This window comes from Labrus bergylta, chromosome 18 (assembly GCF_963930695.1).
Source record: "Labrus bergylta chromosome 18, fLabBer1.1, whole genome shotgun sequence".
Taxonomy (NCBI): domain Eukaryota; kingdom Metazoa; phylum Chordata; class Actinopteri; order Labriformes; family Labridae; genus Labrus; species Labrus bergylta.
This window is the reverse complement of record NC_089212.1, coordinates 23,606,762-23,809,704: the sequence shown is the minus strand read 5'-3', so window position 1 is coordinate 23,809,704 and position 202,943 is coordinate 23,606,762. Positions and strand designations below refer to the sequence as shown.

The window sequence follows — 202,943 nt, the reverse complement described above, 5'->3', positions numbered from 1 at the left end:
ATTTCTACCTGGATCTGATGTGCAACATTAAAATAAGTAATTAAACTGGACAAAATGCATTTCTGACAGGGTTTTTTAACTATATATGACTATATATCATAAGAATGTGAAGAAAGTCTGTCTGTAAACAAGGACTTAAAATTAAACCTCAATACTTCTTGAATACTAGTTGTCAAAAAGTTAACTACAATCTGTTATTTAATGATCGATAGTATCGAAATGTACCATAAATGACACATCTTCAGTCATATTTTTAACTAAAAGCCGCCGTGATGAAGGAGAGAGAGCACGGTCTGATTTGAACAAATATGTTGGCGATGTATTTGTGTAATTTAGACAGTGTGCAGGAGTTTTCCAGAATGTTTTTGGTCAGTAAAAACAAGAATTACCCAATAGAGTGCCGAGGAATGGTATTTCTGTGGTTTTGAAACAAGTATCAACATACTCGTTTAAGTTTTAGAAATGTGGTATCAGTACAACCCTACTGGGGATTCATCTGTTGCAAAATGTCAGATTTTAGATTCAGATTGGATTTATCTATAATGTTCCCATTGTTTTTGTAAAATACTGTGCTGCAATGTTAGGCCTCTAAATTCTTGCAGAATCCCTTCTGATTGAACTGCATCTGGTCTCTGCAACTGTAACTAACTGTGGCGTCGCCTTCTGTCTACGTCAAAAAGTTGCACTTGAACACACCGCAAAGACTACAGCTGACGGCCAACCACCACGTTCGTTTTGCGCATGTGTTAGGAAATAACTCTTCATGCCAGCAGGCAGTGGTAGTCCGTTGTTATGATACGAGAAGACCATTTTCACACCGCTGTCGGTCACCACTTGTATTATAGGTCGTCTACTAGTAGAGAAAAATGTCTGATAAAAAGTTGAAAATGGCGTTGTCAGTTCTTGGTCTTTTAGTGGAAAAAGAAAAGAAGAGGCGGAGGAGACAAATCAGGAGAAACTGCACTAATGAGTGAAAGTATGGAGTCTACAGCGGCATGCTCAAGGGGCTTTCCTGAACCTGAGAGAGCTGGAGAGAAATTAAACCTCCGAACAGCCAATCAGAGAGATTCCTCTCACCGGCCGCAGACGCCGATTCAACATGTCGGCAGAAAAAGGGACGACATGGGCCGAAGGGTTTGCGGCGGCCGCTCACCTACAGTCCAACTAGGACTGACGGCTGGCGATCTTGTTGGTGTGTCAGGTCCACAAAAAGCCCCATAAGAGTTCATCATTCTGTTTTTAAATCTGCAGGCGACAGACAAGGAAGACATCTTGTAATTCAGGTCTTCAGAACTTTATAAGAGAGAAGCTGGTTTTCTTTTTCAGCGTCCTTAAATTTTGATGATGGGAAGCATTATTTTGAGCCAGTGTTTGTTCCTTCAGGTTGATGTGTTTGTCCAGATTGAAGCGGTAACATTAGAGGTTCAGAGGGACCGAAGAACTGCACCGAGAAGCTGCCTCACTCTCAGTGAAGAGCTGAGCTCAACAAAATGCTCCGGGGGTAAACTGATGTCAGGATTTTTTTTTCTTCTTCTTCTTCTAAAATGCAACCGAAACACCAGGGGTCAATTACAGAAAAAAGTGCGCTGACATCCATCGCTGTGGGCCGATGTGCTGCCGAGGCTGTAATGTGATTTGTTGTGACTCACCTCCAAAGTTTTTTTTTCTGACCTGGTGGGATGAAAGTTAACCAGAAACACACGATAAATGATCTAATGTGGAGCCCACTGGATTTCATTTACAAGCCCCGGATCAGGTCTGATTGATGGAACTTAAGTCCGAGTGGAAACTTTCTGCATGTTCCTGTTTAACAAAAGCCCGACTGTGTGTGTGATGTCACCCTCAAGTCGTGTGTCACTCAGCCCAAAGGTGCTTCGTATTGATCACAAGATTGCAGATTGTGTAATGGAGACAGCTGTGCCTCATCGCGGTGGTATGACTGGCGCACCAGCAGGTTTACGTCCTCGACCTAGTGCTTGGATTATGTGGTGAATCATCTCTGCCTCTCTGCTGTTTTTTTTCCACTAATTCAGTTTACTGCATAACATACCTGACAAAGTATTCCCACACTTAGGCAGTTTTTCAAGTACCCAGGTGTAACCGGGCCTGTTTCTGATAAGTAGGACGGTCCAGACCTTTTCAAAGACTTCATAAGGTTGTACAGTTTGTACATATTAGTTCAGAGTCACAGCTTCTCTCCAGTAATCATTAGATGTATTAGTTAGTTTCCTTGTGGAACAAATCCAGCTCCGACGTATTCCTCTGTACCGTGTGAGCGCTCAGGAGAGTATTTTCAGTTTAACGATGGGCAGAGCGAGATCACAGGCAGGGTGTAATGACAGTGAGGAGACCTCAGGCGCACTCCAGCAGCTCCTCTTCTTCCTCCTCATCTTCTCCTCCTCCTGGCTCAGTTGGTTCACATTGCTTCAAACCGGTCGACGCCGTGCTGAAAGCCTCGCTGACTGGAGCTCATAATTAACCCTTCAGTTGTCTCAGAAATGAGATTTATTGTCTCAGTACCTCCCCGCGGCTGACGTGTGCTGCAGGATGTTGCTGTCTAAATTACTGGTTTGAAGTCGCATGACTTTAGTGATGCTTATTATCTTTACAACTATTTTATTTTTGTATTTAAGCTGCTTTTGAGACAAAGGTTTGAACCAGTCGGGTGTGCTTGTGCAACAGTGTTAAAAGATGAAAATGCTCATTAGTTTTAGTGACATTTCAATCATTCTTACCATCTTTAGACTTTAGATCTTTAGTCCAGTTTGAGTCAATAAAAAGTCCTTACATCTGATCAAAATGTATTCTCTATTTAAACTAATTCAGTCAGCCTCATCATACAGGTATCAGAAATCAATATCTTGGTGACAGCAGGTTAGCTGCTTTCAAGACTTAAAACACATTAAAAACCTTTAACAACCAAAATTGAATGTACCGGTACATGTTTCATGCGGGTCATAATTCATCACTCGCCCTGTTTACGATGCACTGTGTGGCGTTTTCTTAAAGTTAACACACTAACCTTCACATCTCAGCCAAGTCTCTTCCACCTTTCTGTGCATTTCTTTTCAAATGTACTGAACAGTCTCAGCTGATTTTAAAATGACATGTTCCAGTTTCAGCCTTTTTATCAAACAAAGAGTATTTTGACTTGGCACAGTCGGTTGGTCTAAAGACTCGTCAGGAAGATGTCTCTTAGAATTTCTGATGAGCACATTCAACATTTTTTTTTTTACTTTAACAGACTGATCCATGAATCTTAAAATGATTATACAGATAAGAAAACAGTCCTGTGTCTTACAGCACAAGAAGCAGGAGTGTTTTCTGTGTGAATGTTTGGGTATGTAGCTTATCTCTTAAAAAGCACTATTTAGAAGGCCGCTTCAAGTCGCAGAGGCGTAATGGGGGACAAAGTGATCCCCCCCCTCTGTACTGTCTGCGGAGGTAGTAACAGAGGTGTTACAGTGGCGAGACAGGATAAGCGGAGCCAGCGGGGGGGGGGGGGGGGGGGGGGCGCTGAGCTGTTTGTGTGCATGTCTGACTTTGTGTCTATGTGGAGCTCCTGCTGTGCCGTGCTTCTGCACGAGGAAGCACAATGTGAATTTGCCGAAATCTATACAAATGTACAAAGACATGATGACTGCTGAGCTTAGTTAGAACACTTTTGCGGGGGGGGAAGCATTCTGAGAAGGGCTGAAGATTGTTCCTGTATCCTCTAACTAAGTGTGTGTGTGTGTGTGTGTGTGTGTGTGAAGCCTGACTGTGAAAACGGCACCCGCTGCCTGTCACCATCTGTTTGCCTCTCAGGCAGTCAGCATCAGTCCAGGTTGTAGGCAGGCCTTCATCGGGGCGTCCCTGTGGATCTGCGGGTTTGATGCGTCATGTGTTTGAATCTGTCATGTGAACATGTTGTTGTCTGTCGCTCAGACTCTCCTCTCATTTTACTGCTGTTATTTATTTCACTTCTCAATGAGAGAAAAGATTAAACCTCAAGTCCGTAGATTATTTGTGAAATTGAATTTCTTTAAGGTTTATTTTGGGGCTTTTTATGCTTTTTATTTTGGAGATAGGACAGTGGATAGAGTCAGAAATCAGGGAGAGAGAGAGTGGAGAATGACATGCAGGAAAGCCCCACAATTATTATTAATCAACATCAAAATTAGACAAACTAAACACTTTAAATACAGGGCTTTGAGCTCTGATAAAACTGGACATGACCTTTGACATCAAATGGACACATTTTTCTTTCCATAATACGAATCTTAATTGATTAAAATATGATTGAAATAGAAAAGCTCCACAGCAGTAGGATACATGTTGGCTGAGTTTTTATGTCATTATGCTCAAACAAAATGTCCAATATGAAAAATAAAACAATTTAATGAAAAAAATAAGCATTTAGTAGTTTCCAAATTTTTCATATCAGATATATAAGTTATCAGAGCTTTGATAACAAGGCGCTAAGTACGCACATTTTCAGCTGTTTGCTCATTTGATGGGAGAAGGTCCGTCCGTTCTTTCTGCACAGATCTTGCAGCTACGTCACCGTGGTAACTTGGGCCTCATGAAAGATGGATGCCTTTTTATATTTTCATGGAAGGGAAGAGGGGCGAGGTGTAGTTAACGTCAGATCAATAATAAATAGCACTCAGTTCCTCTTTGTGCCTCGTTCAGCGGAAGACTAAAAAGCACTTCTGGCCCGTTACGAATCTGCTTGTCTGGTCGCTCTGAATGCTGATGTGGAGGCGAGCGTGTGTTGACACAGTGTCTTGTTATTAGTGCAGGGAGGGGAGGGGGGAGAGAGGTGGTGGGGGCAGATGTGATGGTGCATGTTTAACTTAATTCAGATCCTCTCCTCGGCCTTGCCTGAGGGCGGGAGGCATCGCTCTTCGGCCGGTTTGAGCTGACGCCGTGCTGCAGGAGATCCTGTTTGGGGAGATGACGTGACGGCGGTGACAGAATAATCACATTTCCTTGACAAGTGTGTTGATGTTGGCACAACACAAGGGCCTGTGTTTGGGTTCCTGAACCCATGATCTCCTGTTTTTGAACCATTGAATCATGGAGGAGCCTGATTTATATCTGCGCTTTAAAAATGTGATCAGGACGCAAATATATCAGACGTTAGAGGCAGGAGAACATTTGAACCGCTGTTTGAAATTAATGTAATCTGTGTGTTGAAGTTTGAAATCCCATTTAGAATTAAATTATAGATCAGTTATTGCTCTGTGACCTAGAAATGCCACTTAAAAAGTAATTACCTTGAGTAATATCAGAAATCTTATGCACATACTGCCGCTGGATTAAAGTTACAATTCTGCAAAATCCATAATTTAGTTCAAAGAAGTCTGTTTCTTTTGGTTGCCTGTCTTCAAAGGGAACACTTCAGCATGCTGTTTATTGGTGATTTCATTCAAATGTAAATCACTCGATGATGTGAATAAATGTGACAGAATATAATGTGAATAAAACTTTAATATATTCCCCCATTCATGATTATTATTTCTGCTTGAGTAACGCCGACCATCGTTGCTAAATAGTGAAGACAACTACTCCCATGTTACCACGCTTTTTCTCAACATTAACATTTTATGTCTTTTGTGGTTTGTGTGATTGAGATTTACGTCGGATAATATATTCTGTGTTCTTCAAGTAACAGAGAATTCCTTTAAAGAAGTCTTTGTGTCGTGCTGCGTTAGCCTCCCTGTCCCGGGCGTTGTCGAGTAATGTAGTCATGAAGAAAGGCAACACACTAATGCTGCGTTCAATTTGGTCTTGGAAGTCGGAAATCCCAGTTGCCGGTCTGTACGTCATCAGAAACGCCCTCCTCAAATCAGAATTCCAACTTCGATCTCTGAGAGTATCCCGAGTTAAAATCTAATGCTTCAACAGTAACGTTAAAGCTCTAACTTTTGTGTTTGTTAGCAACTTAGCATCTTGTTGTGTAATTAAATCAATCTAGCTCGCGCTCAGACAAAAGTCGTACGGTCATAAATCTCCTCTGTCGCCCCCTGGTGGTGGAACAAATCACCAAACTCCATCCAATCTCCAAAGTCCCTTTCCAACCACCTATAAGAAAAGCTAATGGCCAAGCTTTTTCATGAACACCTACGCACTATAACTGATGGTATGAATACAGTGGATGATGTTGATGTTGTTGATGGAAAATATCTGCTTCTCTACACCCTGCGCTTCTGTCAGCTCCTGAGTCTGATCAGAATCGAAGCAATTTGTTTTCACTTTCTGACGTCGTTTCCTCTTCTCTAGATCCTTCTTTGTGTAGTACCAGCTCTCAGATGTATATCATGTTGGATTTAAATGTCTCGTAAATTAAAATGAAACTTGTAGATTGAGATGGACTGAAGATCCTTTCAGTAGAAGTCAACACACTTTTGCAATATTGCTGTCACAGCTTCTTTCGGTCATGCTTATTTCCCCTTTTTTTATAAATGTTGTGGTTTGAATAAATGTGGTTTGAATGTGTTTGTTTCTGTTTCGTATAAGCTCAGAAATGCTCATATGTTGAAATGTCAAAGTGCTAAATTTAATTCTGCCGACTGAACATTAAACGTCTGTTTTGTCTCTTTGATTTCAGCTCTTCAGAGAAGTTAGAATAATGAAGATCTTGAATCATCCCAATATAGGTGAGTGGGTCCTACACACACATTAACATAATATATATCAGCACATGATGCATCAGCTCTCCTGAGTTGATGATGTTGAAAGAGAAATGTGCTTCTATCTGTCCACGTGTGTCATGTAGGACAACATGCAGGATTCTCTGGCCTTTCTGCTGCCTGACAGTCACAGATTAGGAGCATACCTTCAGCCTACTTTATGCACTAAAACTTTCAATCAGAGTTCACAGAAGATTACACGGTGTTCTTTAAAATCAAACAGTCCTGAGCTAATGTCAATATCTCTGCAAATGACGAGTCAGTTCAAGTATGAGGAAGGTCAGACTCTACAGCTCGTGCTAAAATTGTTCCTGAATCTTATTGACACGGGCTTAGAGTCAAAAGAATATTTCACAAATCATACGGGGAAGTTTTATTTGTCTCTCTAACTTCCAGTTTTATGGTGCATAACTGATAGATTGACACTGAAACTGAAGGGCCTTTAAGCTCTGTTTTAAGATTAGAAATATTGTGTTATTTTTCTATTTGTACTCTTACTACTTTCTGTGGTCTATAGAGGCGTTTAAAAGCAACAAAATACCTTTGAATAAATCCCATCAAGACTCAAAATGTGATTTATCCTGTTCATAAATGTGTTTTCACAGAAACGTCCCTCGTACACACACACTCATAAAAACACACATGCTCGTGTCATAAAACACACATACAGTGCGTTCATATGTCAAGCCTGCCGTGGTGTGTTTGGTTTTGGAGATGGGATTTCCCTCTAATTACTTTTAATTTCATTCCCTGGCGCTTCGCGATTTGCCGTGCAGAAATGTGATTATAATTACCAGAGTGATAGTAAGCGCTCACCAGCCCGCACGCACTCGCGCACGCTCGCTCGCCATCTCCATCTCTCTCATTGTCTTCCATCCCACCTCGTCTATATTTAGCTATGCAGCCCTCAGCCGCTCTTCGCTCAGTCTTTTATATCTCAGGGCTCAACACACTGCAGTAAAAAAGAGAAAAAGTCTCGTTCAGTAAATAGTGAGTGCTGCCCTGCTTACATGGTCACGACACACACACACACACACACACACACACACAGATCCACCTCACTTCTCTCTACCACTCTCCTCTTCCTCCAGGTGTCTGTTTGAAATAATTTTAAGTGTTTGTGTCCATGAATATATTATTGTCTGTTTCTCCCCCGTCTTTAGACATAATTTAATTTTTAATTTCCCCCCTCTCTTTGTGTCTCTCTCTTCTTTCAGTCAAGCTTTTTGAGGTGATTGAGACGGAGAGGACGCTCTACCTGGTCATGGAGTACGCCAGTGGAGGTGAGACAGAAATAAAGTTGTCAACATGTTGTTGCTGGAAGCTTAAAACCCTTCACCCGTCCTGCAGCATGCTGTATGTGAATTCATGAGCCTGAGAAATTTGATAATTTCCCCACCATAGAAAAAAGGAACTTGGCATTTTTACACAGAAGTGCAAACACAGAAGACAGAAACATGTTTGACAAAGGCAGGCGGACTGTAAACTCAGCTGTAAAACAATAAAACTCAAACTTTTACAGCCACACCTCAACAGCTGCTGTGCGGAGGAGCAGATATAGCCGGTAGAAATCTGCACGCTGTGTGCAGCTCCCGAGGACCCGAGTATGATTTATTAACACCAAATGTGATAAATGTGTGCGTTTAAATAATTTATGCACACTGGGAGCAGCATACAGTCTGCAGACTTCTACCTGAGAGGACAAAAGCAGGAGGACAGAAAATGAATTCATTCTTGTGATGTCTGTGTGGGTTCTCAGTCATCCAGGTCACGGTAAATTCAACTGTTTGAAGATCTTGATCTCCTCTGAAAGGCTTCTTCAGTTTCTAAACAATCTGCTGGATCGACCTAAAAATTTGAAATGATCATTATCTTACTTTTCTGAAGAAGCCTTTCGGAGGAGATCAAGATCTTCAACCAAGTCCAGTTTCCTTTGGATCAAACTTTAATTCTTGTGATGTCTACAGCAAACTGAGAGAGAAATCTCGTGCTGTTGATGTTTGCGGCACAGAAAATATGGACAAGAAGTGGGGCACAATATCAGCATCCTCACATCAACATTTGTGGTTCATTTACGCCCTGTCTTACTTTTTTTAACCTGATAATTTACTTCAGAATAATATTTTATTTAGTCCACATTTAGCTATAAATTAAAAATTATAACCTGCAAGGGTAGCACCTTAATACTCGATGCATTTTGTGTCAAATCCTTTTATTTTTCACATTATATTTTTGGATGTTTTGTGCCTTTATTGGTACGACAGTGGATAGAGTTAGAAATTGGGGCGAGAGAGAGAGTGGGGAATTACATGCGGGAAAGGAGCCACAGGTCAGATTTGAAACCCGGGCAGCCCGCTTCCAGGACTACAGCCTCCATACATTGGGCTCACAGATTAACCACTCGGCCACCGGTGCCCTCTGTCCTCTCTTTGTATGTGCACTATAAATTATGCACAGACAAAAATTAAGTATGTGAGGTATAAAAAATGAAAAAGACCAAATGGAAGACAGAAACTTAACAAGCTAGAAATGTTAACATGTGACGCAGTAAGAAATGAAAACTAAATAATTCCACACATGACGTATGTGATTCTGTAATGTTTCTGTAGCGATTAAATTTAAGATCCTCATTATGAAGTCATTTTAATCCTCCTTACATGAATGCCTTTTTTTCCCTCGTGGTTTACTCTGGTTTGACTGACGCTCATGTAAACGTGTCATCCTGTTGTGACACCTTCTGCTGCATCGCTTTGAACACATATGGCTGAAGAATTAGAGCCACCAGCCGTTAATCTCCACGTCCCTATCTCTTAATATTCAATTATAATGAGTGGATGGGAAAATCCAAGAGTGCAGCTTATCTGGAAATTGTGATTATATTTCTAATGACGTCCTGAAGTCCTGTAATGACCTACAACGACCTACAATGATAAGACTTCCCAGGAATAGTAAATAACCAGTTCACGAGGAAGGAATGGACCTGTGAGATAAAGATCAGTTTGGATTCTGGAGGTTCAAGCACACAAAGGTATGGAGATGTATGTCAGCGTCAAGATACGAATCAGTGTGTTGAAACGCGGAGAGGAAAGCCAGAGCAGGAAAAACGTGTTTGTCGACTCCTACCAGCGCCACGGTTTCCTGCATGAGTGGAACCAAAAAAAATAGATGTGACGCCGCTGTCTGTATCGTCACCTACTGTGTTAAATATAACGGCTTGGATAAACACGATCATTGTAGTTCCTCCTCCTCTGCGGCCCGAAAAAGCCTGATCGTGAGCAAATCTGTGTTTTAGTGGTGAGTCTGTGAAGGTTAATTAGAGTCATCATCACCGGTGACCTTGTGTTCCAGACAGTGAAGAGGCTCGTTCACCAAAACACATGAAAGAGAAATAACTGTATGAAAAGCTTTCAGTGATGGATTTAGACTGTTTTTCAGTGACTGACTGGACCTGACATTTATCATGTCATTTGTAGTTTGTTGAAAGTGACAGAACACCAGTGTTGATAACTTTACAGCCCAAAAACAATTTTCTTTAAAACCAAAATTAAAGGGAAGAAATCTTTGATTTTTATCTCCCAACGTGGGTATGACTTTCCTCCTTCCTTTAAGATTTCATTTGGGGACAGCTTTCTGTAATTTGTCATTTCATGCAGCGTCACACATGCCCCCCCTCAGCCCCCCCCCTCACCCCGTCTCAAAGGCTGAGGCTGTTATTGATTTCTTGTAAAGGTCATGCTCGTAATGCTGAGCAAAGCGGCGCAGGCGGCAAATTGTGGAGAACTGCTCTATGAGGGGAAAATCACATTTCCGCAGAGATGGGAGGTCTGATCACACACACCAATTGCATTACATCTTAATAAAGTAAATCTAATATTTCTTCCAATGGGACATCGATTTTTTGTGCTCTGGGACATGACAGTAGTTTTGTATATGTTTCTGTATTTTTTGATACTATCTGATATAAAAAAAAAAATCTGATTTTATTGTTTTTAACACATGAAATCAAAAGGTTTTGGAAGTTTTCGATTGTTGGATACCAACAATCGAAAACTTCCAAAACCTTTCTGCACACAGAGTTGTTGATCTCAGTAAAGCATGCGAGCTTGCATATGGTGTCTTTTACATACTGCACTTCTACTGGACTGACTACATGTTTTCCCTGTTAACTAAATAGTATGGAAGTAAAGGCATTGGAAGGCAGCCATTATACCTGCTTACACTTAGCACTGTAGCATGCAGATGTTAGCATTTAGCTCAGAGCTCAGCTGTGTCTGAAGTACACCCCCGTGGAGCTGCTGGCAAAGCTGTAGACTATTAGTCAGATACCTCACAGCCTCCTGTTGTTGTTTTTCCTAGATTAGAGTCCGATAAGTGTCTGCCATCCAAAAGGGACTGTGTTTTTGTTTTGGCAAGTTCAAATTGTAAGGGAAATTGTGATGTGGGGGATTGTATTCACTCTCAGATGTACGTTGCTTTGGATAAAAGCGTCTGCTAAGTGAACTGTAGGAATGTAATCAAACGGAGGAAATCTCTGCAAGGATGTTAGCTCTAGAAGTGGCCTCAACTTTAAATTATAAGTGGCTTCATCCTTACATTATAAGTGGCTTATTTTAAACTTCCTGATCCAAATACTTTTTTTCCTTTGAGTGGCAAATGTTCCTCTCATTTCTAACACACACACACACTTCATGCTACTTTTCCTTTTTTCCCCCCCTGATTCCATCCCCATGTGCAGCACACACTGTGACCTTCAGCTCTGACATGAAAGGTTGTCAGCTGGCACACTCTGTCTTTAGCAGTTGACTCACAGAGTTGTGATGAATTGTTGCTTTTCTGGAGCTCTGAAGTACGGAAACAAACACTCTGACTGCCTCTGCAGGTCAACGCTGAGAGAGAGAGTGGGAGGGTTTTCGAGCATTCAGGAAAAAGCAGGGGAGGCGGTGTTGTTGCTCGTTATTGTGTTTAGATCCTATCTCAGCCCGGGTAGAGACATGGACACGTAAGGCAACCACTCAAGGTTCAATTAGCACACGAGCGAGCGTTGTCACGTTTTGGCTGGAAGTGTGCAGAAACCGTGGGCCGAGGGGAAGGATCTGCTGCTGGAGCAGAGAGAGGCAGCAGCTTTTGTGCCTGCAGGAGAAGGCTCAGTTCAGAGGAAGCAGCACCGCGCTCGCCTCAATATGGTCAAGAAACACCCTGGAACCATGCACATGGGGTGAGGGTGAGGGGCCAGCTGTGGAGAAAAGTTCATCCTGAAGTTATTTTTATCTGCTTAAGTTATGACTCACTTTGTGTCTCTCTCCACCTTCTTTGGATCGCTCTCTTCATTCACGGCTTTTTCTGTCTCATGTTCTCTTTATATCTCTCTAACTCCCCCTCTCTCTCTCTCTCTCTTTGTGTTTCTTTTTGCAGGAGAGGTCTTTGACTACCTGGTTGCACACGGAAGAATGAAGGAAAAAGAGGCCAGGGCTAAATTTAGACAGGTAACCAGCTTCCCCCCCCCCTGCAGTGTTCCGGTTTCACACCTCTGCTCCCGGCTCTGCCCACAGAAAGGCCGCTGTCCTGCTTCTGGAACAGCAACCTCTGTCGTCTGAAGACTGATGACAAGTGTCCAAATCTCCTCCTGTCTCCATCACTCACTGCTCAGTGACACAGTGCAAAGTCATTGAGTGTTGTTGGTCTGTAAGAAGCTAGCCAAACCCTAAACTAAGACATTTCTCAATAACTTTCTGTAGGACATGTACATCAGTGAGGCTTAAAACATTGATTTCAATCACAGAAAAACAACACAAAAGAGTCTATTACATTATCTTCAGGTGCCGTTTTAAAGTTTTGACTAAGTCACTGAATAAGGCTACAGTTTGACTTCATAAAGAAGGAGTCATTACTTAAATCTAAAGATTGTAAAGACCTACACTGCGACTTCCAGAGCAGGTTTCCAGACCAAAACAAATAATGCTTTCTTCAGATACACCTCCTTCATCCCTCAGCTCCCCCACCTCATGTCTCCAAACTTAATCCTGTTTCATTTGAAGGGTTCTGTAAGGCAAAGACAGCAGCAGACGAGTGCTAAACCGCTAACCCAAAACTCTAAAAACAAGATTTTGTAAATAAAATGCTCACCCTGGGTCGTTTACTCTACTATAACACGGAATATTAGCCTCCTTTAATTGACATGCTGCTTTGTCTGGAGGCAGAAAACCCCTTATTATGTCAGATAGATGGAATCCCAGGATTTAAACCTCATGCTGCATAGATGTTTCATCATAGTGCAGGTGTTTCCACTTACCTGTAATTATCCATGCCTATGCAAAGCCACTATGAACGAATCAAGTTTTGATATACATAGCTGGTTCCATATGTTACTCAGGTTTTTGCCAGTCCCCACAGCAGCATTTAGCAGCTCTGTAGATGTGGAAGCATTTGCCTTAAGCAGAAATGAAAATAGCAACCAAACACACATTGATGATTTTGCAGCATTAACATTGGCACCCTGAAATGTGTCCATGCTAGCAAAGGGGTTTCCACAGAGAGCTCAGAGTCACTTGGTCTCGTTTTTAATCTGGAGCTGATGGTGCAAACAGTGAGAAATCAAACTAAAGCAATGTCCAAAGTGTAGATTGCGTTGAAACCCTGTGAGACCCAGTTATTGGTAATCCTTCACAGCTTTCCTGCCCCATTAGCGCAGGCTGCTACCTGGACTCTGAGACAGACAAATGGCCCCGCACAGAGGAAACATGTTCTGTCTCAACCTCCTTCTGTCATCAGCTTCATCTGCGTTTGTTTTATCTTTCGTGTCCCTGCCGACCACATCATCTACTCCTCCTCCTCCTCCTCTACCACATCCTTTATCATGCCCTGAAAACAGAACACCAGACGTTTAACTAAACCCTGCTTGTGTTTTTTTCTTTTCTTGTACAGATTGTATCGGCGGTGCAGTACTGCCACCAGAAGCACATTGTTCACAGAGACCTCAAGGTGAGTTCAGAGAAGCGCTGCTGGTTGGTAGCCACAAAATAAACAGACTGTCAGTGCACCAACAGAAGCTGACATCTTATCAATGAAGCAGAATTCAGTTCAGCCACTTGGAGGGTTGTTCAAGAGAGCACCTCTCTGTCCACTCAGTACGTCTACGTGCAGTTTAAAAAAAGTCAGTATTTTATTTTGCTCCAACTAAAAATTGACTTTTTTATCAACATTTTAGCTAAACTGAAATCATACCAAGTCATATTTCTAGAGTCAGACTATCACACCTACGTAAGGGGGGTTAGAGACCGGTTCACACTTGCATGTTTACACCTCAATCAAACTGTACTAGGTGTTCTGAGCATGTCTAAGTTCCTGTGTCAGCCGGCCACCTGGAAGTCAAACAGCATAAACGAATAGCAAAGCAGAAGTGCTGTTTTTGTCTGCCCTGCGGATATCAACACAAGCTAGAGGGATAGCGTGCGTCGCATTTATACCAAAAGTAAAGCGTAGAGCATGTACAGTTGTGCAGGTGTCCATATCTGTTTATTAAACTGACACACATTAAAACACTACAATTAATTCAATTTCACAAAAATAGGAAAAAAAATGGAATTCAAGACAATAAAAAAATAAGAAAGCGATCAGTAGTCTCAGATTAAGATGAGGTGTGGTGTGATTCTTCTGTCTCATTTCAGCACTAATTTATGCACACAATTTTTTTTTTTTCAGCATTTATTTTAATTAGTAAAGCCATGAAGAGTTAAAATTAGTGTCTTCACCTTTTAAGGCTGATTACCCCTGACTCATACTGAACAGAAAGGTCACCCAGTATGGAGCTGACGTCAGCATTGCGTGATTCATGACTCTTATTCTAACTCCCGTATTCCCTCTCGACGATGCTAACACAGCATGTGTGATTGGCGTATGCGGCTAACGAGGAGGCGCTGCACAACCGCCACTTAGCGCACAGATACGTCACGCTCTGTGGAGGGGGAGTGCTTCAAAGAGGCCCCTCTAAACTGCTCACATGTTTCTCCACCTCATCACCTGTCTTAGTGGCTAAGGAGCCTCCTCCATTCTGCAGCTGTGACGCTTCCTAATTCTCTGAGTATAAATATTAATGCCTCTGTATTTTTCATCTCGGGAGTCTAAGAGAAGACGTGTATCTGCTCTGCATGTGTAAGAGCGTCATGAATGATGCACGAGCAGGGAGACGTTAGAGCAGTGTGTGCTGCTTCCTCCACCTGTGTACAAGTGTGTTTGTGTCTGTGTGTGTCCTACATGTTCCAGGTGTGATGGTGGAGATGTGCATGACAAACAGGTTTAACCACATGTGCCTTCCGCTTTGTTCTTGTGAGACATGCTTGACTCTCAGGGCTTCCCCGATATCTCTCCCTGAAATAACACATCTTTTTGTGCGTGTGTGTGTGTGTAAATTCTGCTGTAAGTGATGGTCAGCCCCAATCAGTTCCTTGCACAGCGAGAGTAAAAGCCTCTGAGGGTGAAGTTTTAGTCCTTCTGCTCCGACAGCAGATTTCTCGGCTCTCTTTCCTTCAGCTTCCTAATTAGTGTTTCGCCTTCAGCTGCATGCGAGCACCGAGCAGATGTTTTGAGTTTTTTAAACGTTGGCCTACGTTGGGAAACATTTTCATTCACAGAAGAGATATCGTGTTACATCACACTCTATCAAACCAGATCACGCTGTGGATGTTAGAGCAGAAATTATAAGTGCATTAGGCATGCATTTAAAATAGTTGCAGTGATGAGGAAAGCTGTCCAAAAAGTTTCTGCTTTTCTCTGTTTTACTTGTTTGTTAAATTAGATTCTTTAGGTTTACTCTGTTGGTTTAGTGGGAAAAATGCATTTCAAAGAAGAGATCCAATCTTACATCGGTATCGGGTCCAATCGTGACGTAATTTACGGATCGGATGTCAGACTGGCGGCGCCTTTCAACAACACAGATTAAAAAAGATCATTGGGCACAAATTGTCTCCATGACGACGTTCAGACAAGATGGAACATCTCTCTTTAAAGATCAAAAGTACAATTCTTACACTTACAGAATGATATTCTCCCAAAGCCGTCTAATCTCCAGCTTCATCCCCAAAACGACGGTGAAACTGATTTAATACTTTTAAACAGCTTTGAGTCAGACGACTGAATGTCCTTCAGTTTGTAAAGACAGACTGAACTGATCAGCTGTTCGTCTGTCCTCAGGCTGAGAACCTGCTCCTCGACGCAGACATGAACATCAAGATCGCAGACTTCGGCTTCAGTAACGAGTTCACCATGGGCAACAAGCTGGACACGTTCTGCGGCTCTCCTCCGTACGCAGCGCCGGAGCTTTTCCAGGGGAAGAAGTACGACGGGCCCGAGGTGGACGTCTGGAGTCTGGGGGTCATTCTGTACACGCTGGTCAGCGGCTCGCTGCCCTTTGATGGACAGAACCTCAAGGTAGGAGAATCAATGCTGATACTTCAGACCCACCTTTCAACCTGCTGCTCTTTTTGTGTTTGTTTCCTGACTAAAGCGACATCATCTGTTCTCTGGGGACCTTTTTGGACAGTTATACCGAACAGGTATAACAGCTGTTTGTGGTTTTTGTGTCCAGAGGGGCGTGGTCAGAAACAGCTCATTTACATATTTAAAGGTACAGACACAGAAACAGCCTGTTCTGAGCAGGGCTGAAATAGAGGGGTTTATAGACATGATCAAATACAGGATCAGAGTGGATTTAGAACAAGAAAGTTCACACATGTTTTGAGGAGCTCTGAGACTTATTTAAACTTTTTGAAAAGGAGGAGAATATGTGACCTTAAAGTCAGACACTCAGCCTGAGGTAGAGGCAGTCAAAGTCTGTGGAGTGTACCTGTCCTGACCTCTCCACTCAGACAAAAGTGATCCATCACTCATTGCGTGTTTTAAGAGTTTTGTTAACGTCTTGTTTGCTGTTCTTCTCTCTGCAGGAGCTGCGCGAGCGCGTGCTCAGAGGAAAGTACCGCATCCCTTTCTACATGTCCACAGACTGCGAGAACCTCCTCAAACGCTTCCTGGTGCTCAACCCGTCCAAGCGGGGTACTCTCGAGGTGAGGGAGGACGCAGAAAATGTAAATATACCTCTTAATTCTTAACACATTTTCCTACAGCACGTCAGCACCATCGGAGAATGTCATCTCTCCTCCACCTCTCCAACAAACCCCTCTTCACCTCCCCTCGGCTCCTGCATCTCCCCCCCACCCCTCTGCATCATCTTCTCCGGCACCCACGGTGTCCTCTTTTCTGTGTGCGCCGGCCCACACACCTCCTCCTTTCTGATGTCGTAACCATGAATAATGCATCGTCATTCTTCTGTTTGTACCAAAATTGTCTCTGTTCACATCTTCCTTAATATATAAATGAGCCGGGGGAGCATCAAAGTGCTCGGGGTGGCATGAAAAATGAATCTAAATCATGAATGTTATAGAGAGGGAGCAGGTTTTTGAGTTCGAGTGATTATTCTTATTCAGTGGAGGTTTATTCATAACCAAAATGGAATCAAAACATACTTCTTGACAAAATTCAAAATCACAATTAAGATAAAGGTAAGATAAAGCAGCATTCAAAAGGTGAGATGTTTGTATACAAAACATGAAACATCAGCAGTGAGTTTTGTTGTGAAATAAACATTGTGGAGATTATTGTTTTTTAAAAGATATTTTTTGGGGGCATTTTTTTTCCTTTTTCATGATTGGACAGCTGAAGAGAGAAAGGAAATGTTGAGAGGGGAGAGTTGGGCATGACATGCAGAAAAGGGGCTGAGGGTGGATTCAGACCCACGGGCGCTGTGGCGAGGACTACAGCCTCTGCACATGGGGCGCGTGACATAACCACTAGACCATCCGGCACCCCTCTCCACAATATTTTAACCACAAATGTTGCTCATGTTCTGGTCTAAAAGTTGTGGCCAAATGATCCTTACGGATGAAAGTTTGTGTCTGTTAACAGTTTAAAATGCAGATTTCATTTTTCCTCAAGTCACAATCTGATAATAGTAAAGATTTTTTTGGACGTTTCATTCCCCTCGGAGCGTCTGCTGAGATTAAAAATAGTCGCGTTAGATGCGAGAGGACAGAGGACAGCGAGAGAAGTGTTCAATCAATCAGATCAATCGAAGTGATGATCTCGTTGTCAGAAAAAATGTGTAAATGAACATTTTTCAGCTGGAATCGTGCAGCTCTACCTGCCTCCCTGCAGTACAACATTATCACATTAAAAAAAACAAAAACATGATTTCTCTTTGTGAGTATTTTTGGCTCGTGAGCTCTAAACTTGATCAGGATGAAAGGCAGACTTGTACATTTTTAAATGGGTCGTTTAATCAAAGAGACATTGTGCGTCTTTGATTTGAGTTTTAACAGCAGGAGACGTTTTTATAGCCGAGCCGAATGTGAGTGAGTATATCTAAAAGCTGTCGGGTCACATATGTCGGGCCCTGGAAGCCTCATGATTGCCCTAGATTTGAGCTGCAGTAACATCAGAGCATGATCAGGGATAATTAGTTTGGCTCAGACTTTCTTTAAAGCCCAGAGTGAAATTGATCAGCTGCAAATTGATAACAACGGTCTGAACGAATGTGATGCTGCACAGTGCTGTGATGTCAGGACAGAAAGAGATGGTGGTAACACACTCAATATATGTCCAGGCTTCTGGTCTGCAAGTTTAGCATTTAAAAAAAAAAACTTAAAACTTGTAATAAAAGATAAAGAGATACTTCACTGATCCCTGAGAACACAGAAAATACTAAAAATAGAACTTGTGTAATCTCCGGCTCCAAAAGAGGAAAAACAAAATTAAGCTTGTCCTGTAAATGTCCGTGAAGCATTTGATTTATAGTTGTACATTGTGTTTTTTTACGACATACCGTTTAGAGCTTAGGCGCAAAGCCTCTTAGCTTCATAAATTCAATTTCTCATTAAAGCCACAACGACTTTGGCTTTGTGTTTAGTTCTTCTCGTGACTGAGTGGAGGAAAAGCAGGAGAAAGAGTTGAAGTCAAACAAACACTGAAAACTGCAGGAGATGGCTTGGATGTAACAACAAAAAGGAGAAAACTTGCGTGCACACGTCCAAGCTAAATGCAGACAAGTCCTGCAGGAAAGCAAAATGTATAGACTACAGAAAAAAGAGAAAGGTCCGCACACTGTTCAGCTCCCAATGAGCAACACTTCGATCGGAAAAAAGGATCTTCCTCAGGCCTGAAGCTGTGTGAGGACTTTTCTCTTTTTTTACACATGGCTACGTCCACCTTCAAACATTGACTGGTGTATTTTATACAGTAAAATGTTTACATGTATAAAGGTTAGTTGTGTAGCTGCAGATTATTCTGATTAATTTACAGAAAGGTCGGTAAGCCTCGCTGATGAGGGGGAGTAATGCTCAGTGAGCTGAAATCAATCTCAAAACATGGTCCCTACTGTGAAACAGACAGACAGACAGACAGAAAGAGACAGACAGACAGGCAGAGAGAGGCAGACAGCCAGAGAGAGAGACAGGCAGACAGACAGGCAGAGAGAGGCAGAGAGACAGGCAGAGAGAGGCAGACAGGCAGAGAGACAGAGAGAAAGAGAGACAGACAGACAGGCAGAAAGAGACAGACAGACAGACAGGCAGAGAGAGGCAGACAGACAGGCAGAGAGACAGACAGACAGACAAGCAGGCAGGCAGAGAGAGAGACAGACAGGCAGAGAGACAGACAGACAGGCAGGCAGGCAGAGAGAGAGACAGGCAGACATGCAGAAAGAGACAGACAGACAGGCAGAGAGAGGCAGACAGACAGGCAGAGACAGAGAGAGAGACAGGCAGACAGACAGACAGACAGAGAGAGAGAGACAGACAGACAGACAGACAGAGAGAGAGAGAGAGAGACACAGACACAGACAGACAGGCAGAGAGACAGACAGACGGAGAGAGACAGAGACAGGCAGACACACAGACAGGCAGAGAGAAAGACAGGCAGACAGACAGGCAGGCAGAGAGAGAGAGAGACAGGCAGAGAGACAGACAGATGTCGACTAGCGAGGGTGAGGATGTTTTTAACCATTTAGTCGACTTAACAGGTCAAATAAAATGAAGAGTTTCTGTATCGCTCCGTCCTGCACCTCAGGGTCCAATCTGAGGAGGTCCTCATAGCAGAGTCCCCGTGGGTTCAAGTCTGACCTGCATGTCATCCCCCACTCTCTCCTCCTAAATTTCCATGTCTCTCTTATGCCTCTGTTACCAAAAAAGGTTACATCTTTTCACCCTTTATTTTTTATTTTCTCATCCTTAATTATCGACACAACAAAATCAGGTGTCAGTGAGTCTCTGAACGTCTCTCTTTACTTTGACAGCAAATCATGAAGGATCGATGGATCAACGCAGGATTTGAGGAGGACGAGCTCAAGCCTTACACTGAACCTGAGCTGGACATCACGGACCAGAAGAGAATAGGCAAGTCGATTTATAAAAAAAAAAAAAAAACAATCTCCCATTGATGCTGATGTGGCTTCTTTCTGCAGAGGAAAGTTTGTTGATAGGTTACTTTTTTTTCTGGTGTGTTAAGACCATTGGGCTTTTGAGAATTCAAAACAAAACAAAAAAGTGCACTGGTGTTTTCTAACAGCGAATACTCAAATATGCTGTTAATGTTGGTCTGATTTTGGGGAGATTAAATGTTAGAGGGGTTCTAGCTGCACACCCCAGAGATGGTCTCATTATTTCTGCTGCAAAGCTTTAAAAGAGAAGAAAGATGAAATGTGATGATGAATAAGTAAACAAGAACAGAGCTGGTGCATGAAGAGAGAGAATGAGAGTAGAGTAAAGACCGAGAGAGCGAGGAGAAGCCTCCCCCGTCGTGCCCTGGATGAAAGCTGTGAACAGAGATGGGGGGGGGGGGGCCTCTTACATAACAGCAGCTGAGGTTGGCACATGTGCCGGTGCGAACTCCCAGTCACCCAGTCAGAGCAGAGAAAAAGACAGCAAAGGGAGGAGGGATGTTCTTAAGCTCAGAGAGGAATCCCCCATTCTTAAATAATGCATATAAAAGTTTAAGAGTGAAGCCTTCCCCAAATAAAATACTGAAGTGTTTTAGGAGAGATCGTGTTTGCATGTCAGGAAGCCTTGAACTGTCAGGACTGCAGGAGAGATAAAAACAACACCTGCAAAAACTGATGCAACACACGGCTCTTAATGTAGATTTAATGTCAGGATTAAAAGGATGAGGAAGTTCACCTACAAAAATGCCATTTTCAGCAAGATCAAGATCAACTTTTGTCGTCCTCTAGTAATAAACCAAAAAGTAGTTATTTTCTGGGATTTTAAATGTGAGAAAATACATAAATCAGAGCCCCAACTTTCCGGTTTTGCGCTTTTCAATAACTTAATTTCAACATAATGCATCGACCTGTTTTTAAATCCATCACTGAGGCAGCTGGAGCGCCTGAAATAATATATTCAGGCCACTGTAGCTCTTTCTGTCACGTCTAAAAAAAGCTGCAGTGAACATTTACAGAAACATACATACTATTTTGATTCCTGTTGGATTATTGTTACTAAACCTTTCAAAATAAGAGCTTAAATATATCCGTATATATCTTATACTGCAAGACTAAAGCAGATCTCAAAGAGGAAACAAGAGCAGCAGTGTGTTGAGAGGGCGAGGAGGAGGTTGAATGTGAGAGAGATGGTTATCACAGAGTCTGCCTGGTAACAGAGGCTCAGCTGGTTTCTCGCCCGCGGCCTCTCTTCTTGTGCTGCGAGCGAGCCTTCAACACATGAACGTGGATGTTCACCTCCATGGTGCACAACGGAAAGGGAAGACAGACAAGTCATGATGCAGGTGTGTTGTGATTTGAAATTGTCACAACTGCCTGGGTAGATTTCTCATTTTGATTTGATTCAACCAAATCAGAAGATAACAGTCAGGAAACGCACCTGTAAAGGAGAGCTGTCAACCCAGCAGAAATAATGACAGTAGCACGGCTTTCATCAGAGAGCTTCAGAGTGAAGTTAGGATCCGAAGGCTGTCTGCAAGGCGATGTAACCCTGAAAACAAAGAATCTTTCTCACACAAGAAAAATCTATTGCATCCAGAGGGTTTCAGGTATTTTGAATGAATAACCAGCTTTGCAGGGATCAAGTCCTACACTATAAAAACATGCTATAACAGTTTCAGGCTCACAAACAGGTAAAAAAATAAGACCCAGGTTGGCCCCACCGTATCTCTGAAGATGTACTCTGCTTCCATTGGTAATGTTCTCCAACATTTCTCAGACAGAAGAGAGTCTATTAAAGATTAATATGCTGCGTATAGTGTTGAGATGAAAGGATAAAAGCCTTCCTATAATGCACACTGTAGAGACTCACACACACACACACACACAGATAAATGTTTAAAGCACATTAGGCTGCAGCAGGATGCACCTCCCTGCTTCCCCCGGCATGCTGCTGCAAACGTGAGCTGGAGAACGGGGGAGGCCACACGTCATGGCCCTGTGTGTGTGTTTGTGTGCGCGTGTGCGTAAACGTCCGCTCACTCACACACTCTCTCACCGCTCTGCCTCGATCAATCGGAAGCAGAAAGATGCTGATTGGAGAGCAGGAGGGGTGACTACCTGATCTTTGCAGCTCGCAAGAATCAAAGCCTCGAACAAACACTCGTGTAGTGCAATCACTGATCTGCAAAATGGCAGAGTGAGAAATCTTCATGCAAAATTAATCACCTGCCATATGCTGTTATTGTTATTGTCCTCTACTTAGCAGTTTCTTCCTATTGCTTTCCTCACTTACATCTTAATTGGCAAAATTCTCTGTAATAGTAAACAATTGTTGTGATAGAAACAAAGACATTTTTTAAATCATTCTTTATTCCTGATGTGATGAGGACTGGTTTCTATTCTCATTGCACAAAGTAAAAAATACAAAGAATGAAAAAAACTGTCTAAGATAAAAAGGACAAAAAACAACAAAGTGCAGAGAAATGTAAAGGTGCAAATGTTAATAAAACTGTTCTTTAAAGGAGCAGTATGTAACGCTGACACCTAGTGTTTAAAAGTGGAACTGCAGCCCCCTCCTCTCTAGAGTCGAGCTATCAGGGTGACAGAAGCAAAAACATTTCCTTTGCACCGCAAACATGACCATCGTAGGGCGAGGTTGTAGATCTTCAAGACCAAAATACTGATTTTCCAAAACTCTGAAGTCGGCTTTGGCGGCTCTACAATGATCACACATCTCACTTTGTAAAAAAAAAAAAAAAAAATGTTTTAACTTATTGAGAGACCAAACACATGACATCACAAGAAGATGACCCGGTTAATTTAAGCAAACTTGAACTCTGCATTACACAGCCTGAGCTAAACTCCTCATCACCCACATGTTTGACACTTATCTTGATTGTTTTTGAGATTTTAGCTTGATGATGGTATCTTAGAGAGATGAATCTGTCCTCTTCTTTTGACTCCTCACTAAAAACACAACACTTTATCCAGCCAATAACTGTTAACCTTTAGTGTGTATGCATTAGCTTTGTTTAAATGCTGCATGTAATATATCTTTTTTTTTTTTTTAATGAAGCATGTTTGTGTTTTCCCTGTGCAGATGTGATGGTGGGGATGGGCTACAACCTGGAGGAGATCCAGGAGTCTCTGGCTAAGATGAAGTATGACGAGATCACAGCCACCTACCTGCTGCTGGGCAGGAAGGCCTCTGAGGTACACTCACAAGCTTTTCTCTATCATAGGAGGCCGACGGCGGCAAAGAGGAGCAAAGTGAATGAAGGATACTCCAATAACTGAACTGCATGTCAGAAATACTTTAAGCTGAACTTTGCAGGTTTGATAAAACACACTGGGTACAAAGAAAGCTGAATGCTCGTGCAGTGTGCAGAATAGTATTACATGAATTTTTAATTAATGGAAACACCAAAGTAAAGTAGAAGTTCCTGTTACTTTTTACCAAAGTAATCCGAGACTACTCTGATGTACTTTGTAACATGAACTGCCTCTGAATCTAAATTGTCAGCATGTCAAAAGTAGAAATGTGAGACTTGAATGTAGGACTCAGTTTTTTGTGTTTCCCCCTCAGCTGGAGCCCAGCGAGTCGGCCTCGAGCAGCAACCTGTCGCTGGCCAAACCCAGACCCAACAGCGAGCTCAACGGCCAGTCGCCCTCCCACCTCAAAGTCCAGAGGAGCGTCTCCTCCACCCACAAGCAGAGGCGCTACAGCGAACAAGGTGAGAGGAGAGAGAATAATCACACTGAGAACAAAACACAGACGCATTAAAGAGCTCTTATTTGTTCAGACTGGAGTTATTTTTCACTTCCCTTTTCCTGTTTCCCCGTAACGACTGGCCGAGTGGAGCGAGCTCATACTGCGTCCTGCCCTTCTCCCCTGATAAAGGTTGCTCTCTGTCGGTAGCTTGTTGTCAGGCGGATAAAAAAAACAGTTAAATCAAACCAGTCACATGGCGGAGGCACTTTAACCTTTAGCTTATTTGCGCAGCTCAGTGCTGTCCTCTGTGATATAATGCTTTGTCAATAACGTCAGTTTGTACTCTTTCCTCTCTGTTGGATCTGCAGCTTAAATAGATGCACTGAGAAACCTTTTAATCTGCAGCTCTAACAGACAGGCGCACGCATTGTTCACCGGGCTTTTCAAGGATAGCGTGCCTTTTTTTAGGTTTTATGTTTGCTTTGTTTACCTAACATAAAATGTTTACATCTTCAACTACCCTTTAGTGCATAATGATGAATAATTATTCATTTTATTATGAGCTGACCGACTGATGAATGTGAAGGTTTGAAGGATATTTGGTTTTTGAGGATTATTTAAAACGCTCGTCTGACCACAGTGGGTTAAAGAAACAATATACAGGAGTTGACACCATCAACAAGAATAAAGCAAAACAACAAATAAAACATGAGAGAAACAGCCTCTTCAAGGCCAGAGGACTCAAACGCTAACATTTAAAAATACGTTTTAAGGCTGGACTTAACAGAGTCAACAGAGGGGGCAGACCTGATGGAATAGGGGAGGCTGTTCCAAGGTTTAGGGGCTCTGACTGCAAAAGCACAATCACCCTTAAGCTTGAGTCGAGAGCGGGGGACAGCCAGGAGGCCCATGTAGGACGATCTTCAGGGTCTAGATGAAGAGTGTGGGTTAAGGAGGTCGGTAATGTACAGGTGGGCAAAGCCATTCAGGGCTTTAAGAACAAACAGTCCAACTTTAAATTTGATTCTGACGCGTATTAGGAGCCAATGAAGGCATGCTAGGACAGGACTGAAATGCTCCCGCTTCCTGGACCCAGTCAGCAGCCTTTCTGGACCAGCTGCAGGCGGGACAGGGGCATCTGGCTTATCCCAGTATAGGAGAGGAGATGAACGCATGATTTACTGTCTCTAAGTCACTGAATGAGAGGATGGGCTTTATTTGAAATTGTACGGAGCTGAAAGAAGCTGGAGGGTCAGAAAATAGAGAAATATTCCTCCTCAGTGTCTCTTAGTTAAGTCATGAAAGATAAAGAAACCACACTTCAATATAAAGACCATCTCTTTTTTTTTTGCCAGAGGTACAAAGAGCATCTATGACTCATCCACTGAACACCTGTGTCTGTTTTTCCTCACCTGCAGTCGGTCAGAACGCCCCTCCAGGGATGGCTCATCCAAAGAGGAGTCAGACCACCACAGCAGAGAACAATGCAAAGGAAGAGAGCGGCGTCCAGCTCCGTAAACCCAGCACCCCGGGGAGCCGCGGAGCTCCACCCTCCAGCCCCCTGCTGGGCAACGCCAACAACCCCAACAAGGCCGACATCCCTGACCGCAGGAAAGGCGCCACCACCGGTCCCAGCGTGAGTTACCTGCACAGCAGCAAACACTTACTGATCTGCTTTTTAATAGAGAAAACTGTGATGTGAAGATTTTAAACAAACAAGCAGCTAACTGAGAACGTTTTATACCAGACCTTTCTACTCAGCCATCAAATATGTGACTAATCCAAAAAGCATCAAAGAAGAGTGAAAAATATCAGCCTAACTCCACACAGAGGGGCTCCTGTCCGACGGGGATTCGAACCAGGAACCTCCCTGCTGTGAGGCAACAGCGCTAACCACAGCCAGATTCTAGATTTACATGAATTATTCAGGCTATAGAATTAAGATATGAGGCTTGAAGAGAGTGGAAAGTTCTGGTTAAGTTCTGTTGAAAAAGCTATAAAAGGTTTATTTTATGTCATCATTTGTTTTTCTGTGCTCTACATTTAATCCTACAAGTATCTGAAGACAAAATGAGTTCATGTAGATTCTCATTTTTTTTAAATCCATAAAGCCAAAGGGGGAACATAGATCAACCTGGACACACCTGTCTTTTCTTTCATGTCCTCTGGATGGCGCTATCTTGGACCTCCAAGGAGAGCAAACAGATACTCCAACTCTTCTACTCCTTCAGCTATCAGGCTTTTAAACTCTGAACAGCTGTAACTGATGTATACGTAGATCTGGCGACCCGTTCGTCTGCTGCTCTGTTGTCACTGTCATGTGGATCTAAATGTTTGAATGCTGCTCTGATCCTGTTTATTTAGTAAGACTCAGGAAGCCGTGAAACTGAACTGCTCCTTCTGGGATTAATAAAAGTTGTCTGAATCTGAATCTAAAACGATCTGTACTGATGTGACTTCCCACTCTCTGCAGAATAACACCGCGTCTGCAGGAATGACCAGGAGGAACACGTACGTCTGCAGCGACAGAAACAACACAGACCGCCTCTCCGTCATCCCCAACGGGAAGGAGAACAGGTGAGCGAGGAGGGGTACCGACTTTAAACCCGTCAGAACATGAAACCTGCATGAGCACACAGCAGTACACAGACGTTTGAATCAGCGTGCATTTTTTCCTTCTTGGTTTTTATAACTATTATTAAGCGTGCATATTCTTACGGAAGCCAGTATGTTTTTATGTTTATTTTTTTTACTTCTTTTGCCAGTTTTGTGGTTGTAATGCTGCTTTAGCTCCATTTCTACCCAACAAGAATGCAGAAATCCTCATTATGAGCAAACCTGTGGTCAGACTCATGACTTATAAATATGGATATTGGACAGCTCAAAAACACAAATAATAACGTAAGCCTTCTAGTCTCATACTGGTTGACCCGTAATGGCAGCGTTTCACCATTTTAAGGTCAAACTTTCTCCCTTACTGTTGAACAAAAACCCCAACAGGATCCTTTTTTTCTTTGTTTCATTCCCTCAGTTTCTTTCTCTCTTAATCCTTCTTTCAGTCTTGTATTTACTTTTTCTCGTTGTCTTATTTTCATTTCTGCCTGTGTGTTTGTGGTTTTCGGGGCCTTTTTTTTTATTTATTTTTATTTTCATCGTGGCATGACCAGCATGACTGAGATGGCTTGTGCCACTAGCCCCTCCTCCGCCTTTGCGGCCGCTGCGTTCGGTGCCTCGTCCAGTTCAGTGCAGCAGAGGTATCAAACCGTCGGCCCTTTGTACGTTTGCCAGGCAGGCTGGGCCACGCTGCCCCACTCCTACTACGCTCTGGACTACTGCTCGCCCAAGTAAGACGGCAGGGCCTCCAAACCCCCCCCCCCCCCCCCCCCCTCCGTCTGTCTCCTCTCATGTCTCAGCCCCTGTTTGGACCCCCTCGCTAACCCACACATCCAGCCAGCTTCACACTCTGTAACCCCTCGACTAAACCATGGACACCATTTCCTGCAGGGAAAAGCAAGGACAGCGTGCATCCAACTTGTTTTTTGTTATCATTGTCTGAAATGAATTCTCACCAACTACGAGCAAGACGAGTAGAAATCTTCCTCAAACCTTTCCTGACACAAATGATGTAGAGTTATATGAATGCAGACCTTACGACAGAACTGAAGGAATAAGCCGTTTAAACACACCATGGGACATTTGCATGGCTTGTTTCATTGCCTACAAATGAAGAAAAATACTTTTCATTAATGTCAGCCCTTTCAAAATAAAAGTTTGACAAGTTATTTTACAAAAGAGCAAATCATGAAACTCGTAATGTAACAAAAGAACCCAAAAAAACATGACATGTTTCAGACATAGAATGTTCAACTTCTGCTGCAGCTTAACACACAAATTCATCTAACGGGATATTCCTGGTGGACTGTAATTTAAAGAAAATTGTTTTTGTTTTTTTAAAAGATCTGAAAATTTTCACAACAAAAGCTGCTGATAATCTTTCCAGAGTTGAGAGATCTTTCAAATTTCTAACCAGTGTGTCGACTCAGCCATGTTTCCTGTCTGAAACCATGCTTAGGGTGACGTGTCATCATTTTTAAGAGATTTTAAAAGCAAGCAAACATAAACTTAATGCAATATCTGTCACTTATAAGAACCATAGATTTAAACTAGCTACATAACTAACTCTGGGACATCAGCTGTGTTGAGCCTGATCCCTCTCAAGTCAACAGAAAACGTTACTATCAGCCAGAATTAAATTAAACCTGCTCATGGAAGATGTTAAGTCAGTTTCAGACATTGATTAATAAAAGGAGGCAAAAATATGAATCATCACTCTGAAGTCAAGCCGCCTCGTTTTGATCGAGGCCTGAACTTGTATGTGATCATATTTTTCCACGTTTGCATCATCCTGCTGCACAGCCGTAGAGCGGGGGAACACTTCTCTCCACCGCAGACATTTTGCAAATAACAAATCTGTCACAGCTCTGCTCCTGATCTCTCCTCCATCCTCTGCCGTGAACCCTGATCTCCTGTGTCCTCCTCACATGTTGGTGTCCGACACGATGGCAGAGCTCCCCTGCTGCTCCTGCACTTAGACCATCGCTGTTTCTGTTTAGACTCTTAACTGATCAGGGACACAACCTACTTCTCTTTTAGTTCACGATAGGAGGCTTGATGTTCAGGGTGGGAAATTAACTGGCAAATAAAGATATGACAACATTTTCTTTATTGATATCTGGGTGAGACTTGAACCCACGGCCACTGAGGTCCACATCCTCAATACATAGGGCAGCACCATTACTACTTGGCTATTAGCGTCCCCAGAATGAGACTTTCAGATTTTTTATTTTTTTTAAAAGCACTACTTACACATGCACAGGACAGAACAGGCAGAGATGCATCATACCACTTTGTCCACAGGGGGCGACACTCACTAAAGGTTTCTCACAGGAGCTTAAAGGCTTTATATGTGATTTTTCACACTTAAATGTAGAAATCAAGTATATCCTCTGAAAATAACTGAGGACACCCGAGTCCCACTGTCTGTGATGTTTTCAGAGTCCTATCTTCAGTTTGTTTACATCGCCAGGACGGCCGGCTGACTCCTCCCCTCGTGTATAAAAGTTGTTTAATTGAGTGACTAGAGAAAAGAAGAATAGCATACTGTACTCACTGCTTAACTGTGTTTCTAGATCACGCTCATTTCAGGTAAATTTACATGCAGTGTGAAGATACCAGCAGAATAAAGATCACTAGCATTAGCATGCTAACACAACAATGCAGCGCAAGTTGTTTTGGTTTCATGCTGGTGCTCAAGGGCGACATCTGCTGGATCAAAAAATCACATATAAAGCCTTTAAAGAAGCCTGAGACAGGAAATGTTTGGGATTGGTTGATTTACACTTTTTTAATTTCCTACCCTGTTCACATCTAACCGTAGGTTTCATTTATTTCAAATTTCATGGCAATATTAGAACTCCGCGTAGGAATAACAAACTCTCTGCCTGATAAGGAGAGCAGTGATTTAAAGCGGTGTGCAGAGTTTTTCCACGGCAGTCGAACCCTCGCTGTTTGGTCTGTTATCTGAAAAGAGTTCTCATAGGTAACATTTAAAATAACAGAAAATATTTCACCTTCCATAAAGGGTTTTAATTAGAGGAGTTCTGCTGTGGGAAAACTCTCAGCCTGTGTTTTTTGTCTTTGATTTTAAATGTTTCCGTCCTCCTCCTCCGCCTCAGCAGCGTCGCCGTGTCGCCCGGCACCCAAAGGAACCCGGTGTCGTCGATCCACAGCATCGCCAACGCCACCACACCCGACCGGCTCCGCTTCCCGCGGGGCACCGCCAGCCGCAGCACCTTCCACGGCGGCCAGCTGAGGGACCGCCGCACGGCCACGTACAACGGCCCGCCGGCCTCGCCCACACTCTCCCACGACGCCACCCCTCTCTCCCAGACCCGCAGCCGTGGAACCAGCAACCTCTTCTCCAAACTCACCTCCAAACTCACCCGCAGGTAGGAGAGGACGCACCGCACAGCACACTGCAGGGTTGGGGCTCACCTCTCCAAGTTTCTAATTTAAAGTTTCAAAAACGTCATTTTTTTTGTTCCTCCGTCTTCTGTAAATATTGAGACTGAAATGGAGAGAGGAGAGACTCCAGCCCTGCTCTGTACCTCATCATCTCCTGTGACTCTGTCTGGTCTAATTAGAAGCCAATCAGCACAGTGCCTTGTAGAGTTAGGATGATAAATTACATGCTGGGGGAACACTTCACTGTCCTGTACGATGTGATTTATTCTTGAGTCTAAATTGTTTATGAGTCGCTGCCTGGATGCCTGAACCGAGAGAACTGAAACCACCCTGAACGAGCCACAATTTGACTTCCTTTCATGACAATCGAGACGTCGTTAAGATGTACAGCAGAGGACTTTTAGCCCGTTGGAGTCCTCTGTTTCATTACAGATATTAGCTGATAATTTTCCTTTAAATGTTTATAGATGAATAGTCTCATCACACCATCTGTTAGATTGTTTGGCCCACACCTGGAAACATTTTGAGAGCTGTTCACGCTTTCACGAGCAGACTTTTAGAAAGAACTTTCTATCATAAAATTATTTTTCAAACGCAAGATGGATAAACCAGCTACTCATATCACAGCTGTGGCTGCTTGTCCCTTATCATGTAGTGATCTAAATATGTCTTAAAGATGTTTGATAGAACAAAATATGATGCATGAATACTTAACTTTATACAAAAGACTCAATTTCTGTCCTTTATTTAGATTAAAAGTACCTTTAAATTGCACAAAAGTGCGACCTTTTCTACTACTTAATACTCCCACTCCTCTAAATCCCTGAGTGTACTTGCTTTTAACTACGCGTGTGCGAACGCATGACATCAGCCTTGTGTTTCCTGCGTTGGTTTGGAGCGTTGGTTGTGCACATCCTCAGAAATGAATGCTACGTGGTGTAGAGTTTTATAGTGATGTGATCGGAAATGAAGACATGGAAGACACTAGAGAGTGATGATTCCAAAATCAGAGCATCTTCATAATGACAACTTAAACTTTAATGACTTTGAATACATTTTGATGACAACATTTGTGGTGCTTTTATCCAGTTCATGAACCCCAGATACTTCTTTAACTTGAGTAAAAAGATTTATCTACGTCTTTGACAACTTTTCAGTAAATATATTGAGTTTTATCCGTTGTATTTAAATCCCAAACGACGCCTCTAATAATCAAGAAATCAGTCTGCAAACAGAGGCTGTCAAATCCCCCCAACATGACGTCACCTGTTCTCTCAGAGCGGCAGCCAGGCCAGCGACATCCCTCCTGCAATGACTGAGCTGAAATGAGGAATTGAAATCATTTGATAATCGATAAAAAAAAAATTAAAAAAAAGAATCTTCCCCGTCACTGTTGATGATTCCAATCACCCCATTTTTGTTCACTCATTCAGACTCCTCATACCCTCTCCTTTCCTCCTTTCCTCCTTTCCTCCTTTCCTCCCTGCCTCTCTCTGTCCCTCCTGCCCCCCTCCTCCTCCTCTCACTCCTCCTTCACCATTTTCACTGTTTCTTTGTCTGATTCTGTTGTAGAAACATGTCATTCAGGTTTACCAAAAGGTAGGACTCTTGTACTGCCTTTCGCTCTGTGCCAAAAAAAAAAAATAACGAAAAACTATCTCACAGAAAAAAACAAAACCTTCCTCTGAGACTCAGACGTGTGAGGCTGCTGGCACTGAACTAACACACGCTTAGCAGAATAACACTCTCTCTGGGTACATTTACACGCTCGCAGTTTATTATCAGATTAATGTGCCGGCACATTTTGAGTTTGAATTAACAAGAGCTGAGCCGAGGTGTTTGATTCATCAGAGGGGATAGTTTCATTGTGGAAGGAGCTGTGAGACATTTTTTTTAAAGTGTGCTTATTTGCTTTCTCGCCAAAAGTTAAAAGTGAAGATTTATGAGCCTCTCATGTCTGCACGGTTGATTTTGACCTGGAGCCAGCTGTCAGTTAGCTTAGCTTTGCACAAAGACTGGAAGAAAAGGGAAACCGTTGGTGCGTCCGAAGTTAACACGGAAACGTCTTGTAAAACCCGGCACCCAACGCCGAATGTTTTATAAGCAGTAAACTTTAAAATGGAGCTGAACAATCCTGCTGTGTGCTGGATTACTCCGATTTTAGCAGCCGATTGATCCCGCTCTACTGCAGCCTGGATGAGGAGCACGCCGTGCACAAAGCACCCGTCCATCCTTAAACATAACACTTTAGGACTCTTTCATCAGCAGCCAAGGGTGTTTGTTTTCCTCCGTCATTTTTAATTTCAAATCCATTTGACATTAAAAGAAGCAGCAAATCAAACTTCAGCTCCTTAAGACAGCAGAAAGTTTCATCAACAACTCTTCAAACTATTTTACAACAAAACATTTAAAGCTTAATTTTTATTGTTATAGACGTAATTAGTTTTGGTTATTTGTACCTTTTTTATAAGGTTGTCAAAATGTTTGATACTGCCATACTTTTTTTGACACCAGGTGTTTTAAAACGATTCAATCTCTGTTATTTTAATGATCGATAGAACCTGAAGTACCAGTGATTTAAAAAAACGACATCTTTAGACATATTATTGACCAACGGTTGGACGTTAAAGAGAGATAGAGAGAGGTGTGCTGGGAGGTAGATTTTGTGACCTCTGCACAGATACATGCTAGCCGTTTCCCTCTGCTTCTAGTCTTTATGCTAAGATAAGCTAACAAACTGTATGGGCTCCAGCTGTATATTCAACGTGCAGACGCCTAAGTGGTTTCAAGCGTCTTATCTCGCTCCTGGTGATAAATTGTAGTTTTTAAACAAAGCTCTTGTTCCTCTTTCAGGGATGTAAAAACAATAAGAGAAAGAAAATCAACACATTCATGTTTTCCAAGTATAAAACATATTTATTCATCTACATGATGATTTTAATCAGATCATAACTGGGGAGTGTAAATGTACTCAGTGTGGCTGTGGTTGGTCTGAGTGGGTAACGACTGATTGTGAGAGCAGACCGGACTCCTTGAACAATCAGTCGATTTAACCGACAGGAACAACAAAGCAGCTTGCCACTAATCTGTTGCCGACGCCTGCATGGGCTCGCTTCTTACAGCTACCATTGATTGTGGTTTGTTTTCTCACCACAACGATCGTTACAAACGACCCTCTCTCTCTCTCCCTCTCTCTCTCTCTCTCTCTCTCCCTCTCTCTCTCCCTCTCTCTCTCCCTCTATCTCTCTCTCTCTCTCCCTCTCCTGCTCTCTCCCTCTCTCTCTCCCTCTCTCTCTCTTTCTCCTGCTCTCTCTCTCTCTCGCTCTCGCTCTCGCTCTCTCTTTCTCTCTCTCTCTCTCTCTCTCCCTCTCTCTCTCTTTCTCCTGCTCTCTCTCTCCCCTCTCTCTCGCTCTCTCTTTCTCTCTCTCTCTCTCTCTCTCTCTCCCTCTCTCTCTCTTTCTCCTGCTCTCTCGCTCTCTCTCTCTCTCTCTCTCTCTCTCTCTCTCTCTCTCTCTCTCTCTAAAAGATGCACATTTCAGACGTAGCCATACACATAATTGTTCCACATCTATTCACCACATGAACAGACTTTTATTTAGTTGTTTGTTTAACTCTCCGTGGCATCAGATGTGACTTCTCGTGGCCCTCAGAACAGAAGAAATCCTCAAGGGCGAGATTTCTTCCTGTTTTCAGATGGAGGAGGAAATGTTTGTGCCATGCAGGGCTAAAAAAAAATATTTGTAGGTGCAGCATTTGTGTAGATGATTGTGTTTGTGTAAGACTTTATCCAGTGTTGTTGAGGGTTTTTTAGGCTTTGCATCGAATAAAAGAAGCTTCAGATTTAGGTTCACATCTTCTGAAGGCCTCTTGTTCGATTGGTTTTGACTCTCTGTCACTTCGTGTTTGTTTAGAGGGACGCTCGATGTTTCTCAATGAGATTTTTTTTGGCTTCTGAGAAGCATTTAAAGAACATTTTTACCTCTTGAGGTTCTTTGTCTGAGGTGTTTTCTTTGTCCAATCATATATTGATCAGTTATCTCTACAGATCAACAACAGGTACTAAGAATAGAACAACACCGCTTTGTCAACACACAAAGTCCCGTTTACAAATTGAAACAGAATTTAAAAGCTTGATTTAAATAACTCTAAAAATATATTTTACATGATTCCTTAAATGCACAGTATGTAAAATCCACCGCCAGGTGGCTCTCAATCAAAACAATAACAATAGATGACGGCGGGGAATCATGGGAGTGAGTCTCTGCTACTCTGCCCCCCGAACCCCCGATGAAAACGAACTCATAGTTGACGACCTGAGGAAGAGAATATGTTCACCGACTTTTTTATCACAGAACATCCAGTGTTTCCACGGCCATGTCCCGTTACAACTATAAAATGAAGGATTTCTCTAGCTGTGATAACTGTTGGAAATATTTGAGCTTCTGATAGTACTCAACAAAAGAATACAACATATGATTTGCCACTTTTGAATTCATTTAGATTTTTTTTTTATATTGTTACGTTTAATCTTTAATGTGAGGACTGATTTCCTCTTGTAGCTCAGTCTGCTGAAGCTTCGTATCATCTTTAGCCAAAGTTAAAACTCACTTTTAAAAACACCAGAACAAGAAGCGTTGATTTATCCTCATCTGTCACTAAAATTACTTCTGGAAGACTGCAGGTGTGAACCGACCTTTAAGAAAGCAAACCTTAATATTACAGTTGAATGAAACATTTATTTGGCATCGTAACCGAGTGGACTTTAAACACTAATGAGATAAAAGCGCAGAAACGAGATCCGTGCAGAAAACTTAAAAGAAATCTCTAAAACACAAACGGGTACAAATACGGTCCGTGTCTGTTCATTTCTCCCACTAATATCGAGTCATACCGACCCCGACATCAGGCCGGGACACTGAAAACAAACTCAAACAAATGTTTTTCAAATTCAGATGTCTGTGGTCAGAGTGAACCATGTTGTGTGAGCAGGATCAGCTGTGGTCTCTCAGCCCAGCAGAGGGTTGCTGTGGGGTTTTTGTGAGTCTCCTGCAGGCTTGCTGTCTGGAGGCTCAGCAGTGCCCTCTGGTGGCGGTGTGGTGCACTGTCTTCTTCCTCTGAAAGCGTCCTTCATCATCCTCGAGTCTTAAACTCAAGTGTCATATTCATCTCCCATCTCACTCTTATCACCTCACTTTGTTCTTTTTTCTTTGTCCTCATTGGTAGGGAGTGAAATGTGGTACGGTGTTATCAGACGAGTTCATAATGTAACTGAATGAATCCCGAAATGATTCAAACGGAGCAGAAAGAGGAATCAAAGAAGGTTGTGTGTTCTATATATTTAACCTATAATCAGGGTGTGTAAGCTCCACATACACACGGCACAGAGGTGGGATCACTACGTCCCACCGTTAGGCCTCTGTGACGTTCACATTAAAGGCCAGAGGTCACAGGAGTGTAAATATGGCGCCTTGAACTGGCTGTCTAAACCGGGCTGACGTTGAGGACTTCTCAGTCAGCAACTCCTCGAGTCTAGTGTCTTCGTTTTTCAGTGAAATATCTCAACAATTATTAAATGGATTGACGCCCCCCTCAGGATCATTTCTTACATATCCAACAAATTAAACTTTCCACTTGATGTTTCAACAAAATGCCTCCAAGCTCACGTCCTTGTGCGTGTTTTGTGCTCATTAGCTTCTTTTAGCATGTTGGACAGAGACGGTGAACATGGCTGATGCTCATGTGTTCTAAGAATCAGGGTGTTTACATTATTGTCGGGGTTTTTAGCACGCTGCATTAGCATTTAGCTGAATGCAATGCTGTGCCTTAGTGTACAGCCTTACAGAGACGCTAACACCTGGTGAACGACTGTTAGCTCATTTAGGGAAAACAGAGAAGAATAAATAAAAAGTAGGGCGATGGTTGAGCTCATACAGAGGCTCGGTCCTCGATTCAGCCGTCATATCAAAAAAAGGCCCCCAAACATCTTATTAAAAAAACATCAGCCTGTTTACAAATATCATTGAGAGAGTGTTAGCATGCCAACGTTAGCATTTAGCTCAGACTCTCAGAGATGCTAGTATGAACTGATTAGAGGAAAAGTATAAATAATATGAAAGTTCTCTCTGTTTTTTTAAATTTAACTTTGATTATCAGAACTTTTTAAACACTCGTCTGATAATGTTTTACTCCATTTTGTCCCTTGTCACCCTCCGTACATTTCTCCTAAAGAAATCCTCATCACATCTCGGGACTTAACCAACAAGTTTTTTGACGTTTTCCTCCTCAGGAAGTTTTAGGTTCAGTCACCTCCTCCCTCCTCCTTTCTCCTCCTCACAGTTTGTGTGTTTTTTGTCCTCCTAACCTTCCTGTGTCCTTTAACCTTGACCTCTTGCTGCTCTTCCTCTCCGCCTAGGGTCACTATTGACCCGGCCAAACGGCAGACGGCCAAAACAGGGCCTGTCGTCCCTTCTACCCAGGGAGGAAAGACCCTTAGTAAGTCTTCTGCCCTCCGGTCTCTCTCAGCCTGTCCTTCCTTCCTGCCTTCTCATCATTCTTCCATGTTGGTTTTCCTTCTTCTTCTTCTTCTTTTTTGGCCTCTCCTCATGTCATACATTTTTGATATTCTTTCCCTCTCTCTTTCTTTTCTTGTCATGTGTCCATTGAAGTATCGCAGTTTTTTTTTTTCAGAATCCCATTTTTTCTTTCAGATTCAGGAGCGGAAGATATAGAGAGTTGTAGGAAGATGAAGATCTAGAGTAAGGGGCTGTTTCAATCCCTCAATCTTTCCTCTGAGACTTTTAAGTCTTGAATGTGGGTTATGTGGAGGGACTCCCCCCTTCCCCCCCCCCTCAAACTTCACTCCCCCCGCCTCCCCCCCTCCCCCTCCCTCCCTGCTTCCCCCCACTCGGTCTTGTGTTATCTTCACGGCCTCTCTGACCGACCCAGGACCTGCTGTCAGTCCTGTCTGCTCACTTGTCCTCTTGTTGTCGAGTCTCTCTTTTTTTTTCGCTGTCGGGGAGTTCGGAGCGGCTTCCTCCTCCACCCGTCCTGTTTTTCTGTTCTCCAGGCTCTGCAATGCATGCTGGGACAGCCTGTCCTGTCAGGGGTAGCAGGGAGCTTTTTCAGTGATATCACTCGAACACCTTCCTCTTGTTTTGTAGTGATTCAGACTCTGATTTCCGATGTGTGAAAGTGTTTTCAGCCAGTTAAGAGTTCTCTTGAGTCACTGCGAGGAGCAGATGAACACGGACGCACACAAACCGCCTTCCAAGTGTTTCTGTATTTAGCACAATTACTTTCTGACGACCTTGACTAAGAATGAGCAGCTTGAATAAAACCTCTGACGGTTTATGTTATCGCAGAAATGAAGTTAAGGCGTGATTCATGGCTTCAAAAAACGACCATGAAGTCGAGTTTATTGAACAGAGATGTTTTAGTCCAATCAAACAAAGATATTAAAGACTTGATCACATCAATTATAAACTGTATTAATAATGCTTTAAATAAGTTTTGCCTACTTTTCACCCTTTTGTGTCCTAATTAAAGGCAGAGAGAGAAAACGTTATCACAGAAAGTTTTTCTCTAATGTTTCTACTTTTGGAGACTACTTTTTTTTTCTACTAAAATCCAAAACACTTGGACCTGACAGCTAATTCTTCTTTGAAACTTAAGGACACGGTCATATTCTGTGTCTGCGTTTCTTAAGTCAACTTGTTTTCATAAATCTGCAGTCAGACTCTGAGAAGGTTCCTGACTAATCCTCGGCTGACGAGCTCGCTGTACTCCTGCGTAGTTGTTTCAGTCACATGAAACAAAGTCTCTGAATCTGTCGAGGAACATTTGGGTTTATATTTTTAGAGCTTCACTCTGCTCCGTGGTTACAAAAAGCGTTTCTCGTCTCCCCGTAACCCCTGAAAGATTCTCTGTTCCTCTTCTGCTGTCCTGGTTTTGTTTGTGGCTTTTGACATCATTGTTTTACATCAGGAAGTCGTTTGTTTAAAATTGTTATTATTCTTTTCAAAGGAGACCAGAAAAAAGGCAAAAATGAGAAACTAATGTACAAAAAGCTAAGTTTATTCTTGAGTTTATTCATGGAGCACCGTTCACACAGCGAGCGATCGAAGAGCTTCAAACGGTTTAAAAACGACATTAGAAGAAATGTGAGGTTAGATCAGAAAGGTCATAAAAACTTCAGAGTGAGATAATAAAGCTTTTAAAATGTGCTGTATCCATCCGCTCAGAAAGATTACATGATGCACCAGAACGTAGAGCTGCCAGCTTTTGAACGTCATCCCAGACTTGTGTCAAAAAGAGAAAAAGAAAAGCAGCTAAGCCTTAAAGAGAAGAAGTGTCAGTTGTGATCATTAAGTTCATCTGAAGTATTTTCTTTGAAGGAAGAATGTGCGACATGTTACATATAAATAGATCAGATATCCAGTCTCTCCTGTGTAAATGTGTCTCTGAGTCCTGACTGTCTACAATGAGGGAGAAGCTCGAGTCCCGCTGGCTGTGTTGTTGTCAGAGCCGTGTTTACATGGACGGGACGGCCGGCTCCTCCCCTTGTGTATAAAAGCTGTTTTAGTCAAGAACTAGAGAAAAGAAGAAGAACATACTCACTGATTATTTTAATGTCACACAAGCGTTTTTAGATCATGGTCTGTTTAAATTTATATGCAATATGAAGCTACGAGCTAACTACAGAGCGCTAACATTATCCTGCTAACACAACAAAGCAGGACACAGGTGATTGCAGCTCGAGCAAAGGACAATTTTGGTCCACCACTTGCACTAAACTCCTTCTTGTAAACTCTAGTGGAGGAGGGTTGGAGGTGTGTCACTGGAGGAGAGCGGAGGCTTCAGATTAGCGGAGGTGTGGCCAAAAAGCATTTTCTTTTGGTACTCAAGGGCGACATCTAGTGGATCAAAAAGTCGCACATTCTTCCTTTTAATATTGATTAATCAAACAAATCATTTCAAGTTTACTCTGAAGTTTTATAAAAAGAAAAAAAGCGAGTTTATAAATAATTTTTACAAATGTTTGCAAATTGATATCCTAATTTTTAACCGAATCACTCGTTCCTGCTCAAGAATAAAATGAAGAGAATAAAAGAATGAACCTGGAGATATTTAAAATGTTGGTTTTAATGAAGTAAAAGAGAATCGACGTGTATGAGACGGTAGTTCTGCTGCTGCATCATCACCCCCCTCCCTTTAATCTGTCCTTCCTTTATCTCACCTGTCGGCTCCTCCTGTCGTCGTGGTTACTCTTCCTGTTTTGATTGGACACAGTCACACTAGTTCATCAGCTGCATCTCTGTGTCGCTGTGTGCTAGCAGGATGTTTTTTCTTTGCTTTAAACATTTTGGTTTCAGTTTGGAGTCACAGTCTGAACATGTATCACTGTTTCTCTGACCGTCTCATGGGCTTTCACCTGAAGTCAATCTTTTATTTGTTTTTGGTTTTTTTGGTGGTGGTTTTCACGTCGGTGTCACTCTTCATTTTTCATCACACGTCACAGAATCTTTTTTTTTTTTTCTTTATTCACTGGAATTGATCTGAAATCATTTCTGTCGTGCACAATCCACATCTTTTTTTTTCTTCTTCTTCTTTGTTTCCCCTCCTCCCCGTCTGATCTTCTCATGCGCCTCAGAGTCTCAACCGAGTTTGAGAGAAACGGGAGACTTGAGGGCTCAAGGTGAGGTTACCTGCTGTCCCCCCTTCCCTCCTGTAAATGTGGCGAGCCCCCCCCCCCCCTTTTATAAACGTAGGCTTCAGTGTGTCCTCGTCTGCAGTCTCGACTTGCTCGACTTCCCTTATCGCTCACAGGACACCCCTCTCTGCTTTCCTGGTTCCTCTGGGAAGTTTGAATGTGTGTGGAAGCGTTTTGTCTGCATCTTGACTGCTTTGGCTTGGTTTTATTCTTTTCATGTTTGCATGACTCCGTGTTTGTGTGCTGCTCTGTTAGCATGGCATATTTGTTCTGTTGTCAACCTTTCAAATGCTCCTAATGCCCCGCTATAAAAGTGCAAGCATCAACGTGTCCGGCCCCAGTTTCTGCATCATTCAGTCACAAAGCTCAACAGCAGAAAAAAAAAGTCATCACAGTTTTCTTGGACAACAAAACAGATGGAAGAACTTCAATAATTATTCAAATTATCTCTCATTGTAAGGAGGGATGGATGACATTTTCCAAAGATGTAGACTAAAAAGATTGTGGAAATAACCTCCTTAAAGTTTGAACTGTTGTTAAAAACAAACAAACATGTTTTTAAGGAACGCTTTGCTTTGTGACTTGAATGTTGGGATGAAAATTGAGAGGCACAAACTGGGTTCAGGACGTGTTCTCAACGAGTTCAATGATATTTAAAGGAATAAATACTTTGATGTTTTGGGAAATATTTGTGGTTATTTGCTTTCTTGCTGAGAGTTGGATTTAAAAAAAAAAAAAAGAAGTTTGGCACAGAAATATTCCAGGTTTGGAGAATTAGAGCAACTGGTAGCTGGTTTTATTTAGATTATTGGTAGTGGAGCAGAAATGCAAATTAAAGGTCCTGCCACTTTAATTGCAGTACTTCTCCAGATAGTTGAGTTTAGCTATCTGACACGAGGAGTTAAACACGGCTATTTTAAGTCGATGCATCAGATTCACCAGTTCGGCTTCGTATAGCAGAACTTATTTCTGAATAAACTTTTTCTTGAGCCTTGAACTCATCACGCTTTAAATTCTATTGGGCCTTGATGATGCATTCATATAAATCCAGAAACATAATTTTAGTACAACTCATTTATATATGATCTGTAGGAACAGTTTATGAAGAATTAGGACCTTACCTGTGTTTTGCAGACACTATTAAATAAATGTTTGGATGTAGTGTCTTTTTCAAAATGTGGTAGAGTACCTTTATATGAATACATCTTGTAGTCTTGCTAGCAGTTTCCCTCTGTTTCCTTGTCTTTGTGCTAAGCTAGGCTAACTGTCTGTAGCTTCTTAGTTACTTCACAGACATGAGAGCAGCATCAAACTTCTGATCTGATTCTTGGCAAGAAAGGCGAATAAAAGCTCCAAAGAAAAGATTCCTTTAGATGTTGACCTTGCTGTGACTTTGACTGAAGATGATAGAAAAACAGAACAAACTGATCCTAAAACGTGTCTTTGTGTTTCCTTTTGTCCCACCAGTCGCCATGTACCTGGGGATCAAAAAGGGGAAAATAAAGACGGTAAACCCCGCTCCCTCAGATTCACTTGGAGTATGAGGACCACCAGCTCCATGGAGGCCTGCGACATCATGCGGGAGATTCGCAAGGTGCTCGATGCCAACAACTGCGACTACGAACAACAAGAGAGTTTCCTGCTTCTTTGCGTCCACGGGGACGGGCGAGCCGAGAACCTGGTGCAGTGGGAGATGGAGGTTTGCAAGCTGCCCCGTCTCTCGCTCAACGGCGTCAGGTTCAAACGGATATCCGGATCATCCATCGCATTCAAAAACATTGCTTCCAAAGTTGCCAACGAGTTAAAGCTATGAACAAAAGGGTTTAAAAAAAGTATACATATATATCTAGAAGTATTTAAGCTGTACAATCATCCAAGTAGCAGTTTCCAAATGTCTCCTTTTTTTAAACAAAATACAGAGTATGTATTGAATATTACAATGTATAGACTAAGGCTTTTGGCAATAATCACTGAATTACCTACTAATATCTCAGTCTATTCTGGCCACACGGGGTCGACATTAACGAGTTGAATATGATTTGTCATGCTGTGAATGTGGACAAAAAAAACAAAAACATTTCTAGTCTTATTTATTTCTCTTTTTTTTTTTCTCCTTGAAAAAGAAAAAAAATTACGTAGCGTTTTTTTTTTTTGTTTTCAGTGTAAATAATGTATCTTACTTCCAAGATGGCTTCACTGCAATACTCCATTTTTTTTTTTTTCTTTTTGTATTTCGTTTAAAAAAAAAAAAAAGTAGAGATGATGGGGGAGTCCGTGTAAATGCCCACATGGTTAAAAAGGGGGGGAGGGGGGAGGGTCACTCATGTCTCAATTAAAGTGTCTGTCCACTTGAACGTCCCGTCTCACGATGATTATTTGTAACTGGATACAGTCAAGATATATATCTATAAAAAATGTTTGCTTCAATGTTGTATGCTTCTTTGGAGACTTATTAATTTACATTTTATCGTCCAGTGGTGGAAAAAGATGAAAAGTCTGAGCATGAACATTTTAGAAATTCTCTGTGCATGACAGCGTGTTGATTATTCATTGGGAGAAATGAGACCTTGATTATTTTCACATTCAGAGACGCTGACAAGCGGAAACTTCCGGTGTTGAAAAATGAAGCCAATGCGGAGGTGCAAAGTCCTGCAGTCTGTCGAGAGTCTGCTTGAGGCTGGCTGCAGAAGCACCCGGAAGTCAAATACACACCCATTCAAAAAGACAGTTCTTATAGCAGAAATTAACATGTTCACAGACTCGTTCAAAATGTCTGATTAGTTATTTACCTCACGGGGGTGAATTATTTTATAACCCATCAGTTATGAATCTTAGAAGTTAACCATAGTTGGGCGTGTCTGACCTGAGTGACAGGCAGTAATGGTTTGCCAAAAAGCTTAAAACCCACCTGAGCCTGTCGTTAGGGGCAGTTACCTCTGATGAGCCGCCTGCAGTTATAGATGTTGATTAATATTTATAGTCTATGGGTACTGAACATAAACTTTGTCCCTGCAAGGTTTTTAAATACTGTGATATAAAGTTTTTATTTTATGTCACAATCCCATTAAGCTCTTCCCCATTAAAACCATTTAAGTCAAGGTTTGTTATAAAGTGCGGCTGTAAAACAAATCTAAGAATCCCAATCAGCCTCTAAAATCTACTTTGAGGTGTTGAAGCAGTTTAGAGACGATGTGGTTTCTGCTGGACAGTTTGTTATTTTTATTCTTTGTAACAGTTTGAACATGACTAGATCCCACAAAGTATAACTATTCCACATTTATCTCACTTTTTTCCAAAGTTTAGGAACACAGTCATTGCAAAGAAGTTGAGCCAGAACATGTTTTTATTTCAGATTCATCCTCACCGAACAGGAACCGTTTTAAATACAGAACAAATCCAAACTGTGTAATACAGAGTGCATTCCAGGACAGAGTCAAACATTCATTCAGACAGAGGGGAGGGGGGAGGGGGAGAGGGGGGGAGAGGGTATTTGGGAGTGGGAGGGGGCCGTTTTACTTCTGGGCGGGCATGATGTCATCGATGGACTGGCCCTTCTCCAGCTTCTTCTCCATCTCGATCAGCAGCTTGATGCCGTCGACCACCATCTGCACCAGCTCCACCTCAGAGAAGCCCAGTCTGTCGGCGTTGGAAATGTCAAACACTCCGCCCACAGCGGCGGTGTCCACACCACCTGATGGAAACAAGACAAAACTTAATTAAACTTCTTAAGGTTTATATCAGGGGATTTAAAAATTAACCAAACAACCATTAGAATAAAAGGCAAATCTGAATGTACTGACCGGTTCCACGTTTCTGCAGCCTCAGCTTCTTGAGAACTTCCTCAAACTTGGCGTGTTTGCTCATGTTGGGCAGCTTCACGTGCACACCTGCGCGCAGGCCGGTGCCCAGGTTAGAGGGGCAGGTGAGGACGTAGCCCAGGTGCTCATTCCACATGAAAGAGTGTCCTCTGTCCTTGAAGAGGCCCTCAATCTAAAACACAGAACCAGGTTAAGTGAGGATTTTAATGTGCAATCAACATCAACCACACTGACACATCCATTCAGTCCGGCTCGCACAGAGGAACTCCCACAACAGATAAACACTTCATTCTTTCTACAAACCTTGGTGAGGCCGGTACAGAAGCGGTTGAACACCTCCTTCATGTTGCCGCCTTGCTGCATAGAGATAACACGCAGGTGGTCCTCCTCATTCACCCACACCAGGAATGTCTTGTTGTTGTTGTGCCTTAAGACAGAAGACAAAATAAGTAAAGTTATTTGAAACATTATATTCAAAGGGGAAAAAAAGCACAAGACTTTTAAATAGCCATGTAGATTAAAAACAACTTCTCACCAGATGCCCCGGGCGTCAGGCCAGTCACGGGCCATCCCTGAGGCCAGCAGCAGAGGAGACACTGGTTTGTCGAACAGGAAGTGGTCGTCGATGAGCTGCTGCTGCTCGGCGTCTGTCATGTTCTTCAGGGCGTAGTATTTCCCCTTCAGGTCTCCGCTCAGGGTGTCCAGAGCTGCATGGAAGAAAAAAAGAAAAAAAAAAATATAAAACAATCTCAAAAAGTCATGACAGATGACATTAGGCAGACATTTTGAATCATCCTAGGCTGCGACAGAAATTCTAAATGACCTTTACTGTACTATAATCTGTTGAAATTCTTCATTCTACCACTAGAGGGCACCCACCACCACAGAAATGAGACAAAGCCGCCTCATCCTCTCTAAAGAGCATTACTGATTTTTTAGGCCTTGTTCCACACATGACTCCATCTGCAGCCCTCACTGCACTGTATGCTTTGCACTCCGTGAGGACGGCTGCAGACAGGACAGGAAGCAGAGTTCCTGCCCTGTTTTTAATGATGTTCTTCAGTTGGAAAAAAAAAAAAGGTTCAAGTGGCCTCTTTACCTTCAATAGAGAGCGTCTCTACAGCACGTCTCTCTCCTCGGCTGCAGTGAGGGGGGAGGCAGAAGCCGCGGATGCTGCGGCCTGTTCGGACGCGGGAGCTCAGGACATAGTTGGGGTCGAGATCGTCACCACCCTAAAAAGACAACACAGGAGGAAAAGTTATATCTAATGGTGTAGAAGAAGTGCAACAATGGAATTGAGTAAATCCAAAGAGAGTAAAATGCTATAGCAGCAGGAGGGCTCTCCAGACTTGTGCTGTGACCCTGGTGGAAACAGGACTGTCGTACCTTCAGGTTGTCTGGGTTGAGGTCGGTCTTGTGCTTGTCTGAGGGTTTGTATCCTCCGTGTCTGTCCTCGATCACGGGGTCCAGCAGCTCTTTGAAGACCTCGTACGTCTCCTCGTCTCCAGCGACACAGCCCACAGTCATGATGAAGGGGTGGCCTGAACACAAAGCAAAACCGGGTCACGGGGGGGGGGGAGACAGTGGAGAGAGACCGACAGGCCAACATCCTCACTAACTGAATGGGAATGAGTGTCATCAGGTTTCAGGATGAGACTATGAGACTGTACCAGGATTATCAACCCCTGTCTGAATGACACCATCTACGGTGACACCGTTGGGTGTAGCCCGCTCTCTCAGCTGCTTGTACATGTCCAGGGTTAAGAACTTGGCCATGTGGTTGTTGTGCTGACTGAGATCTGGGAACTCGTCCTCGGCCGACAGCCTCTTCAGGGTCAGCTTGGCCATACTCTCAGAGCTAAACAGAAACACAGTCTACAGGGTGAGGAAGGTCACCCGTCACTCTGTAGTGATCAGGAGAGTGTTTACATGACATGTTAGTCTACACTGAGGCTCTAACTGATATGAAACAGTGAAAGCTGCAGTGGATTATCAGCTGCAGCTCTGTGCATTATGCAACCCTGGTAATCTTTACCATCTTCTAATAAAGCGGTGCAACATTACTCTGATAATGGAGGCCCATTTAGAGGAGGATGACGTTTCTAACTGATCTGCATATGTCTATAACGGGTTGACAAAGTTTATCCCCTTGGCAAGGTCACAGTGCAGAAAGCTGTTAGTGTTCCCCTCACAGGAACATGCAGCACTGAGAGCCGCTGCGCTCGATCAGGCAGAACAGATGGCGGGTTTGGTTTTTTTTCACCGAAAATCCGCTTGTTGTTTTTTTTGTTTTGTTTGTTTTTTACCTGGGTTATCAATCCCAGTCTGAATGACGTCATCCAGAGTAAATCCACTGGGAGTTTGTTTGCTCCTCAGCCGCTCGTATATAGCAGGAGTCAGGAGCTTGGCCATATGATTGTTGTGTTGGCTGAGGTCCGGATACTCCTGCTCCGAGGAGTATTTCAGCTTCATCTGGTTGTGCGTGTTACCGAAAGGCATGGTTGATCCCTGGGACGGAGGATGGAGGATGGAGGATGGGGGGGGAGAGACGGTGAAAAATCAGCGAATCAAATGATTACAGAGTACTCAGGCGGCATTACGTTTACAGATTATCACGGATGTTACGTTTTACACAGCCGCAGATAGACAATGAAATCTCCTGCAGTGAACAGAGTGTCCTGAAGGCGCTCAGGCAGGTGCAGAAATGAGCTGAAAAACATCTTCTATCAAATCTGTGGAAATGTCCCATACTGTAATTAAAATGATCGAATAGACAACATTACTCCCGTTTTTATTACAACCGGACAAATTCATAATCTTAACATTATCTGTCACTATGCTCAATTACCATTAATCATTCCAAAGCAAACACACTGCGGCTGTACGACAAGGTTTGGAGTGACATTAAATAACAGTCCTACCTGTTGTTTTCGGACTTGTGGATTACTACTACTACCAGGGGTTGATACAAAGATCCCTATTTTACCGACCGCGGAGCTCACAAAACAACAGCAGCAGCGTCCCAGCAGCTCTCCGGTCACTCCGATGACTTGAGATCGTCCTTTATAGGGGGAGCATCTCTCCTCCCATTGGTCAGTGGGCCTATTCCATTCATTCAATTGGATGCGCTGATACGAAGGCTGTGTGGAGTGGGAGCTCCCTCCCTCCCTCTTCATGCACACATTTCTCTACAAATCCATCTTTTTGTGCAGTAAATTCCATTTGTTTACAACCTTACAACAAACAAAGTGATTGAATGATCCAGTTATTTACATGTTTTATGTGTTATTCTAAAACTGAAACTAAAAGTGCTTGTGATTGTTGTTTTCTTTTTCTATATTTTTAAATGAAGAACTGTTTTGAAACACTGAAACTGAGGTCCCAGTCTTCCCACGCCTGGTGAAGGTGATGGAGGGGAGACTGTTCCTTCAGAGAGACAGATAACAGATACTTACAGAGAGAAGGAATCACATCAGCCCATCCAAGCTGAGGCGTCTAATTTTAACAAAATTTTGTATTTTTGCGTTTTGCATTTTGTATTTTCTGTTTACCTAATCAGTCACTGCAAAACAATAAACTTTTAAACTGGTTTATAGCATTTGTATTGTTGTACATGTATTTTAATGTATCCTCATATCGTGTTCTGGGGTTTTATGTAACTGAATGTTTTACATTTTAATCTGTTTGTTTACACAAAGGCCCAACTGGGGACACGAGTTGGAAATCAGCAACAGCTCTATACTCTTAATGCAGCACATCAGTTTCATGCTTTGTATTGAAATTATGTTAAATTTCATTGTCCCTATTAAATAAATTAATTCAATTCATAACTGTATATATTCTTTCAGTCACCACAACTGTCTATTTATTTATTATTATTATCATTCATTCACTGAACAGCAATTTCCCTGGCCACTTTTTGCATATTTCTCTTTCATATCACCACAAATATATATATATTTATTTTGTTGTTGTTGTTTTTGTAAACGCTGCTGTTTAGGATTGCTGCTAACAAAGTTTCGTTGTGTCCTTGTATACAGTGATAATAAAGATTTGTGTATTTGTGCAATTAAAAAGTTTGATTAAGATATTAAACAAGAGTAAGAATGCTTTTGTAACAGAATAAACACGCAAAAAAAGGGTTTCAACACACGAACAATTCACTTTTGCAAAAAGGCTCCAGAAAGGACAGATTTAAAAATACTTTTTTACCTACTGAAATTGCACTTTATAACGACTCCCCTTTAAGTAAGGACAGAAGATATTTAAACTTTTAAACTTTAGCCTGAGCTGCATATATTAAACTGTATATTTGCACACTTGACTGCTTTTTTATCATAATTCTTTGAGTAACAGCTACTTATATGTGTTGTGTTGTGTGTTTGTATGTATGCTGGCTGCTGGAACACCTAATATATCTTATCTTTATCTTAAATTAAGAGCCGTTTGGGAGCCGACTCTCTGAAAAGAGCCGGACTTCGAATCACTACAGTGAATTGCCCCAACTTCCGGCAGTTTGATTAAAATATTAAACAAGAGTAAGAATGCTTTTGTAACAGAATAAAAACGCAAAAAAGGGGGGTTTCAACACACAAACCATTCATTTTTGCAAAGTTGAGGCTACAAAAGATCCGTTTGGGAGTCGAAAGATCCGACACCCGGACTTCCGGCCATCACTACACCAACTTCCGGCAGCGACTTCCAACACCACGTGTTCGGCTAAATGAATGGGAATGTCAGTGCTGTCCCACCTGCACATTTATCGGCATTCAAAGCTGGAGGGGTTTTTGTCGTTAACCGAACAAAGTTTGTTTTCGTTTGAAGTCTGAAGTCGAACAGCTGACGGTAGGTTGAGTGACGTAACGGCTGTTAACCCGAACTGTGGTGGCTAAACTTAGCATGCTAGTTCGCCAGGTGAAAACGTTTTTAATGTTTTAAATCGCAGACTTTTTGCACTGAGACCTTGCTTCACATTTTGTTAATAACCTCCAAATTGTAAACATAGTTGAAGCAAATACTCTGCGTGAAGGTTAGTTAGCTTTATAAACATTTTCTGTCACCGTTAAATTAACTAGTTTCTGTTCCCTCCTTTAGGTAAACGTGTCCACCTCTTCACTTGTTTTTAACTTCTAGGCTGAACTCAGTTAAACTTAAAATGAATTTCCAACTGTTGGTTAACTTTCCTGACTAAACTGAACTTTAACTTTGAGAGGAGAAAACAATCAGAAGTGAAGATCAGCTGATGAAACATGAATCTTACTCACATCTTCTCCAGGTTGTCGCTCATCCTTCTTTTTGTTCCTCCGCGAAAAAGTTGAAAAGCAGAAAAAAAAAGTTCTCCTGTGTCCTCCTGTGTCCTCCTGAAGAGATTCAGTTTAATGAAACGATCGTTGTTTGTGTTGTTTGTGTTGTTTGGTTTTAAAAATAACGACGTTTGAGAACACTCAGAATCAGCAGTTGAACGGTTACCATGACAACCCAGCATCTTCCCAAAAGACAGGCATGACAACGAACAGCAAAACACTTAAAAATAATAATAATAATAATCAGTGTCATATAAATTAATTTTTAAACATGTGCTCAAAAGGGGACAAGATTTGAAAAGTAAACAATAATGACACAAACATCTCGTTGTGTTATTCAGTTTCATATTTGGACTTTTGTACATTTACTTTCCTTCCATTTGTCATTAACAGCCTCTGCTTTATCTGCTCTCATGCACTACATCACTTTATTCTATCCTTTCTATTTCAGTATTCATCCAGTTCTGGTTACTTTATTCCTGATGTTTCTTATCCATCATTGCACTACGGTCACTTTATTTATCTCATTTTTACCTTTACAGTTATATTGTATATATTAGTTCTGTTGTTCCATTATTCACCTTATTAACTTATCATTTAGTATTTAGCCTATCTGCACATAGCTCTGTATATATATATATTTATTTCTCGTTGACTACATATAGTTCTGTTTACATCTGTTAGTCCGATCACTGTCCACTTATATCTACTATATTATCCTGATTACCACAAGGTTGGGATTGAAATAAAAGAAATATAGGCTACCAGGCTACAAGTAAGAAAAGTGAAACCTTCAGCTTCCTGTCCACTCAGAAATCACCATCAACATGAATATGAAATTAATTGTTACATTTATGCAAGACAAGAATGTACAACTGAAGAAAAGCACAAAACATTCTGAATTGAATGAAATATGTTGAATAAAACGTTCATAGTTCGCCTACGGGTTAAAGATTGTTGAAAGTTGTTCAAGGCGTATTATTGCAATGGTAACTTACAAGATCTCCCTTTTCTGTCATCGTTAATGTTCGTGAGTCGCTGTGAAGATGGAATTGTGGGGCGTCATATCTCATCTCCGTTCGTAAAGGATGGTCCAGTGTATCCTATGCTAAAGGAGGTTATAAAGGAAGCATTGAGCCACCTTTCCTTAACGTTTAGAGAATTCAAAGGGCTCTTATCATGGCCGCCACTTAAATGCTTCCGGGATTAAGGTAAAGTGGATAGTGAAAGGAGATAGGAGATAGGAGGGACAATTGGAACGCAACCAGAAAGTGTCTTTTTGGCTCATGTGGATGAAAGACACCAAATCCCAGAATGCACAGCACCGCGGGCCACTCCCACTAAGGTCCTCTATTTCAGGATCAGAAATACTTCATTAATCCCAGAGGGAAATTCAATCGTTGCAGTTTCTCCAAAATATACAATATAGCAGTAGAAATATAGAAATAAAAACATTTACTGACATATTTACTTCAACACGAGGCCGTTTCCTCAACTGATTCACAGATTTCTTCCAGAATTGATTTTGGAGATTCCTGTCAGAAAACAGACTCTATGTCTGTGTCCATAGACAAACAGTGAGAGCACCGACACTACCAGTCCGCCCCAGCTCGATCCGGCCCGGGCTCCTCGTCCTCACCGCCGCCGACAGGCAGGCCTCATGTCTCGGCGTCCAGGCACGATGTTTGTTGATCTAACTTTGTCTCCTACCTCTCTGTTAACAGAGTGCCAGTGCTCACCATGAGTTTTGTGGAGTACTCAGACTGCATTCAGGAAGGGGACATCGCCATCATCTACCAGAGCCATGACTCCATGATGCCTGTCAAGGTGCAGCAGGGCACCCAGACGCAGACACGCTACGGGGTCATCCGCCACTCCTCAGACCTTATTGGCCAGCGATATGGGTCCAAAATCACCTGCAGCAAAGGCGGGTGGGTCCATGTGCTTCACCCGACGCCTGAGCTGTGGACAGTCACCCTGCCTCACCGCACACAGATCCTCTACACCACCGACATCGCTACCATCACCATGATGCTGGAGCTGAAGCCAGGATCCATCGTCTGCGAGTCGGGTAAGGGTTAATTTAAGACGCATAGGAACCAATAATATATAAACATTGAATATGAGCAATCTGATGAGGCACAGAACGGCATATTATTAGCCATACTGCTAACACAATCGTTGAACTATCTGGGTTTGTCTGTGCTCCACCCTAGAAGTGGGTTTGATAAAGTGCTTATTCACCATGAATCCATCGCTTCAACATCGGTACCGGACGATTTTGGCCCTGTTGACAGACATCAGCCCTCGGACAGGAAACCACAACAGTATCATCATTGTGATATTCTTGATAAATCTAAGATTCTAAGCTTTCACAATTACATTTTTTATACCGATGTCCGTTTAGTGTATAAAATAATCCATGATGCTGCTCCCCCACCATTGAAAAGCTTTGTGAAACTTGGCTCTGAGCTGATCAGCAGATCTTCAAGGTCTGCCTCTAACGGAGATCGCAGTATTCCTTAACGTGGCTCCGCTTTAGCACAATCTGTTTTTTTCTTTTAAAGCCGTTAAAGAATGGAACAGTCTTCCAACTAGTCTTGAACTTTGCACAAACTTCTGCACTTTCACCCGGGAAGTCAGAAAATGGATTTTAAGTAACCAGTCTTGTGTCATCTCGACAACCTTTTAGATCTCTCAGGGAAACGTAGGGACAACAGATGGAAATTAGCTAGCTAGCTAAATCTGGTACAAAGCATCTCTTCTCTTCTGAGACTAATGTGTTTTTTTTTTTATGTACACTGTCCCTGATTCAAATAAACGAGTAAATAATGTGTCAATTTAATGCTGACATCTAGTTCTACTGATCCAGAGAAGAGGTTTTTATTTTAAGTCACCTGTTGAACAAACTCTGACTTTGTTTTCAAACATGACAGAAAATGTTGGCGTTGTGGGAGTCTTTCACAAAAAGAAGTCGTGGAACAAACATCGGCAATCGGCTAAGTTGTTATTTCAAACATCGGTATCGTATCCGTCCTGATCTCCCCAATCGATGCGTCTCTATTATACACACAAATAATTAAAAGATAGACACTTAGCGGCACTTCTGCTGTATACTTGGGTTCAAGTGAACCTAAATATGTACGATAGCAACAAACATTCCTATTTCTATTTAAGCATCCTGGGATGAGAGTCACATTTTACCCTCTTTACTGGAACAAATGGCCCAGACACTAACACAGGGAATGATTCACATTCCTATTCAAAGGTGTTTTAATGGATTATGTCGATCTTTAAGATTGATGATTGAACATTTTTGTACTCATATTCTCATTTCCTAAGTTCTGCGATGACTCTTCAACCTGTACTGTCGGTATGAATTTGCATGTTACTGGTTGTAAAGGTCAAAAAGAGGAGACTGGCTGTGCTGCACACAGAATGCTAAACTGTAAAACCCTGAGCTTAATACAGACGGACATCAGCAGAGCAAGAGGGCTGTGAAATAAAAAATAAATGATTGTAAGTCATGTGTTTTAATATATAAGCCTCTCCTTTGTTGATTTTGCACCAGTTTGACTAACTATGCAAAGATTCTCTAAATGCTGCTAATTAAAGAAGATACCTTCATAAAGACTTCTTATGTGTTACATTCAAAATAAATCTACAGACGGAATCAAAGATATACCCCCATTCATTGTGTATTGCAGTCTGTGCTGGGAAACATAGCTGCTCTGACGAGGCTGGCACTGCCACTTTTCCCCGTCTTCTTTCCGTCATAGCGGTGCATTTAAAGCAAACGGTGGTATACAGTTCAGTAAATAAACCTCGTGGTACACTGGTTTCAGTGAAAGACTCCTCAGTTAAAGTCAACGAGTGACCAGCTAAGGTGGGCAGTACAACTCGTACATCACAACTTTGACCATAGGATGAGAGCGAGTAGGAGTGCAAACTCCACAAAGCTAACTAGAGATGCACCGATACTACTTTTTTGCAAACCAAGTACAAGTACTTACATTTGGGTACTCACAGATACAGAGTACCGTTACGAGTACTTACTGCCCTGATCCGCGTCTGTTTCTGAAGCACGGTCACAGCAGGAATCACATCTGATGCTAAAGCATCGGACGAGCTCACTTTTAGGGTTAACTCCTCAAACGGAGCCAAAACAGACAAAGTTTTTTCCAGAAGTGTCCACTGTGCGCTGTAAGATTGTCGGGGAGTTCATATTCAGAGCCAAATATTCCCAGAGCCCGCTTCTGCTCGGTGAGAGACTGCAGCATGTAGTACGTGCTATTCCAGCGCGTCTGCACGTCTTGTTGGAGTCTTCTTACGGGCTGGTTGAGCTGCAGCTGAATGTCTTTCAGGTGGGAGGAGGCTAACGCTTAAAATGTCCAACAGTTTGACGTCTGACTGACACCGCGTCAGCTACACTCCTCTGAGCCCAAAGTCCTTCGTTACCAGCTAGCTGTAGTGTGTGAGCCACGTACAGAAGGCTGGGGAGTGTAAAGTTTGCAGTCTGCTCTTCTTTTGTCGTCATCGTTTACGCTGAAATATCTCCACACCGCTGACATCTCGCTTCTCTCCGCCTACCCGCTCAACTGAAAAGAGGCGCACGGCCGCCGTAAAGTGGTATCGGTGCCATTATATTCGCATAGTTTTACAAGTATGAGTACCTAAAGGCGGCATCGGACTGATGGTATCGGGTCATCCCTTAAGCGAACACAGATGGTACTAAGAGAGCCACACAGCTGCACAGAAACTGTTTGCCGAACACAATTGAAGTCATTACGCAGGACGACAGTGCAAACCTTTTTTTCCATCTGGGTGACCTCCAAAATCACTCTGCGTCTTACATACAGGTGCGACTTATATTCCAGATAATACGGTTTAGTTTCTGTGAAAAAAAGTATTCTAATCACGCACAAACAAAAATATATTTGGTGATACTCATTTATCTGCCAACCAATATATTATATAAAGAGATTTTCTATCTCCTAAGATGTTCCACATTAGACACAGTATCATGTTTTATAATCACAGATGCTTCTGAGAAACGTATATAGAACAATATTCTCATTAGTACTTGTCTGTTGTTGTGTTCCTTCTTGTTAAACCTCCGGCTCCTTCTCTCTTGAATCCTTTAACCTCCATTTAAAGTTGTCCAAAATGAAATCCCTCACATGGCCGATGTGTTTGTAAAAGCTAGCTGCAGTTTCCTCCAGTCCAAGGGCAAAGAGGGGGGATGGGAGAGGATGTTAATGTGTGTGTGTGCTGCAGTGCTTCATCATGTTTTACAGCTGGCAGCCCTGCCCATGTCACTGTATTGATTGTACTTGTGTGTGTGTGTGTGTGTGTGTGTGTGTGTGTGTGTGTGTGTGTAGAGGTTGGAGGGGTCTCTGGGGTGATGAACGAGGTCTGCAGGAAATCTGTTTAGTCAGCACACTCCCACAGGCAGTATGGAGAGGGCTGCACTATCTGCATTAACATCACATGCTCTGCCTTTTTATAAATGAATATTTAAAACTCTGCATCCAAGAATGCACATTATGTTCAAACGATCCAATTTATATGAAAGCAATCAACCCAGAAGTCTTACAACTGCTACATTTGATAATGAATGGGTTAAATCAAAGATAAATGCCCTGATTTGAAGATGACTTAGCTGCATACCCTTGTGCATTATGTGTCGATGAGGTGCTTATCGACATTTGTGCGACACACGGTGGTGATTGTTTAGCCTGATGGTCTTCAACCAGTATGTGCTGTTCCTTTGGAGGGGAGGTTTAATGTCTTATGAACATGCAGCAGTTAGAATGCTTGTCAATGATCACCTCTGACGTATAAAGGAGTCACCTTGGAGGGAGGCATTATAGACATTTTTAGGGTTCTCTCCCAGCTGTGTTTAGCAGATTGCAAAGCCAGTGTATTCAGCAAATGCCCTCTGTAGCTCAAAGGTTTTTGAGTCGTACTGAGCTCGTACAAAAAATGAGAAGTTGAACCAGCCAGGGGAGCGCAGCTGCTACACAGACGTGTCTTTCCTTCCGGCAAAGACGTAGGGGTACTTCAGGCTTGTTTCTGCTTTCTAGTGACACTGAGCTACTTCTCTGAATGAGTCAACTATCTGTCGTCTACGGGGTGTAAGAAAATATATTTTTGTTTAGAGATGGAACCGATCCTATCTTGAATCGGCATCTGCCCGAAATTTACTTAATGAACATATTGGACTCACCGATGAAGAAAGATGGTTGGGCAATCGTTCTCAGCTCGCACAGTCTCACTTTGAAGACATTCAGACTGAACTGGAAAAGGTGTCCACAAATCGATTCCATGACAACGATCGCTGGATGAGCTCCTTGTAATTAAACAAAGATTGATTTCACAAAATCAATCCAATAGAGGTCTGTACTTCACAGAATAAGGCTGACTTTGATCTACTGGTGACACTAGATAAAAATCAGACCTTCACTGATGGAGGCTCCATCCTCAGGGACACACTGATGGTGTGTCCGTGCAAAGTTTTATGTCGGTACATCAGAAAGTTGCTGAGATCCTTCAGTCCAGACCAAACAACCGTGTAATCCATAGAACCATGTTCCTTTGCATGGCTAAAGATTTAGCCTTTAATCAGTTTCATTATTGGTGGACTCTGTGTGGGGCCGTCTACATATGTTAATGAAATAAAGAAGTGGTTTTCCCTCAAGTCACCACACTGGAGAATTTAATTGGGAGGAAATGCAACTCAGTTTGACCACTTTGATATGTGTCAGCTGAAAGCTATGGAGCTCCTCTTTATGGACAGAAACACTGAGATCTCACTACAGGTTATTGCACCTGTACAAATGAGCAGAGTATTACCAAACGATGACAAATTTCTGTTTAATGAAGGTGTTGCCTTGATGCGAATGGTGAAGTCAACCCATGACTCACATCAGAGTTTCTAATCTGCACGTAGAGTAAGACAGTCATGTCAGTGTGCAGCTTCTGTACTACGACAGGCTGCTGTGATGCAAGAGTGAGAAAACGTGGTGGGGGAGGGGGACTGTTGACCTGAAGTGCAGGTCATTGTGGGTTTTCTGTTCTGCGTTTACTGTCATCAGCTACATAGTGGTTGACTGGGTGAGAAGCAAAACCAGGACAGAGGTCAACTAACTGAGTTTTCTCAGCAGACCATTTTTAGAAAGTGAAAGTAAAAAACTTCTGAGTGAGTCTGAATGCGTTTGGACACAGAAACAATAAAAATCTGACTCTGGGTGACATGATGCCAGAATTTAAACTTTGAAATGGTACTAGTACAAATACCTGTTTTGAAACCATGGCAACAAAAATAGAAGTTGTAGGCCCAACAATATTGGGTTATTCTTTTTTCTTTTCTGTTTTTTAGATGAATTTGAGCTTTTTTTTAATGCCTTTTAAGAGAGTCAGTTCAGATTATGGAGTTTGGCATCAAGGAAAGAGAGAGTGCGGACGACACACCAAGGAGATTGTCGGCTGTAGTCTTTGCGGTGTGTTCAAGTGAGGCGATGCCACAGTCAGCCTTCACCACTAGTTCTTTGTCGTCTGATTGGTGTATCAGGGCCTTTAAAGCCAGGCTGCCCACATGAGGAGTTCAGCCTCCACACATGGTGTACAAGAACAAACCACTCAGCCACCGGCAGCCGGTTAATTATTTTTTAAATGATCTAAAAATTTCAAGCTAACTCCTGCCAAGTTGCTCTTGTTAAATTGGCAAATGTTTCTTTACTGAAACGCTGCCAGTGTAATTGTGCAATAGAGACAGTGTAACCTCCTCTTCTCTCTCTTTGTAGGAAACATCAGAGTTACTTTCACATCTTTATGAGACATCAAGGGGACATGAGAAATGTATTTTTTCTGTTATTTTCTGATGATTGGATTTGAATGGACCACCTCTGTTCTCTATCTCGGAAACTTTGGGTCAAAAATATGACTGAAGATCTGTTGTAATTAAATCTTTGGTACTTTTAAGTACTAGTAACAATCATAAAACTGTTTAAAACGGTTTAAAAACATGTGGTATCGAAAAGTCTCAAACATTTTTGACAACCTTACCTCAGACTTTATCATAACCTCCACTGGCACGTTTACTTGATGGGCATGAACATTTCAGACATTCATGCTTCCCATATGTTATATCCATATGATGGAAGTGTCAAAGTTAAATATCTTTCTATCGTGTTTTAATAAAGTCATGACATTTGGTTCGGATATTCTACTTCCTGTCGGGATATCTTGTAAAAGTTTAGTTATCATCTGACTTTTCTTTTTCACAACTTCATCTATTTTTCTTTATGACTTTGTTACGATCATCCAGAATCCCATTAATCTAGAAGTTTCATTATCATCATAAGTTTATGTGATATCCAAAAACCCATCAACCTCTTTTCAGTGTGCTTATCATCTGCCGATGTAAATATATACTTACATTTGCAAATTAGGCGCAGATACTCAAATTCCAAAACTGAGTCACAACATGACTCAAGAGCTTCTCGGACTGGGTGTTAAAAAATGGAATAATGATCTTTGTAAAGAGTTTGTCACAGCTTGGGTAGTTTGTCTCTGTTTGAGTTTGTCATCTTGAACAACGTCATCATAGTCTCTATCAGGATTCAGCACTGACACAGTCTAAATGAAACTTCAGACAGCTGTTGTTGTCCCGTGTTCCTTCCTCTCTTAATCAGATTGGGTGACTTTAGTTGTCTCTGTTTTGTATCAAACCAGAAACCAGCGCTAAGTCGTATGTCGGCCCTTCTTTAACCTGAACTAAACTGTGCTCTAAACACTTAATCAGCAGTCCTAGCAAACAGACGTTCCCCTCAAAGTTAAGACTAGATCCTTGTAACGATGGAAGTCATTTCTAATGCATCCGTTTTGAATTTATGAAGGATACGTGTTATGTATAGATAGCTGGTGTGATTGACAGGCGGGATGTAACGGTTTGTCAAGAGGCTTTAAACCCCGTCTCAGCTCCAGCTCTCAGCCTGTCGTTAAGTGGACTAAAAGTTAGGCTGAGATAGGACTCCAACATGGCGGCTGCTGCTGATGAGCCTTCAAAAACCCCTTCAGAGAACAGATGGGTGACGTCACTCAGGCTTCGTCCATAAAACATTTTTCCTTTTAAAACTGTTGTTGAAAGATCAGAAAGAGTTATGCAATTGTTGAATTTGTTTTTATCATTTTGTTTTATTATCATTTAATCCATTTAATTCATATGTCATATAGTCATAACTACTTTTTGTTTTGCTTTTACATATCCTGTCAATCATGCAGACAGCCGCGGTGCCTATGCACCTGTGAGATCAGGATATGTGTGCTGTACTTTGAGCAAAACCACATGCGAGCTCGTAGGCGTTTCTGCCTGGTTCACGGTGTTCGAGCTAAAACCACATATGAACTTAGTATCACCTGTGTTATGAACTTGGTATCAACTGTGGATGTATACTCACACCACGTGTATACACGTATGTATCACGTTTCTGCGAATCTGCATTGTTGAGGTTTCACAGAATCTTGAAAAAAAGAGACAGTTTGGTTATAAAAACTCTGGAAAAAACTGATCGGGGTTCTTCTTTGGCTTTTCTGAAGGACTCCACGTCACTCTGACTTTTGAATCCACATTTTAGGACCAAGATCTTTTCAAACCTCAAGTGTCTACACTCTCGGGTTTAGACTTAGGCTTTGGTGGTTTGCTTTTCTTTTTACATGTTTTATATTTTTACTTTTACTGTTTTATATTTGCATTTATATTATCATTTGAAGTTTAATAAATACATTTTTTTGGAAACTTTTTGAAAGAAATCATTTCTCTGACTGAAATCATTTACACCACAAAGACTGGAGTTTCCCTTAAGGACCTTCGGAAGGTAAGCTCGGGCAGTCACACCACGGCACACTTCTACTGACTTTTACTACACACCTCATTCACACCTAACATCCTAGCGGGGGGGAGTTCAGTTATTCCCTCTCCGGGGGTTAATCTAGAGTCCTGTACCAGGGGTTATCCTTGAATCTAATTATTCTAGAAATGAATGTTAGGCAGATAATCCTGGGGCTGTGATTATAACTTGTTCATCCGTCCTCCAAAGGGTGTTAGAGGAGTCATTTTACAGAGCTCCTTCCACTAGGAAAGAGTAGACTAGCAGGTTGGTAGGGAGTGAGCTCTCATTTAGTTCACTAATTTATTAACTAATGTGTGGTGAGCTTCTGTTAGCTATAGTAAAGTTATTCACCTCTTTTTGCATGTCCAGGACGTGCTACACTGTGAATCATTGTTCTACCACAAAGAGAAGAAGTGTATTTCTAATAACACGAGTTACAAAGAGTAAACTAGTTGAGACGAAGACACTACTCGATAAATAATGAGACATTTGAAATGAAAACAAGATACCTGAGATACTGATGGTAACACAGAAACTGACCCAGAACTGAATCTTAACTGCAGAGTCAACAAGATGATAGGAGGAGTTTATCACTTTTCTCTTTGATGTCATTACATAATGCTCATGTTATTATTCCATGTACGGTCTTTATGTTGATGTACAGGTATGATGGGACGGGTCATCAGTTCAGTTAGTCTTTCAAAGGAAAAGATTCAAGTTGTTTTTTATCTTTATTGAGCTCAATCAAGCTGCATGTTTATCTCACTGTTATGATTTGTCTCTCTGCTGCTCGGGAATGTTGATGCTTGATTGTATTTGTGCACTCACATTTATAGTGTTTATTGTGTCGTCCTGTTGTTTCCAGCCAGAGAGTCGATCTTTCTCAGCAGCGTGAGGTTTTAGCAAGTCAAAGTGCTGCTGAGGGGTAAACATTGCCCTCTTTGTCGCCGCACGAACAAAAGCCGCGGTGACATAATATCAGGGGGAGAAGAAGAGGGGGGGGGAGGATGATGGGAGCTGCAGACCTCTAGCTGCGTTCTCGATGCTCAATCCTCCTCGCCTTCACTGCAAGTCACATGACAGCTTTTATTTATACTTCTTGTAAACTCACACACACTCGCATCACTCTCTCTCAAACTGCACATCAGCAGGCGTCAAAGACAAAGCAGCACTGCAGGGTAAAGAGGACCCACTCAGACGTGTAGCATCCACTCATCAGCCTCAGAGGAGAGACAGTGTGAAAGTGTGTGTGTGCCGAGGGAACAGCTGTGATCTCTGCTGATGAGACTGAGGCAGGAGACAAGGAAGCTCTGAAGGTCATTTTTGAGAGCTACGTAGTAAATTTGTGGTTTTAGAGATTAAGCAGCGTTTTCTCTTCGTTTGACTGAATTAAGAATGTCCTAGAGGAGGAGGGGTTTCTTTCTTTATCTGGTTTGAACACAGTATTGTTGTGGGAAAACTCAGGTTTAAACGTTTACATGCACCGTGGTTTTAAGTTGCATTGAAAACCATCGATGTGTCACTCATGTTTTGGGGAAGTCTTGTTGTAAAATGAAGCCAGCGCAGAAGTGCGAAGAAACTGCAGCTCCTCAAGTGAGGCTGCAAAAACCAAGGAATCCAAAATTCAAAAGCCATTTTTAAAGCAGAATTCTACATGTTCACAGCCCGTTTCCACCTCTTCCAGTGTTATTTATTTTTATTTTTGTAATGGCTTAAATTTGCATAAGGGGCGTGGCTGAGTTGATTGACAGGTGGACATGTTTCATCTGTTTGCCAGGAGGCTGAAAGCCCGCCTAAGCTCCTCCTCTTTGCCTGTATCTAGATTGATTAAAAAGTTGAAGATGGCCTCCAACAAACCAACGGGCGACGTCATTGAGACCAAATGCATGTTTTATACGGTCTGTGGTTTGTCCTGGTTCACCATGTGTATACTCACCATTCAGACGATAATACTATCTCACTGAAGCTCAATCTTTTCATCCTTTTGTCTGTCGATCAGCGTAACTAAGTCGTTGCTTGTTTCATTGCAAAGTTTGTCAAAGTGGAAGATAATTACAAATATTTCAAACCTTCAATTGATGCTTTTGGTGTAAATAGTGCTCTAATTAAGCGCACTTGTAGACTCACTGAAAGCTGGTGCACACTTGTTGTTTCCAGGTCCCTGCAGCCTCTCAGCGTGTTCATTCTCTTTCAGCAAATTTGCTTTATGCATTTGATCCTACCTTTCCTTTACTTCTTATTAGCTCCAGGTTTAAGTCAGCAATATTATCTCTGAAGTTATCAAACATGAGCAAAATGTTTAAGATCCTCTCAAAGATCAATTCCAAAATATTCATTTATTCAGTATGTGACTCTTTCCATCATCAAACTGCTGTTCTCATCCACCATGTGGTGTCTGTGTTGTAGGGACGGGCAGCGGCTCCCTCTCCCACGCCATCCTGCGCACCGTTGCCCCCACGGGTCACCTGCACACCGTGGAGTTCCACCAGCAGCGGGCGGAGAAGGTGGCGGAGGAGTTCAAGGAGCACCGGGTGGATCACCTGGTCACCGTCAGGAACCAGGACGTGTGCAAGGACGGGTTCGGAGTGACGGGGGTGGCGGACGCCGTGTTTCTGGACATCCCGAGCCCGTGGGAGGCCGTGAAACACGCCAAGGCTGCTATGAAGAGACACGGTGAGACACAACTGCGCTGTTTTGTGTTTGTGTGTTTTTTTTTATGTATATTGAAATAGCGTCCTCAGAGGAACAGTCTGTGTCACCTGCTGCAGACTGATCCATGACTCACTCCTGCACAGCAGCAACATGACTGTGACTGTGCACATTTTAAAATACCAGCCTGTGAATTTATTCCCCCCGCCGTGTCGCCTCCCTCTGCACTTTCCGTACCACCATCGATCCGAGCCGACAGCCCTCATTAACTATGCTGTTGTGTGTGTGTGTGTGTGTGTGTGAGTTTCTGTGTGTACTTATGTATGTGTGTATAAGGTTTAGGCTTTGTGGCGATTAGCATGTTGGGGTTTCTGCGACGACCAGCAGCATGCCCGGGCAGGTCTGCAGTTCACTCAGGTGGTCAGAAGATAAATGAAGGTTTATGTAGCAAACATGGAGCACATAGCAACCTAACCAATCAGTCACAACAGGTATTTGCATTTTTAGGGCCTTTAAGAATAAGTCATCTGACCGTCTTGTGCTAAATCTAAATCCATCCAAATTTAGAACCAATCTGCATCTCCTCTCTCTACTGCTCTGCAATTATTGCACATAAACCGCCTTGAAATCTGAAACAAGTTATTGATGGAGCTAATTCTCCAGTATGGTGCCGTTCAAAATAATATATTGCAGAAGTAGACTGCACAATTAGAAAATGTTAATTAACCTCTAAAGTTGAGGAAAAGATTGAAAAAACGATGTTTCTAAATGTATTCATTTGAGGTAAGTGTCTAAAATGTCAAAACAAAAGAATGGAAAGATACCACATCAGAAATATGAATGCATCGGCTCGGTGGTTAATGAGCCGGAGAGCCTCATTAAACGCTGCATTTTCCTGCAGCACATAAATGCACCGTGATGTTTTAAAAGTCATCCCCGAATATGAAGAGGAATGCTGCTCTGCCTCCTCCTCTCTGAATCCCTTTTATGGTGCCACTGCTACATATTCCTTTCATGAGCTGTTGACCCTCACATGCACACACACACACACACACACACACACAGATACTGATAAAGTGCAGCCATTGTAGAAACAGTCCCATGACCATACAGGGTTATGCTGCAGGGAGAGAGCTGGTGAATGTGGCTCCAGAATGAAACACTGGATTTACTTCCCACCATTCAGAACTCTGTGTTTAGATGCTTCAACTTTACTTAAATGTCACAAAACTCGCCTGGAAAATGTAAAAGATGAATCACCAGGAGGCAACACGTTTCACCCACGGGCCAAATTCATCACCTTGTCGTTAATTGTTCTGCACATAGCCGCAGACGGACTCCTGATCTGCTCTCAAGCTGGAGGAAAAAAGTTGCTGAGATCTGTTTTCTCGTGGCAGGGGAAGTGAAATATGTTTGGTTTTTTTCTCACTGAGTTGTAATTCTTCTAATGTTTTGGCCTGCAGCCCAGCCCTGTATTTAGCTCCTCTCTGAGAAAAGCCCAGGACCCTGACAGACCTAATCCTCCCTCCCTGCTGACTCTTAACACTGAGAGTTATTGTGCAAGAGTAACACAAACATGTCTCCTGAACACAGAGCCAGATAAGGAATCATAGTTAACGCATGTATCGAAGCTAGATGTCGACATAGGCTGATATTAGAGGCTATTAATAATCACTTTGCACATTCCTTGTATAATGATCAACCCGGCCTCTCCCTGCGTGTTCGTCCTGGTTGCTTGGAGACCGTTGAGTTGTGTTTATGGCCGTCTCGAGGGAGAACACCGGTCCTGTTAGCAGAAGGAACGACCGCTATCTGAAACATCCCGAGGTCTCCTGTAGTGTTTATCAGATACAATGGAGCCTTCAGCACGGCTGCCCTCTGCACTTCTCTGTTTCATTCAGTAACTCCATGCACAATGTCTCCAGACACATTGTCTCTCATCAGCTGGTGTCCCACTGTTACTGCAGACTGAAGATTATTCCCCTCTGAAAGGTGAAGTAGGATAAGGTAGGAGGAAGCTCTGGCTCTTCAGCTGCTCCCCACATGGAGTCTGGTGTATGGAGTATTCCTTTTCTCAGACAGGATCCAAAGAAAGTTCTAAAGCACACACATAACTTAAAGGTAGATGTATTGTGTGCAAAGGAGTAATGTTTCAACCCACTGCGTCTTCCTCAGAGTCAAAGTCAGTCCGGCTCGTGTGCTCCAGAACTTTCTGTGGATCCTGTCTGAGAGAAGGAATCCACTGAAGTATGTTTTGAAGTAAGATAAAATTGGGAAATTCCTGCAGAACAGTATTTTTCTCTCAGGAGGCCAAAGAGGTTTATTTTAAAGTAAATGGAGTAAACAATCGTACGTCATGCCTGGGAAACAAATGGGAGCTTCTTTGGGGACAATGTCAAAATGAGGAGTGCTCCTGGAAACATAACGAAGCTTAAAATACATTTAAAGAATTACCAACTTGGTGATGATCCACCTGGTGACCTAGAGGTCAGTCTGTGTGCTCCATGTACAGAGGCTCCAGCCCTCAAAGCGGGAGGCCCGGGTTTCATATCTGACCTGTGGATCCTTTCCCAAATGTCTCTCTCCCCGATATCTGATTCTACCCACTGTCCTGTCTCTACAACAATAGCTTTTGAATTCTTGTCAATTTCATTCACACATTACAAAATCAGAAGTTTGGTGAAAAGCTAAGTTCAGTGTTATTTCTCACAACTGGAGCTGATAAACAAAAAGAATCTAGGGATGAAAAACTGCTGTGTTGATATTAAGAGCGGTTTGTAGCTGATGCTTATTCTGTGCTGAAGTTTGACACTTCTTTATTTAACCAGGAAAAACTCCTTGTGATTAAAAATCTCTTTTTCCAGAGTGTCCTGTCCAAGAGAGCCAACTGATCATGTAGAAATGAAAACAAAAAACAGAATTCAATTTGTAGCGGTGAACCAAAGAATTGTTTGTTTTTTATTTCACCTCCAGGAGAGACAGTTCCTTCTCTCCATCCCTTCATCCCCTTTTTTATTCTCATAATTCTGCTTCAGAGTAGATAATATATGAACTCAGTTTGTTTTGTTTACTCTAACCCCTCCCGCCTCCAGCTGTACTGCTCGGAGCCACATTCCTCACCCCTGTAGGTCAGACGGTTCGAGGTTCCTTGGCTCATTGCTCTGGCCTCCCGCGGCGTTCTCTGCGCGAGAGGTCGGAGCTGCTCGGTGATCTCTTGTTTGTCAGAGCGCCGGCTCGTCCCCTGATGATCCACAAACTCCACCTGGAGCCCGACAGGTCGCAGGTCTGCTTTCTTGGGGAATAAAATATGCTTTAAAGGTGTTTTTAGGTGTCAGAAAAACAGATTATTAATACAAGTGGTGATATCACAGGACTCCCAAGAGAGAGCCTACATTTCCCATGAGGCCATACTGAATTAAAAAAATCTGGTTTAGATGATTTATCTCTGGTCCATGCTGTTTTTATTTTTAATGAACCACACACAGAGATAACAATGATGTATCCATCTTCCTCACTTCTTTGGAGATCATTTTCCCTCAAGGAAAATTCAATTAATCAGAAAGAGAGCTCGTGTGGCCACAACAACCATTCAGGGCGGCTCGATTGTGTGATCATTCAAAGTCGACTCATTTATTAATCTTCAGTGAATCTCACAAACAATCCCGTCTCGCTGTGTTGGCCCTTAGAGAACAAGGCGAGCAGATAACCCGGGTTAAGTGGATCTGCTCTCATCTTGTCAGGATCTTTAATAGAATCAGTTAGTGTAAATTATAACAAAGACTTTCTCCCCCTCCTGCTGCCACATGCTTTCAGATTTGTGAGGCCATACCTCGGAATCCTCCAGATTTCCAAGTGTTTGTTGTGGTATTTGATCATGTCTATAAACCCCTCTATTTCAGCCCTGCTCAGAACAGGCTGTTTCTGTGTCTGTACCTTTAAATATGTAAATGAGCTGTGTCTGACCACGCCCCCTCTCTGGAAGGACTTGGGGTGTACTCGGTGCTTTCTCGCTCCATGCCCTATTGTTTACGGTGAGAAGGCAGACTCAGAGGGCAGAACAAACACCTAGCTGTGGGAGTGTCACCCACCTGGGGGAGGGGCTACTGCCCTTTGTGATGTCATGAAGGGAAAATCTCCAAACGTCCTGTTTGAGCACACATTTTCTGAAAAGTGAAGCAGGAAAAAGACGGAGAGGATGGACTTTTCTCATCATTGGGGGGTTTGTCGGACTAATGGCAGATCAACATAGTCGTCGTTAGATCCTGTTCCAAAAAGCTGATACACTTGTAACTGGTTTTAAGTATTTTAAGGAAACTGTTCATCAACAGCTGTTTTCTGTGTCTCTCTGCAGGAGGTCGGGTGTGTTCGTTCTCCCCGTGCATAGAGCAGGTTCAGAGGACGTGCGAGGCTCTGGTGGATCAGGGTTTCGAGGAGATCAGCACCCTTGAGGTTCTGCTTAGAGTCCACGACGTGCGAACCGTCTCCCTGCCTCTGCCTGACTTCGGCCCCGACCCCTCGGCCCCAACTCAACTCGACGGCACAGAAAAAACGACTCCAAACCAGACCACCATCTCCTTAAAGACCACCGTCCCGCCCAGAGAAATCCCGGGTCACACAGGGTACCTCACCTTCGCCACCAAACCCAGAACCTAAACCTCAGTCCTGATTCTGATTTCCACCAGCGGTAAATAGGACATGATTTATAATCCGCCTCGCTGTATATTAATAAGACTCTCATAATCCAGCGGGGGTACCAGGTTCCTCCGGGTCCCGCTTGGCACTGCAGCACCGAGAGGATTTACAGTCTTGCGTTACATAATTTGTAAAGCTCCTGTCCCTTGGCGCCCGTTTGTTTGCATCAGGCAAGAGTGAAAATCGAGGCAAGTGGATTTCATCAGAGGAGAATATACTTTAAGACTTTTTGAATCGTGACTGATTAGATTCATTCCCTTTTTTTTTTTTTTTTTTACAAACTCAGTTTTTAATCAGTGTGGAGGGTTTTTTATTTTGTCATTGTTTGCACTTTGTATTCGAAATACAATAAATGTGTAAAAAGATCCTCGTCCTTCATTGTCCAGTTTGACCTCAGCAGAAATCAGAAAAAGACAATCACTCTCCACCAGCTAATACATCCTGATGGATCGACTATCGGATCAGTCAACATAAGAATCCAGTAAGAACGTTTGTAAAAATGCAGATACAACTCTCAGGGTTGGTAATTTCCTCCAGATCCACTTATTAAGATTTTAGGGTTTAGGTTACTTTTAAAATCATGCTAGTTTTTGAAAATTACCAACCCTGCCTTTAAGCGTTGTATTCTTCCTCTTGTGTTTACATAAATGAATCCTTTTCTGGAGCTTTGAACTGAAACACAAAAAAAGATCCCAACAAATAACTTTAAATTCCTGCTGTATTAACATTGAAACGCACATTTCCAACACAAATTTACTGTAAAAAAAGCCACCAACTATTGGTCAACTATATGTCACCTTAATCCAGTAAATATGTATTGAAGTGTCGGTAACAATTTGGATCTTTCCTTTCTTTATCTTTTTCAAAATTAGCAAAATATTCATGAAAAATCTCATTTGTGTCCTTGATTTGACTCTCCCGTTTTTTACGTTCTGTATGTAATGTTTGAAGAGTATCGATGCCATCGGGATAGATCGGTTCCTCTTCAGAATTGAAGGTGGAAACGCTGCAAAAGAAGTTTGAAGTGAAGCAGAGGCGACAAAATGTAAGCAAGAAGAGTGATCAAAACAACGACAGCAACAGGGACAATTTAAAGTCTCAATCCTCTTCAGTTTAACCCTCTTTTTCTTTCTTGACTCGTGCTTCTTTGATTATCAGGTTTACTTCCAGGCGTCTCCCTCTGCAGACGCTCGGCACCAAAAAAGGCAGAAAACACAGCCTCGCTCAGACACAGAACACAACAGAGGAGCTTCTACTTTTCCTCCTCCCAGACTTAAACACAACCCTCGTCACCTTTCATAATCAACCGGAACCGATGAGCTTCTCCCATTCGCCCTCTGAGAGAGAAGAGAGATTTCCGCCGCACAGAGAAACACCGGAAGATCAAAGTTTCAATATTTCATTTTGGACTTGGGTGTCACCGTTCATCTTTGAGGAAGTGTTTCTCTCTGAAGTTTTAACAGAACGCAGCTTTCTTAGTATGAGTGTTAAATACAAGAGAAACCAGTGGCAGAAATAGAGTGACATTTTCTGTTTGTTTCAGTTCTGTGACACTTGACTTCCACTCTTAGTCAAAGCCTTCTGCTGCATTCAGAAGCTGCTGGTTTATATCGGGGACCCGGTACGAGCTGGTGTACGCTATAATCCCGAGCTTACCGAGGGTTATAAAAAGCAACCGTGGTTGTTTTTGTACGCCGTGTTAGAGGAAGATTGCTGCGTCTTGGGTGTGTGTGTGTGTGTGTGTGTGACCGGCCAATTCTCCACCTCTGGACGAGGCCAAAGATCCCTCATGTCGGCCCAGGATTCTGTTTTTATTGTCAAATTGATTCACAACGGGGCGCAAAATCAACTACAAGTTTGGTTAAAAAAAAAAAAACCTCTCTGTGGTGACTCGTGTTTTTGTTTAAGGTTGTTTTCGGTGCAAAGAGGGGAAGATCCCAGCTGATAAATGAAGCCCCAGCTGCTCCTGGTAAACAGTGGAAACAGGGAAGTGGATGAATTGGAGAAATGGCTGAGTGTCTGGAGTTTTCTGGTTTGTACTCTCAGTCATCAGCGGGGACTCTGTAGGTGGAGGAAATGAGCAACGCTGGCCATCGAGGAGGAGGAGGAGGAGGAGGAGGCCGTTACTGTGATTGAACCTGCTGTGTTATTGGATTCAATTCATGCTGTTATGAGAGAAAAAAATGTCAGAGAGGATCTTATACATGACTCAGTTTTTGGCCATTAATGACAATCTGAGAAGAATCGCCCGATTTCCTCATTAGTTTTATAAATGTACCTAATCAGGTGAAGCTCAAATATGCTGTCCCAGTGAACTCAAAGAGGAGGTTTAGCATCTTTCAGCTTCTTTTGGTTCACTCTGAGTGTTACCATCTGTCTCATTTCCAGCAAAAACCTCCTAAACTTAATGTTAACTATCAGCTCTTTAGCAGCTAAAGAGACTGATATATCCCAAAGGAGCTGGTGGAGATGAAAACTGCCACTCTGGGAGCACCATCATGCCGGTTTAACAGCAACATGTGCAGCTAGTTTTGCGACATGGCACCATAACTTATATAACTCTCAGTATTTAAAAGTCTGCTTAATCCTTTATCATGAAGCACTTTGTCACATCTACTATATAAATAATCTTTACTCACTTACATAACTATTCCTGTTTAAAAAAAACTCCCTTTTGCACTATTTAAGACGAGAGAAAAATATGAAGTCAGGCTGTGCAATATGTCGCATTGAAGGCAGCGAGCAGCGTTGAACTGCTAGTCTAACAACAATGATTTTAAATGTATTTTAAATATGTAAAATAAATCCTTTTTTTTGTATGTACATAACTCCATGTACATACGTTCAGCGGCATCTACCCGGGCAGATGGCATGGCGGCAGGAGGACAGCGCCATGAACCACTCGCCTCTCATACCAGTACCGCCTATCTTCCATCACCATGATCCATACAGTGTGTAAACTAACACCAGGGCTCTTTTGCTTTACGTCTTTCGCTGCTAAAATGTGTGCATTTTTTGTCTCCTTAAAAATCTGCTCAAAGTTTTTAGGCCAAAATCCCTCCAGAGACTCGAAACTCAGCCCACAATCAAAACCTGTTGAGGCTCTGAACTGTGAATGTGTGAACTATTACCATCAAACCTGAGATACAGGGTCCATAATAATGAATAAATTAATCAAATCAGACTGAAGCACTCTTTGTTCAATGCTAAAGTTGAAAATGGATCTGAATCTCAGATCAGAGGACACTGAACGCCTCACAATATTTGGGATTTGGATGTTGTGTCTAGTGTTTGTATCTTGTCTCTTACTGTAAATGGAGCCGCCGTGATGCCAGACACATCTCAGACTTTATCTAAAAGGTTAGCTCTTTAGCTCAACCAACCAATCGATCGATTTATGAAAACTCACTCTGAAAGCCAGTTATGTATCTGGTTCCTGCATGAGGCTTGTTCTCTTATCATTTTTTTGCGATGGTAGTTTTTCAGAATTGTTCCTCAGACTGATATAAAGCCTGTCTCCATCACTCTATGAGGCGGACAGGAGTGTTATTAAAGCGTCCATTAGATTAAGTACTCGCTGCGCTGGTCAGCTTCCAGTGAACTGACTCATGTAATTGAGTGAAAGCTGAAAAGTCGCCCGAGCACTCAGTGAGTCGTTTCCCACCCGCCGACCAGAAGCAGCTCCAGAGGGTCTAATCTGCTCCGGCCGAAGCTGGGAATAGCTTCTCTGAGCTGTTGGAAATCCTGCCGCTTAATCAGCTTGTCTTCTGCCCTCCTGAGCTCCCTACGAGAGCTGAAAAACCCCGCACAAACATTCACGCCTGAAAGCAAAACTGTGTGTGCACGGGGGGCGAGGGCAGGACTGCACGCGACAAGATGGCAGCAGGACCAGAGGGCGTGTCAGGCTGCGGCATGAGAGTTTGAGCTTAATGAAGACGGAAAAGTGGAGGACAAAATCGTTTTCAGGACTCAAATAGCTGCAATTATTTTTTGGTTACTAATTTTTCACAGACAGAAGATGACAACTTTCATCTTTTTTTTTTTTTTTTACAGTTTTATTAAGGTTGAGATGTGACTGAGTGGTTTGCAGGGAGAAGAAAATGCATCATAAAGTGCAGAAAGTCTCAGATTTCTGTGTCGTCGGTGTCCAATTTCATGAAAAACTTATCGACACTGTTTATTAAATTTACACTCAGTGATTCATCTGTAAAATAAGAAATATTTCAACGTCATCTCCTATTTATTATTATTGTTATGAAGAGGTTCAAGTGTGCATCCCCTGCTGCTTTGCTTTTATTAGACAGATATAAGACAGATTTATTAGACAGAAGAGGAAACACGGTCACATATGTGATGTTTTCTTTTAACCCTTTAATCCCTGGTGGGACTAAAAAAGAGAACGAGGGGGTCGATGAGAAAAGCAGCGATGATGAGATTAGAGGCTGAAAAGAGACGCTGAGAGTAAAGCTGCTGCTCGGTGGATAGAAAACAAACCTCTTACGCAGGTTATGATCTCTGCCTTTCAAAAAGATCTGCAGGAATTGTTTTTATTGAAATCAATCACAGTCTAAGTATGCCTGATGATTGTGAAAGCGAGTCCGAGTGTGCGAGTCCTCTGTTTGTAGTGAAAACATCATCAGGAGGTCATTTAGAGGTCAGGAGTAAAGACGTTGAGAAGTCAACTCAGGATCAGAGGAGAGAGATGATATTTAAGTTTTATTTATAATATAAAAACAGGAAACATCACTTATTGATGCAGCAACATTAAAGGTCACATAAAATACACTTCTCGATGTTTTTCTAACACTAACATGTGTCTCTAGTCTGTCTACAAACCCCCCAATTAGGAGAAAAGTCCATCCTCTCCGTCTTTTACCTGCTCCACTTTTCAGAAAATGTGTCCTCAAACAGGCCGTTTGGAGATTTTCCCTTCATGACATCACAAAGGGCAGTAGTCCCTCCCCCAGGTGGGTGACACTCCCACAGCTAGGTGTTTGTTCTGCCCTCTGAGTCTGCCTTCTCACCGTAAACAATAGGACATGGAGCGAGAAAGCACCGAGTACACCCAAGCACCTTCCAGAGAGGGGGCGTTGTCAGACACAGCTCATTTACATATTTAAAGGTACAGACACAGAAACAGCCTGTTCTGAGCAGGGCTGAAATAGAGGGGTTTATAGACATGATCAAATACAGGATCAGAGTGGATTTAGAACAAGAAACTTCACACACATGTTTTGGTGAGCTCTGAGAGTTATTTAAACTGGTTGAAGAGGAGGAGAATATGTCACCTTTAAAAAAACTGTAGAAAATGGTTAGATAATGTGAAGTGTTTGCAAAGCATCAGAAAAATCTCTGGAACAAGTTATGTGTTAGAAGGATGTTTGTTATTGCAGATTACAACACAGTGAAGCCACATCAAAGATCAGACTTTATCTGCAGCTCAAACATGCTGCTCATCTTGTATTTTAGGATCAATCAGTAATTATAAAAATAAAAGTATCTGTGCCCCCGTGTCTCCCACCGTCAGCCGGTCAGCGGGGGTCGAATGTTTCCACCCTGCACAGTACTAAAAGCCACAGGCCTCTTCTAGAGTCTGACTCTATGAAATATTGATGAGGATGTTTGAATCAGTTCCAGCTGTTTTCTGAATTACTATTGATCAGCGGTGGGATGGAAACCCGATGCTGCCTTGTCCTGTCAGGGAAACACAAAAGGTGCTGCAGTGTGTTTTATAATAACTAATCGCATGCAGATTATAATAGTTGCATAAGGATGAAATTACAGGATTGCTTCGGTATGAGCGTCATGTCTGTGTTTGAATAATTTATTTACTTTCCATTTTGGAAAGTGACTACCCCGTCAAAAAGGTTATAATAGAGTTTTAATATTTCATATTTTAATCTACAGAAAATCAAGATTCAAGATGGTTATGGTCGCTTTGAATGAGGGTACAGATGAGGGAAAATATTCATATTTATATAATAAATATAAAGGATGTTTAAAATATAATAAAATACAATTAGTAACAGAATAGGAGGCAATAAAGAAAAGATTAGAAGAGCAATAAAGATGTAGAAAGGATATCTACATCAGAAAATATGCTGAAATATACACAGGTGAGGATGCACACAGGGTTGAATTGCACTTCTGAATGTGAGTTTTCATTTACTTAAAAGTCTGGTGGAAGAAACCGTTCCTAGTCTACTCGTACAGACACCTCTGAGTATATAACAATTAAAGGAAGGAAAAAAATTGTTAAAGGTGACATATTCTCCTCCTTTACAACAAGCCTCAATAATTCTCAGAGCTCCTCAAAACATGTGTGTGAAGTTTCTTGTTCTAAATCCACTCTGATCCTGTATTTGATCATGTCTATAAACCCCTCTATTTCAGCCCTGCTCAGAACAGGCTGTTTCTGTGTCTGTACCTTTAAATATGTAAATGAGCTGTGTCTGACCACGCCCCCTCTCTGGAAGGTGCTTGGGTGTACTCGGTGCTTTCTCGCTCCATGTCCTATTGTTTACAGTGAGAAGGCTGACTCAGAGGGCAGAACAAACACCTAGCTGTGGGAGTGTCACCCACCTGGGGGAGGGGCTACTGCCCTTTGTGATGTCATGAAGGGAAAATCTCCAAACGGCCTGTTTGAGCACACATTTTCTGAAAAGTGGAGCAGGAAAAAGACGGAGAGGATGGACTTTTCTCATCATTGGGGGGTTTGTAGACAGACTAGAGACACATGTTAGAGTTGGATAGATACAGAGCCCTAGAGTGGGCAGGGCCATCTCTCTTCCCCCAAGTGGTAAAAACGCACATGGTTGGAGAGAGCGGATCACTCGAGAGAAAAAAAAAAACCATGTTTGAGTTTCTGAATGAAACATAAACAAGCTGAAGGAACACTGCCCCATTCATGTGAACACAGAGCGGAGAACAACAAACTAAGAGGGAGTTTGACTTCTCTCCCTAATTTTAGGAATTTGTAACTCTACAGTATTTTAACATAGGGTGTGTTTGATGAATATTCAGAAGGTCATATTATTCTGCCTTTCAGCTCTCAGGATTCTGATTCTGTCGAACGTTTTCTTCGTCCTTCAACATCGACCTAAAGTCTCATTCTACATTAACACGAGCCAACCAACTCCATTAGCAGCAGAATGAAAGCGTCTGCCTCCAGGAGACGTCTTATCACTGTTTCTGAAGCTCTCTTATCATCAGAGGTTCTAATTATAACCCAGTGTTACATTTTTTTTTATTAAAGCTGACGGCATGATTCTACAGTTTTTTGGGATGTTTTTGGGGTTTTGCACACATTATACTGAAAGCACAATGAGCTCGCTGCTCTTTTGTTTAATCCTTGCCCTGGGAACCAAGCTCATTAAAACACCACTCCCGTCTGGCCCGCGACCCTCCACAAACGGCACAGTTTGGATCCCGGCCAATCATCTTTGTGGCTGAGGTGCGGGGTCGCCCTCTGAGGGGGACAACAGTGAAGGATTAATCTGGACAGCCGGGTCCCTCTATGGGTCTGGAAGAACTGGGTTGGCAGGCGTCCAGAGCTGAAAATGGGCTCTTAGCAGTGGGAACACTGGGGAGCATTATGGGACTGGGAATAGAGGGTTGTTGTTCGCTCCTTTGTGGGGGGGGGGAGTTGCTCAAGAGGAACATAGTAGAAGGACCTCAGACACCGAAAGTCACATTTAAAGGAAGAGTCTCACACCCTAAAATATATAAAAGCCCTTATTTTTGTCCTGGTTCCTGTTGTTAAAAATCAAACTTCTATGTTCTTATTCGGCTTCTGTGCATTAATAGACACGCATGCAATATAAAAAAAATTCACACCAACAAATCACACTCCAAACAAAGACACATTAATGACAAACACAACCACAACACACCAACTATATGAATAACTAATAAGGTCAAGCGCCAGAGTCAAGGCGGTGCAGCACTTTGAAATATCTGAGGAGGATTTAAAGTGCTGAAGTCATCGGATTTGTTCCAGACGGCATTATTGAGTGGAACAAGTGGTAGGATATCTGTGTGTGTCATGCTTTGTTCTTATTTTCTTCTTCTTTTTATCTCTTTGCTGCTGGATGTGGTTGTTGGACATTTCATGGAGGTTTTGCATGGAGAGGCAGAGACAGCAGGCTGGGAAGATGATGTCACACTTTTTAATGGTTTCATGTTTTTATTTATTTATTTTTATTTTCTGAGGTGTGTTACTTCTACAGATCAACTTGTCATGCACTTTATGCACTTCCACACTTTTACCAAAAGTTGTAGTACAAGAAATCGGTCTTGGTCTAAAGCAGGGATGGGCAACTTTGGTCACGGCAAGGGCCACATTCATTTAATTCTCACTGCCAGGGGGCCAAATTGTAGAATACAAACGATTACAGTCAATTATGTCTCCAATTTAACTCAACATATACCACTGATCAAATATTATTATGGACATATTTCTGGTTTTCATGATTTCATGGCAGATTTTGTCATGTTTTTCTTCATGTTTCCAATTAATTGATATGTAAAAATCTACCTGAGAGCCACGTTGAGGGTTGATGGGGGCCTCGTGGCCCCCGGGCGGCCAGTTGCCCACCCCTGGTCTAAAGCATTTTTCCTCTGCCTTGTCTCGGTCTCAGACTGGGTGGACTCCGGATTTTAAATCAAGACCACCACTGAAAGGCTAATCTTCCATGTCATTACTGGTTTCTTGTCTCATTCTTGCCCTGCCTTGGTCTTGGTCTTGGTCTTGGTCTTGGTCTTGGTCTTGGTCTTGGTCTTGGTCTTGGTCTTGGTTTTGGTCTTGGTCTTGGTCTTGGTCTTGGCCTTGGTCTTGGTCTTGGTCTTGGTCTTGGTCTTCACCACGACGGTCCAACACATCGCCCACAAATACTGCTGACGCTGCAACAATCAGTCTGACAATCTCACAGTCCAACAAGACCCACGAGATACTTGGAACTCCCTCACCTGAGGAAGGGGCTCACTCCCCCCCAGACGGAGCAATGTATTGTTTTCCAGATGAGGACCATGGCCTCAGAATTGGAGGCGCTGCGTAAATTGTTTCAGTAAGATACAGTACAGCAAATAAAGAGGCTGAAGCTCAAGATGTAAGACAGAGGAACAGTCATATCATTATTTTCCAGAAGCCTCTGTTAGTCAGTGAATATTACAAATCCACAAATCCACAAATAAATGTATAAAATCATCTTTCTCTGTGGTGTAACTGGGTTAAAGTTCTGATGTGTTTTTCCATAATGTTTAAATCATCTGCTGCAGACAGGAAGTGTCCACGCCTTGAGAGGAGAGTCTTACTGAGTGTTTGTGTCTGTACTGTAACGTCTTTGTGTCTACGTCCGCCACGTGCTCCATGTGTGTTATCTGCGCTGATTTTTTATTTTTTTTCTTGCAGAGGTCAGAGGGGAGGCTTTGTTCTGCCTCGCTGTGACGTCACCGAGCCGTCAGCTGAGGGCTTTGTTACAGTTTCAAATGAATCCTGTGTTCTGCACGGAGCGGCGGGGAGCTCTGAGAGGATTATCAGCAGGCAGGAGATTAAATATTTATAACAGTTTTTTAATAACATGCGTGTGAACGTTGGAGTGAAAACGCTCTTATACCTTCACATCTCACCCCGGGAATTTTTAAGAAAGCATTTCAATGATGTTGATTCAGATCTAAGCGATACAGTGCAGCATTTTTAACACTTAAGATTTCTGTTAAACAACATTCTTGTTATTCAAATGTAAAGTTTATGTTTTTGCCTTAGGGTAGATCAAACATGGTTATGTCCCCTATATGGAGACCCGTTGTGCAAGAAAACATGAGGAGGTGCCCTGCAGGATGCCCTCCAAGCACAGAATAAATGATTCAGAGCCAAATACGCTGCCCTACATGCTACATGCTAGAAATAAAAAAGAGTTCATGCAGCTTGTTTCCTCCTCCAGGTGACTTGAAGTTACACAGCTTTTATCTTAAACCATATCAGTGATTCTCTTTAATATAGAGTGTGCATGAGCATTGTTTTCTGGGAATGAATTCTCTTCTGATCATTTAGTTTGCTCTTGTGCAAAATTTCATGCATAACCTCGCTTGTCGCCTGTCTCCATAATGCTTGTGGCCGTGAACCGTGGCACGAAAGTTTCCACCATGGCCTCACAGACAGCTGTCAATCAAAGCAGTGCAACAAACTTTTTATCTAGGTCACGAGTCAAGATTCAGACACTACATTATAAATATCTTGCTCCAAATGCTTTCAGAATGAGATTTCAGAGAACTGTTTATGTATAAAAATGTATTTTCATATGACGAAAAGGCGGCCATGTTGTTTCCAGTTTGAATGCTGGGGAAAAAAAAGCATTTCCTGTTAATCATGGGAGAATCCAGAACATCCAATCAAATGGTCGATCGCGCAGCTCACATCGCACTCATTTGAATATTGTTCAATGAAGTTCAACTTTTGTTCCACCACTTTCTCGCATCTCGTGCCTGCACATGCTCGCCAAACGTCCCATAATCAGAAGTCCAACCTGTCTTTTCTTTAATCAGAACGTTTTTGTTATTGTTTTTTGCACAGAAATGTACAGTGTTACACACACACACACACACACACAGCACATAAAGAAGAAGAAGAAAAACCTGTATAATAGTTGATGTGAGTGAGACCTTATTTTTATTGTATTTGTCACATTATGTTTTCTCCCTGTATCCGCCCATGATGTCGTTCTCTAATCAGCTCCTCGCCTCTGACTCCACACAGGCTCTCTGCTGTAAAACAAAAGATAACAGGCTGAGTATCTGCTCTCATGTGTTCTCTGTCTGCAGGCACAGAACAAGCTTCACATTTACACTTTGATAAGATCCTGACGCCCTGCAGTACTTTTCCTATATGCACATACAGTCTGTCAGCTCAGCGGCTGAACTGAACTGCTCTGTTATGTGTTCAGTTCATTTCTGGCTGCTTTCTCTTTTATTGAGCTGCTGTTTTCTTCGTCTATTTTAAAAGCACATATCAGCTCATATTATTCAGGCTAACTTCTCAGATTAATGTCCCTCTGTTTTTCTTTTTACAGTAATTAGAAAAAGTGTAGACATAAAAATAAATTATTTCTGGGGAGGTTTTAAGACAGTGAGGCTTATGGGCAATAAATATCTTATTTGTACATCATCAAAAATGCTCAGAGCTTCCACTTTTTTTAAGAAAAAGAAAAAGAAAAATCCTTGAAAAAGGATTTTATAGTGAGTATGTTCTTCTTCTTCTCTCTAGTTCTTGACTAAAACAGCTTTTATACACAAGGGGAGGAGCCGGCCGTCCCGTCCATGTAAACACGGCTCTGACAACAACACAGCCAGCGGGACTCGAGCTTCTCCCTCATTGTAGACAGTCAGGACTCAGAGACACATTTACACAGGACACACTGGATTTATGATATATTTATATGTAACATGTCGCACATTCTTTCTTTTATTCATCATATAAAATAAATATAATTTATACAGTTTGAATCGTCTTTTGCAGCTGACTGTTTAACCATCATTCTATCGTCATGATAAAGAACCTCGTGATAGCGTTGTTACAGACTCTCTGATTGGCTGCGGATGATGTCACACATTTTTAAAAGCTCCTCACTGAGGAAGTTCGCAGACACATAAAGAGAGGTGATAAGAGTGGAGGACCCAGTGACCTGCGTGCTGGTCTAATCGCCGCCTGCAGGACTGAACACACTGACAGTCACAGGTTCACTGAGCTCGGCCTTGTGATAACAAAACAGAACGATGGCACAGTTTTCAAGGGCGACACATTTGTGCACTGCTCGAAAATAACTGAACAATTCTCCCACAGAGACGGTGAGAAAAAAAGAAAACCTTATTACTTCTGTGGTGACAACAGAAGAGATTTAATTTACTCTGAAAAAGACTTCCCATATAAATGTGTTTCCTTATCGCTTCCTGTCATTGTTATGGGCAGATTCCTGAAGAACTAGGTCACAGGTTTCCCTGCTCATCAGGAGCTACTGAGTGCACCTGATGGCTGGTGATGATCAGCTGATGGCTGGGAGGCTTCATAGGGAGGTCGATGTTTTCCCTGCTCAGTTGGATGAAGTGTCTCCAGGGAAACAACACCCTCAGTTGGCTCTCTGTCGTTTCTGTTTGAGTGAAAATCTAAATCCAGAAGAAATATTTCCTTTTTGTCACTTTCTATTCTGTCCTAATTCCCCTTCTCTGCCCAGTGACATGTGCTTCTCTTCTGTTTTGGCTCCAGTTTTCTCATTTTGTAGAAATCAGTGGGGGGGGGGGGGAGGGGGGCTGTGGGGGGCTATGCTCCTTCCACCACCTTTCAGCAACCCAAGGCCCACTTATTTTCAACATCTTGTGACAGACATAATCATAGCAAAGGCCATTTGTTGCTAAATCAATCCTTTAACAGGAGCTCCTTGGTGTGTGGATCTTCAGCTCCCACTAAGGGCTGTGTGGTTTTTTTAAACACAGACAAGGTTGTAGCTGTAACGAGGATTAAAATGAAACCATGTACGAATTGAAGTAATTTGTTGTTTTAGAAAGAGGCCTTTTCCTTCTATTCAATGTAATGACATGGAAAAGTAGCCAATCATTGGTGACCGGTCTTGATTTAAAGCCAGGTGTGATTGACAGGAAATGCTTTTTTTTTGCCAGTATTTTGATTTTTCATGTATTTCGTTATTGCCTTCGATTGTCTTCCAACTTCTAGTGGTTAGGCATTCATGCATCAAAAATCCAAAAAGTGTTGGTGAAGATTATCATGCTTAACAAATTGTGCAAGAATCCGAAACACTTTATTTGCCACAGAGCTTATTCTCCACACTAATCCAAAATCCAGTGGAAGTATCACATTGGCTTTTTGTTTTCGCAAAAACCAGTACAACGTTAACTTCAGGGCTGACTGATAAAAATATGTTGTCCCAGTAGTACTCCATGTTGGCCACCAGCGGCGATTCTGAAGTCTGTTGGGGCCTTTGGCAAAAACTTTACAGGGGGCCCCTCCGACCAGAATTCATCAATATTATGTTACAAAAAATCTGACACGCGCATGCAAAAGAAAAATCTAAATTCACATTAGTATAACGCTGAAAACATAAATATAAAGAGCATTTAAAACGATGTCATTTCAAGTTTACAGAGGGAAGTAACGAGGAAAGGCCTTTGCACACTGAGTCCGTTTTGTTCCGTTTTGTGTAATTTACGCGCGAAAAACGATCTCATGTCGTGTCAGTCGTGTTTGCACAATGACACTGAAACTTTTGCCCATCTTATCTTTTTTTTGGGACAGGTTCTATTTCCTTTTTTCACATCCATCCCTCTGTGTTCGCATGTCTGTAGTGTCCCTTCCTCAAATATGCTGCCAGCTATTCAGGATTGATTGCTTTGTGGAAAATGGTGGTCTTCTTTTTTTTTAATGTTTGGTTCCGGTATATCTAGATCTATCACCTTTAATGTACAGTTATTCATACTGCGTCTATGATTATATAAAAATTGCATCGTTTATTCAGAGACTAGATTTTTGCTGCTGAGAAATGAGACCAACACTCTTTAACATCCTACACTGAAAAATGAGGTTTATTTTCCGTATTCCTGCGAGTATGTGCTGCTTTATGTTTGAGTCACTGTCACAGGACGCATGGAGCAGCAGCATGAACATTGTGCTTTTTTCAGAAAATAGAAACACGGAAACTTGTCTGTGCTGACTGATGCGCTGCACACAGAGACAGCTGACTTCTGGCTAACAATAGAAACTATACAAAAATCTATACAGCTCCTCTTCTGGGGGCGAGAAATGACAGCTACGCTAACAAGTGAGCGCAGAACCTGGTGGAGTCTTCTGACTTGTTGAAGGCAGCCTGACACATTAAGTTTGTCTTTAACAGAGCAGGAAGTTGATGCAATGTTTCTTTTCTCTACCTTTTTCTTTGTCTGTATAAAAATCTACAACATATCTGCTGTTGTCAGAAAGGAGAAGCAGTGTAAGGACATTTTTTGACAGTTTTTTACTTGTGTATTGTGTGTGTTATGTGGGGGCGGGGGTGTGCCACATGCCCGCTGGTAAAGCCACTTTGCAGAGTGTGTACGTGCAGCGAGGCACAAGGGCACACATGAAGCCGCAGGTTGGACTTCGGCCAGAGAGACAACACTGCAGCAGGTTCAGCAGAAATGTCAGGATGCAGTGCAGATGTTTCACTCCATCACCGCATTGGGTTCAATATGTATCAAGTCAGCAGCTCCAGCTTGTGGTGTGTCTTTGCTAGCAGAAAATAAAAGTTTGAACGTCGTCAAAGGGCCAAAGAGAATAGATTCTGTCAGTTTAGAAGTGGAAAGGCATTGTTTATTTACTTTATTTATTTGTCTGTCATATTCAGGCGAGAAAAGAAGCATATTTTTCCCTCGTGAGGATCAGAACTGGTATCAAGGTGCAGTTACCGTGCAGGCGTTTGTCCCATTTGATCAATAAACTTGTTCTTTTATTGGTTTTTATAGGGCTGCAGATACATTGTCAAGTCAATCATTAGCCAAAAAACAAGATAAGCATCTAACTTCTGTCTTGTTTCACTTCCTTATGAAGCTGGCTAACAACCTTTCCCTCACCTAAAAGTTCTGACCTCTCCATTTAGACTTTTCTTAATCTGACTTTAGCAGAAGTGCAACTTTAACTGTTCCCGTCTTGTCTCTCTCTCCTTCCTTTTTTGCTCCAGTAAAATGTTTGTTTCAAATACTTAGGAACAAGCTGCACACATTCCTACAGGGAGGAGAGGTTGAACACTTGTTTCACTTTGTTCCAAAAATCCCAAACTCTGCAGAAACCTTGTTGCAGGTGAGTCAGACCTGGCCAGTGATCGGCTGCCCCCTGCAGCTCAGACGGAGGTGTGCCAGCCTCTTGTCATCCAGCCAACACTGAAGAGTACTTAATATCCTGAAATAGAGACGTCGGCTTTAAGTGGATTCTTTTCCCAGCTCTCTATAGCTGCAAATAGCCCTTTACATTAGACTGTATGGATGTGAATAAAATATGGCATTCAAGCTCTCACAGTGAAGACACTCATGATATCCCAGCATCTTTGCATGCAAGAAAATATACAGTAAGTGCAAATGTATTTTTGTCTGACCGGGCGATGCTCTAAAGGGAAGGAATTGCATTTAATTTTGTTTTGGGTGAAGGATAAATAAACACATCTAATGTTTGCAAGACAAACACTGACTATATACCATCCAATGCTTATGACTCCGTCCCTGCTGCACTTTGCATCTTCCTCAGATTGCTCTCTGGTTTTCACAGTGAATTGCAGATGTAGAAAAACGTGGGAGTGGAGACACACAATAATATCCGCGGGGGCCAAACAGAGGGCAGCTGCAGCGGAGGAGTGAGTAACTCAGGCTGTTGCTGTGGCAACCGGCCAAACACGGCCGCGACCGTCCCCCATCACTGTCAGATACTGGTGTTACAGCCACTCCAATAACACCAGTAAAACATGTGATCCTTTATTTGATGATGGGTGGATGGATGAAGATGAAGAAAGAGTTGATTTAAGGGATTATGCTACAAATTTACCACATTTGAATTTTTGTGATCGTCAGGAAGCCTCAGATGAAGTATCTATAATTTTGAATATGGCGGCAATACCGGAAATGTTGTAAATGCAGGAAATAGTGTAGTGTAGAGTGTGGCTGGTTATCTCTATATGTCAGCCCTGTGATTGACTGGCGACCAGTCCAGGGCGCACCCCTCCTCTCACCCAATCCCAGCTGGAATCAGCTCCACCCCCCGTGACCCTGAACAGGACAAAAGCACTATAGATAGTGGATGGATAGAGATGATTGATTGGCTTCTTGACTAAAATGTTTCAGCTACTGATTAAAAAGTGTCACGTCGTGAAGGGTTAAAAAGATTAGAGGAAATGGAAGTTTTACAGTATACTTTCTTCTCTATGTAGACATGTTGTTAAAGAGGTTACTCTAGGTCTGATGTGAACAGGATTATGTAAATTCTGCCTCAACTGGAGCGTGATGTTCCTTTTTCCAAATGTCTGAAATCCTCAGGCTGCTGGGTCAGAGCAAGTTAAAAAGACAGAGGAGTGGATTTTTTTTTTTTTGGAGGGTTTCAGGTTGAAATCCTCGTCTGTAGTTGGAGGAAAATCTTTTTGAAATAAAGATAATGATCCCATGATGAAGACACTTAGAACCAGTTTGTCGTTATATTCCGAAAGCAGCGCCTGATGCAGCCCATGAAACGTAAATGTAGCATGCTTATGGGCTGATATGGAAAGAAAAGGGTATTTGATGCAAACAGAAGAAGCAGCACAGTGGGAGAATTTGTTAGGAATTGAAAAGTTAAACACTGAATGAAAGTCCCGCCTGTATTCCCCAGTTTGAAATCTGCCACGGTGCATAAACTCTGTTCACACTCCGAGCCGCTCACAGTGCAGAAAAGAGGACAGAATAACTCTCCAGCTGTCATGAGCAGGAGCTGAATTGTTGTCTGTTTAGATTTCCTGTGAAAAAAGAAAAATGAGACTCTGTGACCACTGCAGCAGGCAGATGGACCCTGGATGACAGCCAGTATTTCCAGCTCAGCGAAGAGACATTGGGATGCTTCCCAGTAATCCCCAGTCCTCCCCTGAATCCATCGACGGGGGGGGAGGTTGAAAACTAAACCAGATGTGATCATGTGCACATCACCGAGACATTTTGAGTATTTACTCAGAAGGAGGACATTTAATAAGAAGAATCTTTTGTTTTTTTTATTCTTACAGATCGTATTCCTGAATCCTGAGGCATGCAAGAAGACGATTAAAGAAATAAATATTAGAGGGCAAACAAAAGGAATATAAATCCAGTCGACCTTTAGACCTTAAAGCTGCAGTCTGTCACATTATTTCATTGAAGTTTTGGTTAAAATTATACATTTTGATTGTTGCATTTCACTAACAACATCAAAAATGGTCGTTTAAGTAATCGTGTGTCCGGTCTGCGTCTGACTCAAACAACCAATCAGGTTGAGTCTGCTTGTAACTAGCCAATCACAGCGACTCCTGTAATGAGAATCATGGGTTGCAACCTCAGACTGTAAATATTAACGGATGAAGCCTGAGTGACGTCACCCATGTGTTCCTGCAGGGGGCGCTGGAGGCTCATCAGCAGCAGCCACCATGTTGGAAATCCTGTCTCAGCCTAACTTTGAGTCAACCTAACGACAGGCTGAGAGCTGGAGCTGAGGCGGGTTTTAAGCCTTTTGACGAACCGTGACACCTGTCAATCATGTCAGCTACGAGCCGAACTATGGAAAACACGTATCGTTCATAAAATCTGTACAGTGTGTGTCAGTGATGACAATAACTAATCAGACCTATTTCATTTTCTGTACCAGGCTGTAAACATGTTTCTGCTGTTAAAAGTGCTTTTTTGGCTGTTGTGTGTATGTGACTTCCAGTGTTCTTGCAGCCAGCCTCTAGTGGACACCCGATGAACTGCAGGATTTTGCACTTCCGCATTGGCTTCATTTTTGAAGACTGGAGGTTGCCGCTTGTTTGCAACAGTCAAGTTTCAAAATCAACAGAGAGAAAAGTGTCCCCACTTTTTGTACGGGGGGGGGGGGGGGGCGCCATAATTTTCATGAACTCAAGTTTCCAGGAGGAGCTTTGGTTTATTTCTGTTCTTTTTATGTCTTTATTTAAGGGCTTGGACAGTGGATAGAGTCAGATATCAGGGAGAGAGAGAGAGAGAGAGAGAGAGAGAGAGTGTGTATTAAATTTTGGCACAGGAGCCACAGGTCAGACTTTAATCCAGGTCGCCTGCTTGGAGGATCATAGCCTCGCACATGGGGTGCTCACACTAACCAGCCATGTCTTCAGCCACATCGGCATTTTAATGTGCCTAAAAATACACCTTTGAACTGCTTTTTGTGTATGTGTGTGATGTAGAGATGCTCATATTGAGAAGCTCTTTTTTGTTTGTGTTTCTGTTTAGCAGCATTTCAGGGGATTTTATAACCCGGTTGTGATTCACCAGTGAACACACGCAAGGTAAACATAACAGAATGTCAAACCCGATGACCCCTCTGTTGCGATGCTCATTGTATCTTCTGCAGAGGTCAAACAGATTATAAAGTGTTTTTGTTTTAACCCCCTCAGCCCCCGCGGCCGTAGCAGCTTACGTTAATCGATGCAGGCTTTTTTTCTCACCTAGAAAAGAGGCTCTGGGAGTATTACATAACCCTCCTCCTCCTCCTCTGTTTCTGCACCGCTGCACAGCTGACAGCACCAGGGACCCTGCTGCTGCATACTGCATGACATAACCCCTCCACACATCCGACTGCATGCTGTCCTCCCTTCATCTCTCCATGTTCTCCTCTCCGTTTTTACCCCCCGGGCCCTCTCTGCCTCGCTCTCTGCCTCGCTCTCTGCCTCGCTCTCGTTTCACAGTGATTCTTCTGTGAGTCTATTTTTACACAGAAAAAAAAGCAGACATTCACTCAGTTTATTTATAGGAATTTATTCATCTTCGAGCTCCGCACCACCATTTTGGCTTTCTCAGAGTCACATGCTCACTGTGACTAATTCATGTGTTGGTCTCGGCCCATTTTGGATGTTATATTCCTTATGATATAACCTCCCCCCCTACACACACACACACACACACACACACACACACACTCCCCTCCTCTTTCTCTTCCATTCGTCCCTCCTGATGCTCTTCGGCCTCGCTGCCTGACTCTCTGGTCAAACAAAAGGTTTCGTTTTGACATTTAGTTGAAACCTAAACCTTAGACAATTCAAATGTAGTGTCTTAGTGTGTCTTGATTTGTGATATTGTTTAAACCGGCTTTGTGGCTCCTTCAATTAAATGTTTTCTCGCCTCACTAAGGTCACATTTACACATTTATGTGACTGAAAACGTTTTCTAAATCGTTACAGGAACAAAAATAAAATCAAGTAATAGCATTATATGTGACGATAAGATTTTAAAAGATCTTCTTATGTTGTAAGTCGGTTCTGTTAGGGATAGATTCCCATGGAAACCAGGTAACAGGTTTCCCTGCTCATCAGGAGTCATTGAGAGCACCTGTGATGTTCTCGCTCAGCCGATGGATGGTGACAATCAGCTGGGAGGCTTCATAAGGAGGTTATGGTGTCTCTGCTCTGTTTGGACGAGTGTCTCCAGAGAGTCAGCACCATCAGTTGGCTTTCTGTGATTTTGTTTTTGAATGCAGCTCTCACTTGTGTGTTTGTTTTGAAAACACTCCTTCCATTACCGCTCTGTCCACAGACTCCCACTTCTCTTTTGTTTTGACAGAATCAGTTGGTTGGCTTTGGAGGGCTGTGTTCTTCTGCCACCTTTAAGAAAAGCCTGTTGTTTTTTTCCCCCCCAAAAAAAGGCTGGAAATTAAATAAATCTTGTTCTAATTATAAATCTTTTACACAAGCCTTTCAGGAATTAACGCAAGATATGTGTGTATTTAAGTATCAATCGATTGCTACAGATCCAAGATAGATCTAAGAAAGATATCGGCCCTATATCGGTATCTGATTTTTTTCTCTCCATTATATCGGCCCCAAAAATCTTGAATCGGTCGGGCTTTATTGGAAAGCCCTGGTTTCACATCAAATGCAGATTTTAATCAGAATTTACAGCAGAATTTGTGATTTTTATTTTAAAGCTAAACGAGGCTTTACCACTCAGTGTTTTATATCTATTGAATCATGACCTGTATTTCATATTCTTCTTTTTATTACACCGTCTATTCTCCACAGCGATTTAGTTTAAGCCCCTGTTAAGTCATCACAGCCGGGATGGTATTGATGCTGGCGTTCCAGTGAAATGTCCTGAACATTTATCACGTCCATGTTACAATTATGCAATAAGCACAGAGCTTTAACACGCCACTGTCTGCAGCCACTGTGTGTGTGTGTGTGTGTGTGTGTGTGTGTGTGTGTGTGACTGGAGCCTCGCCTAGAGCAGCTCTCAGCTTCCACCCCATCCCCCCTCCTCACCCACTTCTGCCTGACAGGCTGCCTGCTGAGCCCGAGCATGTGGCGCCCTCTGGTGTTTCACGTGAGGCAGGCATGTCCCGTGTTGAGATGCTGGTCCTCAATGAGACACTTCTTTTTTTTAATTTTTTTTATTTTTGAAGGTCAGAGGACAAAAACATCTGCAGGATAACACTTTGAAGCTGGCATGGGGATGAGTGTGTCTTTTCACTTTACTCCTTCCCTTCTCCCGGCTGCTCCTTTAAGATCCTGAAATGTAATGTACATCAGTTATAATGTGAGGAACTTCTTTTTAAGGTTTGCCTCTTTATTGATAGAACAGCTGAAGAGAGAGAAAATGTGGGGAGGAGAGAGCGGGGTAGATGTTCATTTAAAGGCCGAGGTCGGGACCGCGCCAAACCGCACCTTCGATCACCAACAAGAAGAAAGAATACCTACAGCTGATCGCTTCACTCCACTCTGTTTATCTCAGCTCCTTGGACCCTCCCTCCCTCCCTCCCTTCCCTTCCTCTCACCCGTCTCATCTGTCTCCATATACAACATGAATTCACATGTTGTGTTTCTTGCTTGTGAACCTGTGGCCGATGCATTCAGGATTGTAGCCTCTGTTTTTGTCCAGATCATCACACAGATGTTTCTGAGAGCACAGATGTTGACATTAGGGCCCGAATGATATGAGATTTTTTTGGGGCCGATACCGATACCGATATTAGGGAGAGAACAAATCTGATACTGATATATTGACCGATTTCTCTCTTTGATGTATCTTCAATCTGTGTGAACACATTTTATTCAATTGATACAAATTAAATTAAGTTATCAAACACTTGTGGAAAAGATTTATAATGAACACAAGATGGTCACTCAACTGGAAAGTAACTGCGCATGAACGTGCATCACAGCTTCTCACTATGGAGGGCTTGTTGATGCTTCTTGTAACCCATACAGCGCCCTCTGCTGGTGAAAGAGAACTGCTAGTGTAATTCAACTGAAATGCTGTTTGACTGGTGAATAAATGTAGTATGAGCTGCGATACAGTCACGCTACATGCAAATATCCGCCGATATAATCAACCGTCCGATTTATCAGTCGGGCTCTCGTTGAAATCTATCTTTAATTTTTTTGACTTTTACAACACTGTTGAAAAAAGTCTTTGCACACCTGAATGTGTGACAGGTGCACCAGAGGAGGGGGAAACTTCAGGTCAATGAGAAAAAAATCCTACATATACTGTCGCTTTATGCTGACGTGTTTATTACATCACACAACGTTTCAGTCTTAACGACCTTAATCAGGTTCGACTTTTACAACACAAAAAGCATCGGGGCCTCTTAAATGAGATCTGGCTTTATTTGTGGAAATGTGCAGCAACCCCAGGCTAGTAAAAAGGGACTGGGCCTTAAATATGGGATGGGCTTTTATTTGAAGTTTTACGGTTAAAAAAAAAACAGCAAGAGGTTCTAAATGTTTCATTATTTGCCTCCATAGACTTTATTTTCTTGTAGCTGTGACAATTTCTGGATGTTTAGTGAGTCGTATCCATTAGTTTCACTTTCACTTTAAGCCTGTCTTTAAGTGTTATTAAGCAGATTAAAACCCCTCTTACTCTGTACCCCTCCAGCGTGTAGTTTGGCAATGCATCAAAGACGCCCAACGTGGCATGTGCAGAAATTCTCTATGACGAGGGAAAAACTTGGCAGTCTAGGGATTTGTTCTGCTCCTCTTCCTTTTCACACATACTGAGACGCTGTGAATGAAAAACAACATTTTTAAATCCATAAAATGTAAATGTGTCTGACCTCGGGGTGGCTCTGCTCAGCGTGTTTCTGGAGGGCGGACGTGAGCTCGAGCTGAGAGAGAGAGTCAGTGTTTTGGCCGCTCACAGAGCTAAAGGTCAGCGGGTCCCCACACATGGAGAGTCTCTCTGCGGAGGAGGCCTGGCGGTCAGAAAACCGGCCAACGTGACCGTGGTCTCGTCCCAGTCCGGTTTTTCTGGCTGGCGTTATCATCACTGGGAAAACCCCCTGAAACCCTTCGAGCTGCATCTCATCATCAGCTGTTAGTGTGTGTGTGCAAGAAAGCTTCCCTCCTTCTGAATCACAACACTGTAAAATATTTTTTTGTGGATCTGAGAACTTTAAATGTTTATCTTGGGAATCTTTGATCTACCAGGTTTAGCCTTAAACTGAAAACACAAACTAATGATTCATCACTTGTAGGTAAACTAATGAAATCTAGCGTACGTGTTATGGTTCCCTACTGTGGTCCCTGGTGATCGGCAAGGATGACGTAAACACAATCTGAGTCACTGTTTTCATTTAAAAGACTTCATTACTTATTTTTGCATCAACTCAATTGAGGGTGCAGGAATTAAAAATGACTCTGCAATGCAAACTTTGCACCCTCGTAAAACTGTGTCTGCTTTTATCTCAAAATCAGATTTTTTTTAAAACATGGCCCCATTGCTCTGTCCTGTAATAAAACCTTTTCCTCTTGTTATGGAACGCTCTGTGACAACATCGTCATCTTCATCATGTAACGCTTGCTCAGCTGTCCTAAATCTGTCTCCCTTTATCAGAGGCGGATAGGTTAATCTAATCGTAGAAATCACAGTTAAATCTTTGTGCAGATATTTGTAAAAAAAAACAAAAAAAACCTGCTTTGTAACTGAGTGCACGTTTGATTCCTGCAGCAGCCATGTGTCCTGTCAGAGTGCCCTTGTGCGAGAGACACCTGCTCTGGTTGAAAGCATCAACTGAAATTTTAATGCCCATCCTACAGCAGAGAGAGTGAGTTTGTGGTCCATGAAAAATCTTTTATCCAGCGTTCCCCTGACGATGCGTTCTGTTTTTCTTAAAATAACCCGGGGAAAAGCATTTTTAAAAGTTTCCCCAGCTCTGTGATCACCTCTGAAGGACCTCGTCGGGTCCTCCTGTGTTCTCTCTGCACAGCTGCAAGACTCAGGAATAAGAATTTAAAAAAAAAAAACACATCAACTGTCAAGTGTTCAAGACACACTGTCTTTTTATTTTGCAGTGGGAATACAAATTCAAAACACAACCATCCATTGAGCATTCACACAGATTTTTTTTTTTTTCCAGTCTTTGTGTGCTTTTTGTACAAGCGCGTCTCAGAGGAGAAACAGCAAAAAAGTCTGTCACAATCAATGCAGTTAAAGGCGACTTCAGAAAACATATTTGGAAAAGGAAAGCAATGCAGAAACCTTTTTTGTCATCACAGAACACATTCCTGTTATTTGCAGAAAGAAAGGCAAAGCAGTGGGAACAAACGGAGACTGAAGAACACAAATTAAACACTTTCCCCCCCAAAGTTTAAAAAGGAATATCTTTCACTTCTGTCAGAAATTTGCAGCATCTCCTTCTTCTTAATAAACCTGCATGTTTAATAAATACTACTGAGGGTTTCTAAGGTCTGAACGGGGATGTTACACCTGCTGAGTTTTTGTATCTTTATCTACGCAAGTTTTTTAGGACAGACTTATTACACCATGACATTTTGTAAAATATGCCTCTCCTTGCTGATTGTTAGAAGAGATCATTGCTACCTGTGGTTTCTGTGAGTCAAATACGAAGCTATCACAAGCAGCTAAGCTAACCGAGCTTAGCACAAAGACTGGAAACACTAGGGGACAGCTTGCCTCGTTTTTCTTTTTACTCACACAAAACTCCTGAAAATTTCCCAAAGCTGAGCTGCATGTGTGAATGCAAACAGCGGGTGTGAACGCAGAAGAAAAATGGAAATTCACTGAAGTTCACTGCGAGCGAGTCGGCAGGAGAGGCGATCTTTAATATCCTGTGACTGTTGTTTGATCTTTGTGTACTTGATGACGCCTCTTTGGACTCCTTGTTCTTTTCCACTCTTACGTTATATATTGGGACTATTTCTAACTGCACCAGCAGATATAACTTCAAAAACTGTCATCTTAGTGTCACACTCTGTTGCTTCACTTCGTCTGCCATGTTGGATCTGTGACAACACAACTCACTTCAGCTGTGTCCTTTTTAAGTCATGATTTGCTGACTGTGTCGCCCGCGCTGACGGGGAAAATCTCCTGCTGTGAGTGACATTTAAGAAAGAGCAACTCAGGAAGATATAAGGGGCAGACTTTCCTGGAATTTACTGGAAAAGGGGGTTTAGGGTTTGGGGTTTTTGTTTTGCTGATCAGCTGGAGCCTGCATGGGCGTTTCGGTGTGCACAGGTTCAGTTTTCAGTCGTATCAGACTTTTGGAATTCGTCAGTGAACAGGTTTGGATTTTAGACTCAGACATGTTTCTCAGATGATTCTTAGTTGCTCTCTAAATTCTGCAAAGTCAGCAAAGTTTTAGGTAGGTGTCAGACGGAGCGTTTTTTAAATTTTCCAAAGCAAAGCCCCTCGAGGGGTAGTAAATATGACTGGTAAAAGAAAGCAGCATGGGAGCGCCGATAGCCTAGCGGTTATGCGACTTTGGGTTTGAATCTGACCTTGGCCCTTTGCTGCATGTCCCCCCCCCCCCCCCCCAACTCTCTCCTCCCAACATCTCCTGTCTCTCTTCAGCTGTCCAATCCAATAAAGGCAAGAAGGCCAAAAATGAACTTTAGAAAGAAAGCAGCATGAGAACTTTGTTTTAAAAATCTTAACATGAACCGGACAAAATCAGGATTTGTCCACAGGGGTCGCCAAAATTAGCAAAAGTTCCTCACAGGAGCTTTAAAGGTGAAAATATATCTGTGACACTCTTGTGTTGTTTTCTTAAATCTTAATGTCTCCTTGTTGAAATACACTTGGGTGCAATGAAAGGCAAAGAAACACAAACATCCTTCACCGACTACATTCATTCAAGGGGAAGAAAATAAAAATCTTCACACATGAAAAACCTGCAGGACGCTCGCTCCATCTGTTGTCCGTTGTGCACGCATCGTCCTCTAAAGGGGGCTGATGGACGACAAACAGAAGAAGCCTTTCAATCCCCGCTGGACCGTCTGAATCTTTTAAAACTCTCCACTAATGCACTCCAGTGCCACCAAGTTCAGATATTCGAGACGACCCTGAGCTGCTTTTAGCGGCTGTGCTGCGTGTTGGGGGGATAGAGAACATCTTTGTGAAGAAGACGGTGACTACAGGAGGAGATTATGTAAGTGCAGTGTGAGGGACTTTTGATTTGAACATTTAAATCAGTATTAAGAGCTTTATCGATTTCATTTTCACAACATTTTAGAACCTATAATCCAGTAATGGTACGTGCTGCTGATTTTTAAATTTGCATCATTATTACAACCTCTTGTGCTCTCATTTTAATTAAAGCCACTTTCTAACCCTTTCAAAATATTAGGACAAGGCAACAGTTTAGGAGCTTTCTCAGTCTTTTTTATTAAGGTCAGAGGACAATTAACAATTGAAAACATTTTCTGTCAACATATTTTGTCCAAAAAACAACAAACACTTCCTTCACTTCCTTACTTCAGAGCTCCATTTTCTCCAAAAAAAATATTACAAAACAAATCAATGTAGTCACAATGAAGATGTCTACATGCGTCAACATATTAAACACTAAAATTAAATTTGGTTTAGAGGATTTTTTTAGAGGACGTTTTTAGAAGCACGTCCCCAATAAGGTCATGTTGGATAGAATCGGGTTTAAAGTGGATTTTTTACTTTTATTCAAGACGTCACACACTTAGAGCAGCCCACCTGGAGGGCAAGAAAGGCTTCTTACTGCAGCACGCTACGGGGAAGTTTTCAGTCCGTTCATTCCAGAGACGGGTCGCATCTCAATGCTTTCTTTTCATTTCCTATGGAGAGCCGGAGACGCAGTCACGCAGTGCATAATGGGATTGTTGCGGCGACCAGAGCTCTATTTTAGTCTATGCAAATTAGTCAAGGACTAGCTGCATGTTTATCCAATCAGGTGCATTCATTGAGGCTATGTCACCTAAAGCAAAAACTCTGCTATCAAAAGTGGGTGTGGAGGTCCAGGAGAAAATCTAGACAAGCCCAGTTTTCAGTGAGTATGCACCCGTCAAGTGTCGAGTTGAGTGCTCTGGCGCGATCCCCAGCGTCCTCGCCTGAAACAGTGGAGCCGTACGGTCAGTTGGCACCAACGTGTTTTAACCTCTGTTAAATAACAGAGTTGTTGTTAAATTTGGACGCACTAACTGTCGAGGAGACAAGCCTGAATTGTGCTTTTAGAGAAAATTTACTCCACTCTCAAAATCCAGAGTGGAGGTTATGTGACAAACTTTCGCACTCATGCAGGGACTTTTAGTAATCATAAAAAATACATTTGAATTCTTTCAGGATTAGAAAATCAGTTCTCTTTCTTTGCATATTCAGCCACAAAAAAAAATCATTTAAATACTGCAATCAATTCAGACCCTTTAATTCAGAAGTCAACATTTGTTTGTGATTCTACTTTAGGTGAGGGGTTTATTTGTACACAGCACAGATTAAAAGCTGCACTGGTCAAATGTGGGACTTTTACTTGTTCTTGCATCAGCTCGCTGGCAAAGATTCAAACAAAAATCTTTTCAGAAAAACATTTTTAAAAACAGTGCTTCACTTCACTGCCTTCCTTCTTTTAAAGTTTAAAGGTCACATCTCCTCCTCTTCAACCAGTTTAACTCGGTACTCGGTGCTTTCTCGCTCCATGTCCTATTGTTTACGGTGAGAAGGCAGAGTCAGAGGGCAGAACAAACACCTAGCTGTGGGAGTGTCACCCACCTGGGGGAGGGGCTACTGCCCTTTGTGATGTCATGAAGGGAAAATCTCCAGACGGCCTGTTTGAGCACACATTTTCTGAAAAGTGGAGCAGGCAGAAGACGGAGAGGATGGACTTTTCTCATAATTGGGGGGTTTGTAGACGGACTAGAGACACATGTTAGAGTTAGAGAAACATGGTGAAGTGTACTTTGTATGTGACCTTTAAACCACAGAGTTTAAATCTGTTAGATTCATGAGTGGGTGTTCTGGAAAACCCGTTGATAACACTGGATAAAAAAAGAGCCGAAAGCTTTAAGACACCTCTAACAATGTAACAGAAGTAACATGTCTTTATATAATGTAAAATCTTTGATAAAATATCCCCAAAAAAAGAATAAGAAATGTACAGAAATGCCTTGAACCGCTAGAATCCAATGTACATTATTTATTTATATAATACTGCATACAAAAAAGAGCATGTGAACTTAAGGTGTGTCCGGGTGGGTTTGGTCTACGAGAGAGCATAAGGTTTCGCTGTGAGAAAGCATCTGTTGCAACAGCAGCCAGGCCGGCTGACAATGTTTAATGAACACTGTTTAATCTAATCTTCTCCCACATGAGTCAGCTCCATACCCAGGAGGCCGAGCTGCAGGCTACCAGCCAGAAAATGCCTCCAGCAGCAGCTTAATGCACGCGGCATGTGGGAGTTCACTGCATTGTGTTTTTTTTTTTCTTTTTGTGTTTCCAAAAAAAGTAGTGACACACGGGACAACCGTCAATATCAGCCGGGACAAGCAAAAGAATGAAAATGTCAACTTTGTAACAATCAATACATGACACTTTAGTTCGGCGTTCACACTGCAAAAAGGTCAAAAAAGGAGCTGATGGAAAATCAAGAGAGGGGTCAGTGGAGTGAGGTCGTTTGGCTTCTGCTAGTTTTTGAAATCGTCAGCTGTTAACTGGCCATCAGAAAAGATGAAGACTTTCCATTCTTTTTCTGTACTTTAAGGAATTCCGTTTGCTTGAATATCAAATTAAATGTTTGTTTTTGACCTTGTGAACATCAGTTGACAAACTTTAAACCAAAGCAGTTGCTGAAGTTCTGCCAAGTTTGCAATGATAGTTAGAAACTTCCCTAAGGGGGCCCCGTCTGACAGCACTCAGTCATACAATATGAAATGACTGAATGCTGCTCGTCTAGCCCTAAATATAGGGGAGAGAAACTTAAACAACATGCCGCCTGACATGTTTATTATTTATTGTTATTTAAGATTTTAAAGTGCTCTGCAAGAAATTAAGTTAAAGGAAAAAGTCCACCTTCCTGACACAGACAAAGTGATATGATTGAACGCTTCAAAACAACTCTGAGATGAGATGTAATTGTTTTCTCAGCTGCTGACTCCGAGGTCAAGATTGAGCTCTGAAATGTAATATCTTCTGCAGAAACGATCATCTTAGAACTGAACGTATTCATTATCACAGGTCAGCAGGAAGCTGTGATGTAATGTAGCTAATTATTCAGCCTTGTCCTTTGAAATTTGGGCTTCTGTTGCCAAATTGCTTTTTTGGAGCAAGATCCCCATCAGCTCTGCTGTTTGCAGTGTGAAAGCACAATGTGACTCATTTTTATTGCCTGCAGCACAAAGTATTATCCTTCTGTGATACTGCAATTTATTGACCAGAACTCCACCACCTCTAGTCCTCATCGGGGGGATTAAATACTGACAGGAACTTTTTCTGACAAGTAGTGCAAATTCCTCCTCGTTGGCGACAGTGGCCAAGGTGCTCTCTCCTTAAACACATTCGGTGCTTTAGCATGAATACAAAAAGAACGGAGCTGCTTCGCTCCTTCTTCAGTCGCTGCACGACAACAAACCGGCTCAAAGGGAAGGGTGAAAATAAAGGCACAAGAGATTTGGACTTCTCTCCCAGTCCTTACCCTCCCTCCCCTCCCTCCCACTGTCTCGAGCAGCTTCGAGAAGTCTCTAGTAGGCTCCGTCGGCCTTGATCACCGTCAAAACTCTCCGCCGCACAGGACGCAACTGTTGGCCCCGTTATCTTCATCCTTAATGTGTCAATCCAGAGGATATCGCCGCCTCCTTTCCTCTTCCTCTTCCTCTCTCTCTCTCTCTCCAGGGACCTCGCACAGTCACACTTAGTAGAAAGCAGTGGGTAGAAACAAAAAGCAGCAGCAGCAGTAGCAAAAAAAATAAAAATAATTCCTACTCTCCTCCGTCTCTGAATTAAAACCTGATCCATTTATAGCCTTACGCGATCACACAAAATCACAACAAACATTTGAAGCACATTACAGACTAACAGCTACACAGGCAGCAAAGAGGGGAAGGTACTTTGATCTTTCAAACATCCTGCTCTCGCTCAAACAACTTTCTCACAGCTGACAGGCTGCCTCACATTAAACTTCACTGACGCTGATATGATCTCATGTTTTCTGCTGATATTTGACCGGCTGACCTGCGACAGCTGCGGTTTGCAGGGTTTTTTGGAGAGTGTGCCACGGCCGTGTGAACTGGAGCGCGACCAGAGACACGGAGCAAAAGCTGTGGGGGACAAACAGGGTCGCACAGGAGTGGCGAGTGACCTCACGCCAAAGCTGCAAACTCCCACAGTTCTCCCTCTAATTACATCTGTTTAAACACAGATTACCTGCAGGCAACAGCAGCGTGAAAACCGCCGGATTTTTCACCTCACATACAGCTTCTGAAGGGCCCCAAAAACCTTTATCGATGGTGCAAAAGCACATTTAACAGCAAATTTAATTTAATTCAAATTTAAGTTTTGTTCATGCTATCGAATAGACATGAAAATTATTCTGATTTCAATTCAAGAGGCGTCGAATTAAAGGAAAAATAATCCAGATTTTTGATGTTTTTAAGGCCGAAATCTGCACTGAACCAACAGGGCTCAACCCGGGTCTCGTGGTAGTGCTGGACTCTTCTTAATTAGGTCACTGTATTTAACACATGCATCTGCTACTCTACCATCGACTGGTTCAATCGGGCCAGACGGACAGACGGGTGGGAGGGGGAGGGGGGGGGGGGAAGCAACTGTGAAGCACTCCATCACACTCGGGGGGGATTTGTCGATATCAAGTGCAGTCTGGAGAAAACAACCACTAAAACAGGCATTATTTAATGTTTTGGCAGCAGCAGGCTTCAACGACCACGCACACCAAACACGACGACAACCGACGACATCTCACACGCACAAACAAACGACCGCACACGCGCACACACACACGTGCGCACACACACACACACACACAAATGTGGGATTTGAAAAGAAAATTTTCAAAAAGAGCACCCAAAAATAATTCCAACTGTGTTCCACAAAAGGAGTTCTGTGTTGTTGACTTCTCTGCAGGATCGGCCACAACTACCACAACTAAATAAAAGCGCTGCTGCAGTGCATTCTGGGGATTTGAGTCAATATTTACAACCCATGGAATGATAACGTGCCAGTTTTTAATTTTTTTTTTTTTTTTTGAATTTACAGACATTATCATCGACCACCTTTCCACTCCTGCAGCGACGTCTCCCATCAAAGTTTTTTCTCACGGATCAGTACTCCCACTCGTCCGTCTTCATGTCCAGGTAGTTGAGAATGTTCTGGGCAAACTTCACCGCCTGCTTCCTCGCCATCTTGGTGCTCTCGTCGCCCTGCGGGTCCACAGCGTCCAGCGCCAGCAGCTGTTTGGTCAGCAGCTCCTCCAGCATCATGTAGCTCTTGTCGGCCCGCTTTCCATCGAAGCCCAGCACCTGCGCCTGGAGGTCCGACAGGCTGCCCAGGACCAGCCACACGGACCGGTGCGACGGATGCTCGCTGGGACCCGTTTGGCGGCAGACCAGAGCCTCGCGGAGGTCTAGGAAGGTGACGATGGCTTGGACCTCGACTACAGCGCGGCGGCGGGCCTCTCTGATGCAAGGGTTCTTAGCTGTGTCCACCTGGTCCAGGTGAGTGAGGAGGCTCTGCAGCTCCGCTTTGGGTCTGAAGCTCAGGTCTCCCATGTAGCAGTGCCGCAGGACGCCCTCTCGCAGGTGGGAGACGTGAGCTCTCACCGCCTCGATCTCACGGATGGAGTTGTTCTGAGCCAAATCGTACCTGAAGGAACAAACACTGAATGACTGCAGGACTTCAAACCAAATGAAACATAATCAAACATGTGCAGAGCATCTTTATCAGCTTCAGAAACTACATTTTATTTAGCCTTGATGAGGTGGTTTAAATCATAATGAAATCGTTTTATGGTGATCATAAAATATTAGGAATGTGCAGATTGATTAACCGTCAGTGATGTTGTGATTCCACTGAAGTACTGTGAGAAAAAAACGACACTTAATCGACTGGTTGATCGTTAATTTTATCAATGGTCGTTTAAGTTAAACGCTTACAATCCTAAATCCGACTGTTCTGACAGTTTGTAGTGAATAAACATTAAATCCTCTATGAAGAAACATCAGCATATTCCACAATTTCATTAAAAATAAGCTCATCTTCATCGCATGCTTATTATAAAACAGCCTTCTTTTTTTTTTACCGTGGCCCCAAAAACCAGGCCTCACAAATACAAACATGTGAATGGAGTGGTCCTTGAATCAATACTCGTCTCTGCTTGTACATAATGAAGTATGAGGTGGGCGTTTTATTGCTATCGGTTTTTTCTCTGGCGAGTGGAGACTAATTCACTCCTGACAGTGACGCATGATTCAGATTTCAAAACTGAAATTTGACAACAATCCAGCAGTCCTCCCAGTTTACCACCCAACCTGCTGGAGAAACGCAGAGCGCCTCCTTCCTGGGGAGTTGTTTATCTTCTAACCCAAAAATCTGCACTGAAGTTTGAAGAATCAGTATGCTGACAGAAATCTGGAGGAAATCTTTACGCTTGATAATTGGATACTGGTTTTTTGAGCAATGTCAAGTGTAATTATTTAGTCGCATTAGACAATTAAATGTACTTTATTTTGAAATATTGGCATGGCAAAAGAAGAAGACCTCACCTTGCCGTTTTGGAAACAGACTAAAAAGGATTGCTCGATCGATAGAGAAGGACAACCTGATGAAAATAAATCTGGTGTTAAATCCCCAATCTGCACAAACGGCCTCCCTTTGCGTACCTGCGTGTGTCCTCTCCCTCTCCCTCCAGGTCCAGATGTTTCAGCAGCCCGTTAATCTCCTCCACCACCTGTTTCCTGTAATTTCTGATCGCCGCGTTCCCGGAAACATCCAAGGCGTCCAGCTCCACCTGCATCTCCGTCAGGATCCGGGACAGGTGGGCGCAGCTGTCCCTGCCGCTCAGCCCCATCAGCAGAGCCACCAGCTGACTGCGCGCCACGCTCACCTTCACCATCACCTGGTTGATGCGGTTCACCGACTCGTGGGTTTCCCCCGACAGCGGCAGGGAGAGGGTCTGCTGCTGCGTGCGGCCCTCGAGGACATCCTGCACGGCGCAGAGGCGCGTCAGTGCCCGGTAGCGCGCCTTGCGGAGCGGCACCCTCCCTTCGGTCTTCACCTGGGTGAGCCTCAGCACGAGCTCCTGCAGGGTGTCCACCAGATCGTCGCCTATCTCGGTCACCCCGCCCGAACGCTGAGGCACCACCACCCGCTCGTCGATCAGCTGCCGCGCCTTGTCGCTCAGCTCCTCGATGGCCAGACGCGACGGGTGCGTGGCGTTCTCCTCCAGGTAGCGTAGGAGGCCCTCCACCTCCTGCGCCGCTCTCTTTCTGGCCCCCTGCAGCTCCGGCTTGCCCTCCGTGTCCACCTGGTCCACATCCAGCAGCAGCCGCGTCAGCTCGCGCTCCAAACGCTTGTAGTCGCGGTCGCTCTGCATGCCGCTGAACGTGCACACCTGCGGCCCGAGAGACTCCACCTGTTTCTGCACCTCGTAGAGCCGCATCATGGCGGGGTGCTGCGGGTGATACGGCTGCTGCTGCTGCTCCATCGGATGCTGCTGCTGTGGGACTCCATGGTCCATCCTCTTCCCTCCATCAAAGGGCTTCCCAAACAGGCTGGAAGAAAGAAGGCAGCATGAAAGGAAAGTCAGAACAATGAGCAACAATTCACAGCAGGCGGGAACAGAGCCTCAGCAGAGCTAGCATTGTTGTGTACAGACCAGAATGGGTGGATTACTTCAGAAGTTTTCTTTTCAGATGCCCACTGGTTGAACAGGACCTCCAACTAACGTCTGGATCTCTGCCAAAGCGGCTGGCAATAAGACAAACTCTGCATCCTCTGGCATACATTTAAATCTACAATGACTCCAGAGGAATTTACAGCTGATGTACGTATGATGAACCCTGTTTTCACATTTTACTTAATGTGTTAATAATGAGCCTGTCTGTGTGGGCGCCATGTGGAAACACATGAAGATTTTTGCGATTTTATCTTTGCATCTACAGCAGGAACAAAAGCATCCACACACACACAGCGGATACGATGCAGTTGTACAATATAACCTTTTGATTTAAAAAACAATCGCTGTCATGGAGATGGTCGCCCAAAGACACAAAACAAAAAACAAATCAAAGAGAAAAACTCAGCCGAGCACAAAGAGTGGTATCTCCAGTTTGCAGGCCGTTCTGTTGTGCTTAACGTGTCAGAGAAGCAGCCTGGGAGGCTGAGGAGTCATTAAACATGAAAATAATCCATCTTATGTGTGAGCAATCCTGACGCTGCACTTCTGCGCTGTCACTTCCTGACTAGCTGCTGGTTTCTGGCAATGTAACCAGCCTTCTCTTGCAGGAACTGCCGTGCCATTTAGAAAAAAAACTGAGCCTCCGTCCTCATATTGTTTGTTATGGGTACAGGAGATTATATCAACATTTCTGGGTCCTCTTCAGTACTCGGGTTATCAGTCACAACACCAGAAATTTAAAACGTTGATATGATACTAGTAAAAATCTAATTCCATCTGTAACTGTTTCAACATCATGGCATGCAAATAGAAGTCTGAGGAGCCCAATCATTTCTTCTTCTTATTTACCAAAAATTGCAAACAAACTCCTGCACACTGTCTAATCTGTACAAAATCAAATTCTGCATATTTGTGCAATTTAGACAGCGTCACCTCCTCTGCTCTACATCTGTTGGTTAGAGACATAAACGTAACTTTAACGCCAATAGGAAGTTAAAAAAAAAAAAGTCAGTATTTGCCGATTTGTGAATTTGAACAGACCACCACTGCTAGTTCTTGTTTGGTGTCAAAGTGTTGGAACCTTTAACAACCTGACCTCAGGAATGAGTAAAACGTCAGAATTTAAAGTGATGCATGTCCAGCTTAACTGCACTCCCTCCGGTGTGATTGTGTTTATTAGCAGGGATGAATTCCTTCCCAAAAACAGGCACCAATAGTCGTCTGTAAGTGGTTCCATCTTAAAGCATCCAACCCCCAGAAGAGAAACACTGACCCGTTGCAAAGTTTGCCTGAAGTCTGTGGCAAATAAAAGCACGACTGAGTTATTCATCATGCATCACAGACAGAGGCATGAAGGCGAGCGGGGGGACGTTGTGAGAGCTGCTCGAGACCGCAGCAACCGGAAAAAAAAACATCAACATTTGCAGCATTAAAAAGATTTTATTTTTAGTATATCAGTCCAAGCCCTACTTTTTACGAAGTTTAAAAATGTTCCAGTTTTTGTTGACACCGTCAGGAAGGTAAACATCCCTCCTCATTCTATTATTCATAATGTTCTGGAGGGCTCTATATTGAAAGGTTATTATTCTGTTTCTCTCATGTGTGCATGTTATAATATTAGGACCCCCCTCTCAATATAACACAGCCCAGAGAAACTACAACCTCATAATACAAGATGTGGTTTCATTCAAACCTCTCTAACAGTGTCATTGTGATATTTGTTCATTAAGTTTACTCAATGAAAGGTGCCGGAGAGGTTGGGTGATTTGATATGTTAGCCACACAACGACAAACTAGATGACATCTTTTACCCGAAAATAAATAATGATCCATCTTGAATGTTCTTTGTTTTTTCTTTTAGTGCGTTCACTCTTGCACAAAACTCCTGAAACACTCCTGAGGTTTTCAGGGTGAGCCTCATTCTTGACCTCAAACAGCCATTAACATTCACACATTTACCTGGGAGCTCCTGACCTCTCATGTCTTGTAGGTCCCCTCCCCCCCTCTGTTTGTCCCTATCCTTCTTCCTCAGCTTAGCCCATCTCCCTCTATCCCATTTTTGAAGCCCAACACAGTCTCAGTAGACGTCTGGTTCTGCTCGAGGTTTCTGCCTCTTCAAGTTTTGGCGACAGGTTTTTTTCCTGCTCTTTAGAAAAGTGTCTTGAGATAAAAAAAAAATTAAGAATTGGTGCTATACAAATCAAGATTGATTGATTTTTCAGTCAGACTTTATCCGTAGTTTTTCTTCAGACGGTAAAGATGATTTAAATTATACAGAGTTTGTTTAACTGGTTTAAAGCCACAGATCTCAGAAATCATAAACAGTACTCTGATGACTGACGCTACATGCTGTATAGTGAGATCTGTAAACACGTCCCTCAACACAAAGATGTCTTATGTGGTTAAAATCAGCAAACAGAGGAGTCTTTTCTTGACCTCTTTCTGAATCCGTTTTCATACTCCAGATCGATCGAGTGACAACCCAGCGAAAGACGAGACAAGAAAGGGAAAAAAAAGCCCACATTACAAATTCATGAAAATGTGTCGTTACCATCATGCAAGAGAATGAACGAGGTTAACCTACATTCGGTCTCGACAAGACGAACACCCACATGACAACGGGTCGGAGTATCGCTGAGCGTTTCTATCCGGCTCGGTGGCTGACATGATGCTGATCTAGCTCTCTAATCCACATTAAAACGATTCTGCCTGCACACACATACAGACACACACACACACACACACACACACACACACACACACACACACATCACACACACAACACACACACACACAGCCTTAAATACTGAGGAGGGAGAGACAAACGCAGCTGACCAACACCCAAAATATGCAACAGCATCTGCACGCTCATGCAGGAAGACTCTGTTAAACAAAGTGTGTCACAGGTGCCTCCAGCTGTGAGATGTATTCCCCGTTCAACAGCACGACTCAGAAACACGCCTTCAGCTAAATGTGACGTTATAGAGTCAGTTTAATAACCGTGATCTGCACACAGCAAACATGATTTAATCATCTTAAAAGCCCCAAAACATTCTCTAAAGTTAAACATTTTTCATGACGATGAAACCTTGTTGACTGAATATATTTGGTTTGGAGAGTTTCTTTTGGACATTACAAAACACCTGATGACGACACATTGGGAAATAACCATGAACGCTTTTCACTATTTTCTGATTTCAATCCATCAAACTTGACTTGTACAGCACCCTTATTGCACTTCAAAGTGTTTCACAGGGGAGGGAAAAAGCCATTTTCTGTCTTGTTCCATTCAATTTGCCTCTTTGTAGTTTTGTTTGTAGTGTTTTGTGTTGTCGCTGCATTGTGTCTCCTGACCTATCCCTCCCTCTTTAATTTGCTTTTCTTATTGATTTTATGTGTTTTGCATTTTGCATCGTGTAAACCCGTGTGTTGAAAATTGAAGCCAAAGCAGAAGTGCAAAAACCTGCAGTTCTTTGAGTGTCCACTTGTCGCTGGCTGCAGAAACCCCTGAAGTCACAATCACACCCATTCATATAAAACTATTTCAACTGCAGAAATAAAAAGGGAGGGACTGAAATTCACAGAGCAAAGAAGTAAATATCTACTGGATGCAGTGTGGGCAGTGAGTCTCTCTCTCACTCTCTACCTCCTCTTTCCACTGTCCTGTTGTTTTAAAAAAAAGCATAAAAAAAAAAAAAAAAAACATTTTAAAAAAGTGAAAACCTCCAATAAATCTTTTGTGCTTTCTTGGCGTTGCAAAGCTTAGATTTGGGCCACCGAAAATGCACTTTGGCCACCAAATTAAAAGGCTTGGTCGCCCATATAGCCAGAGCTCGACTGACTCTCATTGTTTTGCATCTTTCTGTAGTTCTGTTATCTTGTTTCATGTCTTCATAGTAATTCTCCATCTGTTAAGAAGTCTCTTTTTCCTCCATTGTCGTCGTTTCTACATCGTCTCTTTTTCATCACTTCAGGGAAAACTTTGCAGGCGGTGTAAGAACTCTCTGGTGCTGCGGGGTTTAAAGGCCGCACCTGAACTTCAGCGCTCACTTCAGACTGGAGATGAAGAGAGGCCTGTCTGACTCCTGTTCAAAGCCTCCTGGAGAAGCACATCTTCACTGACACTACACATATATCACTGAACACTGCAGAGCTCTACACTGAAACCAGGAGAAGCCTCAGATGCAGGTTCTATATTCTCACAGAGAAACTGTTTCTGATTTAAAGTCCGTTTAGAAAGGCTGAGCAGCTTTAATGTGAAGGAAAAACAAACAGAAGCTGACACTAATGGATGTGAGGGTCGATGATGTTGAAATAATTTGATCAGGTGTAGGAGCCAAAAAAGGAACACATCCTACTTTTAACTTTTACTGCGCAATAAATAACAAGTTCATGGTGGAGCACTCGCAGTAAGCACATCGACAAAAGTTATCTCTCTCTCTCTCTCTCTCTCTCTCTCTCAGCTTTGGGATATCTGTTGTATTTTTTAAAAGCCGCCTTACTTTTTGATACTATCAGTCATTAAAAATAACCGAGATTGCATCCTTTTAAAACACGTCGTGTCCAAAAGTATCAAAGCACTGAACATTTCGACGACCTTTATGTAACCCTGCAGACTACGGAAATGAAGCCTCCGAAGAAATTCAGTAAATAAAAGAACAGAGGGAGAGGAAGGGGAAAACTGCTTGTGAGGAAATTCTTCACATCGCTGCACAGACGCCTTCATCAAAGTGAACTCTCCTCTATCTACAGGCTAAAACACAGGATTAAGATAAGGAGCGGATTGGAGGGTTTTTTTTGCACCAGAACATGTCTCAGCGAGGGGAGGTTGTGTCATGTGACAGGCTGGCATTATTAGCCAAGACGCCTGAAAGCATGACGCTGATCGTTGCACTTGAATAGCCCACAATATGATGCTTTGTTATTCGCAGCATCAGTAACACTTATTAGAATAGACAGGATTATGTATTAGCATCTCCCTAAAGTACTTTTATGTAAGAGGGCGAGGGGCCGGGCTTTTTCCAGAGGAGTGGATGAACAGCATGAGCCAGAGCTCGCAAATCTGAGTATTTATTAGGATAATCTCGGTAAAATCCACTCCAGCTTGGCAAACACCTCGTGCCTTAATTTAGTCCGAGAGAGAGACGAGGAAAAAGGAACGGGCTTCTTTTTTATGTACAGTGAAGAAAGAAAAGGTTTGCCACTGACTTAAGAATAAAAGCTGTTCGGATTCATCGACAACTTGATGGAAAAGAAAAGATAATCCCCCCAAATTCTTGATTGACACATCCATTCTGTAAACAGGACTGCTGCTGTCGAAAGCTCACTTGCACATCCATTTGATTTGTTCTTTAATCTGTTTTAATTTTGGAATACTTTTCATATTTAAAGTTGACCTCAGGGTCAGCCATTTCAGTACATGTCAGTATAATGACAATAAAGCTTTGCATTCATATTTAATTACAGACATTTTTAAGTAAAACAGGCATCAACTGTTTTCCTTATTGGGAGGATTTTCTACTTTTACTTGTCATATGTGACAGAATCTAATAGAAAATGCTGAACTTTTTAACTAACTTTACTTCAAATAAATATTAATTATTGCATTTACTAAACATATGTTTGATATGTTCCATTATTTATTATATTATATGATGTTATATCTTGTGGTCTTGTGCTGTGGGATACAATACAATAAGATTACAATGCGATACGATACGATGCGATGCGATGCGATACGATACGATACGATACGATACGATACGATACGATACGATGCGATACGATGCGATACGCTTTATCGCCCTCTTGGGGAAATTTGTCTTGGACTCAAAGTGCTGCAAACATTCAGCTGCCTCATCCGGAGAATCATTAAATAAAAACATAAACATAAAAACCAACACAATACCCACATGTTAAAAGAAAATCAGATATATGCAAACAGACAAAAACCCACCAACAGATATTGCACATCATGTGCTGCACAAGACCTGCACACAACACAAGTAATAAGACAATACAACCAATTGAGAAACATTACGATTCAGATGATTAACAAGATGCACCTTCTATTTTACATCCTCTACTGCATTTCAACTGTTATTGGACAAAGAAAGAGCATTTCAAACTGAAGCTTCATCGATTAGTGGTTCTGATGTTCTGCAGGTTTAAAACGATCATTAGTTGCAGCCCTCCTGTGAGTCACACAGCATGAAGGCGAACTGAGCATGAGGTAGCATGCAACCAGCATCCTCCTTTGCTTTAATCCTTCCCCCCCCCCCCCAAAAAAACCCCATCTAGCACCTTCCCCAGCTCCAGGCTGCATGCACCGGTCCTCCTGCACCAGCTTGGCGCATTATGTCACCACACCAAATCCCGCTTTGAGCAGCTGCTACAGCCAGGGTGTATCATTCCTCTTTTTTTGGGGAGGGGGGGGATATGCACAACACCACACCTTTGGATCTCACTGAAACACCTTGAAGCATCTCCACTGTCAGCTGTATCCTCTCTCTCACACACACACACACGCACACACGCACACACACACACCAGCAGCATTTCTCACCTTTTCAAAACTCCGAACACATTCGCGCACATTTTTCCGGATGTCTTTTTCCATCAGCCAAAGCAGGGGCTGTTCGCGGGGCAGAGGAGCATCCGATAAAGATAATCCCCCCAAAAAAAAATCAGATAAAAGGAGGCAGAGGAGGAAGGAAGGAGGATGAGGATGCTCCGGTCAGCTTCAGCACCTAACGACTGACTGACTGAGTGACTGCGGTCGGGCTGGTGTCGCCCCTCCCACAGACCATCCGAGGGGCTTCCTCCAACGGGTATCACTTCCAAAACAACTAAACCCACAAAATACACTTCACACTCAAGCCTTGTAATCATCTAAACAACCTTCATGGCTCACAGAAAGCACGCCGTCTCCCCGCACGGAGCTCCCAGAATGCCATTGTCCGTGTCAGTGCGTAAAGCTAGCTCCCGATGATCACCTGACTCTGCCCCACCTTGGCGGAATAACTCCACTGTTTTTCACTCTTTACACGTTCACACACCTTTCGTCACGTCGGTACTGTCACTCTTACCTGCATAGCCAGCGCACAGCCATCTGAACAGTTGTGGAAAAGCTCGCACCTCCTCTTGTTAAAGCTAAACATTAGCCTTCCGAGCTACCTTCTAGTAGTTACTTTCCGGGGTCGTGCGTATGAACTAGCGCGGAGTTTCTCTTCTCGTTTCTGGAGGAGATTAAATTATCTACTGGCTTTTTTTCTAGACTTTTCAAACTACATACTTGACTACATGTTGAAATAACGTGAAATAAAGCGAAATTGAAGAAGAAGAAAATGCTGTGAAGCGTTATTTCGGTGTTAATCGCCTTAACTATTTTTAACGAAGTGTAAGTTTTTGTTGGCCAACATTGGGTTCGCTCTATTTAAAGTCTCGCCTCGCCGTTTGAGGTGTAGTGGCGAGGGCGGGGTCACTTAACAGTGCAATCACACTAGTTTTTATGTTTTCTTCCCTCTCATGCATTTATTACTTTAATCATCTTTAACTAATTATAGAACCTTTGATGTAAGGAGACCAATGTGTCCCATGTTTTGACAAATGAAGGCAGCTCTCCGTTAGAGGCCCCGATGCATTTGGTGTTAAAATAGTGGGCGGATAAAAATAAGGAGAAAAAGCTGCAAGACATAACAAATTTAATTTACATTAAATTATATTAAATTAAGAGAGCAGTGAAAGAACAACCCCCCCCTCCCCCATTTTATTTACAGTTTAATTTTATTATTATTTTTATTATTAGTAGTATTTTTTCTTTCTCAATCTTATTTTAATTATCTTTTTTTCTCTTCATACCTTTTCTTTGGATTTTTCTTTATTTTTTATTTCATGTATGTATTCTTGTATGTTTAAAAACATTATATATAAAAATTTGCCAGAATGAACAAAATATGTGATGAAATATGACAACTTGTAATGTAGTAAAACAGCCTGCAATAAAGTAGTCTTTAAAAAAAAAAGACATAACAAATAAAGATAAACTACAACATCTGTCCAAGAAAGACAGAATAATACTTGTATGCATACAGATCTGTGAAGCAGATTTGCATACTGTATTGCTGTACACAGCATGATCAAATTAGTGATTTGTTTGTCAATATTTTAATTTTGAACATGGTTAAATATTCTTTCTGGTGTGAATTTACAATTTTTAGGTCATTCCCATCTTTGCTGCATGTTCACAAGTTTTGTTTGAAAAATAATTAAAGGTCTTTGCCTTAAAGACACCTGTCCAAAATAAAGGCAAGGTAATTTAATTGACTGATAATAAGATAATAAAAGCCAGAGAAAGTTTTATGGTATAACTGTACTTTACACTTCTTCAACAATAACCCAACAGATTGAGAAATTAGAAACATTTAGTGCTGCAGCCGGCTACAGTGTGAAAAATGTTAATGCATTAGTGACAAAATTCCAGCATAATTTAAAGTAAAATATCACCAAACATTATTCATTTAATTGATAATTAATAATTAATTTAATTTATTTTAAAGCATTGGCGGAAGAAGTTTTCAAATTGTTAAGAGTAAAGTAATTTATGAAGCAGGATAAAATAATACCGTGAATCGAAATACGTCAATTGAAGTAGTAACAGTCCCACTTTGAGTAAAAGACCCGCCCCTCATTTAATGATAACCCCGCCCGGCTGACTCCACCCTGACAGTGCCGGTGAGTTTATGAAGCCCACCGTTTCATTGTCGGATTTACGTCACTAAGCGGATGGCTGTGCTCCTCGAAGGACACCTACAACAACTCCCCCCTAAAAACTGAAGAGTAGGATTAAATGAACAGCAGGTTTCTGTGTACTGAATACAGTTTAGTTTCGGTTAATAAAAAATGGCGTCCACAACAACAACATTAGCAGCAGCAGCAGCAGTGGGGTGTTTGTCACGGAGGATTTTCACCCTCCACGCTGCTCTGCGCCCACACCGCTTATCAGCTGCAAACAGTCGGCTGTGCAGCTCCGTACAGGAAGCCCCACAGGACAAAAAACCAAAGGTACGTAAATCATCACAAACACACTCTAACCTCTAACAGAAGATGAACAGATGTGAATGTTTGACTGACCTGCAGTGTTAACGTCCTCGTTACCTTCACGGCCTGTTCAGAGTTGTTGACCTGTGTGTACGTGTGTTGCTATGAGACAGTTGCGGTTGCTAAGCTTTAATTCTACATTAGTGGTGGAAGGAGGAGCCTGTCCACAGGTGTTGTTCCATGGCCCCGCCTTGAAATCTGATTGGCCACCACAGGTGCCACTCTAAAAATTCTAAACTCTTATTGGCTGTTTGCCATGTTAGAGGCGGGACTTACTGTATTGCGTGTTGACAAAATGTACTAAAATTAAATTAAATTAATTTTAAAGTTCTTAAGTTTCAGTCTAGACCAGGGGTGGGCAACTGGCAGCCCGGGGGCCACATGCGGCCCCCATCAACCCTCAACGTGGCCCTCGGGTCAAGTTTTACATATCAGTTAATTGGAAACATGAAGAAAAACATGACAAAATCTGCCATGAAGTCATGAAAAGCAGAAATATGTCCATAATCATATTTGATCAGTGGTATATGATGAGTTAAATTGGAGACATAATTGACTGTAATCGTTTTTGTATCCTACAATTTGGCCCCCTGGCTGTGAGAATTAAATGAATGTGGCCCTTGCTGCGACCAAAGTTGCCCGTCCCTGGTCTAGACTACAGCTAGCCTATCCTTACGTTAGTTCACATTTTAGATGAGCACTTGCTGACGGCAGAGGTTAAAACTTTTTCCCCTTACTTCAGAACAATCACCTTTCTGACCATGTCAACAAAACTGATAATGTAGAAGCTTTGTAAAAAGCTATTGTATAATTTTATTGCTTTACATTACACTTGGGGTCATTCTGGCTGATGAGTTTATCATTTTCAGAGGAAAGTTTAGAAAGCACTGATGAACTATTTAAGATATTATGAGGATTTAAACTCCAATGAATAAGATTCCACTCCTTTGGTTTTGGTTGTAAATGACTGTAAAGTTGAAATGCAATAATGATGCTTCCATCTTGGTTTTAAAATCCAAGTCGAGATCACGACATTCTGACGTATGTGGTGTGAATCACACAAGAAGAATTCTACAATTCTACAATTCACTTAGCAGACGCTTTTATCCAAAGCGACGTACATCAGAGAGTAAGTACAACACAAGCAAGGATCTAGAAAAAAGGGAACAATGTGAGTAAGAGCAAACGATCAGCGTTGAGTCTGATTGGACACACAGGTGCTGACAGGAAGTGACCAGAGGCAAAGCACAACATTGAGGGCAGTTCTTGAGAGCTCTAATCAGTATAGAAACCATCTTATAAGTCGTCGTTATCAAACAAAAACAATCGTCATTACCATCATCATCATCAATAATATGGAGACCATCATCATTAAGTTAGTAGGTATTCATGAAAGAGCTGGGTCTTTAGCTTTTTCTTAAAGAAGAATGACAAAATTGTGATGTGAAAAGTGTTGACCTTTGAGTTAAAGTGGAGTAGAAGCAAAAAAGTTGACAAAATCATAAATCTAGTCATTGATCATAAATACAAACACGTCTGTGTAGGTTCTCAGTCATCTAGGGACCAGGTCATGGTTAATTTGAAGCTTGATCCAAAGCTTATTATTTAGTTTTTGGGTGCTGGTGAACATTTACAATGAGTCCCAGTTATGTGTGAACTGATGATGGAGAGAGAGAGTATTCATTTTCAGAACTATAACGTGTTTTTTAAATGAATATAATCACTTCTGGAGCGTTCAGCTGACTCTATATCTGCAGTTATATTCACCTGTCGCCTGGTCTCTGAGTCCTGGAACGTTTGCTCTGCTGCTTAGCTCGTCTCATCCGGCCGTCTGGTTAGAAATGATAAGCAGGTGGCTGAAGGCAGCTGCGTCTGTAAACCATGTGCCTTCCCTTGATTACTCAGTGTAAGTAAACTGAATTGAATCTTTTTGCTTTTCTTCATTGCTCTATAGAGATTGCCCTTCAGGCCAGCAGCGAGCACCACACACGACTGGATCGGTCCGCCGAACCCTCTTTCAAACCTGCGGCCGATCGTCTACCACGTCCCCGAAAACGAAACGGAGCTGGAGAAACATCTGCGACACCTGAGGCAGGAGACGGAGGACTGGAACCACGACTTCTGGACCAAACAAAACATCACCTTCAGCAAGGTTTACACTCTTGTTTTGTTATTTATAAAAGATGTTAACATCTTCTTTTATATATTTCACTTCACTCCAGGAATAGTTCAGCCCTGATACACATACAGGTAAACCTCCAGATGTACTTACACAGGTATATCTGCATCAGTTTTTTGATTAATCAGTTATTGTTTCAGCCGTTTCATTAAGAAGCAAACCGTTTTCTGTGGAAATGTTCAGGCAGAAGTATGACACAGTTACAGACAAACCTCCCACTAAACCAGCTGAACTGAAGGGAAGCTTCTGAGTCAGCAAACATCCTCCACCCTGAGCCCCTGCAGCTGACCTCTGACCTCTGACCTCCCAACACAGGCAGCGCGTCCACATAAGAATCAGTGTCGCATCATAACTGTATTCATCAAAAATTACATCTCAGAGGATGTTCCTCTTATCAGCATGCAGATATTTCTTAAGCTCACCAGCAGAGGGCGCCATTGCACTATAAAACCTCATGAGGTGAAATAAACAACAGTTTATATTATGCATTTATCTATGCAGTGATTCCAATTTAAGTTTTACCTGCCACTTCATTATGTAGACCACTCAGCTCTCCCTTCAAATACGAGCATGTGTACATTTTCTGAGATTGCTCTGTTTGTTCTTTTGCTACTGTTTCCTTTCTTAATGTATGTTCTTAATTCTGTAGAAAGGAAAATAAACATTTTCATGCTTTCTGCAGGATAAAGAAGCTTTCATCATTTCACAGCTGAACGCAAAAGGCCTGACAGCACGAGATGAGACAGGTGAAGAGATGTGCAGACATACTGAATCATAAGCTGTGTGTGTGTGTGTGTGTGTGTGTGTGTGTGTGTGTGTGTGTGTGTGTGTGTGTGTGTGTGTGTGTGTGTGTGTGTGTGTGTGTGTGTGTGTGTGTGTGTGTGTGTGTGTGTGTGTGTGTGTGTGTGTGTGTGTGTGTGTGTGTGTGTGTGTGTGTGTGTGTGTGTGTGTGTGTGTGTGTGTGTCCTACACACATGCTAAGACTCTTTTGCACACCAGACACTCTCCTGAGCACAAGATTCTATTTGAAGAACGGGAGATTAAAAATCCTGCATGCTGTTTTTTAGTCCGTCAGATCATGTCAGAAATGAAGATTGCTCAGCCTTAAATCTGATAATCCAAAACAAAAATGTGTGTAACATCTGGAGATATGAGAAGGAAATGCAAATGAATCTCTCTCTCTCTCTCTCCTTCAGGACGACGGAGGACTCTGGGCAGTGAAGAGATGGCCGAGTTCTACAAAAGCTTCCTCGACACAAACAGAACACGACATGCAAATTATAACAAGTGAGTTGTTTTTGCTGCTGGATGTGTGTCCCACAGTGCTGCTGGATGTGTGTCCCACAGTGCTGCTGGATGTGTGTCCCACAGTGCTGCTGGATGTGTGTCCCACAGTGCTGCTGGATGTGTGTCCCACAGTGCTGCTGGATGTGTGTCCCTCAGTGCTGCTGGATGTGTGTCCCACAGTGCTGCTGGATGTGTGTCCCTCAGTGCTGCTGGATGTGTGTCCCACAGTGCTGCTGGATGTGTGTCCCACAGTGCTGCTGGATGTGTGTCCCACAGTGCTGCTGGATGTGTGTCCCTCAGTGCTGCTGGATGTGTGTCCCACAGTGCTGCTGGATGTGTGTCCCACAGTGCTGCTGGATGTGTGTCCCACAGTGCTGCTGGATGTGTGTCCCACAGTGCTGCTGGATGTGTGTCCCTCAGTGCTGCTGGATGTGTGTCCCACAGTGCTGCTGGATGTGTGTCCCTCAGTGCTGCTGGATGTGTGTCCCACAGTGCTGCTGGATGTGTGTCCCACAGTGCTGCTGGATGTGTGTCCCTCAGTGCTGCTGGATGTGTGTCCCACAGTGCTGCTGGATGTGTGTCCCACAGTGCTGCTGGTTGGTGGGCACGAGTCCCTCCACTGGAGGTGCGGGCTTTAAGCCTCACTGTTCTACATACTGTACTTTGTGCAGAGAGAAAAACAAACATTGCAGGGGCTCTGAGAAGCTTTCTATGAATTAGCATTGCAAAGTGGCTGACTTGTTTTCTAGGTTAGTGAATCCTCCAGAAGTGCTCTGCCCACACACATCACCTCCACCACTGCTTTTCTTTTTCTGTGATTGGGATGTAAACTCTTACTTTAGATTGCACCACAGTGTCCTTGTTATTCCTGTTATTGTCTCAGGTACATCGAAGTATTCAGTATTCAAAGCGTTTGCCTCATTTCTTCCCCCCCAAGGTGTTATTGTTTTCCTGGCTCAGTCTATCCGAAATCGTTTTACAAATGAGCTTTCAGCACAACAAGCTGTTCATAGCTTTGTTCTCTGCAGTGAAATATCTCATTTTATCTACATTTAATCGGAATCGTTGCAGTTTTGTTCATTTGCAAGGTTAGAAGCTACTGCAGAATCTTACATGATGTGGCCATTAGATGAAATACTCTAAGATGCTTTGTATTTGGGAAAAGGAACATCACAGAATATACATAATAATCTCATAATATATTCATATCATGTGTACAAACATCACATGGCATTACAAAAAGAGACTTGTTGAATAATAAAGAGATGTAAAAGAGATTCAAATGGGTGCAAAACTAATCACAGACAGTCTTAAAGTAGCAGTATGTAACTCTGACAGTCGAGTTCACTCAGGTCACCATGTGGTGGACTCTGAAGCTTCAGTGTTTATCCAGCTCTGCATGGGTCTGTAAACCTTTCTGTGTTCTAACCTCTCTCCATTTCTCAAAAGCATCTCCAATATTGATCCTAGTTTGAGCACGTTTCTGCTCGTGGAGCTTATTAGAAACATGCAGAGGCTTTTTAGGTCGGGTACAATCACTTCTATCTGAACCACTTCTCTTGACCGCTTCCATCGCTGCAACACCTGTTGACCTGATAACTGCTCTCATATCTGACAAACCGAGGGGCGTCCAAAACGGCCGTGTGGGGGGGTGTCTTAAAGCGCCTACCTTCTCTGGTCCAAACAAATCCAGAGCATTCAGGAGCAGAATCTAAAGTTAGGAGGACATACTGGCTGCTGCATTGTTGTCAGAGAAGCCAGCACTTCAACATAGTATGTTTCCTTAATGTCTGATCAGATAGTAAGATACCTTTATCATTTCAGTCAGTAGATATCTGACATTTAACAGATGGAGCTAAATGTCCAAAGGTGTTAAATCCAGAAAAACAGAGTTTAACTGTGAGACTCCTTTTAGTTTTGTGTCTGGATGTAAGACCAGCTAACAAACGTCGGCCCCGAGAACCAGAGCTGAAATATTATCACCAAATTCAATTAGATTGTGAATTAGACAATGGACAATGGAGCCAGCGTTAAGAGATCAAAGACAAAGTCACTTGAGACCTTTCAGGTCGAAGGCTTTGCAGCAGCACACTGGACTACTTATAAATGATTCAGGGATGTCCTGCTAAGACAGGTGAAGAGGGAGTTATGTAAGCTTAGAGAGGAAGAACAACAGACGTAAAAACGGTTCCTATTACTCAGCCTGAGACACACGAGTTTACTTTAAAAACAGGATCAGAATATTAGACATGCTTGTTATATATGTGTGTGTAAAAAGAAGATTGGTACGTTTATATATCTGTGCGTTAAAAATACAAATCAGGAATTGTCATTTTACACCTCTACCATCTTGCACCTCTTTCAAACAAATGTGTTTAAACGTGTGAACAGAGGGCGAACCTGAGGAAGCTACAGGCCAAACACATTGTTCACTCACAATAAAGTGACAAGTCAAGTTATTTTCAGTGTGCTACGGTTTATTTATTTTGTTTTTCAGTGTTAACAAAGAGCTTTAATTATTCTGAGGGTGACTTTGTGACTTTTGCACATACCAAAGCTAACTGTTTCCCTGTTTTTAGTCTTTGTGCTAAGCTAAGCTAACCGTTGGCTGTATCCTCATACTCAGACATGACCGTGGTATCTATAATCCCATTTAATGATAACGATTATCCTGTTTCTTCAATAATCATGAAATATAATAACGTCTACTATAAAAACCTGATTATATTTGTAAAAGTGCATTGAGCTGCTAGGTTTAGTTAGAATACCTTTAAGTATCAGTACTAAGCTATAATGAGCTTTACTTGTTGTTTATTATATTGTCTCTGTTGTTGTCATGTCATTTGATTTAATTGTCTTTCTTTATCTTTCTTTTCCAGAGAATGGTACCGACGTAACTTCACCATCACGTTGCTCATGGCTCGAGTTTCCCTAAGCAACATGTGGAGGACGGTTACTGATAGACACAAAAGCAAGAAGAACAGCACACCTACCACCTGATTCAATAAAATATCCACCATTCCCTCTGTCTTTGTTTCCAGTGTGTTGTTGTGTGCGTATTTTATTCAGGTGTGCAATCATATGCAGTGCATGCATACATGTGATGACATCACATGTACTGAAATATATTTCCACTGCACAAAAGACAAAAAGAACTTTTGATTTGATCTACTCAAACAAATTGACTGATTAATGACTTTATTTCGATCTAAAAATTAAAAAAATGAGGATAAAAAGCAAACAAAACAAAAGTAACAGTGTCTGAAAAAGGAGTAGGTAGAAGTTAAATGTAAATATTCCTTCCCCTTTCTCACTTTTTTTCTATTAATTAAAATATTATTCCAACAAAGTCTCAGATGTATTAACAACTAATATAAAAAAACAAGTATAAAATTACATCCTGCGTAAAAATATTTCACACTTCCAGCTTCAAAGTTATGTTTTTTTTTTAGCTTTAATGCTTTATTTGTCATAAAGTGCAGCATCATGATTGAACCTACACACTTTTACTTTTTGAGAACTATGATTTTGTGGTATCATTTTGTGGTGTATTGTTGTGTGCTTATTTTATTCAGGTGTGCAATCATATTCAGTTCTTGATTTTGTTGGTCTTTGTTTGTTTGTTTGTTGATTCAATGACATCACACTCGGGTACAGAAATATATTTCCACTGCCCAAAAGACAATAAGAAGAGCTTTTACTCAACAAATTGACTGATTTATGACTAAAAATTCTAAAAATACGATCTAAAAATGTAAAAATAAGTATAAAAAACAAACAAAACAGAAGTAACAGTGTCCGACAAAGGAGTAGGTAGAAGTTAAATGTAAATATCCCTTCTCCTTTCTCACTTTTCTTCAACAAAGTCTCAAATGTATTAACCAACTAATATAAAAAACAAGTATAAAATTACATCCTGCATAAAAATATTTCACAGCTTCAAGTTGAGCAGAGAACTGTCATCATGATAATATCTGTCTCTCCTTACTGTAATCTGTTCTGCACATTTACAAATTATCCCTGCACTCATGTTCACTTCATTTGTCTGTCTACTCGCCGTTATATTGTATAGTCTCTGCTGATAACATGTCTACACTCATGCACTTTAACTTATGTCAATACTGTCCATTTACAACTCTGTTTTTGCACATGCACATTTAATCTTTCATATTTTAGACTAGTAATGCTTAGTTAAATCCTGGTTGAATATATTCCCATTCTTAGTTTTGATATTTTTATTGATTATTTACTTTGTATTTAATATTATATTGTGTTTAAATTTGCTAACATTGTGTTTTTTGCTCATATTATGTGTTTGGACAACCTGCTGCTGTAACGCCACAATTTCCCAGTTTGGGATCAATAAAGTAATTCTATTCTATTCTATTATTCTACTTTATTTAGCTTTAATGCTTTATTTGTCATAAAGTGCAGCATCATGATTGAACCTACACACTTTTACTTTGTAAGAACTTTTATTTTGTGGTATTATTACTTTTACTGAAGCACATGTCTACTTCCTCCACCTCTGTCATCGAGTAAATCTGGCTGCTCAATTTGCACCACAGCTTCCCCTTTAATCCGGGCAGCGATGACATCATTACCGAGGGAGAGAGAGAGAGAGAGAGAGAGAGAGAGAGAGAGAGAGAGAGAGATGGAGAGAGAGAGAGATGGAGAGAGGGAGAGAGAGAGAGACAGAGAGAGAGAGAGGGAGAGAGAGAGAGAGAGAGAGAGAGAGAGAGAGATGGAGAGAGGGGAGGGGGCGGGGCCACCGGGTAACGCCATTTTCACGCACCGCGCAGTCAGTCAGTCAGCGGACCAGCCGAGCTGTCATCTTCATGTGCGACCAGTCAACTTTTCTATTCAGACCCATGAAGCCACTATCAAGTTAGTTTTCACGGACCTGCTCCTGCCATGGAACCGAAGGAGAGCCGTCTTTTTCCCGCATGGGCTCCGACTAAACGCGGTGTGTCTGACAGTCGGGCTGCTAGTAGCTATGTAAGCTAGCTGGTCATCATTAACGGCGGTTTGATGCAGTGAAGCCCGGTCGGCAAATCATAGACGCAACCCCGGAGACAGTGTGGACATTCTGTTTTTTAACGTTTTAATTTTATTGCCCACGGTGTCGGGAAACGGAAAAAAACACTATCCACTTGTAAAAGTCTCAATTTAAAGGGCGAAGAGGCGAGAAAACCGGCGATATCGTCCCGCTACATCGGCAACGGATGTCCTATAGAACGGTAAGAACGGGCCCCGTCTATTTCCTGGATTGGTGTTATTAGCTAATTAACACATTTTTTTTTTTTTTTTTTAACGATTCCTCAACTGTCATTAAGTCAGACATTAATAACTTGAATTAATAGTGTTGTGTAATTTAGAAATGAATGTTACAAAACTGTTTCTCATTTGACTAGTGCTGTGTGTTTATGTTGGGTTTTCAGGAATTAGACGCCGCCATAAGCACATTAACTGTCTTTTTTTTAACCGTCTTTATTGACAAATTTAACATGTGCAAAAAATGTTAACACAAACTCTTGAAGAGGATGAACATACAACAGCAAAATGCACAGGAACAAGTTAATTCAAACATAAATCAAGACTAGGGGGGGTTACATATAAAATAAATAAATAAATAAAAATCAAACTTTTCCAAAAGAAAACATCAGGTAAAGGTAAACAGACAACAAACTGGAAAAAAACGTCAACAAGGGCCAGAAATCAAAACAACAAGAATTTCGATAAGTCAGCACTAATCTTTCTAGCAATCCTGCTAGATTTCATTTTTTTCAGAGATAAGAAAAAATACAAAAAAAATAAATATAAAAAATATTATAAACCAGTCAAAGGAGGGTTTGCTGTTTCTCCACTTACTACAGTGACATTAACTGTCTTTGAGAGGGCTGGCTGGTAGTTAGCACTCTCAGTGACAGGGGAAGTGTTGGATAACTGGTTCTTCAGGTTAATCCATTTTGCAAGCGACATAGCTCGGATAAAGCAGCCGATATGGGACAGGGCTTCATGTCTGTCAGCTGGTGGAAAAAGATGCACTTGTTGTTGGCCGCTGCAGCAGCACCCCCTAAACCATGATGTTGAATTTTGTCATGTGATTAGTTAGCTGTGTCTGATGACCATTCATTGATATTCAGAGCAGGATCAGGAGCTGTGGAAGAAAGCTGCCTGTGTTGAGGCGTCGGCTTCAGAGACACAGTGGATCTCAGTGTGAATACGCACAGCTGGGATCGGGGAAAAAAAAAACAAGACTGTGAGGTGTATATGAATATTTGAGATTCCATAAAAACATAAACAACCTTTTAGTCCCCACTGAATGATATAAATCTCAGGAATATACACATACAAGTACTGCTCCTGAAATACTTTCGTTGCCCTGCTGCCTGCAGTCTTTAATGTTTATTAATGCATCCAAAGGAGGACTCATGGCAACCTGCAGGTTTACACCCCTCTGCCCCCCCCCCACAGCTTGTTGTTGGCTCAGCTCCCAAAAGATCTCTGCTTGACTGTGAGGAAATGATAACTACCTGTTATTGCAGCAGATTTTGTTGTAATAATGCATGTATTATATTGCATAAATATACATATTGCATTCAGAGCAGCACCCAACAACAAAGCTTTTTAAACCTGCCACTCCCTTTTGTAGTTTAATACAAAGTACCTCCAGATAAGTACTTTTCGGATAAACATTTGAGCTTCTCCCTTGCTCATACTTCATTTTTAATGCTCCACAAATATGAATATTACAGATTTGTAATTACCAGTACCCTATACTAATGTAGTGCTTGCTAATATTTCTGTAGTTTTCAAAGAAACACAAAGCAAATTCTAAGAGCCTACTTCAAGTATCTGCTGGATTTTTGTTACTGTTGGCTGTTCATGTTCTTTTTTAGATATGGCAACAAAAACAATAACAAAGCTGTCACATGCCACATGCTGTCATAAAGTAGTTAGATTGGAGGCCAGTGAAATCAGCACCTACAAGTTGCAATCAGAGAATTGGGAGGGGGATGATAATAACGAGGAGGAGAAAGAAAGTCAAATTTAAATTATGGCTTTTTTTTGGTTTAGAAATGGTTGCTAATTTTGTATTGAAGCTTGTGTGGATGCACAGTCGTAGCTAATAGAGGTGGGGTGAGACATTATAGGCTTCATGGAAAGATCCCTGTGTCAAGGTAAACTTTAAATCAAGTCTGTCAGCTCAAGGTCAAAATGAAAACAAATGTCGATCTATCATGATGTAATAGTCGCATAGAGTTCTGATTTGATTGCTCAGACAAGGTCGCATTGCTAAATGTCCGACCTGTATCTGTCTAAGGATCATGTAGTGTCCCAAAACATACATGAGAACGTCAAAGAATGGGATGTATGATGTCCTGAATCACATTATAACTCTAGTGTAATTGTTTAATGTACTTCTATGCAGAATGATTTTGCAGAAATACTGTTTTGCCTAATAAGGGAATCATGAGGGATTTACACAAACACAGAGTTATTTTTTGCCAAGTTTTTGCAACACAGTCATAAATCCCAAAATCAATCAGTGGAGAGTTTGGAACAAGTTCTATATCAAAGTCGGTCCCTGTGTAAGAAACACATCCATTATATTCTCTTGATATCTTTCAGCCTTCGGGGTGCTGCAGCAAAGAGCGATGCCTACTACTGTCTCTGTAGATCATTGCATCTTAAAGTACTTCAGTGATTCAAGTGATACATTTCATCTCTCGCCCAAGGCTCGCTCGTAGGAATGAAAAACTCCATTGTGCCCCTCATGTGAGAGCTTACCAGAAGTAGCTGGTTACTTATTTTAGGAGACGACTCATAGTTTAACACCGCCTTGCTGAAGGTAATTAATCTACACAAAATGACAGATATGTTCATCCTGTGTAAAGACTATTTAGATTGAGTTCAAACTAAACTCCATATACACCAGACTAAATCCATTATTAATACCAATCATAGTTGTCATTTCCTGTCTTTCAGTGATGCAGCATCATGTCTCCTGACTGCCTGATTTCTTAACCCTTTCCTTGGTCTCTGAAGTTAATGCCGTTATTGTACTTTAATATAAACGACTTGATTGTTTGTAAGACTGTTGCTTTGCATGAATAGTGAAATCACATCCTTAAAGACATGAACTATCACTTAAAGGGCAACAGGAACAGCACATGATTAACAACTTTGATTATTTTAAAGTGGCTATAGTTGTTTTTTGATATAAATAGTGAGTGTATAACTTTACTTATTATCACCTGACTCTGCAAGTTTTCTAAATGTTGCCAAAGTTTTATAACAGCTTTACAGTAGGTCATTGTTTTGTAGTTTAGTCTAGTTTTACTTCCACTGCTCTAATCAGGTATTTTTCACATGCAGCTTGTGTCATAATTTAAGTCATTATAATAAAAAAACGTATTAAGCTTGGCTCAGACTACACAAGTTCTTGGTTAGGGTTGGACCCAATTCAAAGGATAAAATCGTGCTGGGACCTTTGTCAGTATAGCGATGTTTGTCCGAGATCATCTGTCTGGTATTGAGAGGGGTAACTGAATATGTGTAAAGTTTCTCTCATTTTCAAAACCAGTAAGGATCACAAATTGCTCAGCAAGTTAAAATTCAGACAAAGCTAGTGACGACGCTCTAAATTTGAATTTGGACAGGACAGCCTGAGGGAGACAGGATAAGTTGGGAGAGAGTGAGAGAGAAGGGGGGGTGGCATCTACCAAATACTGTCAGGATCGGGAGTTGTACCTGTCACTGGTGCGATGAGGACTGAAGTCTCTGTACATAGGGTGCCTGCTCTCCCAAACCCATTTAAACCAGTGCCCTGACAAGCTCCAATCTTAGTTTTTTTTTATGCCATCAACCTGTCAAGGACTGCAGGTGAATATGTGATTCCTATTTAAGGTATCAATGTGAAAGAGTCTTGTGTTTTACTTCTGAATTTTTATGTAATCTTTGTTGCCTAGTGTTCATAGCTGTTGTGTTTTCAGCGTTTGACTTTCTATAAATAATTTTAAGCTTGTTGCTACAGAACTGTGGTGTGGCATAGGTTTTCTGCTCTCTGTGTTGTTCTCAGGTATTGTAGAAGTAGTTTGAGTTGTTAATCACCCTAACCAGTTCTTAAAACTATTTATACCAGAATGTTTTCATTGACAGCCCCCAGGTAGAACAGCTGTACTTTTATTTTGATGGTGGAAAGAGAGCGAGGACACACATTGAGGCTCCCTGTGTCTCATAGACTTTTCATTCTGCTCAAATGTGGAAATGAATCACAGCTCTTATCATCTGGTGACTATCAGCCCACACATCGCTGACTAAGATTGTTCCTGCTGCTGGCTCCATCCTCATTCAGTACATACCCCACCCCCCTACTCAGCCTCCCTCAACCTCCCAATCAGCCTTAACCTGCTTATATGAAGAGATGCAGAGTCCCCCGGGCCCTCAGCAGCTTCAAACCAGCTATTTACCATTTCAAAAGTTAACATCAGAAGTTCGTCTCTCTGCCTTTCCCTGTGGTGCTTTGTGTTCTGAGACTCATCTGAAGCCAGAATTAGAATGTTGTGGTTGGATCAGCTAAGGAAGAAAAGCTCGTGCTGTCACTTTCACTTCTGTGTTACACAGCCTGCAGTGATACTTGTCTGTTTTCTCTCTTTGCAGTTTTTGGTGCAACAGTTGAAATTCAACCTCACTCTGTGATTTGTTCTATAAAGCACTGATCTTTGATTGATGCTGAGGAATCCCTGGCAATATGTTCAGATGTTTTTGCGTTTTCTTTTTTTTACATCTACATCCGTTAGCATATGTTTCTACTCATAGTGAGGTGTTGTGTAAGTGTGTTTTTTCCCCCAGCTTATTTATTACAGCGAGGGACTGGCATCTGCATGAACATGAAGGAAACACTACAGTTAACTAACATGATGTGCTTTCTCCTAATTAACTGATCGCTGGCCACAGCTGCAGGTTATTACTACAGAGTAGCCCATCTGCTCTAGGAAATATAATTAAAAACTTCAAATGACGGCTGGTTACCTGCTTCATGTAAATAAAAAATGAAAGTGTTAGACTGCTAGCTGCTTGATTTAAACTCATATAGCTATTACTGCAATAAGCAAACAAAAAAATTCACCCAGGATTCCTCTTTTCAGCTGAAATTGAGAACTTGAGCCTGTTCAACCCTTTAGTGGTTCCCATCAATGTTGGGATGACCAGATAGAAATTCAAATCTATATATAGGTTGTTGTCAAGTTAATGTTACTGAAAATCCCCTCATGCAGGCAGCTGCAAAGCTCTGCTCACCTGGAGCTGCTGTTTTTCCATCTGCTCTTGCACACAGCGGCAGTTTCCTGCTCTGCTGTCAGCTGATAGGCTGCAGGCTTGGTTGCCGTGTCACATGGAGTGATCAGGGCTATAGTTCTTCCTTTCTCTGCCGCTCCCGGCTATCTTTTATTTTTCTCCACACTTGAATTACAATGTGAAATTTGAGGCAATTCAGGACAAGTCTGCTGTCCTTACCTGGCTGGCACCATTGCAGTTTATTGTTTTTTTACAGAGGTTGGCTAACTGTCTGAACTCATTGTGGCATTGCAACATTAAGGATAAGTCTGTCACACCCAAGAGTGTCTGCCTTACTTCAGTCAGTGTTTCTGTGATTATTCAGCAGAGCTTGTGTTTGCAGTTTCAGTTTTGCTGCTTGCAGAGATTTATTAGGCAGCTCGCTACAACTGCTGCTGAAGCGCTCAGTCATAATCCTCTTAAGTTTGTGAATGCGTGTAATGAATACAGAGCAAAGAAAGTCAGGACAGAGTGGGTGGAAAGTGCATAGGGAGTGTGTTGTGGGTCAATGTCAGAGGAGCAGATACTATTAACCAATGTTTGGCTAATATATGCGTGATAATAGCATCCATTTTTACCATCCCTTCTTCCTTAAATAACGAGGCTGATTCAGGATCTGATTATGTGCTATGGCGGTATTACGGCAGCACTAAGAAACTGATTATTACTGGAGATATGAAACATGAAAATGAATAAGTCGTATTATTTTGCCGTGCAGTATTTTGTAACTTCAGTGGAGGATTAGTAGTCAAAGTTCTAAAAAATTGCAAAATTATACCTGACTTGAACTTTGTCTCAGGTTGTGTTGCAATTAAGTAGGTTTTTGGTCGGATTAAAACAAGTCCAAGGCAAGGCTGATTTTGAAAGGCTTGTCCAGAATCTTTGAAGTGGGGTTGAATGAACTACTTTTCAACTGTGAGTTTATTTCCTGCATTAGATGGCAGTCACCACTATGCTAGCTTGGGGAAGCTGTGTGGAGAGTACCAAATGAAATCTTTACGAGTCGTGACTGTGGACATGGAGTAAAACTTAACATGGCCTCAGGTTGCTAAAATACTCGTTACTTTAATGCTTTTTGATACCACGTATTTTAAAATGACACAATCTCCGTTATTGACGCTGTGACTGATCTTTTTTAATTAAAAGTACCAAAGCTTTAAAAAGACTTCAAATCTTTAGTCGAATTTTTATTATAAGCTGCTGTAATTGAATATCATCTGCACTTTTTTTGGGGTCATTTCCAGCATGTATATTGTAGTTTTGTAGCCAGTTTTTGATGCAAGCTTGATGGAGACTAAACTTCAAGCTGAAACAACCTCATGCATGGCACAACCACCAAAAATCAAATGATGGTGCTGGTGTCAGAAGACTACACATTTTTCTGCTAAACAAAGAAATCATCCGTTATAACTGCAGGTGTTATCGCACTAAATATCTACCTGGAAAGACATAAAGGAAGACAATTTTTAACCTTAAGTTTTCTTATACTTTCTTTCAGAGTTTTCCTTTCTCACCATCCTCACCTCATATCTGTCTGTATCTGTAAACCACATGCAGCCCACAGGCCTCGGATCTGGATTTAAGCTGTCAGCAGCCTGCAGCTTTAACGTCTGCTGCGGTGTGGTTCATGCTTTTCATCACAGCCGCACCAAAGCACCAGTTTTTTCCTTTTTCTTAAAGCACCTTAAGTGACGACTCCTGAGTTCTTTTTAGTGCACTTCAAACAGCATTTTAAACCCACCACAATAGATTTAACCTCTGTTATCTTTTCTGCTGCTCTCACTCAGCACTGAGCTTTTTCAACCAGGTGGTTCAGTCACCGCTTAACCCAAAGCCACCTTGTGTGTATTTGAAAAGGGAGGCATGAACTTGTCTCATCAAATCTCTTGACTGAGACATTTAGACCTCTAACTAGTCTGCTCACTAACACATGGGTCTAACCTTTTCTTAAAGACAACGTTGTTTCTCATCCTGAGGCATGTATTGATTTTAAAGTGGGATGAATCCCTTACAGGGCTGTAAAGGGCTTTGAGATGGCCATTAAACCAGAGGAGGATACAATTTGAATGAAAAGAGAAGGGTTTGTGTTTGCCCATTAATTATGTCTTTGTACAATAATCAATACGTTGCACTGTTTTTTTTTTTTAGTTAAACACCTATCTCGTACTCCCTGAAGAGGCTTTCCCTCTTTCTGCTGTGTGTGTCTCCAAACCTTTCATAGCGACATACGTTAACTAGTCTTATTCAACCTCAAGTTCAAGATTCTTTGTTGGCATTAATGGTAACAATCATAGTTGCCAAAGGTGCCATCAAGGACTGTGGCAACCATTCAGTCACAACACACGCATATACAAATGTCAATGAGTTTGGGGTCTTCTGATGACGCTGAACTGCTTTAAGTTTGTCTGTTTTTATCAGGCTCAAGGACATAATCTCCCCTTATGATTTCCTCGGAGGAGCATCTTGTTTGTTCTATGAGGCAGCCCTTGTCTGATTAATGTGATTAATATTATTTCAGAATCTTTTGGTGACCCCTGTGAACAAAATGGTACCTCTAATCTCTTAGCTGGTGTCTCCAGAACATGTACTAGTAGTGTGGGTTTTTTGGAATAAAAATCTGCTTTATTTAAAAAGTCTAATGCGCAAATCTTTGCCCTGGAAAATGCCACCTAGCCAGCTAAATGGTAAGCGGCATTATTCAATCTTAATGCTGATGTTTTCTTTTGTGGGTCATAGGCTGTGTCTAACAGGCTAAAAACTCCTCACAGGAGTTTTTATAGAAGTTGGTTAAAAAGTAGAGCAACCTAAAACTGGATTAACACTTCATTTTTGAAGTTAACCTTCCTTTCTGTCATCCAATCTGCAGAATGCGTGAGGACATGTCCACCATGGTGTGCGTGAAGGAGGAGGAGGACCCTGGGGAGAAGCTGTCCCAGGATGAGATCATCTCCAGAACCAAGCAGGTGATCCAGGGGCTGGAGGCCCTGAAACAGGAGCACCACTCCATCCTGGAGGGCCTGCTGGGCACGCTGAGATGCCTGAAGCAGGATGAGGAGGGCGTGCTGGTGGAGGAGAAGTCCCACATGATCCGCAAGTCCATGGAGATGCTGGAGCTCGGGCTGAGTGAGGCACAGGTACGTTACTTTTTTTTAACGTTTTCTTTTGTAAGGATTGTCCACTGGTACTCTAGTATTTGTTCCACTTTCGAAACAGTGTGGAGATAAAAGCATTTTTAAGATTTCTTTTTACTAATTTCAAGCGACTGTTTCACGAGATAGAGGAGCATCAGACGTTTTGAAACACTTAAAAAATGCAGTTGGTGCGGTCTTGCTTTTAGCTAACAGTTTCTGTAATAATGCTCATAATAACAGACTCATAATAAGAAGCTTTTGCAGAAATTCCAGTCCAGTGCAGAGAATTCATTTTTCAAGCGATCCATCATTTGACCGTTTTCTTTTTCTTGTCGCCCACCATTTACCCTCTCTGAAAAGAAGAGATCAGAAGTGAAACATTTTAAAAATGCTAATTTTTCAGCGAATTCCAGATATTGTTGTGTCATCTCTCAGTTGGCAAACATGACCTATGAGTCACTGATGAGTCAGTTTTTGAATCTCATCTCAATCCCCTGCAGACTTTGTTTAATACACTGCACCCTGCAGACTCTTAATATCCACCTTCAGCTTTTTTTGGGTAGCTCGCATTCCGGGTAAAGTACAGTTAATTCATATTTTTCAACCTAATTCTTGTCTCTATGTCTTGAAACTCTTAGTATAATTACACCCCTCTCACCATTTCACCTTAAAACCTCTACTATTAGGTGGATGCTTTTACCCATAGTGCCTCACTGTTACACAAGTGTACACATATTTAGTTATGGTGGGGAATGTACTCTCATCCCTGGCAGTTTTAAGCACCCTACTTTACACAACATGCCACTGAATCTGTTACTATTTGAGACCAAAAACTAGTCATTTGTGGGTGTTATTGAAGCACAGCTCCTTTTGTATGAATTTTCCTGGTATTAGGATAATGTAAAATTGAATGCTCTCAATTAGTGCCACCCTCATCACACATTCAGGTGTGCAGAGATTGATTTCCATCTTAACTAGAACCAGAAATTAATTGTTCTTTTTGGAAGACTTCCTATTATTTTTGTTGTAAAGACCATTTATACAAGAAATTTACGGTCTACTTGATCACCTCAAAGACAGACTTAACATTTTTCCCATTGGATTTTGTTATTCTTCAACTATGAAGCAACGTTCCTCTTTGTCCCAGGTGATGATGGCGCTGTCCAGCCACCTGAGCTCGGTGGAGTCCGAGAAGCAGAAGCTCCGGGCTCAGGTACGCCGGCTCTGTCAGGAGAACCAGTGGCTGAGAGACGAGCTGGCCGGGACGCAGCAGAAACTGCAGAAGAGCGAGCAAAGCGTGGCCCAGCTGGAGGAGGAAAAGAAGCACCTGGAGTTCATGAACCAGCTGAAGAAGTACGACGAGGACCTGTCCCCATCAGTGAGTGCTCAGGTCATGTTCTCACCTGTTCATCGTGCCCTTGTGTTTAATTTGTTTTACCAGACGACATACGGTTTAAGCCTGACTCCAAATCAAAGAAACTCCTGGAACAGGTTACCGATACAGTAGATCTCTATGAGCTTTAAGGGTATCAGATATCAGCCGTGAAGTGACTGAGCCAGCTTCATTCTCACTGTCAGTATAATTCTGTTTTTGCTATCAGTTTCATTCACTTAGTCACAGCGAGTTGTTGACTCTATTTTAGGAGCCACAGCAAAAGTCGTCCTCTGGCTGGCTTACATAACAATGGTTCAAGTGAGTTTATGGGTGATGTACTCAGGTTTAACAATTAGGAGTAGGAGATTACTTGAATTGTACCACTGTAACCTGAGCTCTAGTATAGGTAATGAAAGAACAAAGTGGTATTGGTTCAGAGGACACAAGGGGACTCAGAAGCATACTCCATAACATTTCCATAAAAAGGAATATCAATAAGATGGTATCCAACCAGCGGGAATAAATCAAAATACTTTAAATTCATGATAAAAATGCATCACGTTCCATCTAGTTATGACAAATACAGCCGTACTATCTGCTGCAGTGGGTTTGTGTCGGTTATGAAAGTATACATGTGGTTACACCAATAATTAGCTGACACTACTGGGAGAAATGTCTATAACCAGGCAGGGCTGAAGGGAAATCTACAGGTTTTAATATGTAGTGAGAAGTGGATAACATGACAAACACTGTACAATAATGACCTCAGCAATGGGACACATTTTGTCACACGCTGGTATAACTTTTGATTGAATGTGCTTGACTGGAACAAGGCGTCAGAACCGCTACATCTGCAGATATAAAAGTAGCGTTTAGTAATTGTATTCACCGCCTTGTATCTTTCTCCATTCCCTTCCATCTTATCCTCTTTCCCTCCCCTCTCAGGAGGAGAAGGACTCCGACTCAAGTAAAGAAACTCTGGACGATCTCTTCCCAGATGACCAGGATGACCAAGCCCCAGGAAGTAAGTTTTCCAACTTCCTCTTTTTCCCTCCACTCTGGTTGATTTCTCAAGTATCTCCAGTCCTGAACCCTAAATATGACATGGAGTTCCAGGCCTTGGGACAAAGTAGAATTCACTACTGTAGGTAGCAACTTTACATGATAAGAATATTTAAAGTTTTCATACCACAGCAGTGAAACTGGTGACTTCAGTTGATGTACCGTGAGTCAGAATAGATCAGACTGAGGTGTTTGTCGTGCTTTGTTTTATCATCTCTCTCTTCTCACACAAGCCCTGGCCTGTCTCTCTCTTCCAAGCTCACACACACACACACACACACACACACACACACACACACACACACACACACACCCCTGTTTCTTCTGTTCTCCCACTCTTCATGTCCTGCCCATCACTCAGTGTTTGATGGGGCCGTCTTTCAATAGTCCAGGCAGTTTAACTGTGCTGGCTGTGCAGGCCCATTAGTCAGGACCTAGTTAAGCATGGAGGGAGGCCAAATGGGGAGAAAACCCCCCAGACCAGATTGTTGTAATATAGATCCAGGATTTCTACAGCGTGTTCTCTTTGTGTGACTGCAGTCAGGTGAAATAATGTTTGGCAAGATCACAGTGATGTTGCTTTGAAATGATTCATCTTTGAATATGAGGATAAACATTTGTTGGCATTACACCACAGGAAAGAAAATTAAATCACACAATTCTGCGTAGCATTAGCCTGTTTGCCTTTGTGCGGCCGATTACAAAAGCCTCATTTGACCGAGATTATAACTATTGCCAACTCGATTGCCCCACCAGAACAAGTACCTCGCTAATTTGGCTGAATTAACGGAAATTTACAGCAGCTTTGAGACAGATAGGGACAACTGACCTGCAAGCTTCTGGTCTGCACAAAAAACAAGCAAGCTGTTTGTTCCTAGACTTGGCAATGAGTTATCTAAATCCCCTTTTTGCACCAAGGTGATTCCCGTTTGGCTCTTGGCATCAGTTCGTCAGCCAGTTTGAATTGCTGTACAGCAGACTTGTTTACACTCTTGGAATCATTGTTTGAGCCAGACTGCAGCTCAGTGAACTCCAGTTCTTTGTTTCTGTTTAATTTAACCTGCCGGCTACAAGTCCAAATGTTCTTCTTTTCAGAAATCAAGCAGTAAAGATTTAATCTTAACATTTATTTCAGCTCTCTACACATCATTTTTTCATTTATGGAGAAAGATTATCAAGTGACTATAATTTCAGCGACATAGTTGCAGCACACACGTCTCTGATGCTCTTTCTAAGGCAGCATCTTGGCTGAACCCAGCTTCTTTTTTTCACAAGCCAGACAGCTGCCTGTGGTATTTCCTCACTTTTATAGTGTTTCATGTGTTTTGATTGAGACTTCTCTATGCTTTGGCTTGAATTATGATGACTACAGTGCAGGTTAAAAAGCTGAGGAAGCAGAACAGGTTGTTTTTGGGATACTGTTTCCAATTAAAGGACTTCATTTTTTCGGACGGAAAATTTGCTACATTAGGCCGATTCTTCAACATTTTCCTTAGCAGTGTTAGTCGAGCCTTTGCTGTGTCAAGCATTGTAGCGAAGTTTGAATTATGACTTGAGAGGAGAGAGAGACTTTAATATAGAATATAGCTGTGAGAGAGGAATTGAGTTGGTGAAAAGAGTATAAGATTAACTTTATGCAGCATAAATCTCAATATAAGGGACCGCCATGTAGACGTCAATACTGCATAATGATTGAAGAAATGAAACGTTTGCCTTCTGTGTTATTAAGATAATCACATCAGCGTATTGCTGTAAATCAAATAAGTCAGGGAGCTGCATGCAGAGAAGTGCAAGAGAAGAAAATACATTCACAAAGCCATTTAAGTATTTCATACCAAAGAGGGGGCAAGATGTTTTGGAAAAAATAAGCCTCTAGATTGAATCAAATTTTTTTTTTTTTTTATATATATTCCTTTGAACAAATAATTAATTAATCAAATATTCTTTATCGCTCCCAAAATGAAATTTGGCTTTGGCATCACTACATCACAAGGTTGAAATGGACCTTAAGTAGTCAAAAAGCCAGAGGCTCAGATAGCCTGAAGAACTATTAGTACCGTAATTGTAGTTGAGGTTTGAGATTAAGACCTTTTAATAATCATAAATCAGAGTAATGCAGTAATTATGCACCCGCACCCATTTACTCATCAACACCTCTATGTGCTCATTGTTGCACTCCCACACCCACCCACACATTCCCACTCACACCTTCGTCAGTGTTTACAGTAAATACTAACAAGTAGCTACATGTCAGGAAGGTAAATACAAAACTCAAAGTATAAAAATAATAACAAACACAGAGGGTGAAAGTATTGGCGAGGGTGAGAAGCAACAGCTTTTTGTTTACACATTTCAAAACTGCGAGGGAAAGGATACTTGAATCTCTCGGCTGGTTAATAACATGAAGTAATACACAGACCTGAAATGGAGGCAATGCTGTTAAGCCCTGTGTGAGTTTGAATGAATGAGTAGATGGATGACAAAGGATGGAAAAGCAGAGCAGGAGGAACTGTACCCAGAAAGAGAAAATCAGGATGCATTCAGGATCTGCCGGTGCATAGGGAAGTAACGCGTCATTGAATGCTCCTTCCACTGACATTAATCCTCTCAGTGTGAAATGGAGCTGCATGATACTCTGTGTGAGGGGGGGGGGGGGGGGGGGGTGTGTGTGTGTGTGTGTGTGTGTGTGTGTGTGTGTGTGTGTGTGTGTGTGTGTGTGTGTGTGTGTGTGTGTGTGTGTGTGTGTGTGTGTGTGTGTGTGTGTGTGTGTGTGTGTGTGTGTGTGTGTGTGTGTGTGTGTGTGTGTGTGTGTGTGTGTGTGTGTGTGTGTGTGTGTGTGTGTGTGTGTGTGTGTGTGTGTGTGTGTGTTATTGTGTGTAGTGTGCTGCACAAGTAGATAAGATATCTTTCCCCTTATGCTTATTCACACAGCCTGAAATGCTTTTGGGGTTTTTGGATATTGCTCTCAGCTGGAAGAAGATAATGCTGGAAAAAAAGCTGAAAATGATGATGACAGCTCTGCTTTTGTTTAGATTTAGCCTAAGGCTCTTACACAGTGATTTTTCGGCTCAAATATTTACTTTATAGTCATTTACTTTACTCTGTTTATCCCAGAAAAATCTTGTAAAGATTTAGTGTCATGTTCCTGTTACATTTCTAAAAGTGGGGTCCAAGGGATTTAGTGTTTGACCTCCCCAAATGTTCCGGGAAGAACTAAAATTGGAATAAAGATCGGTGAAAAGCCGAGTCTGATATAGCTTTCTATTCTTTTGTTCTACCGCTTCCCCTTGAAAAATCAGCTTTGTAGTTGTTGCAAGTACATGTATGACTTGTTGACACAGCAAGGATGACATATCTCAAAAGGTTAGACTGCTCGCACACCACATGGCTCCAGTATTCAGGAAATGTATTTCACCAGGAAATAAATCAATTTCTGGATTATTGGTGCCCTGTAGTGTGCGATCCGTCTTTCTCTTTATTTTAAGCGTCTTTTTTGCTCGACTCAGCACCTGCCATTTTTGGTTTGGATGTTTGTGTTTTCTGGATTGTTGTACATGTCTCAAAAAGTTGCCACTTAAGCTTCTCCCTGGAGGGGGATTTAGCATCCTCCTGTCCTTCAAACACAAAGCTCCAGACATGACTGATGATTGACGTAGGAAAGTATTAAGACAAGAACATATCACATCTATCTGTCGTCATTTTCCACCATTTTTAACCGCTTTTATGTCCAGGTGACTAACAGCTTATAACTCATTTTCAAATTTGTTTACTCAGAATAACTGTTTAGCTGCAGTGCTCATAACTTCCTCCTTAGCCGCTGTGGATAATCCAAACTGATTTAGTTATTAGCAGCACCTGGCGATTGATGTAAATGCTGAGTCGTGACGTTTTGAGGTGTTGTTAAAATGCTTTAGGACGGTTCTGAAATTGAGGCCCTTTTTTGTTTTTTCTTTTTAACGCCTCTCTCTACCATGAGCTGGTGTTAAGTCAAGACAGGCTGCCGTGTTGTGAATGGTTGTGAACACCTGGTATCACTTAATGTCTGAAAATGTCCGTCTGGTCAGTGCTATTACTGCAATGGGCGGCCCTAAGAAGAGGCGACTCTTTTTCAGAGTAACTATAGAGCTGACTGCCTTTAATAAGAAACCCCATCAGGTGGTTTCCTGACCCCTCACTCTCACTTTCACACATTATTACACACAGTCAGACACACACACAAACTGCATGTCATAACAGACATCACAGTAGTCCTCCTGACCCTGTACACAGTAGCTACCACATTTACTGTTCATCATAACATAATGAGGACATTGTTTATGTGTAAATAACCTTGTTTGCAGGGCATATGTTAGCAGCCAGATGGTGTTTGTTTGTTGTGCTCATTTGTGGGAACTTGGATAATTAATGGCTTCAGAGATTACTTTAAATGTAGCAACAGAAAAGCAGTATTCATCACAGTTTGGGGGCTGCATTAGCTCAGTCTGTAAACATTACAAAAACATTACAGATAGAAAAGTAGAAAATAAATAGAAATTTGTTAAGAAATTTTGAATAAAGAGCCGTTGGTTTAAAAATCAACTTGTGTCCTGATGTTAAATCTTTCCCTCCATCTCCCCCTGTGTGTCCTTTAGTTCAGCCGACTCACGGCAGTGCTGCAGCAGCGGCCGCCCAGCAGGGAGGCTACGAAATCCCAGCCCGTCTGAGGACCCTCCACAACCTGGTGATCCAGTACGCCTCTCAGGGCAGATACGAGGTGGCTGTGCCCCTCTGCAAGCAGGCCTTGGAAGACCTGGAGAAAACCTCTGGACACGACCACCCTGATGTGGCCACGATGCTCAATATCCTAGCTCTTGTTTACAGGTGAGTCTTTTCTGTAAATATGGTTCCTAGAATATGTTCCTGGCCATCCTTTAGTCCAGGAGGCAGTGTCAGGGGTGTTGTTTCAAACTAACAAAGGACTTTAGTAGAAGTTGAAAGTCTTATTGACCACAGGAAATTAAATTCTTTGGAAACAGAATAAGCCAGTCTGTGATTTTTCATGCGGTCTGGATTGTAAGTGGCTTGAGAAGAGAATTTTCTCTATGTCTAGTTACTGCGACGTTGACATTAAAAGTTTACAACTGCAGACAGAGTGAGAACTAATATTCAGTTTGCTGAAAACACTTTTGTTCTAGCAAATGAAAGTCCTCAATAGCTCGTAAATCCCTAAAGTCTCCGGGCAACTCTGATTATTTAACAAGCCTTCCCACAATCTCAGAGGGGAGTATATGAGAGAGAAACCTGTAACTGAATGCTGGGACTCTGTTTGCTAGTTATCAATAAAAGGAATGCCTTTAACCTTGTTGCTTCAATAGCATGATTCAAATACTTTCAGAGCTAACAAAATCTGAAGAGAAACATTGCATGTCTTCTCGTTTGTCACCATTACAACATGGTGGCTTTTCCTTGAAACCCTTGGTAACAGCTCTGAAAGCACTGTGTGACAGGCCTCTATAGGACCCTCCAAATAATAGTTGGATGCCTTTCAATGCTCGGAGTAGAACATGGCAAACATAGCAGACACAGCCAAAGATTTACAGTACTGTAACAGAAGTGGGGAAGCGTTAATTTCCCAGGTCAAAAAAACAAAAGATCAACACACAAGAGCTGGAGAAGAATTTTACACATGTTTTTTTACTTCCATAAATCGTGTCCATTGAAAAGTCACGTTTTTGGTTTGGTTACCCTGGAGGAATGAAAGACTGGGTTTACTTGTCGTCAGTGGGCTGTTATGTGGACTGTGGGAACTTCTGCAAAGGTATTTTAAACCATGTCACCTGAAAATAATGGACTGTAAGTGGAAATTGTTAGCATAGTTTATCATTCTGTATCTTCTTTGTGTGCTCTGTCCGTCCATCTGTGTTAGCGTCATTGTGTCTGACTCTGTTTGCTCCTGTCTGTCAGGGACCAGAACAAATATAAGGAGGCAGCCAACCTGCTGAATGATGCTCTGGCTATCAGGGAGAAGACTCTAGGCAGGGACCATCCAGCTGTGAGTACATCCTCCTCTGAATTACATCAAAGTCATTTTGTCCTGCTCAGTTTTCTGGCTATGAAATGTTGGATGGTATTATTTTTCTGACTCTACTATGATCAGAGGGATGTGTTATCCCGTGTATGGGTTCAACGTTATAGCTTCCAAGGGTGGATAGTCCTTGCTGTCGATTGCTGAAAACCCCAACACAAAAAAAACACAAGACAGGTTTAAGCAGCTTGGTCCGTATGTGTGACAGCATTTTAGAGATTATTTCATATTATGGGGACGATACATATTCACTTTTTTTCTGAGAGTTGCATAAGAAGGTTGTTGGCACTTTCATGTCTGCACTTAATAGCAATTGATTGGTTAGCATAGCTTAGCATAAAATACTCTTAAAAGCTTGCTTTGCTTTATTTGAAGATGATGAAATCCACTAAAGAACACCAGTTTACACTAAATATCTAATGCTTAATCCAAAACCTTTATAAATAACGTCCAAAATCCAAATGTTTTATTGTTTTTTTTATGTGTAGTAGCTAGTCAGCTGTTTTGTTAATTGTCATTCATAACAAGCTCAAGGAAGAAGCTTCACATTTAAGTACAGGGTTATTAATCTTCTCATCTCAACTTCAGCAAGAAAGTTAATAAAATGTTTCCAAAAATGTCCAGTGTCCCTTTACAGCTAATGGAAACAAAACCTTTTGAGGCTGCTTTTGGCTAGACTGAGCCGTCCACCATCATGTCAGTTCACTCTCTTTGTAATATCCCCTCTGCCCCCCTTTGATCTGCATTTATTTGTGGCTGCTGCAGTGTCCCAATTCCCTCTCGGTGATCAATAAAGTACATTAAAACTTCTCGACTCTGCTCTCCTTCAGGTAACACATCAAACAAAGCAGACAGCCATTATTACAGGGCAGCCAAAGTAGTTTTTGAATTACAGTTTTTACTTATCACTCATCATGATACAAAGAGCGTGAATTTACCAGAGCGTGTCAGAGTGCTGCTTTTAGATGTAATGTACTTTGTATCATGTTATCCCATTGGGTTGTGCCGGGTATTTGGATTCATTTTAATCACCACTTGATGTATCGTACGTCTGCTGCTGTATTAAATAACCTGCCTAAAATTATGATTTCACCTTTTTAGCGTGTAGTTTAACCACCTAACAGCAACAACAACAAACTCGTATCCCAGTAAACACAAAGGTTTCATTAATAATTGAACCGGGGCTGTTCTCTAACCCATTAACCTCTGTTCATCAGTGTGACTGTAAACAAACAGCACATCCACTAACTGTGTTAACTCCAGCAGGCCTGTGTCTCCACTGTCTGGACCTCCGTCACTCACCACTTTGTCAAACTGAGGTTAGCCCTCTCCCCATTTCTCCCCTCCCACCTCCCACCTCATTCTCTAATCCTGCCACAAGGTCCTGATCCTTTGGAAGTGATTCCTTTAGGTGATTTCTTACGAGACATTTTGGCAACAATACAGAAAATTATCTGACACTGATTTCTCTTTTTATGTTGTCTCATCACAATTTTTCTTTTCACTTGGTCTCTTGCTCTTGGTCTCTTAAACTTTTAATCACTTACAATTACTTTCCCGTTTGTCTGTCGTGAAAGAGGGTTTTTAAATCAAGGCTCTAATTTTAGATGCGACTGATATTCATGACAAAAACATGATCTAGACCTCAGGTTTGATCAAGCACCTTTGAATATGCATGTATCATCACACATATCATCTACACAGTATGAACAACGTTTTGGCACAATGCATATTTCTCAGTGTTGTGATAATGATATGAAGAAGAGTGCATATTACCTTATACAAACACTTTAAATGTTCATGTTTTTCAATCATTACACAATACCTGTCAGTACTGAATCCCAAATAAACCAGAAAAGCTCTTTTCTCCACCTATAAAATTGGTACTTATGAATTTGAGGGTAGCTAATAACTAGCTTAAGCTTCATTTGCGTGGTGTGAAGGATGGCCATTGTTTACATATAGTTCATTTTCATATTTATTGGGAAAAAACAGGGATTTGGGATTATTTGCGCAGCCCTACATCACATTTTCATTGTGTTTACATAGTGGCTGATTGGGTGGTCTGGAGCTTTGATCGTTGAGCGACAGCTGAGGAATAGGACTTGGCATGGAAACTGTATCTTCACTCGTTGGGTGATGCTAGTGTTAAACTAGTTTATCCTGTAAAAAACAGAAAACCTGTATAGTTACCATGCAGCGAAGGCCTGAACTGAAATAGTTAAAGACCCCCCATCTGGGTGCTGTTGTGCTGAAGCTCTCCTCAGAGTAGAAGAGGGTCACAGACTAGAAGCCTATGATTGCGGTTTCTGCCCACACATCAATTTAGATATGAAGTTCTGAACAGTCCATGTGGGGTCTGCTTTGGGGCTTTTGACATGGAGACCTGGAGGAGGGTGACGGGAAAGAAGAGCCTGTTTCATCTGAACCAGAAGGATGTTGTGTTTTTGGACTTTTGAGGACATTTGGAGTACCAGAATCATTGTTATAGTATCTCCTTCCTTGGGTCTCCAGCTGTACATGACAGCATATTTGGCAAAAATACACGCATTAAATCTCAGATTATTTCAGTTGTCCATCTTGATGAATGAGTGACAGAGCAGCTCTCTACATCATCAATGTAAAGGCATAATTCTGACAAAATGTGTCCCTTTAAACTTTTGTTTACATAGTGCGCTTGTAACACTGAAACTCTCACATTGGTTTTGATATTTTATTAGACAACAAGGAGAACACAAACCATGGACATTGATATACCCTGACCCTGTTTTTCAGGTTGGTTCTTCTGAAAAATAGCTTAATTATGTTGCAAATCCCACCCCAGATAAGCAAAGTATAGCCTAGCCTCTGTTCTGTTACTCTGACCTGGCATCTCCTGTGACTAATACACTTCTATTGACTAGTACCACATGCAACCCCACTTCAGATTGAACAGTCACTGAAGTAGTTTCTGTTACCAGACCAGGCGGAAGATTGATCATTGACTTTTGTAGCATCTGTTGAAGTTTCTTAGACACGTAAAAGTGTTCAACAGCTTCTCGGATATAGTCATATTTGAAGCTATGGGGATTTTTTAAAATCTTTACAGTAAAATTAGGATCCACATAAATCATGCTTAGCAGATAATTTCATGGAAAACACTTTTGGAAAAGTAAGACAATTAAGGTTGTAAATGCAACAGCCTCCTCCTTTTGCCCTGACCTCCGTCTCCTCTGGTCTTTCTAAATTACCTTCCCCTCATTCAGACACCTCCCTCCTCTCTTCGCCCTCCTTCCTGTCCTCCCACTCTGCCCACATGGTCACCAGATCCTTTCTGAACCAGAGATCAGAGGTGACCTCCACGCGCCTCTGGTTTCCCTCCTCCTGAGTGCACTATGGAGATTCATCCTACGGCTTATCAGGATCAAATGACAGCCCAGCACAATCACTCTCAGATCTGCACATCCTCCTCCTCCTCATTAATTACCCCCAGATTAAGCACTGCGCTGCTGTGGTGGAGTCCTGCGGTTGCACAAACGTTACAGACGTTGGTGACGAAGGGTTTAAAAAGTATTTTGAAATGACTAATTTGTTTTTGTTCCTTTCAGGTCGCTGCCACCCTCAATAACCTGGCTGTCCTGTATGGCAAGAGAGGAAAGTACAAAGAAGCAGAGCCTCTGTGCAAGAGAGCACTGGAGATCAGAGAAAAGGTAGGTCAAACGTCGTCAAACACCATGACTAAACAGAGTCAGCAGAAGTTATACAAATAAAAGGAGAGCATGACGGAGCAGCTATTTAACCCCCCCCCCCCCCCCCCCCCCCCCCCCAGAGTTCACATCTGGTCTTTTTTTTTATTCATTTGACTTAAAACTTGTACTTTAAAACAAAACTTTACTTCCACTTTCAGACAAACTTTGTCCTACTTTGAAACAAAGCAGTCAATCACTGAACACTGGGGATTTCACTCAGAAGATGTTCCCCATGAGTCATTGGTTTAGAGGCAGCCGAATCAAGGACACACTTCCTGTCGCCAAGCCCTGTCAAGCTTTCCGTTTTAGTACAGCTTGTTCATTTAACAACAATGACAGTGAAAGATTCACTCTCAGTGGATCACTATTCTAAAATGACAGGTGACAGTTACAGGTTTGGAAGCGGCTCTTAATAAAATAAGGTTTTTTTAAAACGCAATGAGTTACAACTCACAACTCTGGGGACCACAGACATTCAAAACGCATCCAGCTTTTTGCTCAAATTAATTTGTTTTCTGTCATGTAATAGTTTTTCGACTGTGTTGCAAGTAAACATTCATCTTACACCACATTTAGGCTTTTTCATGTTTATTATTGTTGACAGAGGAAGAGAGGCTGGGACGACATTTCTGCACAATGGATGACAGACAGACAGAGTCTATGCACGTTTCTTGTTTTGTCATTGACTATAGCCCACAGTAGTCTGTGGTCAATATATTTTAATATACAATATATTTTTAATTGATCATTAAATACAAAGTTTCAGACATGCCCATTTGAATTCCATGCGCGGTTGGGAAAGCCTGACTTATCTTATCACCAAAATAAATGCAGCTGGTTCCTTTAATGTCCCTTACTTTTGGAAATAATGCACAGTATGGAAACAAGCTAGATTGCTGTTTCCATTGGAGCAGATAAACACACCGATTTATTGAATTATCTTACAATAAAAACACCCACCACCAAACCAAGTATTGCTTCGTGCAACATCTCCAAGCACAGATTCACACGAACAAAAATTCAAAAGCATCATGACAAAAGGTAAAATAATAAGAGACGCCATTTAAAAGTGTGGAACATGGAACAGCATTTGTATTGTCAGGAAGAACATTTATTCCCTCTTCACTGTCTGTCCTCAGCTGTTGGCTTAGGACAAACATTCCCTCTCTTTCCTTCACACTGCTCAGAGAATGAAACGTCAGCTTTGGTTAAGCTGAGAGATGTCATTTTTCTGGTGCTACTTAAACTGCCCTCACTTCAGCTGAGAGATTTACCCCTGAACAGGAAGGGGAGGAGGGGTGGTGCAAGGTGGCTGCTGCAGAGATGTTTTCCTGCAGAGACGACAAGGAGAGACTGCTCAGAGGACCTGAGTGATTGTGTTGGGGTGTAAGGGTTTAAAAGTTCTGATAAATACGAGGGGGCTAGACCATGCAGGGACTTAAAATCAAGTAGTGGCTTTTTAAAATGGATTCTAAAATCGACAGGAAGCCAGTGGAGGGCGGCGAGTACAGGGGTCATATGCTCCTGTTTACGTGTACCTGTTAAAAATCTTGCAGCCATTTGGTTTGCCCAGTGTTGTTAGCCGTGCTATCGCTGCCAGTTTTTGGTCTTCCCTGCAGCTTACTGTAACATCCACATGCCTGTGCTGCTGAACGGGGTTAAACGTTGCTCGGGGTCGATATGCCAGTTTAACCTGACTGCCTACGTTCATTTTTGTATCTCAATTTCTAGAAATCCTGCCAAACTGCGCTGCTCCTCCGAGATGCTAAACATTCACTGTGCTGTACTCTATGCTATGCTCGATGCTGTGTGTATTCTGAGACTGATACATCTCATTAGTCTGCCATAAATCTCCATGAACACATCGATGTAGTTTATTTCGACTCAACTACACATATACACACACACAATGTCCTGCTGCCCCAAATAATTATTGGAGCAACAAATTTGTTTTAATCCAACACTGCGACTAGCCCCAGACAAATTAGCTATTTACTAAGTGTTCAGCTGTGTAAGGCAGCGACTTTTAAAAGATGAAATGATCGACCCTCTTTAAAGATTTATGTCTTCAGTAGAAATCAGAGGCCTTGGAGCTGAGTGCCTCACACATGCTGAGGTGAGGGTTAGTTCACAAAAGGAATGATTCTAGTGACTCATTTCTCTTTTCATTGAATCATTTTATGACAAAAGTTGAATTCGTTTTTTCTTTTACAACAACACAACAAAATAGATGATAGTAAAGAATGTCCAAGGGCAAGAGTATCATTTAAAGACAGAGGAACAATTAACTTGAACTGCGTTGAAGTGTTCAATTGTCTACTGTGTACAGACTATAATGTCATCGTTAAACTACAGGGGGCTGCCAGCTTACGTAACCTAAAACTAAATTAGCCTGATGAAGATCTTGTGGATCACAAAAACGAGTCAAGCTCAGGCTAGTCAACTATCATCACAATCAGAATCAGACTTCAATTATGTTCATCTCCATTCGGGGAAAATGCAGAGAAGAAAATACCTGAATTTGTCTAAAAACACCAAACTCAGTAATTATTTTGCCAAAACGTGGGTTCAGTGAGTGCCCTGTAAGTAGAGGCTTTCGGGCTTAATTTCAGATTAAGCATTGTTTCTAAGAGCTTCCTGGAAAACCACCACATAATGCAGCACTTTTGGTATTTGAAGGCTTCTATCAATAAACACAATCAGTTCCTCAGTGACCCCGATCTTGCCCTGTGCTCGGCTTATGGCAATCCTTTTCCAGCTAACGATGTTTACAGGAAAGCTGTCATATTTGTTACACTGTGGAGGCTTGGGAGGCCGGGGCTGAGTGAATGCTGCAGGTGGCATCGCTCGGCTAGCTCTGCACCATCCTGTTGATCACACACACCGAGAGGCTGACAGTCCCCCACAGGGCGGGAGACCATCCTGCCATGCTCAGGAGGGGGTTCAACCTCAGACCTCCTGCAGATTTATATATTGCAGTAATGTGAAACCAAAAATCCCCAAAAGCATAAACAACAAGACTCTTGGTTTACCTTTTTCCTCTTTAATTTTTCGCCAACTGTTCTTTCTCAATTTTTTCTCTCTTCTCCTACTGTTCATATCCGCCTCTCTCCAATGTTTTCATAAAGGTGGTTTCTCAGAGCTGCAGCCTGCAGAGAGTACACTTTTGCTGACTTATTCTCTTTTGCATTCTCTCCTCATCATTCTCCTTTTCCTTCCTTTACTTTTTTTTCCAACTCCAGCCTATCTCCTCATCATTTCCTCTCTGTTCTGCAGTTTTCAAGCTCTCTATGCCTCTCTGATCGTCCTCTTTGCTGTCAGACTCCCATAAAACCCTCTCTACACCTAGTCGCTAACGATCCTTCTGCATCTCTTTCACGCTTGCTATACTCACCTCTGATTGCGTTAAGCCACCTCAGCACACAGGAAAAGCTTACTGTGCTAATTACAAACACTTCCACCTAAAATATTATTTTGTCATGGTGGTTTTGCTTCTATTTTCATGTTCAGCTCTATGCAGACAGGAGAATGCAGTTTCTGTGATAAATGTTGTTTGTTTCTCAACTGCTGTTTGTTCCATGTAATCAGCTTTTATTTAATCAAGCAGGTCAAAAGTCCACCAGTCTGGCACGGGTCAAATCTTTGAGGATACACTTATGTAGGTTAAACTGAACTGAAAGGTTGATGCTGAACACAATTCAGACAATAAAGTAAATTAGGAATGAACAAGCAAACAACTTAAGCAGTTTCAGGTACAACATTTTGACAATCCAAAAAGACAAGATGCCAGTTACAACATGAGCTTCCCCACTTCCTGGTTCTATGCTGGTGGTATTTTCTCACTCTGTAAAAGCTGTTGACCAAATGGCACATCCAAGAAATGCAGCTTGTCGTCTAAAAGTCATTTTTGGTTTGACGTAATGACTGTTTTTGTTACCTCCCTCTCCAATTGTTTCCGTCCCAGGTGCTGGGGAAGGACCACCCAGACGTGGCCAAGCAGCTGAACAACCTGGCCCTGCTGTGTCAGAACCAGGGCAAGTACGATGAGGTGGAGTACTACTACATGAGAGCGCTGGAGATCTACCAGACCAAACTGGGCCCGGACGACCCCAACGTGGCCAAAACCAAGAACAACCTGGTGAGAGGGAAGAAGGCGTGGTGGGAGCAGTTTCTGATGGATGAAGGAAAGCTGCTTGTGTCAGCTGAGATTTCATATTTTATTTGTATCAACCGAAATCACAATTTAGTTTTATTTCTCAGGGGGCGTCACAGTCCAGACCCTCGCTCTTAACTAGACTACCACCCGGGCCAGAACGAGTTGTCCTTGCTCTTCACTCAGTCAGTAAAAGCACAACAGGTTCCTGCAACTGATTCAAAGAAAATTAGCAATGAACACATGGTTTAAGATCTGCCTGCACTTTTTATGGAGCAGTTTAATGTACTCCAGCAGAGCAGCGTTATATAAAATATGCATCACGGCCAATTGGCTACGGCTGCTTTTTGTTGTTTTTAATTGTCTCTGGCTCTTTGTTCCCACCAAAGCTCAGCCTCAAGACGCTGAGCTCAAAACAAAAAGTGCAGATTTAGCTCAGTAATTGTAACCACATCTTTGAATTTAAATTGTCATCGTATGATTGGTTATAACAATTTTGTATTTGTCTGAGAAGCTAACTTTAAGATTCATCTTTAAATAGATTTCTTACAAGTTGTTTTTAGATGCATTTTTTTTTAAAGGGTATTTATTTTCATAGATCACGATCAAGTTATTTTAGATTGCGCCAGTGGCCTAGTGGTAAATGTGCCCCATGTACAGAGGCTACAATCCTCAGAGTGGGCAGCCGAGCTTTGAGATCCGACCTTTGGCTCCTTTGCTGCAAGTCATTCCCCACTCTCTCTGTCCTCGATTTCCAACTCTATCCACTGTCCTGTCTCTCTAATAAAGGCTTAGTTAAAAATCTTATTTATTTGAGCTGTAAAATAAACTGAAGTTCTACAAAGAAACACATTAATGATATTGTTTTAACTGAAATTCATAAAACATTTTAGGGGTGGAAATTTGCTTAATTGGCAATTTTGTGTTTTCAAGTCTGCTCTGAATCCTGCAAGTCGACCAATTGAGACCAATTGAGGTTTAGGTGGTGACATTTAAAGTGTAAGGTATTTTAAACAATGTTGCAGAAAAGACTCCTGCCTCATACATCAATTCCCTAACCTTACCCATCTCCTCATCTCACTCTATAACTGTTTCCAAAATTACGCAGTGGGTGGAGTTAGCCTCAGAGAAGAAGGTGCATTTAAACTGTTGTGGTAAAAAGGTCGATAAAAAGCTTTTTGTGAAGTTGCTGTGTGGATTCCCTGAGAGTGTAATGTCATCATTTGTGCTGACTCCTTACCTTTTGGTTGTCTTTGTTTTGTTTTTCAGGCTTCCTGTTACCTCAAACAGGGCAAGTTCAAGCAGGCTGAAACTCTGTACAAAGAAATCCTCACCCGCGCCCATGAGAGGGAGTTTGGCTCTGTTGATGGTACCTACTGTGACTTTGATAATAAAAAAAGAAAAACACAGACACACATTTCAGCCGTAATCCACTCATGCAGAGTGACTTTGAGTTAGAACAAATATAAACACATTAGTCGTCCTTCTACAGACCCTGCTGTGCTCCTCCTCTGCTGTAAAGGTTAATATTTCCAGGCTGCTGTAGCTGTAAACAAAAATGACCTTTCAGCTGAAAAATAAAAGCCTTATTCCTTCAGATCCAGAGCTGAGTATCTTTGTCTGTTACTCTTGATTTACTTCTTCTCATGCGTCTTACTGTGTTTCTCTGCAGATGAGAACAAGCCGATATGGATGCACGCTGAGGAGAGAGAGGAACAAAGCAAGGTGAGCCGAATCTGAGGATAAAGGTCGAGCCTTAACCTGTGTGCTATCATGTATACATTCTTTTAAGTAATGCATACCCACATTTTTTTTATATAGTTGTTCACAGAATCAGTCAGAATCGTTCCCTTTTCGTTGGCTAAATCAAAGTCAGGGCTTGGCCGCACATTCAGATAACAACACACTGAGTAACACTGGCAGCAGCATTAAAGTACTCAGACAGTTTTATGATGGTATTTACGAGGGAATAAGAAGGACTCCCTTTACAAAGAGTCGGATTAGATGATGAAGTCTCAGTAATTACCTTCTGCTGATCTGAGTGAGGATCCCAACTAGGAGTTCATTTTTCATCACGCTTCAAAGGGTTTTGTTGTCCAGGGACTAACCAGACTGTAATCTCACGACTGAAGAGCCCTTAATGTTGTCTTTGAAGGTATTAAAACATCCTCTTCGGTTTGTTATGGGTTCATTTTCACTTCAAGAGTCACTTCACATTTCAAGTCCATGTAGACCCTCTGAAGTGGTTTTGGTGTGAACTCTTAGCTTTTCTTTTCTTTTCTTTTTTGTAGGGGAAGCAGAAGGACGGCTCACCTTTTGGAGAATATGGAGGCTGGTACAAGGCCTGTAAAGTCGACAGGTACGTTTGAGTCTTGAATTAAGTGTCTAAGTGCAGATGAGCAGTGCAGGTGAGCAGTGCTTCCAGCAGCTGGAAAAAAATAGGTTCTTAAGCAGTAAAGCTGAAATGAAATGTCCACACACCTTAGGTTTCACCTTAGGTTGCCCAAACAGACTATCTTCCCTTGCTCTGTATTTCTCAGCATAGCGTCTGATCGATGCTGTGGCTCTGCAGGTGATTGAGAGAGAGAGAGAGAGAGAGAGAGAGAGAGAGAGATGTTAGAAAATGAAATGCTCACACATACAGGAAGAGGAAAAAAAGGCAGGACGAGGGGAGAAAAATAGAAAGCACGCTTGTTGCTTTCTGAATAATTGTTCATACTCTGCAGATTGGTGTGTATCACATTGTGGGAGGAGGGTACAGGATGAGCAGGTTTAAGGTGGTTGTGGGGGAATGAGTGGGTGTCTGATTTAGTCTATGTTCAGTTGCACTCATTAAATGATTCCCGGTGACAAGCTATTCCTCCTCGTTTTTTTCTGCAGCCCTACAGTGACCACCACCCTGAAGAACCTGGGCGCCCTCTACAGGCGGCAGGGGAAGTTTGAGGCGGCAGAGACTCTGGAGGAAGCTGCCCTGCGTTCCAGAAAGCAGGTGTGGTCTCTTGATGATCATGCGACTGATAACACAGGATACCTTTCCGGGGCTAAGTCATCCCTGTTGTGTTAAAACTGCAGAAATAGCTCTAAATGGCCGTATCTAGTTACCAACTCTCAGATCAAATGGCTCTGCGCAGCATTTCCTGGCAGATTAAAAGGCAGAATAGTTTCAATGTAGCAGAAAATTAGGGAGACGATGATGTATAATTAAGATGCGGGGAAGGATGCAGCTTTCAAAGTGCCTCTGGTGATGTGTTACTGATGAGATTTAATGGGGTTTCCCGTGGAGATAAGAGGCAGTGGAGAACCCCTGCAGCCTTTATCCTAAATTAGGATTCTCTTCAAAACTTAGTGCCAAGCATCTCTCTGTTGGGGAGCAACATCAGGCTATTTAAACCTGATCCTGTTATACCAGTGTACGTCACAACTGTAGAAACTGATACTAATTTAGTTTGCTTACAAATAATACACACCCACCACGAGGCTTCTTCAATTAATCAAATCAATATAAGTGGGATGGGAAAATTTTCATGACGTGCAAAACAATATCAAACTCATGCATCAAATCGAAAACTTCCAAGATGGAGTCATGATGGAATAGAAAAAAGCTTGACCCAAAAAACAAACATCAAATCAAAAAAAAAAATGTTGTGTTATACAAACATGAACATGTAGTATGTAGACACATCTTTCTACACAGCATGGGATGAAATTCATGGACTGTTATGAATCTGACACTTTACCATCAAGTGCTTTCCAACTGAGACACAAGACTGTTTGTGAGGTGGCATTTCCTGTGTTATAATAATCCATTAGAGCCACACAGGCTGAGGCTGAGATTTGTACAAATATTATCTATAAATCCAGAAATCAGTTGTTGTGTAATAAGAAAACTAGCCTACTTTTTCCACAAAGAAAATGTATCAGGAATCATGAGGAATCACTTTCCTTTCCCTTCTGTTTGATACTGCTAAGAACGGAAACTCAGGACCTTCTGTATGTTTGTCCTGCTGGAGCCTTTCCATTTAAGGTGTTATTTGTTGTCATCTTTCTGTCAAATTCTCAAATGGTTGTTTTGAAATTTCTGTAGCTTTTCGTTCTTTTCTTTCTTTAATTGTGCACTTAACCTCAAGAAAAGCTCTGATGAGGTAGATTAAGACGATCCATGCCCAGAGGTCTCCTTTAGATTCAATCAGTGTCTCTGTATTATGTAATGGAGGAAGTATTTAATTATCTCACAATACGAGCATCATCTTCATTTACCCTTTGTGAGCCTGTCAGTCTGTGTTTTTCCACTCGTGAATAATTAATTCCTCAGACACAGTCAGACAACACAGTGTTTGCATCAATCTGCACTGTGCTGTTAGAGCATCGTCAGTCCAGCTTTAAATAGACCAGAGACTGCTTCTTTGTGCCAACTTGTTCCTGAGGTGTAATCCCTTCATTATTCACAGCCGAGTTTATAAATGTGTCTTGAAGCATGCATGAATGGAATATTAAGCTTTTAAAAAGTAGATTTTTACACATGCAAAAAACTCCTGAATATTCCCAGAAACTTCTAAAGGTGAGCTGCATGTAAAAAGCTAAAAAAACAAAACATTTTCCGTTTGAAGTTGTGTTGAGCCAATGTTTGAACATAGCAGGTAATATTCCAGGAGAATTATTATTACTATGCTTGGGGCCTTTTTATTAGACAGAACAGCTGAAGAGAGGCAGGAAGTGTTGGGAGGACAGAGTGGGGGATGACAGGAAGCAAAGGGCAAAGGTCAGATTCAAACCCACGGCCGCTGTAATAAGAACTCCAACTCCGAACATGGGGTGCACGTCATAACCGCATGGCCATCCAGCCTCACATATTCAGAACAATTCACAGCGAGTGAGTGTGCTGTGGTGATAGTGTCCATTTCCTGGTTTATATTAAGGAGACAACATGTTTTTGACTGCTGTGCCTTCAATTATTCATCTTTTTTCCCTATTTGGCCTTTAAAATTGACTTTTTTGAATTTGTTTCGACTGTTTTATCCTCATGTTTTATGCATGTGTCTGCTGTCTTTGTGGCAGGTGGTAGAGGTTCACAGCTTTGATGTAAATTGGATTGGATGAATTGGCACTTGTTCCTGTCAGCTGAACAGTTTCCATGTGTGTGACAGTGTGTTTTAATCTGCAGGTGGCACAGGTTCCTCGCTGTTGATTTAATTGGATTAGCTGAATTGATTTCTTCTTTGTGTGTGTTTTTGTGTGTGTGTGTGTGTGTGTGTGTTTGTGTGTGTGTGTGTGTTTGTGTGTGTGTGTGTGTGTGTGTGTGTGTGTGTGTGTCAGGGTCTGGACACTGTTCATAAGCAGCGTGTGGCAGAGGTCCTGAGCGAGCCCGAGGCCCGTGAGAAGCAGCGGAGCCGCGAGAGCTTGACCTCTGACACAGTGAAATACGAGAGCGGGCCGGACGGTGGCGAGGAAGTGAGTATGAGCGTGGAGTGGAACGGGGTAAGTACAGTACACAGCCCTCAGCACGTCACAGAGAGTCTTTACATTCAGTGCAGACGTGTTCAATAACAACGACTGTATCTCTCTGGACAGAAGCCACACACATCAGCCCACCATGAGTCCTGTTTATAAAGATATGATATGTGTATGTAGAGTCAGACATATCATATCTGATGGGTGAGGTCAGATGATAGGAACTTTATTACGTCAACAACTTGATTTATTTTTCTTTCTTTTAGTTCAGATCAATGCTGTTAAAAGTATTGTATTATAAAGTCATGAAAGAATCTTTAATAACACATTACGACTACGGCTGTGTTTGATTTAAGACAACTTTGTTTGTTTTTCCACTCACTGTCTCCATGCCACTTTAATTCTGCATGTTGATTTCTCATCATTTCGTATTATTTAAATATGAAATGTTACTTAAGGGTGTCTGCGGTTTCTGTCAAGAAAGATATGAAGGTTGTTTTTTTACCCAGTATGTCGATAATGATGTTCTGTGTGACACTGCTTATGCTGATTGACTGTCAGATTACTACAGTACTAAAGTAGTTGTTGCTTATACTAAACTGTTTCGCTGATTTAGATTAATACGACCAAGTGAGACCGTTCTCAGTCCGATCTTAAATCTCCTCCACAGTAGGTGCTCCAGTCGTAGTGTTTAACATATAAAAGCAGTGCTTTGGTTGTTATAAAAACTTCTTCTCCCCACTAAAAAAAACATCTGCCTCTAGAGCTTTCCAAACTAACTCTGAGTCTTATAAACTGCTTTCACAGCAGTAAAGCTCCTCTGGTTTTCACACGTTGACAACACCAAACTTAACTCTCTCTGCCGCAGAGCCTCTTCTCTAACTCAGCTGGTACTCTTTACAGCATCTGCAGTATTCTCTCAGCCTCTAGTGACTGCAGCGGCAGGACATGTAGATGTAGCGTCTCTGTAGGCTGCTTACCGTCGTGTTCTTAAAGGCTGCTGCTGCTGCTGCCTGCTCACATAGCAACAGTAGCCATAGCTCCCTGAACAGCCAATCAGCATCTCCTCCCGTTCCTCTAGTTGTGGCTCTGGGAGGTTCAGTCCGAGATGCATCAGTGTCTCTAAAATACGACATCAGTCATTTATAATCATTCAGCCTCCTGCAGACATTCACACACCGCCAGCTGATCTCTGGACTATTTATATCAGAACAACCTGCCTGTCTCATCTGGAAGGAGCTCCAGCTGGAAGTGAATTTAACATTTCTGTTTTTGTTTTGCCCTTAAGTCTTCTTTTCATCCAGCACCAAATGAATGTTTAGCTCAGATTTGACCAGAAAGTCAAGAAGAGTAGAGCACAAAGAGATTCTCTTCAATAATGTGATTAAACTTTATCTCACAGCAGCAGAAGAAGATGACAGGAAGATTTTAAAAAATATGTACAAGTAGAGATGAAAAGGAAGGATAAGTTCTCAAACATTAAATTAAATTCCAACAATTACGTTAATTAAAATACTAATTTAGCCCTGTGATTGTCTGGCGACCAGTCCCGGGTGTAACCCCGCCTCTCGCCCAATGACAGCTGGGATCAGCTCCAGCGTAATGAGATGGGAAGGGAATTCCAGAGGATTGATGCTATGACCTCAAACGCATGATCACCACTAGTCTTATAATGAGTTAGTGGGACAGACAGCAGGTGTAGGGTGTTGAATACAGCTGAATGAGAAAGAGTCAACACAGTCATTGCAGCTTATATTTGACTCTATGAAAACATTAATAGGTTAAACTTAGTGTTTGAGTATCCCCGCCACCTCCCTGCAGCTGTCACACCTTTTTCTTTGTCTTCCAACCTGTCAAAGAAATCATCACTTCCACTTGAGCTCTCTCCACAGGCAGGTGTGAAAACAGTTTTTCTCCTCACTTCTAATCAAATGAGTCCTGCGTGACTCATCAGTCTGTTCATCTGACTCCACATGGGCTCTGTACTGTACTCCTTCTGTATGTGATCCTGAAACACTGTGCTCTATGTTCCTGTGCATGTGTGCATCTTTCCCTTTGTGTCTTAAGCTGCTGTCTGAGAACTTTACGCTGGGTGTTTTTTTTTTTTGTTCTGGTGTCTTTGTTAATTTCCTTCTGCTTCTTTTGTTTGGATGTTAGCAGCCAGAGAGGAAGGACAGTTTGTTTAATCAAATGAGCTAAAAACACCATTAATGCTAACTGTTATTCAGCTCAGTTGTGTTAAATATACTTCTCAATTAATGTTTTTAGATGTCATATAGTGCAGTTATAGAATAACTTCAATAAAAGCTCATTAGTGATTACTGGATTGACTTTATTCCAGAGGTGTGGAACATGTAAAAGTGATTTTTGAAGCATTTCTTTCTTAAACATTATTGAATATTGTTGGTTTTCAGTATTTTAATTAGTGAGTGTGTGTTTTAGGACATCTTCTCTGTCATTTTAGAAACACATACACATAACAAAAATGTTCATAATTTCTCTAATAATTTCGTACTTCATTCTGCTGATACAATCAAATCAAAATAATCAACGATCACATTTTTCAGTAGCTGTCTGGCTGCTCTCATGCGTCTCCTCCCTGCATCCCCTCTGTGCTCGTTGTGTGGTTTCCTAACAAAGTTTAAACGTTCTGACTTGATCTAATTGTGCTAACGATGTTCCAGATACAGACACGGTAGCTCTCCATCACTTTAGAGTGTGCAAAGGCTCCACCTAGTGGCAGACTCTGAGAATTACATCACATTTAATCACTTAACGGGATGAACAGTGGGGGTGAGGTCAGAGTTTAAAATTGATGAATACAAGAAATAAGCACAACTGTAACAACCATCTTAATGCTTTTAATATCAAGAGAATAGTGGAGTATTTATCTATATTTGATTTTAATTTACAATTAACTCAATTTTAAGAACAAAGAGAGAAAGGCAGAGTTTTGTTTCCTGCTATAAACAAGCTAAACTCTGAGAGTCTAGTTGCATTTTCATTGAGGTCAAAAAGCTCCAGCAACACTTGTAGTGTGAAGACAACTTTATTAACAAATTAGACCGACGCTTTTCGGCTTGTGGCCTTCATCAGGGTCATCAAGAAACACATGGCACACAACATTTACATAGGGTCGGTACGAAATTGAGAAAAAGGTAAAAGAAATAAAAATACATACAGGCAACCAATCAAATAACATCCACATTTATATATTGGCCAATGAGGCACCTGCAAAAGTGGGCTGGTTAGGTTAGTTGGTTAGACCAATGAGTAGTGACATGGAGGTGAGGGGCGTGTCCAACAAAGGCGAGGAGAAGGTGCATTTTTGTTGCCTTGTGCGACTCTCCTGGTATTTTTAAATCAGTTCATTCAGTCGAGATCTTGTATTTTTTGTCACACCTGAGGCGGGAAACAGGAGGTGTGAATTGAGTTCAGACGGGGCCGATAATAACTTCTACTCAGTCCTTGTCTTGTAAGCTCAGAATCAGTTAAGGTGTTTGCGCTCCGAACGCTTCTGTGGGCGAGACATCACGCTATTTTGAGTCTTTTTTTGGAAAATGGTTGACGGCCTTAGAGAATTAAAGTCTGGGTTTTTTTTTAGTTCTTTATCCTAGAAACCTAAGTAGGATGACACAGACATAAATCAAACTCAAACTAAATATTTAGCTGCCTAGTTTTCTTCATCTTTTTTCAACATCATTCTTCTATTTTCTTAATTTGAGCTTTCTAACCAATCAGAATCCTTTAAAAAGACACAAGAGGTCTTAACCTGCCATTTAACTCGACTTGTATTTTCCTGTTTTGTGTTTGTTTTCTAAAAGTTTAGGGTGTGATGCTTTTCCCAAAGCTGGTAGAGAAATACTGTGTCTGATCTGTAAATCCTGCTTCAGTGTCTTTAATTCACTGTTTCCCTTCCTGTGTTCTTCTTCTACTGTTCTCTTCCCCTGTCTTTTTTTTCTAAATTCGATCTCTCCACATCTCATCTCACTGTCTTTTCTCTCTCTCTCTTTCACTCTTTGTCTCCTCCCGCTCCGTCTGACCGGCAGGCATAACTCCAGATGCCTTGTAATGATTCTAAAAACTTGTCTTCTGCATGACGGACGCCTCGCCTCACCTTTTCCTCGCGTCAGTCCCTTCAGCTTTGCAGTTCTCTTCAGCTCCCTCATCTCTTTACCTCCTCTGGGTTCTGGTGGGATTCTTCACGGGCCGGGGGCGATCCACAGCGCTAATGTTGCTTTAACGAGGAGTGGGTTGGAGTTTGGATTACGCAGAGTTGTGTTTGTATCTGCTGTGGGTGGGAGAGAACTGGGGGGGGATATTGAACTCTTTCTTCTTACCATGATCTTCCTTCTGTCCCCCTCTCCTCTCTCTGTGTCCCTCTCTTTCTGCCCCTCTCCAGTTAAAACTTTAAACTGTCATTCTGACTGCAGACTCATTTTGTAGATGCTGGGGAGGTTTTTAGGGTGTGTCCTTAAAATCTCTGACTCCTACCTTGTTCTCTAAACTGCTCTGTGAAGCATCACTCTGAATCCCGATAATAATAAAAATAATAACTTTATTTTGAAGCTCTCTTAAAAACAAGGGTTGACAAAGTGCCACAGCAAACATAACAAGAACGCATGAGAACCCAAAAAACCACGGCAACAGAGCAACCCAAGGAAGAGACACACAACCAACAACAACAAAACCCCAACTTTAAAAGATCCCAAGTCCTTGACTTAAAACTTTCCAATCCCACCCGAGGCATTAAGCAGTTATATCCGCTCTCCCGGAGCACAACTCAACACAAAACAACACTAAAAATCAATCTAAAGGAATCAAAGATGCTTCTTTTGCAACACATGTATATCAGTATGTTTAAGAAAGTTGATGTTTGAGGGAAGCATTGCATTCCTTTAGTGGATGAAAGTGAAGAAAACAGTTAAAATATGTAGAAATATTAGATAGAAATATTATTAAACATGCTGTAAAACAGATAATATCCTCAAATATCTAATTAAAGAAGACGTGGGTGCACATCCAGTCCTTCATGTAGATCTGCACATTTAAACTAAATCCTTGAAGTCAAATTATTTTAGATTTTCTGCCCACTTCTCCCTAGATTTTTTGGGGTTAAAAAAAAGTCAACGTATTCGCACCTAAAGGATCTTCAGCAGGGAAATATCAACATGACTGTAAACAAGGAACAACACCGATCACACCCTGTGACATCACACCAAACTGATCAAACACACACATCCCCTCTCACAATCTGACTCTGCAGGAATGAAACGGTCAGAGTTAAAGCTTTAACGTTTTATCCCCTCTTCCTTTCTTTGGGTCTCCTCTCTCTCTCTCCTTCTCCGTCCTCTGTTTTCCTCTCGGCGTTTTACATCTGAACTCATTAGTGGTGACTCAAAGCTCGTAGTGATTCAACATGCTGTAAATAACATCTCCTTAAAAATAAAAAAGTAAAAAACTCGTCAGCATGAGCGAGAGCACCGTTGATTGTGGCTCTGTGGGTTTTAGAGTTTTAGTCGTTAGTGTGTCGTTCTGTGTCATCTGTAAGCAACGATATCACACTAAATCTTCGATGTCAACAAGAAGACGCTTTAAAGGGAGCAGGATTCATGCATGATGTGTTACAAATAGACTGACACAGTAATTCAGTTTCAGAGGAGAAGGAGTGATTGTCTTTAAAAAGCTTAAACATTGTGCATTTAGCCTGTTGACCTTCTGTATATCTGTATATAGGTGTCTTGAGTAAATGGGTGGGGGGGGAGGGGGGGGGGGGGGTGCAGAGGGTTTCGCTGTGAACAAAGCAATGTTGAATATGTTGGAAATGTAGGAATTATTAAAGCCTCCTCGTCTCTGTTCTCCGCTCCTGCTAATAATCTTCTGCGTGTCCTGTCCTGTTTGTGCATCTTCCAGTTTGTCTTTCTTAACTTCTAATAAAACCTAAACTCTTTGCTCACCTGAACCTGTGCCTGTCGCCTCTTTGTGTGCGTCCCTCTCTTTTCTCTGTGTGTGCTTTGATAACGGAGTGAGCTCTAAACATTAACACCTCTCAGCTGGAGCGACTTTACTCTTTTTGTCATATGGAGATTGTGTTGAGATTAAAAAAAAAAAAGAGTTAGAGCATAAACAAGATGATGTACAATAAAAAAAATAAAGAGCTTTTAAACTACTGAGGTACAACAATCCTCAAACGCACTCATAGACATCATGCCCTAACGTAGCAGGGACAAAAGACGGCTGTGGAATTGCTTCATAATTTTTATTCAAATAAATCAAAATATTTAATTACCATGTTTGACAGTATTTTAAGCTTATTTTGATTTTTTGGGACGGGCTTTAGCTCAGGGTTCTTCTTGACTGTTACTTCCTGTTTAGAAGTTTTTTTTAATTTTTTTAATTTTTTAATTTTTAGACTAAAAACTGAACTTCGGGTAGATCGAGGGTTATGTTGGTAACTTAACCACTTAACGTTTTTTTTTCCTTATTCAGACATTTTCTAGTTCTTTCTTTTCTTCTTCCAGCTTTGAGTATTTGTAATAAATATCTTCTCCTGCTTTACGCTTTTCACACATTTCCCAACTATATAATCTAAAAGTCAAATCAAGCTCTGTGGAGATTATTGATCTCATCGCAGTCACCACAACCGTCCATTAAGACGGGATATTAGGGCATCGCTAATGACCAGCAGACTTATCACCAAACCATCTCCAGCGCTGATCATGCTCAGGTGTGTTTCTCAGTGACTCCTTATTTTTAAGAGTTATTAAAAAAAACATTGAATGAGGTTAAGAAACAAACTGGTCTGTTAGCTATAATATAATATTTGAGCTTGTTTTTAAAATCCTGTTTATGTAAAATCCATCAACTCTCAGTTAAGAGCGGCTCGTCCACATCCATGTTTGGACCTTTGAATCAAACGCTAGTTTTTAAATATTTGTCTCACTTCTCAGAGCCCTGCTCTGTTTGAAGGTAGGTCACTTTCTTCAGGTTACTGACACATGAAGGTGTCTGAATCTGATCTACAACATGTGCAACAGAGAAAGTCCTCGTCCACATGTAGGCGGGTATTTTGAAAACACAGCTTTTTTTTTTTTGTTACGGCCTTTTGTAGCCAAACTGCATTTTATGTCACTGAAAACACACTTCTTTTTAAAAACTCCTTCCAGGGGAAATATCTTCAGAAACTCTGTTGGGATCGTAACGTCACACTGTGCGCCGGTTTCTCCTCCGTTTGACGTCATTGTGTAACGCTGTCATTTTAGTTTTGGTGTTAACGTTGCTAACTGGACTTATTCACACATAGACACAAGACGCCTCTCCCACTATGGTGACGAGCAGAGGCGCCTGAGTGGACCACTTTGTAAATGAAATGGTCATTGCAGAGGAATGGAGAGAAAATGTGCGTGCATCAAGACCTTTCTAAAACGGCTCCGTAATGTACGATGCAATGATCACTGATGTAGTGACTTCACAGGTTTGCATCTTGAGTGTGCGCCTGCATTATGTAGGCACATCAGATGTAGCAACTGTGCACATACATGTGTGGTTGTATTCAGGTGTTGCACCGGCGTTTGAAGACCTCAGAACCTTTTTTGTAAATCTGCAAGTATGTCCTGTGAATTTAACCACACGTCCCAATTTTTTAAAAAATCATGGTCTCCAAAAAAGCTGCAGGTTACGATCAGGTTCCTTTGCATCTTTTCCAAACTGGTAACTGTCCTGAGCTTCTGATTCTGTTGAGGAAATTTAAAATCTGCATATTCCTGCACGAGACAAACTGCTAGACATTTTTGAAGGTACCTTCTAACAGTGCACTGGTCTGATGCTAATGTACGTCCAGCATACACACTCCTTTGTGTGTGTGTGTGTGTGTCAGTGAGTTTAACCCCTGTGACGTCTCCCATCAGGACGGCTCCGGCTCGCTGAAGAGGAGCGGCTCCTTCAGCAAACTGCGAGCGTCGATCCGCCGCAGCAGCGAGAAGCTCGTCCGCAAGCTGAAAGGAAGCGGCCCCAGAGACAGCGAGCCCAAAAACCCCGGGTAACTATAGCAACAGACACCTGAACAACCCGCTACAGGGGACTCTCTCACTTTATGCACTGGAGGACCGGAGGAACGAGCCGGCCCCCTCCGAAACCTCAGCTCGGCGGTTGTTGGTGCACTAACCAAAAATAAAAAGAAGGGATTGGCTCTGCTTCTGCTGGTGGTGAAACTCTTGACGCTGTTTTGCACATGAAATGACCGCGGGAGCTTTTACTCAAACAAAAAAAAAAACATTTATCTAAGTTTCCATCACATCGGTTTACGTTTCTGCTCTCACACTGCTTCTATTCAGAGTTTCTTTCTTGTTAACTAGTTTTGTTTTCAAAGAGTTTTAGAGCCACTGAGAAGAAAAGTGTTCGTCCTTTGGGGAATAAACGGAAATATTCTGACAAAAAATGAAATAATGGAGATGCAGAGTCTGGTAGTTGGTGAAATTGGGCCAGAAAACCAAAGTGTTTGAACTCTGAAGTTGAGAGAGAGAGAGAAAAATACCCAAAACACTACGGCACATGACACTGAGCAGTTTAAAAAACAAGATGAAAGAAAGAAAGTTGTAATATTTGGAGTAAAAAAAGTAACCCATTTGGACAAGAGGGGTTCTGTAAGAGACAAAAATGTGGAGTTGTAATAATTTATCTGTGAGCTGTAGTTCAGCGCCGGTCAGATTGTTGCAAAACAAAAAAATGGTTTGGTCCTTTTAGATGTGATGAAAGAGACTGAAAGATTTTGGACTTTCTGTTTTAATAAGTGTAAAAATAAACACAAAAATGATTTATTTAGGGGGCGCAGATGGCCTAGCGGTTATGTTGTGCCCTATGTACGGAGGCTTTAGTTCTCAAGCGGGCAGCCCGGGTTCAAGTCTGTCTTTACCAATTTATCCACTGTCCTACAAATTAAGGCAAAAAGCCCCCACAGAATCTTTAAAATCTTAAATTAAATCTTAATTAATTAATCTTAAGTCTTAATTCTGCAAATATTTTGGATTTAACCTCAAAGGATTGAACATTTTTCTCTCCCACACTTCGTCCGTCGGTGTCTCTAATCCTCGTTAGGAGAAACTTGAACCCTGAACACTGTGAGGCCTGTGTGATGAGCAGTGTGTGTAACAGAAATGTTTCGATGAGATGGGACTCTGCAGTTTCTTCACTCTCACGCTGTGACCGGTGATGTTTAGAAAAGCTTCTGCAATGAAACACAAACTAATGTCTGCTTTTATAAACGCCTTCATGCCTGTGGAGCTCTTTTTGACTGTCTCGGTTCAGACCCTGAATAGTGATGTATTTATTGCATTTTGTGGCTTTTGGACTATTTATTTCAATGTGTTTTGAAATATAGTTCACTTTTACTTGGCTGTGGATTTTATTATTTTCTTTGTTTGTTTTTTTGCTTTGAGAGTTTTATCGTCGGTAAACAAACGTGTCTGCATGGCTGTTTGTGTTTAGAGTTGGATGCTGTGATGAAGTTTTATTTATGAATAAATTTGTTCCTGTGGATGTCGACTTGCATGCCTCATCTGTGTGCTCACTGGGTTACGTTTCTCTTCTCTGTGCTGCTCTTCTCTTTGGCTCCTCGAGATGATGACGACGGTGATGATGTCACTGACGCCGCCATCATCATCATCATCACTATGAGCGATTGGCTGAAGTAAACCTAAGTCACTGCAGAAATGTCCATTTTCACAAGTCCTTCGACGTCATTCTTCACTTTGAGATATTACGTTCCCCAAAGATGTTTAGGGGATGAGGGGAGAAACAAAAAGATAAAAACAGAGACTTTATTTCAAGTCAGACTTTTATTTTGAAAATCTAACCCCCCTAAGCCGAGTTCAGAGATATTTTGTGGACATGAAAACAGATCAGAGCCACAGGACTGTGACTCCAAGTGTGCATGCTCCGTGGGTCAATACAGAATTGGAGGCGGAGCCCGGTTCACTCCTATGAAAGCTGCTCAGCTCAAGTGTCAGACTTCCACGTTTAACAGTACCCAGATCTTTCTAAATAACAGATCGTCTGATACTTGGGAACGTCCGCTTGGAGATTGGAATTCCAATCTTAAGGAGTTTTGGAGTTAAAAATCCAACTGCATCCAATGCATCAACAGTAACGTTTAAGCTTATGTTAGTCCTCTTCTTCTGAATTTAAATTAATCACACCGATAGCATCATGCAGCTCTATCTGTGATAGATATTAGCTAACAAAACAAAGGAGGCGTCCATGTTGCCTGTCCGACTTGCAGTTGGACCAGTTTGAACGGTGATGTCATTCCCAGCTCCGAGATCTGAGTCCTGAGGTAAATGGATCGCATCGTTACTTGGCCCGTGGAGCATGACTTTGAGTCCCAGTCCTGTGACTCTGATCTGTTTTCATTATGTCTACAAAACAAATCTGAATGAAGCTTTTATTGCATTTTACAACTTTTGAGACTTTAAAGGCTTTATATGTGATGTTTTGATCCAGCAGATGTCGCCCTTGAGCACCAGCATGAAACCAAAACAACTGGCGCTGCATTGTTGTGTTAGCATGCTAATGCTAGCGATCTTTATTATGCTGGTATCTTCACACTGCATGTAAATTTACCTGAAATGAGCGTGATCTAGAAACACAGTTAAGCAGTGAGTACAGTATGTTATTCTTCTTTTCTCTAGTCCCTCAATTAAACAACTTTTATACACGAGGGGAGGAGTCAGCCGGCCGTCCTGGCGATGTAAACAAACTGAAGATAGGACTCTGAAAACTCTGAAAGCATCACAGACAGTGGGACTCGGGTGTTACACCCATTGTAGACAGTCATGACTCACAGAGTTATTTTCAGAGGAGATACTTGATTTCTACATTTAAGAGTGAAAAATCACATTTAAAGCCTTTAAGATTTTAAAAAGGGTTTTTTAAGTATTTGTATCAGGAAGTTGATGAACCTCTAAAACAGTGATCAGCTGATTTACAGACGTCTATTTCCAAATGTAAGAGTATGGGGAAAAGTCTTTTCGGGCCCTAATGGCATCACGTGACGCTGCAATACCAGCTTCAGCCACCGTGTAAAATTGGCTTCAACGATCGGCCCTCAGGTGCCCGCAGCGTTACCCACTTAACATCATGAATACTCATATCTCCTGCAGGTAGAGCTGGACGCTCGTTGTGATTCGTCAGAGTGGACATTTCTCTGTTCAGGCATGATTGTTGGTGTTTGCATGAAGTTCACTGAAACACAAAAACAAGTTTACAACACTTTAGACTTATCAATAAAAACAGATGTTGTTTATTATCTTCATTAAACTGTTGGTACCACTTTCTATTAAAGGTTTGTAAAGTAGAAGCGACCCATTATAATATATATTAAAATATTATTTAGTGGTAAAAAGGTATTTTTCTAAATCTTTGAAATGTACAATCTGTTTCTTAATTTCTGATTACATGACAGAAAAAGTCAGACGTTAGGTTGACTGAAAGTTAGGCTGAGACGTTTCCAACACGGCGGCTGCTGCCGATGAGCCTCCAGCGCCCCCTGCAGGAACAGATGGCTGACATCACTCAGGCTTCAAACATTAATATTTACAATCTCTGCGTTGACTTTTTAATATTCATGAGATTATTTCAGAATGTCTTCACTTTTTTTTTTCTCTGGGAATGCAATGCACTTTGTCTTATTTAGATTTTCAGGAGCAATTTTGATCAGTTTAAGTGTTTTTTTGATGAGCTACACATTTTTTCACAACTTCCAAATAAAAAAAAAAAAGGGAATATGAGAAAGTGGTACCAAAATGTTTCATCGACCTTCTGAATGTTTTTGACAGAGAAAAAGTAGATGTATGAAACTAACCTTTGTGTGAAAATATCACCGATGTTGTTAACCAACCACCGTTTCCATCGAGCTAATAACCTCCCACTTGACTCTCCACCCCCTCACCTCTGACCTCTTGACCCCTCACCCACCCCTTGCATGTCACTGCTCTGGGTGCAGCATGAAGCGAGCCAGCTCTCTGGGGGTTCTTAACGTGGCGGACAAGGCTGCGAGTGACCACTACCAAGTAAGGAGTGCCGAGTGTTGGGAACTAAAAGTGTCTGCAGAGAGTCGCTTTGACTTTAACCCTGCTCGTGATCTGAGCGTTAAAACCCTGTGATGGAAAGGTTATTAAAAAAAAAACACCCTGAGTCAATCAATTACAAAATGTTATCTCAAGACATTTTACAAATAGTGTTACTACAGCCCCGTTATTTCTACACAGTTAAAGGAAACATTCAAAAGGTTCAACTTTACTTTGAATGAAAAGGAGCAAAAGGACGAATAATCTCATAATATCTGCCCCTTCATAAAAAATTAATTAACAAAACACAAGTTAACAAATAAAATGTCTGCAGGCCAACACAGCCCTCTCACGTCTCGTTAACTCTGAAATAAACCCCCCAATCCTGAGTTTCATTATTTATACATTTGTTTTTTGAGGGAAGGGAACATCAGACGTTTTAATAAAAACATGTCAGTTTGTTTTCAAGATAGAAAAGACAGAAGAAGAAGATCTCCATTATTAGAGGGAGGGGGAGAGAGATTACTTTTACACTATTATTGAGACAAGATACACACACACACACACACACACACACACACACACACACACACAGAGGCCCTGCTAGTCAACAGGCAGCTGCTTAGGGCTCCAGGCCAGTAGGGGGCCCCATAGGGCTGACAGTTTGAACCACAGCAGGGGTTAAAAATGAGCAAATTTAGCAAAGCCTGTATAGGAAGCATCTTAAGGGGGCCCCAGACCCTGACAGCACTCGCTCTCCATGCCCTGATAAGCATCGCATGCTTTTTTAAAAGTTTGTCAATGAAAGTCACCGAAAGAAAATGAAGAGCAATTATCTGTGTGGGAGTGAAAAAAGGAAAAGGGGAAAAAAGAGGACGACAAGTAAGCGTCAGGAAACTGGCAGACGTATTGGGGAGGAACGCTGGTTGGTGGGGCCCCCAACTAATTTTTGCTTAGGGCCCCGACAGACTCTAGGATCGCCACTGCACACACACAAGAACACACACATGCACACGCTGGATCCTTTAAACATGCACTAATGGAGAGATGTCAGAGGAAAGGGGGGGGGGGGGGCTGCACGTTAAAGAGCGCCTGAGAATTTGGGGGTTCGATGCCTTGCTCACCTGCACCTCAGGAAGTGAACTGACACTTCCTAATTTCCAGTCTTGGTCCCGCACCAGGACTTGACCCTCCTGTTCCTAACCCAGGTCCCTCCAGGCTGAGCTGCTGTCGCTCCAAAGATCTTATATCCAAACGTGAATCCCCCCCCCGCCTGTTTCACCAAAAGGGTTAAAAACAAACAAACACGACCTGCAGACACTTTTGGACCTTTCCTTTCTTTTATTCTCTTCCACATGTCATGATAATCTTTTAGGTGTAGACTCTTTTTATCTTAGTTTTGTCAGTTTATTATTTTCTGTGTCAGATTTAAAGGTGATTTATGAAGAGTAACAACATCAGCGTGACTCACACACTAACTTCATGTTTTTGACTAATCAACACAAACAACCAGCAGAAATGATGTTTACACTCCGTCTTTAGTGTCTTTAAGGAGGGGGGGGGGGGTGGTATCAGCGGAGCCACAGCGCTGTGTGTGTGTGTATGTGTGTGTGTGTGTGTGTGTGTGTGTGTGTGTGGAGCTTCTGCTGTGCCATGCTTCCTAAAAGTACTGAAACAGAATGTGAATTCACAGTTTGGGAGAGGAACATTACGCCATCATGGAATCAGTACGAGTGTACAGAGACGTGATGACGGCTGAGCTTGGTTACGACACCTTTGTCTAAAAAGAGCTTCAGCTACTTCTTAGCTAGCTAGAATCCAAATCTTGTTGTGCTTTACAGGATGAGATATTTCTTCACATGTTTGACCGAGAATATACTTAAAAATAGAACATTTTTAGCTCTTTTTTTTATCATGTGTTAGATGGTTAAAAATAACTTTCCTTCCCTCTAATGTGTTCTTTCTTGTTACATCTGTTTTGTAAATTGTGAGTCATGATGGACGTTAGGGCTGTACAATCTTTCGGGAGGAAAAATGACATTGCGATATAAAAAATACAGAAAATCAAACCAGATAAACTTGGCCTGCTTTTAATGTACATATTAGTCCTGCATGATGTTAGAAAAGGGTATGACGTGGGCTCACTTTGCTCAATATTTAAAGAAACAAAACGCGGTGCAGTCAATTAACAAATCTGCTGTTCTTCATGTTTTACACAACACTTGTTTTATCCCTCCTGAAGTGAAAAACTTTTAATTGGTCCCTTAAATCTGAAGGTAGCTCAGAGTTATCTGGAGCTTCATCTGACTGAAGCTTTGCCGTCTAACCTCTGCCTCCATCAAACATGTTAAACGTGCACATACTGAGTGAGGAATGATTTATTCTATGAATATAGATGACTGAGAACCAACACAGACATGTGCATACATTGATTTGATCATATCCTGGGCGGGGGGGGGGGGGGGGGCCTTCACTGGACCTTTCAGGGGTCCCAGACATTACAGCAAGCGGGCCTGGTGTTTATTGAAAAAGCTCGATCATTGCGATACATCGTGCAGCCCTGATGGACGTCACTTTCTTACTGGTGGCAAAACAAATCTACCTTCAGGGACGGATAAAGTAACCTGAGTTCTTTCTTTAATTCTCCTCCGTCTACTTTTTCCTCCAGGAACGAAATAATCGTCTGAGAAAGAGTCGCGACCTGAGTGCCAGCCACACTGACCTGGCGCATTGAAGGTTTTTTTTCCTGACCCTGACGGATGGAGGATCGACCTCCTGTCCACAAACTTCAGACTCTTCTCACTGTAACCTTCTGTGTGTGAAATCTGTTTTTTTTTACCCCCACATTATACTCAAACACCACGGCCTCACTGTACAGGTATCGTTGCACTTTTTGAAAGTTTGCGCTCTGCGAGGGGGAAGTCTTGATGTTTATTTGAATCTTTACATATCGAGGAAGAAGAAGAATATATGAACATATTACCTGCTGTAGGTTTCTGAACTGAGCGTGTAAATCTTTGTTTTCTTGTATATCTATGTGCTTGTACTGTCCGTAAGAACGCCCACTTAAATCAGTCCTTTTGAATATTTATGTTCTGATGTTGAATGAAGGCAAACGCAGAGACGACTTTTAGTCTGACAAACGTTTCTGATGCAGAAGAAGAACATTCACTTGTTGAATTGTAGAGCTTAAAACTTAAAACTTCAACAATAGAATTGACAGTAGGAAACCTCCCTAATTGGGCCCCTTCTGACAGCTCTCACTCTCTGTGATATTCCTGTGAGAATCAGAGTTGGTCAATAAATGTCCCTGAATGAAAACGAAGAGTAATGATCCGTCCGGGAGTGAAAAAAGAAAGAGGAAGAGCGTCAGGACACTGGCAGACATGATGGTAGTTGGAGGGGCCCCTAATAAATTTTTGCCCAGGGGCCCCCAACAGACTCTAGAATCGCCACTGCTCGCTAAGTCGTGAGTTTTTTCAGTGAATCCTGAAAATTAAGATTTCATAAATTGGACACATTTGTTTTGCAAGAAAAAATTAGAATACAACTGAAATGAAACAACGCTAAGAACCAAAGCTTTGAGCAAAATGTGACGCGTGTTTCAACCTCATATTCTGCTTTAATCTTTGAAGGTAAAAACGTTGGAAACCTGCAGAGAGAAGCTGCATCTCAAACACTTTGTAAGACTTGTTTTCCTGAAATGTTCCGTCCTGTGCTGGTTGAAGATTGATGTTTACATTTTGCGTTTTTTTTTTTTTGTAAATGATGTTTTATTTGTTTCTGCGCTGCTCTCTTTATATCTCTCTGTAAAAAAAAACAAAAAAACTCGACTTTAGCAGCGCTGTCTTAGTGAATAACGAGGTTGATGAAAAATGCGACAGAACAGAATCGTTTATTCTGCACATGAAGGCCGAGCGGCGAGCGGCACACTCAGGTTTGACGCTTTTAGTTTCACACACTGACGGTAACTATTGAGGCGGCTGAGATTGAAAAGGCGCCGCACAGAGACGAGGTCGGCCCGAACCTGTGACTCCTTTGTGTAAAATAAAAATCAAAGTCCAGAGAAGTTTGTTGATTTATTAAACAAAAAAGAGAAAAAATATTCTGAACAAAAAGTCCAAACGATGAAGATAAAAGATGACAAAAACGATGACCATGACGGTCAGCAGAAAACATGCAAACCCTCTCCCCCTCTTTGTCTAACCTCCCGCCCCACATCGGAACAAGACTCCAACATTGATCCTAGTTTGAGCACGTTTCTGCTCGTGGAGCTTATTAGAAACATGCAGAGGCTTTTTAGGTCGGTTACAATCACTTCTATCTGAACCACTTCCAGAACCTGCAACACCTGTTGGTTTGATAACTGCTCTCATATCTGACAAACCGAGGGGCGTCCAAAACGGCTGTGTGGGGGCGTGTCTTAAAAGCGCCTACCTTCGCTGGTCCAAACAAATCCAGAGCATTCAGGAGCAGAATCTAAAGTTAGAAGGAGGACATACTGGCTGCTGCATTGTTGTCAGAGAAGCCAGCACTTCAACATAGCATGTTTCCTTAATGTCTGATCAGATAGTAAGATCATTTCATTCCGTAAATATCTTACAGATTTGGTACCTTGAGTACAACAAAACTTTTGAGCTTTATCTTGAGCTGTAATGCGACTTAAAAGAGTCTTCAGGGACTCTAGAAAACATCCTCATTCTAACTTTATCTGAACATGTTTGTGTCTGAATTCTGACCCAAGAATTTGGTTTGGAAGATGAAGTAGTCATCGGCATACAGACGCAGTCATGAGGGATCTAACGTCACGTTTAACTTTATTCAGATTATCGGGCTGATTTCACGACTGATGCATTTACTGCATGACTTCTGAATCAAAACAGAGTGAGTGAGTCTGTGTGTCATCTCCCTGTTAACCAAACAAATATGGCGCCCTGATGTTCAAAATATGAACGCTGAACTTGAAGTTTCCGTCTGTGCCTGCAATAATTTACGAAAAGTTTTGAGATTTAAAAAATGTAACATGTTTCTTATTTTGTCGTTACACTTTTTGTTGAGTTTGTTGTGTCGACTGTTGATCAGTCGGCTCGTCCACCCGCTTTATGCTTTTGAAGAATACACCTTTTTGTTTTTCTTTCACTGTCAGAGGCTCCACAAAGTACAGAGGCACATAACTTAACAATGTCTGATGGTGGAGATGAACTGGGCCACATTTTGAGCAACACTGGACAAACAGCATCTACAGCAACATGTGGACGTAGAGATTGTCAAAAAACTATGTTGCTCGATGTCAGATCAACGTTGCTCAAAGTGTCGCCTGCCTTCTGATGCTGATTATCACCGGAAGTAAACCTAAAATCTCTCCTTAGAATCACATTCTCGTCATTTTCAGGAGTATTTTTATATAATTTTTATGATGACATGAATGTAAACTTAAAGGCTGATGGAAGTTCTGACAACTTAGAAAAGTTTGAGTTGGATTCTTGTTTGTTTCTCGTTAAAGCAGGGGAAGTAAACGTGTCACAGTCCGTCCTTTTGTTGCCGTTATTGTTTCTACCTTTTAAGTTAAGGACGTGTTGATGAAGCGTATTTTCCAAGAAATTGCTAGCTACTATTTTTTCCATGACAGCGTGTGGCAATAATAAGATACGAAACCTATTGGTGAAAATGTGGAGGGATTTCCTTGTGATTGTTTTTCTCAGATAACATTTTTAATTAAAAAAATCTGAAGGACCTGTAATTTAATAGGCCTGGTTACCATGGCAACAAATTGATTGCTGCTCCACAACATATGCAGTCTCCTAAATCTTTTTTTTTAACAGGCAAATGGGTTTAAGATTAAGATTGAATGTCAAGTGTTTGTTTGTTTGTTTCTGTTATTATTTTTGTTTGTGTCTTTAGGACTTGATGCTTCCTACAAGGCGGCGTTGTAGCTCAACATTAAAGATGAAACAAAAGCTTCTCTTGTGCGTCAGTAGAGATAGAAAATGATCCTGGATGAGACTGGCATGTTTGTGATAGGCCTACTACTATTACTCTGTAACTGCTGCTCTCTCTCTCTCTCTCTCTCTTGCTCTCTCACTCTCTCTCACTTACTCACTCTCTCTCTCTCCCTCTCTCTCTCTCTCTCTCTCTCTCTCTCTCTCTCGTGGCTTTGTTCAACTACACGTCCACTTTTATACCTAAGCGGCCGAGTCAAGTTTGTCCTACAACTTATTGTACATTTGAACTGTATTTGAATAAAATGCTCAAATTCATGATTTTTGCTGTTGTTATTTTTTTACATGATCTGTAAAAATTAAAAAATAATAATCTGCAAAAAAAAATCTCAACAAAGCTTTCATTTTTATTTGTTTTATTGGCGGAAATGGGCTTCCGTAGTTTTCTCCCTCCTTCGCCAGTGTGTAGAAAATCAAAACAACGCATACGTCATATCAACTCTACGATCTGATTCGTCAAGCGCCCTGTCAATCACTTAAGGAGGGCGTGTCCACTGTTCAGACAGGAGTTTGTGGCGGAGAGGGAGGGAGACTGTTCTGTACGGAGAGCAGAAACAGCTGCTAAAGAAAAATGTCTTCAGTGCCTGACGGGAAGAAACTCGTCCGGAGCCCGAGCGGCCTTCGCATGGTGCCGGAAAACGGCGCCTTCAACAGCCCGTTCTCCCTGGACGAGCCGCAGTGGGTCCCGGATAAAGAGGTGAGGCGAGGCGGGGGGAGGATTTGTTTGACAGCGAGAAGCCATAAGAGCGTTAGAGCCGCAAGCTGGAGAGGACCTTAAACGTAGCAGTTCCGGTTGAGCTCTTCAAAATAAGAGACACTGGTCGCGAATTCAGATTCATATGAGATGAGATGAGATTCAATTTTATTGTCATTACACATTTACAAGTATAGAGTAACGAAATGAGGTTTGGCATCTCACCAGAAGTGCAAATAAGCAGAAAGTGCAGAATCTGTGCTATGTACAAGTAATTACAGAATTTACAGATGTAGACAAAAAAAAGTGAATTTGTGTGTATATATGGCTGGATTAATGGGATGCTATAAATATAAATAAATGCTATAAATATAAGTGTATTCTTAGGATTATAATATACAGATTAAGGTGCAGTGAGCATGCTATACTAGATTACAGATAATATACAGAATATGGACATATTGTACAGGTCGATAATTTATTGAGGTGATATGAACAAACTATAATACATGTAGTAATAAAATTAATTTAAAAATTATTTAAAAAAATAATTAAAAAATTAAATAAATTGTAGTTTATAATTTTTTTATTAACCTATATTATAAACCTTCTATTACCAAGTCTTTTAATCTTCAGTTGTATTATTTATTACACTAATAAATACATAAGAGTAAGACTTTTATACAGCATTCTGTATATTTAGACGTGAATTATTTAAATTATTAAAAATACATGTGTTGAAATTAAATTTATGAATCATAATTTATTTTATTTTTATGCATTTATCACAATAATCTCCATACTAACTTATAACTAAAACTTTTCAGTCTATGTATTTATTTATTTATTATTTTATTTTGAACGATTAAAAATAGATGATAATGAATAAACAAATAGAAAAATAAAATCTGTATAAAATAAAAAAAACAATTTCAATATAATACACATTTGACTCGTTCGAAAGGGGATAGGAAGAAGCCTAGGCTTGTCAAGTCCTACCTTCATTCTTCACCATTAACAAATGCAAAATCCAATAAAATAAACTAAACGGACAATACAATAAAAAATACTCCAATCGAGCTATGAAGGAAAACAGAACAAAACAAAAAGAAGAGTAGAGCATGTTATATTCGCTTCTGGTCTTTTTTATTAATACCAATTTAATTATGTTACATTAAATTTAGAGTGTGATTAAAAGGAAAAACACAAGTGCCTTAGAAAATATACGTGGCTCTGCTTTTATTTTGGAGGAAAAGTCTACTGACTTCCGCTAGCCTTCGTGCTAACTGGCGCTAGCTTTACTTTGTTCTGGACATGGCAGTCGGCCACTGGACTGGGCGTAGCAGGCGCGCACGGTCAGCCTGGCTTTTAACGGAGGATGTAAAATTGGAGAAAACAACAAGCTGGTTAACTCCTCAAACCAGCTGTGTGTGTGTGTGTGTGTGTGTGTGTGTGTGTGTGTGTGTGTGTGTGTGTGTGTGTGTGTGTGTGTGTGTGTGTGTGTGTGTGTGTGTGTGTGTGTGTGTGTGTGTGTGTGTGTGTGTGTGTGTGTGTGTGTGTGAACAGAAGCACTTTGTCCTCCTGACAGTAAAGTTAAAGTTAATCATTCCCTCTCTGCTTGTGTTGGATTAATCTGTATTTTATAAACATGGACGATCAGTGGACACTTTTATTTAACCAGGAAAACTAAAAATCTAATTTTCGTTTAGTGTCCTGGACAAGATGAGCCGCAGAACGTTTAACAAGTTCCAGACATGAAGCTCAGATCAACATAACCCGAGTCAGAAAGGTCAAAAGTCAAATCATCTACGACCAGATGCGTCTTCCTCCGATGCGTCTTCCTCCGATGCGTCTTCCTCTGATGCGTCTTCCTCCGATGCCTTCAATCTACTTTTAAAATCATTTAAAGCTGGGGTGTCCAAAATGCGGCCCGAGGGCCATTTGCGGCCCTTGAGGGGAATTTTTGCGGTCCGTGACTTCAAATGAAGAATCAGAAGATTTTGGGGCTGATTGGCACATTATCTTATTTTTCTTTTTCATGTTAACAAGGGCTGAACAATATTCCTAAAATAGAAAATGTTCAGTAACATGTATGTTGTTGTTGTTGTTTTTAAATCTACAGCTTTTACTATTTTCCACATTTTTTTGTAAACTATGAAAACAAACTCATGCAAAGTTTTTGCAAACAAGCGGACTGTTGTTTAACCGTTTAATGACCTGAGCTACATGAACCACGTTACAGGTTTGATTCTGAGAAAAAAACAAATAAAGTAGAACGAAGAAATCAAAATATTTGATTTCCTTTTATTAAAGGATTTCTTTAGCGAGCCTTTTGATTCTGACCTACAAAGCCTTCCTATTTTTAAAACTATATTTTAAAAAACAAAAGCTGTGGCCTGTGAGCGATTCTAACGCGACAATTTTGGCCCGCAAGAAAAAAAAGTTTGGACACCAGTGATTTAAAGAGACCAGCTTCCCCCAGACACAAATCCTCCTGCAGCAGATTCCAGGCTGCAGGAGTAGCATTCCTGAAACTCCTTTGATGGTCAAATAGCAAGAATGCATTTTGTGACAAGGCCGCAGACATGAGTACAATTACACAACTATGATGGAAGCAGATTAAGTGTAGCCTTATTTAAATGACATGACAATGATTTTGTCTATGAGTAGACGATGCAGGCCAACATACTCGATCATAAATTCAATGATGAGTGAGAGCCTTGAGATTTGTTATGAACGTCAATGCTCCAATGTAAACGGCATCCAAAGACTTGAGAGGCAGTGAGAGAAGGTGCATGCACATTAAAGACAAGTGTTAAAGGGTAAGGTCACATATGATGCAAAATCCACTTCACCATGTTCCTCTAACTCTAACATGTGTCTCTAGTCTACAAACCCCCCAATGATGAGAAAAGTCCATCCTCTCCGTCTTTTACCTGCTCCACTTTTCAGAAAATGTGTGCTCAAACAGGCTGTTTGGAGATTTCCCCTTCATGACATCACAAAGGGCAGTAGCCCCTCCCCCAGGTGGGTGACACTCCCACAGCTAGGTGTTTGTTCTGTCCTCTGAGTCTGCCTTCTCACCGTAAACAATAGGACATGGAGTGAGAAAGCACCGAGTACACCTCAAGCCCTTCCAGAGAGGGGGCGTGGTCAGACACAGCTCATTTACATATTTAAAGGTACAGACACAGAAACAGCCTGTTCTGAGCAGGGCTGAAATAGAGGGGTTTATAGACATGATCAAATACAGGATCAGAGTGGATTTAGAAACTTGTTTTGGGGATCTTTGAGACTTATTTAAAGTTGTTGAAAAGGAGGATAATATGTGACCTTTATATTATTATTGGCGCAGTGAAGGTTTTTTTTTAATGTTTTCTTCATTATTATTAATGAAGAGCTTACACAGAAAACAGGTCAGGAAACTCAGTAGGCCAGAAAAAACCTCAAACAGCAGAGTCAGAAACATCATGGACACCACTAAGGAACATTCAATGAATTATGAAGGAAGTTTCCTAGATAATTAAAACTACCAGTGTTAACCCTAAGTACTCGTATCTGAATGTAGAAACTTATCTGCAGCTGTTATAAAATCTATTAATCATCAAATCCTTTTGAAAGACAGAAATGAGCTCGGTTTGACTTCATAATGTGAAGATTTGTTGTTTTTCCTCTCACCTGTGATACCAACACAAACATCTTTAGGTTAGGTCTGTTGGTCAGGAAAGGGTTTGAAGAGTCATAGTTTCTAAAACAACACACGCTTCCTGTATAGGGATAGGGAGTCGGGACCGAGTTCAAATCTGAAAGGTCAGCGCCCTCTGCTCCATATTTGTCTGTTGAACCTGAATCCGCCTAGCTCAGCATGTTGTGTAACATCCTGTTTTTTCTTTTTCTCTTCCTCTCTTGTCCTTCAGTGCCCGAGATGTATGCAGTGTGACACCAAGTTCGACTTCATCAGAAGAAAGGTTTGTTTTGTTCTGCAACACAAATCACAGCGTTATCTCAGGTTTGGAAAAAAAAAAAAAAAAAACAAGAGAGAGAGACGAAAGAAAAGTGAAGAGTCTCTTTACTCCGCCTGTGTTGTGAAACCTCGATGACTATTTCTTCTCCTCTTGGCTTCTGTTCATTTATTTTGGCCAAGAGACGCACTGAGGACTCTGTGGAGGCATTTGTTTCCAGTGATGACTGAACACACAACACTGCAGCTCTGTGTCCCAGTTTTTTTGCACAGTGTAGTAAAACCTTTTCTCAGCCGTCATCATCATCGCTGCATTCTCCAGTTGTTTGTTTTTTATTGATCAGAAATTAGAAACCTCCAGAGCTTTTATTTGGTATTCCTTTTTACTCTCTGCTAGCTATTTGGGATTATTAGGGCGTTGGGTTTTCATGAGAACAGATACGACTGAAGTAAAAAGATATTGATGACTGTTTCAATACCACAGAAACACATGATTCTCTAAATAAAATGTTGTTGATCTGTTTTTGTTTTAATGCGAAACCTTTGACGATTGCTTCTCGTTGTCCCCGCAGCATCACTGTCGGCGGTGCGGGCGGTGTTTCTGTGATAAATGCTGCAGTAAGAAGGTGGTGCTGCCGCGGATGTGCTTTGTGGATCCGGTGCGTCAGTGTGCAGAGTGCAGCCTGGTCTCCCAGAAAGAGATGGAGTTCTACGAAAAACAGCTCAAAGTGCTTTTGGCAGGTGAGAAGTCCGGCCTCGATTCATGATCATGAAGTAGCAAAAGAGTTTGTTTTTTTAGGATTGATTTTCTACTTCTGCTCCAAAATTCCTTTTTCTGTTAAAACCTGTATGAAGTCAATTTTGGGATCAAACATACAACGCTTCGGGGCGAGAGTACTTCACATTCACAACATTTAATGCAGGCGACACACTACAAAGTAATCAGGCCGATTTTGGGCCCGGTTCCCCCTCTTCCAGCAATTTAAAGTGAAGTCCAGATTTTTATGTTTCTGAAGTTTATCTCACCAGATGTTCCTGTGGTTTGAAGTCGGGCTGCTCGATTATGACAATAATGGAAAAAGTTTGGGAACTGCTGCTCTACATCTCACATCTGTGCTGAAAAACAAGTCCAGGGTTACTTCAGTTTTCATATGTGTTTTTTTTTTTTTTAAACCTTTTTTTAAAGGATTTTGTTAAAAAAAATGAGCTTCTTCATTTATCAATTCATCCAGTCATTTAGTTCAGCTTCTGCTTTTTGTCATTTTGTAACTTAGTCTTCATCCTAAACGTGTTTGTCATCTTACTTTGTGGCTTCATGACGCTGTTCCCCGCCACTGTACAGGAAGCAGAAATACTGTAACAATCATCAGAGATATAATCCAGCACTGCCCCCCTATACTCCTCCTCCATGCCCTGATAATCTGTGTGTTGTTGTAGAGTGTCGAGGTCAGTGTGAAGCTATAAATAAGCAGCAGCAGCCGGGCCGCCTCTCAATGAAAAATCCATCAGCAGCTCGGAGCTTCTGAATGGAGAGCCCGCAGCATGTTGGGGCCTCAACAGTTAACAAAGAGACGAAACACACAGAGCAGTCACTGAATCTCTCTCTGTGACATTTAAAGCCAAAATCAAAATCATCCTTACTTTGGGGATTAAATCAAGCTCATACTTCTATTTGCTTTGTTACTGATGTTTACAGAGTTTAATGTTCCTCCTTTTTGTCTTTTATCACATTCAATGTTTCCAGGCGGTTCCTTCGTGGTCACTTTGGGAACGTCGGAGAAGTCTGACACCATGATGTGTCGTCTTTCCAACAACCACAGGTGAACTTTTCTTAATTCAGTATTTGTTTAGTTTCATAGCCTGATTGACATAATAAGTTAAAACATCTCATTTGCACCATCCGCTTGGAATTTGTTGCTGGAGTCGTTAATGGAGCAGTATGTAACTCTGACACCTAGTGTTTAAAACAGGTACTGCAGTCCAAATTCAAAACATTGTAGAGAGCTGTTCCCCCCCCCCCCCCCCCCCCCTCCTCTCTAGAGTGGATGCTCACTCAGGTCACCATGTGGTGGACTCTGAAGCTTCAGTGTTTATCCAGCTCTGCATGGGTCTGTAAACCTTTCTGTGTTCTAACCTCTCTCCATTTTTCAAAAGCATCTCCAATATTGATCCTAGTTTGAGCACGTTTCTGCTCGTGGAGCTTATTAGAAACATGCAGAGGCTTTTTAGGTCGGGTACAATCACTTCTATCTGAACCACTTCTCTTGACCGCTTCCATCGCTGCAACACCTGTTGACCTGATAACTGCTCTCATATCTGACAAACCGAGGGGCGTCCAAAACGGCCGTGTGGGGGGGTGTCATAAAAGCGCCTACCTTCTCTGGTCCAAACAAATCCAGAGCATTCAGGAGCAGAATCTAAAGTTAGAAGGAGGACATACTGGCTGCTGCATTGTTGTCAGAGAAGCCAGCACTTCAACATAGCATGTTTCCTTAATGATCAGATAGTAAGATCACTTTTATCATTTCACTCACTACACATCTCACTAATTGCACATTTTTAAAAGTTTTTAAATCTGAAGTAAAAAACTTGGAAGAGGATCCTACAGGGTGTCGATGTTTTCAGCTTGTTTTTTTAACTCGTCGTTCTCTCTTCAAGTTAATTTGAGTGTTTGTGAATTGTACTTTGTCTCCCTTTGTGTCTCCGTCTGTAACTTGGTGTTTGCTGCTGACTGTCTTGGCCAGCTCTCCTTTGAAAAACAGGTTCTTAATGTCAATGGGACCAACCTAGTTACAATAAAGGTTAAATAAAAAACATTCTCAGTTGTGTTATAAGTTGAACTGTTGTTGTTGTTAATTTTCCTGTTTTTGATCTACTTCTTCTTGGTTGTGTTTCTCTCCAAACATCAGGTATCTGTTCCTGGATGGGGAGAGCCACTTTGAGGTGGAGTTCTCTCGAATCTCCAGCATGCAGATTCTGACGGACGGGTCGAGTCCAGGAGGTAATGTGACTACGATGACGAAGCAGATATTAAACGTATTTCTTCTTTTCTGTCGTATTAAAAACGATCAAGATAACTGCGTCTACCTCGATGTAAAAATTCTCAGCCTGTCCTCTTTTTCATATCAAACACTAACGCACTGTTTCTCCTCTGCTGCTGCTTTGACTCTGGACTCTTGTTCTTCTTGTTTTTCTTCTTCTGGGCTCAGAGAACGACATTCACACTTACACCAGTCTGCTGGACAGTCCCTTTATCTCTGAAGGTTAGCTGTGGTTCACTGTGCTGCTGTTTCGTTCTTCATCATCGTCACTCCAACCTCCTCCATTTTCTCTCGACCTGATGTCTCTGTGTTTTATTGTGTTAGTGCATGAAGCGGCCTGAAAAGCATTGTTAGCTCCGGCTGCTAGGTCACGAGTTGCAAGTCAGGAGAGGAACATGTAGACCAATCACAGGGCTTGCGGTCTGAATCATGTCAACACGCTACAGCGCGGATGAATCCAGCTTGAAACCAAGAAGCATATCTGTTACAACATAAAACAGACAATTTCAAAATCTCTTTTTTTTTCCTACCGTTTGACTTCCTGTTTATTATCACAGTAATAATAGATATAAAGTAAAAAGGTAAAGAAGAGGGTCTTTGTGTCAGTCAGGTGTTCGTGTATGACATTTAATTATGTAACGTAAACTCATCAAAGTGAAGTAATGCAGCACTCTGAGATTTTTGTTCACTTTGACTTTAAAGTTCAAACATTTCCTTTCATCCTCAGTTTTCTTTTTTTCTTGTCTTGTCTGTTTGTTGTGTATCTGTGACTTTCTCCCCCTGACATCTCTTTGTTGTCTCATCTGTGTATCTCCTGCATGCAGTGATCACTTCTGAATGACTTGACTCATGTTTTTGAGGCTGTACTTTTCAGAGGCATAAGCAGGAACTTTATCCCAGAAGTTTCAAATAGAAAAAAAAACCAAACTCAAATATCTTGTCAAATGAATCAAATACACCGTTGTATAAAACGCCATGTAGGTGTAGCACATTCTTATTCCCCTCCTCCGTTATCCCATTAAATTAACGAGGAAGTGAATATTACTGCTCGATAATAACCTTGTTTTGCTCGCTGCTTTTTACACGTTTCATAAAGTGTTAAACCGCTTTGAGAAAAGCATCAGTGTGGATGTGTGTAGTGGAGAAATTTGAAATGTTGAGGCAACTTTTTCTCACAATGTCGTCAAATCTGAGCCGACGATTGGGCAGAAATAGACAAGTAGAACAATAGACTATAGTAACACTGTGTGTGTGTGTGTGTGTGTGTGTGTGTGTGTGTGTGTGTGTGTGTGTTGCAGGAAGCTCGTCGCGGGCCAGCGGCATGCTGCTTCACTACAAACCGATGGGCTCCCAGGATGCTGAGCAGCTCCGCATGGAGGCAGCAGACGACAAGAAGGTGGCCTCGTTATGGTTAGCTGCGATGCACAAGGTACGACGTGTCGCACGACTTGAGCTCATAGAGCGCTTTTCTACGCTTCTCAAAGCGCTTTTACACCGCAGGTCACTCCTACACATTCACTCCTACACATTCACACCTCCTACACATTCACTCCTACACATTCACTCCTACACATTCACACCTCCTACACATTCACACCTACACATTCACACCTACACATTCACACCTCCTACACATTCACACCTCCTACACATTCACTCCTACACATTCACTCCTACACATTCACACCTCCTACACATTCACACCTACACATTCACTCCTACACATTCACTCCTACACATTCACTCCTACACATTCACTCCTACACATTCACACCTCCTACACATTCACTCCTACACATTCACTCCTACACATTCACACCTCCTACACATTCACACCTACACATTCACTCCTACACATTCACACCTCCTACACATTCACACCTCCTACACATTCACACCTACACATTCACACCTACACATTCACTCCTACACATTCACACCTCCTACACATTCACACCTACACATTCACACCTACACATTCACTCCTACACATTCACACCTCCTACACATTCACACCTACACATTCACTCCTACACATTCACACCTCCTACACATTCACTCCTACACATTCACACCTACACATTCACTCCTACACATTCACACCTCCTACACATTCACACCTACACATTCACACCTACACATTCACACCTCCTACACATTCACACCTACACATTCACACCTACACATTCACTCCTACACATTCACACCTCCTACACATTCACACCTACACATTCACACCTACACATTCACACCTACACATTCACTCCTACACATTCACACCTCCTACACATTCACACTTACACATTCACTCCTACACATTCACACCTCCTACACATTCACACCTCCTACACATTCACACCTACACATTCACACCTACACATTCACTCCTACACATTCACACCTACACATTCACACCTCCTACACATTCACTCCTACACATTCACTCCTACACATTCACACCTACACATTCACACCTCCTACACATTCACACCTACACATTCACACCTACACATTCACTCCTACACATTCACACCTACACATTCACACCTCCTACACATTCACTCCTACACATTCACACCTACACATTCACACCTCCTACACATTCACTCCTACACATTCACACCTACACATTCACACCTCCTACACATTCACACCTACACATTCACTCCTACACATTCACTCCTACACATTCACACCTACACATTCACACCTCCTACACATTCACTCCTACACATTCACACCTCCTACACATTCACACCTACACATTCACACCTACACATTCACTCCTACACATTCACTCCTACACATTCACACCTACACATTCACTCCTACACATTCACTCCTACACATTCACACCTACACATTCACTCCTACACATTCACTCCTACACATTCACTCCTACACATTCACTCCTACACATTCACACCTACACATTCACTCCTACACATTCACACCTACACATTCACACCTACACATTGACACACTGATGGTAGAGGCTGCTGAGTAAAGATTCCATCAGAAGTAACTAATCCCATTCATACACCACCGACGAAGCAGAGGGAGCAATTCGGGGTTAAGTGTCTTGCCGACGGACACATCGGGCATGTGGCTGCAGGATCGAACCCTCAACCTTTCAGTTGACAGACGACCGACTGACACAGCCGCCCCTTGTGTGTGTTTTTAGGATAACAGTCCTGATAGTACCAAACATCTGGCTGACTGTTTATTTGATCTATTCTTCATGTTTGTGTTTTTCCCCGCAGGCGGCCAAACTCCTGTATGAAGCTCGTGACCTGTGACCTGCAGACGGCCTTCTGAACTGACCCTCCAGGCAGCACACACCCAAGTGTTCGTACCCCCGTCTCTCCGGGGGGGTTTTCGGTAGAGTTTTGCTTTTATTAACGCCAGCTCTGATTCTGCGTTTTCCGTCTGATCTTTCGGCCTCTCGATGACATTTTTTTATTACGGTAATCTCAGCAAGAAACGTTTATACAAATGAGAAACACTTTATTACCTCTTTAACCAGTACTTTGTACCTGTTTACTACAATGATGCTGAAGATCTCATTTTACATTTTGTCAAAGTTTGTCTCTGATTGAATCAGGGCGTTTAATGTTCCTGACAGCTGAGCAGCAGAAGACGCTTCACAACACCAGCAAGTATCTGATGCTTTTGCGACGCTTCTTACTTTAAATGTATTTTGCTTTCACTCTAAATGTGACATTTTACCTTCCACATAACATTTTTTTATAACTTCAGAGATGCCTTCAGATATAGAGGCTCGGTCGATGACTTTAAATGCTGCAGTTAGACGACGGTTTTATTCACCAGATGTGACACTTTATGGATCCCTTTTTTTTTTTTTTAAATCTTTCACTTCGCTGACTCTCCTTCCAGAGTGTTTTCACTTAACGGTTAAACCAGTTTGAACACAGATCTTCCAGATTAAACATCATCTTATGCAGAGTAACGGACAGATCCACCTTTAACCCTTTAAAGCAGAAAGAAAAGCAGCTGTAGGTCATGTTCTTTGCATTTCAGGGCCCATTTTGTTATCAATCTAAGAGAGAAGATAAGAAACTTCACCGGATCTGTCTGTGTCACGTTCCAAGTGATTGGCTTTCAATTTTGACACATTTTAATGGTTTTTCTGGTGTTTTTATTATTCTTTACAGTCACATCAAAAAGCTGTTTGCTTCGATGTGTTAAAAGGAAGAATGTGCGACTGTTTGAATCCACTAGATGTCGCCCTTGAGCTACAGTATGAAACCAAAACAATCAGCTGTTTGGTGACACCTCCTCCAGACTGAACATATATTTTAAAACCAACGACCAATAAATACAATTTAAATACTCCCACGAGTTAATTTCACATGTTAGATAAGCTAATGAAACCTCACCTAACCAGGTACAATCAGTTTTTTAAATAATACCAGAGTGTGAGGAGTTCAAGTCAAGTGCTTAAAATCAAAGTGAGGACTTCTTTTTCTACATTTGTTTAAACTTTCAACAAACATAAATCATTAAAATCAACAGAAAAGAGCCACACAGAAAGCCCTTTATTCCCTCGCTGGAGCAGCAGGTGGCAGTGTTAAGGAGTGAAAGGCATCCTGGGAAATGTAGGATGCCCTAAGTGAAGCCGAGGCAGATTGAGGGAATATTCCTGAAATGCAAAGAACATCAGATTTATCAACAATTTGTAAACAAAATGTTTGTTGCTTTAAAGTAAATGAGTTAATAACATGTTAGGTGACGTGTTTTGTTGATTTTAAAACGTGTTAAAATCTCTGCTTTAGTCTTTACAGATGCTACCTTTAGGACTCGATGTCTAAGGAAACAAACTATTCACTGATTCTAGTGAAGCACACACACACACACACACACACACACACACACACAAATGCTTTAAATGTACGTTCATGTATCCAAGTTTTTGTATAAGCTATTTTGTTAACTATTCCTACTTTAACACAAGGCGTGTACGTACTCACATATGATAGTTTTTGTAATATTTGTAAACGGTAATTCCTCTAGTCCTTTCTCAAAGACCTGAACTGTCTCTTTTTCTTTTTTTTAATTATTATTTTCATAATACTTATTAAGACAGGATGTGACCCATCTTCCATCTCCCAGAGGTTTTGAGTTTGATGATTCAGCAGGTTATTAGTTGCACTTCCAAGGACCTATCACTAACAAAGACTTAGTTCTGGCTGAGTCGGTGAAAGTGTTGTTTAAAAAATGTGACATAATCGCTCTGATCAGCATTTTTATTCTGTCAAAAAGTGTTTTTTTAAAAGTTAGCCCCAGTATTTTGCCTCTTGTGAAATATCTTTACAAGACTGTTGAAACACTTACAACTCCTGTGAGGAACTTTAAGTTAGGGTTGATTTCAGCGCCCCCCTGTGGGGAGCTGTTCAACCAGTTTAAATAAGTCTCAGATCTCCCCAAAACATGTGTGTGAAGTTTCTTGTTCTAAATCTACTCTGATCCTATATTTGATCATGTCTATAAACCCCTCTATTTCAGCCCTGCTCAGAACAGGCTGTTTCTTTGTCTGTACCTTTAAATATGTAAATGAGCTGTGTCTGACCACACCCCCTCTCTGGAAGGACTTGGGGTGTACTCGGGCTTTCTCGCTCCATGTCCTATTGTTTACGGTGAGAAGGCAGACTCAGAGGACAGAACAAACACCTAGCTGTGGGAGTGTCACCCACCTGGGAGAGGGGTTACTGCCCTTTGTGATGTCATGAAGGGAAAATCTCCAAACAGCCTGTTTGAGCACACATTTTCTGAAAAGTGGAGCAGGCGAAAGACGGAGAGGATGGACTTTTCTCATCATTGGGGGGTTTGTAGACGGACTAGTGACACATGTTAGTGTTAGAAAAACATGGTGAAGTGGATTTTAGGAAATATGTGACCTTTTAAAAATGATTATATTGGTCTTGTTTGCTTTTCTAGTTCATACAGAGGCGTTGATATAAATTTCAGTCTGTTCTATAACAAACTAAAAACTCCTCACAGGAGCTTCAAATCTCAAGTCAAGTCAAATTATTAATGAATTTGTCGCTTATACAATATACACTATGTTCTTTATTTAGCTGTGATAACCAAGTATAAAAGGCTTCTCAATTATTTGCGTTTTTAAACCTTTTTTTTGTTCGGTTACCTTGTTTTCTAAGCATAAAGCTGGAACTTTGAAGTGATTTAATGGAGCACAGACTAGGTCGACTTTCAGCCTTTTTACCTTCTTTGACCTTTATGTCGTATCCCATGAAAAACAACATTCACCGCCTCCATCCCTACGTCTGTGACGAAAGTTTATTTTTATATTCTCCTCACCCCTGAAGGAAAATCCCACAATGTGTCGTTAGGTTGTCGTTTTTCAGAGCCGAAAGAGAAGAAGAAGAGTTAAGGTTTAGTGTAACAGTGGTCGTTTTCAGTGTCGTGCACATTCACAAGGTCATCCACTCAAACTGTTTTAAACACCAACATCTCAGTTCTTCCATGTGTTTGGTTGTGTTGTAAGTTTGCACTTCCTGTGACACCACAAAGTCATGATTCAGCCAGTGTTTGAACCTGCACTTTATGTCCACCCAGATTCAGTCTTTTTCTTTTATTATTCCTCTGCTTCCTTTATTACGCTGAACGTGCTGTACTACATCCTTTTGTTGGAATATTCTGTTGAGAATAAAATCAAATGTTTATACATGTGTGGTGGTGTCTGTGTCTTGTAGAAAGCCCGTGCAGCAGTAACGGTGTAGAAACGTCACTCCCCCCTCCTATTGGCTCGAGCTGAATTCTCCGGAGAATATCCTGCTGCGTTCTCACATCAGCCCACTCAGACTTGCTGTGGAAAAAAATACCAGGGGTCTGGCAGGAGAAACTCCGGGTGAAGTCCGAGCGAAAACTGTGGCTGTTTGCGTTCACATATATATAAAGCTCCTCCTGGAAATATCAGGAGTCTTTCAGGAGATTTCTGCAAGTTTGAAAGCTCTTTATGTCGACTTTTAACAGTCATGGACGTGATCTCAGTGACGTCATCCATTGGATTCAAAACGATGGCAATGGCCATATTGGAAATGCTGTCTAAGCTATCTTTTGGCCGGGGCTAACGGGCACCTTTACTCTCCTGACAAACGACCACAGCGTGCCAACCTGTAAGTCAACTTAGCCACACCCCTAATTTGAATAACTCTTATCCTTAATATATCCAAAGTAAATAAAAAATCTCCCCAAGTGCTTAACATGACATGTTTATTTTCTGCTGTAAAAGGGGTGTTTTTACATGAGGGGGGTTTAATAATACTGTGAAAAATCATGGATGAAGCCTGGAGAAGCACCACACTTTGTTTCTGAACGGGTCTTTGGAATCTGATTGATGGCGGTCGCCACGCTGGAAATGCTGTCTCAACCTAACGACAGGCTAAGAGCTGAGGCGGGTTTTAAGCCTGCCGACGAACAGCTACAACGCCCCCCGTCTGTCAATCAGGTCAGCTACGCTCCTTATTATCAACAACTTGTTTATTTCATGGCCACCTAAAAGAAGTTTTTACAGACAAAAATCTGTGATTTACAAACATGAGTTATTTTGTTATAATTATTTGTACTGAAACCCATGCTGACATTCAACATCTGAAATGTTGACAGATTCAGCATGAACATTAAAGGTATAGAGACCACCTCTCAGTAGTGTGAACAAACAGACAATCCTCTCCTCTGAAAAAAAGCAGGTGTCAGGCATGATGTTCAAAAACCAGCTACAACTTATTAAATTGTTTTTGGTTGTTTTTGGCCTTTTTAGTAGGTGTTGGAAATGTGAATGCATTGACAATGATCCATAGTTTAGGTATATCTACTTCAGAATTTTAATAGTAACCTGTAAAAAAACACAACTGAAATATTTTTGCAGGCTACTTCTATGAAGCACCAGCCTTCATTTCTCTGCTGGCTTGTGGTTTGTTTTTAATCTCACCACACCCTCAGGTTATCTGAGGGTGTGGTTAACGTGTTCATGTTGTGTAATTTTTTCTTCACTGTGTTTCTGGGTTTACTCTGCGTCGCTGTTTTTCCGTCTGCAGGTAATGTAACTTAATGTTTTATGATAGAAACCTCATTGTGTCATTCGTTGTTCAAATAGAGACATTCAAACTTAAGATTGTGTCCGAGAATGGAAACGAACAGAGGAGAACATCCTGTTCTTAATTTTTTTTATTACCGCGTTATCTTCAACGTGCCACAGTTATGAGACCTAGGGGGGACAATGCTGCATTTTAAAAATAAGCTTAGAAAAGGATAAAAATGAATGTGAAAAAGATAGGTCGAATTGTCTTTCTGCTTAAGTTTCTGCTTAAGTTGCTGCACTTACCTGCATGTATGACACACCTGTTTTAACTTGTGCGGTCAGTGAGTTTATCCAGAATTAAAACTGAAATACTCGAGACAACATGTAATGACAGGCCGAGTGTCACTCTGTACGTTTGTGTCAGAGACAAAAACTAAAGACATTTTCTCTATTTTTTTATTTTAGGTCTTTTTTTTTTACACAATACTGTTTCTGTTATGTTTTTGGTAAAGTTGTTTTAAATTTTAGTTTCAGTTCATGAAAATGTTTTTTACACTTGAGTTTTTGTTTTTTGTTTGATTTCGTTAACAATCCTAACCTTGGAATGAACACATTCAACTTTTACTGGACTGATTCCTAATTTGTACTTTTCAGCATTTGTTGGGTCTGGATGTTTAACATTGCAATCTTCAAACTGTCTTACAGTTACATGTAGTCTTACACTGACCTGAACCACTGCATGATGTCAACTGTCAGGTCCTTCAAAGAAAAAAGCTCATCTCTAAGGTAAGATTTAATCAACCTTTAAATGACATTGCAATTATTACACAACACACACACACACACACACACACACACACACACACACACACACACACACACCCTGGTCCCCTGAGACATGTTTGGTGTCTCGTTATCATCTGACTGTAAAGACTTTATATCATAAATTAAAGGTTACATATTTAAAATACACTTTAACAAGTGTTTCTAACAGTAATATGTGTCGCTAGTCTGTCTCCAAACCCCCCAATATTAAGAATAAAGGGAGAAGTTCATCCTCTCCGTCTTTAGCCTGCTCCACTTTTCAGAAAATGTGTTCTAACAGGCCGTTTGGAGATTTTCCCTTCATGACATCACAAAGGGCAGTAACCCCTCCCCCATGTGAGTAGGGGAAAAGGATAAAGGTAGACCGATGTAAATAATTTTCTAATATCTAACGATCTAATCTCTCTCCCTCTCTCTTCCCAACAAACTTAGGCACAAGAGAAACCTTTCATCTGATCGACACATCTATTTCAGGTAAGATTTTCTCAACATTCAAATGTCTCTGGAATTAGTACACATTTTTGCATGCACATGCATACATTATCATGTTTAGGCACATCTATGTGCAAAAATTCAAAGTCCGCGGAAACGCAGCTTCTCCTACCTCCTCCTGTTAGCTGTAGCATTAGCTGCATGTAACACTCAGTTCTAGCCCCCCTCGAAAAAAAATTGTCAGTGTGACGTCTTGTCAGTGTGATGTCACTGATCTAAGCCCATTGGCTCGTTGTGGCAAGCCCTGCAGCTCATGTTGCACGCCCGTTAACTTCTGTAGCAACGCCCACGATATGCCGTAGCCTGCAGTAGCACAGTAGTGCTAACGTGCTAATGTTTTTGCAGAGCCGACAGGCCGACCAATCAGATCAGACTTGGCACACGTGGGGACTCTGAACGTGGGCGCTTCAGAGCCTTAGAGAGAGAGTCAGAAGCGAGCCGGTGCATGGAGCGGCAGAACATGAAAACAGACACTTTTTTAGAACTTTAGATATTGTGAACATACTTTAGTAGATACATAGATTAAATATATGAACCACAAAAAGAACATAATATGACCTCTTTAAATATAAACTTCCTGGTTGATATCAAATCGGGAAATTTGCTGCTGGGAAATTGTTTTAGAGACGATATGTTGTTGTAGGGACTACTTGTTAACAAAACTTGACTGTCCATGCTGTCCTGTCTGGATCAGAAAACATTTTGTACCAACTTCAACTTCATGGGGAAATTTGCTTTGCAGCCAAGTAACTCAATAAAACATACAAAACTTAAAGACACAGACTCACTTACAAGAAACATTAAGATGTACAGATACAAGAAAACAGACAAACAGTATTAATAACACCTGTTGCTTTGTTCAACAACCTGTCATCATTTTCATGTGTATTTTCACTCTGATGAAGTTTAATCACACAGTGCTTGTTACTTGATGCAGGATGGAGAGGGAGGAGGAGGACAGCATCGGGACAGATGATTGGACCCAGGCATCAAACAGAGGTAAGTTGACTCTGTGTCATTCAGATGTCTTTTATCCCCTCATATATTCAGACGAAGCTGGCGTGCTCACTGTGTACCGGGTATTACTCGGTAGTGGGGACACATTGCAGGAAAAACGCCAACCACGGACCCTGCTGCAGCTTTTTGAACATGGTGCCCTGCTGTCTTTATTCCTGCTAATAAAAAGTATTGTTTTTCTAATAAAGTTTCATCAGTTATGAGTGACTGTTTGAGACAGCGCTTGGATTATTTGTAAGAGGTCACCACCATCTTGCAGCTTTTTTGTCATTTATACATCTTGTAGAAATCGTGTTGTGCATCCTTTTTTCACTATGAACAGATGTTATGAACCAAAAGATTATACAACTCTAAATGGACCTTTTAGTAGTACTGTCTGTAATTGAAGTTCTGTCTATGGGTTTTTATCAGGAAAGGGGCCTGGTCGAGTCTCCCTACATCCCAGAAGTTTGCTGGAGTTGGGATCTAAACATCATTGAGTGACGGCACATTCATCATCATGTATCTTTAATCATGAAACATTTAAAATAATGAATGATTTTTTTTAAATCTTTCTGTTCAAGCTGTTTATACCAGATGACACGCTGGCTGGCTTCTACCTTTAACATCAGATGCAACAACTGTTTTGTTGTTGTTGTGTTTTGATTAATGTGAAAGAAAAGCATTTATTGGATCTTGTTACATTTATGTACAAACTTTTCAGTCTGCATTTACAAACTGTCTGTCTTGGGTGAACCTCACTGCATTTGTGTTTGGGAATTTTGAGACTCCCCTGTCGTGATTCAAATTCACAAATACATTTTTTTCAGCAGAGAAATGTCTGCAGCCAATCAGATGTCTCCTTCCTATTAGTGCTGGGCGATATATCATGAAGCTCGATTCGATCGATATTTAATTAATGCTTGATATGGAAAAGGGAACATCGATTTTATTTTTAAACTACTTCCAAGTTTTCTTTCTTGCTTCTTTTGTCGAAGATTTCGTTGCTCCGTGAGATTTCCGCAGCAGCGCTTGTTGCGCGGAGACGAAAGGGCGGAGGAGACTTCACTCCTGCCGCTGAGTAGCCCAGCTCTTAAAAGCGACCAACACGGAGGAGAAAGATGCGAGCGAGGCCGAATTACTTCCAAAAAAAGGCTCATAACGCAGGGCTCGACATTATAATTGGCCCGCTGGCCCGGATGAATGATTGACAGAGTCCAGCTGATTGCACGTTCAGCTGGCGGCTTCACTGCGTTTGGTAAAACGGTTTTAAAACCATCAGATCCCGACAAAAGCCGAGTTTAAATCAGCATTCAAGGAATAAAAATCACCGGAAAAGTCGAGAGTGACAGCAGGGCGAAAACAGAACGGAGAAAAGTTAGATCCACAGTGACAGACAGCTGGAGGAGCTGGAACACGTTAAAGTTGAAGACTAGATCCTGGTAAAGATCAAAGTTATTCACAAAGCACCTCAGCCCTGAAGAGAGCTCCTAAAGATCTAAAGATGAAGAGTTTCTCACAGAGAAGAAAGAAGGAGAGATTCCAGATCTATCACAGCCTCATATTAATATCAGATTAAGTAGACTCTTACGGCATGGTGAATAAACATGAGCACATAGATATAAGAAAAATACAAGTTTAAATATTTAATAAAAGTTGTTATTGACTTTTGCATCAGAATGGTTCAGGAGTAAATCGGTGACTGTTATTTTTCTAATCAAAGGTAATGTTCCTGAGCCAGAGTCAAGGCGGCTTCAGGTATAAATGTTACTCAAATATTTTGGCGATGTAATCTCTCCTTTTGTATAAAGGTATATACACCTGTAGGAGCCATCATATGTATGTTTTATCTCTGCTTTGCTCCTAATAGGTCATTTGCAGTAGGGTGGTCTTACCTTGTAATTATATAAATAAGATGTGTGGTGAGAGAGTTTGAATATTTTCTGTTGACCGTCACCTCTTTTGTTTAATAAATCAACAATACCATCTGTTAAGCCAAGTAATGTATTTCATTAATTGTATGTTGTTTTTTTTTAATTTTCAAACAACATCCGCTCATTAACTTGATTATATCGTCGCTTCTACTGATGACACTTTTCATAAGCACACAAAGCAACAAACATGGACGCTAGAAGACGTAGCACAGAGCTCCTTTGTGCTTCAGCGGCAGAATGAAGAACATCAGGTATGTAGTTTACATTTTTATTCATTTGAGGGGTGTGGTTTAAGAAGAACAGGGGTGAGACTACGCTGCCTTGATGTGCTCCTCGGAAATGTCCCGTTTACGAGTTATGAGCACGTGAATGGCTGTTACTAACCTCAAGTTGAAATCATGAAACCAAGGTGTTCTTTGAGCTACAGGTATTCATGAGCATGTCCATGCCATCAATCATGCTGTGAGAACTAAACAAAATATACAAAGCATAAAATAAGAGAGCATCAAAAACATGTCACAAACACAAATTGACATATTTACACAATGTAGCTTTTTAAACATGGACTACAATGGCAGGCTGTCATTCATGCTATCATGATTGCCACTGGTTTAGCCTGTTAGCCATTAGCTTTACTATTAACATATTAGCCATTAGCTTCAGGTAGGCTATAATATAGAAACAACAACCAGAACAGAACAGAACAGTTCACTTCATCGGCTGCATCAACCGAAAGGGGGGTAAAGGAAACTTCACTCATGGGTCAGTCTTCTCTTTATTAAACTTTTGAATGATACACAGAACCACTCTCAAACATCCTCCTGTGATCAACCTGCCACGTGCTCTGCCTCTCCTGGCCAGGTGAGGAACACAACTCTTAATGATGTCCCGCCCCCAACCACAGAAATAACAGAAAGCTCCTCTTATAGAGATATTCTTGATTATATTAATGTTTTATAATGAAAATATTGTTTTATTAAAAATGTATATTATTGTTATATTTAACTCAAAATGAAGAACTTAAAGTGTGCAGGCCTAACTGATCCTGATGACAGCTATAAGGGCCATTAAAAGTCTTAATGAGGAGTGGGAAATGTCGATTAAATCCAAGTTGTGAAGTTGTGATGTTTTAAGTCCTACATTATAAAACTGTATCAGCACAATCAAAGCTAGTGAAATAAGTGAAATCATTAACACTGTTACACTAACATCACATTATCCATGCATTACATCTCTTTATTCTATTCTTTCTATTTCAGTATTCATCCAGTTCTGGTTACTTTATTCCTGATGTTTCTTATCCATCATTGCACTACGGTCACTTTATTTATCTCATTTTTACCTTTACAGTTATATTGTATATATTAGTTCTGTTGTTCCATTATTCACCTTATTAACTTATCATTTAGTATTTAGCCTATATAACTGCTCCATAAGTTTCTTCATCTGGTACAGATAAGCCACGCTCCAACTGATGTTTGACCAATATTTATTATTTTCCTTTTGTCAGCAAACACCGTGAAAAACTAAAATGAAGTAAATAAAGACACAAGCATTTATGAGCACGGATGACTATACAAAAGCTAAACAAAATGTCCTTTACAAATAAAAATACAATTACATACCGTGTGCGCCTTCTAACCAGAAATGTTTAGGCTTTGCAGTCTTTTAAAGTTCTTCACAGACGCGTCTCCTTCATCTGTGTCCTACCGTTGGTACTAGCATCTGACAGCACGTTTTTATTGCTCTAATTAAACATGTGAACACTGCATGCTGAACACTCAGCGCAATACACAATTAGACCAGTAGGTGTCAGTAACAGAGCATAGAATCTGAAGACATTTCAAAATAAAACATTTTCTCTGTAATTACAACAAATCCTGTTCAAAGAAATATAATGTTCTGCGACAGCTACACTGCCACCAAAATTACAAAGATTTATATTCATCATATGTCTCAACCAAACATTTAAATCAAGTAATTTTCGATGAATTAACAATCAATCTTCAAGTCATTAGAGCTTCAATGACATTAATAATATTGACTCTCAACCCAACAAACTATACTCCTTTTTGTATTTATTTTGTCTAATTTTTGTAGTATTTCACTTGTAGTTTAGGATTCATCCTCAACTAGAACCACTAGTTTTTGAACTGGCCGTTCAAGAAAAGAAAGTGGCTTCAAAAGTTCACCTTTCTTTCCTAAATCTCTCTTTCCTATTTGGATTTTAACCTTTCGCACAAGACCATCATCATCTTCCCTTGTCTCAACTACTCTGGCTAGTTTCCACTCATTTCTTGGAGTATTGTCATCTTTAACAATCACTGCATCCCCAACTCGTACATTTCTTTTGGGCGCATGCCACTGTTGTCTTAGGCATATGTTGGTCAAGTATTCCTTGCGCCACCTGCTCCAGAATTGTTCTGTCAGATATTGCACTCTCCGCCATCTTTTCCTGGCGTACAAATCTTCTCTGACAAAATTGCCAGGAGGCGGCAGGGGAAGAGATGTCTTCATCGTGAGTAAATGATTAGGCGTCAAAGGCTCAACACTTTTGGGGTCACTGATTGTATCTGTGGTTAGTGGGCGATTGTTCACAATCGACATGGCTTCATAGAAGAATGTTCTCAGTGAAGAGTCATCTAGCCTTCCTGTGACTTGTGCCAGGACAGACCTCATTACACTCCTGACTGTCCGGATCTGGCGTTCCCAAACACCACCCATGTGGCTTGCTTCAGGAACATTCATTAGGAAGTCGCATTGGTTTTGAGCCAGATAGGTAGAAATCCTCTCTTTGTCTAGCTTCAATAGACTTTTCTCCAACTCATTCTTTGCCCCGACAAAATTCGTACCTTGGTCAGATCGAATCTGTCTTACTGCTCCTCTGATTGCTATAAAGCATCTCAAAGCATTTATGAATGCATCAGTAGTGAGATCCTCTAACATTTCAATGTGAATGGCTCTGGAGCTTAAACACATGAACAACAGGCCATATCGCTTACATTCTTTCCGACCATGTTTTGTATAGAAGGGGCCAAAACAGTCAAGTCCAGTGTATGAGAAAGGGGGTGAAGGATCTACACGGTCAACTGGCAAGTCAGCCATGCGCTGTTCTTCAGTCGGTCCACGCACCTTTCTGCAAGTGACACAACACTTGATATGCTTGGCCACTACCTTACTGGCACCTATTATCCAATATCCGCTGGCCCTGAGTTCGTTCAATGTTTGGCCTCGGCCTTGATGTTGTGTTTTCTTGTGATAATGATCAAGTATTAGTTGTGTGATAATGCCTTCCTTAGGAAGTATTACTGGATGTTTCAGCTCAAAAGATGCAGAAGACTTTCTCAACCGCCCTCCAACCCTAAGCAAGTCATTAACGAGGATGGGATCAAGTTGGAACATCTTATGAGTTTTTGGTAGTTTAGCTGATTTTTGAGTAAACCATTTCAGCTCCTCTTCAAAGTCTTCTCTTTGCGCTGCCTGGATGAGTGCAAAAGATGCCAATTTTCTCTCTTCCACACTAATGGGCCCTGACTTGTCCCTCTTTGCCAGTCTTTTTATCCTTGCGACAACATTGAGGGTTGTATTCCAGTCAGAAAATCTTGAGAACCTTGCAAGAAAGCTGTCATTTTCAAGAGCATTTGTCTTCAGAACCTTTACCTCTGGATCACCAACGAGAAGTTCTGGAGAATGTTGAATCTTGACAATTTCCCGTTCCCATAAAAACTTCGGTCCAGTGAGCCAGTTTGAGTCAACCAAGTCTGCCACCTTGAGACCCCTAGACGCATGGTCTGCTGGATTTTGATCTGTTTCAATGTAGAACCATTGTCTTGGATCTGTAGTGACATTTAAATTAGTCAATTCTTCGTTATTGACGTTTAATTATGTAACGTAAACTCATCAAAGTGAAGTAATGCAGCACTCTGAGATTTTTGTTCACTTTGACTTTAAAGTTCAAACATTTCCTTTCATCCTCAGTTTTCTTTTTTTCTTGTCTTGTCTGTTTGTTGTGTATCTGTGACTTTCTCCCCCTGACATCTCTTTGTTGTCTCATCTGTGTATCTCCTGCATGCAGTGATCACTTCTGAATGACTTGACTCATGTTTTTGAGGCTGTACTTTTCAGAGGCATAAGCAGGAACTTTATCCCAGAAGTTTCACATAGAAAAAAAACCAAACTCAAATATCTTGTCAAATGAATCAAATACACCGTTGTATAAAACGCCATGTAGGTGTAGCACATTCTTATTCCCCTCCTCCGTTATCCCATTAAATTAACGAGGAAGTGAATATTACTGCTCGATAATAACCTTGTTTTGCTCGCTGCTTTTTACACGTTTCATAAAGTGTTAAACCGCTTTGAGAAAAGCATCAGTGTGGATGTGTGTAGTGGAGAAATTTGAAATGTTGAGGCAACTTTTTCTCACAATGTCGTCAAATCTGAGCCGACGATTGGGCAGAAATAGACAAGTAGAACAATAGACTATAGTAACACTGTGTGTGTGTGTGTGTGTGTGTGTGTGTGTGTGTGTGTGTGTGTGTGTGTGTGTGTGTGTGTGTGTGTGTGTGTGTGTGTGTGTCTGTGTGTGTGTGTGTGTGTCTGTGTGTGTGTGTGTGTGTGTGTGTGTGTGTGTGTGTGTGTGTGTTGCAGGAAGCTCGTCGCGGGCCAGCGGCATGCTGCTTCACTACAAACCGATGGGCTCCCAGGATGCTGAGCAGCTCCGCATGGAGGCAGCAGACGACAAGAAGGTGGCCTCGTTATGGTTAGCTGCGATGCACAAGGTACGACGTGTCGCACGACTTGACCTTGTAGAGCGCTTCTCAAAGCGCTTTTACACCGCAGGTCACAACTACACATTCACACCTCCTACACATTCACACCTACACATTCACACCTACACATTCACACCTACACATTCACACCTACACATTCACACCTCCTACACATTCTCACCTACACATTCACACCTCCTACACATTCACACCTACACATTCACACCTCCTACACATTCACACCTACACATTCACACCTACACATTCACACCTACACATTCACACCTCCTACACATTCACACCTCCTACACATTCACACCTCCTACACATTCACACCTACACATTCACACCTACACATTCACACCTACACATTCACACCTACACATTCACTCCTACACATTCACACCTACACATTCACACCTCCTACACATTCACACCTACACATTCACACCTCCTACACATTCACACCTACACATTCACACCTCCTACACATTCACACCTACACATTCACACCTACACATTCACTCCTACACATTCACACCTCCTACACATTCACTCCTACACATTCACACCTACACATTCACACCTACACATTCACACCTCCTACACATTCACACCTACACATTCACACCTCCTACACATTCACCCCTACACATTCACACCTACACATTCACACCTACACAGTCACACCTCCTACACATTCACACCTACACATTCACACCTACACATTCACACCTCCTACACATTCACACCTACACATTCACACCTACACATTCACTCCTACACATTCATACCTCCTACACATTCACACCTACACATTCATACCTCCTACACATTCACTCCTACACATTCACACCTACACATTCACACCTCCTACACATTCACTCCTACACATTCACACCTCCTACACATTCACTCCTACACATTCACACCTCCTACACATTCACTCCTACACATTCACACCTACACATTCACACCTCCTACACATTCACTCCTACACATTCACTCCTACACATTCACACCTCCTACACATTCACTCCTACACATTCACACCTACACATTCACACCTCCTACACATTCACTCCTACACATTCACACCTACACAGTCACACCTCCTACACATTCACACCTACACATTCACACCTACACATTCACACCTCCTACACATTCACACCTACACATTCACACCTACACATTCACTCCTACACATTCACACCTACACATTCACACCTACACATTCACACCTCCTACACATTCACTCCTACACATTCACACCTACACATTCACTCCTACACATTCACACCTCCTACACATTCACTCCTACACATTCACTCCTACACATTCACACCTCCTACACATTCACTCCTACACATTCACACCTACACATTCACTCCTACACATTCACTCCTACACATTCACACCTACACATTCACTCCTACACATTCACTCCTACACATTCACTCCTACACATTCACACCTCCTACACATTCACTCCTACACATTCACTCCTACACATTCACACCTACACATTCACTCCTACACATTCACACCTACACATTCACTCCTACAAATTCACACCTACACATTCACTCCTACACATTCACTCCTACACATTCACACCTACACATTCACTCCTACACATTCACACCTACACATTCACTCCTACACATTCACTCCTACACATTCACACACTGACGGTAGAGGCTGCTGAATAAAGATTCCATCAGAAGTAACTAATCCCATTCATACACCGCCGACGAAGCAGAGGGAGCAATTCGGGGTTAAGTGTCTTGCCGACGGACACATCGGGCATGTGGCTGCAGGATCGAACCCTCAACCTTTCAGTTGAGAGACGACCGACTGACACAGCCGCCCCTTGTGTGTGTTTTTAGGATAACAGTCCTGATAGTACCAAACATCTGGCTGACTGTTTATTTGATCTATTCTTCATGTTTGTGTTTTTCCCCGCAGGCGGCCAAACTCCTGTATGAAGCTCGTGACCTGTGACCTGCAGACGGCCTTCTGAACTGACCCTCCAGGCAGCACACACCCAAGTGTTCATACCCCCGTCTCTCCGGGGGGGGTTTTCGGTAGAGTTTTGCTTTTATTAACGCCAGCTCTGATTCTGCGTTTTCCGTCTGATCTTTCGGCCTTTCGATGACATTTTTTTATTACGGTAATCTCAGCAAGACACGTTTATACAAATGAGAAACACTTTATTACCTCTTTAACCAGTACTTTGTACCTGTTTACTACAATGATGCTGAAGATCTCATTTTACATTTTGTCAAAGTTTGTCTCTGAATCAGGGCGTTTAATGTTCCTGACAGCTGAGCAGCAGAAGACGCTTCACAACACCAGCAAGTATCTGATGCTTTTGCGACGCTTCTTCCTTTAAATGTATTTTGCTTTCACTCTAAATGTGACATTTTACCTTCCACATAACATTTTTTTATAACTTCAGAGATGCCTTCAGATATAGAGGCTCGGTCGATGACTTTAAATGCTGCAGTTAGACGACGGTTTTATTCACCAGATGTGACACTTTATGGATCCCTTTTTTTTTTTTTTTAAATCTTTCACTTCGCTGACTCTCCTTCCAGAGTGTTTTCACTTAACGGTTAAACCAGTTTGAACACAGATCTTCCAGATTAAACATCATCTTATGCAGAGTAACGGACAGATCCACCTTTAACCCTTTAAAGCAGAAAGAAAAGCAGCTGTAGGTCATGTTCTTTGCATTTCAGGGCCCATTTTGTTATCAATCTAAGAGAGAAGATAAGAAACTTCACCGGATCTGTCTGTGTCACGTTCCAAGTGATTGGCTTTCAATTTTGACACATTTTAATGGTTTTTCTGGTGTTTTTATTATTCTTTACAGTCACATCAAAAAGCTGTTTGCTTCGATGTGTTAAAAGGAAGAATGTGCGACTGTTTGAATCCACTAGATGTCGCCCTTGAGCTACAGTATGAAACCAAAACAATCAGCTGTTTGGTGACACCTCCTCCAGACTGAACATATATTTTAAAACCAACGACCAATAAATACAATTTAAAAACTCCCACGAGTTAATTTCACATGTTAGATAAACTAATGAAACCTCACCTAACCAGGTACAATCAGTTTTTTAAATAATACCAGAGTGTGAGGAGTTCAAGTCAAGTGCTTAAAATCAAAGTGAGGACTTCTTTTTCTACATTTGTTTAAACTTTCAACAAACATAAATCATTAAAATCAACAGAAAAGAGCCACACAGAAAGCCCTTTATTCCCTCGCTGGAGCAGCAGGTGGCAGTGTTAAGGAGTGAAAGGCATCCTGGGAAATGTAGGATGCCCTAAGTGAAGCCGAGGCAGATTGAGGGAATATTCCTGAAATGCAAAGAACATCAGATTTATCAACAATTTGTAAACAAAATGTTTGTTGCTTTAAAGTAAATGAGTTAATAACATGTTAGGTGACGTGTTTTGTTGATTTTAAAACGTGTTAAAATCTCTGCTTTAGTCTTTACAGATGCTACCTTTAGGACTCGATGTCTAAGGAAACAAACTATTCACTGATTCTAGTGAAGCACACACACACACACACACACACACACACACACACACAAATGCTTTAAATGTACGTTCATGTATCCAAGTTTTTGTATAAGCTATTTTGTTAACTATTCCTACTTTAACACAAGGCGTGTACGTACTCACATATGATAGTTTTTGTAATATTTGTAAACGGTAATTCCTCTAGTCCTTTCTCAAAGACCTGAACTGTCTCTTTTTCTTTTTTTTAATTATTATTTTCATAATACTTATTAAGACAGGATGTGACCCATCTTCCATCTCCCAGAGGTTTTGAGTTTGATGATTCAGCAGGTTATTAGTTGCACTTCCAAGGACCTATCACTAACAAAGACTTAGTTCTGGCTGAGTCGGTGAAAGTGTTGTTTAAAAAATGTGACATAATCGCTCTGATCAGCATTTTTATTCTGTCAAAAAGTGTTTTTTAAAAAGTTAGCCCCAGTATTTTGCCTCTTGTGAAATATCTTTACAAGACTGTTGAAACACTTACAACTCCTGTGAGGAACTTTAAGTTAGGGTTGATTTCAGCGCCCCCCTGTGGGGAGGCGGTACCTCTAATCTCATTGCTGATTTTGTCCTGTACGTGTCGTACCTTTTGGTCTGACCCTGCGGCAGTAGTTTCAGGCATTAAAGGTCACATATTCTCCATCTCTTCAACCAGTTTAAATAAGTCTCAGATCTCCTCAAAACATGTGTGTCAAGTTTCTTGTTCTAAATCCACTCTGATCCTGTATTTGATCATGTCTATAAACCCCTCTATTTCAGCCCTGCTCAGAACAGGCTGTTTCTGTGTCTGTACCTTTAAATATGTAAATGAGCTGTGTCTGACCACACCCCCTCTCTGGAAGGACTTGGGGTGTACTCGGGCTTTCTCGCTCCATGTCCTATTGTTTACGGTGAGAAGGCAGACTCAGAGGGCAGAACAAACACCTAGCTGTGGGAGTGTCACCCACCTGGGGGAGGGGTTACTGCCCTTTGTGATGTCATGAAGGGAAAATCTCCAAACAGCCTGTTTGAGCACACATTTTCTGAAAAGTGGAGCATGCGAAAGACGGAGAGGATGGACTTTTCTCATCATGGGGGGGTTTGTAGACGGACTAGTGACACATGTTAGTGTTAGAAAAACATGGTGAAGTGGATTTTAGGAAATATGTGACCTTTTAAAAATGATTATATTGGTCTTGTTTGCTTTTCTAGTTCATACAGAGGCATTGATATAAATTTCAGTCTGTTCTATAACAAACTAAAAACTCCTCACAGGAGCTTCAAATCTCAAGTCAAGTCAAATTATTAATGAATTTGTCGCTTATACAATATACACTGTGTTCTTTATTTAGCTGTGATAACCAAGTATAAAAGGCTTCTCAATTATTTGCGTTTTTAAACCTTTTTTTTGTTCGGTTACCTTGTTTTCTAAGCATAAAGCTGGAACTTTGAAGTGATTTAATGGAGCACAGACTAGGTCGACTTTCAGCCTTTTTACCTTCTTTGTCCTGACCTTTATGTCGTATCCCATGAAAAACAACATTCACCGCCTCCATCCCTACGTCTGTGACAAAAGTTTATTTTTATATTCTCCTCACCCCTGAAGGAAAATCCCACAATGTGTCGTTAGGTTGTCGTTTTTCAGAGCCGAAAAAGAAGAAGAGTTAGAGTTTAGTGTAACAGTGGTCGTTTTCAGTGTCGTGCACATTCACAAGGTCATCCACTCAAACTGTTTTAAACACCAACATCTCAGTTCTTCCATGTGTTTGGTTGTGTTGTAAGTTTGCACTTCCTGTGACACCACAAAGTCATGATTCAGCCAGTGTTTGTACCTGCACTTTATGTCCACCCAGATTGAGTCTTTTTCTTTTATTATTCCTCTGCTTCCTTTATTACGCTGAACGTGCTGTACTACATCCTTTTGTTGGAATATTCTGTTGAGAATAAAATCAAATGTTTATACATGTGTGGTGGTGTCTGTGTCTTGTAGAAAGCCTGTGCAGCAGTAACGGTGTAGAAACGTCACTCCCCCCTCCTATTGGCTCGAGCTGAATTCTCCAGAGAATATCCTGCTGCGTTCTCGCATCAGCCCACTCAGACTTGCTGTGGAAAAAAATACCAGGGGTCTGGCAGGAGAAACTCCGGGTGAAGTCCGAGCGAAAAATGTGGCTGTTTGCGTTCACATATACATAAAGCTCCTCCTGGAAATATCAGGAGTCTTTCAGGAGATTTCTGCAAGTTTGAAAGCTCTTTATGTCGACTTTTAACAGTCATGGACGTGATCTCAGTGACGTCATCCATTGGATTCAAAACGATGGCAATGGCCATATTGGAAATGCTGTCTAAGCTAACTTTTGGCCGGGGCTAACGGGCACCTTTACTCTCCTGACAAACGACCACAGCGTGCCAACCTGTAAGTCAACTTAGCCACACCCCTAATTTGAATAACTCTTATCCTTAATATATCCAAAGTAAATGCAAATCTCCCCAAGTGCTTAACATGACATGTTTATTTTCTGCTGTAAAAGGGGTGTTTTTACATGAGGGGGGTTTAATAATACTGTGAAAAATCATGGATGAAGCACCACACTTTATTTCTGAACGGGTCTTTGGAATCTGATTGATGGCGGTCGCCACGCTGGAAATGCTGTCTCAACCTAACGACAGGCTAAGAGCTGAGGCGGGTTTTAAGCCTGCCGACGAACAGCTACAACGCCCCCCGTCTGTCAATCAGGTCAGCTACGCTCCTTATTATCAACAACTTGTTTATTTCATGGCCACCTAAAAGAAGTTTTTACAGACAAAAATCTGTGATTTACAAACATGAGTTATTTTGTTATAATTATTTGTACTGAAACCCATGCTGACATTCAACATCTGAAATGTTGACAGATTCAGCATGAACATTAAAGGTATAGAGACCACCTCTCAGTAGTGTGAACAAACAGACAATCCTCTCCTATGAAAAAAAAGCAGGTGTCAGGGATGATGTTCAAAAACCAGCTACAACTTATTAAATTGTTATTGGTTGTTTTTGGCCTTTTTAGTAGGTGTTGGAAATGTGAATGCATTGACAATGATCCATAGTTTAGGTATATCTACTTCAGAATTTTAATAGTAACCTGTAAAAAAACACAACTGAAATATTTTTGCAGGCTACTTCTATGAAGCACCAGCCTTCATTTCTCTGCTGGCTTGCCTTCATTTCTCTGCTGGCTTGTGGTTTGTTTTTAATCTCTTGTAAAACAGGTTATTTGAGGTGTGGTTAACGTGTTCATGTTGTGTAGTTTTTTCTTCACTGCGTTTCTGGGTTTACTCTGCGTCGCTGTTTTTCCGTCTGCAGGTAATGTAACTTAATGTTTTATGATAGAAACCTCATTGTGTCATTCGTTGTTCAAATAGAGACATTCAAACTTAAGATTGTGTCCGAGAATGGAAACGAACAGAGGAGAACATCCTGTTCTTAATTTTTTTTATTACCGCGTTATCTTCAACGTGCCACAGTTATGAGACCTAGGGGGGACAATGCTGCATTTTAAAAATAAGCTTAGAAAAGGATAAAAATGAATGTGAAAAAGATAGGTCGAATTGTCTCTCAGCCTTTAAGAGTTGATTAAACTGTGTTGACTTTGTCTTATCTTTCACTGAAGCTTGGCTCAAACGGGGAAATGGCCTGGCAGGCTGCCAGGTTGGGATGTTGACTTTATAATGTAGCCTGTCCTAACCTGTTTGAAGGACAGGTTGAGGTGTTGTTGCTTAAGTTTCTGCTTAAGTTGCTGCACTTACCTGCATGTATGACACACCTGTTTTAACTTGTGCGGTCAGTAAGTTTATCCAGAATTGAAACTGAAATACTCGAGACAACATGTAATGACAGGCCGAGTGTCACTCTGTACGTTTGTGTCAGAGACAAAAACTAAAGACATTTTCTCTATTTTTTTATTTTAGGTCTTTTTTTTTACACAATACTGTTTCTGTTATGTTTTTGGTAAAGTTGTTTTAAATTTTAGTTTCAGTTAATGAAAATGTTTTTTACACTTGAGTTTTTGTTATTTGTTTGATTTCGTTAACAATCCTAACCTTGGAATGAACACATTCAACTTTTACTGGACTGATTCCTAATTTGTACTTTTCAGCATTTGTTGGGTCTGGATGTTTAACATTGCAATCTTCAAACTGTCTTACAGTTACATGTAGTCTTACACTGACCTGAACCACTGCATGATGTCAACTGTCAGGTCCTTCAAAGAAAAAAGCTCATCTCTAAGGTAAGATTTAATCAACCTTTAAATGTCATTGCAATTATTACACAACACACACACACACACACACACACACACACACACACACACACACACACACACACACACACACACACACACACACACACCCTGGTCCCCTGAGACATGTTTGGTGTCTCGTTATCGTCTGACTGTAAAGACTTTATATCATAAATTAAAGGTTACATATTTAAAATACACTTTAACAAGTGTTTCTAACAGTAATATGTGTCGCTAGTCTGTCTCCAAACCCCCCAATATTAAGAATAAAGGGAGAAGTTCATCCTCTCCGTCTTTAGCTGCTCCACTTTTCAGAAAATGTGTTCTAACAGGCCGTTTGGAGATTTTCCCTTCATGACATCACAAAGGGCAGTAACCCCTCCCCCATGTGGGTAGGGGAATAGGATAAAGGTAGACCGATGTAAATAATTTTCTAATATCTAACGATCTAATCTCTCTCCCTCTCTCTTCCCAACAAACTTAGGCACAAGAGAAACCTTTCATCTGATCGACACATCTATTTCAGGTAAGATTTTCTCAACATTCAAATGTCTCTGGAATTAGTACACATTTTTGCATGCACATGCATACATTATCATGTTTAGGCACATCTATGTGCAAAAATTCAAAGTCCGCGGAAACGCAGCTTCTCCTACCTCCTCCTGTTAGCTGTAGCATTAGCTGCATGTAACACTCAGTTCTAGCCCCCCTCGAAAAAAAATTGTCAGTGTGACGTCTTGTCAGTGTGATGTCACTGATCTAAGCCCATTGGCTCGTTGTGGCAAGCCCTGCAGCTCATGTTGCACGCCCGTTAACTTCTGTAGCAACGCCCACGATATGCCGTAGCCTGCAGTAGCACAGTAGTGCTAACGTGCTAATGTTTTTGCAGAGCCGACAGGCCGACCAATCAGATCAGACTTGGCACACGTGGGGACTCTGAACGTGGGCGCTTCAGAGCCTTAGAGAGAGAGTCAGAAGCGAGCCGGTGCATGGAGCGGCAGAACATGAAAACAGACACTTTTTTAGAACTTTAGATATTGTGAACATACTTTAGTAGATACATAGATTAAATATATGAACCACAAAAAGAACATAATATGACCTCTTTAAATATAAACTTCCTGGTTGATATTAAAACGGGAAATTTGCTGCTGGGAAATTGTTTTAGAGACGATATGTTGTTGTAGGGACTACTTGTTAAAAAACTTGACTGTCCATGCTGTCCTGTCTGGATCAGAAAACATTTTGTACCAACTTCAACTTCATGGGGAAATTTGCTTTGCAGCCAAGTAACTCAATAAAACATACAAAACTTAAAGACACAGACTCACTTACAAGAAACATTAAGATGTACAGATACAAGAAAACAGACAAACAGTATTAATAACACCTGTTGCTTTGTTCAACAACCTGTCATCATTTTCATGTGTATTTTCACTCTGATGAAGTTTAATCACACAGTGCTTGTTACTTGATGCAGGATGGAGAGGGAGGAGGAGGACAGCATCGGGACAGATGATTGGACCCAGGCATCAAACAGAGGTAAGTTGACTCTGTGTCATTCAGATGTCTTTTATCCCCTCATATATTCAGACGAAGCTGGCGTGCTCACTGTGTACCGGGTATTACTCGGTAGTGGGGACACATTGCAGGAAAAACGCCAACCACGGACCCTGCTGCAGCTTTTTGAACATGGTGCCCTGCTGTCTTTATTCCTGCTAATAAAAAGTATTGTTTTTCTAATAAAGTTTCATCAGTTATGAGTGACTGTTTGAGACAGCGCTTGGATTATTTGTAAGAGGTCACCACCATCTTGCAGCTTTTTTGTCATTTATACATCTTGTAGAAATCGTGTTGTGCATCCTTTTTTCACTATGAACAGATGTTATGAACCAAAAGATTATACAACTCTAAATGGACCTTTTAGTAGTACTGTCTGTAATTGAAGTTCTGTCTATGGGTTTTTATCAGGAAAGGGGCCTGGTGGAGTCTCCCTATGTGCCAGAAGTTTGCTGGAGTTGGGATCTAAACATCATTGAGTGACGGCACATTCATCATCATCTATCTTTAATCATGAAACATTTAAAATAATGAATGATTTTTTAAAAATCTTTCTGTTCAAGCTGTTTATACCAGATGACACGCTGGCTGGCTTCTACCTTTAACATCAGATGCAACAACTGTTTTGTTGTTGTTGTGTTTTGATTAATGTGAAAGAAAAGCATTTATTAAACTTTTCAGTCTGCATTTACAAACTGTCTGTCTTGGGTGAACCTCACTGCATTTGTGTTTGGGAATTTTGAGACTCCCCTGTCGTGATTCAAATTCACAAATACATTTTTTTCAGCAGAGAAATGTCTGCAGCCAATCAGATGTCTCCTTCCTATTAGTGCTGGGCGATATATCATGAAGCTCGATTCGATCGATATTTAATTAATGCTTGATATGGAAAAGGGAACATCGATTTTATTTTTAAACTACTTCCAAGTTTTCTTTCTTGCTTCTTTTGTCGAAGATTTCGTTGCTCCGTGAGATTTCCGCAGCAGCGCTTGTTGCGCGGAGACGAAAGGGCGGAGGAGACTTCACTCCTGCCGCTGAGTAGCCCAGCTCTTAAAAGCGACCAACACGGAGGAGAAAGATGCGAGCGAGGCCAAATTACTTCCAAAAAAAGGCTCATAACGCAGGGCTCGACATTATAATTGGCCCGCTGGCCCGGATGAATGATTGACAGAGTCCAGCTGATTGCACGTTCAGCTGGTGGCTTCACTGCGTTTGGTAAAACGGTTTTAAAACCATCAGATCCCGACAAAAGCCGAGCTTAAATCAGCATTCAAGGAATAAAAATCACCGGAAAAGTTGAGAGTGACAGCAGGGCGAAAACAGAACGGAGAAAAGTTAGATCCACAGTGACAGACAGCTGGAGGAGCTGGAACACGTTAAAGTTGAAGACTAGATCCTGGTAAAGATCAAAGTTATTCACAAAGCACCTTAGCCCTGAAGAGAGCTCCTAAAGATCTAAAGATGAAGAGTTTCTCACAGAGAAGAAAGAAGGAGAGATTCCAGATCTATCACAGCCTCATATTAATATCAGATTAAGTAGACTCTTACAGCATGGTGAATAAACATGAGCACATAGATATAAGAAAAATACAAGTTTAAATATTTAATAAAAGTTGTTATTGACTTTTGCATCAGAATGGTTCAGGAGTAAATCGGTGACTGTTATTTTTCTAATCAAAGGTAATGTTCCTGAGCCAGTGATCACAGTGGTCAGGTCAGTGATATTTTCTTTTTATACAGTGGAGATTCAGTTTTATAGGCTACATTTATAAACTTTAATACGATAAATATGGAATATCGACATTAGGCAAAAAAATATTGTGATATCAAATTTAGGCCATATCGCCCAGCACTACTTCCTATTCAGCCAATCAAGACATACCCACCTTTATTTCAATAGAGGAACGATAAACCACTTTAAACCGTTTTTTTCAAACAATGCTAAACTTGAGAGGATACTTTTCAAGGCGGCTTCAGGTATAAATGTTACTCAAATATTTTGGCGATGTAATCTCTCCTTTTGTATAAAGGTATATACACCTGTAGGAGCCATCATATGTATGTTTTATCTCTGCTTTGCTCCTAATAGGTCATTTGCAGTGGGGTGGTCTTACCTTGTAATTATATAAATAAGATGTGTGGTGAGAGAGTTTGAATATTTTCTGTTGACCGTCACCTCTTTTGTTTAATAAATCAACAATACCATCTGTTAAGCCAAGTAATGTATTTAATTAATTGTATGTTTTTTTTTTTTAATTTTCAAACAACATCCGCTCATTAACTTGATTATATCGTCGCTTCTACTGATGACACTTTTCATAAGCACACAAAGCAACAAACATGGACGCTAGAAGACGTAGCACAGAGCTCCTTTGTGCTTCAGCGGCAGAATGAAGAACATCAGGTATGTAGTTTACATTTTTATTCATTTGAGGGGTGTGGTTTAAGAAGAACAGGGGTGAGACTACGCTGCCTTGATGTGCTCCTCGGAAATGTCCCGTTTACGAGTTATGAGCACGTGAATGGCTGTTACTAACCTCAAGTTGAAATCATGAAACCAAGGTGTTCTTTGAGCTACAGGTATTCATGAGCATGTCCATGCCATCAATCATGCTGTGAGAACTAAACAAAATATACAAAGCATAAAATAAGAGAGCATCAAAAACATGTCACAAACACAAATTGACATATTTACACAATGTAGCTTTTTAAACACGGACTACAATGGCAGGCTGTCATTCATGCTATCATGATTGCCACTGGTTTAGCCTGTTAGCCATTAGCTTTACTATTAACATATTAGCCATTAGCTTCAGGTAGGCTATAATATAGAAACAACAACCAGAACACAACAGTTCACTTCATCGGCTGCATCAACCGAAAGGGGGGTAAAGGAAACTTCACTCATGGGTCAGTCTTCTCTTTATTAAACTTTTGAATGATACACAGAACCACTCTCAAACATCCTCCTGTGATCAACCTGCCACGTGCTCTGCCTCTCCTGGCCAGGTGAGGAACACAACTCATAATAATGTCCCGCCCCCAACCACAGAAATAACAGAAAGCTCCTCTTATAGAGATATTCTTGATTATATTAATGTTTTATAATGAAAATATTGTTTTATTAAAAATGGATATTATTGTTATATTTAACTCAAAATGAAGAACTTAAAGTGTGCAGGCCTAACTGATCCTGATGACAGCTATAAGGGCCATTAAAAGTCTTAATGAGGAGTGGGAAATGTCGATTATATCCAAGTTGTGAAGTTGTGATGTTTTAAGTCCTACATTGTAAAACTGTATCAGCACAATCAAAGCTAGTGAAATAAGTGGAATCATTAACACTGTTACACTAACATCACATTATCCATGCACTACATCTCTTTATTCTATTCTTTCTATTTCAGTATTCATCCAGTTCTGGTTACTTTATTCCTGATGTTTCTTATCCATCATTGCACTACGGTCACTTTATTTATCTCATTTTTACCTTTACAGTTATATTGTATATATTAGTTCTGTTGTTCCATTATTCACCTTATTAACTTATCATTTAGTATTTAGCCTATATAACTGCTCCATAAGTTTCTTCATCTGGTACAGATAAGCCACGCTCCAACTGATGTTTGACCAATATTTATTATTTTCCTTTTGTCAGCAAACACCGTGAAAAACTAAAATGAAGTAAATAAAGACACAAGCATTTATGAGCACGGATGACTATACAAAAGCTAAACAAAATGTCCTTTACAAATAAAAATACAATTACATACCGTGTGCGCCTTCTAACCAGAAATGTTTAGGCTTTGCAGTCTTTTAAAGTTCTTCACAGACGCGTCTCCTTCATCTGTGTCCTACCGTTGGTACTAGCATCTGGCAGCACGTTTTTATTGCTCTATTTAAACATGTGAACACTGCATGCTGAACACTCAGCGCAATACACAATTAGACCAGTAGGTGTCAGTAACAGAGCATAGAATCTGAAGACATTTCAAAATAAAACATTTTCTCTGTAATTACAACAAA

At 41.5% G+C, this 202,943-nt stretch overlaps 7 protein-coding genes and 2 long non-coding RNA genes across 46 annotated transcripts in view; 7 read left to right on the top strand and 2 right to left on the bottom strand.

The window, feature by feature from the left end:
* mark3a (MAP/microtubule affinity-regulating kinase 3a) overlaps positions 1-42,029 on the top strand; it is a 58,053-nt gene extending 16,024 nt beyond the window's left edge. For 2 of the 30 annotated variants that reach the window (XM_065966014.1, XM_065966015.1), the window contains 16 exons: positions 6,596-6,644; positions 7,895-7,960; positions 12,090-12,160; positions 13,599-13,655; positions 15,864-16,100; positions 16,613-16,753; positions 20,014-20,113; positions 23,258-23,370; positions 23,744-23,891; positions 25,288-25,505; positions 26,343-26,446; positions 27,037-27,213; positions 29,605-29,877; positions 31,466-31,492; positions 39,543-39,587; positions 41,070-42,029. In XM_065966014.1, the coding sequence (XP_065822086.1) occupies positions 6,596-6,644; positions 7,895-7,960; positions 12,090-12,160; positions 13,599-13,655; positions 15,864-16,100; positions 16,613-16,753; positions 20,014-20,113; positions 23,258-23,370; positions 23,744-23,891; positions 25,288-25,505; positions 26,343-26,446; positions 27,037-27,213; positions 29,605-29,877; positions 31,466-31,492; positions 39,543-39,587; positions 41,070-41,415 (2,172 nt within the window). In that variant the 3' untranslated portion in view covers positions 41,416-42,029. Of the gene's footprint in view, positions 1-6,595; positions 6,645-7,894; positions 7,961-12,089; positions 12,161-13,598; positions 13,656-15,863; positions 16,101-16,612; positions 16,754-20,013; positions 20,114-23,257; positions 23,371-23,743; positions 23,892-25,287; positions 25,506-26,342; positions 26,447-27,036; positions 27,214-29,604; positions 29,878-31,465; positions 31,493-36,305; positions 36,386-36,600; positions 36,649-39,542; positions 39,588-41,069 lie in introns of all 30 variants that reach the window. The other 28 variants (XM_065966016.1, XM_065966018.1, XM_065966024.1 and 25 more) reach the window with 27 other exon arrangements.
* Positions 42,030-42,927: 898 nt separating this feature from the next.
* On the bottom strand, positions 42,928-46,611 carry ckba (creatine kinase, brain a). Its single transcript, XM_020649649.3, has 8 exons — positions 46,342-46,611; positions 45,727-45,928; positions 44,807-44,961; positions 44,520-44,652; positions 43,956-44,127; positions 43,724-43,847; positions 43,403-43,592; positions 42,928-43,293 (listed from the first exon to the last, which is right to left on the bottom strand). The coding sequence occupies exons 1-8, from the start codon at positions 46,594-46,596 to the stop codon at positions 43,115-43,117; spliced, it is 1,410 nt and encodes a 469-aa protein (XP_020505305.2). The 5' UTR covers positions 46,597-46,611; the 3' UTR covers positions 42,928-43,114.
* A 1,484-nt stretch (positions 46,612-48,095) lies between these two features.
* Positions 48,096-66,322, top strand: trmt61a (tRNA methyltransferase 61A). The gene is made up of 4 exons (XM_020649650.3): positions 48,096-48,265; positions 50,448-50,794; positions 61,023-61,289; positions 65,617-66,322. Exons 2-4 carry the CDS (start codon positions 50,464-50,466, stop codon positions 65,916-65,918), a joined length of 900 nt encoding a protein of 299 aa, XP_020505306.1. The 5' UTR covers positions 48,096-48,265; positions 50,448-50,463; the 3' UTR covers positions 65,919-66,322.
* Positions 66,323-88,964: 22,642 nt separating this feature from the next.
* bag5 (BCL2 associated athanogene 5) lies at positions 88,965-108,063 on the bottom strand. 4 transcript variants are annotated; one of them, XM_020649689.3, is made up of 3 exons: positions 107,947-108,063; positions 97,799-98,689; positions 88,965-96,782 (listed from the first exon to the last, which is right to left on the bottom strand). In XM_020649689.3, the coding sequence occupies exons 2-3, from the start codon at positions 98,653-98,655 to the stop codon at positions 96,242-96,244; spliced, it is 1,398 nt and encodes a 465-aa protein (XP_020505345.1). In that variant the 5' UTR covers positions 98,656-98,689; positions 107,947-108,063; the 3' UTR covers positions 88,965-96,241. The 4 variants fall into 4 exon arrangements, with proteins under 4 accessions (XP_020505345.1, XP_020505344.1, XP_020505343.1 ...); XM_020649688.3 differs by lacking the exon at positions 107,947-108,063 and adding an exon at positions 105,903-106,198; XM_020649687.3 differs by lacking the exon at positions 107,947-108,063 and adding an exon at positions 105,380-105,880.
* On the top strand, positions 107,579-114,407 carry coa8 (cytochrome c oxidase assembly factor 8). Its single transcript, XM_020657599.2, has 5 exons — positions 107,579-107,877; positions 109,868-110,065; positions 110,775-110,838; positions 111,289-111,379; positions 114,259-114,407. The coding sequence occupies exons 1-5, from the start codon at positions 107,716-107,718 to the stop codon at positions 114,377-114,379; spliced, it is 636 nt and encodes a 211-aa protein (XP_020513255.2). The 5' UTR covers positions 107,579-107,715; the 3' UTR covers positions 114,380-114,407.
* A 1,746-nt stretch (positions 114,408-116,153) lies between these two features.
* Positions 116,154-165,000, top strand: klc1a (kinesin light chain 1a). Of its 5 annotated transcripts, none has more exons than XM_029282092.2 (16): positions 116,154-116,619; positions 124,587-124,854; positions 125,999-126,229; positions 127,172-127,250; positions 131,920-132,148; positions 133,232-133,319; positions 136,940-137,041; positions 141,045-141,218; positions 142,503-142,602; positions 142,906-142,958; positions 143,525-143,592; positions 144,114-144,222; positions 146,547-146,681; positions 154,589-154,719; positions 158,680-158,746; positions 161,412-165,000. In XM_029282092.2, exons 2-16 carry the CDS (start codon positions 124,588-124,590, stop codon positions 161,475-161,477), a joined length of 1,899 nt encoding a protein of 632 aa, XP_029137925.2. In that variant the 5' UTR covers positions 116,154-116,619; position 124,587; the 3' UTR covers positions 161,478-165,000. The 5 variants fall into 5 exon arrangements, with proteins under 5 accessions (XP_029137925.2, XP_020513257.2, XP_020513258.1 ...); XM_020657601.3 differs by having other exon boundaries at positions 146,547-146,708; XM_020657602.3 differs by lacking the exon at positions 158,680-158,746 and having other exon boundaries at positions 116,155-116,619; positions 146,547-146,708.
* Positions 165,001-165,233: 233 nt separating this feature from the next.
* On the top strand, positions 165,234-179,144 carry zfyve21 (zinc finger, FYVE domain containing 21). Of its 2 annotated transcripts, XM_065966036.1 has the most exons (8): positions 165,234-165,439; positions 169,354-169,404; positions 169,970-170,138; positions 171,142-171,217; positions 172,307-172,398; positions 172,607-172,660; positions 173,737-173,867; positions 175,702-179,144. In XM_065966036.1, the coding sequence occupies exons 1-8, from the start codon at positions 165,314-165,316 to the stop codon at positions 175,735-175,737; spliced, it is 735 nt and encodes a 244-aa protein (XP_065822108.1). In that variant the 5' UTR covers positions 165,234-165,313; the 3' UTR covers positions 175,738-179,144. The 2 variants fall into 2 exon arrangements, with proteins under 2 accessions (XP_065822108.1, XP_065822109.1); XM_065966037.1 differs by lacking the exon at positions 172,607-172,660 and having other exon boundaries at positions 165,236-165,439.
* Positions 179,145-180,418: 1,274 nt separating this feature from the next.
* Positions 180,419-184,801, top strand: LOC110002000 (uncharacterized). Its single transcript, XR_010669071.1, has 5 exons — positions 180,419-180,516; positions 181,206-181,286; positions 181,758-181,799; positions 182,755-182,816; positions 183,246-184,801. It is a non-coding gene; the product is annotated as an uncharacterized lncRNA (long non-coding RNA).
* Positions 184,802-189,333: 4,532 nt separating this feature from the next.
* On the top strand, positions 189,334-201,130 carry LOC109979216 (uncharacterized). The gene is made up of 6 exons (XR_010669069.1): positions 189,334-189,528; positions 191,491-195,811; positions 197,265-197,345; positions 197,842-197,883; positions 198,838-198,899; positions 199,329-201,130. It is a non-coding gene; the product is annotated as an uncharacterized lncRNA (long non-coding RNA).
* The last annotated feature ends 1,813 nt before the right edge of the window (positions 201,131-202,943 follow it).

Bases quoted from the DNA above. Each gene is read 5' to 3' on its own strand.
- ckba (XM_020649649.3), bottom strand. From the start codon at position 46,596: ATGAAGAGGGAGGGAGGGAGCTCCCACTCCACACAGCCTTCGTATCAG. The intron at 44,962-45,726 runs GTAAAAAACAAA...CTTTGTGTTCAG, and splicing joins GACTGGGATTGATAACCCAG to GCCACCCCTTCATCATGACT. The intron at 44,128-44,519 runs GTAAAGAGGCCA...TCTTCCATGCAG, and splicing joins AGAGACGCTCTCTATTGAAG to CTCTGGACACCCTGAGCGGA.
- zfyve21 (XM_065966036.1), top strand. From the start codon at position 165,314: ATGTCTTCAGTGCCTGACGGGAAGAAACTCGTCCGGAGCCCGAGCGGC. The intron at 170,139-171,141 runs GTGAGAAGTCCG...CAATGTTTCCAG, and splicing joins GCTCAAAGTGCTTTTGGCAG to GCGGTTCCTTCGTGGTCACT. The intron at 173,868-175,701 runs GTACGACGTGTC...TTTTCCCCGCAG, and splicing joins GGTTAGCTGCGATGCACAAG to GCGGCCAAACTCCTGTATGA.
- klc1a (XM_020657601.3), top strand. From the start codon at position 124,588: ATGCGTGAGGACATGTCCACCATGGTGTGCGTGAAGGAGGAGGAGGAC. The intron at 142,959-143,524 runs GTGAGCCGAATC...TCTTTTTTGTAG, and splicing joins AGAGAGAGGAACAAAGCAAG to GGGAAGCAGAAGGACGGCTC. The intron at 144,223-146,546 runs GTGTGGTCTCTT...TGTGTGTGTCAG, and splicing joins CCCTGCGTTCCAGAAAGCAG to GGTCTGGACACTGTTCATAA.
- bag5 (XM_065966033.1), bottom strand. From the start codon at position 101,481: ATGTCAGCCACCGAGCCGGATAGAAACGCTCAGCGATACTCCGACCCG. The intron at 98,690-101,398 runs GTAGGTTAACCT...TCTTTCTTCCAG, and splicing joins TCGTCTTGTCGAGACCGAAT to CCTGTTTGGGAAGCCCTTTG. The intron at 96,783-97,798 runs GTACGCAAAGGG...TTGTTCCTTCAG, and splicing joins GAGGGAGAGGACACACGCAG to GTACGATTTGGCTCAGAACA.
- coa8 (XM_020657599.2), top strand. From the start codon at position 107,716: ATGGCGTCCACAACAACAACATTAGCAGCAGCAGCAGCAGTGGGGTGT. The intron at 107,878-109,867 runs GTACGTAAATCA...ATTGCTCTATAG, and splicing joins CACAGGACAAAAAACCAAAG to AGATTGCCCTTCAGGCCAGC. The intron at 110,066-110,774 runs GTTTACACTCTT...TGCTTTCTGCAG, and splicing joins AAAACATCACCTTCAGCAAG to GATAAAGAAGCTTTCATCAT.
- trmt61a (XM_020649650.3), top strand. From the start codon at position 50,464: ATGAGTTTTGTGGAGTACTCAGACTGCATTCAGGAAGGGGACATCGCC. The intron at 50,795-61,022 runs GTAAGGGTTAAT...TCTGTGTTGTAG, and splicing joins ATCCATCGTCTGCGAGTCGG to GGACGGGCAGCGGCTCCCTC. The intron at 61,290-65,616 runs GTGAGACACAAC...GTCTCTCTGCAG, and splicing joins GGCTGCTATGAAGAGACACG to GAGGTCGGGTGTGTTCGTTC.